The sequence below is a fragment of the Hesperophylax consimilis genome, chromosome 6 (genome assembly GCF_061612785.1).
Source record: "Hesperophylax consimilis isolate HC1 chromosome 6, BYU_Hcon_1.0, whole genome shotgun sequence".
NCBI classification, from domain to species: domain Eukaryota; kingdom Metazoa; phylum Arthropoda; class Insecta; order Trichoptera; family Limnephilidae; genus Hesperophylax; species Hesperophylax consimilis.
Genome location: NC_142841.1, coordinates 38,769,670 through 39,058,027, shown reverse-complemented (window position 1 = coordinate 39,058,027; position 288,358 = coordinate 38,769,670). Strand labels below are relative to the sequence as shown.

The 288,358-nt window shown below is 35.0% G+C and overlaps 2 protein-coding genes across 5 annotated transcripts; both read left to right on the top strand.

The window, feature by feature from the left end:
• The first annotated feature begins 14,760 nt into the window (after positions 1–14,760).
• tna (Zinc finger MIZ domain-containing protein tonalli) lies at positions 14,761–85,029 on the top strand. 3 transcript variants are annotated; one of them, XM_089632672.1, is made up of 11 exons: positions 14,761–14,963; positions 23,262–23,411; positions 76,282–76,432; positions 76,712–77,519; positions 78,208–78,340; positions 79,012–79,222; positions 79,539–79,879; positions 80,176–80,323; positions 82,901–83,251; positions 84,040–84,264; positions 84,726–85,029. In XM_089632672.1, exons 1-11 carry the CDS (start codon positions 14,941–14,943, stop codon positions 84,891–84,893), a joined length of 2,709 nt encoding a protein of 902 aa, XP_089488798.1. In that variant the 5' UTR covers positions 14,761–14,940; the 3' UTR covers positions 84,894–85,029. The 3 variants fall into 3 exon arrangements, with proteins under 3 accessions (XP_089488798.1, XP_089488797.1, XP_089488799.1); XM_089632671.1 differs by having other exon boundaries at positions 82,901–83,263; XM_089632673.1 differs by lacking the exon at positions 14,761–14,963 and adding an exon at positions 14,984–15,156 and having other exon boundaries at positions 82,901–83,263.
• A 17,850-nt stretch (positions 85,030–102,879) lies between these two features.
• On the top strand, positions 102,880–277,196 carry LOC149423329 (uncharacterized). 2 transcript variants are annotated; one of them, XM_089632669.1, is made up of 9 exons: positions 102,880–103,236; positions 145,501–146,668; positions 197,220–203,171; positions 259,036–259,217; positions 260,488–260,682; positions 262,656–262,910; positions 264,046–264,227; positions 265,425–265,633; positions 274,662–277,196. In XM_089632669.1, exons 2-9 carry the CDS (start codon positions 145,696–145,698, stop codon positions 274,793–274,795), a joined length of 8,082 nt encoding a protein of 2,693 aa, XP_089488795.1. In that variant the 5' UTR covers positions 102,880–103,236; positions 145,501–145,695; the 3' UTR covers positions 274,796–277,196. The 2 variants fall into 2 exon arrangements, with proteins under 2 accessions (XP_089488795.1, XP_089488796.1); XM_089632670.1 differs by lacking the exons at positions 102,880–103,236; positions 145,501–146,668 and adding an exon at positions 195,593–195,696.
• Positions 277,197–288,358: the final 11,162 nt, after the last annotated feature.

Genomic DNA, 288,358 nt, shown 5'->3' with positions numbered 1-288,358 from the left:
ATGATAAAAGCTTAATATTAAATAATTTTTTTTTTCGAAAATGTATTAGTTTTAATTTTGTTCAAGAAAACATAAAAAGTGATCCGAATAGCCTCGGTCTACGGGTAGACCGAGGCTATTCGGATCAGGTGAGTTATTCGGATCAAGCTAAGCAATATGGATATATCTCGGCTATTGTAACCAAATGACAATGAAAGAATTTAGACATAGCTTCCCCATCTACCGGATGCCATAATAGTAAAATTACCGATATTACAGATTGCGTGGGTTGACTGCTAAAAATCGATATGTGTGAAGATCGCACAAGTTACGTCTCAAATAAATGCCTGATGTAATATTGTTCTCTGCGTTCTTAGTGTTTTTTCTGAAAAGGTAAGCTATTTAGTCATGTTCATATGCTATATATTTATCAATCAAATGCACAGTACACAGAATTAAAGCGCAATAAATTGCATTTTGTATGATTTTGTACTTTACTTTGAGTAAATATCATATTAATAAATGTGAGGTTAAACGGACCGACGGTGGGGGGGCTATTTGGATCATATTTGAATGCCTTTAAAATTCGATGCGTTAATTGTTTTATATTTTTATTTGAAACAGATGGTGCGCAATTATGTGAAAAAGACAACTAATCAATCATGGTCGAAAATTGCAATGGATGAAGCCGTTAGGAAAGTAAAATTCGATGAAATGGGATTACGCAGTGCTGCTGTGAGCTACGAAATCCCATACACGATATTACAAAGACATACGACTTCAATCACCGGGATCATCTCTAATCCAGGAGCAAGACCTACAATAGATATTGAATCTGAAAAACAGTTTGCGGAAAGATTGGTTTATTTATCTAAACGTGGATTCGGCATTACTCCAAAAATGGTCAGGAAATACGCTTTTGATTATTGTAATCGTTTTGGTAATAAAGCTCAACGAAGATTTAATTCAGAAGTTGGAATGGCAGGTCAAGATTGGTTTCATCGTTACGCGTCATCCATACCTCTCCATAAGAAAACCAGAAGGACTATCTCGAGCAAAGATTAACGGAATGGATCCAGACAAAATTTAAAATTTTTATGACACACTGAAAAAGGTAATAAGAGACTGTCAATTACAAGGAAGGCCAGAATGCATTTATAATATGGACAAAACCGGCATGTCCCTAAATAATCGTCCCGTATCAATGACAAGTGTCGAGCGAGGTCAAAATGTAACTGTTTTGGCTTGTATGAATGCAGTTGGATCATTCATACCTCCATTTGTCCTGTATAAGAGTAAAAGTAAGAAGGATGAATTTATGATTGGAATGCCACCAAAAACCGCCCAAAATTACAGTTCAAAGGAAAAGGTACCCCGGGACTTAAAGTTAAAAAATCTTTCATAACAGCTTCTTCGTCGGCTTCAAGAAAGTGGTTTTGAATTTATTGCAATGAAGCTTTTGTACATCCTGCAAAGGAAAATTGGATTCAATGTTCTTCTTGCAAAGAATGGTGCCACAAAAAATGTTACGACAAGAAAGTGTTTAGTAAAGTTTTTTATTTGTGCGGTGTGTAAGCCAATAAGAGTGTAATAAGTGTCATAATACTTTCATATAAGTTATGGGTTCTAAAACCTATTTTTGGTTTTTGTTTTTTTTTCATACTTAACTATTTTTTCGGGTTTGATCCGAGTAGCCCCACCACTGATCCGAATCACCACATATATATGGGGTGATTCGGATCGGTGGAGAGGTCTACAGTAATAGTCATATGTTTTTTTTAAGTTACTTAATGTTTTGATCATTAAAGTTAAAACATATAAAAATGATAAAAGCTTAATATTAAATAATTTTTTTTTTCGAAAATGTATTAGTTTTAATTTTGTTCAAGAAAACATAAAAAGTGATCCGAATAGCCTCGGTCTACCCTATTGCTGAATTATTAAAATTCAGTTAAAAACGTGATGGCATGCCATTCTCTGAAAGAATGAAAGTCCCTGTAAGAACTAGTACTGATTACATTCATATACTCCTTTATATTCATAACAAAAACAAGAAATAAAAACTAACATATATATTAGAAACACTAGATTTCAGGGTCAAAACATATCCAACAAGCAACTAGAACATACAACATTTGGGCAAAAAAGCTTCCTATACTATGGTACTAAACTCTTCAACAAAATCCCACTCTCATTTAAAACTCATAAAAATATTTTAACATTTAAATCTCAAATAAAATTGAAAATATATTTATTGAAAACAATATATTTTGCACTCTGCCAATCAATAATAGAATATGGAATTATTGCTTGGGGAGGAGTAACAAACTCAGCTATCAATTACATAGAAACCGCACAGAAAACGATCTTAAAGGTAATATGTACTAAAAAAACATAGACTGACTGATACAGACCAAATATTCAACAGCTGTGACGTACTAGATATACGCCAATTATACGTTAAAACACTACTAAACTACATTTTTGACAAAAGAAAATAAATTTCAACATACACAAAATAACACTAACAGACCAGTTAGACAAGCGTACAAAGAAAACATAAAAACTCCGACAATAAATTCAAGCTTTGGACAAAGACACTACCAATACCATGCTATAAAAGCTTTCAACAGTCTAAAAATTGAAATTAAAATTGAGGAAAATAAAAATAAATTCACACACAAAATTACAAAATGGATTAAATAACAAAAAAGACAATATTACCAAAATGTCATAGCATAAAATAAAAATAAAACCTACACGTACACACAAAACCAATATAAACACACATCACCCAATACAAACACACAAGATTATATATATTAAATGTATTATTTTATCTTATATTGTAGATTGTATTTAGATTATATTTTCATATTATAAAAATGAAGGCCTCAGCACGGGCAAGCCACCCAGTGAGGCCAACATTACTGTAAAACTTTGAAATGTAAAAAAATATTGTACCAAATAAAAAAAAAAAAATAATAAAATAAAAAGCTGGATCCAAATCATAGGGGATCAGAAATAAATATACAGACAAAAAATACAGACTGAAACTGAAACCACTCAACTGAACAAAAAAAACAACCATGAAATTTATAATTATTTCAGAAAAAAATAATATTTAATATATTTATAAATACTTTATTTTATCCATACTACTAAATTTTAATCATCATAATATGTAAATTAAATCCTCCACACGGAAGATCACAGTGAGGATATCATTTTATCTAGTTATTACATAAAAGAAGAAAATTATTATTTCTTATTGGAACATGTGTTCATGCAGCTGCGCTTATCTTGATAAATATAATGAAAAATTGAAAAAATATTGAAATTTTTATAAACACGTATTCCGACATCCTCATAATACATTAATATTTTACTGATAGTTTGTGAGGAAATCTGTCGATTTGGTCGATAAAGACCTGCAGTGCCGTTGTTAATAGTAATACGAATAATTTTACCAGATTTTCAATAAATTTGCAATATTTCATATCAGTAAGTTTTCTCCGTGCAGTTAGCAGTCCACAGCGGAATTCTTGTACCAACCTCACATATGGTAGTACAGAAAGCATTTGACAGGGACTGAATGAGGTTATGAAATCCATGAGGCGTACGAGTAATAAAACAATGTGTGACCGGATTGGCAATAATGACGATATCTGAATAAAACGCGATATTAATAATACTCTTGGACCCGAGCAGCAGATCGATGAAGAAATTAGTAGGATTTGAGCAAGGAGAATAATTCAATAATCCGAAAGTTAATTGAAAAGGGCAGACAATCGTGTCAATTTCAATAATCAGAGTCATAAATTAGAATACTTCATTACGCATATGAATGTGCATGAAACAATAAACTTCTTCCAAGATTAACATTTTTTATTCCTGTTTTGAGGCGGATGTGGGTATCGCCTCCCCGGAAACCGTTCATTGGATAACCTCTGCCATAGGTCATCATAAGTGGTTCGTTACTTTTGGTGGGTATCCAGATTCATGTGGTGAGATTCGTCCAGTTCTTGTTGGCGGATGCGAGCAGCAGCGTGGCGGGTCGAAACGAAAGGGGTTTGTTGAGGGATATCCTTTGATCTCTCAAGCCCGACTCTCTCGACCCCCTTACACCGCAATGAGAAGGATGGATTCATACATTCATATTATACTGACCAGATTCCTACCCACCTCTCGTACTTTTTTCTTTCTCAGAATTTCCTTTCCTTTCTTTACTTAAAAAGATCCTTTATACAGCGACAACACAGGCTCTGAGGGATTTTTTTTCCTCAGGGCCTCCTGTAAGGGGTTAAGGAAAAAAAAAACAACAAAAAATACAATGCTGGTCTTCCTGGGAAAATGCAAATATTTCCTCTAAGTGGTCTTCAACTACCAATCCAAAAAACAGGGTGGTGCTTATTATTTGGTGTTTGGTGAGCCGAAACGCAAGCCAATGCAAACGCTGGGATTATGGGAATGGAACGAAGCTACAGCAAATGGCGCGAAATGCCGCTTGCGGTTGCTTCGTTCCTTTCCCAAATTCGAGGCTCGGTTCGCTTTTCGGCTCGCAAATGTATACGCAGCTTAACATGTTTCCCCTAAAACCAGTCCATTATTGGTATTAGAATTGTTATAACGATTCTTTATTCAAATTTAAGAATTTTCATCTCAGATGGATATCATTTTACGCCCAACATTTGTACACAGTTGACACTTGTCACATGAGAACGGGTCGCTTCTACGATTCGTTCTTAAGTTCAACAGCTCGGCTGTGGAACGAACTGCCGGCCTCTGTGTTTCCCACAACATGGGACTCTTCAGATCCATGTTCACTCCTTCCTCTCCACAAAAAGACCCTCCACACAGCATCCCCAAAGATGACAGAGGCCCTGAGGGAAATTATTTTCTTCAGGGCCTCCTGTGTGGAGTTAATATAAAAATAATAATAATTCTAATGATTCGTTCTATTATTGAGTTAATAATTTTTAAACCAATATTCATAATTTCGATCAATCGAAATAACCCATTCAAATCATTAGTCAACTGTACACATAATTAATAATTCTTCACCATAACTGATAAATAATTAAGTTATGATATCGTTAGTAACAAATGAATAACGAAACAAATCAACTGATTTCATTTGAGGTATCGTTAATAAAACCACTATTCTATATCCAGGGTATTTGGGATTATTTTAAGGTCGAATGACTAAGTCAAAAACTAATAAATTAATTTGACAGTTTCAGAGGGTCAGGAGTCTCCCACCACTTGAAAAGGACTTATCAATCTGAAAGGGCCATTCAACTTGATCAAATATAAACTTCACTTATTAAGTCCACCTACCTTACTTGGCAAGTAACACTTATTATTAGCATACGATTAACTACTCTGAGCTTTTAAAGATGGAATGTGAAGCATTCTTTGAATTAATGAATTATGAACTTTTGAGTAAAGACAGAAATAAAGAAAAAAAAATTAAGAAATATTTTTATTTATTTATTAATTTTATTTTGTCCATTTATACGCAATTTATTATTACTTATATACATACAATATTATATTTTCTTTAATCATCCGGTTTGAATCTATCGACTGGAGCAGGCTTAATAGTTCCGGCAGCGCATTATAATATTCCATTCCTTTGTATAGCAAACTATTTTGTGTATTGGCTTTGTTCTTTTTTGGTATCCTAACTTCATTACACATTCTTGTGTTATGTCTGTGAATGTCCTTGGTAATAGGTTGTTTATTATTTAATGCAAATAAATATCATCGCGTTCAAGGTCAGCATCGTGTCAGCAGCCAAATAAAACAAAAGTACACACCCATCCTTGTTGTTGTTCATTTATGTTGATATGGATTGTCTTCAAAACACAAGAATTTTTTTCGCTACTGGTATTTCAATGGAAGGTGTACCGACGAACTATTGTCATTGGTTCCTTCTATATCAGTTAACATCCGAGAGGCACGCTAATTGCAGGCCAAACATTTGCGCAAGGCTGTGCAAAAATGTTTGCTTTTTCCGTTCTTGTATTTAATAACTTGACTATGCATTGTCTGCTGGTTTTTTGTTTCTTCCTATAACCTGCAATGCAATTCACTCCTTTCTTTCCCAATAAAGGAACACCTCACAGCATCCCCAAAGATGTTAATCTAACCCTCACAGCGTGAGATGCTCCCTCATGTTGGACAGGGTCCAGATTTCTCTATACGAGGTGCGATTGCCATCCAACAAACTTTCTTCTGAGAGAGCTCGGATTCCACTCCCTGGTACCTACTCAGAAAAGAGGGGTATACCGCCACTCACTTTTTAGACTGCCACTAGGCTGTATAAAGAATTAAGCTATTTTGAAACTCGTAGGTCGTAGGTAGATCTTTCCTATCTGTAGGACTAACCAGTTGATAATGATTCTCCCGGTGGGGAGGAGTATATTCCTTCTGAATAAAATTTCTTAGGATTCAGAAATATTTTGCGCGTGTGAGGTGAGATTCACCCGATTCCCATCACTACCTGCAATTTTTAAACACACGTACTCGTATTAGAATTAATTTTCGTAAATGAATTAATGCAAATCTTGGAAGCGGAAACTAACCCACATCCCAACATTCAAAGAATCTCGCCTCATCGACCCGATTTCCATAAGTGCCAGCAATTTTCTAATACCTATATTTGAATTTCGATTTTGATTTCGAAAACAAATTAATGCAAATCTTGGAAGCGAAAATAAACCCACTTCCCGACATATTCGATGACAATGCATTCCATCAACTTTTCACACACGCATTTCTCTGAAATTGGCTACTAGCCGGCCCAAGAGATCGCACGAAAATTGTAAAAAGATGAATCATAGTTACTTTTTTTTTATTATTGGTTAATTTTTTTTGTGGCATCTCTTTGAATTTCACTTTTGTTTTCAATGATGAATAATTATTATTACACTTAATATTAATTAACAATTCGGGAGGCGGGCTTGGATATCGCCTCACCGGGAACCAATTATTGGATAACCATTACCTCTGCCATAGGTGTCCCCAAGTGGTTCGCCACGTTTTGTGATTAGTAGGTGTTCATCGGGTGAGGTGTGTTCAAGATCCGTCTGCCCACCAGCTGCGTGGCGTGCCAAATTGAGAGAGGCGGGTTTGGGGAGACCCTTTGACCTGTCCTAACTGATCTCTCTTGACCCATCGCCTTGCATGATTCTTGACTGATCCCTAGATTCCAGCCTAAACCTCATACCTTTTATCTTCCCAGAACTTCCTCTCCTTTCTTTCCTTAAAAAATACCCTCCACACATCATCCCAAAAGATAACATAAGCCTATATAAGGAAATAAGGAAAACTATTTTCCTTAGAGCCTCCTATGTAGGGTTAATGTAAAGAAAGGTAAAAAAATATAACATAATCATCAATATTTAGACATGAGTCAATGTGTAATGAATACCTGTGCCGTGTATTACTGGTGTGGGGTGCAATGAGTGGAGGTCGTCCGATTGCAACCGGTTCTGATCGTGGCCAGTTTTATAAGGTCAATGTCACGAGACCAATTTAACTAAATGCAAGTATTTTGAAGAAGCCAACCAATGAATCAAAACTGGAAATGAATTTATTTAGATTGATGTGTTCATTTTTACGATTGATTTGAATTTATATTATCACCAATTAAATTACAGCGGAATGAATTTACCTACTAGTTTTGATGAATCGACAAAATCATTAAAGCGATGCACTACGTCGTGTAATATTTTAAATTGAGCCGCTATCAATAACAACCCTTACGTAGATGGCGATAAGGTTTAAATTTCCGCTTAACACCATCCGCTTGTTTTGATTTATGCAAGAAAAAAACATGGTCAAAAAGTGCCTTTTATTTTATTTTGTGGATGTTCAGGCATAAATATATTTTTTTTCCGATCATTTTATAAATAACTTAATTTGCCACATTATACAATAAAATCATAACCGAAAATGGGTTCGTAAGTAGAAGATTTTGAACTTTAAAGCAGTTTTCATAGGCCTATACATTATTTTTTTTGGGCTTATAAAAGACTTATATAAAAAATACTCGATTATTTCAAAGGACAAGATGTATTCTACTCGCAGTATTTAATTAAAGCATCTGAAACATTTCTAGGCGACCAAATTTTCAAACCAAAAACACATGATTTTGCATTACTACGTATGGCATCGCCTTAAGTGATGTTTTTTTGTCTATACAGGGTATCAAGGGACGTAGTTGACTTACTTTAACTAGTGATTCCTGACATTATTTGGATTAAAAAATATTAACGTAAAAACAGTAAAAAAGTGGGTGTGTCAAGCCTACGCAAGACAGAAGTGAAACTTCTAGTTTCAGCTGATGCTTGGCGTGGCGCAGTTCGCTGGTGTCTGAGAGAGAGGAAAGAAGAGAAGAGAGAGAACGTTCGTGAGCGGCTCCCCCACCTCAACAAGGTTTCACTTCAAAAATGCCACAGCCGAGAATCGAACCTCGCTTAACTGATTGAAAGCCAACCACGCTGAGCACCAACTGTAAGCAAAGCCGCATAAATTGATTATATTATGTAGGTTCTGAAAATATGAGAGCTTGTTATGTTTTATAATGTTACCTACATCACACCCAAAATATAATATATTTTTAAAAATAATGTACAATGTACAGAAATAGAATCCCACACAAGATCGCGTAGTGCGCTCTAGCGAACGGATATTTTATCAGAGGGAGATAGTTTTAATTTTTTTTTCTGTAAATTATTACATATTATCAAAATAAATAAATTAATTAAATAAATGTAATACAATTATCATAATATACGGATTAGATAATAATTTTAATCCAACACAATAACGCAAAGCGCGCTCTAGCGGAGTAATGTTTTATCACAGTGAGATAAGTGTTTTTATTATTTTGCAATATTATTTTCTTTTAAAAAATGTTCTGACCTACTAAAAAATAAGATATTGAATGAAAAAGGCGTTAAAAACAAAAAAATAATGTGCGATGGCCGAGAATCGAACTCGGATCAACTGCTTGGAAGGCAACTATGCTGACCATTACACCACCAACGCCAGTTGTCGGGATGAGCTAAGAAGCATTTATATGTTACTTCAAAACTTTGACTAGATCAAATGAACTTTAATCGGTGGTGGGGGTACCCGCATTTTCGTTTCGGTCATGAGTCGGTTTTACTCCGGTCCTCGAAATTGCATGACGCGCGTAAAGAAGTTTCACTTCAAAAAACAGTAGGTATTGGATAGTTAGGGTCTTGTGAGGGTTGTAGTTAGGGACAGTTAGTGATGGCATTTCAAAGATTTTTTTTTGCTTGGTTTGAAGAAGAAAAAAACATTGTATACTTAGACACCCTGTATAATTTTAGTGTATTGGTGAATTTAATAGATTTTTAGATTAATCATCCATTTACAGTACAAGATATTCAAATGGTAATCAACTAAGTATCTACTCCCTTAGAAATTTCATTCAATAGCACCATTCCTTTGGTTATGTTGGGTTAGAAAATCCGTTCTGCCGTGTAGTATCTTGAACAAGTCGTGTTGCCGACTATGACCGAACTTTATGTAACAACGTATAAGCTATATAATTCTAATAGGAATTGACAGTCAATACAAGACAGTCATGTTATGCGAGAAAAAGTCATCAAATCCGGCCAGTTAGAACTAAATAGACAGGTACTCCCCCCACCTTCCTTTTTCCCATCTCCTTCCGCTTCCCACTACCTTAAACCTCACGACATACTCTAATTGGTGATGCCATAGTCTCACTGGCTCTAGACGGTTGGGAGGTACTCTTGTGCGGTTTCTCAAAAAATCGTTTTTTTACAAAATCTGAGTAATTTTCTATGTCGAGATAGGGACAGGAGGTTGTGTATTGAAACTGGCGATCATGTGTCGAGATATGCGTCAGTGTGTTAAAATCAACAAACTCACATTTCCCAAATTGACAAGATTAGTCCCACTGGCTTCAGGTAAGGACTCTTTTGCTGAATCACATAACAAATAAAAATGTCAAGAACCACTTAATATGTATACTTTATCTGGTCAAGGTGATCAAACGAGGCATACGCGAAGATTGAGCACCTAAACGTATTAACAAGAGTGAGTGGGATCCTTGTCGGTTGGATCATTTCCCCCACGTGACGTCCTTGTACGGAGGCACACTGAAGACATCGGTCAGCTCAGCCATCATCAGTTTAGTCGTTGTCAATTCATTCATCGTCAGTTTTATCGTAGTAAGGAATGGTTGATAACTGAAGTGGATTTTCACTGCGGTTCCAGTTACCGGAGACTGATGTGGAAACAGTTCATCAATAAGAAAAAAAAACCACTTAGAGTTGTTGAAAATAGTTTCTGAAAACAGAAAATTTTCAAAATCTGGGTGGGAAGGGTGGCTAGTAGTTTGGAGTTTGAGATTTTGGTTCCTCGGATACATATATAGGTATTTCTATTTTTCATGATTACTTCAAAAGGAAGCTGTTCAAAAATAACCGGTGCCTTGCAGATATGATATCGACAGCTCCATTGACAGAAAAAGAACCGGTTCCAAGCAACTGTGACTGGACTGATTAACTATCTAACCATCACGCCGTTTATCCACAGGAGTAGGCAGAGAGGACAGACCGCCAAACAACTCGGCCTTGTCACACACTTCTAGCCCCATTCACATCCGTACATCGTCTCATAGATACCCTTAAATAATTATGACTTTTGACATGGCCCCGACATTAGCATCTGATTCATTTAATAGTGCAATGTTCCCGACTTCTTCCACTCACATGTGCGTCATCTATTCTCCTTTCACTCTTTTCTTCGCGTACTTTTTTTAATGTCACTCTGATCTCCCCATTTTTCACACGATTATACATGGTTTTACTACACATACGCCTCAAGAATCTCATTTGTACAGCATTCAGTCTACTTTTTGAAAATGTAAAAATTTATATGTACATACTGAAAAGGTTTTTAAAAAATTTCAGCTCAGTCGGCCGGCTGTGGAAACAGTCGTATGTGACCACTCACCAGGCTCCATTTTTGCTTCTGAATGCTGAATGGGAATTTTATTATTCTATGAGCTACCAAAGAAAATGAAAGTTATTGACAATAATAATTTATGTATGAATTTTATTTTAGTAATTTGTACGTTTATGTTTCAAATTACTAATTAATTGTTACATGCATATTTGGTATATTTTCTCCTGCTTGATGTATCCTACCCAACATCTTGAACCTTCCAATTGGTGCAGACAAGTTTTCCGGCAGCGCATTATAGTACTTCATCCCTGTATACTATTCTGAGTATTCGCCTTGTCCTTTTTGGTAGCCCGATTTCATTGCACTTCCTTGTTTTATGTTTGTGTATGTCCTTGTTGTATACAATTTAATATGAGAAATATTTGGGAAACAGTTTGTTTACTAATTAATACAATATATGCACAATAGCGATGCAAAACTGGGCAAACAGAAAAGAGATGAAAAATGTTACGTTAATGGGGATGGAAAGATCCAAGATAGGCTATGCAAGATAGATTAAATATCGGAGACAACATCTCCGTACATTACGATGCTGAGGCACCGTATCTGTTGAGAGCACTAACTAAAATATCTTCCAAGCGCCAGCTCAATCTATTACATCATGAAAAGCATTTATTTTTTGTGTGAAACCGCACAAGAGTTCCAACTACTCCCAACCGTCAGACGCCAGTGAGACTATGGAATCCCTAATTAAAGTATGTTCTGAGGCTGAAGGTAATGGGGAGAAGGAGATGGGGAAGAGGAAGGTGGGGAAGTACCTGGCTATTCAGATATGGTCACCAAACACGGCCATAGCCATTTCAATTCTGAATTTCAATCCGCTCTGGAACGTGCCGCAAACATACTACATATTATTTTAAATGAGTAATATGTGAAATAGTACAAATTAATCAAATAAAGATTCGAACCCGTGACCTCCAGCTTGCTAGTAGAGAGCCTTTCTCCTCGACCTAAGATAAAGCCAGATCCATAACGACGTAAGTGAAGCACCCGTGCACAAAGATATGCGACGCGGGGCTCTGGTGTATTGAACAGACCGGCGGTTGAATTTGCCCTATCAAATCTTTAAAATTTATTTTTTTTATTAATTTTAATATTACATTTAGTTACAATAGTGTCGTATTGCCCATCTCACTAGGTGTGGAACGCCTGTGTTGAGATGGCAATTTTTTTTTTTTTTTTGTATTAGGCAATTCACCCTAAAGAGAGTGCTATGTGCCGTTAAAGTTAAGGGAGATGGTTATAATTTTATGGGAAATCTATACGGGAATAGGAAATCTCAAATATTGACGTCATTCAAGTCTATGAACTTGTATAGAACTGAGAAAATGCGAGAATTGTTGAGAGAAAGTAAATAAGGAATACTAAGGGGAGATTGGTGGGTGATTTTTATAAGTAAACGATAAATGCCTTTGAAAGATGAATGATTTTTACAATTAAAGAAACAATTTTTACACTGGCAGAGTGGACTATCTAGGACCCGGATTTTAAACAAATGGGATGCAATGCAGCAATGACCAATTCTCATTCTCGAGATACAGGATATAAATCTTTTGGATTTTTTCTTGCCGTGGAACCAAGGTTTACTTGGAATATGATTTTGTATTCCAGCATAAAAAGCACCAGTTCGGGTTTTCGTATGAGTCCAATTTTCTTCCCAGGAGCGAATCATGTTGGATTTAAGAATTGGGATGACGTCAGAGATAGGAATTCTAAAATCTAAAGGATTAGAGCCAGAAATCGTCCCAAGTTTAGCTAGAGAATCGGCTTTCTCGTTACCCTCAATTCCTAAATGGCCAGGGACCCAAACCAATATTGTCTCGAAATTCAATTCATTTAAAGATTTAAGGGTGTTTCTGATATTATAAGTAATATAGTCTTCTGGTTTATGGATATTTAAGGAAATTTTCAACACTGCGCTTAGTGAGTCAGTGCACAGTAAGGCTCGTCGAATATTGAAAAGCTGGATTTGACTCAAAGCTTGTTCAATTGCGAAGCATTCTGCAGTAAATATAGAAATTTCTTTAGGCAATTTATAAGACAAATCTAAATCGAATTCGGTAATGTGTACCACAGCTCCACAATCTTTGTTATCAGACTTAGAACCATCTGTGTAAATGAGTGAAAATTCTGGAATCTTAGAAGATGTAATGTTTTTAAATTTTTCCTCGACATTTTGATAGATGGCAATTTACATAGTGGTTATTAACTAGGTTTTAGCTAATACAATATTTTGAAAATGCCAAATAAAAAAAAATCGGTATTTTTTTTGCTTTTTTTTTAAATTATACAATTCAAGAGTGAATGTAGAAGCTGGAAGCGAAGCAATAATAATTTTAAGTACTTAATTAATTAATAAAGTTACAGTTTGACCAAAAGGCGTATTATACATATATACACAGTAGGCACAATTTTTAGTATGTTATGAAATAGTTCAATGTTTATTTTTATTGGAGGTAATCAATGATTTTATTTTTAAATAAAGTGAGACTTTTCCCTAGCAGGCCTAGAAAATAGATATTTCCGTGGGGTTTATTTTAATTATTTCTGACGAACGTATTACTAATAACTCAAATGTTTCTAGAGGGATCCCTTGAGAAGTTACTAATTCATCGTCTATAAAATAAAATCTGGTGCTAACATTATAGTGGTAAAACTTTTATACCATTTTCGAACCGTTTTATATAAAATATTTTAATGCTAAGGTTCTGTTTTTATTAATTTTAAGTATAAATAACTTACATCCCCAGGGATCCCACTAGAAACATTTCAGATTTTAGTAATAAGTTCATTAGAAATAATTAAAATGTGAGCGTTGAGCAAACCTCCGTTATTTGTATTACGTCGCTTTTTTTAAATTTCATTAATATTTATTAACTCTTCATAATAATAAAATTATAGGCGAAATACTGTCTGGAGGCAATATTTACCAACCAACCCCTTATTAACCGCTTAACTTTCATATTAGGAAAATAATTATTTGGTGTTACATAACAATATAATTGTATCGCTCGAATCGGAGTGGATCGCCCTTTGTATTTCAAGATTATTATGAATACTTAGTTATTTCATGATTTTAAACAATATGTATCTCAATTCTCAATCAAAGGGTAATTTAAGAAAATGACCTACCGCCCAATGAATTCCATTCGTGACCTAGCGCGCGCCGTTTGTCATTATGAAACTTGGACTGATTTGTATAATGGTACTAGGGGTACTACCAAACACCCAATCGACATTGCCGCCCTCGGCCCTTTTCGAAAACATACTGATTCAGTGCTCTAAACTCTAATTTATTGTAGATACAACGTGTCCTAATTTGATGTGAATGTTTATTGCTTTCATTACAGTACATGCATATTTAAAAAAAGTGCGGTAAAATTATTGTTATTCCCCATTCGCTTACAGCTTCGCAGGAAAGGGCCGAACGCCCTTCGCGTCTCGGCGGAGATAGCCGAAGTTCAGAAGCCATGTAGGGGCAGGCGCCTGTCATCGCGGCCACGGCAATTTCACCGTGTCGCGCACACACACCATCACCGCACCGCCGGAGATGCCCGAGCTTTACCGAACGCTCCGGCGGCGGATGGGGAGCGGGGAAGCGGCAGGCATAGCGGAGAACCGGCAACGTCGCCCGCTATAACCGATATAGTGTGGCCGCCGGGGGGAAAGGGGCCCTCCCCCCTGCCCTCCCCCCCGCAGCCCCGCCGCGCCCGCCCTCCGGCCAGTCTCACCTTTGCCCGCGCCCAGTGCGCACGTAACGCGGGAGCGCGCGCGAGTCCTAACACACTTTCGTGACAATTTTACTTGTGTTAAAAACTTATCAATTAAAAAAATATCCATGAGTCGGTGATACGAATGAACTAATATTGGACCGGTTAATGTCCGAGACGGGTGCGACCGCCACTTCTATATGTGCGTGTTCAAATGCTGGGATATACATCCTACAGGTATATTATGAATGGGCGAATAATACTTATCCGAGTTGAGCCCGTCATCTTTAGGTGACGGCCGCGGGTTCGGTGCAGGCGAGTGCATCTCTCATCAGGGAGGTGTCTTCCCTCGCTTAGGGAAACTGTTCGGGACGGAGAACCATCGGGCGGGAGCGGTAGTCGGGGGCGGGATCCCAAGATACCCTCACAAGTAAATACCCTCACCGCTAGTGCTGTAGTCTCTGTTTACTTCTGCCATCCTGGTATCCTGATGGCCTCGGTAGCTCAGTAGCCCACGGTCTTACAGCCTGACACCCCCACGTGGAGGGCCAGGACTGTCTGCAGAGTGAAAACCTTGCCATACGGATGAGTGCATCACTAAAAAAATAGCGAAAAGAATGAAGTGTGAAAAGTTTAACTCCGAGTGAAAATTCAGTTACAAGAATGACTGAAACTAGCAAAAGAATGAGTGCATTTCAAAAAGTAACCTTTAAGTTATTATCCGAGTGAATAGTTAGCAATAAGTCATTATCCCCAAGTGAAAAGTTAGCAATTGGACTGTTTTGGTCGCGCGCCTGAATGTTGTGACAGTGCTGGGATATCCCAAACAGCGATAGCAGTACAGAGTAGTCAATCATCTCTAGGAAACCGATTTCTGACAACATACAGACTGAGAATCTCGTCAAGCTGAGTCGGTCGCTAATGGTACACTTTAGAATGACAAGAATGTGGCTTGTGTGGAAGAAATGCTATTTGGTCGAACATCTGTCATGGATGATATTATGCAGGATTAACTGGAGCATCGGTTTCGAGTCAAAAGCTATATTGTCCATGAAAAGCTTTCATTTTTATCAATTTTTTTAAACCTATCATCACTCAGATTAGTCAAATCAAGCCCAGAGTAATAATTAGTTCTGAATTTGAAATCTGTCTTCTGGAATTTGAGTATTCTCTAAAAAATAGTAGTAAGTTTAGTACTATTCCGTAGTGAGTTTCGTGGAATTGAAAGGATGACAAACTTTTCTTAGTGGCATGGCTTTCTGCATTAGTATCGTAAACGTTTCGGAACACGACATCTTGAGTGCTTAGAACTTTCTTAGATTATGTTCTTGTGGAATTTTATTCAAATCAGTGAGTGATAAATATAATTTTAATATAAACTAAAGATTTTATTTTACAATATCGTGATAGTACGTCGTGTAATAATCATATTTATAAATAATATTTTCAATTAATAACACAGTTTTTGGTTACAAAAAAGTGCAAAAACCCAATTTATCAGTAAATTCCTCATGCATTGGAGAATGTAATCTACTCCAATACAAAAAGCAAGTTCATATCGTTATCAATTACCTATTATTAATGCCGATAAAAAATGCGTTACAAAAACCTGTTTGAATAATATAAATTAATATATTATATATTTTTTATCTCAATCGGCTACGTCATTATTTACTGTGTCTTCATTATTGTAGTAGAATTTAAAATCCGTCTTTAACACCTTGGACTTTGCTTAGAATTTAAATCAAGCTAATTTATTAATATAGATTCAGAATTGACATCACTAAAACAACAAAAAAAACTTCCAACTATACAAACAAAATTTTAATATATTTTAATCGATTTTAAAACTCTTAAAAGAAACAGTGAATTTTGCACTAGATATATTACATTAATTTATCACAAACTTTGAACATATAACTCATTTAAAATGTAAACAATATCATTTTAATAATATATATGCAATTATAATTCTTTTGGTGCATATTCACACGTGCGTGACAAAAGCAAAACGCTTTAGCCGTGTATTTAAAATTAACTTTACGACTTGCTGTAACCGTACAAAAACAATTGCCATAATCACTATAATATTATCGATAAATCGCCAGTAAACAATTCAAAACATTGAATAATGTATTGTTTAGTTTTCCAAACGGACGTGCTAATGAAAACCGGCGACATCTATACAATCACTTGGAAGCGCCAAACTCAACTAAATAACCCCCCTAATAATTCGGCGATATAATTTCATTGTGCGTACTTTTGTGACATTTTTTAATAGGAATAAAAGTATGTGAATAAAATTATCAAACTATAAAAAATAACTTTTCATATAAGATACAAGCCATAAAATACCTACCTATAATATGTAAATTTTACAAGGCGATTATCTTTATTTCACTTTAAAATAAATTCGAACACAATGAATAAATTTATTTATTTTATCTGTGGAACGGATCCATAGATTATTGCTTATCCGAAAACGTGTCAAAACATCGCCTGGATTAGAATATCTGCAATTTAAGTATTTTACGAGAATTTTACGATTTTTCAATTGATGCTTCAAAACTCGTAAATTTAATCATTTCTACAAATCTGGAAATTTCAAAGACGCTGTTATAAACGTTATACTGATAATAATAATAATAGTAAAAAGTGCTTCTTAAACAGTTATTTTGGCAATTCAATAATTATAATTAAAAAAACTTGTATGTACACTTTGAAAATAGGGATGGGGATTGAACAATAATCGATATATTCAGAAAATGGGACGTTTTCGTAATAACAAAAACATCACCTTTTCATGATTTTATTTTCATCGTTTATACATATAACGTTGAAATGAGCATTTATTTGAATAAGATTCCACAATAGTAATATTTGGTAGTTTTAATTTAAAAAAATACACTTTGCATGCAAGTTAAAGTAGTGATCATTGTTATAGTGCTTCAAAGTTGTTGGATAACTTACTTAATTTTATTTAACTATGTTTTTTGTAAATGCCAGTGATATAACTCAACGGCAAACTGTGACTAAAGTGAAGTGTTTTAGTGCAAAAAGCAGAAACTGTGACCAAGTTGATTAGTAGCACGAGTTAAGACTTATTACGCTGCTGTTGAACATTTCGTCTTTTTGAATTTTGCTTATGAAAATACAATGCTTTATTCCACTGTTTATTCACGGAGATTCGATTGTTTGTCGAATCTTCGATGGAAAGAAATTCAATTACACAAACAATGGATGAAATGTTGTGTTTTATTGTATTTTTTGTGATTTTTGCGATTTTTCTTATTGATGCTTTGTTAATATGGTAACTGTTCATCTTAGGTACATGATAGGAAAGAAAATGATCTATTATGCTATTATCCTCCCCATAAAACTTAACGTGACAGATTCTTGATCACAGATATTCAAAACTTTGAAATTTTATCTAGTGATGTTAAATTTATAAAAATTTAGGTCGTGCAGTTTCCTATAATCAATATAAATATATTCCAAATCTTTCTTTCTTTGTGTTCGTTTCACGAAAATTAATCAAAGACATTGCGTATTGAGTACTATATTTTCCCAATCACGTTTTGATCATTTTTATTTGTATATTCTCTAAAAATGTTCTCTCTCAATTTATATTCTAATCTATTGAAATATCAGAGAAACATGGCAAAAAAAAAGTCTGTAAATTTTGCCAGCATTTAAGTAAATGGGTGGCCAAAATAAAACCGTTTAGTGCATTTCGCAGTAATAAATATATCAAACGCATCGGTGTCAACGCGTGGAATGCGTTTATTAATAACCCGTCACCAGAGTGCGCTAAACACTGGCCGGACTATAATCAGATCTCCGCCTCCATCAGGTGCGCTGCGCTGCTAGCAAATCCGGGGCCACTTAGCAGAACGGTCGTCTTCAAAGGATGCCCGCCGAGCTTCTTGGCCCAAACCCCTACTCACTTCCCGCTAGGTGGTGCCGGTTTCACGGTTTGCACCGTCAGACTCGAACTTAATACGCGCGTGCTTATTATACGTTATTATTTGCAAATGATCCTTGGCAACAGCCAATGTGTGTATGTATTGCTATGTATGTGTGCGCGATCCATGTCGTAAAGCGGCGATTAATAACGCCGACCCGACAACGTCCAATATTCCGTGAAGCAACCAGTCACTCAGTAACCGGTTACATTTTCTTTTGTGGATTCGAGTCTAGACAGGAAGTCAATGCTTTTATTCTTTTTACTCTAGCCTCTAGTTTTGTTGGTCGCTTTAGAAAGCACCGCAGGCGATTAATATGCAATATGCAGTGCTATGATTGGTGACAAGGTCTGAGTGCTTCCTCGTGGAGTGCGCACGCACCGTTGAACTCCAATACTCACAACACTAATCAGATAAATTATTAATACATTTAAACCGTTTCATTAAAAGGTAGAACCTATTAATATCCTACTTGCTCAAGAGTTACTGAATGACCAACCCCTTCATACAATTGTTCTCATTCGCCTCATTGAACAGCAATAAACTCATGGGAACATTACAGCTTTATTAACATCCATACATCGTATGTCGATAAGCTAGTTTTTTTTAAACTTTTACTTGTAAATAAATATGGAACGCAATGTTAAATTATGCGTACCTAGAATGCAAATAATCCGACACAAAGGGCCTTGAAAAAAATCACAACTCGAAACAGGTCTGGCATCTTCACAAAAAATGCACTGTCACTCGTATTGTACAATGACGAGCAAGTTATCAGCGAAATCTGAATACACTTGTAACAGTATCGATATATGTCGGAAACTCACACCGCAAACAGTCGACTTCCCATCACTACTCGTCATCATGATAACTAAAAAAATCTCACGTAAATTAAATAAAACAATAGATGTGATTAATTTGGTTAACGGCTATTTTATATCTCAATCAAAATATGTCGAAACCGGTTTCGATGTTGTATTAAAATTTTGTGTAGTGTACGCAAAGTAACTATTTTCCAAATCTACATGCATAGCTCAGTGAATCTGTTAATTTTATCAAAACACTACGTTCTTTATTTAGTTATATCAAAGCAAAACATGGTTATGGATAGCTTTCGTACAAATTATGTAACAGACTATTCTATAATTCAACTCTTGATTAGTTTCTATAAATTTCGATATATACTTACATATATTATTATACACTAATGCGGAAATGTTTTCTTTTACTCAATGCGCACGCGCCACTATTGTCACTAGCGGAGACGCAGACCAGAAATTAGCCAGGAAACAATCCTTACAAACGTGATGAATTCAAAAACATAAGGGTGGGTGATTTCCTTATAATTTTATTTGGTGTTTTATACGTTTGATTCTCCGATTAATACATAGAGAGATCAGAATAAACAACGTGATAAGAACGTGACAACAAAAGAATGCCGTGAAATCATTCTACAGATTACGGACCGTATCGTGCTTGGGTACAAACTGGTTTTAACCCATCACATCTACACTAGTTTCACCGACACTCGCCACACAATCTTAAATATTACAAAATGGCGACCTCGAACTGAATGTTTGTTTTCTTTTTCACTCTTCAATAAGTAAAGATTATATACGTGATCGCTGGCTCAATTACTCGACGAATTCGTGTCAAACAATGTCATTGAACCTGATTCATAATTGTCTTTATTTTAAATTGAACCTAACCTGGGTATTCTTATTTTGATGACACTTGTTCCATCGACTCCTATAAATGTATTTTTATTCCGAATTTCTAGATTATTTCCATATTTTATTATTTTCAAAATTTTCCTGGCACAAACTACGCAAATCGATGAAAAATGGCACATTTTTTTACTTTTACTAATATAAATTCTTTTTAGACGAACTAAGATAATCTACGAATATAATCAATTTAAAGATATGAGGAAAAACTGCAATTATCTGGGAATTTTTACGCCTGTTTATGTAATCTTGTGACTTGTGATGTAATGTACATAATCATCAATCTTTCCAGTGAATTAAATTCTATATAGAAATACACTTTTGCAAAACCATTTTTGTAGTCCTTAAACTATGTTTTTAGTTGTTACTTTGTTATTGAACGGCCAAAATTTACTAATTTATTAAGTGTTTACGGAATCTATGATTCCATCGAAGATTTAAGCTGTAAATTGATAACTCAGTAAAACACATTTTTCTATTGATTTTCATGTTCTACATTCGAGTACAATTTGAGAGCGGGAGTAAGTTCAGTGAGTTTTCGGTTGTCGGCGGTGAACGGGTTAACCGGTGTTTATACAGCCTCCAGATCAGTTGAAGCCTTCTAGATAACTGTTTCCCAACCGTGCCTCTCTACCCATACCGGCCACACTCCACCGCTTCTACCTTCCACCTTCTCCCACCTCCGTGCTCCGCTGTCATTTGTCATTCCTGACGAAATCACAGTCTCACTTTCATTTAACCACGTATCCTATCCACCAGAGACACTATTTGAAAGTTCATGGCTAAATTCTGTCAATTCGTTGCTTTAGTGACGTAAGATCGCCCGTCAATGAATCGCTACAAAGAACGAGCCGTCCCATCACTAGTGGACGTTCCAATATTCAAACACCACAGGGAAAGACGTTCTAAAAATCAAAACCAATCAAGACCCTACATTCCCTTTGTATTTATTTGCAATTATTAAATGCCTTGTCATGAAAGCTGTCACTAAATAAAGCCACATATATATATTATATTTTCACAATTTCTCAACAAAAGAGTCTGACCCGTTTCTGTTTGAATACTGATATTATTTTCATTGATTTCATCTCGATGGTTTTAGAAAGTTTACATATTATCGAGAACAGTAAATACAATATTGTTTGCATCACATGTAGATATACTTTGGTCGATAAATGACACAAGTCTTAAATAGCCTATCAGACAATCTCGAATTCAGATAAAACTTAAGTATGTAGATTGAAATTCTCATTCTTTGATACGGACAATGCAATAATTTTTATCAGCATTGTAAATAAAGCACTTTTAGAGGTCATTTGATTTATCTTTTTGAATTCTACCATTGAACGTATCACTCGTTTCGTTGTCAAAGAGTCCCAATCGAGTATTCCACTTATTCTGGTAACGTTCACCGTACCTGGCCTTCATTTCTTTACGAGTTTCTCTTTTCACCTCCATTGCCCGATCTTCATATTTCTAATATAGCGCATCGGAAGTATCTGTGTGAATTAAGCAATCGTCTTAGGAAAGTTTAGAATTCCATATCGTGGTTTTCTAATCTTTCACGCGTGTTTGTTTGTGTTTCATTCCATCCGAGAAACCTCCTACACCTTATCCAATTGCTCAGGTTTTGTTTTGTGTTGCATAATTCAGAAATTAGCCTAATTCGTGGCTTATAGTTTTTGAAATAACACCTATTCGTAAATATTTTTCTTTGCGTTGACTTGATCATCAAAAGCGCACATCCTACCTACCGAAGTGTTCTGTAGTGCTAAGTACATTGCATATTGCATCACGGTTGTTTGCCTTCGTACTTAGTGTTAATTATTTGCATCAGAATTCTCAAATATGTAGATCTCGTAGTTGGTTAGTGACTAGCGGTACTGCCCACGATTTCAAACATTCTTATTAATACTGGCAGTGAGAGTCTCTCGCTTTGGTCTTTGGTCGAATGCCGCCGTTATGCGAGGTTTGCAATTATAATTATTATTGACAGCTAACTTCTCATGGCTCACTCAGATAGCTGAACGTCGTGAGTGGTCAAATGCGAAGCAGATAAACAGCCAGGGAAACAGATCAGACCGTTACTTAATTTGACGAGTGAACGGTGGTAGCTTGCTTATTGGATGTGCCTACTTGTGCTCTTTCTCTAAGAGAATTTTACGTGAAAACTGGACACATTCGAATAATATATCCAAATAGCAATCAAGGGAACAGAAGTAACAACCGTTTCATGGACTGACTTGTGAACAGTGGTAATGGCTCGCTTGCTGGATACAGATTTTTTTGGTGTAAAGTGGACACATTCGAATGTTAGATACAATTAGCAATCAGAGGAACAGAAGCAATAACGGTTTAATAAACTGACTTGCGTACAGTGATAACGGCTCGCTTGTTGGATAGATAAGTTTAGGTGAAAAGTGGATATATTCGAATGTAAGATACAATTAGCAATCAGGGGAACAGAAGTAACAACCTTTTTATTAACTGACTTGTGAACACTGATAACGACTCGCTTGTTGGATAGAGAATTTTAGGTGAAAAGTGGACATATTTGAGCTAGATACACCAGAGAAACAGAAGTTTAAGCAGTTTGTTAAATTGGCTGAACATTTGAAAATGTTTCGGAGTGCGATAATTGAGTTCGTCAGATTGGTTTTCAGTTTGGTCAGTTGTATCCATAGTTATCTATTCTTGTGTTGTCTTGGAAGTCTTCTGACCTTAGATATGTTGTGGTAGTTGTCGTGCTTAACTCTCTCATCCGCCTAGTGAGTGATGTGGATGTATCCTAACAGGTGGTGTACAGGGTATTGATATGGTGACAGTGTGTGTTGTGTTTGCAGGGATTGGTCGGGTGGCGGCGCTAGCGGCGGAGGTCAACAGGGGGCTGGTGTGGTGACCACAGTGTGGGGGCTCACGGCGCCCTCCCAGGCCGCCCCCACCCCCTCTCACCATCACCACCTGCCCGGCGGCTACAGGCTCGCACAGCCCGGGTAAGTCAAACAAAAAAACAATCTTATTATTACCCTTTTCTCTTAATCGATCGTAATATCTTCGATTACATGTGATCCTGGTAGTCAGATTTCGTAAACTGACACCCATTGAAGATTTATTGATAAATTTTACCTGAACCAAGTTAGGTTAGGTGATTTGAAGCTTTTCAAAGATTGTTAAATTTCACGTGGTCCTTCAAGTGAAGCTTCTTAAATTGAGACGTCTTGAAGATTTACTGGTCATTTAGTGTGGTTCTTGAAATCACAATGTACAAATTGGCACTTCTTGAAGATTCATTTGTAAATTTCACCTGGTCCTTTTGCGTAAATTGACAGTTCTGAAGATTCAGTTGTAAATTTTATTTGATCCTTGAAATCAGATTGCGTACTCCGACATTTCTTCCCTGGTAATTCTCGTGAAAACCTTGCTATCAGGTTGCTCAAATTGCCACTTGAAATTCCACTGATAACTAACCAGAACTTTCAGACAGATGTTTTAATGCTACTTGGAGATTTCCTCAATGTTTTCAAGTCAATTGTAATGATTACGTACCCACAACAGTCATATAAGTAATAATTGTTTTTCATCTGTTCTCAACAAATTTGCTCTCTTGAAAATAATACTATCGTTATGTGTCGTGATCTTTGCCTTAGGTTTATAACCGCATTCCATAGACAAATCAATACCTATGTAATTCAATTACGCAACGTCCACTTAGAACATTATTTTACAAGATTAATTATTACATCAAATTCCATTACACGGACTTATTTTTTAACACTGACTTGTCTGTGTGTAAAATGCCGAGGTTCTCGATTTCCCTAGATGAGAAAAGAAAACTGAGTGGATTTTCTGCATCTTCCACGTTACCCGGCAGGTTCCTATGATTGGTGAATTTTCTATTGTACGCTTGACTTGTTTCCGCAATTGTTCGCATTTACTTTCTTCTTGTTGGCAACAAATCACCTCGCCGCAAACAACCAGTTCAGTTGCGTGAAATCTTACCCATACAACGCTGTTACTAAGGAAAACACACTTAAATAAATGTATTATTTAACTGTTTGTGCAATATTTAACTTTTTACTCGACTCAATACTGCATTATTTAAATATATTCAGAGGTACATCTACCTTCAAACGATGTGTTAAAAAAGTATCTTCTTTCGTCGTAATTAGCTGATAAGGAGATAATATTTTTCATTTCTGGGAATATGATCAACATGTAATTTTTCCATTGGTTGCAAGGGAGAATTTTCCTTTCATGCTGCAAACAAAGAAGCACTATATCGTTAATCTAAACTTTAAGAGGAAGCTACAAGCCAAAAATGTGTATTCTTGGTATACCTTATATTGTAGGTAATAGGCATCCAAATCGCTTGACAAACGGAGTCTAGAAACGTTCGATTTCAAGCACAAAACTGGTTTTTATTTATTTTGTAAATAATTTTATAATAAAGCAAAAAAGTTAATTAAGTGAAACTGTCAAAGATAATCTTAGCTATAATACTGTATTTTTTTTAAGTTGTTTCCTTTACGCGTTCATACATTTCTATTGAAAAAATTTATTTTTTAGTAGTTTACATTCATATTTTTTATTGAGTAATTTATATTTCTATTTGTATTCTACTCAAGCGAAACGATAGGAAAACCTTCAATTTATCTAAAGCATGTTTTTTGGTATTCATAATGTGCACCAATTCGTTATAAAGATTAATCAAAATAGTGATTTAGCTTCGCCTTAAGGGGCATTTCACATCTAAGAAAACTCTCGATTAGCGCTACTCATCGAAGAACAGGGCCGGCCCTGAGCCAAATGGCGCATGGCGCTAGTAAGAACCTTAGGGTGCTACATTAGGTGTTAGATATTATCAGCGCCTTGTGTCCTTGGTGCCTTAGCAAGTCGGCGCCCGGAGCGGTATGTTCCAATTAGGCCTTGTCAGGAATGGGTGTCCCTGTCGAGGAACGTATATATTGTGTTTCCCACTCGTCCATTTTAATCCCACGATTAAAGTTACTTGCCCAGTAGTTACAGTTTACTTAGAGTTGGTGAAATACCCCCTAACTCTATCGTATCGGTAACATTAGGAGGGATTAACAGGTTTGAAAGGAAACATTTGCTTACGCCGTGATATTAAACAATCATTCGTGACAAGTGTAAAACAAAATAACACCTTGACAACCTTATCTGTATCTGTCTTACCGAATCGTCATATTGTGTATTTACATGGATGTGTAGAAATAGACGTACGACGCAAGGTTTGATAACTGATAAGAACAATATCATTATTTTATGTCGTTTGCACACCTACCTTCAATTTTTTCTATGTGGCTGAGGTATTTCGTTACAGCACTTTAATCTAATCACGAACATTTATTATACATATTTCATTATAAATTGCACTGGTTAATTCGTAATTTTAATGTGGTGACATTTTTTTTTTAATTATGACAATCTCAAAATTTTCATTTTTAAAATGTATAAAATAGCTTCTTTGAAACCCGAAACTCTTCGTTCTATGGTCGTCGCCACAACTTGTTCAAGATACCACACGGCAGAGCAGATGTTCTAGCTCAGCATATCATGACAGCAGGAATGGTGCTATTAAATTATATTTCTAAATTAGTGGGCATATATAATTACCCATGCCTTCTTCCCAGATGTTTTGCTAGGTAAAATAAGAAATTTCTTCGTACGAAAGTAAAATAATACAAATCTAAGGCAGTACTATATCTATGTATTTTTAAGTATATTTATCTCAGGACCTAGTCTTTTTAGGGAAAGAAAGGAGAGAATGTTCTGGGAAGGAAAAGGTATGCGAGGTGGGTAGGAATCAAGGGTTCAATGTGTCCAGAAGTGACGGACGTATGAATCCACCCCCTCCCACTGCGGTGCAAGGCGACGGGTTGAGAGAGTCCGGCTGGAGAGGTCAAAAGGTCTCCCTCAACAGTCTCTCCCGATGTGACCCGCCACTCAGTAGGCAAACGCATCCGCCGCCAAGACCTAAACAAACGTCACCCCATGAACCTGGGCACCTCCTATCAGCCATCAGTAGTAGCGAACCACTTTGGGTGATAGTGAAAAAAGCTTTACTGTAAGAAATAATGGAAAATTTTCTTCTTTTAGAAATCTCTTATTGAATAGCCTCTTGACTAGATGTTAATCTTTTATGTTATGATTATGCTTTTTTCGTAACGATATTGAAATAGGGCTTTTAATTGCTTATGTCAAAATCCAAAATCGTTAAAAATTGTTATTTCAACTATATTTTTTTTTAATGCAAAACATCTTAAAATTAGACAACAAAATTACGACAATGCTCGACTGTCAACTTCTAGATTTTTCCTAGTTCAAAATCCAATGTAAATATCAATTCCCAAATAGTAAGTAGCCCTTCAAGATAACCTAATACTATGTGTATTTTATAACAATAGTAAAATAGGCCTTTCGGTTCAAGAAGTTAGTTGTGATTTATCCAATAATAATGAGAACTCAAGATAAGAAATGCCCAAGAATCATATCAGTTTGTTCCTTACGAATTTAGGTATGTTAGTAAGAACTGTATTGTACACCCTATCTAAAAATGTTGCAAGATAAGCAGCTTATCGCTTGGCACTTGTATTGCCAACAGATCGGCAACTACACTGAAAACGTTTAGTTAATAGATTCAATATTGACCCAATTATGTAATACATACTCCCAATTTCTTCGTTAATTTGAGGTTATCGGCAGGTTTTTTGCACACCGTTCCAAGCTGGGCTTGTGGAAACACTGCGATTTAGGATTTTTTTGCTGCGTTTATTGGATTGTATTCAACCGATCAAGTGCTGATACTTGAGATTATACGCGCTATCACAAGATTAAATGCTATCTAAGTAGATTAATCTAGTATTCTAGCGTCATATGTTTGAGCACATTCTCTGTTGGATAAAAACGTTAATAATACATAAGATTCATAGATTTACTTGTGCAGCCCACGGAAGTGTTTCATAAACTTCCTTTTTAGTCAATATAATTTCTTTTATTTTAGTCTGTAACATGTTTGGATTCTAATAGAAATCTTGCTTTTAAAATAAAGCATTGTTTTACTGTATTACCACTATCTGGAAAAACTGGGAATTTTTATAGAATCTTTTAACTTTTTGTGGGGGATTTTAAAATGTTGTGTTTCGGAGAATAATAAGTGTATCATATCTTTTTTTTGTAACAAATAGATATAATGATATCGTCACTGGGATCTCCCGTGCTGAGGATTTCATTTACATATGATTAAAATTTAGTAGTATGGATAATATAAAGTAATTATAAATATATTACAAGGTGTTTTGTTGTTCAATTGAGTGGTTTCCGTTTCAGTCTGTATTTTATCAGCATATTATTTATTTCTGCTCTCCCAGTGTTTTGTATCCAGCTTTTTATATGAGATTTAAATGTTGAAATATTGTTGTGAGTTTTGAATGAGAGTGGGATTTTTTGTTACAAGTTCGTCCATTTGGTATCTTGAGTAAAAGTTAGTAAATTAAAACAACAGTGTACGGTAATTTGCATTTTAAATTCGGTTGTTTTACCAAAGTAGAGTTTCCAACGGGAATTCATATATCTTTAATTTTTTTATTTCGTTATATTTTTCCTATTGAAATGTGCGAACATAATTCCGGAATATAAGGAGGAAAATGGAAAACAAATCCTCTATCTGGCAATTGCAATCACGTGATCAATTTGTCGAAGTTAACAAAATTTATTTTACTAGCGTATTAGTCAGTATTGTATTCAAATAAAAATATTATCTGTTCACCTGTCATCCGTACCAAAATCACATGATGCTGAACAACACAGCATGCTAATTACAGACATATATATATACTAATACAGTACCTACCTACTCCATGCAAAATATACAACAAATAATAATAATTACCTGCCTGTCGAACGTAATTTGAAACCGACAGTTGTTGAAAGTTAGATTCCCGCGCTTAGCTCACAATCCCGCCGCCACCGACATCTAGCGGCTAAAACTGTAGGCAAACCAGTGACATGATTTGCCTTGAATGTTTTGCACTCGATTCTACAATACATGCATACACACATAATAATTAATGATTATGTTTTACCTCGATATTATTTGTTTTGCGGTGTGTTGTGGATGATAAGTTTCCTGCTCGCCGACGAAACGCTGTCAATATTGACGTTCGTCGCCCGTGGAAAATTAAATAATATTAATAATCGGCTATTTTTAGGCGCAAAATGCAAAGTCGCTCACTTTCAATTAAAACAAGGAAAACTTTATTATCAGTCGCGTTTTTAATGATAGATATATAAAGGAAAAAAGGTCGCGGACAAAGATAAACTTTGGGAATCAACGCAAAACATAATATAATATGACACAAACGAAACAGACTTGAAACCAGTGACTCATCAGAACAAATATGATAGATTGAAGATACAAGAAATTAGAAAGGAAATGGAAGAAAGAAGGAAGCATTTCCAGCAAATATGTCCGTTGATTCACTTCTATAATGGTATTTCCTCTCTTGTATCAGTTGTGTTTAGGATGGCTGTCAGCAGAGCAATGTTTCAGAGTGGTAAACTTATCCTACATTCCAACATTAGCTCTAGTTTTCTTATTAAACTTCAACCTCGTTTCCATCCTCATAGCAGATATTTCTCAACATACAATAGTATCGTTTCTGAGAACTGTCTCGAATACTATAATATTTAAATCAGAAATTCCGAATGACCAGTGGCCGTGACTCCAAAGCGTTACACAAATTTACCTATCTAAGCTCCGCGCTCATTATCAAATTTCATCCGTACGTAATAAGACAATATATTAGTCTAGAATTACCTTTGCTGCAGATCGGTTACATTTGTGGAACGGTTCCTTTTTGGGATGAACATCTACTGACGATGTAGCTGGGTTCCGGCTTCTTGGATTGTCTGTCATTTTGTTTATCGGCCATCTTTCATGTCGGCGTATAACAACTTATGTACCACCCTGCTCACGTGTTAATGCTGATAACAGATCTTGTAGTTTTTAACCACATTTTATACCTATATTTAACTTAATAAGTGGATTGCGTGGTAAAAAGTTTTAACAATTCAATATTGAAAAGAATGTACAAGGGAAAAATTACCATTGATAATTTATTAAGAATCTCTTTAAATTATTTGCAATACCGGTTAAAAACGGGATTGCAGGACTTACATATCCTCAAGATATGTATTATTATGGCAAATGCACGTGTATCGTGATACTATATTCGTAATTTACTAAAAGTTTTAATTTGTTTCATTGAACAGTTGAAACAACAAAAAACAGGCAAAATTCATTGTTAATAATTGTGTTTGATTGAATGGTTCCATGATAACTCAACACAGTGACAATTCAACACACTTTTAAAAAGTGATATAAAGTCATTAGAAACGATGAAAAAAATTTTTTTTTAACCTAACCTAACCTACATAACCCAGTTAATAAAGTATTTGTTTCATCACTTTCCATGACTTTATATAACTTTTTAAAGATGTGATGATTTATCCGGTTACCGATTGAATATAATTAGGAAAACAATCTATGGTATATTTCATGGTTTTAAGTTGAAAACTAAAATAACACAACATTTATTTATTAACTAGAAACTTGCCAGAAAACGTGAGCCATGGAAGAAACCGAGTATTTTTGCAGTGAAGATATACAATTTATTAACGATCATTGGCGAAGTCTAATAGAAAACCTAACAATTACACCTATTACTATCATTGGTTGCGTTAGCATTGTACTGTTTTGATTTCCATATAGTATAAAACACTCTCGCCACCTGCAGTCCGTTTAATGTTTAAATCAAAGTGTACAGTTAGGTTAGCTATCTAATCGTTTCACGGCAGATCACTGGAGAATCCGAATCTGACTGCTGGAAATAATGGACATAATGCAAGAATATCACTCTTCCATTGTTCTGGCCTCCCGGTATCAAGAAGTTTCTAGTATTGCTCGCTCGGTACATTTCCGTTCCGTGCGGCACTTCACCTTCTTCTATCAATATTACCGCTAAAGACCCCACCTCGTACCTTCTAGCAACTGAATCATAACGAATAAACAACCGTTCTTCGAGAGGAAACATCTATTTAAATTCACCGTTTAAAGCGCTTACTATATTTCAGTTCGCCGATGCAGCGAATTCCATTATTCACGTTACGTATGTTATTCAAATTTAAAGTCAAACAAAATGATGTGGGGCTTTGGAACAGCTAGCTATTCCGCCTGTCTTGCGAAACGGCTAGCAGTTCAGTGTAGGGAGGATATTTAATTATAGATGAACCAGCCGGTTATATATAGTGGAATTGCCAGCTAATGCCTGCTCCTGCCCTTCCATTATAACTTCGTTCCCCACTTCAGTCTGTCTCAGAACAATCCCCAAATTGCGTATGCTATATTTCCACTGACTAGCAGTTTCCAGGTTTTCTTGTTTTCCCCAGTATATGGCCACATTTAACTCACAACTTTAACACACACATAAAAAAGAGAGACGCCTTAATCATATTTTTGAGAAGAAGTAACGTTCTTTCTCGCTCTGAATCACCCGCAGTCCTCAAAATAAATCGCTTAAAATCAGATGCAAATCACTTACAATCGCCGGTTGGTGGCCACTTATCTGCCCAACGAACCGCGAAAATCGGCCGAGATCAGCGAGCAGATACCGGTGACCAGATAGCAGATAGCTAAACGCGCTGAAACAAAACTACGGTCGCATTTGGTCTAATTGCGGTGTTTGTACGGTGCGGTGATACCATCTAGTGTGGGCGGGACACCCCTGTCGCTGTCACGGTTCCTTGTCGCGGTGACACGCTTGTCATCTGTCGGATTAAATGCGACGCGAATCTGAAGTAATTTTCTTCATTATTTGAATTTGGAATATTTAACCTTTCTAAGATATTTTATATGATATTTCTAAGATATTTCAAGGCAACTTCGAAAATAAATCTAATTAGTGGATTAGAAGTAATACAAAAAATATCTTATATTACTCTCACGATCTTTGCATTTATGTAGGACAATTTTGGGCACATGGCGTTGCTAAAATATGACAGGTTGAACTCTGGCATTATCCATTTTATCATCGCTTCATTTATGATGATGGTTGGGGAAGAAAACGGGGTTTCTACATAAATAAGATGGGACACTAACCTGAACAGCAGGTTTACGAATGGGAGAGAGTTAAAAAGGATCAATTCGGAAAATTTTCGACACCAAAAAGGCAGAAGAAGAAAAATCTTAGCTCTTTTAACGTAACCTAACCTAACACAACCAACACAAACCTCATAGTGTGTTATTTTCAGCTGTAGATTTGGACGTTGACAATCCGTTATTAGCACCACGCCTGATGCCATGTTTACATTACTGTAACAAAGTTAGAAACCTATTTTTATATTTTAGTTTAATTTTCTAAAAAATGTTGAAATTATGATTAACGTTATCACTAATAACCCTTTAGCGTTGTTTATTCCAACATTTTGTTACAATGTAAACATAAACAATATGTGGTTAATTTTAACGGACTTAGTATGTATTTACTTCGATATAAACATTAGATAATGGTTTAATTTATGATAATGTTGATATGATTAAACAACTTGTTAATAACTGACGTATGTGACACAAAATAAAGTTTTATCTTATCATCGCCTGTCGAATTAAATACACTATCTTGTTTTAATCACATCAACCGGCCCGCAGCAATCTAATGCCATCTACAAGCTTGGGAAATATTTAAACTAAAATGTTGATAACCGTTGTCTTCTACTAGTTTTTTGGTTGTTTTGTTTTTCGCCCAGATAATGAAAACAAGGGTCCTATTGACCAAAAACAATAAATTGATCAAATTAGGTAATTAATATTTATAGTTCAAGGCTTTGAAGGAATGTTGGTCTCTGTTGTGTTGTTATTTGGTTGTAGTTTCGATACCGACCGATACGGTACTTACGCCACATGACAGAGACAGCATGTCGGCTATACCCGAATGGTTACGAGTACAGCCGAGTTTCAGTTGCTTCCCTCGTCAGAATAACTCATTGTTTCTGAACGAACGTATGTCCTGCAAGATATTCATAATAAAGTAGGTACTTGACGAACTAAAGCATTTACTGAATACTCCCGATGTTAAGTTTATTCCATAATAAGAAGATAATTAAACAGTACACCAATACGTTACAGCCTCTCGCCAGGTTTTGAACCCAAGCGAACTCTGGTCCAAAAGTTAACACATCTCACATTTAATACGAGCAGATTCGAGTCCGCGAACCCCGGAAATAAAGCCGGTCCTTCCAATGCTTCATCAAACTGTGTTCTCCAAATGGATGGTCGTAGTACTTCGCTCAAATAAACAAAGTGCTTTCATTAATTCCAAATGCCTTAATTGAATAACTGTGGAATTGATTATGATCGTCGCTTCCAATTCGTTCAATTAGCCCGGCACACGACGCGTTTTATCGAATGAGCAGCTCCGAGTGTGCGTTGCCGCTCAGAGAGTGTGTGTTGTCGTGTTAGGGTGGCATGGCCCGTATCGACCGCGTTTACCCTTACGAATCACACTGTGTACCCTTATTACGCTGGGGGAATTAACATGTCCGCACTAGCACCGCATATGGCAGCCTCAAAATTTAACAAACAGGGTTGCTAACATCACGTCAACATAGATGGTTCCTGGAAAAAATAATCAAAATCAATCATTGTGAATGACTTTAAATACTAATATTTTATAGTGCAATTTTTTTGTGAGATACCGTCTCAAAAATGTGCAAAATCTATAAAATAACTTACGCTATTAATGTATGTATACCCAAATATATTACGGTTTGTGAAAGTTATTAAGTTATAAAGTTTAGAAGATTAATATTTGATTACGTTAAAGCGGCTATTCTCAGCTATGACGTATTATATATGATTTAGGTGACTGAATTTTTCCAAACACATCCGAATGTTTTTTTTTTTCATTTCGAAATGTTTTCCATTATGCATAATATTTTATTCCTTCTTAAAATTCTCAATTTTCCAGTGATATGTTTTCCATTCCTTTTTAATTAAGGTTACCAACTTTGATAATGCGACACAGAACATTTGTTCCTTTCTTAGTATAATTCCAACCCTGTTACCGACACGCATGCCCGAGCCCGGCAGTGGGACAACTGGCTCAGGGCTCAACCCCCGCCCCTCCCCTATTGTAAACACCCCTATCCAACGTTGTGTGTGCTCTGCGTAGCCGTGCTTAGCTCCCATCAAATGGTGATGGTGACGCAACGTATAATATCACTTCAATGAGGCCGATGAAAGTTTTTTCGATGTCTCAAGTTTTTTTTTTTTTTGCAATAGCTGTTTTGTATTCAGGGGTGTTTTAAACTTCAAATTGTGATGCAAAACAATTCTGAATTAAAATTCAGTGTCAAGGAAAAAAATAGTTAGGTAGGTATACATTTAAAAAATTATATTATTATTTAAAAATCATGGTTGTTTCGCCTTCAAACATATCGCTATGGTGATAGATGATAGCCATTACGACTTCGCATGATTTGATTGAAAATGCAAACTGTGAAATTATTGAATAATTTAATTATGGACCCAAACTTGTTCCTTGCGGTATTCCGAGTTTTACTATTGCAAACACAAATATTGGAAAGAAGATTTTATCCGGTGCTGTATGTCCTTTTTATCACATTATTTTGTCTATCCTTTAATTTTAAATATCAATCAATTATTTAATATGTTGACCTTTCAAAATACCGTTTGCATCTTCCTTCTTGCACGAGACTCTTTTCGTGTTTAAAATCAATAAAAATGAACTATCTAATCAAAAACAACAAACTTACATATTTTCGAATAAGCATCATGAACTCTGCTTCTATTAATGAGTAGCGTGATTGTTGTCAATGAATTAATTGAGGGGACGAACCAAATCGATTTTCCAAACATAGCAGGCTTTTTCGTTCATGGCTACCCTCGAAACAATTGATAATACAAAAACAATTGATGAAATATTCAACTTGTAGGCATATCGATTCCACCCGCATCGGTACCTTAATTAGGTCTAGACATAATAGATTTTAATTACCTATCCATTAATTATTTAATCATTAAAGACAATATTATCGACTCTCAAACGAAAATTTGAAACAGAAAAATCAGAAAAAGATTCGGTCAGAAATTGAACCTAGGACCTCAGCCCTTTACTGTACTACTGAGCTAATCCGACCCTGTCTTCTTCCGTCATATTTAACTGTATACTGTATCATACTTCAACTAAGAACTTTATTAGTAAATATTATATTCCGGTGCGAAAAATTCTCTCATTATCACTGAGAGGCTGCCATTATAATTGAAATCTATCTTGTAATAGCTTAAGCTGTGTGTACGCATAGTGACTATATCTGAATTTCCAGTCTTAATTCCTGACCTTCCACTTTTCTTCATCCATAACTTCCAACAGTCGTACAAACTTCAAATACATGAGCACGTTATAATTTCACTGTGTGTATTTGAACTAAAAATCACATATAATTAAACATTTACTGTAAAAAAGAAAACATTACATATCATTAAAGAAACGTTTTGTAAGTTTTACAACCTAAAAGATATCGATGGCCATTTTGTAACAATCGATATTATTTTGTATCGATTCACATCGCAAGCGCTGCTTTCGGCATGGCAGTCTTCCCCTAGTGACAAAATATAGGGCTTTCTTACCCGGGAAGGGGTGAAACATCCCCCACCATGTGCGTGAGCCCTTACAATTATTTTATTAATATACCAGCTTTGTTGTTGCCCTGTGTTCGATTCCTTTTACCGCCCTTTTCAATACCAAATAATGAAATAAAGCGGACAATAAATGCGTGTTTGAATCGGTTATTCACGTAAAAAACTCGCCGCGTTAATTATTAAGAGGCTTTTAAAAATCAATTGTTTCGTCTAATTTTTTTATAAATAATGCCGTAGGTACTTGAGTGTGATATACAAAACAAAAACTTTTAAAAAATCTCGTTTTAGAAATATTACAAGCTGTTTTTCTATCACAAATCACTAAATTCTATTATTTTTTGAAATAGGAATAAAACTGTAAAGCAAAAAATATTCTCTAACGGTTGGTGAACAGTCATGAAATTTGCAGTTTTTCTGTCTATTTTTTTCTATTACGATAAGCTTTGATTTATGTATCCATTTGTCTACAGAAAAAGTAAAATAATTAACCTTATTGTTCAAATTCAAATCACATACGATACCGGGTAGTAAATCTAATATCTTATTGAATATAAAATTAAATATTCTTAATGCTCATTATACTAAAAAATATATATTACTGTGTATAATGTAAAATGTATCATCAATAAACGTGATGCTGAGTAAAATATGCATATTATTTACGTTATGTAGGTACATTGATTGCACAAGTAGATTTTTACGTAATCACATCCATTTATTTCTAACAGTATTTAACACATCTCTGAACATTGGTACGCGGAACTATGAGTACACCTGTTGTGAACAATAATTGCTTTAAACATGAAATAGATAACATCCATTGACAGTAAAATTATACGTCATTTTATGACTGACCACTGACCTTTATACTGCTGTCATTACTTGATTCGTCAAAGAAACATCTACACGTGTTGTAGATATGGCAATTCTAATCACACTAATAAATAGAGGAGGGAAGGTCACACACATTCCATAATTATTTAAATTCATATCGTTTTTTTTCTGTTAAACCGACTCTTAAAATAACCCGACTCAAGTATTCTCTCGTTTCGCTTGACCCTGTTACGTTTTCTTGGGTGACCTCAACTTCTTCATCCATCTATATGTTCTAATCATCCACATTGCCTTTGATTGATCTTGTTCATTTAACTTACATCGGCCTTGCATTTTTACGAGTTCTTGAATTTGCATTACGGTCGTAAATGGTTTTACACACATGCCAAATATCTTATTTTGACTAATTTTGTCATTCATTTGCCAATTCCACCAATTCCAATGATACCTGTCTCAGTCTTCTAGGGTATCCCTGATTCCTTCTTCCATCTACTCGCACGTCATACACGCGTGTTAGATTATTCGCGTGTTCACAATTAAATATAATTTAAGGTTATTTAATTACCAATAACCTTTACAAATAATGGTATTATCACAATTTTCATTTTAATTTCAGTTCATCACGGAACTAATTTATTAATTAATTACAGGTAAAATGTAAAGTGAATTAATTAAGCCCCATTTCAAAGCTAACAAGTATTATTTCATCTTATTACACTATTGAAACTCACATGTTCCATAATAATTAGCATTGAGATCCGTATTTTGATAAATGTCGAAGCATTGTCAAATTTGGGAATATTCATTTACTTTATAAATAAATCACTAACCCGATCATGTCTCTTTAATTATAACTTCCTATTACGATATTTGAATGTATTTGATAATCTCGGTAGAGTAACGGCCCAACATATGGCTTTAAATCAGGGAGTTGTTTGTCAAACAAAGTGAGTGAGTGAGTGTTTTGACGACGATTGTTGAATACGATGGACTTTACACACTTGGCTGTACAATTGTTCTAAGAAACATTGATATATAAATAAATATTAAAGAAGAAATATTTTTCATAATTGTTTTTACTCCAAAAAATGTTAAGCTCGGTGTTCAACACGGAACACTTTTGAGACCCAAACTAATTTGTATCTTTTCATAAAGTGTTTCTATAATGTTTCCTTGGGAATTTCTGTTGCTTGGGTATAGTCTTAATTGAATAATGAAATAAAACAGTCCTTAATCATAAACAACATAACAACATTGCTTTTTTGTATGTTTATTACTTATTTATATTCATCTCATTTCTACTCCACGCAGTCGTTAATTTGCATAAAAAGTTTGACGTAGTAGATTAACCGGTAGCCCGATTCCAAAAGGCAGGTGTTGTTTTAGGGAAGCTATTTGTACCGGGACAAAGGCCGAGCACGAGTCCCGAGCCTCGAGTTCAGCCCCCCTGCTACCCTTCGAGCGTTCTTACTCTGCGCAGTAAAACGCAGGGGTCATAAACTGGGGTTCATTCATTACAGTATTGAACGCGTTTTGTTATGGCTGATTTTATCTGTGTTAAAGACCGACATCATAATAATTTGAATTGCACTCATAAATGTGTGTTTTTATGAATGAATCGTTTTATGCGGTTATGTTAAGAGCTAATTATGAAGATTTATAGAGTGTACTGGGATTGTGTACGTTCTACTTTTTCAATTAACTTACACGATCAGATCAATATACACACCGTGGTCCACGCTAATACCGCGAAACTTTGGGGTGACGATTATTCATAAAATATTTAGCAATAAATGTAGACATTCTTTTCTAAGTTTTTTTCCGTGGTCTAGTGCTAGTAAAAAAATATATGTATTTTTTTTATTTTTGTGAGGTTACACAAACACATTTTATCATTATTATTCCTTCCCGCTCAGTCAGCTGTTCTATTTAAGATTTGATATTTAAGGGTACCATATCATTGATTTTGCCGATTAGTCTGATGATAGCTAATCTCTGATAGGAAAAGAGGTTAGCTGCCTAAAAGAAAATATAATCCGAAGACCGAAAGCTACTTGAATGAATACATGTTAAATTAAATTTATGACATTTTTATAATGTTTCACCACGCAGTTATTACAAAATATTTTACATACTCCTTAGCTAAGAAATAAATAAACAAACGCGTATTTATAAAAAATCTAAATTGGGTTAAGTTTTTCACGCCAATGTTTACAAAACGCCTGACTTGCTACAAAGCCAAAAGCTCGAAGCTCCAAAGCGTGAAGCGATACACCAATAGACTGCCGGTTCGAGGGGTGAATTATTAGACCATATTAGACACAGGTAAACCAAGAAATAATAATACTTCAAGAACCGTGAAGAATTAAAGTAGCGAGTCAAGTTGAGAGATACTCGAGTCGGGTGACACCATTTGACAAGATACCCCAACATTAGTTCGGGTATAAAATATTTTACACCCAGTTGGTTCGAAAGACCAATCACAAAGCTTCGTGTATAGTGTATACCAAGCTTCAATACGGTTACATTATTTGTGTGAACGATCCCTTAACTACCCCCAAATTTGTGTTACCAGTAATGTGAAACTGTTTTGTAACAGGGGTGATTGGAATTATCAAGTTGATTGTGCCTGCCTACTGTTATTCGTTGTCCTGTTACTTTGTGGGACTTGGTTTCCCCCTTTTTTGTTACGATAAAGAATGGGACGCTAAATCAAATTAAACACGTTATTAGAGATGGTTTGTCTACTATTAAAGACATCGTTGGCATTAAAGTCATAATAATGTGAAGAATTTTGGATTGTTGGGGGTTTTCTGTGAGTGGTATATTGGTTTTACGACGGGTTCCTCCAGTTTTCAATGAAAATTGCCCTAAAGCAAATAAGTGCTTAAAGATGGAAAATATCAAATAGTCGTGGTTTCTGGTTTGGATACTATCCAAACGACGATAGTTTAATTAATTTTTTTAATGTTTTTGAATCTTGAAGTGCCAACGCAAAATTTTAGCCGTTTGCAAAATTGTGTTTTGTACTATCTTACCATATAATGTGTTTATATATTAATAAACGTAGTATATCGTCTAGCGTCTACCATAAGTAGTTTCTCCAGGTTCTCAGAGAAACGATTTTTTTATTGTGTCGCCGAATCCAATGGCTCAAGCGATTCTCACGTGGAGTGGAAGACTATCACTATCTGTTGATGAGATGAGAGACTGCAATTTAGAATTAAAACTTTGCCGGAGATGGGTTAAGCTTCATTTAGTGACAGGATCTGATGTCCCTGATTATGTTCAATCTTTTTCTTCTCTTCACCCATTTCCTTCATCCTCATAGTTTCCCCCAAAATTTAAACGCCATAGTTCAATTATCTCGATACAGTGGAAATTGTTATGTGCTTAGCTAAGTTTTTGTTCAGTTTTAGCACAAAAAGACACCATCATTCACCACAGCTGCTTAGTGAGACATCTATTTATATATATAGCAAACAAGCTGAATGATCATTGTGTAGACCACACTCACTAAAATTTAGCGTTAGCATCAATCCTAGCCTCCACAATGGGACAACTACTGATCACGGATAGAGTGCCAGCCCTGCTTTATTAGGGTGGCTCGATGCAGGGGCTGTCAATGACTGTATTGTAGGGTGGGCCGGTTTAGCTCGCACGGGGGGTTGTTCGAGCATTGTCACCGAACCTATTCTATTGAAAATACCTACTGATATTTCATTGTCGTTCTAAAATTCATGAATATGTCAGTATGTGTTGTGATTTCGTAACTAAATTTAATAATCATTTTGTAAAATCTGCAATCTCTTTTATGGGATTCTCATCCTGTCTTATACCCAAATTAAGAATTTATCGAAATTTTAAACATCTTTCTAAATAAATTACAGCATCCCTTAAATTTATTTTATAAAAATACCTTATTCTTTGACTGTCTCTTTCTGTAATAATATATCCTGTTACCCTTTAGTTTGTTTTTACTTTACTTAGCTTCCGCCAAATATTATCATTTCTTTAAGTAATTTCGTGTAACATACCGCTACCAAATATTATTATTGTGATTGAATCACATTATTCTATCTTTCACTCTAATCTAATCAGGATCTCACCGAAAAAACAAATTATTATTGTCCCCTAAACTCAATTAATTCGACTCGCCCCAACCGCACACAGATAAAAATGAGTATCGCTGATTTATTAAAATCCTGTTAAATTCGTGATGGCAGCACATTTCCTAATAAAATATTGGTACATTCATAATACACCATACGTTTCATGCAGCTGCGCTTATCCTGATAAATATAATGACGAAATGCGAAAATATTAGAATTTTTATCAACACTTGTTCCGTCGTCCTCTTAACGCATTCGTGTTTTACTGATAGTTTGTTAGGAAATCTTTCGATTCATTCGTTAAAGGCCTGTAGTCCCATTTTTATGTTAGTAAGTTTTCTCCGTGCAACGTGTTTTTACGTTCACTCTCACTCTGCATCTGATCACTTGATCATGCCAGCTTTATATCCTGCTACTATAACGCAAATTAAGTACGTTTGTGCAGCCTCCAAAATTCTTGAATAAATCTCCAGTCATTATAATAGAACTATTATTTTTTTTTGGTGGAATAGATGTTCAGAAATTCCCTATGAATCATCCCGATGATCCTCATTAGCTCACTTCCAAGGATTTTCCTCGTCTGCGTAATACAAACAACGAGTAATCTCAACGAGCGGTTAGACACGGAGGATACACCAGTAAATATAAACCATCCAAGATTATCATAAAGCAGCAAACTTTATTTTTCATATTCATGACTTGCACGTGGCCCAAATTTTCCATTACAAAAATCCACCGGGTTAGTCGTCCACTTCTATTGTGTTGCATCCTTGACCATTTGTACATTCAATACCCTGGTACACACAGCGTCCACAACAATGTGCATATTTTGCACGTACGATGTAGGTACAACAGAGCAACGTCTTTCTATGATGGACAGTAAATAATTCTTCTTTTTCTTTGACAGCAACCGCAAAGTGAGGCCATTATTTTCTCTCGCATTCCTGTGTCAGTCTCCTTCTAGCACGCAGCTAAATATTGGCATTAATCTATTAGCTGTGCAGTATCATTGTGCGTTATTTTTTTTATTTATTTAATTGAGTTTGTTAAATAAATGACAATAATTTAGCCCATATTATATATTAACAGCCTGAATTCAATCCAATCATAATTTCATAGTGTCGAGAAAAGACCGATTCAACACCGATGTAAGTGTAATTAATACGATTAATAAAGGTTCTTTATGGAAGAAGAGTGTATTGATGAATTAGCAACAGGAGGAGAAGTAGTCGAGGACGTCCGAGGAAGACATGGCACGATCAAATGCGTGAGTCAGGCTATGTCAAGAGTAAGAATAATAGAAGAGTATGTATGATTGCGAATGAGGCAAGGAGTGTGTGCTAAGACCGAGTTGTTTAGCGGTCCGTCCTTCTGCCCACCCCTGCGGGGAAACGGCGTGATGGTTAGTTAGTTACCAACATGAGATTGTTGATGTTGAGAGATATTCAAATAATGAAATTCCATCTTCTCTGCTCTCTAAATAATTGTAATAATAATTTTTTTGTGAAAAATCATCATAAGGTCGCTGTACAATTGATTACGAGTTCCTAGGCTCTATTTAATGTTATTATTTACAATGTGTGCAGAATGACGAAATGTTTGTATAGCTAGCTAATCTAGCTACCAGGATCTAGTCCTGGTAGATTATGTTGGGTATTTTAAAATCTGTAGTTTTTGTTATCTGAACGCTCGACATGTTTCTACAATGTCTTTCAGTAGGTAAACGTAGAAAAATGAGAATTGCTAATTTATTAAAATCTCTTCAAATTATTGGTAATCCGGTTTAAAACTGGATTGCAGGCCCTTAACGAATGAATTAATAGGATTCTGATAAACTTTTAGGAAAATACGAATAAATCATCAAGGCAAATACAGGTTCATTAACATGTGTTCCGGTATATTAAGATTTTGGTAAAAGTTTTTCAGTAAACGGTCTAAGAGATTCCTAATAAATTAGCAATACTCATTTTTCTCCGTGTTTAAATGTCCTTGTAGATTAAAAATCCTTGTTTTTCTGTCGTAATAGATTAAGTTGGGTATTTTAAAATCGATAGTTTTGTCTGTTTTTGTTATCTGAGCGTTCAACATGTTTCTACAATATGCCTTTCCGTATCCCTGAAATTCGGTTTGTTCCCGTGAGATCCTTTGTCATTCACTGGGCGAGGGTTGGGTTCGTCAAATAACGAAATAACGTGTCAAAGCAAATCAGGTAAGAGAAATAATGGCCCTTTTTTCCTGTTCTCCTTTGCGACCGACAAACAGTATTTCAACGCAGAGCTTTCAGCGGATGCTCAACACTGCGGCAAAACCTTTTTATTGTTTCCATAGTTCGGCGAAATGCAGCCAAAGTTAATACCCTCGCACTTGAATTTCGAGAAGTGAGTGCGCTAAATGACAGAGTAACAAAATAACTTACTTCTGCAGACGCTGTATTTTAGGAACACGAATCATCTTATACATTTCTATACATAGAATTGACTCCAGCTTTCTAGTCATTTCTTTCTTCCTATTTTTTTCCTTCTTTATTTGAGAGGTGGGTATGGGTACCGCCGCCTCGGGAACCATTTATTCTATAACAAACACCTTTGCCATAGGTCGTTCCAAGTGGTTCATTTGAAAGGGTGGGTTCATGGGGTAATTTTTTTCTTGTTTTTGGCGGGATGGAATCATACAACCTCTTGGACCCACTGACCCTCAGATTCCTACCCACCCCTCGTACCTCTTTCCTTCCCTGAACTTCCTCTCCTTCCTTTTTTTGAAAGACCCTCCACACAGCATCCTTAAAGATGAGATAAGCTCTTACGGACATTATTTTGGAAAAACTAATTTAAATAGCGTAATTTCCTTCCAACGTTTTCCAAAAGTCTTCCACGTGGATGCAATGATGTTTCGAAAATAAGTGACAAATTACTGGGTTTATATTTAAGTATATTAAATCTGTATATTAATGAATTGTGAAGCGGCTTTTAGATATTTTCCGACAAATAAAAATGGAAATGCATTCATAAATTTGTCAACGTTTATAATAGTTTCTTGTAAAGTATATCAGAGTCTAACTAAATGTATAACTACTTAATTATATTCGAGCTTATTTCATTGTAGGTAATAAGTTTTTAAAAATGGTATTTCAAAGTCGCTCCACTCCAAAAGATGATTTTGATCACGATGTTTTTTTTTTAACTCCCCGAAATATATATATACCAATTTGGATAGTGACAACAAATGAGATTATGAAAGAGTTATTTAGTTACAAGGTTGAAAATTAACCAAATCAGTCCGTTTCACTGTAAATCAATAACATGATTATATACTAAATGCTTTCTCTAAACTTAAAAGTATAATGAAGCAATCCTTAGGAATTCCCAATCAAGTTGGCATATTCTCACTCTGGTACTTATTCGTCTGTTGTTTCAACTTGCATTCTTTGTCGTGCCTCTTTCTGCGTGACTGACCTCGACTCCTACTTCTCACATTCTTGTCTATTATGTCCCCCTGTTACACTAACCTCTGATCTCGATTACTCTCTTTTGGTCAAACCAATACTCGAAAAAATTCAATGTATTATTACAATAAATTTAGTTATTCGCCAGCGGCCGGAGGTCCCAGTGTGAAGTTTCTAACTCGGGCTCGATAGGAAAGCTGGTTTGGTAGGCTTTATATTCGGGTTCACACGGTCTTATTTGATTGTACCCTAAGTCTAATATTAATAAAAATATCTTTCCCATATTGAGTATTCTGTCTCGAGAAACTTTTTATTATTTAAATGGGCTCAGGTCCACAGAGGCGCGAGGGCGTCTTGCTCGGCTGCATACATACATAATTCAGGTGCATTCCTTCTGCCACTCCATATTCTGTTAAGTATCTAGGCACCTCCTCCAAAAGATTTCTCCCATCCCACCTCGCAATAAAATACCTTATAAAATACCTACGCTTTTCTTCGATTGCTATTCATTTTACTCGCTTCTTTCTGGATGGTATTGTAAGGTTCCCAGTCGAAGACAAACAACGTGTAAAAAGGTGTGATTTGTTTTATTGCATCCAGTTTTATCCAGGATTATTAATGATAATACCTTTTCACTGTCTATCTCCATATCACCTGTCTTCCTCCGTTTCGCTTGAAGTCCTATTGAGTCTGCTTCAGACAAAGGGTGCTGATTTAATCCAATTTATTCTCAGGAAATGTAAAGCAGCATTTCGATGTTATGAACTCCAGACAATGAATGTAACACGATCTGCTTCTTTAAACCGACGTTTAATAAGTTAAAATGAATATACTTAAAACATTAAAAAGACGCACGTGAAACACTCTACAAACAAGCTACCAAAGATCGTGTTGAAGTGTTACATTACGTTTATTATCTGCTCCTCGTAAAACAATGTCATTTAAACGTGCCCTCTCTCAATAAAATTAAAAAACCATAAAAACAATCATAAAAATGATTGAACTCTCTTCGTAAACGCCTAATGAAAACTGATTGTTCATTGCTTCGCCATTTGGTACACTTATCTTGTGTTACAAGTTAATATATAGTCGCGGATTTCTCGGTAGAGAGTGACGATAAGTTTGTTGACTAACTTAATCAGCGCGATCATTCTCACGCCCCGGGGTGGCTGACCGATTCTACTGACATCGACATTCTGCAAAGAAATAACGCCGACCTTAGCGCGACCTTCCTACGCGTCTGTGCTCCTGATAACTTCAGACAATTTCAGACGTTAACTCTCTCATTTTCTTCATGATTATTCCTACTATACATTACTATAAATAATTCTTTATATTTTATTCAATATCTACAGCATAATATCAATCTTTAAATTATTTAAAAACGGATTAAGAATCGCCCCATATTGTATTCAACAGGGGCTTGAAACCTGTCCTGTCCCAACACATATTAAGAGAAAATGTATGTATGTACTTTATACAAACATAACACATTCTGGTCCATCGGGCTACATGAATGACATCCACTTCGAGGGTTTAAAACTCGTTTATAATAGCAACACATTGTAAAAAGGAACCAATACCTCTCTAATCATTACCTACCGAAGATGCATCCCTAATTTCATTTCTACATAATAAGTCGCACCTCCATTGACGGTATTATAATCCTTATTGATCTTGTGTGCACGGCTCAGTTTCCGATGTCAGATGTGGAGGAGTCAGGACATTGTAAAATTACTTCTACTTGCACGACAAAATAATAAGTCACACATTCATTGACGGTATTATAATCCTTATTGATCGTGTGTGCACGGCTCAGTTTCGGATCTCGGATGTGGAGGAGTCGGGACCTTGTAAATTTGAGATGGTGTTAGTGATCCCATTTTCCCAGAAGGGGGACAAAGAACTGAACTGAGCACAAATATTTTGATCCTCTCCCAGCAGCCGTGTGTGGAGACCTTTTGTCAGGTCCAAACAAAAATCTCCAAAGGAATATTTATGACCATAAGTCGGGTCGGTGTGTCCGACCGCCAAGCTCAAAATCTGGTCAAAATATATTTGTTTTATCGTTTAAAATGATTTTGCCGGACAAAATCTTTATATTATCTGCACTGTCTTCATTTCGTTGTTTCTTTTGAATCTCTCTCTTCATCGCTGTAGGAATGCACATGATCAAATTCTTGACAGATGATGCATCACGGCGTCTAATGCGACACGTGTGTATATTATTATCATGAAATGATGTGCTGCTGAAGTCTTGCATGAAAGAGACGGGATGAAAGCGAAACAACTCTAAGCATATGAATATTATGCATGTTTGTCCGTTCTCTCTTCATTATCACCTGTCATCTTCGATAATACCTACACTGTGCTAATTACTACAGTGTAATAACTATTATTCCGTCTTCCCGATATCCAATTTTATTATGTGTGTTGATACTTATCTCATACATAAAGATTGCATCTAATAAAAATGTACGGCGAGTAAAATGAAGATAATGTTTGTAGTTATTTTTGGAATGATACAGTTAATATGACCGAAGGAAATATGGTTCCAATAGCTCAGTTGGTAGAGCAGCTCCCCGGCTAGGCGAAGATCCTGGGTTCAAGTCCCAAAAACGAGTAATGCTGATTTATTAAAAAATGGCTTCAAATTATTGGTAATCCTATTAAAAACGGAAATGCAAGCCAGTTTCTGTTAAAGTGTTAGAAAATTCGTAATAATATCGGAACACGTGTTCATACACTTACGTTTGTTTAAATAATATATCTTGACGAAATGCAAAAATGTTAGGATTTTTATCACGTGTTCTGACATCGTGACAAAACATTAGTATTTTACTTAAGGATAACTATCAATTCATTCATTAATGGCTTACAATCCCGTTTTTTAACAGGAATATGAATAATTTGAAGAGACTCTTAATAAATTAGCAATATTTTTTATCAGGAAGTTTTCTCCGTGCGGATGCGACCGTATCTTTTTCTGTTTCAAATTTTCTTTCAAAATATTATCTATATTATATTAAATAATTAAAATAAATCACTGGATATGGATTCTCCAATCCAGGGCGCTCGCAATGGCCGTCGAAAGTACATAAATTGGTCGACAGTCTTATTCTTGAGTCTCGTCGAAGGTACACACTTACATACGCCAAACGTCAAAAGTCATTCCACTCGAACGAGTGGGTCGAACCACTCGTTGTTCGAATGCAATGACTTCGTCGAGAATCGATGCCCAGGACTCCCTAGTGAATAGGACTGAGAAATACCATTACTCTGCTTAAATTAACCGTAATATTTTGTATCTACAATGTTTTATATAGTACCTAAAATAAAAATAAAGTAAACACACAATCATTCGTCATTCGTCTGTTCTTCCCTTGCAAACAGATGAATGAATCTCACAGCTGAATCTTTATAGAATTCGCTATTTTTTGTTAGAACACACTAGCGATCGACTAATTAGCATGTAACGCACGTTTAGCTAAAACTTTGACCGTACAAAACACACGCAAATAATATTTTTATCATGATTTTTCCGTGTTTATTGCCCATTGTTTTAATTCGCCTACGTAGGTAGGTGACATTGTGAGTATATTCGAGCGGTGCACTTTTCTCCACATTATCGCGATTATTTCGTCGCGCTGCTTAACTTGTTTTCTTTACGAAGTTTTAACCTTACAATATTCATATTATATTATCGCTAAAATAGAGCAGGGTCTCCAGTCAACAAGCGCTCGTTGATAAGAATTACTTTAAAAATTGATTCCAAGCGTCCGATCAACGTTCATTTCCATGACCTTTAATAAATTTATTGGTTTTCATTTAAATGCATACTTTTATTTAACCCAATGAGGTTGTCTTCTATAGTGAAATTTTCGTGTTTTTTTTAAATGGAACACATTATTACACTATGGAGTGCTGAGGACAACACTTTTTGAATTGTCATATTTGCGACTGTCCGAAAAGCGAGAGATTTTAATTATGAATTGTACTGAATCATGTCTCGTGTGACGTTTGCATACGTTTTACCCAAGTTAACTTTAAAACTCATAACTTCTTCGTTTTTGGAAAACTAATTCATGAATTAGTTTAAAAACTAATTCTACTGTCTTTTTTGGAGATATCGAAAAACTACTGTCGTTATTGGAGATATCGAAAAACTAATTTTATTGTCGTTTCTTTTAAATGTCACATTTTTACAAAAAAATACTCATTGTCACACTTATCGAAACTAAAAATTATAAATCTGTTTGTTTAAAATCTCAAAATCTTTCAGACATTTAGTGCATTTTTTATGATCTGAAAAGTGTATATTATTATTTTTGAACTCCATATGCATCTGAAATGGTTTTGAGGCGTTGTTTATCAATTCAATCGGTTACCTCACGCATCCTAAAGCCTGTTATTAAACTTTCACTATTTGATTATTTGCGAGACATTTTAATCGTAATTCATTATACTAATCCTAAATCTGTATCGCGATCCACTAAAGGTTAGTAGGTTGCCGAACAAATATGGCCGCTTTCAAGCGACGGATTAATCTAGCAGCTATTAATCAGATATACGAAACTATAGATGAAAGGTGACCGTCGATAAGAAGGTATCAAAATACGAAATGTCAGTCAGGTCAACAAATCATCAGACAACACTAAACTTTTCGTTAAGGCTTGAGAGAGAGGGTGGCAAATACGGTTTAAAAACGGAGCTGACCTTGAACGCGATGATATTTATACATAACATAGTAAATAACTTGTTACCAAAATAATTATGTACAACAAGGACATTCACAGACATAACACGGATGTGTTATCGCGATGTCGATCCTCGTGTTCATAAAAATTCTAATATTTTCGCATTTCTTCATTGTATATTATCAGGACAAATGCAGGTTCCGGGAATGTGCTAAAAGTTTAAAATGAAACGGCCTACAATCCCGTTTTAAACTGGATTTTAATAATTCAGCTATATTCATTTTTGTCCGTGTAGGGATAAAGTATTGTAATGCGCTGCCGGAAACTATAAAGTCTTCACGAATTGATATAATTAAGATGTATTGTAGGAGAAAGGAGAAACGTTTAAGGAAGAGAAAATATAGGATATAATTTGTAAACTTTCATGTACAAATTACAAAAATAAAATTAGTAAAAATATAAAATATGAAAGGCCGAAGACCTACCTACAGAACTTCTGGTCAATGCGAAAGAAATTATCAGACTGCACTTATCACTTAAGATATGCAATGATCATGCGGTTATTCGTTACCAACGTGTGATTATCAGATAAGATGTTTTGTCTAATCTGATAAGTTTTTGCTGACTTGCGCAATGCCACACAAAATAGCGTGACTTTACATTGATGAACAACAAAATGCTGTCAAATGGAGCTAGATTAGCAGTCCGTAATGGAATATATACTCGAGTCATTTCCAGATATTAATGCATGATACAATCTATGAAAGTGAATGATATTCCACCCTCTCCGACTGTTTCTACAGGGAAATTGCATTGTATATAGCTACATGCTAATTCTAATAAACAGACTGCGCTTTTGATTTTTGCAGTTTTTTTTTACATTAGCTCCACACAGGTGGCCTTAAAAAAATCCCTCAGGTCCTATATCATCTTTGGACCTTTTAGGTGTTTTTGGGGAAAAGAAGGAGAGGAGATTCTGGGAAGGAAAAAAGATTTGAGGGGTGGGTAGGAATCTGGGGGTCAATGTGTCCAGGAGCGACGGATGTATTAATCCATCCCTCCCATTGCAGTGTAAGGCGATGGGTCGAGAGAGTCCGGATGGAGAAGTCAAAAGGTCTCCCTCAACCAGTCTCTCCCAATCCTACCCGCCACGCAGTAGGTGGGCAAACGAAACCTAGACAAACCACACCCCATGAACCCGGACACCTCTGCTAAGTCAGCAAACGTAGCGAACCACTTAAGTGACCTACGGCACGAGTGTTAGTTATCCAATAAATGGTTCCCGGACCGGCGGTACACATACCCGCCTCACAAATTGAAAATCTCTGCTCCCCTCTATAAATTGTTCCCTGAAACGTGCAGAATTTAGATCATATAGGTACCTAAAATTATAATAATTTACGTGTTTGGACGTTCCCGCTGAGTTTCCCAACTCTCGATACGAGCGATTGGTGCTTCGCAACAATTAATAATACATATTCGAAAGTCCTTAAATTTGGACGGCTGCCCAACAAAACGGTCTTCAGCATCGAAATAGCCTCATTCAAGATCAATCCTCTCCCAAAATCGTTACAATTCAACCGATAAACATTGTGCCCAATATTATTTAAAATATTTACTACAAATAACTTCAAATCGTTGCATCTTTAATCCGAAACCTTGGTTAAATTGTTGAAATAATGATTATTATTATTTTATATCTATCAGATCTCCATAAACACAACACTACCAAATATAAACGAAATGGATTAATAAAAATATATCGTTTTTCATGTTCACTTCTTACACGGAGGAAAATGAGTATTGCGAATTTATTAAGGACCTCTTCGAATGATTCGTAATCCGGTTAAAAACGGGATTGCAGGCTCTTAACGAACGATTTGATAGGTTTCCTGATAAACTTTTAGTAAAGAACAAAAGTATTATCACGATGTCCGAAAACTCGTTCATCAAAATTCTAATTTTCGAATTTCGTCATTATCAGTCAAATAGACAAATAATTAGAAGAGATTTTTAATTAATTAGCTATACTCATTTTTCTCCATGTACAAGATTATTGTTCAACACATTCATATTTTTTTATGATATAGGCACACTTGCGTATTAATTTATCTCATTTTTATTTGAGATTTTTTTCCTATTTATTTATCATTAATTGCGACTTATTTATGTAATTTTGTTTTGACATATAAATTAATTTTATTATTATTTGACTATTTTTTGCCTTTAATTCAATTTATGTATTCGTGATCACAAGCATTTATCTAGCGTTCCCAGAGTTCAAATTCCAGCAGCTGCTTATATTTTTTTGGCAGTAGTGTTCTTGAGAGTCGAATTACGACACCATACTCGACCTTAGAGTTAATCTAATCGACCGCAGATCGGGGAGATTGACGACTAACTTCTGTTAGCGCTGACACTAACAGATCCTAAAATTGGAAGACGGGTCTAAAATTACATCTAGTTCCCCTTCCGTAGAACATCATGGATATCCGCTCGGTTGGCTCAGATGCATTATTTGTGTTCAATCATTTGGGGCGCTGAATCTTTTTATTTATACACGGAGAAAACTTACTGATACAAAATACTGTTAATTTATTAAAAATCTGATCAAATTAATCGTTTTGAATTGACAGAGTTCCTAACAAAGCATCAGTCAAAAGCGAATGTTTTATGAGGACGGCGGTGTTCATACAAATACTTATATTGTCGCATTCCGTCATGATCTTTATTAGGAAAACTACACGTGTTCTCTATTCGATATATTCTGAATTACTTAATTTTTTTTTTAACAGGATCATTTTTCTCCGTGTTTCTTTATATTCGAGTAAACAATACATCTTCACAAGTCAGAATGATTTAAAACTTTGTATCTATTCGATCGACCACATTTTTCTTTATATATTATTTGGTATGTGAAGTTTTGTGTTGTGTACATATTATGTAACCTCAAAACAAAATTAACGGATAATGTGACTTATGTGAAATTTCTTAACCATACCGTAAACATTGCGAAAAATTTTGTACCTGTTGTATGTCGAAATAAGATAATTCCTATGTAATGATTGGCAAAAATACATATTCGAAGGGAAGATTTATGGAAGCTTGTGCGTTGTTCAGGGCTGCGGTATGTAGGATAAATATTTCTCTGATGCAAGCCAACTTCCGATAAGGGTGGGAACCAGAAATTACAGTTAACCTCACTAATGGATGTTTTACAATATCATTTTTTTCTCCTGTTTCCAAATGGGACGTTTTTTCATATTTTTTCGGTATGATAAAATTGTGTTCTGTTTTGATTTCTAGCGATTTTCATACAGTTTAAGATGGCGGACATTATAAATTTAAACTACATTAAAATTAAAAAAACATACACTGAAATATTGAATGTTTATTAAGTTTAATATTTAATATATTGGTACCATGTTTATTTCCGATTTTGAACGTGTATTCGAAATTGTGAATTTTGCGTGTATTTTTAATGATTTCATGTAATCTATAGAACCGTAACAAAATATTACGTTGGTGCTCGATATTGTACATTGTGTCAATCACGGTAATTTGACTATTATTACGCCATCCTCAGATCAGTCAATGATGCACTGTGATTGGTTGGTTGGTTGGCGATCGCTGACGCGTAGCATGTGCCACGGCTTAGCACCATCGAGAAACGCGCCCATGACTAAACTGCGCTGCACACATCCCACATGTGCTGGGTCTGGATTGCCGGGTCCCCTCGGCTCAGGGCAGACAGCCATTGAACCTGGGACAGTGGGACCCCGTTCCCAGGCGACACTCAGTCGCGGCTTGCGATAAAACTTACCGCCGATAGCTCCGTTGTAACCCACTCCCTCTTTCTTATAAACAAAATATCTAACAGAAAGAGAAGTTACGATGGAATTCTCAGATGAAGAACAGATTTGCTGATAGCTCTGTTGTAAGTTGTAACATATGCCCTCTTTCTCATTATGGAGATGCACCACGTCGTTTAACATTTGGAATCGGGTCGCTAACAATAACACTCCTTATATAGATAACTTATACGATAAAGTTTAAATTCCCGCTTAACACCAGCCACTTGTTTTGATTTACGCATGAAAAAAGCAACCCCCAGAAGTGTGTTTTTTTTTTATTTTGCGATGTTCAAGCACAAATATTGAAATATTTTTCTATGATTTTCTAAAGAACTTAATTCGTTACATTATACAATAAAACCATAACCGAAAAAGGGTTCGTTTTGAAATAGATTTTGTATTTTAAAGCAGTTTTTACAGATCCGATTTTTTTTTTGAGCTTATCGTAAAAAAAATCTCGATTAATTCAAATGCCAAGATATGCTCTGCTCGCAGTATTTAATAAAGCTTTTAAAATATGTCTAAGCGATCAAATTTGCAAGCCAAAAACACACGATTTTACATTGCTGATGAGATGGGTAACTATGTATGAACGATTCTCGGCTATGAATCCGAAGGTCGTGGGTTGAAAGCCCGGCGTGCGCAAGTCAATATTATTTGACTTATTTGTAATATTTCGAAATTTATTCATTTAAAATAAAGAGATTGTGGGACTTTTGTGCTAGCATAAAAAAAGGAAAGATAAAGAAGAAAACGTTGCGAAGTAACCCATTGTAAAAGTACAAGCTATAAAAGCAACAAACTTCGAGCTTTCGAAGTTAGCTTAAATGACACTTTGTCGAAATTTACAAATGAATCCATGAATGTGTTATATAATACTTAATTACAATTACACTCATTCGGCGTTGTGATTCAAATTAACGTAGAGTTTAATTGGTTTTTCAATCATTAGCCCGTCAGTCGACTTGTGAGTCGTAACAACTACCCCATCCAGGCGGCAGTTAAACTTTAACCACCGATTTGTAACTAATAAACACATGGTAACTTGCTTGTAAACATTTTAATGACGGAGTGTTATTTATTTACACCCCGTTTAAATACAAAACGTATGGATTACAGCTTTGTTCGAGGCACACAAAGAATAATATCGTACTTTTTTAAATGTAAATACCTCACAATAGTTTCGACTGCACTAGTCGTGTGTGATGTATGAGCAATATCTCGCTAATGGTGAGCTTTGGCGTTGAGCAATTTGCACTGATTTTCTAATCAAGAATTTAAAGGTGAATGCAACTTTTTTCGTCGGCTTGAGATATTATTTTGAGAGGGGGGGTTTGAAATAAAATTAAAACATAAAACAGTATTGTGTGTTAAAAGCATAGACATATGAATATTAGTAGACCTGCCCTAAGTGATTAAAAGCGTATTATCCCCACTCCCCATACCGGTTCCATTGAGCCGGCTGGGCTCGCGTATGGCCTCAAATGAAATTTGAAAACGTGACGTCATCATTCTTGTGCGAACTATGGTCGAGGCATCATCGGTTCATTTTACGAAATAACACGGCAAATTGTTGACTTGAACTATGAAAACTTGTAAAAATAGATGTGAACAAGAGAATAAACCCAATTGTCGTATTACATTCCATATATAAGCATTATTTTACTTTATTTTAAGCATATTCACATCGTATAATATGAATCAGTTGTTACTATCACATCGAGAAACGTCTGGACGCGAAACACAAAGCTGGTTGGTTGCTGGGAAGTAAATTATGAACATTTATAAAAGTGTCTTAACTAAATACTCTGAAACTAACTACGACTCTGCAAACAGAAGATATTTACTTTGCCGAATTTGGACTTCGCAAATTAGTTCATAACGTGGCGAGTAATTTGCGCTCCCATGTAAAAATGTCTATTCATTCAAAGCAGATTTTACTTTTAAGAACTAAATGGTGATATTATAATGCGAGATGCCTATTTACTGTCAGATTGATTTATTGACGAATCACAGTCAGCTTAACCCCCTTCGTTCTTCAACAGTTGATTTTACCCCTCGCCATTATCTTCTCGTCTATTAATTCCTATGTCTGTGGTTAAAAGCATAGAATAAATAAGCAACAGCGAGATACATCGTCTCATACATAATCTTCTGTTATTCATCTTGACATGGCCCGAATCAAGTATCTGGTTTACTTGATCGTGCCATGTCTTTCTCGGGAGTTCCCGACTTTTACCAGTCATATATTCTCCCTACACCCCCATTTTTAAGTCTTATATCCCTTTCTTAATCTTACTTATTACGCTTACATCAGCCTTGCATTCTTTGCAAATCTCCACATTTCTCACACGATCATCCATGGTTTACCAAAACGCTTCAGAAATCTCTTTTCTACAACATTCGGTGTATTCATTCCATCTAAAATGTTGTCTAAAAAAGTCAAGCCATAGATATTTATCTGATTTTCTCGACAGTAAATTTTTCCCCACTTGATAGACACACATTGTACAACAGGTGGAAATTATATAATATTTCACACTTGTGCGAGGTGTAATATAGTATATTTTTACACAGGGCAGATCAGTTTGTTTTGAGATAAACCCAAACGCCGATAACCGGTAAGTTCTGGAAAGTGCGATAAGAATATAGTCACCACGAATTTCACTATTCCCAAGTACATATACCGATCTAGAATATACCTGGCAGCTGATTGTGGTCGGCGGTAACCTGGACATTTTGGTTATACTGATTTTAATGTACTTAACTTAGAAAGTAAAATGGATAGATCAAAAATAGCTTCACAGTAAAGTTTCATAATTCTACAAGTCAAAACAGCACGGTTCAACCTGGGCACTGGACGCACAAATCAACCTGTAATCAAAAAAGTTTTTTGTACTATTTTACATGTATTTTTATGAATGGATTTCACTGATTATTGAACCTTCCTCGATTGGTCTGGTTCTTATCTGCTGTGAAATTATAAGTGGCTTAAAAAAATTTTTTGTTAAATTTTGTTTGACTGAGGATTGAACCATCCTCCCCAGGGACTGGAGTTAACAACGCTAACAACTGAACTAAATGCCGATTGGATAGGACCGACATTCATTTCATATATTAACTGCTGAAACGAGTCTATCATCCAAGTTTTAGCTCAAACGGACGTCGGGAGTGGGATAATTTTTACCTCCAAGATTTGTATGAATTCATTCGTGAAATTCGGATAGATGTATTTTCACATACGATTCAACGTTTCGTTCCTTTATTTTGAAATATTAAAAAAAAAATTATGTGCGATCTATTTTGTTTTTCGCAACATTTTAGCGGTGGTCATCATTTTTACATCCTTACGAACGTATCTTTAGTTACTTATGTATTCGACAAAGTCTATTTTCACCACAACTATGGCCGTTCAACGAAGCGTTGCTCTATTTTGGATGGTATACTCGTACATATTTAGAAAATTACGTTGGATCTATTTTGTTTTCGCTATATTAGAGTGCGGGCAAATAGTCATTAGCTTCGTCCCAGGGAGGGAGGGGGTAGTTGCTACCAATTGATTCATTGTTCGAGACCCATTGTCCCCGCATACCCCCTAATATAATAATACGGCATCACTCCATGCTATACTGGTACACACTAACTGTCGATTTTAATATTAACCCTTCTTTCTATCGTGGATAAAATCGATACAGAGTAAACGAATCTTTTTGTTACTTCGGTCATTTATAAGACAGAAGGAAGAGCTATCTATCTTATATGCCTATAGACAATAATAAGTTTTATCTTCAGATTTAACCCTTCAGCTAGTTTGTTCGCTTTTGGGAACAACTCAAATAGTGTTAGTCTAAATCGTTGTCTCTAACTTACCGATGTATAATATGATCTAAACGGTGTTAGAAAGATAAAAACCAAGCTTTATCTAAAAGTTAACCATAGAAGAATTAAAATATGCATCTTTATGAATCCAAAAATTCCGACCGAAATTTGAAAAAAAAAACTTATGAGACTGAATGAATTAGAGTGATTGTTTTCCTAAATTCAAAATTTGAATAGTTCCAAATTTATATGTTTATTTTTAATAATAAAATTGGAAATCGTATTTTATCACCTTTTAAAAACAGTTTTTAATTTTCGGATACGTTCGGAAATATTCCATTTATTTTCAAATTTTTTCTAAAATTATCACAAATTTTCCGACTTCTGTCGGCGTCTTTTCGAAATATAACGGTCAATATGTCAGAAGCCTGAGGGGTTAAATATGAATCTTTATAAAAATATATATATTAATACATCTCAGTGATAATTACTTTAGTGTTGTGTTTGTTTCCTCAGTATTATAGTCCCAGCGTTCAGGTATCCGCTGTTATTTCTCTCTCTCCGATACACGCGTTGTTTACGAGAAAAGGGGAGATGTTAAAACGGAGCTATCAGCGATACGCTTTGTTGTACAACAGAAAGCTCACTCACACGCTTATGAGCTTAAAAAACCAACAATATGTATGTATATATTATAACACACATAAACATATTTCTACTACAAACACAAGTGTTGACAAAATAAGGGGGGTTCGGATAGTTAACGGGTTCACTCGGAGCGATGTGGTCCGCTGATTTAATTAAGGATAATTAAAAGAAATTGAATTAATTACACGCTAGAGGATTACGGATGCACCAAACTGCAGGATGCGTTCTTTAATTGGTAAAAACAAAAAATATTGTGAGGTAGGTTAGGATGGCCCAGACCGAATACCTGGAAACCCGGAAAATTTTGATGCCATTTAAGGAATTTACGTACAAATTGTTAATCAGTTCTTGTTTTGATATAATTTCATCATAATTTTATACTAATATCTATTAATATTCATGTTTAAAAGACACTAACACTTTAAATGGTACAAAGAACCACACCAAACCAGACCAAAATCTCGATGAAATTAATTCAGCCCCCAGTATCGTTTTTTCAAATCAGCAATGAAGAACTTGTTATCAATGAAATTTCCGCGTTTTTCCAGGTTTTATATCCACCCTGTAATACATGCATACTTTTAACGTAATATGTTATTTATTCTTATTTTAATTTGTATTCTAATTTGAAAAACCGATGCAAGGAAAATATCACAAAAACTTATCTGAATGTTTCATTTCCTTTGAAAACCTTTAATTATTTAATGATTTCCAGGTTTTTAGTCCACCCTGTCCTACTAGCATATTTATTTAAAATGTATCGTAATTGTTAACTCTTAGCGAGTTGTTATGCTTGCAAAAACAATCGCGTAACCAGCTTAAGTTCGGTCTTGTTTGTTTTGTCCGAGAGTCAGTTTGCAAGACACCATTGCATAACAAACGTCGAGCAAAAAACAGCCAGACAATAAGTAATACACCACCGAACGTCAATAACAATATTACGCCATAATTTGCCACTTTCCTTCGCAAACCCGACATATTATTTGGTTTTTTCTCACACCGCATAATGGCGGACTTGCCCCCTATCACAAAAGCGCGGGATACAATGAAACAGATTCCATCCTGATCAATTCAACAATCGGCAGAGCAATATGGCACTTACGTACATTTGGTTTAAGTTATATTTTACCTTGCGATTCTAAGAAAAAAATCAATACAAATATTTTAAATGGAGGAAGCCAAAATGGCCTTTATGTTTATATTTATTAAGAGCTGTTTTGGCGTGGGATCGTGAGAAAAAATCAATAGTGTTTGGATCGTCCGCGTCCCTTGCTTGTGTTTTTTTATTCGGTGTTTTTAACGCAGTTGTAACTCATGTGAACTCCGCGGTGGCAGTGTTCCCGTAGAAATGTTGGGGTGTATATGAAAAGGGAGAAGGAGAAGGGGGAAGTGAGATGGAGAGGGTGGAGGGTCGTCTAGCTTTTCTCAATTCTTGGGACAAGATCATATAAAACTTGATGTTAATTAATTTTTGTTATGATTTATTTAGGTACCTACTTACTCTATGTGACCCATAGAATAAAGAAGAATACAATGTGGGCGTATTTTTGCTCCAAAAGAATGGTCAACCGGGCTTAAATTTACAATTAAATCTGTGTATCATCATAAAATGGGATGGCAATATACGATCTCAGTCAAGTTTAGGAGAGACAGAGTGCGTGCTACATGGGCTAGAACCAAACAGTATTAAGTGACATTGGTTTCCATTCAAATCTACATGGAGGGATTTTCTAGTGTGTATTATGTATTCAGAGACGTGACAATACATTGTAAAAAAAAAATAGGCTTGTATGTACTGATTCACCATTTTCATTTTTACAGTCTTTTTGATTTTTCAAATCATACAACATCGTAATTTTGTAATGAAAGATTAAAAAACAGTTATATTTGTAATCCTAAACGTTTACCATTATCCCGCTCATAATCAGAAGTAGGAAGTTCTGTTCGCGCAAATGTTACCTTTTGCCGGAAGTGGCGGCGCGTTTCCTCGTCTTCTTCTAACTTCCGGTTTCAGACAACGGTTAAAGAGAGGTTTGCGAAAGAGCCAGTTGCCATGGTAACGAGCTATTGTTGCTTTCGGAGGCAATTCGATGCTATTGTCAAACCAAGTGGATCCAAATCCACTCTTAAAAATAATCTAAGATAATTAATTACACTATTATCACAACTTTCGAATAATTTTTTGTCCGTGGTATATAATTATGTGTACAGTGAATATTCGCTATTAATGGTGCTCTGGGGACGTGAAATTTGTGCGTAGTTTTAAATACATATATATGAAATTAGATTTTGGTTTCGTTAATGATTGAACGCAAAGTGGAAATTAACCCACTTCCCGACATCCGATCAATAATATCTTTTAGTGGCAATCATGCATACACAAATCTCTGAAATTGGATATCATTACAGGAGTTAACATACGACATAAACTTCGGTCCTTCTCAATCGGCATTTGGCTCAGTTATTAGCGCGGTTGACTCCAGTCCCAGGGAAGAAGGTTCAATCCCCAATCAAACTAAATAAAAGCAAATTGTACGTCTTTTAACTAACTAACTAACTAACCATCACGCCGTTTCTCCGCAGGGGTAAGCAGAGAGGAGGACCGACAAACAACTCGGTCTTGGCACACACTCCTTGCCTCATTCACATTCATACATCGTCTCATACATACTCTTCTATTGTTCTGACTCTTGACATGGCCCGACTCGAGTAAATGATTCACTTGGTCGTGCCATGTCTTCCTCGGGCGTCCCCGACTTCTGCTACCATTCAAATTTGCATCGTATATTCTTCTTACACTCCTTTCTACATGCCCAAACCATATAAGCGTCCCTTTCTTGATCTTACAAGATAAATACATAAAAATGTATTTTGGTAAAAAAAACTTTGCTTTTTACGAGTTGATTTGGCGGCGACATTGGTTTCCATTAAATCTATATGGAAGGCATTTTCAATGTTCTTTATTCTACCTTTAGTGGACAGTAAGATAATTACATTTAGAGATAGATATCTTTAAATCCTGCCGCAGAGAGATGTCATAACCTCCGTATTAAATGCTTCACTATGTGAAAGAGGGAGAAGTCACACCAAAGCTATTAACAGTAGGTACCTAATAATATTTTTTATAGCGCCGTTTTTATGAAAAATCACCTCAAGGACGCTGCAACGCCTACGCTTATATTATGATCTCACAACAAAACGAAACACAATCTAGCGCATTTAAAACAGTCAATCGGCTTTAGTTTTTTTGCTGACACGGCGTTGTTTCTACCCCAGAACAGATACACACTTCTTTATTTTTTACCTCCCTTCCGGGGCCTGCTCCCGCTGTCTGATGCTTTCATAACCTAGCCGAGGGATGATATTATAACCAACATACTCTACTATGACATCCCTTATTAACAGGGGTCGAAAACCAACCAATTTTTTTCGAATGCTAATTTTTAATAGTTTTTTTCCATCCCTTAATTTATTGAATATGCGCCTCGGAAGTTCATAATTTAACATATTTTTAAAAATCAATCAATTTTATGTACAACCTAGATATTTTTATTATGTTGATATTTTGAAGTGTCATGGCTCGTCTTTAAATTTTATATTTTATTTATAAAATCACTAGCTATACTGCCCGGTTTCGCCTAAGGTTCAATTCTCTATTATTTATCTTACCGAACAATTGGCCCGAGAAATCACAACCAAAAAATCTGTGCGAATAAACCCGTCTTCCCACGGGTCGGTAAGCAATCGACATAAAATCAAATGCTGTAAGACCCTGCGCAGAAATGTTGCACACTGAACTGCGCTGCAGACCTTACTATATCAGAGCGAACTTAATTTTCTGCGCAGGGTCTCGCAGCTTCGGTTTATGTCGATTACTTACCGACCCGTGAGACGACGGGCTAAATGACGCCAGAGCTCACTAATCAAGAGTTTACAATCAGACAAATATTTTTCTCTGCAACTTTTTTCATGGATCAACCATTTATTGATTCCAAAAGTTCACGATCCCTGCAATAACAGTTAGTCATTCGTTATTCCTTCAGAGACATCAGGTAAAATGCGGCCTTGTTTTTGTGGCCGTCTGGGATACAAAAATATACGGACCTCCGCCGAGCTTAGGGCCTCAAAACACCCAATAAAGCAGCTTCCCGGCCACTTGGGCCTTTCGGAGGCTAGACATTGACAAGTCACCATAATCATCATCGACTTGAAATTAAGCTAACAGTCAATATTAGGGGACAAAATGTCGAATCGTTATGAAAATCATAACTCCATTACTCTTTACAAACACAGAAAAAAATTTGACGTACTGTTTCAGTATAAGTTTGTAAACTGCCTTATTAAAAACTGTGATTGGGGTAGGTATATACAAAAAGTTCGCAATGTCCGTAATAATAATCTATGCATGAATAAATAAATAAACTGTTAATTTTACATTGAATTTTCTAAATTACTACTAATTAATTAATCTCATTTCGATTTTATTGAGAACTCTATTGCGTGATGGCATTTTTATATAACTTTAGAATTACGTATCCACAACGAATTGAAATCGTAGAGACAAACGACCTACAAGCCAAATAATCGATAGATAAAAATATACAGGACCTACTTTTTAGGTAGGAACCCAGCCATCATTTTAGGTTTACCATAAATACGTTGGGATTTTCCGAATTTGGCAACCTCGCCCGGAATTTTATCTTTCGATTTTGGCGTAAACACGAAACTGGAGAGGGACCAAGTAATCAGTTAATGATATTGCCTTAATAATATTACCTGTATTAAATTTAAGTAATTTTCCTGACTCCTTACATCAATACAATGATATGCTCAATTTTTCTTTACTTCTGGTAAAAATGATCAAAGGCTTTTTAAGATATTTTATTTATATGATCTTATCATGCCTCCCTGTGATGCCACCAACTTGTTCTATCATTCACTTCCACGTCATCTGCTACTCATTTATATGTCAATCCAATATATGTGTTCAAACTAGTTATACGTTATATTCCATTCCATCATGAAGAGAAAATTAGTAACATTTTTATGCTATCTAACGATAATTCATAGTAAATGTACGTTAATAGGATACAATGATTCACGCCTTTTTCTAGCCTAATTAATAATGACAATACAAACTGTTCATGTTTATTTTTATAAATTTCAACACTACACATTGCTTACTTAAGTACTTATTTTGCACTATTGTTTATTTATGCGATTATTGAATTTCTTTGTACAACAGAACTCTCTATGATTATGTTATTGCTTATACCGTGCATACACAATCTTTATGTTATATACTATAGACTTATAAACATTTTACCTGTAACAGTGTATACACGTAAAAGCCTTCAAGGCGTTTATAAATAAATAAATTAACAACATCAAACTAAGAGCATTATACTGAAGAAAAATTGATTCATACACGAAAATCAAGGAAATGTTGAAGAAGTTAAATATCTTGTCAGTTAAACAGATTATTTACATCAATCTACTTTTAATCTACAAAATAAATACTGGCCAAACATTATCTGAATTTCTAAGAAAAAATGAAAACCAAGAAGACACACACGAGACCAACAAAAGAAACCCAGAGTCAAAAGTCAAAATCAGAAGTTGATGTACGGAGCAATGAAGGAAGATATATTTAACGATTTACTAAATGAAATTAAATTATAAGAAAGTATGAACAACTTTGAACGTATATAACTATGTATCTATTTAAAAAACATTGTATAGCAGAAGATATTTAGAACCTTGTTGAGTTGTCCATAATCGTACCAAAAGGATGAATACACGTGTAAGTATGTATAAAGGACGTATTTTTTCCATCCGTATCACTCTGGAAAGGGCATAAAAAACGAGCACCCCAACCCATGAGATATTTACAGAATTAGCCTCGATATTATTATTATTTGGGGTAAAGATTTTTTGTCGAATGGCATCCATTTTTTTAACCTCCCGCTTCCTGGCATTTTGAAATTAGAACGCCGAGCTGAGGCCGATTCATCGCGTGCGTTCGTCAATAATCGGAATTAATAAAATGCCGGATAGGTACCTAGTACCTACCCAGCGGAGTATTTATGTTTATTGTTCTGAAGGTAAATTACCTACCTATACAGGGTGTATCGGCACTAACCCGACAAACTTTAACCAGCTATTCCTTAGCACATTTGGAGTAAAAAATGTTATGTGCACTTTGCTGTCCGGTAACGTTTTTTTTTAATAAAAAATTAATTAAACATATTTTCACCACATGTCACCACTGTTTTATCCTTTGTCAAAATTTGAAAGCAACATCGCAACTCTCGCGTGTTGCTGCGAACGAAGCCCGTATTACATAATCCAGTACCAGAAAAGAAATATTTTATTTAACAATAATGATTATTCACATTTTTCGTATGCGAATCACTGATTGTCTTCTTGTATTGTACACATCAGTTTTATTTTTGTATCTAAATTGTTTCACCTCTGGAATGCTTTGGTTTCACCTCTTACGCGTTTCACGTATTAAATAGTCTAATTTTGAAACTAAGAAACTAATTAGTAGATTTCCTGAATTTATAATCGAAGTCCAATAATTCTGAGCACTTTTAAAAACAATTTTCCTCACTTAGGTACTTATCAATAATAATAATTGGATTATTTGAACAGCGCCGTTGTTTTTTAAATCACCGTAAGTGCTCTGTCAAAATGTTACTTGCTAGGCTATCCTACAACGTATATTTTTTAATAAATTTAGTTATTTACAACTTCGCGGAATGTGATTTATGAATATTATTGCTTATGTTAAAAGCCTTCCAGAATTACCGGAATATAACGAGCAGCTTGACACACTTAAGTTTATTTCCACTAATTTGAAGGTACAAAGAATGTATAGTTTTAAAAACAATCCCGATGAATCAAAAAACGGTTCATATAAAACTGCTGCGCAACACACTGAGACAAAGGAAAGCACTCACACAAACGTCATGACTGCATTGGATTGACCACCTGCAAATGAATGCTGCCAGATTGCTAATTTATTTAAACAATAATTATTAAATTTTATTTAAAATATCGCAATTTTTTTAAAAAATCGACAATAAATTACAACTATAATTTAAAAAAAATATTCTTAACCCCACGCTTTTTCGTAATTGATTAATTAATTCAGAATTTAAACGTTGCTTGAAATGACTAGCCGTATTTGGTGACCAGATCTGAATATCCAGGTTCAGAATTTAAACGTTGCTTGAAATGACTAGCCGTATTTGGTGACCAGATCTGAATATCCAGGTTTAGAATTTAAACGTTGCTTGAAATGACTAGCCGTATTTGGTGACCAGATCTGAATATCCAGGTTCAGAATTTAAACGTTGCTTGAAATGACTAGCCGTATTTGGTGACCAGATCTGAATATCCAGGTTTAGAATTTAAACGTTGCTTGAAATGACTAGCCGTATTTGGTGACCAGATCTGAATATCCAGGTTCAGAATTTAAACGTTGCTTGAAATGACTAGCCGTATTTGGTGACCAGATCTGAATATCCAGGTTTAGAATTTAAACGTTACTTGAAATGACTAGCCGTATTTGGTGACCAGATCTGAATATCCAGGTTCAGAATTTAAACGTTGCTTGAAATGACTAGCCGTATTTGGTGACCAGATCTGAATATCCAGGTTTAGAATTTAAACGTTGCTTGAAATGACTAGCCGTATTTGGTGACCAGATCTGAATATCCAGGTACTTCCTCACCTTCCACTCCTTCCCTTAGCCATAAAACTTACCCCAATTCAACATAAAAATTGTTTAAATTATCGGATGTAATGAAATGCATAATAATTAGACCCCAAAATACTTAATTATTCAGGGAAATAAACCCCTGAGTCATCAGTTGGAAATACCAACGACATTAAGTGAAATTAACAATGCAATAATCCTATTATTGCATTGTTTAAAATTTCACTTAATTATTAGCATTAGCAAATAATATTGGGATTAGCAAATAATAATTTACGACAATTTACTCGGAAATCAATAAAGCCAGAATAATAAAAAAAGAAAGTTATCACTTACGTCGTCTGTAAGTGGCTTTACCAAAGTTTGATAATGCCGTCAGAAGGTGAAACAGCTGTCACGCGTAATAATAATTACAACTAGCAGAACTTGTTTATAAACACACTGTTTTTATAAATTTTTTAATAAGACTGTTAAAATAAAAAAAATCTCTAAATTGAAATGGAGTTCTACAAACTAAACTTAAAATCAAATAAATTTATTGCGAAGGTTCAAAGTACTGTACTGTAATATTATATTAAATAATTTTTACGTGTTTAATTATTGTTTAAAGTCAGATTAAAGCGATTAAAAAACCCACCTGGCAATTCTTATTCGAGTTTCGTTGTTTTTACGTATTGGCGCGCTTACAAGCATCAGTCGTCTCATTTTTAACCATTAATATTTAGTGTGTAGGAAAGAGAGAAGACGCTTTTCGACACACTTGTCGAAAAACTTGTTGAATGCCGACGGGCATACTCTTCTACAGATTTTATTAAATATTGATATGTAGGTAATATTGATGTGTAAATGAATGACATTGTGAGAATTTTACCAATAAATAATAAATGAAAATGCGGACATGTAGTTTATGTTAATTTTTTTATTGGAGCATTTGTTCGAAGTGACTACCATTATTTTCGATGCAAGCGTGTAGTCTTGTTATATTTTGATTATTTAAGTTTGCAGGATTTGCTTTAATTTCTGCAGCGGCTTCCATCACTCGTTCGAGCAGTTGCTCTCTTGAGGCTATTGGCTTAGCATACACTTTTTCCTTGAGAGCCCCCCACAGGTAGTAATCCAGGGGGGTCAGGTCGGGTGATCTTGGTGGCCAAGCAATGGCCGGACTTCCACGGCCTATCCAACGACCAGGAAACTCGACATCCAAGTAGTTCCGCACGGCAATCGAATAGTGTGGTGGGGCTCCATCGTGCTGGAACCACATTCTCCGTAGTAATTCGAGGTTCACATCTTCCAGAATCTCGCCCAGTTGCACTTGTAAGAACTCCAAATACATCGGTCCATTTAGTCTGGGAGGCAACTCGATTGGACCGAGTATTTGATTTCCCAGGATTCCTGCCCACATGTTGATGGAAAATCTGTCCTGGCTCGACGACTCCCGAACAAGCTTGGGGTTTTGTTCAGCCCAATGGTGCAAGTTGTGCACATTTAGCACTCCTGTTTTAGTGAACTGTGCTTCGTCGGTAAACAATATGTTTTTCATGAAGTCTGCATCTCTTATGACATTATGCAGCATTCTTCTGCAGTACACGACTCTGGAAAAGTGGTCATTCTCCATGAGGCCTTGGCAGCGCCTATAGTGAAAAGGTTTGAGCCCGTGCTTCTTCAGAACTCTCCATACCGCCATGTGTTCCCTGTGTCCTATCATCAGAGCGACCCGACGCACGGACAGCGTGGGGTCTTCGGTAATTAAGTTCAGGATTCTCTCCTCAACTGCCACAGGAACGATGTTGTGTCCTCCGCCGGCGCCTTCAATCCGTCCGATGCCACAGTCACGCAATTGTTGATACATCTGAAACAAAACAACAAATAACAACTGCTTTTATTATTCAGCTCAGTAATAATGTCAAATAAACAATCGCGGGCTTTTTCACTCATTTTATTTTTAAAGAACACTTATTTTAGGCACATATCAGAAAACTTACGTTTTCTCTTCATTTATTTCATTTTTTTATAGTAAAATGTATAACAAAGTGTTTTAAATTATAATTTTCTTAACTAGGTACGGTTGATATCTTGGATTCACAGGGGTGAAATTGAATTCAAGTAATTTAAATAATCCCATGGTGAGAAAGGGAGTGAATTCAATTGCAGTGAATGATGCATTTATTAGAGATTAAAATTAATTAACTTTTTAAAACGCCGTTTAGTGACCACTGAACACAAATCACCTAAAGTACAATTTACATTTTTAAAGTTGGTGGCCCCTTGTTATGTTTTTAATGTTCCCAGTTTAAATTTCAAAAGCGCTTTTTGGCATTATCAATGAATGTAAATAGTTTCAATAAACAATTGATAGGGTACAAACCTGGACAAAGGTAGCATGGTGTGGGACGCGTCTTCCAGGAAACCTCATGCGATACTCCCTTACGGCTGCTCGTGAATTTCCATTGCAAAATCCATAAACAAAAACAATATCTGCTTGCTCGGCAGGTGGATAATTGAGGGGCATATTTCAACAGTAAAAACTTAGATAACAAAACAAAAACGAAACTAGAAACTTGATGACATGCGAACTCCCAAAACAGCACTGACCACTGATACGAGACGGGGTGGCGGGAACCACACGGGACTTGAGACAGAATATGTGTGAAAGAGATGACAGTAGCGCGGCGTTGCCAATTATTTTACCCCTATACTGTGGGCAGTAGCGGAGTGTGGAAATTTTATTTATTTTTTGTTTTTAAAAGAAAAAAAATGTTACCGGACAGCAAAGTGTACATAACATTTTTTACTCCAAATGTGCTAAGGAATAGCTGGTTAAAGTTTTTCGGGTTAGTGCCGATACACCCTGTATATACACTCATTTTGATGTTGTGCAAAATGTTGCCGGTGAGGAAATTATTGTGGTTTCCTTCACACCTACATTAAGGTACCTACCTACGAATCGCATTTATTTAATCTTCTATTTGGGAGGCGGGTATGGGTGCCGCCGCCCCGAGAATATTAATATTGGATAACCGACATCTCTGCCATAAGTCGCCAAAATAGTCCGCTACGTTTGGTGACTTAGCAGGGGTGCCTGGGTTCACGGGGGTGTGGTTTGTCCTAGGTCTTGACGGCTGATGCATCTACCCCCGATACCTTTTTCTTTCCCAGAACTTCCTATCCTTCTTTTCCTTAAGAAGGCCCTCCACGCAGCATCCCCAAAGATAACATTCCTCAGGACCTCCACTGTGGCGTTAATGTTAAAAAAGATTAATAATTAAAGTACAACCCTTCCTTTTTTAAAACATATTGAAGAATTAATATTTTTCGTTTATATCGTCTGATGCTTATTGTATAGCTACGGATCTAGTCACTTAAGGGTAAGTACCCAAATTAACCTGACCTCACCCAACCTTCATCGAATTTCCTTACTCATTTCCTTCCGCCTCAAATATGGGGTCAATCGTCAATGGGGGTATTTTCTGAAACTATGAATACCGTTCAACATGTGTGGAAGAAAATAATAGTACTAAAATTATCTAATTTTAATATTTTCATTCAAAAATGATCTAGAACCGCACACTCCGAAACGCTTCCAACTGGCTACAACGTCATTATAAGACGGATATTCACGAATAAAATTTTCGTTTTGGCGGCAAATAGTTAATGGCACATTTTAAATTCGTCAACATAGAAATAAAATAAAAATTCACTGTCCCTTGAAATGAAAATCTTAAATCGGGTCAAGTAAAATAGGTTAATTAAATTTATTTATTATCTTTCTTTACAATCGAGAAATTGATTTTTTCACCAGAGTGAGGTAGGTACCTACCAATTCTAATAAGAAACAATGCTTACGTAAATATTCCGGTGCTATTAACATCGACATGTATACTGCTCAGTGCTCGGTGTTCAGTTTTCAGTGTTGGTTGACCTTTAAGTCTGCGATATAATATGATCGTGTAGTGATGTGGTTGATAATATCGACACACTTTTCAGCACTGGCCGCCCGCAATGCGGTCACCGCGCTCGCCGTTCGGACAACTTGCTCGCGCTCGGATTTAACTAGGCGACTAACTAAACTTATTCGCACTTATGTAAACGCGGTGTAAATACAAAGCGGCGCGTAAGGTCGGAATAGTGATAACACCAACTTATTACCACGGCGTTGTTATACAAACGTACGTATCTTATAAGTAAGTTGGATCATGTTATTATGGTACTGCCGTTGGAGAACTTCTTTTTAACGTATCTTTCTAATGGTTTAATAACAAAACTAACCTAACTTAACCTATTATTTTAACATGTTTTCTGTTTTACGCGGTTAGAGAAGGGGTTACGACAGACCTTTCAGCGGTATGCTTAGGTACATAGCTATTTGATTTGGTGTAATCGTTTCCTAGAAAGGTTATTGGATAGGAAAATCGATTAAATGCAATTATGTTTGTGTTTTATAGGTAGACTTACTTAGCTACTTATCAGTAGCGTGCAGTCCATAAAGGATGTAAGGCTGTGCCTATTTACCATAAAAAAAACGAACTTTAGACATAACTTATCTTACGAAAAAACGACAAATTCATAATCAAACGTATGAAACGTATCCTGGAAATAGCTCAATTTTTGTGCCCCTTACGAATAAACCCGTATCTTAAAAATAGAAAAAGTACAAATGAGGTTTATACGTTATATGAGGGAATATACGTATCTATGATCCATTCTTGTTCTTAACAGGAATGCTCGATTTAAACACTTTCGAAGCACACCGAAAAATATTATTATGCAAATAATTTTTAAAACTATACTTAATCCAATTATATTGAAAGAGGTTAACTTAGATCCCATGCACTTTTTTATACTCCGAAAGCGAAGCCTTCTGCCTATCAATAGAGCGACTCAACGGCTTAATGATTCTGAATTAACCCATAACACTTATGCAACTACATACTGCATAATCTTTTTATGGAGAACATGAATAAATAAATAAATAATAAAATGAAAAATACTCCCAACCTACCTTTGGTCATAGAGCAATGCAAGCCACTGGTTCCTACCTATTTCCAATATCACCTTGCTGAAAAACCAAATTTTAAAATAGAATCATTGCATGCAATGGCTTTCGCTGTGTTTTATCAATTTTCCCAAACCAAATGCTTACCATTGGTGGGTTACATAAGGAAGTTGGGAATAATTTTTTATTTATTATTTCTACTATTGTATAGTATAATGGGTTTCTCTCTTAACCGATCGTTAAAATTAAATTGGCAATCCAATTATTACGTGCCTTATCTCGTTTGGAACATGGTTCTTGCTTGTCCGATATTATTATTTTTGGCTCGATTTCAAAGAAAATTAATAGTTTGACGAGGTGGCCACCGACCTGGAAACCTGGAAAACTCCAGTTCCCTCCTTTTAAATGCCAGTAGGTAGAAGTGTAGCTGTGCACAGCAGGCCATGAATTTTTAATCAAAATAAATCATTTTTAAATCTTATTTTTATAAATTAAAAACATATCACCTTGAAAGGATATTTAAATGACTTACCAAATTTATTCAATGTAGGTATAATAGATGTCTCTGTGTGTTCCATATTTTAAATTAATAAAAAAAACGGAACATATGTATGATACAGAGGCTCAAAGAAGAGCGAGTAAACTCGCTATTTTTCTATGGCTGGCCTGCTGGGCACGGACAAGAATGCGAGTAAACTCGCTCTTGGCACAGAAGCGGTTAAGTGATTTACATTTTCACAGAGCTTTTACCCGGAAAAGCTGTAAATTTTAAATGAGACCACCCTATTTGACCAGATTTGTCTAACTGTCAACAAATAGTTAAGTTTTGTCACCAACAGTTTGTAGGTGGTCGACTTTCCTACCGTAAGATTTGCTGCTACAACCTTCGGCACTCTGGGCGTCTGACAGCTACGCCATACTGATCTACGTCTCTACGGCACTACGGTTCTACGACTGCTGGCTGAGGTGCAAATGCGTTGTTTTGTAGTAGGTACCTACAAGGTCTAATACTAGTACCTACTATTTAGTAGTATATATTTTTTTAAATCGTGTGACAGGCAGGTACTATAACAGTATACCTACAAGGTCTAATACTAGTACCTACTATTTAGTAGTATATATTTTTTTAAATCGTGTGACAGGCAGGTACTATAACAGTATAAAACTGTACTATAACAGTACCTTCCTATCGCAAGATACAAAAAATCGGTGTATAAATTTGTGATTAAAAGCATCACGTCTATTTTTTTCTGTTTTTGTGAGGTTTTTTTTGGAATGTTTCTAGCTTTCAACACTCAAGGGTATTCTTGTTAACCACACGAGTAACATTGCAAAATTTTATTATACATCACCAGTCTGTTACGAAAATCTGTGCAGTGTACACGTTGAGTGCTCCCTCAGTACGTTTAATTCGAGTTTACTATGTAACCTTGTGAAGAGATAACCAGCAGTGTCCCTAAAGGCCATTCGATCAAAAAATACCAGGGATAAGTCAGAATCCATTTCCAAATCTAACTGTTAACCACAGTTCCCCAATAGTAAAACCACAAACTGATTCTCATACAGCATTCGCAAATCCAGAAATTAAAAAAAAATATTGATTTTTATCTAAAAATAATTTTTAAAAAGAGTCAAAATCAATTTTTGTGACTATCCAACCTAATGACTTCATTAAACCCTTTTATTATATATTTAATGATCCAACGAATATCCTGACAATATTTTAAAATATCGTATTTGGTAGTAGAACTTTCGTTCATTAAAAGTAGAAAATGTTTCTTTCGCAACGATGAAGCCAGTCAAAGAATTGAACCCACGACGCCTGCGTTTGATTGCCAAGAATTCGTCAACCTCCCCAGTAATGTTTATTATGCGGTGTCCACGCAATAAAGTTTGTTAGATAGATTACTACGCAAGGGTGGTAGCTTTGGCATATATATGTAAATATATAAACTTTCCAGAAGAAATTCTCTAAATGATAGTGAAAACCCTATCAAAATCCGTTGCGTAATTTAGAAGAACTAAGCGTACAAACAGACAGACGCAGATAACGATTTTATTTTATACCATTTAGAGATGTTTTCTCCATGTACCAACCACCCTGCAATTTGTACTTCACATTTGGGTACCTACTTTGATGTTGTAAACGTATAGATACATTCTGTAGGTATGTGTGTGAACTAAACAGCCATACATTAATTTGTGTAATAAGGTATACATGTTTTGTTTATTTAGTGTAGTATCTCCTCTCGAGTGAGGACGTGACCGTGTGCCAAATATCACCGTTTTGTTTCTGTAAAGAAATACCGTATTATGGCGTTTTTAAAGCAATCCTCCCAAGGCTTATGACATGCTGATAAATATAATAGTGCTAATAATAATTCGAAAAACTGCATAATATATCTATATACCTACAACTTTACTCATTATTCTTTGTAGAGTCGTGTGTACATATAAGCATCGATGCATTCTAGATTGCGAGTAAGTACCTACCTTGAATATAAATTGAAATTCCAATCGAATATTTTCGATTCATCATTCGCACCACGAAAATTACGACAGAAAAAAATGGTTTTCATTTGGTAGGTTGGTAGAATTTATAGGTTAACCTAAACAAAACAAACTTAGGATTGTCTGTATTGATGCATTTGTATTCACTTCCCACAGTGATGTCCTTGCCAAACGTCATCAGTTTTCTAAAAAACCTATTTAGGCACCTATTTAAAAAAAATTCACAACAACACAACACTAATCAGCTTCGAAGACGAATTTTCTTTTTTCCCCGCTCTAAAACAAAAGAACTCGTTTTTTTTCGCTTTCTTTACTTCCAATTTTTCAAATAGTTTCTGTGGTGGTTAGGAAATGTAGGTAGGTACTTTGGATAAATATTATTAAGGTAGGAACCAAACATAATCTCATTTCGACATCCAACAGTAGATACCTAAGACGAAATTTTGTTTTTGATTTTTTTAATATTCATAATTTATAATTATTTTACGTGGGCAACACCAACTTAAGTTTATCAGTATTAATGAGAGTGTCTACGAAAAATATTTGTGGAATCCATTTAAGGCATGTTTGTATCGATGACCATTCAAATTAAAATAAAATTCGAGGCGAGCGTGAGAACGGAGCCATAAACACAAAAGTCAATCATTACGCAACTAACATACGAAATTTATTATTTGTCTCTGGTATGTACACAGACCATAGATAATAATATCCAACATTGCCATTGTAGTTACATTTTTACAATTATTTATTTGACCATACGATTTACTTTCTGGAGCCAGTGAGGCTATGGCATCCCCGGTCGGGGTATGTTGTGAGGTTGAAGGTAGTGGTGACTGAGGAGGGAAGGAGATGAGGAACAGGTAGATGGGGAAGTACCTGGCTATTGAAATCTGGTCACCAAACACAGTTAAAACCAATCCAAGCAACTTATCGATTTTAATGACTATTGAGATGTGTCTGCCTACCTATAAGGGCAAAAATATCTTCAAGTTATTGGTAATCTGGTTAAAATGAGATTGCAGGCCGTTTCCTGATAAACTTTTAGTGAATTCGTAATATATCGAAACACGTGTTCATGCACCTGCATTTGATTTGATAATACAATGATAAAATGCGAAAATATTACGATTTTTATTAATGTGTGTTCCGACATCGTGCATTCGTGTTTTACTAAAAGTGTATCAGGAAATCTGTAAATTCATTCGTTAATGGCCTGCAGTCCCGTTTTTAAACGGATTACGAATAATTTTAAGAGATTCTTAATAAATTTGCAATGCTTATTTTTCTCTATGTACCACTCTGTAACAGACATTTGAAATTCAATTAAAAATTAAACATCAATTTCAGCAGAAATAAGGGAAAAGTGAGCTTACTTCTGACTCTGAAACAAGCACATAGCACACTTTTATCTGTTTATATCTTCAGTGTCACCAACGTACTAATGTAATGTGGAACAATTTCTTTTTTATCGCAGCCCGAACATGACGTGAAAAGACCGATCGATATATTAAGTTGAGTCTGTTCCACTGTTTCTCCGTGCGTAGAAAGTGCAGCTCGATTCTGATGTGACGCGGTCACCTAACCTAACTGATGATTTTGCTATTTATATTGTTGGTGTTATATAATAAAATAAAATTTACTGGCGCACGCCGGGATTTGAACCCGCTACCTCCGGCTCGCTAGTCAAGAGCCTTATCCCTCGACCACGGAGGCCGTCAGATAGACACATTGAATTAGAAATACTGGACAGTAAAATAACCATTCGAGAGATTTTGCCACTTCTTGTAATAGATCCACAACGACATCTAGTACAAGACAAAATTGGACTAAAATACATTTCATTTATTCTACAGAATTTTGAATCTTTTTATGTCCTGTTTTTGTGTCTTGTCTTTTACCTGGTGTTCTTCCATTCATCGCTAGGTCAGGCCTACAACCTACACAGGCACATACATATCATTCTAGTTGTAATTTAACAACATGGTTTTGCCACCTTTTCATCAGACGCACAGTTTTTATGAACGATGTTCTGTGCGCACTTTTTTCCCTCCAACCAAACCTTCGCCTTTGGCAATCACTATTTTTCATTGTTGGCAAAGTCTTTGAATTTACTCAGGTAAAGATTAGGGTACCAATAATAATGCATGCGAAATCCAAAGCTTACTACCTACTTACGTTACAGCATTCCATAATGTATGTCAAATGATTCTAAAAATAATATCGTTAACTTCATGATGGACTTTCTGTGTACATAAATTTCCAAATGTACGTAGATTGCAAATACTAGGTGTATTGTGTCCTCGTGCCATCATTCGTACATTACTTCATTAGCCTTGAAATCGGCTTTCGGAATCAACGCAACTAATGACTGGCTTGTTATTAAATCTTTTATATCAATAGTAGAAACATTTTAATGAAATGACATTTAAAATTTAACTGCAGCGCGCACTACACATTTTTAGTGTTTTTTCGTTGTTTTGTGTAGAATCTAGTAAAACTAACAAACTTTAGATAAAATTAGAGCTAAACTTATCTCTTGATAATAATGATGGTAACCTGAAAAATATTTGCATAGCTAGCAACATCATACCAAATTAAATTGTTCCATTTGACCTGTATTTCTATATTTTCATAGCTAGCAACATCATACCAAATTAAATTGTTCATTTTACCTGTATTTCTATATTTTCATAGCTAGCAACATCATACCATATTTAATTGTTCCATTTGGCCTGTATTTCTATATTTTCATAGATAGCAACATCATACCAAATTAAATTGTTCCATTTGACCTGTATTTCTATATTTTCATGGCTAGCAACATCATACCAAATTAAATTGTTCCATTTGACCTGTATTTCTATTTATATTTTGTTTTCGCGAATGAATGCAAATCTTGGAAGCGGAAATTAACCCACCTCCTGATATCCGATCGAGCTGAAACTCGGCGGATGGACTCGTTTTCGATGATAATGCATTCTATCTATGCATTTTGGTGGCAATCACGAACACACACGCGGACATATACGCATTTCTCTGAAATCGAATGACATTGCAGCAGTTAATATACGAAATAAATGTCGATCCTACCCGATCAGCATTTGTCGAGGTCTGTAGAGTACCCGTAATAAAAACAAAGTTTTTTTTTTCAATTTTCGGGCCATCTCTTGGGCCAGCTAGTAGCCAATTTCAGGGAAATGCTTGTTTGAGCATGAGAGTGCCACCAAAAATTAATAGAAAGCATTGTCATCGAGACAACGAGTCGATCTGCCGAGTTTAAGCTCGATCGAATGTAGTTAAGTGAATTTCCACTTCCAAAATACTGCATTCATTTTTTCACGAACACAAATTCGAAATTCAAATAGTTGTACTCAATAAAGCGAGATTCGTAAGAGATTCAATACGAAATTCATTGGTGGAGCACGTTATTCTGTGCGATACATTCAAAGTTCTACGATTCTAAGTCTGGTCTCAATTTCAAAGTGCATTTTAATCGGATCATTATCTCCGCAAAGTCCAGTTTTATCGGGTAACTAGCGTATTTATTATTAGTCGCATTAATTGCGACCATCTCTATTAGAATTCACTAACATACCTCGTCTGTTGGTGTCGCATTTGCGGCTATTTATAATAATACGTGTAATGCTGAATGTCCCGCCGCTGGAGAGCCGCAAAATATCTCGTGACGATTCGTGTTTGATTAGGTGTTTCATTCTACAATTAACATTCTCGAATTAACTCGATATCAATAAACACGTCATTTTTGTTGTTTTGTTATCGATTTGGCTTGTTTAAGTAAGATTTCATAATATTTTGTGACATGTCTTCCGTGGGTTCTTCTGAAATCTTTCTTTATTCTTTCCATATAGCCTTGCTCTTTTATAGTTAGTTCAATAAATAACCACTCACAGCTCTTTTTTCTGATGTCTGTTTTTGATCTATCGCTAGGTAGGGTCACGCAAATCTGTCTTGACATTCTTCTGGGTACTTCCCGACTAAAAGTTTTGTTCTTGCACGTGTCTTCAGGAACTTCCGACTTCTGTGCACTTGCGCTTCACATATTCGCCATGTGATATATCCTCATCTTTATCAATTCAGTGCACTATTGATCTTCTGTCTCTATTCGTTCAGTTGGATCGGCTCCTGTGATTCCATCTCGTTTTCCTGTTTTAATTTGCTTTGTGATATATACTTGTCGTTACCAAATCATTTCTTTGTTTTGTTTTTATTCGTGCGATCTTCCATCGATCGTTTTGACTACCAGATGAGTCGCCTCCTGTTGATAGTTCTTTCTCAAATTTAGACCATCAGTTGATTCGTCTCCTGTGATAATTTCTGGTTCTTGCTGTAATTAGTACACGTTTCACCAAATCAATTCTTTGTTTTTTTTTCATCTGCCATCTCGATCATTTTGACCAACCTCCTGTGATAGTCCATGGTTCCTGCTGTAATTGGTATACATTTTCTTATGTGTTGTTTTGTTTCAGGTATGGCGGTATGCCCGCGTTGGGCGGCATGAGCTCGGGCGGGGAGACGCAGTACGGCGCCGGCCCCGCTCCCACCTCCGCGCCCTCGGCCATGGTGGCCGCCGCTTCCCCCGCAGGCCTCACCATGCAGGATACGCAGTCGTTTAACCAGGTAAGCAAAACAACCTCCTCATTTGTGAAACCTGAAAAGAGACTGCCAAAATGTCCATTCTGCTGCACTTAGAACTAATTTAACTTCACCGTGCAGGGTACTTCGTTTGACCAGATAGACAATCTTCTCATTTCTGCAATCCTGACATTCAAACCGAGAAACCATCTGTGATCCATTCTGCTGCACAGACCCTAACTAAATCTAAATATCCTCATTAGGTAGATCCAAGACGTCTCTTTTTGTAGAAGTTCCAGTTTTAATGAAGTGTTTTTTTTTCAGATGCAAAACAACATGGGGATGGGAAATCCCCAGTACAGTAATATGAACGGCTACGGCCAGCAGCGTAGCCACAATCCCAACATGTCGTCCATGGGTGGCATGGGAGGCATGGGAACCATGGGATCCATGTCCCAGATGGGCAGCAGTCCGCCCATGAACGGGATCAACCCCATGGCGCAGATGGCCAACATGGGCATGGGCGGCATGCACTCCAACATGATGCCCGGCCAGATGGGGCAGATGGCCAACATGGGAAAGATGGGCTCGTACCCCAGAAGATTAGCCCCTTACCCTTCCCCTGCGATGCACATGAATCAGAAGAGACAGACGGGATACATGAACCCCGGTCCCGGCACGATGCAGCCGGGATTCAATCCCAATGCAGCCCAATACCCCGCTGGTTACGGTAACGGTCGGCCCAGTTTCCAGAATCAATATCCTCCTCAGCAACCGTTGGGTGCTAGCGGAAACTTTGGTCCCGCGGGGATGAGAGCGGGAATGAGACAAGGAACTCCCCCTTACTCAAACCAAGGCCAGTACTTCAGCAACGGGATGGGACCTGGCTTTGCGGGGCACCACCAGACCAACGGGGGTGCCTACGGAGCGCAAGGAACTGCGCAAGGTTACGGCAACTCGGCCCAGTATGGGGAAGTAGGGACGGTGCGGAGCGTGAGCTATCAGCATAGCCCTGTCCCGGGCAACCCCACTCCCCCCCTCACCCCCGCTGGCAGTATGCCCCCCTACATCAGCCCCAACGCTGATGTCAAACCCAATTTCAATGAACTCAAACCACCGCTACCTATGCAGAGTAAGTAACAAAAATACTCTAATTATTACAAGAATTATAGTATTACCTTTTAACGATGGATCTTTTTGTATCAGCTTTTTCCATTATTATTTCAAAATCTAACACAATCAAAACTTACAGTTACACTTTTTCTGGTTAGAACATTTTTCTCACAATGCAAATGTAATTATTTATGGCAAAATTTCATTTTAAAAAGGTCACAATTAATTCAAATCATACTTGCATTTGTATTTGTCAAAAACAATGGACAATTGAACATATTATAGTATAGAAGCAAGATAGAATGCCAAGTGTAAAATGCATAGACATGGGACATAATTGATGAAACATAGCTCTGTCTTGTTTCTCACTTATTTACTAAGTTTCCCATGGATTTGATTGTCTCCAGTCTGACAATGATGCTAAGAAAGCCATTGCCAAGATCATAACGGTTTCTTATTATTCATTGTCTGTACTTTATTTTATTGTTTTACACACTTATCGGATGAATGTAGCGGACTGAGACATATTTCCATTTCGTACCTACTATTTAACAAGCCTTAGATACCTGGGTAAAAGATCTTTCAGTTTTACCAGCTTTCATATAAGTACTACCTACATCAAAAATAATCAGTGTTTATGTGAGTCTTTGGACACATCGTTGAAGTTATATTATGATCACTATTTACTAATGATTGTTTTGTTGCAGATGATGAGCTCCGCCTGACTTTTCCCGTCAGAGATGGAATCATACTCCCTCCCTTCCGCCTAGAACATAACCTCGCTGTCAGCAACCATGTGTTCCAACTGAAGCCAACGGTTCACCAAACTTTGATGTGGAGGTCAGTCTTTTTTGTCTTTTTCCACTACAGCATGCACCTTGTCATCTGCATTTGCCGGAGAGACCCGTCTCGTCCTTATTGCAGTTTCATAATAACTTATTGCAACTAGGTGGATGCTCCTCAAGTATCTTCATCATTTTCTCTATCATTACAAGATTCTGGTGACATTTTCTGACTTGGTCAATATTAAAACGATTTACGATTACGATTTGGATGTCAAACAATTTGTATTAGCATTTTTCAGTTATATAACAACCAACAAAAACAGTTTTTCAGTAGTCCAACTAGTATAAATAGTTTTCAATCAATATAACTACATAAACTTAGATGTTTGATCCATATTTTCACAGCCTAACCTCAAGAAATGTTGTAGAAAAGTTGTACTTTGTATTTTTCATCAACTGGTTTTGTTCTAATAACAGTAAATAAGTCAACAGTGCTTCCAGAGATAATAGCTAAAACTCATTAACAGTCTTTTTCGTCATATGGCGGAGAAGAGTTGATGGAAGTCAAAATGGTATGCTGAAGGAATTCAGCAAATTAAGGGCACCGGGAATCTCTCCTTTCGGCACAGATGTGCCCCCAAGAAACATTAGAAACAAGAATGAGACATTCTTGTACAAAGTGTTCCATAGTTTTATTATACCATAACATCCGTCTTCTTCTTCTAGATCGGACCTGGAGCTCCAGCTGAAGTGCTTCCACCACGAGGACCGGCAGATGAACACCAACTGGCCGGCGAGCGTGCAAGTTTCGGTGAATGCGACGCCGCTCATCATCGACCGCGGCGAGAACAAGACCTCGCACAAACCCCTGTACCTGAAGGACGTGTGCCAGCCTGGCAGAAACACCATCCAGATTACCGTGTCCGCTTGTTGTTGTGTGAGTAACATCTTCATTATAATATAACATTATTCAAGTGGTTTCACGACAAAACAAAACATTGTTTTTGATTGTCATTTTACAAGATTCTAAATATTACACTGATAATCATCATTGATTGCTATGGTAGTGTCTTGAAGACTGTCTGTCCATGTCATAATAGAAAACCATTTGGGAGTTAATCCAGTGATCACATTAGCATGTAACTTCTCTAGCTGGTATCCTGTAGAAGTTTTACAACAACGATTTTGAAGTTCAGTTCACCTAATCATGCACTTAAAGTTACAATAACTCAGTTTCTAATCTTTCTTTCCAGTCCCACCTGTTTGTCCTGCAATTGGTCCACCGGCCGAGCGTACGGAGTGTCCTGCAGGGCCTGTTACGCAAGCGTCTCCTCACGGCGGACCACTGCATCGCCAAGATCAAGCGCAACTTCAGCCAAACCAACACAAACAACGGCTCCAACGGGATGCAGGAGCGAGATCGGGACTCGGTAGAGCAGACGGCCCTGAAGGTGTCCCTCAAGTGTCCCATCACCTTCAAGAGGATAACTCTGCCGGCTAGGGGGCACGACTGTAAACATATACAGTGCTTTGATTTGGAGTCATACCTGCAGCTGAACTGTGAGAGGGGTTCTTGGAGATGTCCTGTTTGCAAGTGAGTAATCAGATAACTTTGCTGAATAAAATATAAGCGTGTTACTGAAAAGTTTTTATAAATTCTTAAAGAACTTCTTAACCTTCTCTCTGATCTGAAATCTGTGCTCCTGGTATTCAGACCAATGTGCATTTGAACATTGTGAATCCCTTGCTTTGTAGAGAATAACTGTGTTATTGAAATGTTTCATAACCGTTTACCTGCTGCTTGCTGCTGATTGCCTTTTACTTCAACCTAAAAATTTGTAATGGTTTGTAAAAAGACTATTCTAATTGATGTTTTCGTGCTTATTCCAGTAAACCTGCGCAATTAGAAGGCTTAGAAGTAGACCAGTACATGTGGGGCATTCTCAATACCCTTAACACTTCTGACGTGGAGGAGGTGACGATAGACAGCGGCGCCAACTGGAAGGCAGCTAAGAACCCAGCCACCTCTGGCATCAAGGTAAGACATTTGTAGTTACATATTAGTCCAGTCAGTGGGGGATAAAAAAGGGCTCCACCTTGCAAAAGGTTAGGTAGTAGCGATTTTCACATATGTTGTTAAGATTGGGACTCTAAAGAAAAAAAAAAGTTTTCGACCTTGGGGGGGTCGAGCTCGATCCGCCATCTTGGATTGAAGGTGCCAAAATTTGGTTTTTTCATAATAATTATGAAGTGGTTAATTTTACAACCAAATTGTTGAAAGCAAACTTAAAGACAACTAAATTATCTACATTTTTGTAGAAAGTTTTTTTTTTAAGTCTAATAGGTAACGAGTTACAGCGGTTGAAAGAAGAAAATTTTGACAAAAAATTGTAAAACTCCAGTTTTCTTGATAAATTTTGTACGAACATATTACACAATATCATTTTAACGTATTTCTACGTTACAATATACTTATATAGCATCATACGTGTACTCGATGACGTTGATTTGTTATAGTGGGATCCTAGTCTACAGCTGACTTGGCAACACTGATTGAGTCCTGGTTACAGGACGTTGCCTGGATGCTCATGTCTGCAGATGTTCTTTTCGATGAAACAATGCCAGTTCAAGTTTCACAAGAAGGATTTTTAGCCAATGAAAATAACAAAGTCCGTCTGATTTCGATGCTTACAAAGCAATTTATACAGGATGATTTTACAGTTAAGCAGGCTGAAGAAGATGCTGATGAGCTGATTGTCAATACTGCGATTTCCTTGTGTTCATCATATGACGCTGTTTTCATTATTGGCGAAGACGTTGATCTCCTAGTTCTGCTGACAGCATTAGCACCACCAAAAAGTAGTATATATCTTCCCAAACCCGGGAGAGGCAAAACTTTTGAAAGACTGTGTTCCGCGAATAGTGTGAAATACAAAGAGGCGGCTGAGAATATTCTGTTTCTTCATGGCATTTAAGGCATTTAGCGGCTGCGATACAACATCGTCCTTCTTCAACCAAGGAAAAACAAAATTTTGTTCGCTTGTGCAAAACGACACAAGACTCAACGCCATGATAGGAATCTTCAAACAACATGATGCAACACCAGAAGACATAGCAGTTGCAAAAACACGCTTTCTTGTTGCTTTGTACGGGGGTGACATGGATAAGGAAACCTTGGAAGAAGTCCGCTACAAACGTTTCGCAAAGTCGACAACAAAAAGCAAATTCAATCTTACCTCTTTGCCACCAACGAAAGACGCTGCACGGTACCATGCATTTAGAACGTACCACCAAGTCCAAAAATGGTATGGAATCCAAAAAAATCCAGAAACTTGGGCTGGAAACGTGACACCAAAGGGCTTGTTCCAGTAAGAATGACAAAGAAACCAGCACCCGAGACTTTATTAAAATTTATTTCATGCAATTGTAAAAAAGGATGCGGCGTTGCATGTAGCTGCACGAAAGCTGGATTGAAGTGTTCTATTGTATGTGGGTGCTGTAATGGTCAAACATGCTGAAATTCGCTAGAGGTTCACATCGATGTAGAGGACGAAGAAGAAGAGATTTTGTCAATGGAAGCCCAGAATCTCAGTATCACAGGCAATGAGTTAGATGATGACATTGGTGACGAAGACTGTTATTAAGTAACATAATTTATAGTAACATAATTCATAGTAATGTAACATAATTTCGAAATCTACCATCGCTGGTATATCTGTGGAGTAGACCTACTGGAGATACCACAATAAAAAAATGCGCCATGTTCTATACCTCATGGTGGTGTGGAAATGAGTTTACAAAATCATTATAATTATGTAATGAATAACCCGAAAAAATTACAAAGTTGGGAATTTCATCATTTTTAGAAAAATATTCACATTTCCGCCACTGTAACTCATTATCTATTAGACTTACAAAAAAATACCTTTTTACAAAAAATGTAGGTAATTTAGTTGTCTTTAAGTTTGCTTTCAACAATTTGGTTGTAAAAACGACCACTTCACAATTATTGAGAAAAAAACAAATTTTGGCACCTTCAATCCAAGATGGCGGGTCGAGCTCGACCCTCCCAAGGTCGAAAACTTTTTTTTTTCCTTAGAGTCCCAATCTTAACAACATATATCAAAATCGCTACTACCTAACCTTTTGCAAGGTAAAACTCCCCACTGACTGGACTATATATACAACACATAAGTATAAGTCATCCTGAAGTATTTAAATCAGTTAAAATCGAATAGGTAGCTATAGAAATAGTGACAATATCATATGTAATGTTTTATAAGAGACTGGAAAACTAACTTCTTACATGGGATAAATTGGGCAATTTTTTTGGTAATTTCTGTCTCAATGGGACTAAAAAAACGGAACTTCTTAATACATACATTAATAAGAGCATCCACTGAGCTCCTAATGTGTGAAATTGCTGCCAGTTTGTTTGCCTCTCTTTCAGTACATAATTGATAACTTTTAATACATGCTTACATCAGATCAAATTTATCCAAGCTTTACGGTTCTGTTCTCACCTAATTAACAATATTAACTTTAGTGACAGCTGATTCAATTGTTCATCTGACTGTAAATGTGACAATGTTTTAATAATATTTTAATCTCTCAGCAGGAGGATGATAATGACATGTGTATCTCAAAGCGTGGCAAAGCCATTTCTCCTGGATCCATGACCCTCCCGACCATGAACAACTGGGACATGAACCAGGCGCTCTCCCCCTACCTCCCCCCCGACATGAACACCATCGCCAGTGGCTCCATGATGACCAGCTCCTACAACCAGCAGCAAGGGAGCCATGGCCGAAACGGCAATGGCAATAACAACTATGAGTTCGGAGTCAATTCCTCGGGACCTGGGAGCAATGAGTATTCTGGAGGAGGAGGTCCTCTGTCGCATTTGAGTGACAGTGTCAATTCGTTGGACCCACTCAATGCCATGGAAAAGAGCCTCAATGAACAGGTAAACTATTATGTTAGTAAACACTTTCTTTATTTATTTTATTTTTCATTTTGCATGCTTAGTTAAGTCTTAGTATTTCTTTAAATCCTCTTCCTGGAATCTCTAATATTTGACTCGTCTACTAAACTTACCAATTAATAATAACAGACTACAACAATGCCTAAAGTATATATTTTATGCGTAATATCTCATCATATTTTCGTGGATTAACGTCTCATATGAGTATGGTAAATGTGAGTTTAAAAAATAACCCTAAATGACAGCCAGTTCAGAGGGTTAAAACTCACAACACGATGCCTTGTGTCAATAAATAATAAATTGAATTATTCTATCATAATCAACATCCAAATTATGGCGAATAAGTCTATACTTATTTTCAAGGCAGTATCTTTGTTTGTAATGGTCTGACACATTTATTCCGTTTTCTTGACGACTAGCGATCCATGATTTGTCATTGTGTATTCTGATTCTGTTCAATTCAAAAATGTCGAAGTCCCAACAACAATACGCCATTAAAATTTGCAAAGATGAGAGAATCTTCCGATAGGGTGATGACTTGCGCCACCAGAATCTGCCACAAACGATAGATATATATATATAAATAGGTCTGCCACCTAGAGCTCCGTTCTGTCTATTCTTTCTGATACACGCATCATTTGTTAGTGGTTGCAATGGAGCTATCAGTAGTATGTCCTTTATATCTCAGTACACAGATGTATTTATTTCAGGCGACTTAGCTCCAATGATTGAACATCAAAACTCACAATGTTTTTTTTGTTTGTTTGCAGATGCCCCACACCCCGCACACCCCCCACACGCCCCACACCCCCGGCGGAGGCGGGGGGCACACCCCAGGCGGGGGCGGGGCGCATACCCCTGGAGGCCCGCCCTCTGTGCCCCCGCAGGGCCCTGAGCCCCCCCAGCCACCCCTCACGGACGTGGACATCCCCTCAGATCTCAACTTTGATCCTGCAGCCGTTATTGACGGGGAAGGGACCAATGAGGGATTAAATGTAAGTACAGTCAATATTTCCCTTAATGAACTGCTCTTTTCTCTAATATCTTCCTCTCTCATCTCGAAATTCTGCCGACTCCCCTCAACCTCCCAACATACCCCAATTCAGGATGCCATAATCCCACTTGCTTCAGGCAGTTGGGACGCTTGTGCAGTGTTGAAAATGGGAATGTTTTAGTTACAGCTGTGACAATCTTCTTCCAATGAATATTTAAAGTTATCGCACACATATCAGCTGAGCATCGGATCGGTACTCATTTCGTCCCGAGGCAAAGCGATGCCGTTACGATGCTGGTTAGTGTTCATTGCAGTATGGAATTTCATACAATAATTCTAAACGGCTCGAGCTGAAGAAATGCTTATCTGGGGCTGAGTGATTTGTTCTTGCACATCACAGAAATTAGTATGTTTGATAGTTAATCAGTTTCTTTACTGATTGTTGTGCTTTGTTTGTTTCAGCTGTTGCCAGACTCGGTGGTGGACCCCATGGAGTTGCTGTCCTACTTGGATCCTCCAGGAGGGGGTGGGCTGGGGGAGTTGCTAGCCACCCCTCCCTCCTCTTCCTCCTCGGCACACTCGCACCTTCGCGCTCCCTCCTCCGACGACATCCTCGCGCTGTTTGAGTGACTAAGCCCCAAGCCTGGTCTCCGCGACCAGAGGAAGACTAAGGCCATCTCGGATGCCGAGTGCGATGACATCCTGGCCCTCTTCATGTAGCCAGAGTGAGATACGGCCTTCTGCGTGTAGCGACCATCTTTTCTTACATGCACACATCTCCTTCTTCGTGAAGCAGAGATGCTAGGCCTCTTCTTGTGGTCATACCGGCCCTCTGCATGTAGCGAGGACATTCTTGCCCTCTGCGAGTAGTGAAGAGACGTCCTTGCCGTACATGGATTGCGGGACGTCCTGGCCTCAGACATGTAGCGCAACACGCTAGCCCTCTTGACGTAGTGAGAAGCTAGAGACATCCGGACTTCTTCGCGGCAGCCCAGGCGGCAGGATGAGGGCACTTTCCTCACCATCCTATATGCAGTCGCATCGGATGGGATTGCCATGGTGGTCTTTAAAAAATTGTGATTTATATATTCAAAATAAGTTTTACCGTGTAATGATTTCGTCGTCGTCGATCTAAGTGGTGTTTGAAAGTGTTGTTATTATTATTCTATATTTTGGAGGGGACATTGTTGTCGAAGTTGATCCTGACAGACTTTTGTCAGTAATTAGAATATGGTTTTAATTGCTGACGGATCAATTGAGCAGATGAACAGTGCAAACTATTAATAAACTCTACCGTATCAATGTGTGATGGATGGATTTGACTTGTGAAGTGAGTGGATACCGCGTCCGGACTATTTGACACGTGGTATCCGTGTTGGAGGAAGTGAACAGTGGCCATAGACATAATGTTAGGCGATACAAAGTTCCTCAATTGGCGAAGAGTGTTGAGTCGCCTGGAGTGTTCCTGAGACATGAGAAATATTCATTCTAAACAAATAGGATAAAGCAACGGATGATTGATTCACTCGTATGTAATTTACTTACTGACTTAAAGTATGTGTGGAGGAACATGCGGGGTGTCATGTAGCGAAGTAAGTAAGTGGGAAGTTGATAGTTCCTAACTGAATCCTGAGAACTATTGGATGTGTGGTGGTCATGTAATATACTTCTCTTGGTTTAATGAACTTGCATTTTATACACATAAGACTTAGTCTAATAGTCTGTGCATCCGCCCCTGGGCATGGGGGGAGTGGGGGGAGTTCTTAGAAACGAATATATTATATTTCTTATTTAAATGTCATCAAAGTGCAAAAGATTCGGTTTAAATTATTTTGCGACGTTGTCAAAAATATTATTAAAATTGTATTATTTGTATATAGTTATTCATAGCTAAGAATACTATTATAATTAGAGAAAACATGGCGGATACTTATTAAATGGCCAGTTTAGCTTAGTATTATTAATGAATAAATCAATTTATATAGAAATTACATATTATGGAAGAAATATATATATTAAACATAATAAAAATATAAATCCATAGATTTAGCTGTCGGAACCAAAATGTTATTGAATATTAAAAGTACTTAGCTTTACGATGCCAACTGAGGTGACCAGGGGGGATGTGCTCCATTCTGGAACAGGGTTATCTACTCACGGTACACTCTGTACAAGGTTATCTGACACGGTGACCGCTCTGACACTCTTGTGCAGGGCTATCTACTCACGGTACACTCTGTACAAGGTTATCTGACACGGTGACCGCTCTGACACTCTGGTACAGGGTTATCTACTCACGGTACACTCTGTACAAGGTTATCTGACACGGTGACCGCTCTGACACTCTGGTACAGGGCTATCTACTCACGGTACACTCTGTACAAGGTTATCTGACACGGTGACCGCTCTGACACTCTGGTACAGGGCTATCTACTCACGGTACACTCTGTACAAGGTTATCTGACACGGTGACCGCTCTGACACTCTGGTACAGGGTTATCTACTCTACAGAGTTATCTACTTACAGGTAACACTCTGGTACAGAGTTACCTAACATTGACACTCTGATGCAGGGCTGTCTACCACTGGGCTACACTCTGCTATCTACCTCAGGGTGAACAGGGCTATCTACTACAGCGTGGCCACACATTGACACTCTGGTACAGGGTTGTCTACCACGGAGTAACACTTCGTGCACACCTGAAACTCCGATACAGAGTTCAGGTTTTCTACACTGGTACAGGGTTATCTGCCGCGGGGTGACCACTCTGACATTCCGGCACACCAAGGGGCATATTCGCCCTCCTCATTTACAATTACTAAATTATCGCTTTTTTATAGAATCATTTTTGTCGTAATGTTTTTGATATAATACAAGAAGAAAGTTGCTGATTAGTCTATAGAAGTCACGAGTAATAAGTTCCCTGGGCGTGAGTAACTCTGCACTCCCTCTGGTTGTTTGGTTGAGTGGTGTTGAGCACTATCTCTGGCTAACCCAGGATATTGTAACTGTACAAGTCGCCACACATAGCTGTCGGGAGGTGTGGCCATCCTGAACCTATTTTTGGGCATTACTTATGATTAAGGACCTGAATTTTTCGCATCATTTTATTGAAAAAAGTGATATTTTAGTGATAAATTCTAAGTGATTTTATTTTACACATCATTTATCTGAAATCTAGTTTAATTCGTAATTTTCATAAATGCACACTTTTAAATTGCACATTCTTGAGTATTTTTAAATTCCAAACTAGAAAGTAATTTTCCTTTCAAAAATGTGTTATTCATGAAAATACATAATTATGTAAAACTTGCGAAAAATTCAGGACCTTGAGTTATTGTTTTGAGTGTTGGGGGAGTAGTGTTATCACCACATTGCGGCCTCCTTATTTAAATAGCAGTCTGCCCTCATCCAATACTGTCCTCTGACAGTGACATCAATGGACCAACTGATGAATTGATTATTATGTGTGTATATTTAGATCCAGCAATAATAGTTGTTTTTACAATCAATGGATGTTTTGGCAATGTGGCTAAAGGATAGTATTGGATCGGGGCACGCTGAGTCGCTTCATCATTAATCATGATCTATTCACAAGTACGGTGTTTCCATGGGCTTATTCCGAAATACACAAACCATCATGTCTCCGTAAGCTCATGTATTTGCAGCAGACTTTTGGACAGTGGTGTTTCGCGGCTATGAACATAACATTTGATAAATCTCTTCTTATCTAGAGTATGTGTAACGTGTTTAATCATTGACTATTTTAATCTCGGCAATCACTTTTGATTCTATGTTTTAACTGTTGCAGTTCTAGGTAGGAAATATTGCCACTGTATCTAAATCCATCATGGTCATTTAACCGCATCTTTGTCTCCTGTAGGAAATTAGATTTCATATCACATTTGGTTACTGCGTGCGATACGTCATTCAAGTATCGACAGTTTTATACAATTCCAGTAAATCGGTTGAATGAATTAAACATACATTTTCACAAGTTAGTTTGTTACCTAAGTTAAGTGACCATGATTGTAACAAGGGACCTTTCTTCAATTTTAGCAGTAAATTAAATACTAGTAATATCTTCACTGGACCGATTGGAGGAGTCGCCAAATAAATACACTTTTTTCTAAACAAAATGAAATTAAATGAATTGTCAAATTATAGTTAAAATGGCCGAGTGAGTTCGGGCGATTTTGGTCTGTCCCGACTCCAGATGTAAGTGAGAGATGAAGGGAGAGGCAGGGCCATCTCGGGTGACATTTCCATGCACAACTTCCTGGGCTATGTAGGACATAGCTCATATCTCTGTCTGATTACTGACACTGATCAGCGTTAGTTTGGAACAACTAGAACCTGTAACTTACCTACTTATTATGATTAAAAGTAACATTATTATTGTATTACAAAAGAAGCATTACGTTTTTATGTTAATGACAAATAAAACACAGTACATAACAAAATATAAAATATGAACTTTTATTCTTTTCCCTTCCATAGCCTTTTATTATCATTTTTTAAGACAATAAATCATTGTTTGCCAAAAATATTACAACAATGTCTAAACTAGCGCAGAAAATGTGTTATAGAAACATTATCAAAATAATATTTCTGATGTTACAAATTATTGTTGGAAACATGAAAAACATCTGCACAACTGAGAAATTTACCATTTTATGTGAAAGAAACACAAGAGTCCTAACCACTTAAAGCCAGAGGGGTTAAAGCATTTCCATATTTGGAGTATGTTGCAAGGCTATAGATAAAGCGGAGGGGGGAAAGGAGATGGTGCCGAGGAAGGTTGGGAGACGCCTGGCTGTTCAGATCTGGCCACTAAACATATTTATTGTTATTATTATTAAACTCAATTGTAAATATTCTCTTTCACCAGGGCAATTTCGAAAGTATCGTCCACTTTGGCTAACTTGGGTTAGGTTAGGTTAAAATAGTTACCTACCTATGTAAGTTAATTTAACTTAATTTCAATTTCAATTTGTAATATTTTTTATTTTTTTTGTAATATCTGCATTAACTGTACAGCGCCCCTGAGGTGATATTTCGCAAAAGCGGCGCTATAAAAATAATCCAATAAATAATAATAATAATAGTAAGTAAAAAGCTTTGTCTAGGAATAATTATTAATCTTCTTCCATATTAAATTTGAAGACCCTGGAGTTTTCCTCGACCTTTTTAAATAGCTGAAGAAGTGAACCCACATTGTAAGACGGAACTCAAAAGCTGGAAAGTCATTTTTATCAAACAAATCACAAAAATTGCTTGTATAGATTATAGTTGAATGTAAAAAATCATCATTTCTACCAACTTTACAATACAGCCGTGCTAATCGTAGAAATGTGATGTGTGTGGAATTGTGGGGCCTACAGTTTCTCAATCTTGAATTGGAATCTTAAAAAAACAAAACATCGTCGTGCAATATTCTGAAATAAAATATGAATGCTACTCGATGCCATTGGATCGTTATTTAAAAGTCAGCTTTATTTTTTTGCCTTTTGAAATTGAAAGCTGAAATCAATAGCGACACCTGCAAAACGTCATTTTTGCAAGCGAATTTTAGTGACATCTGTTTATTTATCTCATAACTATAATAAGTTTTCTGCCTACTGTTGGGTGGTTCGAAGCCCGGCTGTAAACCAAAAATTAATGATAACCAGGCAACTGAAGACGGTGTCAAATCAACACACTTTTGTAAAATAATATGCAAATAGCCAGTAATAATAATAGTTGGATAACTTGTAGAGCGCTGTTTTTTTGAAAAATCACCTCAAGGGGCGTATTAATAATACGTATACTCCAGTAAAATATTGGCAATATCAACAATCCTGATCGCCAGAGGCGCTAGTGTAGCATATGGACGTTGACATTCCTTTCAATGGCGGCAAATTGAATTTATTTAGTAGTTGGAGGCGGTTTTTTGCGCTTATATTTTGATAAAAAAATATCCAAAAGGTACGTTTCATTTATTTATTGGAAAATTTGTATAGCGCCGCTTTTGTAAGATATCACCTCAGGAGCGCTTCAGTTGATGCAGGAATTACAAAAAACATAAATATTACAAAAATAAAGTGAAGTTAAGTTAAGGTTAAACGCAACCCTCGTTATATTCTACGTGTTCACAGATGGCGTTAATTAATTAATTTTGTTTAAATACGCTTTTGCAAGGTATTGCTTTACAATATTAAGACAAATTATTTGTTTGTGCCCTCATATACGCAATATGAATATGAATCAATAGTTTTGTTCGTTTAAATTCAATTCAATTCAATTTGTTTATTCCTTTATTCCTTTAAAAACATTACAAAATTAAATTTTATTTCGTTTTTAAGTACATTTGTAAAATGGTATTACATAATAGTTAGCGGTGTATAAACTATACCAGCATCAATAGAGCTTCCTTTTTAAAGGCAGCTTCACCGATGCTAAATATGTCGATATCCGAATTAATTCTGTTCAACAGCAAGACTGCTCTCCCCACCGGCATGACCATTGGCAAGTTGGTCCTGCAGGTCGGGAGATAAAACAGTCTATGCTGTCGGTGACGGAGATAACCATCAGGAACATAGAGACTAATACTCTCCATGATAGTCGGATTTTCAAACCATCCACGAATCAGTTTGAAGAAGTGTGATACAATATGCACATCTCTTCTGACCCGTAGATGGTTCATACCGAGCATGCCCAAGAGAAAGTCAGTAGGATAGAGCCACGGGTAGTAGCCATACTCCCTCAGGTAGAGGAATCTCAGAAATTTCTTCTGCACTCTCTCCAACATAAGGGAATACTTCACCTGATGTGGGCTCCAAACCACCGACCCACTCTCAAGCCTACTCCTAACCAACGCAATGTATAGCACTTGGAGAACCCGGGTGTCTCTAAAATTCATCGCAGTGCGTAGGACGAAGCCCAGCATTTTCAGTGAAGCACTACACGTCATTTCGATATGAGTATGAAATGTCAGCCTACTATCAAACATGATGCCAAGATCTTTCATAGTGGAGACACGTTTTAAACTTAGGGCATTCATGGTATACCGGTAAAACCAAGTATGAAAGAAAGAAAGAATGAAACATTTAGAAACATTGAATTCGATCCGATTCCGTTTACTCCAGTCAACAATTCTATTAATGTCCGATTGGAGTCGAATGCAGTCTTCTAAAGTTTTAATTTCCAAGAATAGTTTTAGGTCATCAGCAAAAAGAATTGACCTAGAATGCAGAATATTTTCTGTAATATCGTTAATAAAAATCAGAAAGAGGAGCGGTCCTAAATTAGAGCCCTGTGGAACGCCTGACAGCACAAGGAATAATTTTGAAAAGAATATTCCATGAGATACAAATTGCTTTCTTCCAGTAAAATAGCTTGCAAAGAATATGAGAAACCGTAAAGAAAAACCTATAGTTGACAATTTATTTAATAATATGTCATGGTTTACGGTATCAAATGCCTTCGAGAAATCATTATATGAGCAATCTACTTGGTAGCCCTTATCTAAAGATTTGGAAATATAATCTGTGAGTACCAGTAGGTTAGTATTTGTTGATCGACCTTTTCTAAACCCATGCTGTTCCGATATTAAGAAAGGCTCTACTTGAAACAGCACATGTTTATGAATTATCGATTCGAATAACTTAGCCGGGGCGGAAAGTATTGCCACTGGCCTGAAATTTTCGACAGATGTCTTTGATCCACTTTTGAAAATGGGACAAATTTTTGAGACTTTCCAGGAATCAGGAAATATACCAGTATCTAAAGATAGGTTGAATATAAAACTTAGTGGCATTTTTAAAAATTCAACACATCCTTTTAAAAAAAATACTGGAAGAAAGTCTGGCCCAAGTGAATGTGTATGTTTCATGTTATTAATTGAAGATTTAACATCTGATTCGTCTATATGACTTATATCAATGTTTTGGGCTCCCTTCACATTCATCTTGGAAGCAGAAATGGGATTTAGTAATGGAGGCTCATTACTGTACACTGATTGGAAATGAGTTGCAAATGCATTGGCTACATCCGCTCCTCTAACTTCCCGATCACCATGCATCATGATGTCTGTTATACCACCATCCTTGCGCAGTGATTTTACGTAGTCCCAAAATGCCTTGGGATCATGCTTGATATCACTCTCTATTGAGTCGACATACGTTCGGAATGCTATATGAACATTTCTTCTAACAACTGCTCTGAGATTACTGAACATTTCATACTCATTTTGGTCACCAGTAGCTTTCCATTTTTTATGGTGAGCATGTTTTAATTCTTAAATTGTTGTTTTAATTTTTAAGACTTAATTCTTTCGAGAAAGCACACAAATACAATATTTTACCGATGATTCAATCCAATATTGTATTTGTATGCCTTTCTCGATAGAATTGAGTTTTTATATGGACAAAACTATTTATTCATATTCATATTGCGTATATGAGGGCGCAAACAAATAATTTGTCATAATACTGTAAAGCAATACCTTGCAAAAGCGTATTTAAACAAAATTAATTAATTAACGCCATCTGTGAACACGTAGAATATAACGAGCGTTGCGTTTAACCTTACATAAGTAAAATGAAGTACAGGAACAGGTGACATGAAGATAGAAGATGGACACTATGGAGCAAGAATCCTAGGTGGTGTAGAAACAGGACCAGCTGCTGCAGCGAAAGAGTCCACCAACAGTGCCAGCACGAGGTTCATCATCCGTCCAAGTATGTGTCTGCTGCTAATAAAGCGCTGACACAATATCCTCTCACAGATACCAGACCTTGGCAGCGCCATAGTGTGCAGTTTACCGATGTAGTAATTACAAACAACAAAACACTCCAATTGTTTTTCAGGATTCCAAAAAACACGTGTAATCTACGTGTTCAGAGATGGCGTTAATTTTCTTTTATTAAAATACCATTAAGGTTAAACGCAACGCTCGTTGTATTCTACGTGTTCACAGATGGCGTTAATTAATTAATTTTGTTTAAATACGCTTTTGCAAGGTATTGCTTTACAATATTAAGACAAATCATTTGTTTGCGCCCGTATATACGCAATATGAATATGAATCAATAGTTTTGTTCGTTTAAAGACTTAATTCTTTCGAGAAAGGCACACAAATACAATATTTTACCGATGATTCAATCCAATATTGTATTTGTATGCCTTTCTCGATAGAATTGAGTTTTTATATGGACAAAACTATTTATTAATTTTCATATTGCGTATATGAGGGCGCAAACAAATAATTTGTCTTAATACTGTAAAGCAATACCTTGCAAAAGCGTATTTAAACAAAATTAATTAATTAACACCATCTGTGAATACGTAGAATACAACCTTTACAATATTAAGAAGAATTTTTGTTTTGCCCGTACATACGACAAAATTAATATGAATAAATAGTTTTGTCCGTATAAAAACTCAATTCTTTCAATAAAGGCATACCAATACAATATTTTATGATTCTATCCAATATTGTATTTGTATGCCTCTCTTGAAAGAATTGATTTTTTTTAGGAACAAAGCTATTTATTATTATTCATATAGCGGAAGTACTTTCGCAAATAAATAATTGCAAAAAGTGTATTTTAATAAAATAACTAAGCTAACGCCACCTGTGAATTCGTAGATTATAATGTACGTTTCGTTTAACCCTTTTGTGACAGTTGAATTGAATTCGTAATAAATAATTAATTACAATAAATAATAATTACCCTTCAATTTTTTCGGCTTCCATCAATAAAATTTATGATTTAATTGTTATATTTAATAGCGGGTGAAATAATATCTATGTATGAGAAAAAACCGCAGTAAGGACGAATGTAGGTTACCTATTTTTTCTTTGATTTGTTAACGTAAAATAAAGCATATATTTCTCATAAAATCCAAATGTATGAAAGGAAACCAAGGTGAACAACTCATGCCGCTAGTGAAGCATGTTGTCATCAGAATGTATGGGAAGTGTCAGAAGTTGGAGGTATTATAGGGTATTTTACTTAACTCATGAAAAGTGATGACTAAACTAGGTTACGTTAGGTTAGATGTAGGCCTTTTTATCACTTTCAATGACTATATCACTTTTCACTGGTGTGTTCAATTGTCACTGCCCTGAGTTGCCATGGAACCACCAGGAAAATACTTTTTTTTAATAATTATTTCCATCCCTGAATTAAAAACCGGCGTCAAAAATAGAGATAATAAAACTGATAAAACTAAACACAGTCCATCGAGAAATAACAAAGGTGTATTATTTTTGTTGTTTGTTTTTGGGGTGTTATGCCGTGTTGCGCTAACTCCTTCTTTAGCTGACGTTTCGGACAGCGTTGCAGTGTCCATCATCAGGGCAGATCCGGTAGATCCGAAGATGTATAACACCCCAAAAACAAACAACAAAAATGCTTTTGGCCGTGAGAATCTAAAAACTTACCAAAGGTGTATTAGTTTCCCCTATCATTATCGGACAGTCGAGACGGTTGAATTTGGCGTCAGTAAGTTTTCAATCGATGCCAAGTTATATTGCGTCAATGTTTCGTGGTACTACAATCGCCGCATGTGCCAATTAAACCGAAGCTTTGGCTCGTCTGGTCATTCATTCAAAGTTTAAGATCTTTTTGAATATTTTTGGTTTGGCTAATGCGAGTTGCCAAAACCGAAACAAACAATCCTTCATTGTCTGGCTGCCTTTCTACAGACACAATAAATCATTATCATTTTATTCAACTTTCAATTTCCCATACTAAACAGAACAAGTATTGTCTGCATTTTGTGTAGATCTTATCGGTGTATGGTTACTTTTCTTAATTGCATCCGGCAATGGTAAATTGTAAACTTCTGTTGAATTTAAAAAGCTATGATTTTTTTACCAAAAGAAAGTTGATATGATAGAAATTTGGTCACTTACACTCTGTAGAATTGTGTCCCCTATCATAACACACTGGGAATAGCCAGAGAACCAAGGGCGTATATAAGGGGGGGAGGGGTTAGGAGGTTCAATATTAGTATTATTATTAGCCTCAGTATATGGAAAATACAATAAAATGTTATTTTAATAATATGTTTATTATTTAAATACAATAATATTATTTTCAGATTATATAGAGTGACATTATCTCTTTTAGCAAGGTGACTCCATTTTAGCAATACATAATAACAATACAAAGTAAATAATAAGTTAACGTGTATAGAAGTAAAAACAAAGCTTTCTAAAAAGGTAAATATTTATACATCCGCCTTGATGATGGGCACTGCTGTCCGAAACGTTGGTTAAAGAAGGAGGTAGCGCAACACGGCATAATAAGCCAAAAATAAATCACCATAAATATTTACTATTAAGACGCGATCTATAAATCACGGACGTATATATAGCTTTGATAAGGGGGGGGTCCGCAAATTAAAAAAAAATATATAAGGTCATGTTTTCGTGAAAAAAATAGTCAGTCTTAATCAATCAGCCTTTATTTTTAAATATTATATATATAAATCATTCAGTCTCTGATATTTGAACTAAAAATAAACATAACATAATTATCGCTCCTTATTTAAATAAAATCGCTTCGTTTATAACATAAAAAAAGAAATAACATAAAATAAAAGGTGGAAAACAAAATAACTTTTTTTTATACCTAATTTGTTAAGGTACACTAAACAAAAATACTCTTTCATCTTAAGAACAAATAATTTGTTTTAAAATTGAAACACCTTTTATTTAATCACATAACCAAATAATTTATTCTAAACTTTGGTCATATTGTAAGGCACTCTTTTTAATGAACTACAATTATAAAATTAAAATCAAAAAGTATCATCCTACCTACAATAACAAAATATTTTTAATGCAAATAATACTTAATGTATGAAAAAAAATAAGCGTTTTCTCTCAAGCTAAATGAAGAGCTGAACAAAATAAGCTCTTTTAATGCTCTCAGCTTTTCCTCGTCATTGCTTGGAGGATGACATACGTAGAGCGCAATATCATAACCCGTCCTGGCTGCGGCTGCGGACGTAGCCGAACACAAATCCATCCTGGCTGTAACAAAGACATATTTGACTAAAACAAAACAACAGCACATACCCATCTTCAAACAGCTTTTTGGTCATATTTAATTGTAAGAATAATAATAATAATTTGTGACTCTAATACTCTAATCCATACTATAATTAAATCGTAAGCGTTCCGTTTCTGTAAGTACATAAATATTTACAAAAAAAAAACAATTCATACGCACTATAATTATGTTACTGAGGTCAATAAAATAGTTATTAAAATTTTTGTCTGTTTGTCTGTGCGTTTGACCACGCTAATCTCAGAAACGGCTTAATCGATTTGTATGCGGTTTTGTTTAACATTTTAGTCTATGTTTCATTCCAATCGGTTCATAAACTAAAAAGTTATGTTAAGAATAAGAATTTTCAACTAAAAATTAAGTCTACGCGAACAATGTCGCGGGCACCAGTTAGTTGTTAGTTAAATATAATTGTATTTCTTTCTGTTAAAAGGCGAAATGATTTTATAACACTTAGGTACACGTCGCATATACACTGAAATTACCATTTGTCAAATATTTTATGCTCACGGCAAAACATTTGTTTACAGAAATTCTCTGGGAATAAAAATAAGAGCAGGATAAAAGTTTTTAAAATTCTAGTAACTGGGTTCCTTCCTAATAAAATAAACAAGAGACTTATTCTTCACTTCATCGTCATCAGTATCTGTGGATGGCCCCGCTCTATTTATTCCTACTTCTTCAATATGACAGGATTCCACATTGTCTTTTGATAAAAGTTCATTGGGATTTGGTCTCTCTTTCTTAGAAAAAAAACTCAAAAGAGATACCTGATTTGATCGTTTCATACTTTTTAAATGCGACACTTCTTTCTGTATTAAAACAACTGACAACTGCGCAACGCGAAGAGACAAAATAGACTAAACTAGATTCTAGCTTGGTATGGTGCGCGCGGCCGAAACGCGGGCGGCGGCGGCGCGCCGCGGCGGGGGCACTGCCCATTCCCCCGCTCCCCGCACTGTGGCGGACTTAAGAAACTATCGTATTCTACAATCGGCGCGGTGCAATGGGGGGGGTCCGGACCCCCAAGACCCCCCCCTTATATACGTCCGTGCTATAAATATATTACCAAAAACGTAACTACGAAAAATTAATTATTCGTTCCGATAATCGGGCAAATCAGGACAGTGGAAATTCAACAAAAATTGGAAATTTTAACTATCCCGCAGCCAAATAAGGGGGAGTAGGTAGTACCCAAAATTACTATCCTCCTTACATTAGCTTAAATACTTGACATATCAATTTAGTATTTTACGTATTTCTGCGCAAATACAAAAGTTACCATTAATAATTGACTGAATAATTGAGATTTCTATAGTTTATAGCCCATAAGAAAAATGCATGGGGTCGTTGAAAGGCCCACTTGGTTACAGACGTTTTGTTTGGCATCTTGGCCTGTCAAGAGTTAAAAGCTGATATAAACTCATGAAGTGATGAAAAAAACCTAGGTTAACCCGTCGAGCATTTTAAGGTCGTATGAGACCGGGCGCCCATTTTTTATAAAAGAAGTGCCTCAAATATATAACATACTGTATGCCTTTAATCCTGTAAATAGCCAAAGTGAACGATTCATATTTCGCGTCGCTAACACAATATTCGGCTTAAATTTTTTAAATTCTTATTGTTAATAGTTACAGTTTTTTTTTTACAAATTCACTTAACAAGAAGAATGTGTTTTCGCAATATCGAGTTTTCAAATTTTTTCAACTTCATTTTAGTTCGGAGTTCGGGGTGTACATGTGGTAATTAGGTGTTTTCAAGTTTGATATTGAAATTGTATTGTTTACAAGTATTAATATTAATTTTAAATAAATACACCATAATGATATTTTTATTTGGTTTCTAAAACGGTATTTGTTTTAACGGAAAAAAAATTGATGAGTGTGGCAGATTTCAAATATAGGAAAGATTGCAAACTGGTTAAATATATTGAAAAGTCTGAATGGTTTTAAATAGGTTACGTTTGGTTAGGTTTTTAGGCCAATTTTTCATCATTTTTAATAACTTTTGCCATGGCACCTTCGTTTCAACTAAATTACTGTAAAAAACCTTCGGAAAATTTACTCAATTAGGAAGGCAGTTGTGGGTAAAGGCTGGTTGAGGGAGACCATATGACCTCTCCAGCCGAACTTTCTCAACCCAACGCCTTGCGCGTGATTGGTTTATTTATGCCTTGCACACACTGACCACCAGCTTCCTACACACCCCTCATACCCTTTTCCTTTGTTTACTTAAAATGACCCTCCACAAAGATGACACGGAAAATATTTCATCTGTGTATGGCCTCCTGTGTGGATTTAATATGTGTAATATATTTTTTAATCAAGAAACTACGGGAAAACGCAGTTTGCTGTAGACCTGACAGTAACGGTTGATCCGCCAGAACACCCTTGCAGAACGCGAAGTTAACCTGACCTGACCTCAGACGCCGGGGTTCATTGGACACAAACTATTTTTTCATACAAACAGGTCGAGCTTTATGGCTTCCGCGTACTATAAAAAGTATGTATGGTTTTTTTCAAAATTTTATCATTTAAATAAATTATAACAACGAGTATAATATAAAGACTATTTTTCATCATAATTAACAAAGTCTATCCTGCCGTACTTATTAAAAGTTATTTTTCCGACTTGAATGATCATCTAGTCAACCCACATTATACAAGTTCATTATATAAGCATAATAAATACAAAACAATACAAGAACAACACGTCAACTCACCAGAGATCAAATGGGAAAATAATTCACCGACTCCAGATATTTTCATATCAGAAGGTTCGGCTCGGTAGAACTCCTAATTGGAACTATAAATCCTACTGATCCCTCAATATAACCTACGTGTATTTAAAATGACTGATTTTTGATTTTTTTTGACAGATCTAATTAATTATTTTGATTTATGATATTATTATTTAGGAGTGACCGGTCATTGACTGAGTTGCCAGGTATGATGTGTTCAATTCCTTGGCTGACTAAATCCTCAATCACTATACAAGTAACATTTTCCGCTTGCTGTCGTAGGAGATTTTCAAATATTTTAAGATTATTCGTAACTCGGGAATGTTTGTCTTTCTTTTTAAAAAAAAGGTAATTATTTACCTACAACTACCGTCTTTATAGGCATTAAAAAAAACAATCATTTCATCAACTTAATGACAATAAACAATTAAGTTGATCAAATGATTGTTTTTTTTTTAATTAAAAAATTAACAAAAAAATTAACCCAGGAGAAATAATAAACTATAAGTGAAAAATTATTGGATATTTTAATTTTAATGTAGTATTTATTTGTCCGAGTGCTGAAAGTAAGTAGGCATTTAAAAAAATAGGTAATTATTCGGAATCGCTGGACAAGGATTATGTGAAATATTTTTAAATAAAACCTTCTGATTTACTTTAATTACTTTAAAAGGAATGTGACTGCATTTGGAATATTTTTAATTTTAGCATTTAATTTTTAATTACGTAAATCGAAAATTCACTTCCGTTTTATGGGATGACAGCTGGAATGGCTGGAATGGTTTCTGTTGATAAATTTTCTTTTGTTGGTATTCCTGATACGAGTGGCTATATTTTTTATATATTCAAAAAATATATATTCACCACGGGATAGTTGCCTTTCAAAAACAAACATTGTCAATTTAAGAGACGATCAGAAATATACCTTTTGAATGAGCAACGTTAGTTTAATTACGACATCTATTCTGTAAAAAAATTTAACAAAAGCAATTCGCATTTCAAATATAGAATTGTTAATTATCACTTAATAAGCATAAAATAAATTAGGTAAATACTTTTTATTTATTAATTAAGTACAGGATATACATATTGTACATTTGTAAAAATTTTTGAACACGTTTTGACTATCCATTTATGAGGAATTCCCGTTTTAGGACGGTCAAAATCTGGTCGAATTAGCATAACATATTTTGCACAAAAAAGAGAGAAAAGAAAGAAAAAAAGAGGATAAATAAAAGAACAAAAGAAGATTTAAACAAAAAGTTAACTGATGTTTTTTTTTTATTGAATAAATAGTTAATACATATCAACAAACAAGTCCTGCTAAGCCAATTGAATTGGCTTGTCAACAGGTGCTTAAAGTTTAGTTTCATATACATTTGTTTAGCATACTTATTAAAATAATAATAAGAGGTACATATTTTAAAGGATTAATCGCTCTTAATCGGATTTAATCGCTCTTGAGGTGATTTTTCACGAAAACGGCGCTATATAAATTAGCCAAATATTATTATTATTATAAAGGTAGGTTAACTGGTGATTGCATCGCATGTCATGTTATATTTAATTTTATTTGTCCATATTTCATTTTTGTTTTTTGTCTCGTCTGAATTGTAACCACACTCAGTTCCAATTTTGAAAACACTTAAAATCAAAGCAAATCCTAGTACTAGAGTTCATTTACCGTGGTTACTTTGTAGTTACAGACATAATCACAAAATAAATTAGTATTTTTAATAATTAAGTATTACATCGAAGTGTAGGAACATCCAAAAACATTAAATTTATTTCTTTCACCTACCGAAAATCTAATCTAAAGGTAGATATGCGAAAGAACATTATGTATACACAGGGGCATATATTAAGAGGAAGGGGAGTACTGTCTATTCAGATCTGGTCACCAAATACGGGTAAAAGCTATTTTAAGCAACGTTTCAATTCCGAATCGTTGTCTTACACCAAGGCGATACTGGGAGCACCTTCTACTTTGGAACATGCTGCAAGCATACTATATTATTTTAAAATAATAAATTATTACAATACTAATTCATAAAATAAAATTTACTTGCGCACGCCGGGATTTAAACCCTCGGCTTTCGGATTGCTAGTCAAGAACCTATCCCTCGACCACGAAGGCCGTCATAGTACTTACAGATTACGTTCCTGGAAAATACAACAATACTATTTGAACCGTCTCTCTTACCGAGTGATCACGAATAAAACAAAAACAGCTATAACAATACATAGTAATAATATTAATTTTTTCTCTGGTAGCTTTTTTGTGTCAACGTTAGCGGTTATTTTTTCAGTATTTTGCCTAAAGTTTCGTTTTCCAGCGTCGATGTCTCCTCCTAGGAAAAAGGATCGCTCTCCAAGATCCTGGATACAAATTTTAATTTTTGAGATCTTGTATTTTCTTTGACAAATTTTGAAAGAGTATCTAATACTTAAAAGGAAGAGCTGAGGCCACCTCCGTAAACTCTTCCCTTGTGGGGCCTTCAGGGAACCAAGGGGAGTGGACTCTTCTGTCGCTTCGTGGGGCCTTCAGGGAACCGAGGAAGAGTGGAGACGAGAGATGAAGCCCTCTTCTCTCGTAGGACCTATAGGAAGGACCTATAATAGACTTTTCTGTCGTGAAGCCTTCATGAAACCAAGGAGAAGAGTAGAGGAGAGAAGAGATGACAAACCTGATGAACGTTAAAATAGGGACCGGGTTACTGGTAAACGAATGTGGTAGTGTAGGAGATCACAATAGGTCAATAGTCCACTAGTCTAGTGCTCACGGGAACTATTTGTAAACTGTCTCCACTTTATAAAAAAAAGACTTTAAATTATATAACAATGTATTTAAAAACGAATTCCATATTCTATGTGTTGGCACAACTCACTATAAAAACATTTCGCAACGACGGAGAGATAGTTTTCAAATATATTATCTCACGGAATAATTATGAGATCAACGAAGAGGATGAGAAAACGTTTGAAGGCAAGAAGAAGAAGACCGGTTTGAGGTGATATATATAATTATAGTTGGTAATAATAATATCATGATGCATAGCCAAGAGCCAATACTATTAGTCAATGTTGTATAAGCCGGGATAAATAATAATGTTCCTACGTTTGACAGCTTCCTGTGTGCACAAACCGTTGTGGTAGGTACCTAATCCCATGAATGTTCAGCTCGCTTTGATGGAAAAACAGCAGACATTGAGTCGAACGATTATAATATCACGGTGATTTGATAGAAATTACAGAACATGCAATCTCTCGTAGCTAGGAAATAATTAAATGCAGTTCTAAGTAGCGTACGAATGCACAAAAAAACACTAAATAATATACCGAACATACGAGTTCCAGCACAACATGTAAAACCGGCTATCCCGCGGCGAGAAACAACCAACCCGGGTCGAATCTGCACGCCAAAACTCCGACAGACATGTTTCACGATACGCGGCAAAATATCATATCATTTGTATGGTAAAATCATTTGTTTTCTAACAATGAAAGAGTCTTTCTATGCGCACGTTTTTAATCCTTTCGTTTGCACGCATTTAGCTGGCTCGCAAAGACCCAACCACCAGAGATCAGGCGGTCGCACCTAACTGGATATCGACTAATAATTAATCAAGTAACAGCAATATCAGAAAAGTATCAAGCAATTCAATATAATTACGACTGACTTATTCTGTCTTTTGTTTTCTCTTTTGGTTCGGTGGTAGTTTTTACCTGGCTCGGTGAATGCAGTCGGTAGCTCGCGAAGTTGGGCCTATCGCGGGTCGCCATACTTGATCAGTTACAGGTGTCGGCCGGTAGAGCGCGGGCGGTTCACAAGTCGCGATCAAAGTAAAAAGTGCATTAGTCGGTTGTTCTCAGTCACAGTCACAGAAAAACACAACCAAACTGAAGAAATACAAGAATAGTTAACCAAGAACAACACTAGTAAAGTTCACAGAGTTTTTTTAAATGAATTGACCGAGTATTTCTTGTGTTTTACCTGTCCGGTCGCTATATGTCAAAGACTCGGTATTTCTACTGTTGCTAACGCGAGTAGTGTGTGTCCGTCTTTTCTTGTGTCGTGTGGTTTATTTCTTGTTTACCGGAGGTTTACTGGTTCTCGGCTGACACTGGCTAAAACCAGCTACTCTGCAAAAGGCGAACGATCCTAAGGTTTATTTATTTTTTTATCATATCACTAACCCCTGCAAAAACTAACACCGGAAACTTGTTTTGATCTTCAACTTTGGCGTGTTCGAAGCCGTAACAACTAAACTTGCGAGCAAATCAGGTAGGTATAATAATAATAATTAATCCTCTTGAGCAGTGAACCGGGAACATGTCAACAAATGTAATGACTTGTTTGTAGGTACTCTGATTCATAAATGCACTGACTAATGCTGAACTATTAACACTTTCAAAATACTATCAACAAACGGTATCGACTATTTATTTTCACAAATATGGCACGTGCACAGGATATTGACATTTGATAGGTACATGCTGTGCTTGTGTATGTAATAAGAATAATAATAATGTTGTTTATGCGAGATGTTTTCTTTTGAAATTATAATTTTAAATTTATTTAAAAACGTACAATATTATCTTATATTGTATTACTGGTGAAAAATCCCAGAATGTAACTTGATTTTTCCAAAGTGAAAACATGTAAATTTTATTTGAACTTCAAATGAGGATCAATCATCAAACATTCTAATTTCAAATCATATTTATTTAGAAATTAAGCGTAATTTTCTAGATTTAAACTATAGGTATTATGTGTAAAGAATAATTCAAACAAGCGATAATGTAGGTACCTACCTATAATGTAATATAATAGGTACCTACTACCTATTATGTTACATTATAGGTACCTACTTTATCGCTTGTTTTAATTGATTTTTCAAATTTGTATTTTTTAATATCTAGTGATTTTTCACCTATCCACGTACTCGTGAATGTGAACTTTATTTTTCCAGTAGAAAACTCAAAAATACAACAGATATGTAAAGAAAATTATAGAAAACAATATTTTTATAATTCAAAGAAGTAATAAAATGCCTACTTATAATACATTATACAAAACGATTATGTATTTTTATTGCTTATTTGTAATTGAGATAAAATTTCTAAGGACGGGTTGTTTCGGAGAATTTGAACAATTCATCAAATTTCAACGTTCATTTTCGGGTTCTGTGGAAGTCATATTCAAGTTGTTATTATATCATTACAGGCTAGTTCCTTGACATAACTTAAATAATAACAGAATATGAAAATTCATTTTGAAATTTGATGAATTGATCAATTTCTCCGAAACAACCCATCGTAAGAAATTTTATTTTAATTTCAAATAAGCGATAAAAATACGAAATCGTTTTCTATAACGTATTATAGGTAGGCAATTTATTGGTTCTTTGAATAACAAAATTGTTTTCTAAAATTTTCTTTACAAATCAGTTCTATTTTTGAAAATTTAACACTTGTACTTGATTTTTGTTTGAAAAGGCGTTTATAATCTTCTTCTTCTTATTTTAATATGTAAAAAATCAGCCTGCGTATGTTTGTGCTCGCAAATCTCGAGAAGTAGTCGACTGATATGGCTGAAAATTTAAAGTTGGTTCTTATTAGTGCCAGGAGTATTTAGAGAGTGGTTTTAATGGTAGAATAAGTCGGGGACGCTCGAGGAATACTTAACGCAAAATCTCTGCACCGGAATTAGATACGGAGCCGAATTAAATTCGATGTAATGTAGTTTTTTAACAGTAACATTATGGTATACAGTAGTTGATAGTGGAAGAAGTCGCAGACGCCCAAGAAAGACATTAGCAATAGCGAAGCATTACGCGGTCCACTAGTAAAATGATGTATTATTATTGAAGCCGTTGGCAGGTCTGTTGCTACGCACGACCTAGGAATGTGTAATGAGACGAGGGAATCTAGAATTCCAGGTAGTTAGCGCAGGTTAAAAACTATAAGTGATCCCTGTCTAGGCAAATATGATATTTCTCAGTAGTGTTTACCTGCTTGACATAATGTAGTTTATTTTTCTAATCAAATGTTGTTATTTTTGTTGAATGCTCAAAATAATGACACGAGTCTAGGACCTGCGTTATCATTTTGTAAGCATTAAATTTATTAAAAAATATACAATTATTAATAATCAAGGGTTTTTTTTCATTAGCTCCACACAGGAGGCCCTGAAGAAAATAATTTTCTTCATGGCCTATGTCATCTTTGAGAATACTGTGTGAATGGTTTTTTTAAGAAAAGGAAGGAAGATCTGGGATAGAAAAAGGTACCAGTGTGTCCAGAAGTTACTGAGGTGAAAGACGATGGGTAGAGAGATTCAAGCGGGAGAGGTAAAAAGATCTCACTCAACTACAGTTGAGTGTCTGGTGGACAGAAGCATCTGCCGCCAAGATCTAAACAATCATCAACCCATGAACTTGGGCACCCCTGCCAAGTTACTAAACGTAGCGAACCACTTGGGGTGATCTATGGCAAAAGTGTTGGTTATCCAATAAATGGTTCCCGAGGCGGCAGTGTCCAAACCCGCAACAAATTGTGATTGAGATATATTTATCTTACAATTTACCACTTAAACCTACGTCCTACATAGATACTCGTGTGTACGAGTATAAATATTATACTTTCCTGTATCTAGTAACTTATAAATTTAGTTACTTATTCAACGTTATTGCAGCAAATATAAATAACTTTAATTTGTCGATTAACAGGTTTTACAACCGACAGTTAAACATGATGCAATATAATATTCAATATTTACGATATCCCTCAACAACTGTGCCGCGAATGTAATTCGAAACTGCTCAGAACAAAAATACCTAATCACATTACACCAAACATGAGAATCCCTCGGTAAATGAACATGTTTAGACATGACACATAATTCAAAAAGATTTTTTGTGTTCAGCAAACAGTAGGTGTGTCGGATGTGAACTCTGTGCTCGTAGCAAGTTCCAAATTCCTCTTCCTGTACTGCATTGTCATTACAATGACACTGAAGATATACCCAACTGAATCAATATGTTATGAGTTCACCAATCTCACCGCACAGATCATATACATAGCCATAGACGATAGACAATCAGCCAAATTTGCTGTGTGGAAAAATGTGTCTTTCGTAGTTCGTTTGAAGTATGAAAACAAGCTGACACGACCATGATATCTTATTAAAATCTCCAGCAGTCCAACACAGTGGAAATCTGAAAGGATATTGAAGACCGGAAGGATGTTGTATGTACGTACATTTTTTTTTTGCAAATACTTTTTTTTTTACTTCTAATTTCTTACCCATTAATGAAATGTATCATTGAAGGAGAAGACAATACTAACAAATATAAACGGAACATGAAACAGAACGAGGCACAGAAAATAAAAAAGGTAACGGTCTCAACTGTACTATCCCATATAAGTACAAATCGGATGTGTTTATCCGAGACATTATCAAGGTTACAAACCAATTCTTTAGATTTTTGTGATAATTTAAAAAAGATTATTGCAAAGTTATGATACACGCGTATTTATGACAATCATACATTATTTTTATTTTTTGCAATGGGTTTTTACTGATGATCTCACTTCAGTGGGAACAATCCGGTTACAATAGTTCACTTGATACACAATATGGACATATAGTTTTCAAAAATCTAATCAGACATATGATACATTCAGTTGCGTATATCTAAATAAAGATTCATAATCAAAAACAAATCAAAATTCACTGAAATGACAAATTAGTACAAAGATATGCAAAATACAACAAATAGAGACATAAATAGACACAGGTAATACATAGTGTAATTATCGCAATATATTTTTAGCAACGGCAGAACACTTTTCATGAATCCGTTTAAATTATCCAAGAAAATGTCTACTTCAGCACACTCCATCTTATTATATAGTTGATACATTTAGGTCAGAGGTCTATTTTAAAAATAATATTCACCCTATAATATCATAGTTTAATTATACTGTGGGGACTAAATTTTTAACAGTTAGTGAGTGCCTCACACAGTTTTTCTGAGTAAATAAGTTTTTACTGAAAATATTAATAACTGACTAACATCATGCAAAGAAAAATAAGATAGTTTCAATGTGGTATTACCACAGTTTGATAATGGCCTTGATCGTCGAAACAGATGTCACTATAATAAAACTGCAATATTTGCAAATTGTCACAATAATAATTACATTATTAAATTTGATTTTATTCAAATAAACAAAAAATAACTGGGTTAATTGACTAAAATAAAATATCGACGAAAAATCGCTGCACGTGGCGAAAGTCCTGGGTATCGATTCTTCAATTCAGGCCGCTCGCAATCGCTGTCGGAAAGTACGTACATTTGTCGACATTCTTATTCTTGAGTCTCGTCGAAGTTACATAATGACGCCAAACGTCAAAAGTCATTCCACTCGAACAACAAGTGGGTCGAACCACTCGTTGTTCGAGTGGAATGACTTCGTCGAGAATCGAGGCCCTGCTACATTATTGTCATTTTTATTAATGAGGGTGACTTTATTTAACATTGAGACGACTATAGACTACAAAGAATTTACTTTACAACGTATTTTGGAACACAGCAGTGATTTTCGAATTAATTGATAGTTATTTCTGTCTTCCGGGCACCCAGACTTCCACTACGTGTTTGCTACGTCCCTGGTTAAATCCCTTTGCCCTTTGAAAGGTAATGTGGGCGGGAAGTTAAACGGGAGATATACTCGGGAGGTATTCGAGAAGAAATAAAGCATGGGAAATGTAAATAAAAACACACCAGACAACAAATATCCCGCGTGGGAGTAGAAACAAGGAAAAGTACAAAGGTATTTATTATCATCTACAAAACTTGCATTACGATAATATGATGAGCCCCGTGGCAGATTGGTAAGAACATTGACTGGTTGATTGAATGGTTCATAAGTGGCGGGCTTAAAAAACCCTGGGACATTTTTTTAAAATTTTATTTTACGACTACCAGCAAGTCAACTTCTCCCAACTGCTCAACTCCTGCCACCGATTTGGATCCTGTGAGAAACTATGGCATCCACAATTAGTGTATATACGTTATGTGGCTGAAGGTAGTGGGGAGGAAAGATGAGATGGACCTGACTATTCAGAGCTGGTGACCAAGCATGGCTAAACCCATTTCAAGTAACGTTTCAATTATGAATGGTGGTCTTTCACCAGGGAGATTCTGAAAGTATGTACCACTCTGGAGTGTTTATTGAAGATTGCATTGCATTATTTTACCTGCTATTTAAAAAAATTAAATAAATAAAACAGGTTGGTACCTACTTTGTTAAATCCACAAAACGTATTTTATACGTGAACGTTAAGAAGTTTGGTTTAGAAGAAAACTGATTTTGCTTATTTAAAATTATATATCTGCTCAAGAAAGATTTTCGATATTTTGAAAATGTTGGTCATCTTCACCCGAAGTTCCACACACAAACACACTAAAGACAGTGAGGAAACAAACATACATATTTAGATGTAAAATAAAGGTTTACTCAGAATGACCTACTTTGCTTTCTGCAATAAATTATGGTTTAATACTCGTAGGCTAGGTGGAGATTATAATAAAACAAATACAACCCTGTACATAGCACAAAAAATAATATAAAAAACAATTAAATTAAATTTTTTTTTATATTTTTTTTATTTTTTTTAAAAGAAAGACAAACATTCCCAGGTTACGAATAACCCAACAATGTTTGAAAATCTCCTACTACCACCACAGAAAGCCGAAAATGTTGCTTGTGTTGTGATGGAGGACTTAGCCAGCCGAGGAATCGAACACGCGACGCTCGGGTGAGACCCAAGCGCTATGCCCACTCAACCACTGACCGGTCACATATTGGACATATAAATCAGAAATTTTGTTTAAAAAATTGCAACATTATAAATTTACAAAGATAATATTCTAAATAAAACCGCACCATTTAAAAATAATAGTAAACTCTGACAAAATGTAAAAAAAAAACAATATGCAATTCAAATATAAATATCTTGTTTTTTAATACATTACCTTAAAGTATCAAAAATAGAAATGACAATAAAGTTTTTAATTCTTGTTTTAATGATAAACTAATGTTTATAAGACAAGGTTTTTATGCATAGCACAAAGGATAACCAATTATTAAAAGCAATAATTAATCGCCTGAAATATGTTTCCGTCGGCGGCATTTATTTTTACTCCGGAAATATTTTCAATTTGTATGAATATTTCAGGCGACTAATTATTGCTTATAATAAAGATTTTAAATATTATCTGCAAAAACACACTGAAAATATTAACTGAATATTTTAATATATAAATAACAAATATAATAATACATCCCTCATACACACAAGCCTAGCTTTATCGAGGTGGTACATCTTTTGTATAGCAAAACGTTAAAAAAAATCTTTTCAGTGTGTTCCATCATGTTATTTATTCGGTAGGTAGGTTTGATAATCTTTCAATAATCATTGCCGTTCGATTATAAATAATAATCATAATCTTCAGTACAATTATCTCTGCATCACCATTTAATTCCTACTCCATCCATCTAATTACTCTTTGCAAGTAAGTACTCGATTAATTCCTCTATCAAACAACTTTCCATAGCTTCTAACTAGACTGAAGCGGCTTACCACAAATTACATATATATATTACTCTGTTAAGTGTCTTTAACACCTATGGTCGATCAACTTCCTCGTTTATTCGTTCTGAAGTCACCACAAATCGACTCAACAATCAGCTGTATTTCGCTCCAATTAAAATCTCAATCATTATTGATTTTCATTATAATATATAGATCCGACATATTAGTTACCAGCCAATCATTGAAATGCTTTTGCAATCATTTGTTATCGATTGCAGATACTTTGTAAGATAATAATTGGCCAATTTTATAATTCCATTTAGTGATTAAATTGACTTCAAGGACGCTTTAAATACGTCACTGTGAAATGTACACAGTACTATTTCAGAAATAATTTTTCATTTTTCTATTTTCAAAGAACCTCACATTTCTCCATTTCGCGAACGCGTCTGAGAAAATATGAGTATTGCTGGTATTCAAATCCTGTTAAAAATGGGATTGAAGACAGTTTCCTAATAAAATCGCAGTAAATTCATAAAAATACTGAAAGTTTATTACGAAACCTGTCAGTTCATTCGTTAAAGGCCTGCAATCCCGTTTTTAACCGAATTATAAATAATTGTGCGTGAACCCAGCGCCTTAAATGTCCTGTAGGTACATACCCAGAAATTCATACATGTAAGAATAATTTACAAATTGCGAAAATAAGTAAGTTATGACGAAAATAAAATCAGATGGCGCTCGATGAAAATATTGCGTCGTCACCCCAAGAGTTAAGATAAAAAATTCTGCCTTTTTTTATAAACCCCACGCAGCCCTTTGTTATCTTTGGGTAAGCTGTGTGGAGTGTATTTTTGATGAAAGAAATCAGTTATCTTCGGTCTAGAAGAAACCCTTGTTGTATGATGGAATCTTTCCACAGCCGAGCTTTTGAACATAAGAACAATTCGTGGAAACGCCCGCACTCATGTAACATACGAGTATATGTATTTCTTATATAGAAGAAAGATAAAATAAGAAAGCTTGCTTATCATCTATTGAGTCTGTTCTACGGGTATTTCAATGGAGCCTACTTTGAAGGTCTAACAGCATTGGTCTCCTATGCACCGGTGCACGTGCGCAAAGCACAACGGATACGAGCGGAACACCAGTTCACAGTAGTTGATATTAACTTCATGAGAATGGGTCGTTTCTTCGATTCGTTTTTGCGTAAGTGAAACGAGCTACCGGTAAATATTTTTCCTCCTTATAATCCGGGTCTCTTCAAGACCCGCATTCAAAAATCCCTTCCCACTGCCCCTATCTTAACCCGCTTCGCAATGATGCCAAACCTGTAAAATAAAAATAAATATTGTTTTGTCGCGTCGGTACCCTACAAATAAAATGCCAGCAGTATAATTATGTACATAGTTGAATCACTGTTTTCATATGTGTATTTTTTTTATACGAACACGTTCGTTTTTAAGTTGCACGAAGTATCACGTCGCGATGTTTTGCACGGATATAATATTTATTTGGGACAAACAAGTTGATGTATTTCATTCTAAGTATACGGTTTATGAACATGCTTCCGGATATCAACTTGTAAAAATGTTTGCATAATAATTATTACGATGCAATTTGGTTATCGATTAACTAGCGTCTACCTGTGACAAATCACTGCAAAATATGGTTGAATTTTTACCTTTATGTTAGAAGTAACATAAATACGGAAGAAGTAAATAAGTAAACAAATTTCAACATACAAAAACTTTTATTAAGGCGATGCACTACGTCGTGTTATATTTTAAATCGAGCCGCTATCAATAACACCCCTTACGTAGATGGCGATAAGGTTTAAATTCCCGCTTAACACCATCCGCCTGTTTTGATTTATGCAAGAAAAAAACATGGCCAAAAAGTGTATTTTATTTTATTGTGTGGTTGTTCAGGCATAAATATTTAATTTTTTTCCGATCATTTTATAAATAACTTAATTTTCCACATTATACAATAAAATCATACCGAAAATGGGTTCGTAAGTAAGAGATTTTGAACTTTAAAGCAGTTTTCATATGCCTTATACATTTTTTACTGGGCTTATAAAAAGACTTATCTAAAAAATGCTCGATTATTTCAAAGGTCAAAATGTATTCTATTCGCAGTATTTAATTAAAGCATCTGAAACATTTCTAGGCGGCCAAATTTGGAACCAAAAACACATGATTTTACATTACTACGTAGTGCTTCGCCTTAATAGATCAGTTAGACAACCGTACAAAAAAAAAACATAAATACTCCGACGGTAAATACAAGCTTTGGACAAAGACACCACAAATATCAGGTATTAAGAGAATTTAACAATATTTCACTCGATATAAAAAGTTAGGGAAACAACAAAACATTTCAGAAGCAAAATTAAAAGATCGATTGAATAACAAAAAAGGCAATATTACAAAAAAATATAACGTAAAGTGAAAAAAAAAATAAGGTGCCGTTTTTATTACCACCTTTGTTATTGTATTTTATTTCATTTCATCTCAGTTTTATTTTATTTCAATATATTATTTCATATTATATTCGACCGGTCAGTGGCTGAGTTGGCACCGCGTTTGGGTCCCATCTAGGCGTAGTGTGGTCAGTTCCTCGGCTAGCTAAGTCCTCCATTACAACACAAGCAACATTTTTCATTAACTGTGGTGGTAGTAGGAGATATTCTAATATTGTCAGGTTATTTGTAACCCGGGAATGTTTGTCTTCCAGTGAGTCCCACATTATAAAATAATGTTTAAAATACGTAAAGGTATTAAATCTATCTTCTATGTACATAAATAAATATGTAAATGTTCGTTTGATCAAAATCTTAAATCTCCGAAAGTTCTTCATCGATTGTTTTGAAATTTTGACAGAACATTGCATTTAATACATATATTATATAGATGTCACCTGTGACAGGTTAAAACATGTTTTGTTGAAAAAATAACGCCATCTGTTGGACGTAAAAACACCACGAGATATTTTTTTCTATCTGCTCAGACTGACTGAGCCATAGCAACGCGTGGTGGGGTAAAGCTAGTAACTAATTAAAAAATATCACTGTCTTTGTGATGGAACATTATAAAAAAAATATATATCAATAAACTTTCTATTTGTGTAAACTAGTAGGTAGGTATGTATGCATTTGATACTTACGTTTTTTCTCATCGCTAATTTTATTGATATTGTTATGTTTTATTGTCAACAGTCTGTGTATTGATGTTTGATTTTAATACGCAATTGGTCCTCACGCACAATACACCAGCCATAACAAATGTGAGTTAGGTATTTGGATCAGAAACAAGTGAACCGAACACACAGCATTGGAAAGTCGACTCTTCGAACCGATTAATATATTGCAAATTGTATGCACTTTGTACCGCCTCACGCATTTGATACGAATAAATCCATAAATTCAAACAATGCTATAAAATTATAAATAAATATGTTTGATTTTACGAGCTGCTCTAATTACAATAATCACATTAAGGAGACACTTTTCCTTATACTGAAATTTTCCTTGACTTGTTACTGGTGATTTATGATTTAAGATTTTCACGGCCAAAAGTATTTTTGTTATTTGTTTTTGGGGTATTATGCCGTGTTGCGCTAACTCCTTCTTTAGCCTTAGGCTACACGGCATAATACCCCAAAAACAAATAACAAAAAAAAAATGTTACTGGTGATGTTTAATGTTAAATTTCACGTTTGATACCTTCACCAGGCGCAACATCATCCAAAAAAATGATTGTATTTATTTGGACTGTAACTTAAGTTACTCGAAAGGTGAAAGTACGATGCGACTGTTGTACTCTTGCTGACTTTGGACGAAATGAACAATCACTCCTACAGAACTGTTTACTTCTGATATAATTTATTTTTAATTTTACGCCCATTTTAAATTATTATTTTTTCAACACAAATAACGTCTTAATAATCCCAACATTACAAAACAAAACACTTCACCATGCAAGGTGGGACAATGATAGATTGGAAATACGTAGTACAATAAATAAATTAAGTTTGTTTAATTAAATTTGTTGATCTGCTTGCCGATATAAATACTACTAAGACCTGTTTATGTTAAGTGATTGATATTTCAAATATGTCAACAACATCCTGATAATTATAACACAAATTCTGTATACGGCGAAGTATACATTGTGTTTCCGTGTCGGAGTTGTCACGATAAAACGGTGTTGCCTCGATTATTGCCGAGATTTTGCCTCGATTGTCCAGCTTCATGCCGATACTTGCAGAAGGAATTTTTAAAGCCAGAAAACTCTCTTTGGTATGCACTAGTTCATTCCAAGCACATTTGTAATTATTTATTTATTTTTATATTCTACGCTTATACGGGCTTTTACAAACATTTCATATACATAATAGTTTAATTGAACTGTAGTCAAGAAGTAAAATTTGCTATCAGTTAAATAGAAATTTAATGCAGAAGAATAGTATATAGTAATAGAAGACACAGATTGATCGTCACGTGTACCCCTTCAGATCTTGAAAAATACAAACTTTGAAAATTAATTTAATTCTAGCTCTGTTTAATGTTTGAAGAAAACCGTTTCACTTGGTTTTGTTTCCTCGAATGATTGAAAAGCCCATTCCTGAACCCATAAACTTCGAGCTCGAAGAGAACACATCAACTAGGTATCTGTCGTGGTTCCCCGAGTTGCTGAAATATCCACCACGTACCAACAAACCTCGCGTCCGAGTCGTTATGCATCATTACAGTATTTCTCTCGTAAATGTAGTTCCATGGATTTCCAAAAAACCTATCACGAAAACAAGAACCTCTTCTGTGGGAACTGTCTCTAGTTGTTGTTATTCCTTAAGTTACAGAAATTGAAACCTCGAGCACGAAGAGCACTCTAGTTGTTTTGGTTCTATGAGTAAAGGAATGTGCCATCATCAGCTCGAAGAGAACTATCTCCCGTGAACTATCTCCCCTTGTGATCGTGGTTGCATTAGTGCCTTGAAAGCTCTTTCAAAATTTTTCAGCATATTAGACATTGAATGACAGCCGTTGGGTGTAGTTAGCATCTTCATTTTAATATTATGCAGCGTATTTTCTGTCTGCAACGTGTTGATGTGCACCACCACGTATCATTGTCCTCTATTTAAACCTATCTTTTCAGCTTTTTATCTTAGTTGCAGTTCAATTTTGCTTTCTGAAGGTTAGTTTAGTTGGACTTTGAAGCTTATAATTTAGATCCCGGCGTTGGAATCTTTTAAACCATGAATATTTATTCTTTTGTCATAAATAAATTATAAAAAAACACTCAAAATAACAACAATTTGCCTTTACAAAATTCTCCGTCAGTAAAAATGGATTATCTACTGGATAATATCATAATTATTATATCTCTCGCCAAATTCCCACATCCGTTAGAGTTTCTTACCTTAGTGAGGTAATATTGACATTGTTAAATAGTATTAGGTACTATTATTGGTAGATTCTGTATATAACCATCCTTATCTTATTGGATATATTTCAAGGCAACAGCCATTCTTCAACAGCGAGGACCCTGCTATGTATTTTGAACGCTTGTTTGTTGTAGATTAGATAAAGTGAGTACTTCGAATAGTTTGTAGTCCCCTGCAACTACCGCACCGTTTAGACAGATGTTGGATGATGGCGTTTACTATAAATTTATTAAAATACCCAAATTAGGCAAATGCCCATCTTATAGTTGTGAAATTATACAAATAAGAATAATGGTTATATATCCTTGAGATTATGGCATCAGATTAGTATATTAGGTTAGCCATAGATGGCGTTAGCTGTCGAGAATAATAGGGTAATAAATAAGGTGGCAACCTCAAATTCGAGGTCTAAATTATTCCTATCGTCTGCCAATTAAGATGCCAGAGCTCATTTTTAATCTATCCCAATAAAAAGTCCAAAGTTTTTTTGTTAAAGCCGGAGTTTTTATTAAGAGTTTGACATAATCCCGGAGACAAACTGGCGCAGCCGGTAGGATCCTATCGGACGCTGCTTGGGGCTGAGTGATTTGGGTGCCTCGGTGTTGGTAGACAAATCCGGAGACGTCACGTCAGATGCATTGCAGCTGACTGCAAGAAATCTCTTTCTCCAGTCCTCAAGTTCAGTCTTATTCAGTCCAGTTCTCAATTCCAGTCCCGTTCGTGTGCTTATATCCTTCACTTCTCAATAATATGATTGTCTCAATGTCAGGGTTGATCCATGATAGGGATAGAGACGGAATGATGGGTTATTATCTTTTATCCGATTTCAGCAGCGATTCAAATGTATATTTCTTCAGTCAGACAATGATTTTATTCAGGAAGCTTTCCGATTCTGTTCTGCCACTTTCTATCAACCATGCTGTAAATTCTCTTTTTGATAGGGTCTGCTTTATACTGTATTATTAAATCCATTATATAATTCAGGAGTTAGAAAGACATGAAAATGTTGTCCAAACGATGTATTCTTTTTTGGTACTCTCACCCTTTTATCTGATCTTAGTCTTGTAGCTGCGATGAAGACTATACAAAGTTCGTATTTCAGTAAAAACACCACAAACAAAAATTATAATGTCTTTTAGTCGAATTTCTTCCCTTGTCCTGTTTGATTCGGGACACATGACCTCGTCAATGGGCCTCCTGGCGTCCTTGTCCTGCGACTTCCATCTGGAATCAGAATTTTCAGTGGATTTCAGTCAAGGCATTATAAATACGTGACCAAGCTACCTTCATTGCTACTTTAATTTAGAATAAGTTGTCAATAATTTTTACTAATTTCTTCTCGAATTGGCTGACTTGAAAGATATATTTGTTACTAGCGCAGACCCGTGAAAAATCACGGGATACTTTAATTGTACGATTTTCAAAGCTGAAAGTTTGTCTCAACTCCATTGCCTTTCAAAAGACGAATCTTTTGAATTCGAAATCCGTTAAAAACTTGCAAAATTACGACATCTGTCAAAAGTGTAATCAAAATAAATACAAATTTCAAATACTAGAATAATTAATTTTAATTTTTTTTTCTAGGAACCTACTTTATCGCTCATCTGAATCGTTCCCACAATCAATTCCAATCTTGAAAATCAAAGTAAATCGCAATTCTAGAGTTCATTGAAACAAGTTAGACATAGACATGAAGCACACTACCGATTTTTTTATTGCAAATAAATTGTAAAGTGTAAATTCGGCATGTTTAATGCAACCTACACGTTGAATAATTTGATTGACAGCTACGACCTACATTTTGCATAATATCTAATAATAAACCGCAGTGCTCTTTAGATGATGTATCGGGTGACCAGAATCAATTTTTCTCTCATCAAATTGTCTGGGCGATTTAAATAACCTGTTTTTTTTAATAACCTCCATCAAATTTAATGTCAAGTTCCTATTTTTGGCATTTCAAATTGTCCATTTTGATTACACCTAGTACTTTCTATAATCAATTTATTATCCTTGATTATTTTTTTCAAAACTTAGAGACATTTAAAGCTCAGTAGTAAGCATACAAAAAGAAGAAGAAAATGATTTGAAAGGCAGATATGTAAATACTAATATTAGAGAAAGATATTAAAAAAACGATCATAATTTAGCGAAAATCATGAAAATATTTACTAAACATGACTCGCTTAAAATGGTGATCGGGTATCTCATCAAAATGACAATTCAACACACCTACAAAAAGTTATGCAAAGTCATGAAAGGTGACGAAACAAAGACTAGGTTAAATAGGTTACATAGGTAACTATTAATTTTATTTGTTTTAGTGACTATATCACTTTTTAAAGGTGTGTTAAATTTTCATTTTGATGAATTATCATGGAACCGTTTTTGAACAGACTCAACAGGTGTAAACGCTGTGTTTGTTATTCTAGTATTTAAATGGCGGGTGTTCCGAAAAACTAGCGCCATTGATTACTTTTACACAAGGTGCACAGTTGCCCGCCGAAAGCAATTTTCATTTGCAGTCGTTCATATGTCGATATCGGTTGTGAAATTAATGACTGAATTTAGTATTTCCTTCCTAAAACATGGTTTTATTTCCAAGATGGGACTTACGACCATTACTTCATCTCCTAAATATGTAAATAATCCTATGCACAGAATACCGAAGGCTCACTCAATATAGTGGTATTTTAGACAACATTCCATAGAACATCCCCAAATATGGCATACGAAGGGAAACATAGTCTCATCTACGGATATATCATATAATATACCTACTAATTTATGTTTTGTGTCTGTCTATTGCTCTACTATTAGTGATTGTAGCTCTGGTTCAATGAACAAAAATTAGATTACACAAATGAAAGAATATCTTTGTTTTAAACCACTTTATTACATTTATATACGTCGACCGGTTTCGGTTGAACTCAACCTTCATCAGGACAGTACAAATGTAAACTAAAATATAATACAGAGGAAGATTATTAAGTAAACAATAAAGAAAGAGAAAGCATATAAATGTGAGGGAGAGAGCATCAGGGCAGCGGAGTAGGTAGTGGGGTCGGGGAGGGGTGGGGATTACCCGGGGAGAAAGGAAACATCTTTAAAATAGGGCTTTTAGTTAGTTCTATCAAGATAGAACTACCTAAAGCCGCGTCCAAATACGTGGCAAGCCTCTGCAAGCGTCCACAAGTCCCAGCGTCTGGTGCCGCGCGTGTGGCTTGGCTTGCGTAGGCTTGCAAGAGCTTGCGAGAGCTTGCCGCCGATCCGATCGAGGTCGGATATTTTGGCCCAAGCGGCAAGCGCTTGCGGCAAACGCTGGCGTGGCATCCACACGTTGGTACAACTTACGGACTAATAAACAAAAATTAGAATATTAAATGAATTATTTGGTACGCTTTCTATGGATTTTAATCATCCACCATCTTCTCTTTCGAATTCTTCGCTTTCTTTCGTTTTGTTTCGCTTTAAAATAGAAATAGGTTAGCGCAAAAATGACAGCTGATAACAGCTGCTTCGACGTCCGCCATCTTTGGGCGCTGCGAATAGTGCAAATGTACTGGCGCGCTTGCAAGTGTGGGGTCGCCAGCCATTCGCTTGCCAGAGCTTGCCTGAGCTTGCGACAAGCAGCTTGTCGCAAGGATCTGGACGTAGCATAAAGGTTAGTTCTATCAAGATACTACTACCTACTCCGCTGCCCTGATGCTCTCTCCCTCACATTTATATACTTTCTCTTTCTTTATTGTTTACTTAATAATCTTCCTCTGTATTATATTTTAGTTTATATTTGTACTGTCCTGGTGAAGGTTGAGTTCAACCGAAACCGGTCGACGTATATAAATGTAATAAAGTGGTTTAAAACAAAGATATTCTTTCATTTGTGTAATAATGTCAAGCCACAAAGTGTTTGCTTCCTTCGATAATTTAATAAAAAATAGATTTTTTTTCAAAATGGAAACTAATTGCTTCAAGAATTCAGACAAGCAATAAAGTAGGTACTTACCTTTGTATAGTATTATAACAGAAAATTGTTTGAATTATCATTTTCATCAAAATTGGAGCTGTTATGTCAAAAATTTAGACAAGCGATGAAATTTCTACCTGTAGCATATTATTTTTTACACGAATTCAAAAAATACATATATTTGAAATATCTATTTCTTTTGTTCAAATTTCTTATAAAGTCAGATTTCGTGATTATTCAATGGTCTGCACTCTTTACATTTCCAAGAAAGCTTTATTTACTACCTAATTAAATTTACTTACAATTTTTCACGGGTCTGCGCTACTATGCATTTGTTCACGGTGTCCGGAAACTCGTAGTATAAGAGGAAACTAGTGAATCTACATCACAGTTTGAGTTGATTTTGTAGTATATCTTTTTTTTCGTTCGAGCTTTGGATATCGAGTAAATCTTTCAAAAGTTTTCATCCATTTTGCTTGAAAAAAATATATTTCGATATGATTAGATTTAAAACGAGAAGTTTTTTTGGGTTCCCTATGTGATGCAGATTCACATTAACATTGTTGTTTAAAGGTTTTTTAAAAAGTACAAATTAAATAATCGTTAATTATTAACGAAAAATAAAAATAGAGGGAGGCAGAATTTGACATTAATTTTTCTTCTCTCTCTACACAATAGATCAACTATAAAATTTAATCTTCTATGTTCCCATTGAGGTTTATTATAAATTAAAAGTGAATGCCCGTTCCACGAAACCCTGTATAAAATTAATTTCAGAAGGCTAATGAATTGTTCGTATAATAGTGGTTACATTCTCCGGAAATGCACTTATCCCAATATGTTGAGTTGCACAGCCATCACATTACTCATAGTCAGTCAACAATTGATAGCTATTTCTACTTCTGCATCATTATTCACCATACTAATGGATTTCTCGATATGGAAATAACCAAATTAGGAAATATTCGTGCGATGTCGTTTCGTTGTTGCACAATGAATTAATAATACAAAAATGGAAATTTATTCAAATCTATCCATTGAGAGTTGCTTTTGTTTGCTGAGAATTCTATTTGAACTATTATAATTAGACGTTGGATACATCAGTATTTGAATAAGTCACAACTGTAAGGTGTGTGCAAACACAAATGGCAATTATTTTTGAAAAAAAAATATCACAAGTTCATTTCGATCCTAGTCCTTATAATACCTATAGCAAAACCATACATTTTTCAAATAAAGGTTTTTCTATTAATTTATCTTACTAGCTGTACCCCGCCACGCTTTGCTGTGGTTCAGTCTATCTATGCAGATAGAGAAACAATAGCGCGTTTTGCTTTTGCGTCCAACAAATGACGATGTTTTAATTAAAACGTGTTTTTACCTCACAAGTGACATCTACATAATATAGGTAAATAAAAACACACGCGTATTTGAATGCAAAGTTGTGTCAAAATTTCAAAGCAATCGGTGAAGAATTTACGGAGTTTTAAGATTTCGAACAAACGAACATCAACATTTTTGTTTATATAGATTAGTTTACATACATTTAAGCAATCGTAATTTATATTTCTTTCAATCTCATTTATACATCGTTTGTAATCTTACAATCTTTCTTGAACTTTGTAATCTTTTATGGATACCATAAAACATTTTATTAAGGATAACATATTGAAGCTTATATGGCTTCTTTAATTATTGACGGAGATATTCAACAACACTCAATAAAAATATGAAACAGACGAATACAGAAAATAGAAAGTTAACCGTCCCACCGTTGTACCATCTCCATTATAAACATTCATCCGTGTAAAATAGTGTACGTGGATAAGGTGACCTACGGGAAACAATAGGGTAAAAGGGTAGGCTGTCATAGAGGAGGAAAGTGTGCCAACAATGAGAGTTACGCAGTTGACGTGGTTTTGATTGCACCAAAACAACCAATTGTTTTGATTGGAGGCTACGCATCCTTCTAAATATCCGTGAGAGTGCATACTCGAAACGAACATGATCCATATTTATAACATGATATATACAGGGTTTTCCAATAGGAGGTGTTATTTTGAATAGCCTGATATTTCGGTAGATATTACTTTTGAAGCTGTCATTTTTTGACATTTGACAAGTTGAAACTACGCCATTAATAAAAATGGAACGATACACGCTTCAACAACGCATTGAAATTATTAAAATTCACTTGAGTGAATCAAATGCAAATCATTTTGAGTGATGAGGCCCATTTCCACCTCGGTGGCTTCGTCAACAAGCAAAATTGTCGCATCTGGGGCTCGGAAAACCCAAGAGTTATTGTTGAAAAGCCTCTCTATCCTCAACGTATGACTGTTTGGTGCAGTTTATGGTCCGGCGGAGTCATTGGACCTTACTTTTTAGAAAATGAGGCTGGAGCAACAGTTACGGTGAATGGATTGCGCTATCGAGAGATGATTAATGTATTTTTATGTCCGTAATTAGATGGTATTGATCTGGACAACGTTTACTTTCAACAAGACGGCGCTACGTGCCACACAAGCAACGAAACCATTGATCTTCTACGATTGAATATCAAAATAACACCTCTTATTGGAAAACCCTGTATTATATAACCCGTCAAAAACATTACGTCATCTCTGAACTCTATTGATCTTCAGCTGCGGGCAGGGTAAGAAAAGCATTCCACCAACTTTCCTGAACCGCTTCAGAAATTGCTTCTGAAAGTGAAGAAACCAAAGGTCTTGGCACACCATCCGATGACGATGACATTGACAGGCAAAGAGAAGCACTCAGTATATAGTCAAACATGCTCTGTAGAAAATTTCGAAAGTCCACTTGTAAAAAGGATGCTATTCCTTGCGTTTTTTTACAATAGTTGTAGCATGAAAGGGCTTCGCGTGCAGTAATAATTGAAGGCATGTAGGCAGTGCCTGACGCATGATGTTCGGTCTTCACAGACCCTGCAGTGCTTTTAACATGCTCATTGCTAACGGAGGGGTGAGTTCCTGGTTTGCAGCAATCATAAGAACCCGGGTGGCAGATAAAGGGAAAGGAAAACACTCCCGGAAATGTCCTTATGGAGAAATCGAGATTCCAACATCGAAACATAATTGAGAAAAATATAATATATCAGTTTTTTGGCTGCTGGCATTGAAACGTTTTTTGCGCAAAATTAGATATAAATGTTTGCTCACAGCTTTGCCGAGCTTAACGAGATAATTCGTTAGTATTCATTACAGAGCACTTGACGTAACACAGTTACTTTAATTGAAAACGTTTCATTAGTATCCGCCCACAAAATGCACGCAGCATTTAACAAACAAAGACTATTAACAGATTGTACAACGAATAATCCAGATCAAGCGTAGTTTGACAGTTACGAAATCAGCTGTTGGCGGGCCGCCATCTTGTGGGTAAATGCGGCCGACTCGCGCTAACTTCGTGTGGGTTGGATTTACAAATAGACATTATTTTATTATGTACACTGCGATTATAGAATCTTGATTGCTCTTTGAGTTTTTTACAGAGGAAGTAAACATAACAATATAAATATTTTTCTAATTCAGCAAGAATTTTTTGTAATATTTTTGAGCTGTTTTTTTTTTAATCAGTCCTTGGTTGGCGTGTTGAAACCCTCTATTAGTCTTATTATTTGATGAGCACCAAATCTATGATCAGCGCCATTTTAAATTATGAACCCCCGGTTTTTTTGATCAAATTGAGATCAGTTGTAAAGCATATCAACATGACCGTTTTAAAAATCTAACAAGTAATAATTATTTAACATTACTTTTAAATCAATTCGAAAAGTTTCTTTAGCATAACTTAACATATTTTAAATAAAAATGACATGTCCGAAATCTCCGAAACCGCCCAACCAATTTCAATGACATTTTGTTAATGTGTTTAGTTAGTTACAGCTTGAAATATAGGATGTTTGACGCAAAAAAAAAAATTCAACGAATTTCTCATCCGAAAATACATACAACCACAAAATTTAACTTCCCTACATAGAAGGCGGTCTGCGGCAGGACAACGTCTTATATTATTTATTTATTTATTTATTTATTATTTTATTTACGCCCTTATGGGCTTTTACATGAAAATATACATTTACATTGATTACAATAATTGAACATAAGAAGATAAATGGAGTTAATTGTAAGAAAGCAACACATATAATAAAATTTTGTGCAAATTAGCAAAACACTAATAAGATGGATTCAATATAAAATAAACCCAAGCATGAAATAGTAAGTAAAAGAAAGTTCAACATAAAAAGTAAGTAAGTGGGTGTGTTTAAACCCAGTATTAATTGTGTGTTTAACAAATCGATAAACCAATATAAATTAGAGTGTAACTTACTCGTGAGGTAAAGAACATTATAACAGAGATTTAAAAAAAAAAAAAAAATAACAAAATAAGAGTTGCACCTGTAAAAAGCAAAAACTAATAGAATTTAGCAATATCGACATGAATAAGAAATAATAAGATCTGAGATGGAACATAGTGTTATGTATAAAAAGTAGTTAGTAGGTATATGCATACAATTATAAGTGTATAGTAGAGCAAATAAAAAACAAGCAAATATGGATATAATTTACTTGAAAGGTTTCGAATGGGAGAAGATGTAATAAAATTATTAAAGCTATAAAAGTTAATTATTAGCCGATAGAATCGAAATAAGTTGCCTTTTAAAGCTCACAAAATTGTCAAAACCAAATATATCTATAAGTTCACAGTATTTATTCGCAAGGTTGTGAATTCTAGGAATTGGTGAAAAAATAGAATAATTAGTGTTGAGGTTCTTGTTAAATTTAAAAGTATCTTTACTGCGAGTTTGCCTAGCAGGAACATTAATGCAAATAAGTTCCAACAAATTAGGGCTGTCAATTAAAGATTTAATAATTTTGAATAAAAATAGCAAATCAATTAACACTCTTCTATCAGATAATTTAAGAAGTTTAGTTTCAGCAAGCAAGTTATTGTAATTTATAAATTCGATTGGAATTTTCATTTTAAAATTAATGTACCGAAGGAATTTATTTTGTACCTTTTCTAATGATTGAGAATGGACCTTGTAGTACGGTGACCATACGGTGGAATTGTATTCTAATTTGCTTCGTACTAACGAGCAATACAGATGTTTTAATGTTGACATACTTTTAAAATTTGCTCCCATTCTCAAAATAAAACCTAGTATTCTCATCGCATCGCTTGTTATTTCATCGATGTGTTCGTTAAACTGTAGACTCTCGTGGAATATAACACCAAGATCACGAATCTGTGATACACGAAGAAGATTAGCACCATTCATAAAATAGGAAAAATTAAGTGGATTTTTGCCTTTGTAAAAACTGATAATCTGGCATTTACCTAAATTTAGTTGCAAATCATTGACAGAACACCACGCACATAGTTTATTAAGGTTCAACTGCAAAATTGCGCGATCGTCATCGTCTTTGATTATTCTGTATATCTTCAGATCGTCGGCAAATAACAGGACTTTAACATTAGTAAAAATATTAACAATATCATTGATAAACAAACAAAATAAAATTGGGCCCAAGTGAGATCCCTGTGGTACTCCGCTCGAGGCAGCAAATGTATAAGAAGTGAACGAATCTATCTTGACTGCTAAGTACCTTCCTAATAGATAACTCTTAAACCATTCCAACATACTCCCTCTTATTCCCAACAATTTTAGTTTACGTAATAATATTTTGTGGTTTACTTTATCAAATGCCTTACTGAAGTCAGTATATATGGAATCAGTTTGATGTGATGCATTAAGGGCATTAACGATATCATTCGTGTACAATATCAAATTGGTAAGAGTAGATCTACCTTTAATGAATCCATGTTGAAGGGGAGAGATGGTTCGATTGATTCGGGATATCAACTTATCTAGTACTAGGCTTTCAAAAAGTTTGGGTAAAGTAGACATTATACATATTGGCCTATAATTTGTTACTTCGCTCTTATTACCTTTTTTGAAAATGGGCGTTAAAAGACTAAACTTCCAAAGGTCCGGGAATACACCTGATGAGAGTGACTTTGTAAATAACTTATGAATAGGATATGACAATGTATGCATACAATTTACTAAAAACCTGGGCGGAACATTATCAGGTCCTGCGGATTTTCGGGAATCAAGACTCTTCAGCTTAGATATAATATCGTCTATGGTTACATTACAGTCAGATATATCAAGAGTTTCAACCAAATCAAAGCACGAAATATTGCTGTCTTCACTTGCATTAATGTAAACGCCGCTAAAAAAATCAGCAAAAAGATTAACAGTTTCCTGAAGATTTTGGGATAATTTAGAATCGAATGACACACTACTAGGTATGTAAGTACCATTTTCTTTTTGGGATTTAACATATTTCCAAAAGAAATTTGAGTCGTCCATGATAGAGCCTTCGACATCGCTAATGTAATTTTTGTAACATTTTGCGGAGAGCTTATTGCACTCTGCCCTCAATTTTTGAAACGCAGTATAATCGATGGCCAGGCGACTTTGTTTGAATCTCTTATGAGATAATTTTTTGAGGTAAATTAAGTCTATCAGGTCTTTTGAGAACCATTTTGGGTATAGAGTTTCTCTGTAAGTCGTTAAAGGAACAAATTGTTCAATTGCAGAATTAACGATGAAGTAAAATTTTTTAAGGTGTACATTAATATCATCGTCGCTATCAAAGAATGACCAGTCAGTCTGTTTAAGGAAATTTGAAATTTTAACATAGTCAGCTTTTTTGAAATTTCGAGTTTCTACTACCTTTTTTACGATAGGAATTGGTTTAAGGTTAGACATGCATATTTCTAGTGGTGGATGGTAAACATCGACAGGTAATAGAATTTCGGTACTTCTCACAACACAGATGTCAGACACATTTGACAGTGCCAAATCCAACGTACGACCTCCTATATTATGAACATTATTACACTGTGTTAGACCTAAGAACAGTGCCATATCTCTAATAACACGAATATTAACATTAGAACAAGAATTGACAGAATTCATATTACACCAATCATAATGTGGCAGATTGTAATCACCAACTAGAAGTAGTTTAGTATTAGGATATTTAGCACAAATTGATTCAACCTCGTCGCAGTGATTGCTGTAGCTTTGGACATCAGAATTCGGAGGTAAGTATGCACATCCCACTATTATTTTACCTCTAGAAGTGTTCACATTGACAAATAGTTGCTCGATGGATGTGTTTTTTGTGGATATTTTTGAAGAACTGAGATATTTTGAGATAGCAATGGCTACACCACCTCCTCTCGTTTTGGCACTTGTTTTAGAATTCCTATCCATACGGTAGATGTTGAAATTAGGGAAGCCTAATTCGGCCGAATTGATTCCTGAGTCGAGCCATGTTTCGGTTAAAATGAAGATATCACTGCTGATAGTTGCCGCCGAAGTCAGCAACATGGGAAGTTTAGTGCGGATCCCTCTCACATTTTGGTAGTAGCATTTTATTTTTTGTTGTTTCAGTTTTTTGGCGCACATTCAATAATTTTAGGTACAGAGTTCACATATTTGATAGTTATATTGGTTTCACCGTTGTTCTTCCTCGTCTCGAGTTGTTGGCGTAAATCTAGAAGTTGAGTCCTCTGCAATGGTGTTTGGTCGTTACTGGCCTTTATACCGTTTTTCAGTTTTGCGTTCCTGGTCAAAACCTCACGAGCCGAGACAGAGTCATTGAATTCGACCTTAATCGGTCTAATTTTGTTGGACTTTTTTACACCAAGTCTGTACGACTTAACCACACTCGGTATTAATTCATTATTTATATCACTAATCGCTGAAAGTACTTTATCGCTGTCCATTTTAATAATTGTTGTTGTTGATTCTGAAATACTTTCGGGAACATTAAATAAAATAATGTTCTTTGACCGGGTTTTTCTTTCCTCAGCCTCTGCGAGCAAATCATTTATTGAAGATGAAGTATTTGTCGGGTTAGTAACAATAGACTGAGTATCCGTTACACTTTTTAATGTTGACAATTCTCCTTCCAACATTCCCATACGAACAGCCATCAATCCTGTGGTTCCTAACAGATCCGTTGTTATCGGGGTAATTTTACCCATTTGCTCCTTCGTAAATTTGTTGCCGGGGTCATTAATAATTTTTATCAGCGAACAGAGTAGATCCTTGGCCTTGGTCATATAGTTAAGAGAGTTCTCGTTTAAATCCATATTAAAATTTATTTAAAAAGAGTTAAAAATATGTTAACTTTATTCGTAATTAGTTTATACACAAACGCCTGTTTCCCGCAAACTGTTTAGCACTATTCAAAAGTGACGACACTTTCGACCAATGGCGATAGTAATGACGGACTGATAATGCGCCTGCGCGTTTGGTATGTTTACCAGTTGAAAATTGTTATTTTAATATTTTTAAAACACAGCACTGCACAGCACACACGATAATTTAAAAATCTAACTGATTGAATATTTCGAAGATGAAGTGATTTAACTACTTCGACACTTTATGTTGTGTTTACTTGCAATTTTCTAATGTTTTGGAAGTTTTAATGTGGAGCGTATTCACTATCTGTGTAATCAATGACGGTAGGTGATGATGTGTATACATGATGTGGATAAAGTGCATTCCAAAAGGTTGAGTTCAATTCTAACTGGTTTCTAATTTTAATGTATAAAAATTCCGCCTGCGTATGTTTGTGCTCGCAAAACTCGAAAAGTAGTCGACAGATATCGCTGAAAATTTCAAAGTTTGTTGTCTATAATGCCAAGAGTGTTTAGATATATTTAAATGGTAGAAGAAGTATGGGACGCTCTAGGAATACTTAACGCAATATCTCTGCACCGTAATAAGACACGGAGTCGATGTAATGTAGTTTTTAAACAGTAACATTGTGGTATACATTATCCAAAACAAGCCCATCAGAATTCAGGTCTAAACTAAAAACTTACCTTTTTAAGCTGTCATACCCTTAAATTAAATATACCATTCCTGAGAGAAAGTCCAGTTATATCCAATTTTCTAATTATGTCCTAAATCCTGTATCTAAATTTCGCTAATAAACAATCGGATAATTTTAATTAAGTGTTAATCTCAAGTGACCTACCAGGTAAGTATTGTACTGTATATTATCTCCATAAATAGTTAGTAATAACATAGATCACTGTAGAAATGTATTATAAATTTGTACAGCGCCCTTGAGATGATTTTGCACAAAAACGGCGCTATATAAGCCATTCAATTATTATTATTATTTTATACAGTAGAAAATGGTGAAAGAAGTCGGAGGCGCCCCATAAAGGCATTAGCAATAGCGAAGCATTTCGGGGATCCACAGTGTTATAAATATATGTACTAGTATTAATAGAAATGCGTGATTATTTAGTAAAAATACTTAATACTTATAGGATCCTAATTATCTTCCACATTATTTGCACACATTATAGTTCATGACCAAACATCAACCTCCGACATCAGATTATACCTAACTCTAATTATTCATTATTTAAATTAGCTTCGAGAAACCTCTACTATCCTCATTTGCCAAATGATTGCTTCTAAGATACCTACCTACAATATTATGTAAAAAATCCAAATGGGAAATCTTCAGCGCAATAGGCCACATGCATCACGCTTAAAACTAACGATTCGGGTTAACGCTAAAATTCTTAGATTTTGGGAATCATTTAAAAAGTAAGTAATTTAAAAAAAAGGCAATTTTTTGAAAATTTCATTCCGCGAAATCCATTCTTCGGTAAAAATGGTCCGATGGAATTTTGTAATAATAAATAAAGAAAATCGTAAGCCGGACATTTTAAAAAGTGACGACAAGAGCTGAAAAACGTTTTTTTTTGTATTTTATTATATTATTTATGGGATTTTTTATACATTGTTTACATTGCATTTTGCTGTAAGAAGTTTTCTAGTTAATTTAAACATAAAAGCGAATTGTGGGCGAAATTTGTGTGTTTTAAAAGCGTTATTATTGTTTTGATATTGATACTTAAAGATTTATCATCGATGCCTTCGACGTGTTTGAAAACAGTTCTACGTTTTTAATGTTTTGATTTTGAGACTTATCATCAATAGCCTTCGACGAGGTAAAAATTAGCTCCGACACGATTCAAATAGTGCAATAATCAATCATCAGACGGACCCAACTGTGCTTGGAAGTTGACGGTGAACATTTTAAATCATTTTTGTGACGTGTTTTGTGTGTTTTGAATTGGAGCTCATCGCTACGTATGTGAGTACCTACCTATGCTAATAATAATCTTATCCTTTGCGTCGACGTCGTCACATCGAATAACGAAAAAATTTTAACCCTGAAATAGCCGAAAAATATTGGATTTTTATTTTATTTTATTTTTTTTTTGTGAAAATGCTCATATCAAAAAACTTTATGTTTATTTGGGTTCCCATGTGTGTAGATTCTCCAGTTTCCCGCTTGTGCTACGAGTTTCCGGACACCGTGTATATTAACTATATGTTCCTATTTTTTAGTAACATTTTGGAAATCGTAGTTGAAAGATCTATTACACACGATTTTCAGTCCTTGTAAAATGCGTGCTGGCCAATTGAATGAAGATACTGTCGGTAGTTACTGTAGGTAGGTACTGCAGGTGGGTACTGTAAATAGGTACAGTAGGTAGGTACTGTATGAAGTTACAGTAGGTAGCAACTGTAGTTAGGTACTGTAAGTAGGTACTGTAGGTAGGTATTGCCTGTGTCTCGTAGTTTCCACCTTTAATAGAATAATAACAACACGTTATTTGTATCTAGTTTCACTTGCGGTACTGTAGATAGGTACTGTATGAAGGCACTGTAGGTAGGTACTGTGTCTGGGGAGTTTCCACCTTTAATAGAATAATAACAACACATTATATGTACCTAATTTCACTTGCGGCACAAGGCGAACATTAAGGATGGGTTGTTTCACAGAATTTGAACAATTCATCAAATTTAAACGTTCATTTTCGGGTTCTGTGAAAGTCCTATTCAAGTGCTGTTATAATATCATTATAGGCTAGTTGCTTGACAGAACTTCTAAAAATCTCACAAAGAACTTTAAAATGTGAAGAATTGTTCAAAACAACCCGTCTCCGAAACAACCCGTCCATGTATTTTTTTTTTTAAGTTTTTAAGAAATATACACAATTCGGTTTCTTAACTTAAAAGTACACATTAAAAATAAAAATCTAAATATTAATCTTTACTCCCCTGTAACTACGTGGAACTATTACAATTTTATCTTAAATATATTTATTTACTAATGTCAAGCTATTGGGGAGGAGATGGTATATGTGTACGGTGGCCGGATAAATCATCAAAATGATAATTCATCACATCTTTAAAAAGTTATAATAAGTCATGGAAAGTGATGAAACTAAAACTTTATTAACTGGGTTAGTTAGGTTAAGTTAAAAAATAAAATTCATCGTTTTTAACGACTTTATATCACTTTTCAAAAGTGTGTTGAATAGTCACCGTGTTGAGTTAGCATGGAACCATGTGTACACCCTCCTGTCCTATTTTTCTTTTAACACTTTCAGTCTTTGCTGAATGTGTGTATAGTTCATTATGTTCTCTTGTGTAGTGATCATGTACCTACTTGTGATGTTTTTACAAATGTTGTGTTCGTGTCTATAAATCCATTTTGGATTTTGTAGATTAATAAACATAATCTTATATTCGTACAGTTTCTGATTTTCAGTAATTTTGTTTCTGGGTTATAAGTAAATAGTTTTTTATAACTATAATTTGTAGGTTGTTTAAATGTGTAATGTGCGCATTTTTTGGCGTTCTTGTGTTCCACCTTCATTGTTGCTGCCAAACAAATAGTAGTATATTATTATGTATGATGGTATTGTGAGATATTTATGTATTTCAGTAGATCAAGTCGTTGAAATGATTGGGGAATCCGTTGTTATGTAGGTATATACAGTGGCGGTTCTTCCCTTAGGTCAATTGGTGTTTGACCCCCCAAATTTATAAGACAACAATAATAATCAATTAAATTCATCAAAACAACTGGTATTATTCTTAATTTATTTAAAATGTAACGCGAAACAGCAGCGGCGGCGAGTGACTAGCAGTGACATCTGTTGTCTCTAATAGAAGCTTTCATTCACAAGTCCACACGATTCGCTGGGTCAATTTAAAGAATGTCCACTTTTGCATCTTCTGTCCCTATGCGCGCCATAGAATAAACGAGATGGCAACATATTTTTCGTCGAAGTAAAAATTAGGTACCGAATAAAGCTTAGGGACGCTTAGGTCATGACCGTGAGGGAGACAACACGATGAATATTATATGTTTTATAGAGATGGTGACATAAACAAATGTCGGTTTTTCATTTTACACGCTTGTAGTGTGTGTAACAATGGTTGTTTTTCAATTGGATAGTTCGGGAAAGATTTGGAATAATCATTTATGTTGTTATCGATTTAGAATGAAGCTGAATAACGAAACAAAACAAAAAACGTAAAAGATCTTTCTCAAATAGAATCGAACTCTTATTTTATTTACTTTAATGTACAACTACATTAAAACTTAAAATCTTAAAGATAATTTGCCGCAAGTACATGGATTGTGTATTTATTTCAAATTTACCATATTAACATAATATGTATTTAGAGTCCGCGACCTATTGATATAGATAATAATATATGGGCATTTTTCACAATATCAAATAAAGATTAGTCACACATTTTTTCAAATGACCTACCACGCCTGTATCCCTAGAGCCGCCTCTGGGTATATATGTATACTGTGAAATGGCAGAAGGAAGTAACCCACATTTTAGAAAAATTGCAAAAAGTATGGGTTGTAATTCTAGAAAAACTTGGTTAACCTTCGGTATGAAAAATTGTCGAATTTTTTTGTTGACAACGTAGCGCAGTCCTATTTTAATTCAACCTTTTTGCATTTCGTCTGTCTGTAAATTTGTTTGAATGTCCGGCTTCTGTTTCAAGATGGTGGCCATCTTAATAGTTCTGAAAAAATTATTTTTTTCAATCGCAAAACTCATATTTTTATTTGCACTTTTTGATAGTGAAGTTTCTTTGAACACATGGTATAATTTGGTAAATATGTAAAATATATGATTGATTCCAGTGCGGAGATAATGCTTTAAGTGTTTATTGAGCGTCTCCGACTTCTTGTATCATTCCAACCACTCTCTAAACACTCCTTGCACTAATAAGAACATACTTTGAAATTTTCAGCGAAATCGTATGAATGGTAGAGAAACACATACAGAACAAACAAAGAAACATTCATTTTTATTTATAGGTTATATGGATAAACTTGGACACCTTGGTAATTCAGAAGAAATGCGGTATGTTCCCCTTTGCTTTGCGGTAAAGAATACGTGATACGTATGAGGATACAGATTATTCTGATATCTAGCTACTGCTGTTTTTGCATTACTGCAAATTGCACCTTGAAAACAACTTCTAGCGGATAAACACCTTCTGTTTTGCTGGGTGTTTTTATGAAGGTTATTTTTAAATCATTTAAAACTTTTTATATCATTCTCGATGGTCTTGGAGGCTTATTTCCTTTTGTTAGAATTGTATTCAGATACATAATAAATAAATAAAGCGATTATTGCAAAAATATTGGGTTATTCCTTTTTGTCCGTTCTCTGTATACTTTGGGTGAGAAAAAACACACGGGTTATAACACATTTTTTATTCAAAGCTTTGAACCCGGATACCTGTGATTGTAAAGGATTGGTTACTATGAAAAAATATTTCGTGTAGCACACATGATTTTGATATCGAGTTTAATAATTTTTTCTCAATTAACTTTGCAGTTACAAATTATTAATGTTGGTTATTTTAAACGCATTTGCAAGGTTGACATTTTTTTATGAATAATTTTATTTTTATTTATATTAATTTCAAATTTTTGTTTGCTACTAATTTTGGGTTTGATTCCGACTTTAAGTGGTAATTAATGCAAGTTATATAATGTCACAGTCTTCCGCAGTAGGATTTCTTAGAGTTTCTAGAGTTCTTCCAAGGTGGCCTCACAGGAAGAAGTCGCTAAGTGCAGCCGGAAGGCCCGCTGGGTGGCGACGAAAGAACGGCCATTTTCAAGAAATGTGCGGACGGCGAAGCCCCGGTATTGTCCGGACCAAACCATGGTAACGACTAAAAATGGCACGACCCTCCCCACCACACGGGATGTACCGGCCCTTCAAAACTTCACTGTCTATTTTGCTGCACCCTGTATTTGAATTTCGCTTTTGTATATGTGAATGAATGAAAATCTTGGAAGTGGAAATTAAATAACTTCCTGACATAAGATCGAGCTGAAACTCGGCATATAGACTCGTTGTCGATGACAATGCATTCTATCAACCAGGTAATAATCACCCACATACATGCGGACATATACACATTTCTCTTAAATTCGATGAAATTTCACCAGTTAATATACGCAATAAATGTCGGTCTTTTCCAATCCGGCTTGCTAGGTAGAGTTGTCAACTTCAGTCCATGTAAGATTCAATCCTCAGTCAAACCAATTAATAAGTTTTAAAATATATAGATGTATTATAGTAAAAACACTTTTTTACAGGTAGATTTTTAAAAATTGATTATCCATATGTTTTTACGTTGTCTTCATAATGTTTTCAAGTTGATTATCATTCAGTTCTCTCAAACGGTGACCGGATAACGCATCAAAATGGCTAATAAACACACCTTAAAAAAGTGATATAAAGTCATGAATTAAAGATATTGATATAAAGTCATAAACCAAAACTAGGTTTATAGGTTAGTTTTTTATCGCTTTAAGGGTGTGTTGAATTGTCATTGTTTTGAGTTATCATGGAACCCCCTCAGCCATGTTTTGACTTTAGTTTTAAATATATATTTGAATGGTTGTCTTTTTCTTTTCATTACTGCCTTTTAAAATTTTGTATTTTGATATGACTATTCTTAAACAAATATTAGACATTGGCTTGTGACCACTAGACCGATAATTTCTAGAAGTGACTGAAAGGAGTTGGAAGTAAACGGCTGTCACAAAATTATGCAAGTTCTTTCGACAACTGGGCCCTAGACACCTAGGGCCCAGGTGTCTAAATTGATTATCTACTCAAGGTAGCATTTCGATATTTGAAAATGTTTTATTACTTTCAGAAGAAGTAAGGAATAAATAAGCTTACGTTGGGTACACGGACACGCCCACAACACACTTCTATCGGTTAATCTCTTCAGTTTTTGTAACTAATGTGGATGAAACAGGACGGATATGAAAAAGATACGGGGCGGTCCGTTTGATGGATTCCCCCATCTTAACAAGCGGATTGCAATCTTTAGAGCAGAGGCGTCAGGTAGGTATGCTGTCCTTGTTCAACCGGTATTACAATAGAATATGCTCCGAGGAACTAACAAAATCAACAAATGGTACAAGATTACCCAAGAGATAATCCAGGGAAAGATTAATAAAATACGTGGAAGCGAAAGATGCCCCACTTAATTACTTCGATCCTTGTGTAAGTTGTGACCTGGCTCTGGTGTGCATGGTGAAGATTGCATCGACGGTAGCCAACCACGTAAGTGACAAATCGTTTATTTCTGAAATGTCTTCGTGGCATTTAATCGTTGTTATCGACTAGTCTGCCTACGACATCCTGACAACACAGGTGAACTAGATACGCTAGCAACCATATAACACCTCGCGGAAATGAATGTCAACGGGTTTAACTATTTTGAAATGCGCATCGGGCAATAATCTCTAATGCGTCAGCCTATTTTTCTTTACTTGGTAACTAACTTCTTCACCTGAAGGTCTCGCCTTTATAAGGTTTCTTCGTAAACTAAACCGACCATTCTTAAGCTATTCCGTCATAGAGGTCAGTCTTGGTCTATCTTGGGACAAGCTTCTTCAACACCTACTGCGGAAAAGTAGAAGGAAATAAAATTTAAGATCCAGTACTTATCACTAGTAGAATAAACTTCTCACTAGTAGAATAAACTACGAACTAGTAGTTCAATGAACCATACACCTTGCGTCCAAAAAGATATGTTTCTAAATTTCACTTATTTAATAAATCCAAAATTAAAACTAAAATTTCCATAATTTTATATAAGGAATCATACAAATTGTACAAAGAAATAACACTATTTCAGTTTTTTCAGGTACCTATAATAATATTGAAAAAATTCCAAATTAAAATGACGATTTCACATTAGAAAAAAGAATCTTTTCTGAACCATAAAAACGACTACCACCTTGAAACGGAACGTACAAAAATATTTAGTCAGACGAACTGCAAAACGGTGAAGTTAAAATAGGACTTTGCCACGTCCAGTCAACGACGCTATGATATTTTGCGCAGAATATATAGCGGATGTATACAGAGTCTCAAGATAGTATTTGATGCAAAAGAGGTTATAAGAAACAGTTGAATCGCCCCAAAAAGACATGTATCGATCAAGTGATTCCAATACTCGACGTCGCGTCGGTTGTATAAAGGATTTGTGAATGTATAAGTGTGAGTCAAAGCAGAATTCTGTGGTGGATAATACTCTGTGCCTACCCCTTCGAGAAAATTGCGTGATAGGTAGTTAACTATCGCATGGAATCTATATCGATGGCTTTAGGCCAATAAATTGTGTCTCCAAAAATCATTATTTTGGTATAAACGAGGTTGAAGATTTGAATCTCTTAGAAATTTTAATTTTAATGGGTTGAAAAAATGTTTGAATGTCTTTGGAGTGGTGGCTGACACATTTGGCTTCTCCTTAGCAGAGTTCACAATCACTTTCACACAAGAGTGGAGATTTCTTGGGTTTATAAATTTAAATGAAGGATTGCAGTGTGACTCCTGAATCAAGGGTTTAAAACTCTGCTAACAATATTAAGTATTTTCAATCAAGATAAATTAAATACCAAATCACTGGACGCCACTGGTAAACATCGTGCGTGAAAAACTGCTGGGATTCTACCGCGATGTTGAGCACAACTCGCAACTTGCCGGGTCATAATTATTTAAATAGCCGCTGCGTACAAGTTAATGACTCCGATAACAACACGATATTCACATTTGCACATCGCCATTGTAACGGTTCATATTTTCATACAGTTCACAGGGAGGTACGCCATCACTCATTCCGACTCCGCTGTAACTATATTGTACGTGAACAATTTTTAAAAGATTTTGCATACGCTTGTTCCGTGAAATTTTGCTCTTCTTCTGGGCGTTTTACACGGTCATTATTATTTATTATTCTTTTATTAAATATAATTTTAACATGTACATTACAATTTATTTGTTTTTTCCCGACTACCTTACTAGGTGTTGTACATAGTTTCATAATATTATACTTTCGATTGCTTACAGATAGTTGCCATTGACGGTAAAAAATCTTTAAAAATGGCAACACCTTGAACATAGCCGTATATCACATGAAAGCATCTATCATTTGCCCATGCTGTTCCCGAAAACAAATCATAAAAAATACGCGAAATTCACAAATTTCTAAAATTAGATATTACACGTTCAACATCAGGATTAAACACGCTAATTTAGGTTGGCGGTGCATGGGTGCGTGATTTGTAATTTTATTCCTGCGTGATGCGTAAAATGATTAAAGATCAATGAACTTTTAATTCAAAAAATTGGAACTGATTTACTATTATATCATATCAGACAAGGGATAAAGTAGTACGAACATAATTTTAATAATAATTCTTAATTTGAACAGTGTATTTCTTTTGTTATAACTAGACTTGGCCAGCCGAGGAATTGAACACACCTAAACGCGATGTGAACTCGGCCACCGGCCGGTTATTTGATTAATTAGTGTTATTTCACAATTTTCTCATTTAAAATAATAAAGGTTTAGTGTATTTGCTGCACGTCCCAGAGTGGAAGATATTCGCAGTATAGCCCTGGTTTAAGACCACCATTCAGAATAGAAACGCTGTTTGAAATGGCTCTAGCCCTGTTTCGTGACCATATCTGAAGAGCCAGGTACTCCCCCACCTTCTTACCCATCTCCTCACCCTTCACATTGCCTTCAGCCTCACAACATACCCTGATTGTGGATGCCATAGTCTCACTGGTTCCAGACGGTTGGCAGCAGTATGGTTCTATATAATCCAAAACTTTAATTTTTCTCTTCTGTAGACATAGTTATTTTAATGCCATCGGAACGGTTATCAATGCGAAGTCCTGCTTCTTTATCAGTTTTTTTTTCAGCTGCTTATCGTCGTGTTATTTAATGTTTATTGGACCACCAACCAGTACACGCAGAGGATTCGGTTACACCTCTTTGTTATCAGGTTCACTGCAATCGCAAATAATGGCACTATGATTCATGATTTTATCACTTGAATTATTAGTGTTGATACAAACTGCAGTCTACACTGAAATACTAATAAAGTTACACTTGTAAATTATAGCAGCCTGTGTGATATACTTACTGGTATAAATACAAAGTTTCCTTGCTTGGCATTGTAATCGTCTATTTTTATTTTTTTTATCATGATAAACTAATGTTTATAAGACAAGGTTTTTTTATGCATAGCACAAAGGATAACAAATTATTATAAGCAATAATTAGTCTCCTGAAATATTCCGAGAAAAAAATAAATGCCGCCGACAGGAAGTCAAAATTTTTTATTTATTTTTAAATAAATAAAAATTAAATTTTATCATTAAAAAAAATTATAATATTTGACAAGTCAAAATATTTCATCAACAAATGTAGATATGATATGTCTCGACGCCATCTAGTGGGAAATTTAGCACTAACAAAGCCTTTCATTCAAAAATAAAGTTGGTGTTTACAGGTGAAAAAAATATTGGTGTCTCACGATGCATTGAATTTTTTACAAAGCGCATAAATGCATTGGTGCTGTTTACTAATAAGATATTCCGTTGGTTAGAAGACGATTTAGTCAGTTTTGGTAGTAGGTCGTAAACTGGCAAGTGCAACGCCAAAAATGGTGCACAGCGGGTCTTTTCCTGTTATGGTCATACTGTCATATTACGATGGAAAGAGTGACACGGTGTTGTGTTACGTGTTCCCACGTTTCATCATTAGAGCCGTGTGTGTATGTGTGATGGCAGACAGTAGATATCAACCTCTTCGCTTTTATGATTTCCTTGTTCTGATCTGTTGGTTATACTTGCCTTGCTATGAAAGTTTTTGTGATTGGTTGCCCTTTTAATTGCTTTAAACCTGCTTTTTCAAAGATTAAATCTATTTCAAAGATTATATGGCTACACAGTAAAATAGTGAACATTTTCGAAATGTTAATACGATCCGATTGCACCATCCCGGAATTGATTTGTTTGGACCAGGGGCATTGATTTGTTAGGACTTGAAACACTAGTTTTGAGGATTAAAAGAAGTTTGGAGTTTAATCGACCGGTATACAAAGCAAACCTGAAAAGCAAATATTGGACTTCGGGTTGGGCAGGAATAAATGAAATGATTGAGAATTATTTGTTCATCTTTGTGTCTTCCTTCTTCTTGCATCTTCTTACATTCCCTTGCCTCTTTTTGGCTCTTCCTGGTTCATATTGTCTCTTCTTCGCTCTTCTTGTAAAATAGTGAAAAATCTAAATGAATCTAGTTAATAAATTTGTTTTTGCGAGATATCTTTGAAATATAATCATAACTTTTATAACCGTGAAAATCTTGTGAGCTTTTGTGTTTTCACCCACAACCAAAACAAATGAACACTTATTAAAAAATGAATCAGTTTTAGGTGGGTACTGTTTTAAATTTGAAGCTTGTTTTCTAAAGCGATCAATTTGTTAAAAAATACAAATAAATATTGCTAGCGCCCAATGCACCTTACATTGTATCCGATAATCGTTTAAATTTAATTGAAATAAAGTCATAAAGTTTAGTAGAGTCTTGGTAACGTACATTTGAACATGTATGTCAAGTTTTGCTGCAAGTATTCATTTGGTTTCTCCATCGTTTCAAAGGAAATATTGCAACTACAATGATTTTCAATACCTTAGCGTGTGTTTTTTGTATCCAAATTTTTTGTCCCACTTTGTATTTTGTTCTCATATCTCGTTATATTCATAAGTGTTTTTATGAGAAGTCTCGAGAATAACGAATATGTTGCATGTTGTGTTCCCCATTTCTACAGCCTGCAACGGTAATATTATTTTTCATGTCCCACCGTTTTAACGGTAAATGTTTCTAATTCAACTAAACAATATATAATGTTCACACTAAATGTGGCATTTTTCTCATGTCTCAGGGTAAAATGTGTAATATTTTACCAGAGTTACACCAAATATAGATAACCATCTTTTAATATGCGTCGAACATGATCCGATTGTAATTTATGGTAATTTGTGAGATTTGATCTTGGCTTTGAAACAATCGTCTTATTCATTCCAATGAGTAGAATTTTTTTTTTTTCGATAGATATTTCAACTGTCCCGTATCACGGGTGAAGGTTGTAACGGGAAAACAGATATGATTTCTAAAAAATACTCTAAATATGAAAAGGCCAATTGCTATCCTCAGACTGAAGGCCCCCTCAAGTTGTTTTTTCCACTCGTGTAGATTCGTTGCTTTATGCTGCCATCGATTCGTTTAAGTGTTTTGACCTTGAGCCCTGGTGGTTCCACTTGTATGTATTATTGACAAAATAAGTTGTGTCTCCTAGATATTTGCTCCACCATTGCTTTTGCCTTTTTTTAAACCAAATTAGTTACGACCTCGCGACGGTGCCTTTCGTAGACTTCCAGATGCATTCGTTCCTTTCCCAATTTTTTCCGGTCAAGTTCAGTATCGTCGTCATTATCATGACGCTTAATCCTAATGTGAGATTTTGTCTTCTTAACAACTGTTCTCTGGCTCCAGTAGATTCTTCTCCAGTACCTAGTTACTCTGTTATTCTCCATATTTCTCCACACAGTCAATCCCTGTTCTCAGTCTGCCTGTAGGTCGCTTCCACTTGGTTATTCATGATTATCGGTGGCCTGTCACCTAGAATTATTTCCACTTTTGATACAAATTCTTTGCCCGTCGCCCGAATTCATCTGGTTGGTTTTCAGTTAGTCGTCGTTTGCGATCCATGACTGTTTTTGTTTTACTCCATGTCTGGACGTTTAGTGTGACTCCCAGTTCCCTGGAGTTCCCTGGAGAATGATTACAATCATTGCACTATTTGAACAGGCGAAATCTGATGAAGATTATCTATTATCGACAAGAAGTTACCTATTCTAGCTTCTTAAAAGTCATTAACCATTGTAAGAATGGAATAACAAAGTAATGGACACTGGACATAATGTAACCTGTATGTTTTGATATCTGTGAAATTGGTTTACCTACTGTATTCCCTCACTTTTCTCTCACAAGAAAGACAATACGCAATACAATTATTATTATTTATTGTTTACAGTAGGCATGCTTCTGATGAGAATTCAAAACGATATTATGTGCAATTATACAGAGGTGTCGTCAACCTTTGTGCGAATTACACGAACATCAATTCATTTTTGTTGTTTGTTTTTGGGGTGTTCGAAAACTCGACAACCAAAATTTACACATCTTCGGATCTACCGGATCTGCCCTGATGATGGACACTGCAACGCTGTCCGAAACGTCGGCTAAAGAAGGAGTTAGCGCAACACGGCATAACACCCCAAAAACAAACAACAAAAATGCTTTTGGCCGTGAGAATCTAAAAACTTACCTGAACATCAATTCAATTCATAACAGTTAAAGGACAGCCTACGGATGGTTTCAATCTCAAATTACGTACATGCCATGGAGTCTATCGACATAATAAAGGTTTATCATCGCTCTATCTCAATATAGTACACTCCAAAAGTGTCAAATATCGAATATATGTGTGTTAGGTACATTTTCATTATTGAAATTTATTATATTCATACACTTAGTTAGAAACATTACTTAATATCAATATCAAAAAAGTATAGTACACTTTGTGTCAATCGTAAATAGAGTATGGGATAACTTGAAATTCCTTGATAAATCACAGAGCGGCTCAACATAACCCAAAAAGGAGTGCTAAATAAAGACAATTTTAAAGTTCCGGTTAGAATTCCTTTAAAAACTTTCAAGTTTTCAATGTACAAAAACTTTATTCAAAAAATGTTTTATCTAAACTTAATTAAAAAAAAAAAACATCCGAATACTACACTGTCAAACATAAATACTCAACCAGGGCAATAAGCCAAAATATACTGGTTACCCCCAGTCTTGATATCATCTTTCCAATATAGATAAATTTCGTCGCATTTATGAAAGCTTTATCACATTACGAGTAAATAGCAGAATGATGGGTTATGGGATTGGGAATATTTTACATACCTTGGTTAGTAGCCTCCATACAAGAACAATCTAAAAAAACTGGATATTTTATTACTCAAACTTCCACCTTATTTCATCGTTACGTGTCTCTCTCGTTCTTGAGTTCGACAGCTCGGAACGATTGGTTTCTTCAATACTCAGGTTTTCACTCTTTCCTCTCCTCAAAAAGATCCTCCACACAGCATCCCCTAAGACGATGTAGACCCTAAGGGAAATTGTTTTCCTCAATGCCTCCTGTGTACAGTTAATGCAAAATAACTCTGAACATTATGTCTGTGTTTGCATTTTTCCAATTTTATTATAGAGTGCATCATGTTTATTGACCTTGTTCATCGACAATCGTTATTATTTCTGAGAAATAGTTATTTGCTAATGAGCACCATGCATAAGTCATGCAAACTGTAGGAATACATTATTATTTTTTGCGTCTATATACACATGTTTTGTCGCGTAAATACAAAATTTGGTGAGTATTACGACCAGTGAACAACTATGCATAGATTGGAAGCTTATATATGTGTATATATGTATCGCCTCAGAGTGAATTTCATCAAATTTTCGTATAATTTTCAACCGAAAGACATTTGGTTAGGAAAAATAATAATATGTGTATATTTCCTCCAGGACTCCAGGACAGGACAAAGGTTTATTCTTGTGTATGTAGTTACTCTCCTTACTCCGTCATATCTAAGTTTTCTCATATCGTGTGATGTAATGTTGTCAGGAATAAACAATATATTTATAAAAATATATTCGAAGTGTGGTTTACTTCAAAATGAATAGAAATAAGTAATACCTAGGCATAAAAAATGCTTGGCGAGCGGAGTCTAAAAACGGTTTGTAAAGTTAAAAAAAAATATATATTTTGGGAATAATTTTATAGGAAAGATAAAAGTCAATCAAGGGAAACTATCACAAATAATCTTATCAATATATGTTTTAAAGTTGTTTCTTATATGCGTTCATAATTTTAGAATTAAAAAATACATTATTTAGGAATTTACCAAAGATTAGTTTACGCTAATATTTTTCAATTTGAAAGTAATTAACAAATTTATTTTAATTCCACTCAAGCGAAACGATAGGAAAAGCTTTAATTTATCCTAACAATATATTTTGGTATTCATAATGAAAACCGATTCGTAGTACAGATTAATCGAAAATAGTATGGTACATTATTTGGCAAATTATTTTCATACCATTGAATTGGTTGCTTACGCATGGCCAACCTTTCCCAGGTTATTGGATAAAAACGTCAGATCGCAGAAGGAATGCCTCCAAACGGTTCTGATTTAATTACTGCCGCCGTTCATGGCGAGGGAGAATTTCCGCATCCACTGCCATTGCTAATGCCATTGTCTAGGTTCTATTTTACCGTAAGCTCGACGTAAGAAGTTGCTAAACCTGCTCCTATAATAGTCCTCTCCAGTACATAATATTACCCTTTCCCATGTGAAATAATTTTTTTTTTGTAGATTTTTAAAACTTTTTATTTTTATTATTTTCCTTCTTTTCAAAAATTTGTTCTTATGACCATTTAAATGGCGTGGTATTTTTTAATGATTATCGCAATAGAGTTAACTGCCATTGGTACTTTAAAATTATGTCCAATTTGGGATATTTTGTGGGGGAGAATGGCTTAGGGAAGGGAAGGAACGGTTGTTATTTTCTTCACATTTCCTCCTGTTTTGCTTTCAGTTTGAATTGAATCAAATAAGTTAGAAAAACAGAATAACAGCAGTTTCAATTGAATAATTTTATTTTCTCTCGTTGTTATTATTGATCCATGTTTTTAAATGTATACCAAAAATATTTCAAAAAACACTTTTTGTACCTTTAAGTAGTTGCGCTTTATCAAAAAGTGCTTTTATTATATTGTTATGTATTTTTCTTTTTAATTTGGTCTTAAATTTTGTCGTTTTATGTCGTTATTTTATACAAATTCACATATAATATGTATGTATAAAGTGGGATTTTGTTGAAGAGTTTGGAATATTAATGTAAGAAGAATTTTTATTTTTTATTCGTAATTGCTTGTTAAATATTTTCACGAAAAAGCCACCAAAATACCTTTTATTAAATGTAATGTATTTTTTCACCATCAGTGCGTTGTTTTCCATTTATTTCTGCAGTGAAGAATTTTAAAACAAAATCACCGTTTATTTAAGTATAATTTGAATTTCACTCTAAGAAAAAACTAGTAGTTTTAATACATCATCAACGAGTTTTTTCAACAGTGCAAAATGAACAGTTAACATCTTTTCACTAACGAGCTTTGTTTGACCAGTAATGCTTACAACTTACGGAATTAACCGTTTAAGACATATACGACAGCTGCCTGAATATCATCATATCACCAAGAAAAAATCAATATCTTATGTAATTTTTACCGTTAATATAATAAGACGATGTTTTTTGTGGTTAGGTGGCTTTTGTTAACCATTCTTAATCCTCTGCAAAGATAAAAGTTTCAATCAGTAAATTAAAATCAAATTTAACTAGTTGCCATTTCCGCCAGTAAGCCTTATAGCCCCATCAAGAACAGGACGGATCGTCACCCTTATATTTTTACTCGATTGCATCATAATTCTTAATTAAAAAGATACTGAATTCTGTGGAAATGAGATTCCTATGACGCATGTGTGGTAAAGCCATGTATGATCGTATGAAAAATGCGGAGATTTGCAATGAATGCAAGGCTGATGTAAGCGTAATGACAAAGATTAAGAAAGAGACCCTTAGATCTTTTCGGCATGTAGAATGAACGAAAAAAGAAGCATAACGAGAATATATAATATGAATGCTAGAAAGAGTCGGGCAGCGCCCGAGGAAAACATGGCACGATCAAGTGAACCAAATACTTAAGTCGGTCCATGTAAAGAGTCAGATTAAAAGAAGTGTGTATTTATGAATGTGAATGAGGCAAGGAGTGTATGCCAAGACCGAGTCATTTGGCGGTCTGTCTTCTCTGCCTACCCCTGCAGAGAAACGGCGTGATTGTTTGTTTGTTAGTTATTTCGGTTGTCATTTTGTAATCTTATGGGTTATTTCATAGAATTTGAACAATTCATAAAATTTCAACGTTAATTTTCGGGTTCTGTGAAAGACCTACTCAAGTTCTGTTATTATATCATTTTACTTATAATATTATAACGTTACTTGACAAAACTGAAATAATAACAAAACTTTCACAGAACTTGAAAATTAACTTTGAAATTCGAAGAATCGTTCTCTGAAACAACCCGTCGTTAGTCATAAAGCACACAATCAGTAAGTAGGTTTGAAGCCATTAAGTTGCGAGTTGTAGAGTAGTGATTTTGTACTAGTTTTAATTAATTTGAATTAAAACTATTAATTTCCTAGTTCAATCGTTGTTTCCATTTTCAAATTTGTAAAAAAATAAAAGTACATTTTTTTAGTGTTCATTTAAAAAAAATGGTTAGACAAAAATAGTGTTAAAGATTGCGTGAAGGCGGGAGTTAAACACAGTTGTTATTAAAAAGCACTTAATTCGTCGGTAGATGGTTGGTTCAGATTTCGTCATGTTCGTAAAGAGCATATAATTTTCTTTCAAAGAAAGCAACAAAACTGACGATTGATGATAAATTATTGGTTTTCAAATATGTTTCATGCAAATCATTGATATCTCTAAGGGCACTGATAAATAGTGTGATGTAATATTATTTATATCGTTTCCTGGAATGAACGCGGTTTCTTTCTGTGCAGTGGCATAATTTGCCTGGACGTTGCACTCCACAGGTGTTTGTTCCTACAGCCTACAGTCTACAGTCATCGGGGAATCGGTTACAGCATAGCTTACAGCTCATTCAGTGGCCCACAGTTGCACAGCAAACAGCGAGCCCGTGTAGTGTTTAACAGTACGAGTATCTCGCCATGTAGTGGGAGCTATACAAATAATTGCGATAAGCTTGTGATTGAATACCAGGTGCCTACCTATATTAATATCGTGGTGTTTTGAATTGTTTCTCTGTAATCTCTTTACTTGTGATAGTGTGGGCGCCACATCCGAGTCTGTTAAATATGTTAACTTTTTTATTAATGTTGATTTTCTTCTTGTTTCAGATCAAAGGAACAAAAGCACAAACGACTCCTCGACTGTACATCGAAATTCATTGTCTTCTACAGTCAGTCCAGGAGAAACGATTCTACCAAGATGCATGTCAAAACATGCCTCTTATCTAGCACGCATCTTAACGAGGATTGATGTTGATTTGGCAAACCAAATGTTTGTTTCTCTAAGCTACCAGCGACGACGTCATGCAGAACTCCAAAGAGCAGACGTCCACTAAATCCAAGAAGGCCAATAAGCGACGGAACTCAAGAAAAAAATCTCTCTCACCTTCCAACTCGATAGTAACGAATCAAAGCATTTTAAATGGCAAACCGAACGAGGCTACAGGAAACAAACCGGAATGCAAGAGATCACTCTCGGAAGGATCCGCCAAGCCCAAGCATAACAGAAAAAGTAACTTAAAGAGAACATTTTCACACCCATCTACAGACACCATTCCCATTAAAGATGAAGCGACGAAAGATCTGGAGTGTAAAGATAACGCGTCTCAAGATGTCCCAGATAATCTACAATCATTTGATACCACATTGGATTTTGAAAGAAGTGATCAGATAACAGCTTCCGAAAATGCTGTTAGTCTTAAGTGCGAACCGGAAGTCGAAAACGCGAGTGATAATAGTAGCCTGACACGAAGTCAGGTAAGTAAAAGAAAACAAAATAAAAATAGCAAAGCGATAACGCCAAAACTAACCAGTCCTAGCCTAAATGACAGTGATATTAAAAATAGTTTAGTGGATGAAGTCAATGTTAGAACAACCATATCACCGGATGTCGAACGTGAAAAAGACAAAGCCATAACAGAAAATAAAAATGAAGAAGTTGAAACAGAGAGAATTACCCATGAATTTTTAGTTAAACCATTCCCTTCTAGTATCTCTATGCACAAGGATGCTATCGAGATGCTTAATGAAGAAATACAAGCAAGATTCAAAGAAGGGATAAAGTCTTTCACCGATCAGTTGACGGCAGCCGCTACATTGAAGCCAGGATATATAAATGCGGAGTTGACCAGGATATTCCAAGAGCAGTCCAGGGAACCCATGATCAAGTTCGCTCGACAGCACATCTCACAAGAGCTGGGAAATGAGCTGGAGAATCTTCCTGGAACGGCCGTGAGGAGAGTACCAGTGAAAAGACGACGAAGAATATCTGAAATGGGTAAGCAGAAAACAATTTATTACTCTTACCACATGCTTAAACTAGTCAATATTACATCCAATTCAAAAAGTCAACTTTTTTCTATTGGTTTTGTTCTGTGCTATATGCTTGGTGGAAAACGACTATCCAGCTTGTACGGTCCCCTGTCACTCTTACATGGTCTCGATACGGAGGCCCCTGCAGTACTTTTCTGTCACATAAAGTTTCTCCACATTACTGAACTTGTAACTTATCCAGTGTTTCTTTTTTCCTCTCCATGCAGAACAACGCAAATAATTGAGAACAGGTCAAAATTTACATAATTGACCTCGCGATTTCCTCATGAAATCGAAAGGGATAGTCACGCAGATACTTCGCTGGAAAAATTATCACCGTATCTTACCATTTTCGTGTTCTTTTATCACCATGTCAGAAATGCATTACTTTTTACAATGGAAGTGAAATGTTGTTCCTCCTACGCAGGGCCCGATCGGGTTTGTCTGTAGGCCGGGCGGTTCTGTACAGAAGTACGAGGGTGTCGGTTTATGGTTTTTGTACCAGTATATTCGCTTTCTCTATTGGGGTTAAGGTCGATTTTTTTATATTCTACGTAAACAAGGCTTTAAAAAACAAAATAAAGAACTGGCTAGAAAACCTCTTAAGAGTCTTTGTTGAAATTTAATAAAGAGCGTGTTTTTTAGCAGGTTTATTATATTGTCAACTTCTAATCTTTCCGCCATTCTACGAAAGATTCGTCTGTTAATATTTGCGATAAGTTTGCCTTTCTGGCCTTGTATTGCTGAAGTCCTATCCTGCTCTTAGTATCGAGCCTTTCTTGCTTAAAGAAGAATACTGAACCTTGACTCAATTTTCGTACCAGCGTTTTCTTTCATTGTTTATAATTTAAGCTGTTAACTTTTCTGAAGTATTCACTTTTGTACGTTATTATGTATCAATCATTTTAAATTATGAATTGATAAAAGTTCATTTTTCATTTAACAGCATTTTAATTTTTTTATTCTCATTTTCTTCCGTTTTACATCGTACTCCTTTAGAAAAATTCAACCACATTTCATCAGGCAATCATTTAAAAAACTTTATTCGTCGTAATATCATGCAAATAACAGATACAAGATTCAATTTTTTTTCTTTTATAATAATACATCGTGGTCAAAAATATTTAATAAATAGTAGGAAATAATAGATATGAAAAAGGAAAGAAAAATAAATAAAAACCAATGTACTCGTATGTGCAAAGTATATCTAATATTATCGTTATAGTTTATGGTATTTTTGAATTATGCACGTGATAGTTATAGAGCCAATAAGTTTTCATTATTGGAACAATCTTGTAAACTCGATTTTTTTTTTTTTAATTTCCACAAAAATAAATTCAATCTGATTGTTCAAAAATGTTAATAAACAATACCCTATTAAATCTATAAGATCTATTAAATCAAACCCAGGGGTTTCTTCCTTCTCTGAAAAAGTTTACCCTAATCCATTCCTCTATCTTCTTCTCGGTAATTTGTTTCCTTTTATTTCCGCTGATCTTTTATCGTTCTGCAACAAGATCTGTACTTAGATTTACATTTAACGATTTTCCGTTTGATAAATTTGCCTATTTGTGGTATATTTAGAAGGGGATAACCTTCAAAATAATCTTCTTATAATAGTATGATATATCGATTGCAGAGTCTCCTTTCATAATCCTATTTGCGAATGTCTTAGCGTGAGAATTCTCACGTTTTGAACGGACTAGACCACCTTCCTATCTTTGAATATTATCCTTATTTTTTTTTGTTATTGGGGTGTTATGCCGTGTTGCGCTAACTCCTTCTTTAGCCAACGTTTCGGACAGCATTGCAGTGTCCATCATCAGGGCAGATGTGTTATTTTATGAAAACGTTGGCTAAAGAAGGAGTTAGCGCAACACGGCATAACACCCCAAAAACAAATAACAAAAATACTTTTGGCCGTGAAAATCTTAAATCATATATCATCCTTATTTGTCTTATTTTTATTAAAATCCATTAAATTTTCTGTCTGTTCCAACGGGAAGGAAGGTATTTCAAAACGAATTGCATTAGAAAACTTAGAATTTGTTTCGTCACAACTTCATCAAAATATATTTTTCCATTACTCAAATGTCTCTATATGTACCTACAACGTTTACAATTTTTTGCATATTATACAAAACGATATGAGTAACATAATGTCAACAAATTTTAAAAAAAGTTTCAGTTATGTTGAACTTTGTTTTCACATACAACTGTTAAATGTAGTGATGCATGTATTCCAACTTTGACGTTGTTGATTACTCAATCAAATGGTGTCATCCAATTTCATACAGAACGACTTTTTAATAAAAAAAATCTTAAGTTACAAAATCCAATAATATTGACTTGTATATATTACGATTAAATACGCATCAATTATTTGAAATATTCTTTTAAAATTGCTTTGCTGGTAAGTTTGTACGGGTTTCCAAATTATTTCGAATTTATGGTTTACAGAAAACAATTGGAAACTGGTTTGATTGAGAAATTATTTATTTATTTAAGTTAATACTGATGTACGTTCTAGTTTACATTATATGTACTAACATCAAACATTAATCTAGTAGTCTTAGTAGAATTTATATTAAAAAGCAGATCAACATATTACCAATGTAATATTTATCCATCTTGCATTGTAGAGTATTTTGTTTTTTGTTTTTGTGATGTTATGATTATTTAGATGTTCTTTGTGTAAAAAAAAATAAACAAGTAAACGCCCAGCTGGGCGTAAAATCAAAATAAATAAATAAACATCACATAATATAAAGCAAATAAAGTTACGGTCTTGAAAATCACAAATTAATTACAAATATTGAATTACACAGAATAGTTATGGTAGGATCACTCGTTCATTCGTTATCTGTTTTGTGATTGAGAATACAAAAACAAAACAAAACATATGAGTGCCTTGGTAATAAAAAATAGTTCATAGCTACTATCATAATTCTTCACATATGGCAAATAAAGATAATACAATAATAAAATACTAAGTCTACCCACTATAAACAGATATTCACTAGAAATATGATCTGTGCCGTTTCGAAATAAAATTGCTGTCGTTAATTAACAGGCCAATGAAATTAAAGAGACTTAAATACTATTTAAAAATGCTTGATCATTTTCAATAAAAGTAAGTCAAATTGAGCTTCCTTCTGGCATATCAACATATTTCTATCCGGTTGTCTCTTTATTGTCACGCATCATTCAGCATTATATGATATTGTTTATTTTTTCATTGCATTTATCAATTTTTACGTTAGAATTTTAACCTCACTATAACATGCCCAAGGTACCTTACCATTGTAACATTGCAGGTAACAAAGCAGAAATAAATTCAGTAATGAACCGACTGCACAGTGCAGGGAATAAATATCACATGAACACCAACGGTACTGAATGTCCAGCCGATAAATACATTGTTATTAAATCTGTTTGTCTATCTTGATAGCTTTGTAATGTTTATAAATTTTCAATGTATCCAAATTTATAGGAATGTGCATCCTATAGTTTACTCTGTTTGTTGCTTTAAGTTAATATTTATATATTTGGTACATATTTTATTGTTATATCTCTTTTACTCTCTGATTATATCAAATGTATTTTTAATTGTATCATATGTAAAAGCCCTAATTGGGTGTGTACAAATAAATAAATAAATAAAAATAACACAAATATTGATAAAATCGAGGTTTCTCAACCGGTTGATCGCGTAGCTAAATTCGGTCGATTCAAATAATTAACTATTGTGAACATTGAAAATATATATTTTTATGTTTTAAATACCACGGATGAAAAAATTGTAAAATTCATAGGACAAATTGGTTTGGTTATATTCTTGTTAAAGCGGTTTAGGCCAAATTTTGAAGATCTGAATTAAGCATTAACAAAATTTTCTTATAACAAGTTTCTTGTTAGAAGTTCTATTTTAGTGGATTCTTCTTGAAAATTTATATTGAATTCAACCCGTATTAAACAAAGTTAGACTGAGTATTGAACCTTCCTACCTAGGAACTGGAGTCAACAATTCTACCAACTTCGCCAAATACAGATCGTGTAGGACCGACGTTTATTTAGTATATTAACAGCCGTAATGTCATACGATTTCAAAGAAATGCGTACATGTTCGCGTGATTAACACCAATAGTTGATAGAATGCATCGTCATCGATAACGAGTCTATCTGTCGAATTTCAGCTCGATCGGATATCGGAATGTGGGTTTTGGAATTCGCTTCCAAGATTTGCATTCATTCATTACCTAAAACAAAACTGAAATTCAAATAGACGTCTGCAAAATGTAGCTCCCAACCTCAAAAAGGTTGGGAACCCTTGTAAGTTAAAATGAAATATATTTTGCACAACTGCTCCCAACCGTCTGAAGCCAGTGAGACTATGGCATCCCCAATTGGGGTATGTTGTGAGGCTGAAGGGTAGTTGGGAGGAGAAGGAGATAGGAAAGAGGAAAGTGGGAAGTACCTGGCTCTTCAGATCTGGTCGCCAAGCTGGCTAAAGCCATTTCCAGCATCTTTTCAATTCTGAATGGTGGTCTTACACCAGGGCGATACTGAGAGTATCTTCGAATCTGAAACATGCCGCAAGTAAAGTATATATTATTTTTAATGAATTAATTGTGAAATAACACAACTTTATATAAATAAATATAATGTACTTTTGCACGCCGGGTTTTGAACCCGCGACCTTCGAATTGCTAGACGAGAGCCTTCCCCCGACCACGGAGGCCGTCATATTAAATTAAGCCATTTTAAGTTCGTATCAATAATTTATTTATACCCATCAAGATCTTGGGTGCTTGATGAATTGTGTGCTTCTGAATTCTACATTTGTAAGATTGAAATACAATAATTATCTAGATTAATTTACGCTTAGCCCAACCAATCGGTGACTAAGTTTAATGATAGGCAATTATCAATTTATTATTTTTATTTGGTTTTTCGCCCAGTCGGACTTTTACATGGGTTTTTAGAACAGAATATACCCAGTGAGCTATCGAATATTATGCACTAAGTTTTAAAAGCATGAAATAACTTTAAATTGATGTACTGGATATGAAACATAATTCGTAAAATAAAATTTATAGAAACTAGAACAATAACTACAAATAAGAAAAAAATCACTAAAACGACTACTAACTCTAATATAATTAGTACGATTCAACAAAGTGCTGGTAAAAATAGATGACGCTTAATTCTTAAAGTCAGTAAATATGTCAATAGTACCCCCAAACTTATTGTCCAGATCATGCATCCTATTGGTTAGTGTGTCTGATAGTTGGTTGTGTATGTATTGCAGAAGAATATTACATTTTGTATTGTGTTCCTAGTCGACACATGGGATTTAATAGGGGCAACGATAGCAGGGCTGTCAATTATGTTGTTAATGACAACATGCATTGGATGCAAGTTAGAATAGTTATTATTATCTTATCGTTAAAAGCAGAAAGGTAGTTTACCCAAACGGAGAAAAATGAGTATTGCTACTTTATTAAAAAATCTCGTCAAATTATTGGTAATCCGGTTAAAAACAGAATTGCAGGCTATTTCCTGATAAACATTTAGTAAATACCCAATTTAAAGGAACACATGTTCCTGCATCTGCATTTGCCTTGATAATATACAATGACGAAATGCGAACATATTACGATTTTCATGAACACGTTTTTATGACACCCTTATAAAATATTCGTATTTAGCAAAAAGTTTATTAGGAAACCCATCAATTCATTCGATAAGGGCCTGCAATCCCGTTTTTAACCGGATTACGAATAATATGAAGCGATTCAAAATAAAATATAAATATTAAATAAAAGTAAATTTTCTCCGGGCATGGGAGTGTAAAAAAAGTGAACATCCGTTATCGGGCCAGTAACAATATCACTCCTTACGTAGATGACAATAAGGTTTAAATTCCCGTAACACCACCAGCCGTATGGTTTGATTTAAGCAAGAAAAAACATCGCAAAAGCGTTTTTTATTTTATTTTTTTACGATCATTTTCTTGAGATCTTAATTTGCCACACTACACAATAGAATAGAACCATAACCGAAAAAGGGTTCGTAGGTAGGATATTTTGAACTTTAAAGCAGTTTTCATATGCCCCATACTTTATTTTTTTCTAGACTTATAAAAACCATAATTACTACAAAAAATTGTCGATTATTTCAAAGGCCAATATGTCTTCTACTGGCAGTAATTAATTAATGTATTTAAAATATTTCTAAGCGATCATATTTTCAAACCAAAAACACACGATTTTGTGTTACTTCGTAGTGCATCGTCATAAGGACAATATAGACTACTTACTTATTATACATTATATTTGTTTATTGATAATGTACTGGCCTTCAAACTGATACCATTTTATTACTGTACAGAGATCCAAAAAAAGTTGTTTTCAAACCGTAAAAATCAATAATTTGGCCACATGTTACGCAACATGATACATTAAAATGTTGTAATTTAATATAATGTATAGTACTAGTGCACCCGCAATGCTTTCCTATTGCTAATGTCTTTCTCGGGCGTCTCCGACTTCTTTCACCATTCACTACTGTATACCACAATGTTACTGTTGAAAAACTACTTTAATTCGACTCCGCGTCTCATTCTGGTGCAGAGATATTGCGTTAAGTATTCCTAGGGCGTCCCCGACTTATTCTACCATTTAAAACATTTCTAAACACTCCTGGCACTAATATCAACAAACTTTGAAATTTTCAGCGATATCGATCGACTAATTTTCTACTTTTGCTAGCGCAAACATACGCAGACTGAATTTTTATATTGGAAGATTGTATCTGCTTGAAGTGATTACTGAATATATAAGATGACGGAATTGTATTAAGGCGTGTCAGCGTTCCCGAAGTAAGGTCAACTCTGTCTTACTTCGGGTGAGATTAATCAGTTAAAAAAAAATTGAAAAACAACTATATTCTTTCCTAACAGATCAAAGATATTAGAAGAACGAGATATGCTATGTTGGCCGTCGGACCGTAGGCGGAGTACTACCTAATTAGGGTACTTTGAACGGTATCGGGACGTGTACGCACAGAAATCTGTTCTATGTATTAGTGCGGATACCTTAGCGCAAGCGAAGGTGTGCAGTAGTATTGGTGAACAAAACCGGCGACACTCGGCAAAACAATTCCACACAGTAAGAACTGCTCATAGCACATCTCGTTCTTATAATATCTTTGTAACAGATAATCAATATTGTTATCCTATTTGGGGCATGGGATAGGCGAAAGGATTCATGTACATATATTGACGACTTTAGTTTTCTTTCAAATCAGTAATGATTAAGACAGACAAAAAAAGTTTTACTAAACATGAGACATCTAAATGTTATAAATAATTTAATAAACTTTGAACTAAAACACGAAATAGTTATACTGGCAGACATACATAAAATGGTAACCGGATAACTAATCAAAAAGACAATTCAACACACCTATAAAAAGTTTATAAAGTTATGAAAAGTGATGAAACAAAAACTAGGTTAAATAGGTTACATATTTAAATATTTAACCATAATTTAAATATTTCAATAGGTTACATATTTAAATATTGTATCCTAGTTCTTGTTTCATGAGGAGTTATGATGGAACCACAAAAAATATATTTAAGCATATATGAAGTCTAAAGTCATAGTGTTTGAAAGAGAGATACAAAAACAGTGTGCAATATAGTCGTAAATGATGTCACTCATAATGGAGTGCTGGTGCCAACCCTGATGTATAGCAGTGAGACATGGAACTGGCAGAGGAAGGATGGTAGTAAACTGATGCTGTAGAAATGAGATTCCTGAGGCGTATGTTCAGTAAAACCGTCTATGATCTGATGGCACGATCAAGTGAACCAAATACTTGAGTCCGGCCATGTCAAGAGTAATAGAAGAGTACGTATGAATGAATGTGAAGGAGGCAAGAAGTGTGTGCCAAGACCGAGTTGTTTGGCGGTCCGTCCTCTCTGCCTACCCCTTCGGGGAAACGGTGTGATAGTTAGTTAGTTAGTTTATGAATGTTTACACATAAAATTACTGTGAGAATTTGTTTTTAACGTTCTCCATAAATTTCCGCATAATTCTTGCTGCTTCTACACAGAAGCAGTAGTCATGCAATAACGTAACAGTGCCATAATATTTTAAATGAATAATGTATGGGATGCAGTTAAAGATCAATCGTTAAAAGTTTATGGCTAAACCATTTCGCACGTGGGTGACTCCGACGTTATGCCCATGGCTGTCTGGTCTACTAGCTGTTCTTGAAAATTAAATTAGCTTTCTACCATGTTCCTCGTGTTCGTTGTATTATTAAAGTGAATGACCTTAGGTATTAAATGACTAGACACTAGACTATTTATTATTCGTGTAAATGCATTTTTTGAATAACTTAATGAGTAAAACCTCAAATGGTAATATTTAATTATTGAAGACAATATTAGCAAATCCTAAACGAAAATTTGAAACGGAACAATCTGAAAAAGATAGGTCACATTTAGGACTCGAACCTTGCCTTGCCGGGGCACCGCTCTACTCTACTCTACAGAGCAGTACCCCGGCAAGGCAAGGGGATTTTCTGATTTTTCTGTTTTAGATTTTCGTTTAGGAATCGTTAATATTGTCTTCAATAATTACATATTTTTTATTTTCCATTCTACGCAGGTTCGGTCTAACCATCCATATATTATGACATAAACTATGAATCAGGTTTTGTCTCCTTTGAGGGAATTAATTCGTAATACGTGTATTTTAGAGAAAATACTAATATGGACATTTTCACAAAAAAATGTACATTGCTTTATTGTTATTTATTCCCTTTTTAATTGCTTTTACATACGAATAGTGAACATTACACAATATATATATTATACATAGTTATAATGCCTCATTAATAAATGGTTTCCGGGGCGACGGTACCTAAACCCGCCTCTTAAACTTGGTATCTCGAGGGGTGTGATTTTAATATGCACAGCTGATTAAAGTGTTAATGATAAAATAGAGCCCCTTCCGAAACTATTGCAAACTGCGCCAAAATCCAATAAATCATTCCTAGGGCGGCGGTAGCCAAACCCTCCTCCCAAATTATAACGATTGATTTTTCTTAGTTATTACAGAATATTTGAATTATTGATTTTTATTATTATTTTATATTTGTATGAAAGAGAAGGGTTCGTTATGGCAGAGGTGTGTGACTTTTTACCTTCTCCACCAACGGGATCCATTTCGATGCAACGAAGTGAGGTGACTTCCCCAAAACTGTGCCACAAAAACAAATGAGAAAATGTGCACATTGTCCAAACGAACGAGCAGTAGATAATAGGTTTTTATTTGTTGAATTAATATGGCTGCTTATTTGTTTTATGTAGATATTGATATTGTAAAACATGACATCTGATATTTTGAATTCCATTGAACGTTTGGTCTATTGTCTCAATCGGAAAGGCAGCCTTCTCATTGAGATGAGATAAATCACAATTCAGGTAACATCGGAAGTTTGCATCAAGCAGATGTCTAGTCAAGGATGAAGCTTGGTCTGTAGGCGGATAGTAGTAATTAATTCCTGAATACAATTTAATTGTTCAACTGATTGCTTAATTCGCATTTTGTATAGAACGCAACCGAACCTTATTTGGTACGCTGTAATGCGTCTGAATTGAAATGTAAGTTTTTGTTATCCGCCAGTTCTTTGTTATATCTTTACTTTTTCATATTCCTATCGGAGTTACGGCAACATATCTGATATCAGTCCCCGACGTTGCCCGGGCTTTACACGGAGTTTTTCGAAATCAGATATTGACAATGACCTTCCTCTTATTTTGAAGGTCAAGTGTTAAAAATTTCAAAAATGTCCGAATAAAACTGTAGATTTGTATAAAAATTAAATCACACTGTCCTCAACCAACCCTAATATTTAATTTCTTCATATGAAGTGGTTACTTTGTGATGTGACATTATAATTTAAAATTAAACAATAACTTTGTAAACATCACTTATAGGTAAATACTTAATGCCGACCGGGTTTCGCTACAACCGTAGCTTCAGCAGGGCAGTATAATACTGCCCCGATGAAGCTACGGTTGTAGCGAAACCCGGTCGGCATTAAGTGTTAACCTATAAGTGATGTTTACAAAGTTATTGTTTAATTTTAAATCCTAATATTTAAATCTGATTGTTTGTGGCGAGCGGGCGGCGTGGATTTGATGAAACTTTGCACGCTTGACCTACAAAACAAAAGGAAGATCACGGTCTACACGAAATTACAAAAAACCACCCCCACCACATTCCATTTTTCCACCCCTTAAAGTAGTATTTTGATACTTGGAAATTTTGCCCACTTGACCTTCAAAAGAAAATGAAAATCACTGTCTAAGTCTGATTTTGAAAAAACTCTGTGTAAAGCCCTAGCAGCGCCGGGGAGTTCAGCTAGTTCTTTATATAAATATACATATTTTGAAGATCACTTTTCACTACACGTTATGGTTCAAGAAGGAAACTAGGCAGTTATTGAATTAAGCCATCTTGATTTTATGCTAGCCGCGCCACATTTATTTATTTTTCAACTAGCTGACATGTACCCGGTGTTGCTGGGGGTTATCCTTAAGAGATAAACATATACCATGTTTTACTTTTCTGTAGGTCTTGATAAAATTTACAATTCCGCAGTACATTATTTTGATGTATCTTTAGTCTGCGTTAGCAATGCCCGAAAATATATTTTTACGACTTGATTATAAAACATCAACTTTTCTCTACTTTCTATATATATAATATTCATATATCATATATGTATACCTTTCGTAAGAAATTCTCTAAATACTAGTGAAACCCCTATCAAAATTCCTTGTGTAGTTTAGAAGAACTATGCGCACAAAAAAACAGTCGCGGATAGCGACTTGATTTTATACTATTTAGAGATGCTTCTCAACTTAGTTGTTTTGTAACTGTCTTTATGGTTGTTAAATTCATTTAAAACTTTAAAAATTGAATTTTGTTATTATTTTATTTTACTATTCAATTTTGAACAGAGTTTTGTAGTATTACAGATTTGAGTATAAAGCGTTATAATCTCCCCACCGTGCACAAGAGAGTTAATAAATAAAGTGTTCGGCACGCTCGATTGTACTGGTCGTACTGGTGGTTATGATGACGTCCGCGAGTGTGATTTTTTTTAGGGGTATTTACGTATTCAAGGAACAGTTAGTCCCAGAATTTCAACCCTGAAATAAATCCCGACTTCTAGTAACACGTAGTGGAATCTAGACATTCTGTTTAAATAAAATACTTTGTTTAATAACGACTTAATTTTTTATTAATTTTCACATCTACCGGTTTCCCTTCAATCAAGCTTCATCAGGATGTTGATTAAAAACTAAAAACTAAGACAGAGAGTGGGCTTATATATAGGAGGACAGAGGGAGACAGAATATAATATAAAACGTAAGAGTATATAATAGACAGAGACAATACAAAATATAACAGTTTAATTTTTTTAATTTTTTTTGTTTGGTACAATATTTTTTTACATTTCAAAGTTTTCCAGTAATGTTGGCCTCACTGGGTGGCTTGCCCGTGCTGAGGCCTTCATTTTATAATATGAAAATATAATCTAAATACAATCTACAATATAAGATAAAATAATACATTTAATATATAATCTTGTGTGTTTGTGAGTGATGTGTTTTTATATTGGTTTTGTGTGTTACGTGTAGGTTTTATTTTTATTTTATGCTATGAAATTTTGATAATATTGTCTTTTTTGTTCTTTAATCAATTTTTAATTTTGTGTGTGAATTTATTTTTACTTTCCTCAATTTTAATTTAAATTTTTAGACTGTTGAAAGCTTTTATAGCATGGTATTGGTAGTGTCTTTGTCCAAAGCTTGAATTTACTGTCGGAGTTTTTATGTTTTCTTTGTACGCCTGTCTAACTGGTATGTTAGTGTTATTTTGTGTATACACTTAATGTTGTTGAAATTTATAGTTTACCTGGTTAAAAATCTCTAATTTGGAAGCCCTTGTTAGAGATTTCCGTTATGTGGTTAACAAATGAAAGATTTGATTTAGAAAGTGATTCCGAACTTTTATATTTGTGTTGATTTATTGCATCTCACTATATATAAATAATTTTTTTCTCATAAAAACCAACCTCGTATCGATGTTAACAATTTACATTGAAGCAAACAGAGAGTAATAGCAAACATAAAGTAATACTATATACAAACACAAAATATTTCAAAAATAAAGAAAAAGTATGTATTAGATGAGTTACCTGATGGGTAATTTGATTATATTATTCTATAACTAATCATTAATCATAATTCCCAAGTAGAAACAAAGTAGATAAGAGATACAAGGTGACATTCAGTTTTTAGCAAATGGGACTTTTATAAAATCTTATAATTTATGAAGGACAAGCATGAAAAAATATTACTAGAATCGTCTTAAAATTTAACTAAGGAATTCGTTGACTTAGGTGATTTGGAAGAATATTAAATAAAAATGGTGCCTGATATAAATTGTTTCTTTGACCAACAGAAGTTTAAGTATTTACCGCCACAAAGTTCAATTTAATACCAATTCTAGTTAATGTCTCCAGAGCTTTGTTATCAGTGTTTTTATTAAAGATCACATATTTTTTATTAGAAAACATCTATTTGATATTTTGGGAATTTAAGTAAAGTTTGTTTTCATTGCACCAAACTAACAATTTGTTGATATTACCTTGAAGAATATTACAATGGTTAATATTTAAAACATATATAAACAAGATTGGACCAAGGTGTGAACCCTGTGGGACTCCACTTGTTGCGTTATTTTTTATGACAGGGGGGATTTTATTTTAACAATTTTTTGTCTTCCAGTAATTAAATCAGCCAATTTAAGCTAATCTCACTGTAAACTGTGAAAAATATTGAAGCATAGTAATGTGTCTCTAGTGAGTGGTAACTAGTCATTGTATTTCAATATCCTTTTATTTTTAAATAATGGTGAATTGGTATATAACACTTATCCGTAATTTAATGTCAGCTGTGTTGCTTAAAGTTTGTTTTATAAGAACCTATTATAAAATGATTTATGTAACTAATTAAAGATTTAATTTAATGTCTGATAACGGGCGTAGATTGCCTACTTAATAATAAATATCCCAATTATTTTTCGCTATTAACACTAATGAGACGCCATAAGTAAATGGGATTTCTTGTAATGAATGTTGGTACTTAATAATTTATGGTAAATAGACATTATGATATTTTTGCTGAGGAACCGTATTGTAAGATTGATTTGCGTAATGTTAACATCTCAGTGTATACCACGCTAATATCTGTTTTCATCTATACAGGTATCATTGCTAAGTAACCGTTCCATTTGCATGTTTCAATTTAAACTAAAAATGTGCCAAACTAAACGTTTTACCTTGTTAAAGTCACGTTCTCACCAGCATTTCATTAGACTTCGTGATCCCGGCTGAGCTAGCGTTTTGACTTTTACTTTTTTGTTTGATTATGGCTGGGAAATACGTAAAAATATCATAATAAATCTCGCTTATTACTTCTTGCTGAGTGTAAGAGGCTTGGGCATTTACCATTTTCTCTGATTATGGGCGATTGTGAAACATAGTGATTAGTGGAAAAATTAAATTTATTTTGTAAGTAATTTGCAACATTAACAGGGCCGGGAAATAATTAAAAGAAGAAGCTAGCGATAGAAAATAGTAGATATGTATAAAGAATGAGTTGATGATGAATGTAAGCAAGTCTAATGTTATGGTGTTTGAAAGGGAGAGTTCGAAAAAATGTCCTTTAAGATTAAGAACCATTATTTCCCTACCAATGAAATATAACAAGAGTCAAATGAGGTAAAAATTGTGAGGCGCCGTTCTATTTAGGTATATATGAATTTATTTATATATAGAACACTTCTATATAAATAAAAATGCTAGTGTTCGTTTGTTCACAATTTAACCTCCGAAAATGTTTCACCGATTGCTTTGAAATTTTGACACAACGATGTATTCGAATATGCCTGTGTTTTTTATTAAAAAAAATTATATTGCATGATATTTTTTCATAATTAAATTTATTTGTAACTTTGATGTAATATTAATTTTCTTATAATTAAATTATACATAATATGTAAATGAAATCCTCAGCACGGGAGATCCCAGTGAGGATATCATTATATCTATTTGTTACACAAAAAAAGATAATAAAAGACTTATTATTATTATTATTTATATATCTATATTATAAATTTATCACCTATGACAGGTTGAAAAATAAGCATTAAAAAAAACAACAAAAAAACAGCGCCATCTGTTGGACGTAAAAGCAACACGCGCTATTCTTTCTTTATCTACACGGATATACTGAGCCACAGCAACGCGTGGTGGGGTACAGCTATTATAATAAATTATAAAAAAAGCTTTCCTTCGAGACAACAAAGTTCAATTCAGTTCAGTTCAGACAGGGTCCCTGAAAACGGGACGGTCCCATTCAAAAGAGACGTTAGGCATCTCAGGACTTCAGGACTGTGAATAACTGATGTGATTGGGGTATGTGAGATGAGGAAGCGTTTGCAAGTACAGAATTATGTGACATTTCATCAACTCTGCCTACCCTAACATTATTTTTTTCGGGATGGTGTTATATAAAGAATTTGTAACAAGGTATGTGGATCCTTCTACTTATTTATATTTATGGTTTCGATGTGTGGCACCACCAATATTTACTAAATTAACTATTGTGCATAGGTTAGATTGCCATCTATGGAATTTTTTGACACACTTCAGTTGCCAAACCTGCGCTCGGAAGACATAACTGAGCAGTTCATAATCAGGTCACTGGCTTTACTTCAGGGGGTATAACTTCGATCAAAAATTGGAACCGAAATATTGTGACGTCATATTATGATTGCGTAACTATATACATGAATGAAAAACTCTGAAAGTCTACGGAATAAACTTTCAGAGTTTTTCATTGGTGTATAGTATAATAAGTAGGTTCCGAATGAAAATTTTACTGTCTATATATTGGCATATCTATGGTTTTTTAGGACCAAATTGTTTCATACAAACAGCCCGAAGATCTAGTGAGTGGTTTATTTATGCATTCCTTGTTCAACAGCCCAAAGCAGTGGGTATTCCTTTTGGTTGGTAATCAATGAGTCCGTCATTATTTGAAAACTGGAGACTTCAATAATGAGAGATTGGAAATCGTAAGACCAGCTCATCCTGCGTCCAGACTGGCATTTCACATTATTATTTATTAATTTTTTTTATATTGTTAGAAACTACAGATTTTTGTAGCAAACTTACGATAATATTGAATAGTGATTTTCCTTTGACCCAATTTTAAGATTGAATTTTTGATGTTCGGTCCTTTATAATATGGCGAACAGTCTATTAGGTAGGTACTTTTGTATATATAAAATATTATCTTTATACATATATATCCGTCTATTACGTATCAACGTATATTGAAAAACTCTTCAAATTATTAGACATCATGTTGAAAACGGAAGTACAGGATGATTCTGGATAAAGGTTGGTTAATTCGTAATCATTGGTTCATCCACTTGCGTTTATCTTAATAATATAATATATAATAATATCTTCAGTGATATTTTGACTTTATATTTATTTTTCTACAATTGTTTTAAATAGTCGTTTCCTGCACTATTTTCGTGTATAATTTCGTAAATATATATATTTTTTATATATATGTGTGTAAAAGCCTTAATAGATGTGAAATAAATAAATAAGACGAAATTTAAAAATGTTAGGACTTTTATGAACACGTGTTCGTGTCAAAATCGTGACAAAACATTGGTATTTTACTTAAGGCGATGCACTATATCGTGTAATATTTTAAATTGAGCCGCTATCAATAACAACCCTTACGTAGATGGCGATAAGGTTTAAATTCACCATCCGCCTATTGTGATTTATGCAAGAAAAAAACATGGCCAAAAAGTGCCTTTTATTTTATGTTGTGGATGTTCAGGGACAAATATTATTTTTTTCCGATCATTTTATAAATAAATTAATTTGCCACATTATACAATAAAATTATAACCGAAAATGGGTTCGTAAGTAGGAGATTTTGAACTTTAAAGTAGTTTTCATATGCCTTATACATTATTTTTTTCTGGGCTCATAAAAAGACTTATCTAAAAAATACTCGATTATATCAAAGGCCAAGATGTATTCTACTCGCAGTATTTAATTAAAGCATCTGAAACATTTCTAGGCGACCAAATTTTCAAACCAAAAACACATTTTTTTGCATTACTACGTATGGCATCGCCTTAAATATGATGCTTATCAATTCATTCGTTAATGGCTAACAATTAGCAATTTAATAAGTGATTTTTAATAAATTAGCAATACTTTTTATCAGGTAGTTTTCTCCGTGTAGCAATTTTAAATTCGGGCCTGTTCTAATCATGATTATCACTTCATGTTATATCACTTGTTGCTACTTGTAAGTGGATAATTGCGCAACATGAGATTGAATGTAACATTCGTTTCCATCCAAACTTAATAAGTCTGATTATTTTCGAAGGTTTCTCTACACGACATTTAACAATCATGATAATATTATTATAATTTGTAACTGCGTGTAAGCACGAACTAATTTGTGAAATTTGACCACATTCAGTGTAATCTATATCTAATCATTGAAAATAATATTTACAACCGAAAATATGATAATAAATAATAATAAACTGGGACTCGAATCCAGGGGTAGAATCCAGTACAATGAAATCGATAACTTTACAGCGTAATTACGGATGATTTTATACCGATTTCTCGAGCACGGTTGCGCTCTTGATACCCAGACCCACGTCGATAACGCAATTAATCAGAAATTGATATATGCTGGTAACATTGGCGCATCTCCCTATGAATTGACATTCCTTAACAATTTAAGTTGATCAACTTTTATTGAACGCCACGATTTCTAACAAAAAACTTGATCAACTTTGTTGAAAGAAGATTCGCACTTGTCTATATGCTTTCGAGCGTCGAGTTGATAAACTAAAATCGAACCCGCTATAAACGTCAGACGCCTACGAAAAAGTTAAAAATTGACAATGCCGAATTGAAAATTAAAAAATCTTATATGGATATATACTACTTCATTTATTTGTGTCACAAATTGTAAAATATGGGCAGTTAAAGAAATCGATTTTTACGATTTTAGAGGCAAGTTTGTCAAGTATTTGTGATTTAATGGTAATTATTAAAAAAGTCTTACCTGTTTTACTATTTAAACATAAATAAATAGAAAATAAAAAAATGTTAATTACAAAATAAACTATTTTGATGGGTTTAAATTTTACTTTCAAACGACCGATTTTCGTTTCTACACAAATTTGTCGTACATAAATTTTAATTTCCGCCACAAAAAACGCCTTTTTTACAATTTTTTATTTGAATTTCACTGTATTTACATAGTAGATTGGGAAATATTATTTTTTTAATGATTATAAAAAAGTTGCCTCTAAAATAGTAAAAAAAATGAATTCTTTACTTGACTATATTATCTAATTTAAAACACAAACAAATAAAAAATCACATATCCGTACTAAATATTTGCTAAACGTTTTGATTAAAAAATAATTATTCAGTTTGGTTAAGAATTTTGGCTTCAAATCCAAATTTAAGTTTTGTATGAAGAAGAAGCGCAGCCCTTTAAGTATCTACTTAGAAATCTTATGATTTCAAAGAAATTTTGGTTTAGATTTTTTAAATAAGAGAAATTTAACACTCCATTAATATTATAAATAAAAGTAATATGTTATTGGTATTAATATGTTAATTTATCGATGAAGTTTTTTTTCGGTTTGAAATCAATTCAAAGAGTTGTTCCAAATCTGATTCATTTTCCGAGAAAGGTTACCGGGGAACACGTTCTTTTCTAGTCCAATTTTCCAAGAAAAATGATGATTGATGTTTGAAATACATCTACTTATTCAAATATATCGATGGTTAAATTTATTAAGCATACTGAATAAATAACGCAGATGTATTTTTAAAATTAAAATTCTAACGGCACCTGTATATATTTTAGATATAAATATGCATCACTTATATTATACCTACTCGTATAAGTACTTGTCTTTATTTTCCGTGTTATATTGTAATGTTGTGAAGTACATTTAAAAAAGTACAAAATAAAATAATAAAGGTCACATTAATTATTAATCATATTCATTGAAAAATGTTCCAAAATGCTTTTTATGACAACCTAAAAAATACCATATCAAACTTCGTTGTGATCAAAATTCGTACACAAACAAACATACGCGTCGGTAAAAACTAATCCATCTATTCCACCAAGATCTATGGTAAAAGAGAAATAAAGATTATTTAGTTCTGTCGTTTTCTCATAGAGGATTAAAAACATTCTATTAGTAATCTAAAACAATGAAAACTAAAACTACGTTAGTAATTAAATGATGATATATACCTAAGAATATTTGCACTTAATTGCACATTTTATTTCTTTTGATTTTGTATTATTTAATCTAAAACAACGCCATGATAAAGTTTTAATTTTCCGCATATTATAAACAACTTGGACGTCGGTAAAGCAGATTTCCGTTTAGTTCACAAAATTACCGGTAGGGATACTTTTAAAGCATTCTTCAAGCGGAAAACTTTGTTAGCAAAATCTAGCTTGCAGTTTTACCGCTAGATGTCAGGCATGAAATGTTTAATATTTTCAATAATAGTATATTGACGTCGGTGTTGTATTATTTTGTTCTTCTCGCCGCCGTGTGTTATGTTTTCTCTCTGGCACATCCGGGTTCCATGAACGGCGGGCAGAGACTTGTGTCTTGTGTCCAGACTTGCCGAGTTTAGTATTATTATTGTAAGAGAATTCCGGACGAGATGAGCCACCGGCCGCGGTGACATTAGGTTCCAGTGAATCCGCGCGGCATACCTTAGCTGCAATGGCTGGAGTGGTTTACCGTTAGAGGTTCTTCTATTATTATTGTCGAATAGTAGTGGCTGTATTCTGTACGACTTGGTTTATAGGCTTATTTGGGTGCTCACCTACACAGAAATATTTAGTAAAAGACGCAAGAGAAAATGTGTTCGCTTTGAATGAAAACCTGGATAGGTACTTATCTTTCCATTATTTGCATAGCTATTTGGTCACCCTTAGCCCGATTCAAACATTTTTGTCTGGTTTAAATAATGGTTCGGGGTTTAATTCCCGACGTGAGCAAATAAAAATATTTATTTTGTGTGGAATTTTTCAAAATTAAAAATTATTTATTCTAGAATGTAAACCAGGGGTAGTGCAATGAAAAATAAAATAAGCCTTGGCTTAACCTTTCTCATTCCCTTTCCCCGCTTCGTTCAGCATATAGAACTTCGCAAAAAGGAGGCAAGTCCCCAAAATGCATGCAATAAATTTAAGTAAAAAATAAGAAGCAAATTTTTTACAATTTTGGTATAACTGGTGTGTAGAAATAAATTCAAATGCGTCCTCCTTAATAATTTGCAGGTTAATACCCACTCTTGATAAAAATAGCCACATCTGTGATAGATGACCCTTCATTACTTAAACGAATTTAATGAAGACCACCAGACAAATCAGACAAAACCACACGTTAAACTTCCCCCAATGCAACACTCATTCCCCCAATGCAAAACAATTTATTCACCGCTATTCATACATTTTTAACATTCACACAGAGATTTATTCAACTTGGCACCTCATAACTTCAAACCTAAAATTAATAAATGACATTCACACAGCAAATATTATTCTACACAGACTCAATCCATCTCCTATTGTAATTTTTTTGACGTCATCAGTGGAAACCTATTATTGGTTCAATTATTATAAAATTTTACAATATTCTATTTATATAAAGGAGAGCGTCTGTGTGTTTGTAGCGGGCGGGCGGCGTGGTTTAATTTTTATACAAATCTACAGTGTTATTCCGAGATTGATGAAATTTTGCATTCTTAACCTTCAAAACAAGATGAAAGTCACTGTCTAAGTCTGATTTCCAAAACCCAACGTAAAGCCCGGGCAACAACGATGACTTCAGCTAGTAAAAATCACCTCAAGGGCGCTGTATAAATATACTTTTGACTTAAAAAATATTGACTTACATCTAAGACTTATATTTAGTGACTTGCGACTAAGGCCTATAACTACTATCTTAATGACATATATTATGTTTACATATTTTGTTTGTTTCTTTTTGAATCTTTATTTAGTTATGCAGATACTTCCAACTAACATACTTATAAAAAAAAGAATAATTTGTATTGCGCCGTTTTTTTTTGAAAAATAAACAATAAACCGATAGATGTGTGGTGTGTGCACGAAGTCAACTCAATTTTTCTTCATCAAATCGGTCACACGTTTTCAAAAATCGAAAATCTTTTCATTTCTCGTGGCGACAACTGTTTTCTTTCAAATCGTTGTAGATTACACTACTAGAGATTATAAAATACTATTTTCTTAGTTAACTATAAATGAGGTATCTTACGGCATGGTTGGTGATGTAGATAAATTTATGCCTTGATAAAAATTAGGTTTTAAAATAATTATTAGTCACCGAAATAACTACGATTAAATTTAATTTTATCACACGTTACTGATATCAAATCAGCACTTCATAAAACGGAATATTGGAAATAATTACTCAAAAGTGTTTGAAAACGTTTTAATTTTTTTGATAAGATAAGTTATAAGTATATTGTTGTTATTCGAAAAATTTTCGTTTCGCAAATGCGTAAATATATTTTTAATCGATGGATTTAAAAATGTGGTTTATGTAGGTAAATAATTATTATAAACGATTTGCGCAGCACCAGAAAAGCATATTTATTAGGTTGAAATGCTAATTCCATAATTTTTTTTCGAGTCAGCATATTTTTACACTTATAAGATTTTTCTGGTCAGTGATTAGAATGCACATTTGGGGAAACCCAAAAGTGAAAAATTATTTTTACATGTTCATGTTTTAATGTAATCTTCGTTTGATGAAAGTACACGGAGAAAATGAGCATTACTAATTTATTAAGAATCTCTTCCTATTTGTAATCAGTTTAAAAAAGGAATTGCAGGCCTTTAACGAATTAACAGGTTTCCTGATAAACTTTTAGCAAATCCGACGCCGTGATAATACATTCGCAACTTACCGAATGTTTATCAGGAAACTTGCTGTTTCCTTCGTTATAGGCCTGCAATCCCGTCAGTAAACGGATATCCAACAATTTTAATAGATTCTTAATAAATTAGCAATACTCTTTTTTCCGTGTTCTTGGATTATAACGTTTGGTTTTTAGGCTAAATCTGTTTGTAGCTATATGGTGCATGAACCTCGGATAAGTTCCATGCGTCCACATATAGATAGTCCGTATATATATCTCGGATTACAACCCTTTACGCCGTATTTATACAAGAAGAAAATAATGCTTTAAGACCGATTGTAGACATGACAAAATCAACTATTTTCGACACACACGAACTCTGTTGTTCATTTCCAAAACAATATTTTTTCTAACTAGAATTTATTTTAAAAACGTTTGCCTGAAAACAGTAAGATGGCGGTGATGTAAATCTTCGTTATAAAAGTTATGAATTTCAGTTACCAGATGGCACTATTTTTTTTGTATTATTTATTTAATTAGTTTATACTACGTTAGAATTTAAACGAATATATACAAGGTAACATTTAATTTAATTGTATGTATTTTAATATTTTTACAGAAAGCCTGACATTTCATTTTATATTTTTATTATTTCTTCATATATCTTTAGTCCTGATTTTCCATATTATGACATGTATGATGATGTATGTGCCAATTTCTTAATTATGTATATCTCTATTAAAAACATTTTGGCATTTGGTTTTACATAGTATTTTTATAGTGAATAGCTCACAAGAGTCCCAACTGCTCCGGTCTGGAGCCAGTGAGACTATGGCATCCCCAATTGGGGTATGTTGTTTGGCTGAAGGTAAGTGGGTAAGGGAAGGAGATGGGGAAGAGGAAGGTGGGGAAGTACCTGGCCATTTAGATCTAGTCACTAAACACGGCTAAAGCCATTTGGAGAAACGTTTCAATTCTGAATGGTGTTCTTACACCAAGGCGATACTGGGAGTATCTTCCACTCTGGAACGTGCCGCATATATAGTATTTATTATTTTAATTAATCAATTGTGAAATAACACAAATCAATCAAATAAAATTTATTTGCGTACACAGGGTTCGAACCCGCGACCTTCGGAATGGGAGTCCAAAGCCTTACCACCGGACTACGCCGGCCGGCATTGTAAAAAATATTCCTACATCTGGTCAAAAAACAGAGAACCTGTGTTCGTTCTCCCTCGGTCAACAAAACCGTTATAAATAACATTATTGTTTTCTAAGGCCCACAGAAATAAAAAAAAAAACATTGCGGCTCCGACCGAATGTTTCAGTTTGTAGTATGTAGACCTCAGAACAGGTATAAAACTTATTGAGGACTATGGAAATGGAACAAAAATAAATACAAATAAACTTTTTCAAAGTAATATATTTTAAAAAAAGAATCGGAATGTGGCCTGAAACGGCTTTAGCCGTATTAGGTGACCGAATCTGTATAGCCAGGTATTTTCCCATATTCCTCTTCCTAGCATCCCATATTTGTATTGACATAAAAAAAGATAGTGCTATGTATTTGTCTTTGAGAAAGGAATGAAGGAACCGCAAACAACGCATAACGCTGCTTGCGGTTGCTTCGTTCCTTTCGTTTCAATGTGTTTATAAATTACACTACTACAGCTACACTACTCGCGAAGTTGATCGAAGTTGACCGAATACGATAGTGCGGGCACGAACTTAGATGTATATTTGTAGGAAATATAATTGGCATCTGATTATAATATTTACAATATTGTTTTCATTTTAAAAAAATTTTTTGAATACCACACCAGAGTCCCAACTGCTCCCGTCTGGAGCCAGTGAGACTATGGCATCCCCAATTGGGGTTGTTGTGAGACTGAAGGTATTGTGGACCTCGAAGGAGATGACGTAGAGGAAGGTGGGAAAGTACCTGGCTATTCAGATCTGGTTACCAAACACTAATTGTAAAATAGTACAAATTAATTTTAGTAAAATTTATTTGAGCCCGCGACCTTCGGATTGCTAGTCGAGAGCCTTACCCCTCGATAACGGAGGTCAAGATTTAGGTACGTTTTAAATTATGTTTTGCATTTGAAAGTAGACGTTTATTACAATTTGGGAGGAGGGTATGTGTACCGCCGCCCCGGGAACCATTTATTGGATAATAATTCTCAAGGGCTCTGATGTACAGACATTATGGCTCCTGTTGATTGACGAACATATACTAAAACATCGTTGGTTGGAATCGTAGCTTGAAATGACTTTAGCCATGTTTAGTAATAAACAAATTAGAATAAATTTTTAGTAATCATAATTTAAAATTTGAAAAATTTAATTCTCACCAATCTAATCGCCGCAATTTTAATAGGCACATATTATGGATATTACGCTTTGTTTCAACTTAATCATTACAAGAAACTTACGTCGGGAGAGATGGTAAAAGATACATTAAAATAAAATTTTATTCCATCAAAGTTTAAAATTTCTCTTATAAAATTACCCAGACAAACCTCACCCCATGAACCCGGGCACCCCTGCTAAGTCACGAAACGTAGTAAATGATGTATTAAATTTACAATTTTTGTTTAATCAAGTTCAAAAGATTTTTTTAGCATGGATTTGACGTTTGCGAAAGTTCCATTTCAATATAAATACTCGTGAGGCAGTCTATCCTCTGTAAGTATAAAGTCATTTTCATAGAATATGGATGTACTAACAGGATCTAAGTACGACAACGCGTGCGAAATTGGCGGTTAAGTTACAACGCATGCAAGCCGTCAAGTTTGTCAGAAATATATAGATCAACAAAATAAATCGTGTAAAATGTATATGCGACCGAAAAATGGGCGTGGCTTACAGCTAAATCTCGATTACACAAGTTGATCTATAGGGATTTACATATGTATGCCAGCTTGGGTAATGGATCAACATATCCGAGGTGGATCAACAAATGCAAACGGATCAACATATACCTGGCGTACCGTCGCGCGAGATTAACATAGTACGAGAGGGGATAAATATGTATATATATTATGGTTAAGGTTTTCAAGGGTGTATGATGATGTATATATATATATTTATATTTTATTTTTATTTTTTTAGAACATTTAAACATTAAATTATATGTTAAAATATATAATGTTACATTACATATTATAATATATAATACTTTATCTTGTCTTCAAATCTTGAACCACTATTATTTATTTTTATTTTATAATATTTTCATAAAATGAGAATTTGTACCCGACGTTTGAGTCGCCTCGCTACCACACGCTTGGTCGTTTGACCAGGTGACTTCCCCGTGATCGTCTTGTGCAAGTCAGTGATGTGAGCTGATCCCAAGGTCTGACACAAGCCTGCACCGTAACATCGACCCTCGTAACTTGTACCTTTAGAAACATCTATTCTTTTGCCACCTACAAACTTACTGACAAGTGACATAAAATTCTCAGCTAAGTTCGTAGTGACATTTTTCGTAAGTCTATCCGCTTTACGGACAACAGCATCCAGTTGGCATTATTTTTTTGACAAAACATATTTATGTTGTAACTTGAAAACCAATACCCATATACCCAGATGAGGTTTGTTTGAGTTGCCTTTATGAGCGTTGACTCACACGTGCACCATAATTACGTGGCACTAGTAATTACGCTTGCTCGCTTCAAAATACTCTAACCACAACATATGGCAGTCAGGTTATTTGTGTTTGGTCTTTTCATTCATGTTTTTTGAGAATAATTTACAAAAACAATAATAAATCGATATAGGACCGCTGACCTTCTGACTCTTGAAACGAACATGCACATAAGTATTATATTTGCGGCATTTTTCAGAGCATTAGATACTGTCAGTATCGCCCTGATGAAAGACCAAAAATCATTATTTAAATTTAGACCGTAGAACGGGTATTATTTATTGAATAAGTGAATCTACCTGGCTATTCAGATTTGGTCACCAAACACGGCTAAAGCCATTTCAAGCAACGTTTCAATTCTGAATGGTGGTCTTACACCAGGCGATACTGAGAGTATCTTTCACTATGGAACGTACCGCGCATATACCATACGTATATTAATTCATTAATTGTGAATAACACAAATTAACCAAATAAAATTTACTTGCCCACTTCGGGATTCGATCCCGCAAACTTCGAGTCGAGAGGTTTACAGTATAATGTACAGAATAGCATAACTCATGCTAACACAAACTCGATACTCAAGTCGGGCCATGTCAAGAGTCAGAATAATAGAAGAGTATGTATGAGACGATGTATGAATGTGAATGAGGCAAGGAGTGTGTGCCAAGACCGAGTTGTTTGGCGGTCCGTCCTCTCTGCCTACCCCTGCGGGGAAACGGCGTGATGGTTAGTTAGTTAGTAGTAACACAAACTCACACACCTAATAGGTTAGATTTTTTTTCTCTTTTTCTTTTTGTACTTATTTAGTACTTTGATATAAAAAAAACAAATTCCTGTAATATCGAAAAATCTGTTTTTGAAAAAATAATAAAATACACAGATTTAGGAAATGAGTTCAAAAGAATTTGACATTCTCAGACTATAAAAATATTACCATTTGTAATTTCGGCTACTGGCATTATACCTAGCTCTCTTATAAAAAATTTAGGCGTATTAGATCTATCAAAAAATTTATATATAAAAATGCAAAAGTCAGTCATTTTAAATACATGTAGGATTACAAAATATTATCATATTATTAATATTTAATTTTTTTGAATATGGTATAGTATCATATAATTTAATAATAATAATATTTTAATTATAATATATATTTTAATAATTATCATATTTTTATATATTTTATATTTTCTATATAAGCACCGTCCGAGTATACATTTAGGCACAATCAAGTTTTAAAAATAATCACCAAAATTTGGTAACTAAACATAACTTGATTGACTGCCGTAATGTAGTACCATATTATGAATACGAACCAAATTCATTTTTAGAAAACGAATTTTATAAAATATATTATGATAAAACTATACTAACAGACCGAGCGATTAGTCATAATAGACCCGATATAGTTTTACATGACAAAATTAAAAAAATAACTTATATCATTGATGTCGCTATACCAAATTCCTGTAATATTCAAAAATCTGTTAGCGAAAAAATAAGAAAATACACAGATTTAGGAAATGAAATAAAAAGAATTTGGCATTCTCAGACTATAAAAATATTACCATTCGTTATTTCGGCTACTGGCATTATACCTAGCTCTCTAATTAAAAATTTAGGCGTATTAGATCTTTCAAAAAAATTATATAAAAAGATGCAAAAGTCGGTCATTTTGAATACATGTAGGATAACAAAAGACTTTTTAAATATTTATGTCGAGGGATCAGTAGGATTTACAGGCCCTGTTAGAAGTTCTACCGAGCCGAACCCTCTGATATGAAAATATCTGGAGTCGGTGAATTATTTTCCCATTTGATCTCTGGTGAGTTGACGTGTTGTTCTTGTATTGTTTTGTAGTTATTTTGCTTATATAATGCACTTACATAATGTTGATTGACTAGATGATCATTTGTGGAAAAGTGAGTGGAAGGGTTAAGTTTTTCCTTTCGGGAAGATTTAACCCGGACAACTAAATTGGAAGTTTAAATAAATAAAAACTTAATAATACAATCGGTTTGAAAAATAAACAATAACCAAGACTCCGACCATGATAGCGCCATCTGTTGGGATATTTAAAAGAAGCTTTTAGTTCGATGTTCTACCGTATTAAAATTTTCAAATAGGCGGCACCAGACGGCCTATTTTAAAAGTAATTTAATCTAAATCTAAGTTTTCTTTCTTAAATTATAGTATAAAAAATATTAAATTAACTTTAAAAAATGGAAAAATATAATACCAATAATTTATCGTTTAGTTTTGTTAAATAAACGTATCCAAAGTTTTATAATCTGCATTTTAAAAACAAGAACAATTAGTGTTTATGAAAAAATTAAACTACGAACCTATTTTATTTATTTTTTAGTTTTTTTTTTCGTATGTTTAAAGAAAACCCCTTCAGGTATTTTTTGAAGATATTCAGCCTTTAATAGTATTTTTTAAAACGCACGTATTACGGTCTGAAAAAGGTCATATTTTCGATTTGATTTTGATAATTACTAAGCCTATGTTAATTTAAAAAATGTATAAAAAAAATTTTACTTGTTGAAAACACTATCATTATCGATTTGCTTAATAATATTATCATTATTTTAAATTAATAAAAAACTACACTCGGCCTTAATGGCGATGTGTAAACAATATTCAAAGACTTATTAAATAACCACAAACGTAATTAATTTATCATTCAAATTAACTACACGCACATATAATTCAATATACACAATTTTAGAGAAGTAGTATTATTATTACAATAGCCGAAGTAAAAATAAATAAATATCATTCTAAATATTATAGATTACGTTAGCGTATACTAAGTGTACAATACATCACTATCCCATTTCAGGGAGTTAATTTGCTTTTTAAATTGTTCATATTTCAAAGTTTCGGTAACGTTATTATTATTTTTTTGGAATAACTTAATGAGTAATACCTCAAATTGTAGTATTTAATTATTGAAGACAATATTAGCGATTCCTAAACGAAATTTTGAAATAGAAAAATGAAGACAATGTTGGTAGTTCTTATTCGAAGTATTATGTTAAATATGACGTAAGGAGATATGGACCCAATAGCTCAGTTGGTAGAGCGGTGCCCCGGCAAGGCAAGGGTCGTGGATTCGAGTCCTAGATGTGACTCTCTGTTTCAACTTTTCGTTTAGTAATCGATAATATTGTCTTCAATAATTCAATACCTTAATTTTGTTTTTGACAATAATATATTGTACTATTTCGGTTCCATGATAACCAACACAGTGAAAATTCAACACACTTTTAAAAAGTGATATAAAGTCATTAGAAACGATGAATTTTTTTTTTAACCTAACCTAACCTACTTAACCCAGTTAATAAAGTTTTTGTTTCATCACTTTCCATGACTTTATATAACTTTTTAAAGATATGATGATTTATCCGGTCACCACCGGCCGTATCAAATAAGTATCAAATTCGATCCTATCGACTGACAACTGCTAGTCGAGAGTCCTACCCAGCGGGCTTTGTGAACAAAATTACTGTTTACGTTTGGGCTTATATACAATAATACTATTCGCTTTGCACAAGTCAGGTGTTAATTCGGTTCGCGGTAGTTTTTCAAATAACCGTATCAATTGCCTTATCAATTTGAGATAAGTTATCGACGAATTTATGGATACGGGTAATTTTTAGATAAAATCCGGACCTACTCTTTGCTTAAGGCATCGTAGTATCTACTTCAAGTAAGTACCTACCAGCATAACACGTATCGTTGTATTTGATAACATATGAGGCAGCACCAATTGTATATTAATCAGTATTGTTATTATACTTCTAGCTGACGTGCACCCGGCGTTGCACGGTTTTGAGTAAAGTTTTGAGGTTGTGAATTCCAGCCTTCCTTGAAAACTGGGTGCATTTTTAGGGTAAAAATAATATTATTGTAATGTACTTGAAAATATTTTCTTGTCAAGATATTTGTTTTACGTGATCGTGCCATGTTTCCCTTGAGCATCCTCGTCTTCTTCGCCCATTCACTTCCACGTCATACATTCTCCTTACACCCTCTTTCTTCGTTCATAACATACGCCTCATTACCCCATACATAAATATTGGATTCATTTGATTTTGCCTTGTCTTCCTCGGGAGTCCCCGACTTATACCACCCACATTCGCGTCATATATTCACTATGTGGGTCCGATGTCATCATACATACATGTATCCCGGCATGAAAAGCAATATTCTCGTAAACTGGTTAATCTGATTATTACGTACCTATCTTTGCAGATTCAATTCTTTACGATTATTAGAAATTATACGATTGTGATCGTATCGCGTTTCTTGCACGTAATTTATGGCGATAGTGAGTTTAGTTTATTTATTTCGTATAAATAAAAGATAGCCAAATCTCTTTTGGGAAGCTGTGTGGAGGGTCTTTAGGAAAGAAAGGACAGGAAATTCTGAGAAGGTAAAAGGTATAATGGTTGGGTAGGAATCTAGGGATAAATATGTCCAGGAGTGACGTAGATCCTTCCCACCACAGCGCAAGGCAATGGGTCGTGAGACCAGTTGAAGAGATAAAAGGTTCCACGCAGCTGATGGGCAGGCACATTCTGAACACACTTCACCCGATGAATCCGGGCACCCCTGCTAAATCAACAAACGTAGCGAACCACTCGAGGTGACCTATGACAGAGGTGTTGGTTATCCATTTGATAAAGACTGACAGTAAAATGATCTAATACAGGTACCAACATAAATAAATTCAACATAAAGAATATTGTATTTCAACTCCACCAACTTATGCATGGTTAATTTTTTTTAATTATATGTAAATGTTTTTGTCCATAACGGTTTTACGCAGCAATAGGCATTATCAGACTGTTACCCCCACTTTAAACTTAAGCTATCGTGCTGGTTAGGTCGTCCAAAAAGAAGGATTAAAGATGGCATCCTTCGAATTCTAAGATTTCAGAATAAGATAAATGAAACCTATTTTAATTAAATAAAACAACAATACGTATGTTTTTTTATTCTAACAAAGGAATTAAGGGTACGAGGATTGCTAGATTCGTCAATTATATTGCAGTGCCATTCAAACTACGAGAGAAAAAAATTAAATCGACACATTTGCGAAATTTTGTATTAAAAACTTTGTTCAAGCATTTGTACCACTATTTCAACTGACTACTTATTTTATTTGTAAGAAACAGACGGATTAACTATATAATAAATAATAATGCGGCTGGCTAAGTCCTGCATCACTACTGAAGCAAAATTTTCCGCTTACCGTGGTGGTAGTCATTGGTAGATTTTCAAATATTGTCAGGTTATTCGTAACCCGGGAATGCTTGTATTTCTTTTTAGAAATAATATGAAGATATTTCTCATGAAATATCAATACAAATTGAAAATATCTACCGATTAAAAATAAATGCCGCTGACGGGAATTGAACCCGCACCTTCTGATTTTTGATTCTTATTTCTTATAATAATTTGTTATCCTTTGTGCTATGCATAAAAAACATTTTCTTATAAACATTAGTTTATTATTAAAAAAATATTTATCATAAATATTATGATATGCAGAATTAAGAGGTTAAATAAAGTTAAGCCGAAAATCTTTTAAATGCTAAAGTTACTTAGATATATTAGTTTTATTATGCCTTAAAATGAACATGAAGGTAAAGGGAAGAACAGGATTACAGGATAAGGATAGGAGATTTTCCTATATTATGTTCTATACTCTTATACTCAATTTTTTATCGTAAGTTTACATATGTATGAGAGGTAACTTTCCACCATCGATACGGTTGTTAAACATCAGTTTTATCTATATAACGACTAATTAGATTTTTTTAAATATAGTTATGTATCAGTTGTGTAAAATTTACAACACGTTTATTAGTAAGACTGTATTAGTGTTAAAACATCTTCAGAATAGGATCAGAATGACGAACCCAGTCATCAACCTCTTGTATACAACCTACTCAAAGATCAGCCAGTAAAAACAGGGTAACTTCGCAAGCAAACCCTGACAACTCAACTCCTTATTTCATTCAATCCAAAAAATGATTAGCTCCTTTTTAATCGGGACGAATGTGCTAAGTTATTGTTTAGGTACTGCTCAAACCTTCTATGACCCTGGTTGGTTCAGGGACCGTTGTTATTATTATTTGTGCCTTACTTCGCTTGACCGGAAATTCTCACAGAATAAAAAAACTTTAATCATTATTCGTATTTTCAATGGTATTTTCATCGGTTAAGACGTGCAGGTATTCCGAGATATTATTTTTTTATTTATTTCCTACGTTCTGAAAATTTTCTCCATTCTCTTGTCAGTTTATATATCTTATCAATGAATCTAGTATTCCTTAGCGGGACCTAAACATAAACTAATCTATTTAGGCGAATTACTACCAAGATATGCAAAACCATGTGTTTTTAGTTTGAAAATTTGATTACTTCGAAATATGTTAGAAGCCTTAATTAAATACTTAATACGAGTAAAACACATCTTGGTCTTTGAAACAATCTAGTATTTTCTTGATAATTGCTTTAAAGTTCAAAATCTCCTACTCATAAACCCATCTTGGTTTGGGTTTACGCGTTGTAAATTAAATTAAGTTCTTTAGAAATGATCGTAAAACATTTAAAATTTATGTCTCAACTTCGCAAAAAACAAAACACCTTTTTAGGCAATGATTTTTTTTGGCATAAATTTAAACAGGTGTCTGATGTTAAGCGGAAATTTAAACCTTATCGCTATCTACATAAGGAGTGTTATTGTTTGCGGCCCGATTATAAATGTTACACGACCCACTAAATGAAAATAAACACCATTTGTAATACACCACTCTAATTAATAAATTAATTAATAAATGACGGCTAATCAGTTTTCGCTTATCTCAAGCTTTATAAGGGCTCATTTTAACTAGTCATAATTACATACAGACACACACATAAGATAATAATACAATGATAGAAAGAGACCTCCGCTGAAACTGTTTTCTCATCACTTTACCAACCGTTCTTATAATAATTTGTCTCCCTCTTTTCTCTTTGTATCTCTTTGTCACCAATAAGGTGTCTTCTTTTATATATCTTTAGTATCTATTTTTGTAACAATATTATATATTTTTATATGTTATGTATTATAAAAGAATAAATTATGAAATATTTTTTCGAAAGAAAAAAATGTATATTTGTCTCATTGTAGTATTTTCTTATATATATGTGTGTGTGTGTGTGTGTGTGTCTGTATGTAACTATGATTAGTTAATAAACCCCGATGAAGCTCGAAATGAGCGAATCCTGGTTGGATGCCATTTAGTAATTCAATAAAAGTGGTGAATTACAAAATTTGTTTTATTTTAATTTTTTTAAATATGTACATAATGTCACACCACAGTATATTTGCTTTCTTCGACAAGCATGTCTAGTATATAATACCTACATTTGAAAATAATAAAACTTTAATATCTTGGACATTTTGTGAACTATTACTATAGAATAAAGAATAACGCTATAAGTGCAATGTGGGCGTGTTTCATGATCCAAATATTTGCCTAATCGAGGCTTAAAATTCAATTACAAAACTGTGTTTACGAAATGCAAACGGGATGAAGATCTTGGATGTCAGGCAAGTGTAAGTGAGACGGAGCTATTGGGCTAAATGGAAGATATGTTTCCATTCAAATTTGTATGGAAGGCACTTCTTGTGTTATTCACAAATTTGTTTCTAGTAGTTCTGTGAACAGTAAATGTCGCGTCCATTCGCGTCACGTTTAATTAATATGCTATATTATTATCAACATTATAGCAACCATTAAATTGTAGGTTTTGATGCATAGTAATAACATGTTCAGTATTTATGTGCGCTACAAATTGCTGTTACATATTTTAATTTCGTGTTTCCAAAATAGACAACACCTAACCCGAAATAGAAACACTACCCAACGTGCGGTTCTTGAGTGTATTTAGGTGGGTATATCTCAGGGGAATAAAATCTTTGTTGCAATAATTTTGCGTTACTGCGATAAAACACACTACTTCAAATGGATTAAATTAAGTTTAATTTTATTCCTTGGTATAGATACCTACCCCTTTTCGCATTTGCTTTTTTTAATTTGCATTATGATAAATTCTACACCGTCGTATGTCAAAATAGAAGAAGAAATAATACTAATAAACCTTAACGAAACCTGAAGTAAAATTTTAATTAACATTACCAATATTCACATAAAATGAATTTAAAAAAACGCAGAAAATAATAAAAATAAGAGTGCCACAAAGAGTTAGTTAAACTCGTAATCCACCGTTTGCTGAACGGGTACGTAAAGCAATGTCGCCACCTATCCGCTTTTCTATTGTGAACTTATTATTTTTTATTATTATTATCAAATTAGATTGATTAGAATAGAGGTACGGTCGCACTTTCGCAACGATAACATCGTAAGTAAACATCTGGTGTTAACACTACGTTAGTTATAATATACGCTTCCAATTATAAGGTGTATTAAAAACAAAATTATTTAAAAAATCTTACCAGTCATAAATCTTAACTTTTCAATATTTTATAATAAGCCATATTCTAAAACTTCCGGTAATTCGGTAATGTTTGGTTTCGGTTGTCTCCTTATGTACCCTTTTAAAATGTCTTCTCAGAAAATTCTCATTTCTGAGCACAAACTGCCTCCTGTTATATTATGTTTTAGTTTTAATATTCTTGTTTTGCCCTGTCGTGCTGTTATTGTTATTCTAAGTTTTGTCATCACTTTGTATAAACAGTGTATTTAGTGTTATAATATTAGATCTGTATTGGGTAAGGCACACTGTAGGAATAACTTTAAGAACCACTTATACTGTATTACCATTTTAAAGTTTGTTATAGTTAAGCGCACTTGAAGTGAAATAACACTAAAATGCGCTATATAAATGCCATGTTATTATTATTATTATTACTATCCATAAACGGCGTCAGTTAAATTATTTTATTAAAATACACTTTTTGAAAGTTATGCCTTAAAATAGTAAGACGAATTATTTGTTTCCGCCCGTACATACGTAATATGAATATGAATAAATAGTTTTGTTCGTATAAAATTCAATTAATTCACCGGTAAGCAGTGACATGTGAACAAAACGTCAAAAATCCGCCAGGGATGTTATTATTAAGAATAATGTTAATTAAATTTTTAAATGTGTTTTGTCTCATTCTAAACTGTAAACAGCATTTCATTTTCCATAGTTTCGTCCTCCTGTCACAAAGCCAATATTTAAGGCTGCAATAAATCTGAGGGCAGTGAGTGTTTCTTGTTTCGATCGCAGTCCTTAAAAGACCCGGCGTAGGAGCAGCCCACTCGCACTGAGGACAATAAATACATACCTACTGCTAAACTACCGGGCACTGCTATTTGCATTTGGTACTGTGCAGTAATGATGCTGACTGGAATTGCTTTCGGCGATACTTGTCTCTGCTAGGTACTGATAGGATACTGATAGGTTCTGTAGTAACTAGTACTTACCCAGTTGCAGCGGTATAGAAACTGTATTATATTATTTTAACGATCGTGCGACTGACGTCTAGTATGAAAGAAAGAGCATGAGAGAGCTAGATATAAAGCACTTTAAAAGAGTGTAACCGATTGCCCAAAGCATCTTCTTCATCACCATGCTCTCGGGCGATACTTGTCTCTGCAGGATACTGAGTATATATTTTTTCGCATTTTATTTATTTATTTAAAGATGGATACAAAAGAAAGTACATAGGAAGCTTTGCCTGTCCAACTAAAACTTGTAAAGAATAACATGGTAACATATATTGCATTCGGATTTACAGTAAAAGAGATAAGTAAGGTATTTAGTAGTAATGAAGAGTAGAAATATAGTTTTTTGTTTTTTTGTTTGTAGTTGTGACAATGTAGAAAAAGTAACCTGGTAGCATGTATTATATTCGGAATTTAACGAATTAACCTGGGAACATTATAATGTATAAGGATTTACAGTGTATGAGATAAGTTAGTTAAGTGAGTAGTATTGAATAATGTAAACCAGGTACCTGATAAATAGAGACACCCATTCATATCATTAACGATATTTTCGCGAATTAAAGCGATAAATGGTGTTTTTAGCGATAATAAAAAAGATTTTAAAAAGATCACTATAATCTTGTATTGACAGATCGTAGAACGAACATGACATACTCTACTTTAGAAACATGTGCCATGTTGAGTTTCAATCAATAATAAAATAAACATGTTTCAAGTGATTTTGCTAATTTAATTGTTTTTCCCCTCTTGCCGACTCCCATTCCTTGACGTTATCTTATTTAGCTATAAACGCTAAGAAAACGCAAAATTAAAGCTATAAAAGCAATTTTTCTAATAATAAATGCTACATTTCTTAAAAATAAAGCTATGAATGGGTGTCTCTACTGATAACTTATTATGAATATGGGAAGAAAATTTCAGTGTAGGATTGAAGAGTTTTTAAATAAAATTTGAACGGGCGGATTTTTATGACGGTTTTAGAAGGAGACACACTGAATGTTCCAGACAAAGATATTAGAAGAACGAGATATGCTATGTTGTCCGTCGGACCGTAGCCGGAGTACTACCTAATTAGGGTACTTTGAACGGTATCGGGACGTGTACGGACAGAAATCTGTTCTATGTATTAGTGCGGATACCTTAGCGCAAGCGAAGGTGTGCAGTAGTATTGGTGAACAAAACCGGCGACACTTGGCAAAACAATTCCACACAGTACGAACTGCTCATAGCACATCTCGTTCTTCTAATATCTTTGGTTCCAGACCATTTGAAGTGAGCCACGTGCAAAGGACATTCATGGCTTCATTACGATATTTGATAGCGGGTGGGATGTTTTTGGGTGATAATAGAACTATGTCATCTGATAACTTTTACTTGAGGGGGAATAGTGACATGCATGTCGTACGTACATATATATATATTAAACAGTAAGAAAATATAAATAGTTAATAAAATGCGGAAATGCGAATAGTCTTTATCCTGATTTTAAGTTCGATAGTACGCAGTGCTTACCTACCGAGTTCTAGCGGTTCGCAAACTGTATTGTATTATTGAAACAATCGTTCGACTGACGTATTTATACTAGCATAGTATATTATACTAGCATAAGAGAGTGTGACCGATTGTTCAATGTCTCTTTATTTTTACCTGTTACTCGAGAAAATAGATTATGTTAATTTTTATCGCAATCTTTTGATTATTGTTGGGACATCATAATCCTCAGCACAAAATATAGAAGATCATTATAATTATACTTCAATATTATGGAGTACTGATACCAACCCTGATGATGGCAGTGAGGCGGGAAGCTGGCAAAGGAATTACTAAAGTAGAGTGAATGTTATAGAAATGTGTGATAAAACCATTTATGTGTTTAATACGAAAAAAAGGACATTCGGCCAAAACGGTAGGGGAAGGAGACGTGGAAGAGAAAGGTGGGGAAGTAACTGACTATTCAGATCTGGTCATGGAAAACGCATTGTGCAGTTGCTTCGTTCGTTTCCCATAATTCATGATTCGGCTCGCGCAAATTTCGTTATGTTTATACGCAGCCCTAGATTCTTATCAAATTGTAGAATAGGGGCCTCAGCATGGGTAAAAAAAACAAGTAAGGTTAGAAAATAAATTATTTTACCAGTAATTTATTTTTTATTAAATGGTAGTGCTGGTATATACCCTGATGTACAGCATGGAACTGGCAGAAGAATGACGAAAGTAGACTGAATGCTGTAGAAATGAGATCCCCGAGGCGTATGTGTGATAAAACCACGTATGATCGTGTGACCAATGTAGAAATTTTCAAAGAATACGAGGATGATGTAAGCGTAATGAGTAAGATTAAGAAAGGGACGCTTAGATGGTTTGGGCATGTAGAGCGAATAAAGGAGTGTAAGAAGAATAGATAGAAGAAGTCGGGGATGCCCGAGGAAGATGTGGCACGATCAATTGAACCAGATACTTGAATCGGGCCATTTAAAGAGTCGAAATAATGGAAGACTATGTGTGAGACGATGTATAAATGTGATTAAAGCAAGCAGTGTGCCTATCCTTGTAAGTCAGTAAGTTAAGTTCCTTAAAATTAAAGCTAATAACAAATTATTGAGTTTCTGTCTTATTCCAGCGTTGATGTCTTTTTCCAGAGATTAATAATTTCGTTCCGCTCCCAGAGCGTGAATTTCTTTCGAACATAAGTTATTTATTAGTGTATGGGATATGCAAATATTTTATACATTGAAGCCTGCCGATAATGTGGGAGTTATTATATTATAGATATTCTAATGCACCTACCTACCCGTTTGACCTATTATTCATTAATTATTATTTTATTCCATTTGCTCGATTTGCCTTGTCTCGGCTACTAAAAAAACAAACACTTGTATAGTCAAAAGTATACTACACAGTTCTATTTTGATGTATAGCCTTCATTTCTAATATATCCATGTATTTAAGATTTCAGCCATGCTGTTTATAAGGCATCTGGCATTGACTTTAACAACTTACCCTTTTTTGCTAGGTTAAATGATTGCCAATAGCGTAATGATTTCTTTGCTTTTGCCGTAGGTAGACCATAGTAGCTAGGTATTATTTATAAAGTCACCGATGACTCAGTGGAAAGGTTCTTCTGCAACTCGGGCTGGCTAGGTAGGTACCGTTTCCAATTGCCTAACAACCAACAATATACAGATTACAGAGCCTCCTGCCTTGCTCCGACTTGTGGATTATTGTACAATGGATTGTTCCAAATGAGGGAATTGCCAGAAAAATGGCAACGGCGCGGATTTCATAGAATGTTCTGTAACCAGGTTTTAAGAGAGAAGTTTGCTGTGGCCGTGTCTGTGTGCTCTGAGTAAGCTCAATTCTCCCTTACTTCGGGTGAAATTGTTATTACATTTTCAATTATTTATATTCTTTCATTTTTATGTTACTAACAATCATGCATGCAGGGACATTGGTCTAGAGTCGTTTTAAAATAAATTTAGCTTCTTTTACAAAAAAATTAGAGTCCTGACGTGTGCGGCTAAGGAGGTTAAACAATCAGTTTCCCCACACAGCCGTCGGGAAAGGGTGGGTCCTCTCCAACGGACAGATAATCAATTTTATTATCCTGTCATACACAATCGAAAAAAGCTTATTCAATTATAAGTATATATGTAAAAATATTTTTCTGTATTTAGTGATTGTTAACAATTGTTAATTATCATTTATTGTATCTTTGATAATCGTTAGTATTCGTTAATAATCTGAAATAATCATAATACTTTTAAAAATTATGCTCTTCTGGTACTCAGGCTGGCTGGGTAGATACTTACTATCATCAGTTAGTTCTTTAAAATGGTCGTTACTAATCTTAAATTATCTTAAATAATCGTTAATTATCTAAAATAATCGCAATCCTTTTTATAATGAGGCTCTTCTTTTTATGCTACTCGGGATGTCTAGGTTGGTACTTACTACCTCCCACTGCCAAATAATCCTGAATATTCTTAAATAATCGGTAGTTATCTTAAATAATCGTTAATAATCTAAAATAATCGTTAATAATCCGGAATAATCGTAATACTTTTTATAATAAAGCTCTTCTTCTTCTGCTACTCAGGCTGGCTAGGTAGGTACTTACTACCTCCAGTGGCCTGTCGTCAAATAATTGTTAATAATCTTAAATAGTCGGTAATAATCTAAAATAATCGTAGTCATTTTTATTTTCTGCTATTCTGCTATTCGGGCTGGATAGGTATAAAGTAATTACGTCTGGTTGCCTAACACCAAGTAATCGTAAATAATCCAAAAAAACGTTAATAATCTCATATAATCGTTAATAATCTGAAATAATCAGGCACTTCTGCTACTCTGGCTGGCCAGGTAGGTACCTACTACCTCCTGTTGCCTAACAACCAACAATATACAGAGCCTCCTACGTTGCTCCGAGTTGGATTATTATACAATGGATTGTTCCGAATGAGGGAATAACCATAAAATGGCAACAGCGCTGTAAGAGTTTAAATGGTGTTCGTAAGTAAGAACTAAAAAGTTATTTTTAACGAATAATACACTCGTTTTCGATGTTATGAAACGGTTTGGTCATAATATTAATGCTTATCGGAGGAACCAAGATATTTCAATTTTGCGGGAAAGCTTCCTTGAGGGAGATTGATTCACTAAACCATGTTATATAAAGTTGACTTAATGATCGGTCGGTGGCTGAGTTGACAAATGCGTCGGGTTAGCTTAGGCTTAGCTGGCCAAGTCATTATCATCGTTAGGTATCTACGACTACCTTATCCGTGTGTTAATACCTTTGACTTGGTTGTGCCTGTCGTTCAGATACATTTTTAATACTAGATGCTTAACTCCTCAGGCCTCTGGTATATTGAACATTATATTTCTCAAGGACGCTGTCAGAAGGTCGGAGAATTTGAGTACATTTCCGCTTTGCAATTAAATACAAATAAATGGAATATTTTTTAAAGTATCTGAAAAATAATATAAAATTTTTGTAAGGTGATATAGTAGGCTTTCAAAATTTATTTGCAGAAATATATATATATTTTTTTAATGCAAACATAAAAAAGTGTAAATACGACAATCTAAATGTTGTTACTAACTAAAATTAACTAATTAACTAAAATTACAGATAACAAAAAATACACATTTTATTATACATTAGCTACAATATTAAAAAGATTAAATTTGCTGAAAGAACACAACAAATGCGGACAACTAGAATTAGCTCTACATTGAACTTTGTAGCTGTACATACTAAAACTTCTTTTGGTCAAAGAAATTATTTATATCAGGCACCACTTATGTTTAATATTCTTCCAAATCATATTAAGTCTACCAATTCCTTAGTTAAATTTAAAAATTTAATTAAGATTTTTGTATTGACAGACAATTGTCTTAATATTTTTTCATCCTTGTCCTTTCTTAAATAATAAGATTTTATATAAGTCCCATTTACTAAAAACTGAATGTCACCCTATCTGTCTTTATTGTCTACTTTGCTTCTTCTTCTGAATAATGATTAATGATTAGTTATGGTTCAAATATTGTTACAATATACTGTCAAATTACCCATCTGGTAACACATCTAATACTTATTTTTTTCTTTAATTTTGAAATATTTTGTGTTTGTATGTAGAATTAATTTATGTTTGTGATAACTCTTATGTTTGCTTCACTGTAATGTAAATTGTTAACCTCGATACAGGTTCAGTCCTAGTGAGGTTGATTTTTATGAGAAAAAAAGTGTTTTATGTATAGTGAGATGCAATAAATAAAAAAAAAATAAAAAAAATACTTTACTCTTACCTCACTTTTTTCATGATTCAAGTAAAAATAATTTATAAATAATTCACGGTTTCATAAATTTTTCTCAAATTGCCGACGGAATCTTTGGTTTTAAAGAGGTATTCTATAGTTAACTTCTACATTTGAATATAAGTATTTTCTCTTCCTAACACAATTAAGATTATATTTCTCACTATGACAGTAAGGGAGACGATTTCTATGAGACCATATGAGCGTTTCCGAAAAGTGAACAATTTGATTCTGTTTGTTTGCAAAACCGAACAAATAGGCCTGAGGGGTTAATAATTATTTCAAACAAAAAGCTGACAAGATATTTTTATACAAATATAAAAAATTTTATATTTGTAGAAGACATCACCAACTCTCAATGAAAATCCCTATCTTAAGTTGCTCATAGAAATTGAAAATACTTGCGCATTTAACTGTAAAGCGGAAATAAAATACAATTTTAATACAAGGCACACAAACTACGGAAACAGCAAAAGCCCGAGTGGTTAAGTTCTTTGTCAGTTACAATGTCATAGCCATGTGATGTGTTAATTTGTTAAAGATTTAAATTTAGTTATCTAAACATTAAAAAAAACTCCTGTGTCTCTGTATCATGCAGTATATCATTTTAAGTACACATGTATGTAAAAGCCTAGCAGTGCGTTTATAATAAATAAATTAAAATATGAAAGATATAAAGATAGTTTAAGGGTCCTAGATATTGTCTTCTGCAATAATTAAATATTAAAATGACGTTTATAAGCTTCAATAAGTTAATCCTAATAAATTGAAAATTCACTCTAAACTACGTAAAAGTCAAAAGATGTCCCATGTAATTTTTTTTTATAGTTTATCGAATACACCATCAATGTTGCATACATAATCGAGTAGAACTTTGCAATCACGTCAAAAAAGATGCCAGCAAAAAATATGGGAAATAATTATTGAAGATAAGATAATAGAAAAATTATCAATTTCTACATAAAATTCTAAATGATTATGAATGATTATTATTAATGCATAAGCATTGATAAGCTATTGGATTCCACTACGTAATACTAGAAATCAGGATTTGTTTAAGTGCAAGAATTTTGGGATAAACTACCACATGTATTCCGCATTGCCCAGAATACTAATGGAGGGAAATAATTAGGCACGAGTTAGTGTACATCTACAATTTACCACTAAAAAAGTTATGTATGATATTTTTAATATGTAAAAATTCAACCTGCTTATGTTTGTGCTCGCAAAACTCGAAAAGTAATTGACCGATATCGCTGAAAAATTGAAACTTTGTTCTTATTAGTGCCAGGAGTATTAAGAGAGTGGTTTGGTTTAGAGAATGGTAGAAAAAGCCGGGGACGCGCGAAGAATATTTAAGGCGATGCCATACGTAGTAATGCAAAATCATGTGTTTTTGGTTTGAAAATTTGGTCGCCTAGAAATGTTTCAGATGCTTTATTAAATACTGCGAGTGGAATACATCTTGGCCTTTGAAATAATCGAGTATTTTTTAGATAAGTCTTTGTAGAAGCCCAGAAAAAAATAATGTATAAGGCCTATGAAAACTGCTTAAAAGTTCAAAATCTCCTACTTACGAACCCATTTTCGGTTATGATTTTATTGTATAATGTGGAAAATTAAGTCATCTATAAAATGATCGAAAAAAAATTAAATATTTATGCCTGAACATCCACAAAATGAAATAAAAGGCACTTTTTGGCCATGTTTTTTTCTTGCATAAATCGTAACAGGCGGATGGTGTTAAGCGGGAATTTAAACCTTATCGCCATCTACGTAAGGGTTGTTATTGATGGCGGCTCAATTTTAAATATTACACGACCTAGTGCATCGCCTTAATGCAATATCTCCGCACCGGATTGAGATAAGGAGTTGAATTAAAGTCGATGTAATATATTTTTTTATCAGTAGCATTGTCATAAGTAGTATTGAATGGTGGAAGAAGTCGGGGATGCCCGAGAAAGACATAAGCAATAGCGAAAAATTGCGGGGTCCACTAGTACTGTACATTTTTAACACTGCGCTGCAAAAAAAGAATCTTGTATTGGTTGACGCTGTGAAAGGGGGTTGCTTGCATGAATTGCAAAACCTCCTTTATTATCTTCGGTTACACATGCAAATTTTCACTATACAACCCCTGTGGTCTGTAATCAGGATGTCTCGTATTGGATGACAACACGAACAGGGGTCTTCTAGAGTTACAATTTGTGCAACCCCAATATAAGTATGCATTACCGGTTATGGAGTGACGTCCAAGTACAAACAATGAATCGTATGAAAAAAATATTGTCCCTTTGTCTCACAAAGCTAAGGATTTTTACAAACATTACTTTGGATACAGAGAAAATCTGCATAGATACCATCAGCAATGAGGCTGTTTCGCTTTATTGAGCTTTATCTGTGTTGTGTTTGATGATGTCATCTGGGATAAAAGGGTTTCATCTTCGATGGCGCTACAGCCCATATCGAGCTTTGGCCTCCTGCAACAGTCGCCTCCAACTCCTCCTGTCCTCAGCGGCTGACTTCCAGTTTGTCACCTGGAGAAGCTGTGCTGCATCCCCTCTTACCTCATCTTCCCACCTCAGTCTGGGTCTTCCCACTTTTCTCTTTCCACCTGGGTGACCAGTCAGAATTCTTTTTGGGACGCGTGTATCCGGCATTCTCTGTACATGACCAGCCCATCTCAGCCTGAGGAGTCTCATGTGTGCAGAGATGCTAGGGGCCTTATATATATCGTACAATTCTCTATTGTGCCGGATACGCCACTGTTCGTCCTCTTTCACCGGTCCACATATTCTTCTCAGCACCTTTCTTTCAAAAGTATCCAGCATTTCAGCCATCTTTACTGTCAGTGTCAGCGCCTCACATCCATATGCCAATACAGTTCTTACAATGGTCTTATATATGGTTATTTTGGTTTTTCTGTGGACACTACGTGACTTAAACACTGGCACCAAAGAGAAGTATGTTTTGTTGGCTGCTGTGATTCTTCTTCTGATTTCTGCTGGATCCTCATTGTTCTCTGTCAGGCTGGAGCCCAGGTAGGTGAATTGATCGACCACTTCGTATGAGTAGTTGTCTTTAAATAGTGCACTACTTCTTCTTCTGTGCGAAGGGTTCCTGCTCTGTACCATCATTTTTGTTTTGTCAACATTAACTCGCAGTCCTACTTCCCGCGCCGCTATTTCTAAAGGGTCGAAGACCTCCTTAATGGCTGAAATTGATCTTCCGACAATGTTGATGTCATCCGCATATCCGACAACTTGACTGCTCTTGAAACAAATATTGGAGCCAGTGTCTATTAGTGTTTTTCGTATTACATGTTCGAGCACAATGTTGAAGAGAGTGGGAGCCAGACTGTCCCCCTGTTTAAGTCCCTGTGATACTGTAAATTCTTCCGACAATTCTCCGTCTATTTTGACCTGACCTCTTGAGTCTGACATTGTGGCTTTTATGAGCCTAACCAATTTAGGTGGAATCTGGAATTGTAGTAGTATGTCATATAGACACTCCCGATCTATGCTATCATATGCTTGCTTGAAATCAATGAATAGTTGGTGTATGTCTATGTCAAATTCCCAGCACTTTGCCAAGATCTGTCTGACGGTGAACAGTTGGTCTGTTGTGGATCTACCGGTGCGGAAGCCTGCCTGATACTCTCCCAGTAGGTTTTCTGCATATTTATCAATTCTTTGTTTCAGTATCATGGTGTAGATTTTATATGCTGTGCATAGGAGTGATATGCCTCTATGATTTTCTCTATGAAAAGGGTTTCATGTTTGCTTTTAATAAGAAAGTGAGCAGCACTAGCAAGCACCCGAGGCGATGGCGAATCATTCGCCAGCCAATCTTATTGTAATTATTTTTTTACTACCCCTTGAACCTTCATGTTATTTTTATATTTATGCGATTTTTTTGTGAATACAGCATACGTCTCAGCTGTTCCCAGCCGTCTTGAGCCAGTGAGACTATGGCATCCTTAATCAGGGTATGTTATGAGGCTAAGGAAATGTGTGAAGAAGATGGGGAAGCTGGTACTTGGCTAAAAGCCATTTAAAGAAACATTTCAATTCGGAATGGTGGTTTTTCAGCATGGCTATATTGAGAGTATCTACCAATCTGTAACATGCCGCAAATATCTATAAACTATTTGTAATGAATCAATTGTGAAGCAACAAAATAATTTAATAAAATTTCAAAAGTCAGAAGTCTTACCCCTCGACCACGGGGGCCGCCAACAATTTTTATAATCAACATTCAGTTATACTTTTAGGATCGCTACACTTTTGTTAAATCTTCTAGTAATGAATTTCACTTTAAAAAAATCAACATCTTTGATTTGATCGAACTTTTGAAATATATATATATATATCGCCATGAATTGAAAATGCATATCTACTACCCTTTCATAAATACTGTTAAATAATTGAATAATTACATCTGTCACCAAATGATACGTCCTCATAAAACTCTACCTATCTCCTTTTCCATTATGGTCAGACGCATGACAATATAAACAGATTTAGAAAGGTAGCACATCTATTTCTCTTTTCATAAAAGTTTACTATTGTTAAAATAAGAGAAAACCGCCAAACAGTTTACTCAGTCGAGGTTTGCCAATTATCAAATAATTTTTTTGATATAAATCGAAAAAATATGTAGTAACGATAACGTTTATTATATGTATGTCCAACTAAATGCGTTTTTTAGTTTCGTATAAAATGATAAATAATTTTACAAAAAAACCAAAGCGGTAAGAGATTTTAAAAACGTTTCCCATGCTCGCAAAATTGTTCCTTTTTTTAAACTTTAACCCCACACAGAAAGTCCTGAGGAAAATAATTTTCCCTTATGGCTTATGTCATCTCTGGGGATGGTGTGTTGTGGGTATTTTTAAGGAAAGGATGGGTTGAAGGTTATGGGAAGGAAAAGGTATGAGGGGTGTATCCAGGAGTGATGGACGAATGATATATCTCTCCCGCTACGACGCAAGGCGATGGGTCAAGAGAGATCAAAGAGAGAGGTCAGAGGGTCTTCCCAAACCAGCTTCTACCGATCCAGTACGCCGTGCCACTGGTGTGCAGGCGCACCGTGAACACACCTCACCCAATGACCCAGGAAACCCCTGCTAAATCACCAAACGTTGCGAACCACTTGGGGTGACCTATGGCAGAGGTGTTGGTCATCCAATAAATGGTTCCCAGAGCTGTGGTACCCAAACCCGCCTCCTAAACTAAATAACGCGTTGATCTTTGATTGAATCCTAGATTTCGCAAAAACTACTTTTACGTGAAATTGGTCGTTATTGTGAAGGATTATTGGATTGTTTTTTCCGCTCTGTATGTTTTGTACTCCTGTGTTTAGCGTTTAGAGTTTTAGAGTGAACTTTCTATTGGAAACCCGGCCGTGCAATCTTTGTCGCTGTACTTTCTCACAGGGCGTATTACTTCGTAAATGATCGCCTTCGATAGCGAGGACACGAAGTGACTTGGTCACGACACCTTTGTTACAACTCGACTCCCGCTCTACTGTCGCACAGTTTCCATCCTAAGCCTCTCGTGTAATTCAGCCTTCAGTTCGGCGCCAACAGCATCGAAAAATGCTTCGAATGGAATAATACAAGGCGATGGAGATAGAGGGCCGAATCACAACATCATAGTAGAGTTTGAGATCATCGTTGCATAACGTCTTTCTAACAATGAAAAGCACCGCTCGTCTCGATTTGTAATTTTGACTATTTGGTAAGATGCATTCACGATGCCACCCACTTTGTTAACGGGATTCGTTGAATCGTTCTTACTAAAACCAAATAAACGCTGTGAAAACTAAATAATTTTTAAATTCCTTTGAAGGTAGCTATCCTGTGGTTATCCATCATAAATAAATTTAACATTATTTCTTTGTTTGAACCACTAATTTTTTTATATACCCTGACCGGTTTCTAAACAACCGTTCCTTCCTCTGGGAAAAATGGTTCCATGATAACTCAACACAGTGACAATTCAACACACTTTTAAAAAGTGATATAAAGTCATTAAAAACGATGAAAAAAAAAATTAACCCAACCTAACGTAACCTCCTTAACCAAGTTAATCAAGTTTTTGTTTCATCTCTTTCCATGACTTTATATAACTTTTTAAAGATGTAATGAATTATCATTGTGATGATTTATCCGGTCACCGGGCAAAATATACTAACTAGAACATAATATATTTCAAATAGTTAAAGTGGGGGTGGAGGCGTGTCAAACTTACCTTTTTAAGCTGTCATACCCTTAAATCAAATATACCATTCCTGAGAGAAAATCCGGTTACATCCAATTTTCTAATTATGTCCTAAATCCTGTATCTAAATTTCGCTAATAAACAATTAGATAATTTTAATTAAGTGTTAATCTCAAGTGACCTACCAGGTAAGTATTATACTGTATATTATCTCCATAAATAGTTAGTAATAACATATATCACTGTAGAAATGTATTATAAATTTGTACAGCGCCCTTAAGGTGATTTTGCACAAAAACGGTGCAAGTCATCCAATTATTATTATTATTATTATTTAGGGATTAGTGAAGAATGGGGGAAGGAGAAATAATGCAACATTGTTTCATTTGTTTAAATTGTTATTATTAATAATTGAAACAATATTCGATAATAAAATCCAAATAATTAAATTTAAAAAAAAAGAATGACAGGTTATGGAATAAAAAAGGATTTCGAGTTGTAATGGAGAATTTAATTTCAGGTGGCACCTACAATATTTTTTCTTTTATGTTGCATGTTTTTTTAAATTTAATTATTTGAATTTATCTATCCATAAAAATAAAAATCTATATGTTCGTTTGTTCAAAATCTTAAATCTCCGAAAGTTCTTCATCAATTGCTTAGAAATTTTGACCCAACGTTGCATTCGAATGCGCGTGTGTTTTAATATACCTATATACCTGAGACAGGTAAAAACATGCTATTTTTAAACGCAGCGCCATCTGTTGGACGCAAAGGCAACACGCGATATTGTTTTTCTATCTGCACAGACCGACTGAGCCACAGCAACACGAGGCGGGCTACAGCTAGCATTATTGATATAGTTACCATTTATAAAGCGTTAAGTTTTCAAAAGTAAAAATAATGTAAATATTATTATTCACTAAAACGACTCCCTACAAATTATCCAAGTATTATTAATGTACACGACTTAAACATCCTACCCGTTTAATGCAGAAAATTAAATTTGTTCATGTGTTCCACTAAAAAACTCTTGGACGGTAAGCTCTGGAATCATAAAATACCTATGTGTGTACTGTTATTTAAGGTGTCTAGGTATATCAACTCGCTGTGTTGCTTTCATTCGCGTGTTATGGAGTCTTAATATATGCATGTAGGTACATACCATATTTTAAGTCAACAATGGCTTTGTGAATATTTTGAATCTGTATAAGATGTATCTTCATAATATCTGATTTCTTCACTGATTAAATAATCGTTAAACGAATAATGTCATAATAATTTTGTTATAATATTTGTGCAATTTGCTTACAACAGTTAAAACAATCGTAAAAAAATATGTTCACATTTCTCTTGACAAATTGAACTACATTCCTACTAAAAATATTTTTCATTGTTACGTCAACTTCTACCTAGACATAACAATCAGTAATGCAATGCATCGTAACTCCCGGTTATATACTTAAATAAACATTCTTAATTATTATTTATACGAAATAATCTTACATAATCGTAAATAATTGTAAATAATCGTAAAGAATTGTAAATAATCGTAGATAATTGTAAATAATCGTTAATAATTGTAAATAATCGTTAATAATTGTAAATAATCGTAAATAATCGTTAATAATCGCAAATAATCATAAATAATTGTAAGTAATCTTTAATAATTAGTAAAAAAAATATAAATAATCGTAATAGTTAATAATCATGCTTGTTGAGTTGGCCAATACCCCGTTAAATATTGCCCAATTCTCATATAATCGTCTCATAAATAGGTAGTCTTCAGTATTTCCAACTCTTGACTTGGTATCGATTCTTGATTCACTAGTATTATTCGCCAAGCAAAGCTAAAGCCATTTAAAACAGATTTTTGGTTTTATAGCATCTAAAACTTTGGAATCAAATAAATCATATTTTCTCAGGGCCCCATTATCACATAGCCTAAAAAATAAAACAACGTCACCCAGTCCTAATATATTATAAAAAATCTTTTTAAAAAACTCCCATTACTTAAGAACTATATATTCCATGTAATTGCATATTATACCATCCCGCTACGCCAGACATCAAAAAGCATTAAAAAAAACGCAGTTTATTTTATTTAGTGCAAAAATACTCGTCCGAAGTAACAACGCCCGCGCGAGGCGGCCAGTCCATGAACCATATTGTCCCCCAAGCGCTAGCCACAATAAAAGCCTTTTTGATTTTATTCTATACGTCCCTCCCTTTCCTCCAAAGGGGGGACACCACCAACCACCCCCAACAAACTCACCAACTGAAACCCGTCCGCACAAACAACACAAAAAAACATAAAAAAAAATATTGCACAATCAACCACCAAACAAAAAGAGTTAAAACGACTAACCTAACAATAAATATAACTTTTTTGTTTGTTTGGGGTTTTTTGCGTGGTGCCACACGTCTGACGGTATATTTGTATGCGTTGGTACCGTCTGCAGTCCTTCCTGAGCGGAATGGTTTTCTTCGGTTCAGCAGTTGAGTTCGGGCCGCCTTTAGTTGAGGCCAAACTCCGGAACCGTTCGGGTTCGGTTGCACTCGGAAGTGTTCGGCTATTTCCGGCGTTTTGTTCTAAAAGAGGGATTCTCTACTAGGTATTATACATGTACGTTCAAAAGCTTAATTTATTTATTTATTTAGACATTCACAATATATTGTTAGAAATTTCAATAAATACGTAACTTATTTAATACTTTTTTCGTAAGCTTTCACGTGAAAGCTATTGTTGTGCATTGTTCACTTGTGGCGTTATGTAAAATTAATTTATTTCGCGTTTTATTAATGCAACACTATGGTTTTATTATTCATGTACCACGATATTTTTGTAATATGTACAATAATAGTTATTGCAAACATCAAAATATTTTAAGTGCCTGTTGTGAAAGCTTTGTAAATATTATATGGTTTGGTAAGTTTTTAGATTTTCACGGCCAAAAGCATTTTTGTTGTTTGTTTTTGGGGTATTATGCCGTGTTGCGCTAACTTCTTCTTTAGCCGACACATCTTCGGATCTACCGGATCTGCCCTGATGATGGACACTGCAACGCTGTCCGAAACGTCGGCTAAAGAAGGAGTTAGCGCAACACGGCATAACACCCCAAAAACAAACAACAAAAATTATATGGTTTTATTCCTTTGTAATATTGTGTAATTTTTGTTATTTTTTCAATTCATTTCATCAAATTATTGCTTTTTTAAATTACATTTGAAATAGATTCAGAGTTACTTTTCAAATGCAGCTTTCAGAGTGAAATTCAAGAAGCCATTTTCACTTCGCACCAGCGTAAATTCTTCCTATTATTTTTTTTATTTCAAGAAGCAAATACACTGTGACTTGACATTTTAAATAAATTAAATGAAAATACTTGGTTTTAAGTCACTTTATGATATATTTTCACTGTCAACCGGTTTCGGTAAGTCCGTACCATCTTTCTTATCCTTCTCATCCTTATTTTTATAACAGCCCTGATGAAAATATATCAATAAAGTGACTCAAAACGAAGTATTTTCGTTTCATTTATTTATTGTAAATCCTTGACGTAAATGTTTTTTTCTGATATAGATATACCTAACCCAAGATTAGTCATGTTTATTTATTACCAATGAAATATGTATTGCTTACCTTAATAATTACAAATTTTATGTTTCAATGTAGATCACGGAACAATATAATTTGTCAACATTTAAACATAAAAAAACTTAACGTATGTGTTAAATGGTTAAGTGTGGTTGTTGTGACTTGTGCAATTTATTGTGTTAGTTTTGTATGTAGGATTTAATCCAGCAATTCTAAGGTACTGCCTCCCCCGAGGGCTGACATCATCCACGAAGGTTAAATGGGTGTTGTGAGGCTGGGTATTGATTGCAAGACACAAGGCACAAGACAGGCACAAGGCATGACACACGTGTGGGCCGGCTCTAGAGTAGGTGCAATCTTTAATGTCATTACTTGCGGTACCTTGGCCAGTTTCCTTATACAATCATTCACAGATTATAGCCATCGCCCATACACTCTACACGCTAGCGCTATCCCCGTAGATATATGATAATCCAAGGCTATGCTATTAATTCCACATGCAAGATGCAACCATGATATGTTATTAAGGTTAACTGTTGTTTGTCTTTCAGGAAGCGGTTTGATCCGCGAAGAAGTCCCCGAGCTGGATCCCGGGCGCATGCATCCCGAGGACTACAGGCTAGTCTTCATCAGCTCCGACTCTTCTTCCAAGGAGGAGGAGAACGAGGATAGTTCTTCCTCGGCTTCCTCCATCACTCATAACTTCAGTCTGGAAGACTGCGACTGGGATTACTTCGAGTCTGGAAACAACTCGGCCAAACCGATCCTCAAGGACTGGAGTTGGAGCACTCCTTTCGGCAGCCCTAAAGTCTTCAGGAAGTTATCAACTTGCGATTCACCGTTCGGAAGTCCTTCAGTCGGCAGAAAGTTCAGGGAGAGTGACACGGATGATGAACCGACCACCAGCAGCTTTTCTCACTCGTCGTCCGACAGTCTGCTGACCAAGAAGAAGAATATCAGGTGCTACCGGGAGTACAGCAGAAATGAGGATCCTTGCGCGACCGCGACCCTGGACAGCATGAGAAGCGGAGTGCGGTGTGGCGAGGCAGGAGGCTGCAGGAGTTGCGGGGCCTTGCCCAGGTACGTGCCCGTCCCGGTGCCCGTACCTGTCCCCGTGCCCGTGCCGCTGTGGGACTCGCTCCTGGCCTATCCCGACGCCATGAAGATGCGGCTCAAGGGAATAGGCTGGCCCTTCACAGCGGACTTCGCCACTTCTTCCCCGGATTCTTCTCTTTTCCTAAAAAGAGACGAAATGTCTTCTTCCCCTCTGACGAAACAGGATCCGTCGAACAAAGAAATAACCAGTGATATAAAGAACTTTCCAAGTGATCTCGCAGCAAAGTCGCAAAATAGTGAAGGGCATTCCGCGGGTTCCGCAATCAGAGAGTTGAACTCTAACGCGATTAATTCTAATTTACAGTTTGTCGGTCATAAATTATTTCACAGTGAATTCATCCCGTTTTTCCTCGACAGTGCCGTCATGTCGAGATGCGAAACGAAAAAGGATTCAAATACCGCCGTGCATAATGCGAATGCGGACATTGACATCAAATCTAATAGTGCCTCGCATAAGTTTACTCTCAGTAACCATATAAATATACAAAGTGATAACCCGCCTTTCGAAACCCCGTCCATTACCGACGATGAAAAGACTTCGTTGAAGTCGCTAAAAAAAGACAATGATTGTGATGAGGTATTGTTGAGTGACGCGCGACTGCGGGTCGACAGCCCGGGCGGGCCTCGGGTCGGCGCCGCACTGCGCGATAGCGGCGGGCTCGGGCTCGGGCTCGGGCCCGAGGGGGGGAAAACTGATAAGGAGGAAGAGCCGCGCGCGGCCGACTCGTGTCAAGACACTGACACTTCAGTTGGTGCAGAACCTCCCGCGGCGCTCGAGGGTGTCTTTTCAGCGAACGTCAATACAGTGATGGTGCCCGATCCCGCTAAGGACGTGGACCCCGTAGAGTTTAGTGACTTAATTATTACCGATCTCGTAGAACCTATTCTCGGAATAGAGTTGGAAACCGGAGGGGTCGATTATCCTTTCGTGGAGGAAGCCGATAGTGACGGGCGCCAAACCCCCGAGTTGCGGGGCTACCTCGCTTCGGAAAATGCCTTCGCTTCCTCCTCCGAATCTGGTTCCGACAGTGAAGATGAAGATCGAAGACTGACCAGGAGGGCTTACAACGTTACCGGATGTAGCCAAAATGGAGATTCCCCCCGCAGCTCCGTCATAGAAGATGACGGAGATTCATCTTGTTCCGATTCGGAAAAATCTGCAGAAAATGCCGAAAGAACATTGCGCAGTTTTTCCAAAGTATTCAGAGTGAGTGCAAATACCAACAACTCTACATCTAACAGCGACACGCACAGTGGAGAATCCGACACCTCGGATAACGATACGGACACTGAAAAAGACTGTGGAATAGTGCTGAATTACGTCAGGGAAATTCACACAGATGTTTCAGAATCCAGCGGGCTCACGGTTGAGGAAGCCACTAAGAATCTTCACAACGATTTGCTCAATCAAGAAAGTGTGTCTGCCGAGGAGCCGCTGGAGGGGATTCCTTCGGGGGGCGCATTAGCCGAAGCAGAGCACACTCGACCGGACGAGCCGACAGAAGATTGCATCAATTACTCTTTGTTTCCCGAGAAGTGTGAGCCCCGCTCTCCGTCTCCCACATCCGCACCTGTCGCCGCAGAGGACGCGGACTCGTGCCTTCTGTCACCGGCCGACCACTTCGGCTCCACCGAGAACATTAAGTCATCGTCCAAAGACTTCAAGCGCTTTTGTGATATTAATATGTTTAACGCGGGTGAAAATGAATATGCCCGGGATATTTATTCCTGCGACATTGTTCTGGGCAATGGCAAGTCGGAAGATACCGTTTCGGCCCTGTTATCTCAAGCGGGAGATAAAGTGGAAAACGCAGATATTATCGGTGATATCGATTTATCGTGGAGCAACGGTGACTTAAACGAAATAACTAAGATAAGTGATGAAAAAAATATATTATGTGATAAAGATATAGAAAATAAAATTATTTCGAGTGAGATTATGTGCAATAATGTGGAATATGATAACAAAAGCGATTTATTAAAGTTTTCTAAATATTCAACCAACTCCGAGCCAGAAACGTATAATTTCACGGACTTGTCTTCCATTCTAAACGGTAAATCTAACGTCGATCATTGTTACGATTTTGACATTCCGCCATTTAAGAGTGACATTAAGAAACAAACAAAATCCGTACAAAAAACGAGAATCGACGTCCGCTCAGATCCGACGGAGTGGAATGAGGGAAACAACACCGGCCGCCTTGTGAATAACAGCTTATCAGTGAGAGCGGACGGCAGTAATGTGGATTTGGTAAAGGGTATCGAGCGCACGCTTAGCGAGCTACTAATTAAAGAGGCTACCTCCAGTTGTACCTCCGCCTCTACGTTTACTGAGGTAGAGGCGGAGAGCAAGCAGCGACCGCGAGAGAAATCGCGCAGCGGAGGGGGACCAGTCGACAGCGAGCGGCCGGGCCGCGCGGACCGCAGTGCGCGCTATACCAGTCGGGTCACCATTACGCAGGACAGTTTACCGCGAGTGTCAGTCGTCACCAGTGACACCACCACGCTCATGGCGGGCGTCACCGTGCAGCACACCAACTGGCAGGACGGCGCGGACGAGCCCACCGATCTAGACATGTACGACCGCGAAATGGCTCTCTCCAACGGCAGTGCGCTCGAAGGGGCGGCTCGGGCGGGCGAGCGAGCCGGCTCTGAAAGCGACGTGACGGTAGTGACCAACGAGGACACGCTCTCCGCCGTGGTGTGCTTGGAGGAGGGACTGGCGGACGACGACTCCTGGGTGGAGGACGTCAGCCACGATGAAGACGATATGCCCACTACGACTCCCACGGACACAGACTCCGGGGATGAAGTCACTCTTTCCTCTTCTGCTGATCGCGAAGAGGAACTGAGGGGCTACCGTAGGGCGGCCATCGACTTCACGCTGCACACCATAGTGGAGGAGAGCTGCGAAGAGAGCGAAGCCGAGCAGAGCTTGAGGAAGATGAGGCCGATATCGGCTACCGAACTAGAAAAATATTTCTTCTTCGGTCTCGGTGACGGACAACGAGTGAATGACGAAAACGGAGATGTATTTTCTGAAACGAGTAGTGTGTGTAGTGAAGGTGTAGATTCTTTACCGGGTACCGAGGATTTGGATCAGAATGAAGGTAGGGACCCCGCCGAGCTCGCCTCGTCAAGGCTAGAAAAATACTTTCTTACAGGCTTTATGGGTTTCACCCGGGAGAGGAGAGATTCGGATGGATCGGGTAGTGTGGGTAGTGATAGTGAAGGGAGGCCCAGTCCCGAGCAGAGAAGAAAAAGGCTGGTGAGGGCGCGGGGCACGGGGAGGTCCCACTCCTCCTCCCTGGACAACTTGCTGGCCGCCTCCGAGCCCCCCCCGCCTGCCTCGACCCCCGAGAACCACCCCGAAATACCCCTAGATTCAGGGGAGTCGAGTACCGAAACCGACACGTTCGAAGACATTAATAATTTTGAAAAGAACGACGGCCAAAGCGATACTGTCAAACGAAAAAAGCACGGCAAAAAATGTAGAAATTCCCCTGCAGATGAAAAGCGATTTTCCCTAGAAGTAAGGGACGATGATGACACGAGATCAGTGTCGGATGGGGACGAAGACGGGAGGAAAACCCCGCAGCCCGATTTCTTGCCCCTGGCTTCCGACCTTGCCAACAGTAAGAAGCAGACAAGTAGAGATAGTGGTTTCGTCGGCAGCTGCGATGATCTATTAAAGAACGGAAATGAAAGCGGCAGTATTAGCGAGTGGGGCTCTACGCGGGCCACCGAATTAAAATTAGATTTAGAAGAAATTGCCGAAGAAAACAAAGTTGATCTCGAAGAAAAAAGTGATATTGCTACGATGTCCGCTTTAACGACAAATTCTCTCATGCGCAAAGATAGCTTTAATAATTGGTCGTCGGACGAGGAAACTAATTTAATGATGAATAAAATGAGACAATTTTTCAAAAGTATGGTCGCCGCATCGGCGAACGCTCAAAACAATATACACGTTCCTAATTCTAATTCTAATACTAATTCTAATACTAATTCGAATTCTAATTCAAATTCTAATTCGAATACTAACTCGAAACCGACCACCCCCACCCTCAGTCGCCCCGTGGCCAGCCCCCGGGTGCGTAGAGGCACCAAGCCTCCCCAGTTAGTTTACTTCGAGAGCGAGCTCACGAGACTCATGAAAACCGTCCCAGGGATACGGGACGAGGAGGTCCGGGAGATAGTAGAATACTTGTCTAGTGAAGACACCTGGAGTGATTCCTATGACTCTTCAGATTACACCAGCTCGGACCTCGAAGGCGCCGGGGGATCTAAGTCAGCCCTGCAGCAGCAAATTTCTGACAGCTGTAAACGTATCATAAATAACTTCGAAAACATCGACGATCCGCCCAACGACGAGGAGAAAGTGAACGATGATGATAATGCCGTTTTTAATAGAGACACAGCTTTCGTCTATCAGAAGCTCGTAGCTTCCTTGAATAAAATGGCGACAGCCGAACAAGATAAGATTGTCAGTAATGAAACCTCGCCTCACAGCTCGCCGCCCCTGATAGCTAAGGTAATGCACCACATTGGAAGTAGGCTGGTAGCTCTCATGCACGAAGTCTCCAGCGGGGAGAGCCACGCCGGGGGCTCCCCGAGGGTACGCTACCACAGGCGGCTACAGCACAAGGTCTCCTCGGCTTCCACGACGGAAGATGACGACAGCACCACCGACCTTCCGCTGGTAGACAGATTAGTCGCCGCTGAAGACACGCTGGGCTACGGGTTCCTCCCGAGGAGCAAGTCCCACGACCTGTTGCTGGGCGAGGCAGCGCGGAACGCTCTCCATCAATCAGGCGGAGTGTCAGACATAGCGGAAGAGCGCGAGGCTAGTGATTACGAGCGCTTCTCGTGGAGAGGCAGCTTCGAGTCCGCCCTGATGGCAGCGGACTCCAGAAATAAGCTATCGCTTCTAGGATCTGAAGGATCTAGCGCTTTAGCTGCCAAGCGCAGATCTGCGGGTGATTTACTTTTCCAACACAAGAGTCCTTCGCGAGAACAGCTGGATAGAGTGCGGAGCTGCGGGTCAATTGGAGGGGCAGCAAGCGAAGAGCGTCTCTGGGCGGGTGGAGCCCGTGGCCGTCGTCGGTCTAGCGTCCCCGACTCAGGGGACTCCGCTGATGGTGAGGAGGAGGAAGAGCGGCGGCCGCGTGGGCCCACGGGGTCCCTGCCCCGCCTGCCCACGGTGGGCGGCGGCGGGGGCGGCTATGTGAAGAGTGCGCGCTACCGCCCGCCCGGGTTCAGCCGGGCGCAGAGGGCGGTGTCAGCGCCGGGCTTGCAGGCCCCCGCCCCCGCCCCCGCCCCAGCGCCCTCTGCTCGCCGGGACCGTCGCAGGGCTCCACCACCGCCCTCTCAGACATCTAACAGTGGTGAGTACTACTTCTTCATTCTATCAAATCCTCAATCTGCAGCGATTATATCGACTGTGCTTTAATACAACCCATTTAGCCACTTTATTGCAATTCTATTTATAGGAGATAATTGAGGGTCGTGTAATTTCATCTAAGATTTTCTCCAAATAACGTTATAAAAATTGTACACATTTATTTATTGTTTAGGAACATTTACAGACTATTAACATGAAAAAAAATTATTAGATAAGCTCTGCAAAAAAAATGTATATGTCAAAAGTCCACTTAAAAATGTTCACATCATGCACAGTTTAAGTGTCACTATACACTATGTATTAACAAAAAAAATATAAACAGCAAAACGTGAGCAAAGGCAAAAAAAAGAGATATCAAAAACAAAACATTCAGATAAATATATGATCCAAAAAAACAAAAGCAACAAAAAAAAAACAGAAAATAAAAAAAAAAACAAACAAACATTCACAATCTATTGCTAATTTGCTTTTTAAAATAAGCGAGACTATTTGCATATATATCTATGTAGTTACACTCAATAGAATTGTACAGAGGACACATTCTAGATTCACATAAATTTAGTTTGTAGTATAAAAAATGCCTTAATCAGAAAAAAACTACTTTACCATTTCGTCTTACTTTGAATACTTTTCTATAATAAGAAACCACTGAAAAGAAACGTTTCCAAAAAATGTTGCTTAAAGTGTTTTACCAAAACACAGTTATTATTACGTGTTTATAAGAAGTAGTGTTTAATAGTTATGCTATCACATATGGCACATAAACTCATCATAAACGTGTGATATTATTGTTATGCAAATAACTCGACTGTTCCATAATAATTCACGTACTAAACACGCATTGTTATCACCAACGAATATCGATTACTGGCCTCTTTATCTGTATTCACAGTTACTCGAAATCAAAACCACTTGAAACCAAAATCAAAACTACTGAAGCATAAAGTACAAAGCATATGGGTGCATCCTATTTCTTATAGCTTACCCAATTAACAAGAAGTAGAGTAAATAACGTATATATTATATTACTTTGTGTAAATACACCTACCAAAGAGATATTTAATTAATGTAAAGTTCATATTCGTTTGACTCCTCAGGCCACTGGCATATTCTGTCAGAGGGTCAGAGTATTTAAAACTGAAAACTGTTTTTGAAAGATGATGAAATGCAAATACAAAAAATGTTTTTAAAAGGCTCAACCTACGGTTTTTCTAATTAAAATCGTAGTTAACGAAAAAACATGCACACATTTTATTAGACGATTGTATTATAAACGTTATTGCGACTTTACTTTTTGTCGTTTTTTGTAAAAAAATAACAAAGTTTGTTAATTTTTTTTCAAATTGTTGTAGAAAACATTGGCTTCATAGAGGCATTCATTTTAATTCTTCTGTCGTTAACTTTTAGAATTTGAATATAAAGCGGGGTGTTTTCTCTCTCTTTAGATCCTATTTCTCACCATGATAGTAAGGAAGTCACAACGATTTCTTTGATACCTATGTGAGCTGTTCCCAAAATCGAACAAATTAACCTGAGGTGTAGTCTTGTTTTAAAAGAATGTTTTAAGAGTGTTGTGGTTTTAATTTCCACCTTCAAACATGTTGCACTGACAGTAAAACACAAATAACAAAAAATTGTTTTTGCAATTGATGTATGCTCTTACCACCGAGCCACTAAGCTTGCTATACCCAATTCACTTGGCATTTGAATTGATAAAGTTATTGACTGTATGTGACTATCTGAAGGCTTAACGGGTTCCGTTTACCTTTGCTCGGTTTAATCGAGTCGGTAACCAAATTAGGTATTTAAACAGGTGTGTGGGCGTAATGGCACGTATTATAAGTCTATGAAATATAAATATTTCTTCAGGTGTCCATCGAATTTTACGACAGATTTCAATCGTGTCATTCAGTCTGATATATCGTTCGGTACGTATTTTTTTATTTGGTTTTACGCCCAGCCTAGAATATATCTAGCAAGCCGTCGAAAATTATACAAAAAAGCTGATAAATTAATAAAATAATATTAGTAACAATTAGGTATCAAACACTGAACACATAAACCGTCTACCAGAAGTTAGCTTAATAATTCTCTACTCAATTCAAGTTCATTGGTCTCTCTGGAATAACAAAATAGTACTCACCCACACCTCTACCTATATATATTTTTAATTTATTTATTAAACTTAAAGTAGATAGATATTCCAACTTCATGGGGTCTAATAATGATGAGAGTTTATTCAAGAATGTATGCAGGGGTAGTGCGATCCAATACATTCCATATTTTGAAGTAACAAATAGAAATCAGACAGAATACAATATAATAGGCAAAAAACATGCGGAATAGAAGTGAAAAAAGTTGAACACAAAAATTGTGCAAGCAGTCGTTTATTTGAACATCTCCCGTCTCCAGAGTACCTTCAAGGGGGACTCCATCCAGGAAATCAAATCTAACATAAACATACATTTTAATTTTACACTATGCACATTTCTAATACCAATTGCATACATATTTTTCTTTAACTCTTGACAGGCCAAGATGCCAAACATAACGTCTGTAACCAAGTGGGTCTTCCGATGACCCTATGCGTTTTTCTGTCTTATGGGCTTTTAAACTATAGAAATCCCAATTATTCAGTCAATTATTATTGGTAACCTATGTATTTGCGCAGAAATACGTAAAATACTTAAATAATAATGTCAAGTATTTAATCTAATATAAGGAGGATAGTAATTTTGGGTAGTATCCCTTCGGAAGAACGGCGCGATAGTTGCTCAGTCAAAATTTTCAAAAATTAATCATATAATCTACTACTAGGCGAAGCCAAGTACACGGAGAGAGATAAATATTGCTAATTTATTAAGACATCTCTTTAAATTATTGGTAATCCGGTTGAAAACGAGATTGGAGGCCTTTAACGAAGGAATTCATTAATATACACTAGATTTAAAATGTATCATTTTATAGCTAAATAAATCATTTTATAGCAAAAAGTAATACAAACTTATAAGCTTAATAATTTGTTTTATTTATTTTATTTGTATACAAAAAAATTTACAACATTACAGATATTTTATCTAACTAATTTTAAAAGTACCATTTTCACAGTGAGAATGTAGCGCCAAAAACCAAATGTATTTACTAAAAATACATAAAAACCATATACATTCATAAATATAGCAAAATACTAACACCGTATGACAACTTCGATAAGTTAATCTGTAACCTAAAAACCCAGTTTGCATAATTTTCTAGTGCAAAGCCTTATAACGCATTTTCCGCTGTGCGTAAAAATGCAACCAAAATGCATATCGCCGTCAATCGGGGCTTCGTGTGTGTCTGTGTGTCTGATAACGGCACGTTCCGAATACTAACTTTATCGTAATGTGGCGAAGCAAGCCGCAACAGTTTCGTTTGTATAAACCGTTAGAAAAAAAGAAAACATTGAGACGTTTGATGGTTCTACCTTTGTTAATTGAGTAATTTCGTTGGTTTAATGGAAAGTCGTTATATTAATGAAGTTTTTATTTTTTATTTGACCAATATATACCTACTTTGTCAATTTATTATGTACGTACTAGCGTAGATAGGTGAAAAATCACGGGAAATTATAATTGTACGCATTGTGAGTCCTCTGCCTATCAAAAACAAAAATTGTAATTTTTCTGTGTAATAAAATTGTATTATACTTTTGATAAATAATTAGAGAGACGATCATAATTACTTTTCAAATGAACACCGTTCGTAAATTAAATTGTGAAATAACACAGATCAATCAAATAAAATTTACTTCACGCCGCACGCCGGGGTTTGAACCCACGACCTCCAGTTTGCTAGTCGAGAGCCGAACACGGAGGTAAGGGCAGGTATGGTGGTTAAAAGATTTTTTTTCAGTGTACATGAACAATATAATTACCTAGTTAAATAAAGCCAACGGATCACCAATAACAAAAAGTTTAATAAAACAAACGTACCACCAATCACAAAAAGTTTAATAAAAGCAACGGATCACCAATAACAAAAACAAAATAATGATTTCCCCCATACGGAGAAAACTCACTGATTAAATATATTTCTAATATATTAAGAATCTCTTCAAGTATTCCGGTTAAAACGGAACTGCAGGCCCTTAACGAATGAATTGGAAGGTTTTCTGTTAAATATTTAGTAAAAGAGAAATGTATTATCGTAATATCGTTCACGTAAATAATATCAAGGCACGGTGCAGGTGCTTGAACACGTGTTCCGATATATAAGGATTGTGCTAAAAGTTTTACACGAAACGGCCTGCAGCCCCGTTTTTTTTACCGTATTACGAATAATTTGAAGAAATTTTTAATAAATCAGCAATTTTAATTTTTCTTCGTGCAGATCGTAAATCGTAATAAGAATATTCGTTGCGTTAAACGTTTTGTTTTCTGATACAAGTTGAATACATCAATAAATAAATATCTTTCAAATAAAATAAACAAAACATGAGAGAAGACAGGCTTTTCAATAAACATTGTAGGTATCGAACAAAATCTGACCGGAGCAAATCTGCATAATATTATGAACAACTCTGTTAATTTGTCACGCATTTGTCTTTAAATCACGAACAACGTATTTCTTACCTCGCAGTGTTATCGCGTTGCCTTCTTTAAAACTGGAAACTCATCGCTTCGATAGGTAAAATGCCTCTAGGCAATAATCTGACATTTCAATTCCCCTCCTACTTCCATCATCACACGGCAAAAAATAATTATTTATTTTTAATTGATAAACTAATGTTTATAATACAAGGTTTTATGCATAGCATAAAGGATAACAAATAATTATAAGCAATAATTAGTCTCCTGAAATATCAATACAAATTGAAAATATCTCCCTAGTAAAAATAAATGCCGCCAACGAGAATTGAACACGTACCTTCTGATGTCCGGTCAGGTGCTATGAAACCAATGAGCTATGTTGGCTTATTTCCAACCCGCCAAATAATTCAAAATGTACTAGTACCTCAATCAACAATTACTGCTTTATATTTTTTTCACCTGTAAAAAACCAACTTTATTTTTGTAGGAAAGGCTTTGTTAGTGATAAATTTCTCACTAGATGGCGTCGAAACATATTATATCTTCATTTGTTGGTGAAATATTTTTGACTTGTCAAATATTATTATTTTTTTATTGATAAACTAATGTTTATAAGACAAGGTTTTATGCATAGCATAAAAAGGATAACCAATAATTAGTCGCCTGAAATATCAATACAAATTGAAAATATCTCCTGAGTAAAAATAAATGCCTCTACCTTCCGTGCAATTAAATAAATCCGCCACATCTGCGTATCTATTATGAACTTCATATAATCTAGGTATAAACGAGTGTTTGAAAAGTTCCATCCTGATATTGTTACATTTAAACAGTATTTTGGAACGAGAATCTTTCGTAGGTATATAAAAATCAATGAGATTAATTAAATCAGGGTTGTATATAACACAAATTATAATTTTAATCATAAATATTGCTAATTTATTAAGAATTTCTTCAAATTAAGTTTACAGTTTAAGTTTACCTTAATAATGGTAATCCGGTTAAAAATGGGATTGCAAGCCGTTTCTTGATAAACTCTTTGTAAATTCCTAATATATCGGAACACCTAATTATGACGAAATGTGATATTGTTATGGTTATTATGAATATGTGTTCCGACATCGTGATAATATATTCTTGTTTTACTAAAAGTTTATCAGGATACCTATTAATTCATTCGTTAAGGGCCTGCAATTCCCGGATTATCAATAATTTGAAGAGATTTTTAATAAATAGACAATATTCATTTTTCTCCGTGTATAAGCGGAAATTGTAGCTTGTGCAATGATGGAGGATTTAGACAGCAGAGGATAGAATCCGTGAAGCCTTGGGGGAAACCCAACGCTTTTCTGATTACTCGTTTACTATCCGGTCTATTACAAATTATTATTTTGACAGCAATTTCGCCTTTATTGGCTTTGTTTTAACTGTTTGTCCGATGCCTTAGCTTCAGATTGATCGAATGGTTTCACAAGGTGACAGTTGTCACACGAACAAAAGATCAACCAAACGGAACCAACTGTCAAACAGCCTATAATATAAAACAATCTCTTGTTTTGCTTCAGCCTTTCAAACAATGATTGTCCACCGATATTGCATTGCAATTAGTGCTAATCACTTTACACAATAGCGGTTACGAACAATACTAACCTATTATTGGATGGCGGGCAATATTTCAATTGACACATTTTTGCGTTTGCCATTATTGGACAAGCATCAATTTAGAGTTTAGCGACTCGTAGCAACCATTTATTAGGAGCAACAATAATCTTATAAGTATGACAGCATAAAGTTATCTTTGCATTCAAATTTTTAAAAGTAAAAAAATATTCATTTCTGTTTAATGTGAAACTGCACACCTAACCTAACCTAACCCTACTGCTCCCAACCGTCTGGAGCCAGTGAGACTAAGGCGTCCCGAATCGGGGTATTTTATGAAGCAGAAAATAGCAGGCTATTCAGATCTGGTCACCAAATACGGCCAAAGCCATTTCAATGTTGAATGGTGTTCTTACACCAGGGCGATACTTAAAGTATATTCTACTCTAGAACAAATATACTATATATTATTTGAAATACTTAAATTTACTTGCGCGTGCCAGGATTTGTGCGTGCGACCTTCTAACTAACAGTTGTAAAATAGCAGATTTGTCGTGTTTATACAAAGTATTAAACAATACAGTTGAATCAGAAATAATTTCTAAAATATGTTTGTAAGAACCAAACCACAGAGATAATCGAAGATATCTGAAGTCGACAATTTATATAAGACCTTTGATTCGTGAGAGCAAAATTTATTATCTGCGAAGGACATTACTAGCCAAACATCATATTCCATTGGAGCCTCTGAAGGACAGATCTGACCGGGGCGTCTATACATTATAAAAGTATTTTAATCCTTTTTTCCATAATGCGTAGATTGGTGATTTGTTCGTCGTTGGAAAGATAAATAAATATTCTTTTCAGTTTGTATCAAATATTTATACCGAATTACATGGATAAAATAAATACAAAATGTCAAAGTGCATGATTACGAATCTGTAGGATTTTTTCATTGACAGTTCAAATATTATTTTCATTTTTTTAGTGTAAAAACGGCAAACAAAGTGAAGTGACAGTTTTCTTACAAATTTCCCACGCAAAAGGAATGTGTTCTATAAATATTGAATTCTTATAAAATTATGGAGGTTCCGAGTCAAAAGTTTTTTTGTTAACATTTTCATGTTTGATATTAAAAAAAATATTTTTTATAACTATTAATGTTTATTTCAAATACAAATATTGCAAAGATAATTTCATCCAGTTTCTAAAATTGTATTTCTTTTAACGACAACTTCAAAATTAAGCAATATGTAGCACATTTTAGATACCTCGGAAGCATTCCAAAATTCCGTGAAATTTTACCAAGTCGTTGGGCCTTGTTGGTAAAATTATTTTAAAACCTGAATGTTTAAAGAGTACGATATTTCAAAATGCTTTTTGTTAAATTTTTTGTTTTTGTCCAAAGATGTTCATCACACCTTTGTGTTCGACCAATTACTTCAAAATATTGTTTTAGCACTCAACCTTGGTGAACACCTCTGCCAATAATCAATACATCAATTATATGGGTTGGTGTGGATGGTGCTAATTCAACATCCTCGTTATCACGATATTATTTGTGAAACAATCTCACGACTCTTAATACTACTCGTTCTTACGATACGACGAGGACGTTGGGAAGATACCAAGGCCAGAAATGCTCCATGATACATGATTACGTAATTATTAGATAGATAACTCGATAACTTCTACTTCTTGGAGAGAATACATCTCAATAAAGCTTTTATAAGAGGAGATAAAAAAATTACGCACATGAAAAATGAGTATTTCTGATTTATCAACAGTCTCTTCTAATTTATTTATTTATTTGTACACGCCCAATTAGGGCTTTTACATATATGATACAATTAAAAATACATGTGATAAAAAACATAATTATATTTGATATAATTATTGGTAATCCGGTTTAAAACGGAACTGCAGGCCGCTTCCTGATAAAATTTTAGTAAATTCGTAATAATATCGGAACATGTGTTCATGCATCTGAGTTCGTCTTGATAATATATAGACATCGGATTATATGCATTTGCATATTTGCATATGCAAATGCATATATGTCTCTAATTACGACGTTAATGCATATTTCGTTTAATAGCGGGAGGTATCATCTACGTATAGGGAGCTAGGTGACTCGGACGCTAGGGGCACGAGCGCGGAGGCCATACATGGTGAAAGCTGGCCAAGCCTTGCAAACGTTTTATCCAAATTTACTACACATTACCTGCTTAGCTCACGGGTATCATCGCCTTGCAGAAGAGATACGGCAAGAGTATGGGAATGTTAATAAATTGATTTCCTCTCCGTCGCGTGTGCAGTCTTATAAAGAGTAACTGCCAAATCTAGCATTGCCGCCAGAACCCATAATTACACGATGGGGTACTTGGCTAAAGGCAGAATTATTCTATACTGAAAATTTTGAGGCCGTAAAACAAGTAGGTAGTTGGGCAATTTGACAGCTCTGAGGCCATTGCAATTCATTCAAGCAAGCTAGCATTTGAAGACGCATCCATTAAACAGAATATTGCCCTCATCTCAACACATTTCCACAAGTTACCTGATACCATAAAAAATATTGGAAACAAAAAACCTTCCTCTAATTAAAGCAATAGAAATACTGGAAACAATGATCGAACTCGCCAACGCCCTTCCTAATTCAATATCAGAAAAGATTCGTAAAAAGTTAGACTCTATTTTGCTTAAATCCCGAGTCTTGAAGATATGAAGAACATTAATGCCTACATCAACGGCACAGGTCATACCCTGCCTAAACAGATATCTCCAGAAATGGCGCCAAATTTTAAATTTTGTCCAATGACGTCAGTTGACGTAGAGAGGTCGTTTTCGGCGTACAAATTAATACTGGGTGACAAACGTCACAAATTTGAGCTCGAAAATTTGGAAAAATACTTAGTTGTATATTGTCACAAAAACTATGCATAATTTTAAGAATATTTCGCTGTTTTTGTACGGTCTTTAATTAAAATATATAAAAATATAAATGGTTTTTTGATTTTGCATTGTGCATATTTTGGGCAAATCAAGAGTTTTTAGTGCATATTTCGGCCTTTTTAGTGCATATTTGCATGCATATTTTGGCACTTTGTTAGTGCATATAATCCGATGTCTAATAATATATAATGACGAAATGCGAAAATATTGGGATTTTTATGAACACATATTCAGACATTGTGACAATTCGTTTGTGTTTTATTTAGCCTTTTTGTCCCTTTTTGTGTGCAGTTAAACAGACCCGCTACGTTTGCGTTCCTATTTACAATCTTCATGTAATCTTGGTACAAGCGAGTGTTTTTAAACTCTCATAATACATTTAAAATCATTAACGGACATTTGAAAATTAAAATGGTTAATCATTAATTAATCACGTTCTAACAATAGTCGATTATGTATCAACATATGATTTTGAAAGATAGGAGATATTTTGATTCGGAGGAAAATATTTTATAAATACTTTCAGTTTCACAAAAGCTAAAATTATAATATCCCATGATTTTTCATCTGTCTGCGCTGGTGAATATAATAATATACAGATAAGAATTTATTTATTCTACGTGAATATTGTATGTTATTACTGCTTGTTGACGCAACTATATGCGTCTCCCAATGACATGTTCCTGCATTTCCTCATACAGCCTGTTACCCAATTACCTGTTCCTCTCTGACAGTTTGGAATACTTACATGAGTGACAAATGTAACTATTTATTGATACCTCCTCAGTCTGCTAAGAAAATCAGGACAGTTTACTTGTGCTCTTAGAAATTATATCGAATCTATTAGGGATACCTTGGCCGGGACACTCATTCAAAACAGCCTCCTAACTTGTTTGGTTCTCCACGGTCAGAATATAGATTCGCAAGTATTTCTCTCTCTATATGGAATGTGTGGGACTGCACTAACCTCCCCACATACCGGAATAAACACCTTATTATTATTATTATTTAGAGGTAAGTCAGACTCCTTTCTCAATTCTAATAACTATTATCTCTCGACAGGCCAAGATGCCAAACAAAACGTCAGTAAACCAAGTGGGTCTTCCGACGACCCCATGCATTTTCTGTCTTATGGGCTTTTAAACTTTAGAAATCCCAATTATTCAGTCAATTATTAATGGTAACTTATATATTTGCGCAGAAGTACGTAAAATACTAAAATGAAATGTCAAGTATTTAAGCTAATATAAGGAGGATAGTAATTTTGGGTACTAACTACTCCCCCAATTGGCTGCGGGAGAGTTAACCAGCTATCCCAAGTAGTTGTGTCAATTTAAAAGGTTAACAATATTGATTACAGGCCGCACAAACTGATTCGCATACAATTTGTGACCACAACTGCTAATTATAACGTAGTTCGTTATTCCGAATCTAACTATTGCGTGAATCTAACATTAGCACCATCACGACGTGTAATAAATTAGTATCTTCCACGATACACAGTAAACCCACACCCCCTCGCTGATTGTGCGTTCTGCTCAACGGATAAACTAGTTTTGAATATTATTATTTATATGTTCCGAGTGACCTCAGGTGTGTTACGTCACCGACGGTATTGTATGTAATTTCGCCGGCCAGGTACCTACAACAATTTTAATAATGTAAAATCACGCACAGTTGCGAGGAATCCGCGAAACTCGTTAATTTTGGAGCGGGCATTTGAATTCATCTGTTTTGGCTAATACTTATAGGTCAATATTATAATTTGGTAAAGTACATTGTGCTCGTTTAAACAACCAAATAGCGTGTATTCAATTAATAATTTAAATTGTCGATAGCCAAGAGATAATCTTATTTCTTTAATCCTTCAGGCTTCTGCCATATTGACCGCTATATTTCTTAAAGATGCTCTCAGAAAGTCAGAGAACTTTTGCGTATTTCCGCTTCTTAATAAAATCCAATTAAATGGAATATTTCTGGACGTATCCTAAAACTAAAAACTGTATCTGAAAAGTGATGAGATTCACTTTCAAATTTTATTATTGAAAATAATTATATAATTTTTGAAGTATTCAAAGTTTATGGCTCATCTTACGTTTTTTCGTCCTAACGCTGAACTAAAATTACTGATATCGAAAAAAATACGTATTTTACTAGACAGATGTATTATAAATATTATGGCCACCTTACTTTTAATCGTTTCATATGAAAACAATTAATAATAAAATCACAAAGTTTAATAAATTTTTCTCAAATTGTGGTCGGTTTCATAGAGGTGTACATTTTTAATTATTCTGTGGTTAACTTCTAGTATTTGAATATAAAGCTTGGTGTTTACTCTTTTTAACACCATTTAGTTCATATTTCTAACTACGAGGGTGAGGGAGACAACGGTTTCTATGAGACCATATGAGATGTTCTGAAAAGCGAACAAATTGACTCTACGTGTAATTGCTGTTTGTTCACAAAACCGAATAAATTAGCCTCAAGATTTAAACAAATAATCAATTTCATTGACCTGCCTAAGTCATTAGTCGAAGTAAACCGGTTAGTGGCTAAATTGACAAATGCGTCTAGTTCAAATTCTTACCGGTCGTCGTCATCCTAGTTAAGTCCACCATCATTTCACTAATACCATCTTCCGTTATTCGTTATTAAAAAAATAAATTAATAATTGGCGATCATTTTTCTTCAGAATCGGTATAGATTTCTGTCCATCTAGCATCGTGGCTGTAAAATCTAGCAGAGATCTGGATTGATTGATTTTTTATTATTATTAATTTATGCAGACTAAAAGAGCGTGTGTGACTATTATTCATACGTGACTGATGTCACGTATAAGTTTAAATAAATTTTAATTACGTTGGTAAGGAAGGTTGCATGTTCTATGTTAGCCTTCAAATATGTCAGTGTGGTTATATAATAGTATTATGAAATTTATATAGTATATATTCAACCCCCTGTAAACATGCTAGTTACAATAATAAGCAACCTTACGAAGACAATAATTAATTAATCGACAAAAGTGTTTTAAAAAAATAGTTCCCTGTTTAGAGGAAATTTGTTGTTGTTGTTTTTTATTTATTTCCAACAGTAAAATTTTAGAATGCTTATTTCATCAAATTTCAAAAACAGTTTTTAGTTTTCTGTTGCGTTCAGAAATATTCCTTTTATTTGGATTTTATTACAAAGCGAAAATACACACAAATTATTCATTCTTCTAACAGCGTCTTTAAAAAAATAAAATAGTCAATATGCCAGACGGGTTTAAGAAGGCATTTCGGCATTTGAAAATGTGAGTGGAATTTCACCTAAAGTAATAAGGAATTAATTTGCTTACTTTGGGCACACTGACACGCCCCCAACGACTTCTATCTGTTTATTTCTTCAGTGTGCACGGAGAAAACTTACTGATAGCAAAATCTTGCTAATTTATTAAAAATCTCGTCAAATTATTTATAATCCGATTAAAAACGGGATTGCATGGTGCATTAACACGTGTTAGATTTTATTACGAATTTACTAAAAGTTTATCACGAAACCGTCTGCGATTTCGTTTTTAACCGGATATTTGAAGAGATTTGAAGAGATTCTTAATAAATTAGCAATAACATTTTTCTCCGTGTGGTTGTCGTCTGGGTATTTTTTATGTGTGGTTTGTATGAATTATAGGTAAGTACTTGTCTCCATTATCCGCGTAGATAATAGTAAATTTAACTTTCGTTTGCCACGTTTTTCGTGGGAGAATAATCATGGCAGATCAAAGCGGATAGCTGCCTTGGATGGCATAATTATTGTAAAGAAAAATAATAAGTGTGACGTGTGAACATTTCTATCGGGTCGCGGCGTTTTGTTTTCACAGCATGAGATTGATCTCTGTTACGCAGGCACTGTCTGCAGTAAACTGTTGTTCTCAATCAACATCTCTCACCATGCTAAAACAGCTGATTAATGTTCATGTATCTTAAATATAAAATATCTTTTGATGAAATGGCATTCAGATTACCTGAACTATTGCTATTTCAAAATGAGAATATTATTTATTTTTGGAATAACTTAATGAGTAAAACCTCAATATCGAAGACAATATTAATGATTCCTAAACAAAAAATTGAAACGGAAAAATCAGAAAAAGATACTGTCATATCTAGGATGATGCGACCGTATCTTTTTCTGTTTTAATGTTTCGTTTACGAATCGCTATTATTGTCTTAATAATTAGAACATATTATTGGTTTTGATTTTAGAGAATGATGTTTTCGTTATGTGTGAACATTTTTTTTTATTAATCCCCTTTTATGTAGGGAAACATAGCAAAAAATACAGTATTATACATAGAGACATCTATTCTTAGCATTACCGATATTTTCGCGAATTAAATCGATAAATGGTGTTTTTAACGATAGTAAAAAAGATTTTTAGTAACTATAATCTTGTATTGACAGATCGTAGAACGAACACGACACACTCTACTGTAGAAACATGTGCCATGTTGAGTTTCAATCAATAATACAATAAATATGTTTCAAGCGATTTTGATAATTTAATTGTTTTTCCCTTCTTGCCGACTCCCATTCCTTGAAGTTATCATATTTAATTATACACGCTATGAAAACGCAAAATAAAGCTATAACAGCTATTTTTTCAATAATTAATGATACATTTCTTAAAAATAAAAGCTATGAATGGGTGTCTATACATAACTGAACTGCCTCAGAAACAATCTTTTGTACTTGTTTTGTGACCAATTTAAAATAGCCAATGACTTCGCGTAATTATTTCCCTCCATTGGTATTCTGTGCGATGAGGAATACATATCGTAGATAGTCCCAGAATTTCTGCGCTGAAATAAATTCCGACTTCTAGTATTACGAAGTAGAATTCGAAAACTTATCAATGCAAACAATTCTGCACTATCAAATACCTAATTAAGAATTTTATTTGGAAATACTAAAACAGTGAAAATTCTTCTGTGCGACAATTTAAGAATACCTACGTATTAAAAGTGTGTTTGTAGTTCAACACAATTAGTAAGAATTTAATTTGTATGTTTTCAATAGTTTCACCTGAATATTGTAATGTGGGTTCGAGATCACCCTGAACTTTTGCTAATAAAAGACTCTGCCGATTAAGATAAAGCAGAGAGGCCGTGTCATCCTATCAACTGAAAAAAATGAATACCTAAATACTTAATCATTAAAAAGATACCTAAATGACAATTGATAAGAAATGGTGCAGTGCAAATAACAATATTCTTAATACTTTAATTAAAACCATCATGAAAATTACACTGAAATTCTCTCTAAAAACTAGCACTGATGAAATTTCCAATAATCTTGACATCATATCAACTAAACAACTCTGTTATAAAACAAACTCCTTTATATTCATAATTACAAAACACAAGAAATAAGAACAAATACGCAAATTTTAACAAAAATGTTAGATTTCAAGGTCAAAAACGTATCCAACAAGCAACTTATGAACACAACGTTTGAACAGAAAAGCTTCTTACATTATGATATCAAACTCTACAGCAAAATCGAAGTCTCATTCAAAAATCTCGATAATATATTTAAAACTCAACTAAAAATCTGTATACAACATAAAGGGAGATCTTAAATAGAAAACACATTAATTCCAAATACAGACTGAAACAGAAATCATACAGCTGCAAAAAATACTACATAATGTAACTATAAATATTATAATATATGTTTTTTTTTTCATAGATTTTCATATTAAATATACTATTAAAATAATTCAATTTTAATTTGTCTAAATGGGTTCCATGATATATCAACACAATGACAATGGAACACACGTTTGAAAAGTTATAATATAAAGTCATTAAAAGTGATGAAAAAAACTAACCTATAAACCCAACCTTCTTTACCTATTACACTTTTCACGACTTCAATTTTTAACCCCTATTGTGTGGCTGGCTACATTTGCAGTCCAATGACATGACTACCTTTATTTGCACTGTAGTGTGACTGCAGTGCATTGAGCCAGTTATTTTTTAATGCATTTCGTTACTGTCCATGAAAATTCCTAAGTAAAAAAATCGATTATGTAGAATTGTGTCTATTATTTCAAATCTAATTTTCGAAATAAAATTTGGCTTTGAGGTACTTACAAAATTTAACCCATCTCAATAGGGGTCTAAGGTGTGTTAAATTGTCATTTGATGAGTTATCCGGTCACCGTAAAATAAAATCCTCAGCACGCGAAATCCTACACGATATCATAACATTGTCAACTTGTTACGAAAAAGGATAAACATTTATTATTATTACATTTTTATTGGAATAAATTTTCTTTCAATAACTTTTGAACGTTATATCCAACAATTTAAATATCAGAGAAGAATAATAATCTAATTAAAACATGAAACAGAAATATAGTAAAAACGTAACGATCTCAACTGGAAATCGAACCCAGGATCTGTGTTTTACCGGGACAACATCTTTAACCGCTCGACCATTGGGATCTACTTATTTTACGTCATTTTTCAAATTATTTACCATACGTCATATTTCAAATTCAGAATTAACAATATTACGGATCCTGGGTTCGATTCCCAGTTGAGATCGTTATTTATTTTCTGTGTCTCGTTCTGTTTAATGTTTCGATTTATTATTAGTATTATCTTTTTCTCAATGATTTCTTATTATTATAATTCAATTTACCCCACGAAGTAACTTACCTACTCGTAGTTACCGTGATTCTCTAAGATGATTTCAAAACAGTGTAATAACTGTAGTACAATGGTTTGAAATCAAATTGTATGTTATTTTACGTATTGTTTGTGTTTAGTAAATTGCGCAAACCTTCTTTTCTAGTTGTCTTGTTTTTATTTACGTGTTATTCAAAGACCTTTCCTTTTTATCGCGTGTCTTCATTAACATTTCTGTTTGATTAATCGTTTAACACGCTGGTAATTACGCTCTGAATTAAAATTCCTAAAATAATAAAAACATACGTGAACATACCCGTTTGGTATTAATAAAAGTACCTAGTTTAAATAAATCATTTTGTACGATGGCTTGTTATGTAGGCATTCTAAATCGCAAGCAAATAGTGGTCACAAAATGTTGATGCCTACTATGTACCAACTTCTTAATAGAAGTAGTGGTAACAAAATGTTGATGTGTACTATGTACCAACTTCTAAATAGATATAGTGGTAACAAAAAGTTGATGTGTACTATGTACCAACTTCTTAATAGATATAGTGGTAACAAAAAATTGATGTGTACTATGTACCAACTTCTTAATAGATATAGTGGTAACAAAAAGTTGATGTGTACTATGTACCAATTTCTTAATAGATATAGTGGTAACAAAAAGTTGATGTGTACTATGCACCAATTTCTTAATAGATATAGTGGTAACAAAAAATTGATGTGTACTATGTACCAACTTCTCAATAGATATAGTGGTAACAAAAAGTTGATGTGTACTATGTACCAACTTCTTAATAGAAATAGTGGTAACAAAAAGTTGATGTGTACTATGTACCAACTTCTTAATAGATACAGTGGTAACAACAAGTTGATGTGTACTATGTACCAACTTCTTAATAGAAATAGTGGTAAGAAAATGTTGATGTGAACTATGTACCAACTTCTTAATAGAAATAGTGGTAAGAAAATGTTGATGTGAACTATGTACCAACTTCTTAATAGAAATAGTGGTAACAAAATGTTGATGTGTACTATTAATTACACATCGAACTTCCTAATAGAAATAGAGGTCACAAAATGTGAATAATTATTAAGAAGTTGGTATAACCAACTTTATATAATATAATATCCTCCTGGGGTAAAATACTCCTAATTTACCTCCTGAGGTAAAAATAATCTCGTCGAATTTAATGTTTCAAAGACCCAATCCTGTCTGATTACGTCTAAAAGGGATCCAAATGATAATCTAGTCTCCTTCAACGGAAGCAATCTTCCGAACAGGCCTTCCATTGATATGCTTGGTGTAACTATAAGTGACCAGCTCAGGTACGGGGGCTCCATCGAAGCCAGAGTAAAGTTGGCCTCTCAGAAGCTGGGCGTACTGTACAGGGCCCGCAGATACTTTAATAGTACACAACTGCTGACCCTGCACAAATCGCAAGTGCGCCCTACTGTCGAATTTGGCAGCCATCTCTGGTCCGGAGCCCCTAAATACCTGAAAAAAACCCTTGACTCTGCAAAAACGGGCGGTCCGTTTGATAGATTCCCCAATCTTAACAAACGGACTGCAATCTTTAGATCACACGCGTCAGGTAGGTATGCTGTCCTTGTTCTATCGGTATTACAATGGAAGATGCTCTGAGGAACTAGCGTCATTGATCCCTTCGGCACCGGTGCGTAGTCGGGATACACGCCAAACGCGCGCCAACGGTTGACATTTGTCACATGAGAACGGGTCGCTTCTACGATTCGTTCTTAAGTTCAACAGCTCGGCTGTGGAACGAACTGCCGGCCTCTGTGTTTCCTCCCTCCTACAACATGGGACTCTTCAAGACCCATGTTCACTCCTTCCTCTCCACAAAAAGACCCTCCACACGGCATCCCCAAAGATGACATAGGCCCTGAGGGAAATTATTTTCTTCAGTGCCTCCTGTGTGGAGTTAATACAAAAAAAATATATATAATTCTTAATAATAATTACCTAAACGAAGAAAAATGACTATTGCTATTTCATTTAAAATCTTTGAATAAGAAATTAATATTAATACATCTAAACGAAACGTGAAGCAGAACAAGACACAGAAAATAAAAAGATAACGGTCTCAACTGGAAATCGATCCCAGGATATGTTTTTCCGGAACAACGTCTCAAACCTAATTATTATACCTACGTATTTTTTGTCGATCTCATATTTACGTTTTTTCTCTGTCTTGTTCTGTATCGTGATTGGTTTAAATTTATTAGTATTATCTTCTTCTTCAATGTTATATAACGTTGATGAGTATAAACTGATGAGTATAATCATTATAAGAAAAGTAATTCCAATACAAATTTAATATTTAGAATCTCTTAAAATCATTAAAAATTTCGGTTAAAAACGGGATTGCAGTCCTTTCGAAAGAATTAACAAACTTTTAGTAAATCTATATAAATAAAAATGAAAATGTTCGTTTGTTCATTATCTTAAATCTCCTAAAGTTCTTCATTGATTAATTTGAAATTTTGATACAACGTTGTATTCGAATACGCGTGAGTTTTAAATGTAGTTATCACCTGTAGGTAAAAATATTTTTTTTTTAAGCGCCATCTGTTGGACGTAAAAGCAACACGCGCTATTTTTTTTCTATCTGCACAGACAGATTGAGCCACAGCAATGCATGGCGGGGAACAGCTAGTTACGAGTATATATTGAAGTAGTCGGAACACGTGTTCATAAAAAACCGAATATTTTTGCTACAAAACAAAAAAAAATGTACCGTCGTGATATTATATTATCAAGAATAGATTGATGTTTTATTAAAAAGGTCTGTTAATCACAGGCTACTAAAAGAGTTTATCGACTCAAGAAAGTATTTCTGTTAATTGAATTTTTTAACCAATTTCGGTAAAAGTAAGGCACAGTTTTGCACATGGAGTGGTTAATTTTCATTGATAGATGATAATGTGAGTAGGTATCTAGTACGTAGTAGAAAATTAAAAGGTGTGACAGGGTGTGTTGTTTTTGGATACGGGACGAATACATTATGAAAGTAGGTTGTAAATCGTCGTATTTTACTTTAAAGAAGCCAAACAAAATACAAACTGTCATCGATATTATAAGCTAGAGAACTAAGCCATTTAATATTGTTTTAAGTTTCGTTCGGTCGAAATTCTACACGGTCTGTACACACCTGTCAAAAATACAGCACCATATTGTTTGTTTATGTAATTAGCATACAATGGCGTCTCCTCGTGAAGCCATAAGTAGGGGGCCAATGTTATAGAGGTACACAGTGCGTAGGAAGGAAACGGTACCTTATATGTGATCAAATATCGAATACCACCGGTTATAATTGGACCTATACTAAAACCTGCATAATATTGTCATATATTATGGTATGATTTTATAAGTATCATCTCTATCAGGTGACTAAATCGAAGTAAGGTCAATTCCACAATACATTTGAAATTAATATAAAAAACTATGGGTTACATAACCCATATACAGGGTGTATCGGCACTAACCCGACAAACTTTAACCAGCTATTCCTTAGCACATTTGGAGTAAAAAATGTTATGTGCACTTTGCTGTCCGGTAACGTTTTTTTTTAATAAAAAATTAATTAAACATATTTTCACCACATGTCACCACTGTTTTATCCTTTGTCAAAATTTGAAAGCAACATCGCAACTCTCGCGTGTTGCTGCGAACGAAGCCCGTATTACATAATCCAGTACCAGAAAAGAAATATTTTATTTAACAATAATGATTATTCACATTTTTCGTATGCGAATCACTGATTGTCTTCTTGTATTGTACACATCAGTTTTATTTTTGTATCTAAATTGTTTCACCTCTGGAATGCTTTGGTTTCACCTCTTACGCGTTTCACGTATTAAATAGTCTAATTTTGAAACTAAGAAACTAATTAGTAGATTTCCTGAATTTATAATCGAAGTCCAATAATTCTGAGCACTTTTAAAAACAATTTTCCTCACTTAGGTACTTATCAATAATAATAATTGGATTATTTGAACAGCGCCGTTGTTTTTTAAATCACCGTAAGTGCTCTGTCAAAATGTTACTTGCTAGGCTATCCTACAACGTATATTTTTTAATAAATTTAGTTATTTACAACTTCGCGGAATGTGATTTATGAATATTATTGCTTATGTTAAAAGCCTTCCAGAATTACCGGAATATAACGAGCAGCTTGACACACTTAAGTTTATTTCCACTAATTTGAAGGTACAAAGAATGTATAGTTTTAAAAACAATCCCGATGAATAAAAAAACGGTTCATATAAAACTGCTGCGCAACACACTGAGACAAAGGAAAGCACTCACACAAACGGCATGACTGCATTGGATTGACCACCTGCAAATGAATGCTGCCAGATTGCTAATTTATTTAAACAATAATTATTAAATTTTATTTAAAATATCGCAATTTTTTTAAAAAATCGACAATAAATTACAACTATAATTTAAAAAAAATATTCTTAACCCCACGCTTTTTCGTAATTGATTAATTAATTCAGAATTTAAACGTTGCTTGAAATGACTAGCCGTATTTGGTGACCAGATCTGAATATCCAGGTTCAGAATTTAAACGTTGCTTGAAATGACTAGCCGTATTTGGTGACCAGATCTGAATATCCAGGTTTAGAATTTAAACGTTGCTTGAAATGACTAGCCGTATTTGGTGACCAGATCTGAATATCCAGGTTCAGAATTTAAACGTTGCTTGAAATGACTAGCCGTATTTGGTGACCAGATCTGAATATCCAGGTTTAGAATTTAAACGTTGCTTGAAATGACTAGCCGTATTTGGTGACCAGATCTGAATATCCAGGTTCAGAATTTAAACGTTGCTTGAAATGACTAGCCGTATTTGGTGACCAGATCTGAATATCCAGGTTTAGAATTTAAACGTTACTTGAAATGACTAGCCGTATTTGGTGACCAGATCTGAATATCCAGGTTCAGAATTTAAACGTTGCTTGAAATGACTAGCCGTATTTGGTGACCAGATCTGAATATCCAGGTTTAGAATTTAAACGTTGCTTGAAATGACTAGCCGTATTTGGTGACCAGATCTGAATATCCAGGTACTTCCTCACCTTCCACTCCTTCCCTTAGCCATAAAACTTACCCCAATTCAACATAAAAATTGTTTAAATTATCGGATGTAATGAAATGCATAATAATTAGACCCCAAAATACTTAATTATTCAGGGAAATAAACCCCTGAGTCATCAGTTGGAAATACCAACGACATTAAGTGAAATTAACAATGCAATAATCCTATTATTGCATTGTTTAAAATTTCACTTAATTATTAGCATTAGCAAATAATATTGGGATTAGCAAATAATAATTTACGACAATTTACTCGGAAATCAATAAAGCCAGAATAATAAAAAAAGAAAGTTATCACTTACGTCGTCTGTAAGTGGCTTTACCAAAGTTTGATAATGCCGTCAGAAGGTGAAACAGCTGTCACGCGTAATAATAATTACAACTAGCAGAACTTGTTTATAAACACACTGTTTTTATAAATTTTTTAATAAGACTGTTAAAATAAAAAAAATCTCTAAATTGAAATGGAGTTCTACAAACTAAACTTAAAATCAAATAAATTTATTGCGAAGGTTCAAAGTACTGTACTGTAATATTATATTAAATAATTTTTACGTGTTTAATTATTGTTTAAAGTCAGATTAAAGCGATTAAAAAACCCACCTGGCAATTCTTATTCGAGTTTCGTTGTTTTTACGTATTGGCGCGCTTACAAGCATCAGTCGTCTCATTTTTAACCATTAATATTTAGTGTGTAGGAAAGAGAGAAGACGCTTTTCGACACACTTGTCGAAAAACTTGTTGAATGCCGACGGGCATACTCTTCTACAGATTTTATTAAATATTGATATGTAGGTAATATTGATGTGTAAATGAATGACATTGTGAGAATTTTACCAATAAATAATAAATGAAAATGCGGACATGTAGTTTATGTTAATTTTTTTATTGGAGCATTTGTTCGAAGTGACTACCATTATTTTCGATGCAAGCGTGTAGTCTTGTTATATTTTGATTATTTAAGTTTGCAGGATTTGCTTTAATTTCTGCAGCGGCTTCCATCACTCGTTCGAGCAGTTGCTCTCTTGAGGCTATTGGCTTAGCATACACTTTTTCCTTGAGAGCCCCCCACAGGTAGTAATCCAGGGGGGTCAGGTCGGGTGATCTTGGTGGCCAAGCAATGGCCGGACTTCCACGGCCTATCCAACGACCAGGAAACTCGACATCCAAGTAGTTCCGCACGGCAATCGAATAGTGTGGTGGGGCTCCATCGTGCTGGAACCACATTCTCCGTAGTAATTCGAGGTTCACATCTTCCAGAATCTCGCCCAGTTGCACTTGTAAGAACTCCAAATACATCGGTCCATTTAGTCTGGGAGGCAACTCGATTGGACCGAGTATTTGATTTCCCAGGATTCCTGCCCACATGTTGATGGAAAATCTGTCCTGGCTCGACGACTCCCGAACAAGCTTGGGGTTTTGTTCAGCCCAATGGTGCAAGTTGTGCACATTTAGCACTCCTGTTTTAGTGAACTGTGCTTCGTCGGTAAACAATATGTTTTTCATGAAGTCTGCATCTCTTATGACATTATGCAGCATTCTTCTGCAGTACACGACTCTGGAAAAGTGGTCATTCTCCATGAGGCCTTGGCAGCGCCTATAGTGAAAAGGTTTGAGCCCGTGCTTCTTCAGAACTCTCCATACCGCCATGTGTTCCCTGTGTCCTATCATCAGAGCGACCCGACGCACGGACAGCGTGGGGTCTTCGGTAATTAAGTTCAGGATTCTCTCCTCAACTGCCACAGGAACGATGTTGTGTCCTCCGCCGGCGCCTTCAATCCGTCCGATGCCACAGTCACGCAATTGTTGATACATCTGAAACAAAACAACAAATAACAACTGCTTTTATTATTCAGCTCAGTAATAATGTCAAATAAACAATCGCGGGCTTTTTCACTCATTTTATTTTTAAAGAACACTTATTTTAGGCACATATCAGAAAACTTACGTTTTCTCTTCATTTATTTCATTTTTTTATAGTAAAATGTATAACAAAGTGTTTTAAATTATAATTTTCTTAACTAGGTACGGTTGATATCTTGGATTCACAGGGGTGAAATTGAATTCAAGTAATTTAAATAATCCCATGGTGAGAAAGGGAGTGAATTCAATTGCAGTGAATGATGCATTTATTAGAGATTAAAATTAATTAACTTTTTAAAACGCCGTTTAGTGACCACTGAACACAAATCACCTAAAGTACAATTTACATTTTTAAAGTTGGTGGCCCCTTGTTATGTTTTTAATGTTCCCAGTTTAAATTTCAAAAGCGCTTTTTGGCATTATCAATGAATGTAAATAGTTTCAATAAACAATTGATAGGGTACAAACCTGGACAAAGGTAGCATGGTGTGGGACGCGTCTTCCAGGAAACCTCATGCGATACTCCCTTACGGCTGCTCGTGAATTTCCATTGCAAAATCCATAAACAAAAACAATATCTGCTTGCTCGGCAGGTGGATAATTGAGGGGCATATTTCAACAGTAAAAACTTAGATAACAAAACAAAAACGAAACTAGAAACTTGATGACATGCGAACTCCCAAAACAGCACTGACCACTGATACGAGACGGGGTGGCGGGAACCACACGGGACTTGAGACAGAATATGTGTGAAAGAGATGACAGTAGCGCGGCGTTGCCAATTATTTTACCCCTATACTGTGGGCAGTAGCGGAGTGTGGAAATTTTATTTATTTTTTGTTTTTAAAAGAAAAAAAATGTTACCGGACAGCAAAGTGTACATAACATTTTTTACTCCAAATGTGCTAAGGAATAGCTGGTTAAAGTTTGTCGGGTTAGTGCCGATACACCCTGTATATTTAACAAAATATTATATTTAAGTTTCCCTTAAATATAATATATATAAGAAAAGAGGAGTATATTATACAAACAAAAAAATTTATAGTTTTTTTTTTTAATTATTTAATGTCATTTATTTGTTCTCATAGGTTGATAACGTAGCGCAATTCAGAGGGGAGATTGTTGTATTTTTTATGGTTTCGTAAATATGACTGGTTTTGCACTCGTGTTGTTTTAAAATTAGATGTAAGTAATGAATTTATTTGCATTTCTCATTAGTTTGTAGTGTTCCTGATACTCTTTGATATTTTTTCTTATATAAACATATTTACCTTAACATAACATATTCTATCTAACCGACAGTCAGATCTGGTCACAATACATAGCTTAAACCACTTCAAGCAACTTTTTCATTCTAAATGGTAGATTTTCACTCTCTCCAGCACGATACTGAGAATATATACCCCTTGGTGACCGGATAAATCATCACAATGATAATTCATCACACCTTTAAAAATTTATATAAAGTCATGGAAAGTGATGAAACAATAACTTTATTAACTAGGTTAAGTAAGTTAGGTTAGGTTAACAATTTTTTTTTCATCGTTTCTAATGACTTTATATCACTTTTTAAAAGTGCGTTGAATTGTCACTGTGTTGAGTTATCATGGAACCATACCCCTTAAGGATTGTGTTAAAAACATGTTTAGTTTTTGTATACCTACTGATTCGTGTAAACAATATTGTTGATTATATGTATTTATAAATAGCGTTATAAACCATGAAAAATCACGATATAGTCTGAATTGTTGATAAATGTGTTCCAATTTTGAAAACGCCAATTAAAATAATTTTCTGATAAATTATGCAGGTACCTAATTTATGAATGAATTCTTCACAACGCTGATTGCAATTCTGAAAATGACACTTAAATTCAAAGCTAATTTGAGTTAATTGAATGAGATTTAGTTAACCGATTAGTATTTTTGATGATAAATAAACCTAATTTAAAAAAATCATGTGTCCTGTAGATCTAGAATCTAGAGCCTAGAGTTCCACGAGCCAAGGAGCGTATTGCCCCGCCAAAGAACTCGTCTTGAGAATGTAATATGTTTTTGCATTCGTGTTTATGTACGTTTCAATATTAAATTATTTCCATTCAAATGATTTACATAATATTATGGTAACGGCTCTCCAGATTCTTGAAAAATATTTATTTATTATTAAATTTTAATAATATTATATTTTTTAAATTGCGTAGGTATTACAATTCTACCGTAATAAATATTTATAAACCCCCACTGCTGTGCCACACACACACAAAGGAAAACACAATCTTATACCATTTAAAACTTTACATAAGTAAAAGAATTTTCTTTCTACTCAGTGTTTAAATTTCCTTTGCATACATTTTTCTTCACAATATCATTCTACGTAATCGCTGTATAATGTATCGTCAAGATTTGTAACACATCATAAAGAGACTGTAAATTAATATATTTTATCAAAAGGGTTTACTTATGAGTTATGAATATAATTTCAATACGCTTTTAGAAGTGAACTTTTGAGTAAGTGCTTATGTTCTTTGTTATAAATTTCTTCCAGTCCAGACTATAGAACTGCTGTCGCGTTTCGGTCCGACGAGCGAACCAACCGCCTTTCTACATAACGTTTTGTATACAAACCTGTGAACACAGTGTCAAGTAACCGGACACTTTTGCATAAACAACTTTCCACTGTCTCGAATTGAAAATGTATGCGACAGTTCGTATAGCTTCCTTTTGACGTGTGTGCCATATTTGCTTATCATTTTTGCAAACGATAGACAGAGTCATCGGCCTTGACGGCTTTAACCAGGTATTCAAAACGACGAGATAAAAAAACACAATTAAATGTAAAAAACTATATTTTTCTATGGGAAAATGACTAAAAATATTTGACATTTTTCCAGGAAATGAGTCCACTAGCTAATGGGTTTTATCCTTGTTTTTATTGTTTTTTTTGCATTACTAACGATTTTTAAATTTCAAGAGAACATTGACCCTTTTTTAATGATAAACCGCACAATAGTTCCAACTGCTCCCAACCGTTTGGAGCCAGTGAGACTATGGCATCCCCAATCGGGGTATGTTGTAAGGCTGAAGGTAGTGGAGAGGGGAATGATACGTGGAAGAGGGAGGTAGAGAAATACCCATCCAGTTTTGGTAACCAAACATGGCCAAAGCCATTTCAAACAACGTTTCAATTTTTTTTTTTTTTTTTTTTTTTTAAAGAAAGACAAACATTCCCAGGTTACGAATAACCCAACAATGTTTGAAAATCTCCTACTACCACCACAGAAAGCCGAAAATGTTGCTTGTGTTGTGATGGAGGACTTAGCCAGCCGAGGAATCGAACACGCGACGCTCGGGTGAGACCCAAGCGTTATGCCCACTCAACCACTGACTGACCGGTCAAATAAATTTGAATTGTGATTTTACACCAGGGCGATACTGAGAGAATCTTTCACTCTGGAACGTGCCGCAAGTATACTATATATTTTTTTAAATAAAAAAAAATTGTGAAATTACTGAAATTATTTAAAAAGTATATATATATTACGCACGCCGGGAATTGAACTCACAACCTCAAGCTTGCTAATCGAGAGCCTTACCCCTCGACCACGGAGGCCGTCAAAGCTAGTCGTAGTCGTATTGTTATTTTGTACCATAATTTTTATTTTGATTAGGGCAAACTGTATTTTGATTATTATCAATGATATATTTTTTCAAGTAACTGGAATTAGATTTTCATAAGACGTTATCATGACCAATAGGTTGAGCTACCTCTAATAAATCAACAGTTCACTCCAATAATAATGAATCACTTTTCAACAAGATTCCGTTGCATTCGACACGAAATTAGACTATGAATTATTAAATTACTCGTAAATCAAAGAGTAAGGAATGGTTGTTTCACAGAATTCGATTAACAAGATCTATGAAGGCTCTATTCAAGTTCTGCTATTATTTCAGTGTGAAGCCCCTGTCCAATAACGATATAATAATAGAACTTGAATAGAACCTTAACAGAACTTGAAAATCAACTTTGAAATTTGATTGTTAAAATTCCGTGATACAACCCGTCCTACGTGTGTTTGTCGATGATTAAAATCATTAAACATCTCTAAAACTTATAATGTTGACTGAAATTGGCAGCCATTTGTTTTACTGTTAAAAATTACCTTGCCTTCCTACCAGCATATTATAAATTATGCATAAGTAAACATCAGCATTGCCTGCTTGTATAAATTGAATATGATTGTTGACTTGGCAAAAAATGTGTATGAAAGTTCCTACTCAAGCACTCCCTAAAATTTAATAATCATTTTTTAACTTTTGAAAAAGAGAACAGGGCCCCTTCCCTAGCCCTTGTGGCAATCCGTGAAACTTAAAAATGAAAATTAAAATATCGCATTTTTACTCATCTGTATTTCACTGCGTTTATGCAATTGATTTTTTTACCAATATTAATTAACATTTGTAACATCATATATCAAGCATAACTTTTTTTTTTGTAAGTTGACCTTTTAAAACTGTTATAATAATCTATAAATAATATTTTCACTGTTTAATAGTAACGTAATATAGTTGCCGTCTCTTTTATTCTCAAAGCTTCGTTGAATCAGCCTATCTCTGTCTATTATGTTATACAGCCTTCACTGTTAGAATATAATAACCGGCTTTTTCAACGCATTTTTTGCTACAATTATATCAGGAAGTGTCTTAGATTATGCCCAATAAATACGTTTCTACTTGAAGATAAATCAATCTCTATAGCACATTATAATTCGCTCGTGTTGGGTTTTCCAATGGATGACATCATACTCAACTGCAGTAAGAGAATGCATTTTGTTATGAATACAAGATCTTACTCACTTGACGATGGCGTTACCAATCCTTCTGCATCCCAGTGTTGATATATGGAATTGTTACTTTTAATTCACCATCAGAATGACGGTTGAAACAAAGAAAATTGATGAACTTGTATCCTGAGTTCCGAGTGTGATCTGGCGGCGTTTTGGCCCATATGTCTGAACACATTTGAGTAATTCTATATTTTAAGAATATGTTGCGACAATACAAATGAACTGAATGACACGTGAATGACCACTTTAAGACTCAAGCCTCTGCAAAATATGCGCAAATTGAATAAGTACCATAGTTTTGGATATCAATATAATCCTACTGTGCCCGGGCGAGTCCAAGTTTTCTGTCAAAATCAGAACAGCGTCAAACGGCCGTTACATACTGTTTAAAATTCACAATTAAAACTATACTAAGAAAACTTACGAGTTGTCTTTTTATAATCCATCTCTGTTTTAGTAGACATATCTCAGGATTAATTAAAATATGTTGTACAAATAGTCGATGAAAATATTAATTATCTCTAATTATTGTTTTTAAAAGTAAAAGAACCAAATTAGATACGAATACGTTTAACCTGTATTTCATTTTATTTTATTAAATTCTCTCAGTTAATAACGGCTTACTCGCGATTTCCCACAGCTACGACTTTGTAAAATAACGTTTAACTTCAGTTTTTTGATCAGCCTGAAAACTGACCTGTAATAATAATTATTATTTGTACATAACGTGAAGAACAAAGCAATCTTTTCCCTTTTTTTCTTTTCGAAACAAATTTTAATCGACAGACATAAGATAGAACTTCCCTCATTTAACAACTTTTTCAATAAAATATTAACCTTTCTCAGTGATCATTTTATTCGCCGTGTTCTGTACTCACGCCACAAATATTAAATAGCAGGTAGGTTGTCAAAACACAACACTTCAAGCAACCTCTTTGGTCAATATCTCACATTATGGACGTTTTAGGTTTTTTTGCGAAGTTCCCTACGGTTTTTACCGGTTCTCTGATACCGTTCACACTGGTTGGAAATTCACAGTACGCACACGTTCACTCAGTGACATCATTCAACTCAGAAAGCAACGTATGTATTTATTTATATTACTGATGTAACCATCTTACTTTGAGGACTACGACTACGATTACAACGACTCAATATAATATTTTATAGCCGTTTGATTACGATTTCTGAATGCAGTTTTATGTAGAATTTTAGTGTCGATTTAATAATTATAAGTAATAGGTTTAAAACCCTCATGTGATTGAAGCAGGTCTACTGTACCCGAAGTAAGGTCAATTTTATCTTACTTCGAGTGAAATTATTTTGTTTTTTGATTATCAATATCATTAGCATGTCTGTAGCTAGAGTCGAAGATGGTTATGTAAATTGTTCAAATCAGTTTTTTTCAAATCGTTGCTTACCATTCAGCGCTTCTAATATTGTTGATTTTTATTTTTTCTGTATAGTAATCTCTCAACTGACCGATACTGATAGTACCACTCTGTGATAACTCTTTATTTGCATCGTATGTTGATGCAATTTGAAATGAACATCGTGTAATGAATTACGCAAATAAACTCACAGCATTACACGAACGCATTATATACGCTTTGTATTTTAATGTAAATTTCTTCCAAAAACAAACCTTCGTGTTATGTGTTAATTAATAATTTTCATGCCATGCTTTCTACACTTTCACGATATGTAAAATGTTTATATTTGTTTGTTTTATAACCGTACATCACACACCCCAAAACTTTGATCGTATGTAACACAAAGCCCCACTTTTCTAGAGCCAGTGAGTCTATGACACCCTCTTAGGCAAGTACCCGATACTTATGCTGTGTACTTAAACAACATGTTGATCACATCAATCATTATTTGTAGTATGTATATTGCTTATTATTATTATATTGTTACAAATTTGCACGTAAATCATTCATGAGCAAAGTTTTATTTTTATTAAAAACCCTGAAGAAGTGAGCGTTGCTCATGAAACATGTTGGTAATAAACAATAAAAGTGGTAAAAACGAAGTATTTTATTAATTTCAATTAAAATGGTGCCACAAAATAAGTTTGCTGAGTTAGAAGAAGTATTTTTTATATATGTATTTTTTAGAGGTGGGACTTGAAAGTCTTGAAAAAGTTGAGAGGTTGAATAATCTGATGGTTTCCTAGTAATAATTTTTATTATTAGTCTTTGGGTAATTTCCAGTGGCAACATTGAGGTTTTGTAAGCTCCTCCCCACGCAACGATACCGTATTGTATTATTGAATGGGCTAGTGCGTAGTATATATTTTTAAGAATTTTTAAGTTAAGTATATTTCTTGAATTAATAAATATGTATATGAGTTTTCTTAATCGATATTTCTTACTTTTTGTATTATTTGTTTCTGCCTTAAATATTTTATTATAAGTTTTTTTTTTTTTTATGTGACACCTCACAAGAGTGTCCCTGCCTGTGCAGTGCACAGACAGGGGAACTATGTCACCACTCGGTTGGGCGGCGTTGTGAGGCGGAGTAAGGTAGGGGCTGTAGGAAGGGATTTGTTAATGCGGGCCTTGAAGAGGCTCGGATTATAGGAGGGAAGAAAAACAGATGCCGGTAGCTCGTTCCACATACGAGCCGACTTACACAAAAACGAGTCGTACTTTTCTTTATTTTATTATACTGCTTTTATTTTATAATATTACATTTAAATTCGTTTAAGTAGAGTACATTTTTATTAACATATATAATTTGTTACATAAAATTATAAAATGTTGGCCTTAGCACGAGTAAAGCACCCAGTAAGGCTCACATTATCAAAATCATATTTTATAAAATAAATATTTCCAATGTATCAATAAAAAATAAAAATGTTACACGGTAGAAGTATAATGCGTTAAGTTTTTTCTCTTAGAATTCTCTAAACAAAAGTTCTGATAAATATGTATAAGGTTTAAGTAGAATTGTTTAGTAACATTAATGTGCGTGCTATGTATAGCGGTTGTGTGTATTTTTATAAGTCCCATCCTATCCTATAATGCTATATTGTATTATTAATGATTTACCTGCACAAATGGTGGTTTTTGAGGCTGACTCCGAAGAAGAAAGTGCAACTATATGGAGAAAACTTACTGTTATAAAATATTGATAATTTTTTAAAAATTTCGCAAATTATTAATATTCTTGTTGAAAACGTGACTTCAGGCCTTTCACCAATGACTTCACGGATTTCCTAACAAACTATCAGTAAAACTATAAGTATTATGAGGGTGTCTAATTGTATGAAAATTCTAATATCGTCATTGCATATATCAGGATAAGCGCAGCTGCACGAACATGTGTTCCTATATATTTCGATTGTGCTAATATTTTACTAGGAAATGGCATGCCATCAAGTTTTTAAAATTATTTTAATAAATCATTGATACTTATTTTTCTCCGCGTGCGCCTGCGATAATCACATGAAAATGCTCTTTGAACTAGAAAAGCGCCTTTGTTCCTGATCTTTCTAAGCTAAATAACTAACTAATCATCATGTCGTTCCCCCAAAGGGGTAGGCAGAGAGGACTGACCGCCAAACAACTCGGTCTTGGCACACACTTCTTGCCTCATTCAGATTCATGCATCGTCTCATACATACTCTTCTATTATTTTAACTCGTGACACGGCCCGACTCAAGTATCTGATTTACTTGATCGCACCATGCTTCCTCGGGCGTCTCCGACTTCTGCTACCATTCACACATGCTTCATATATTCTCCTTACCCTCCTTTCTTCGCTCATTTGCCCTACATACCCAAACCATCTAAGCGTCCCTTACTTACATCTGCTTTGCATTCTTTGCGGATCTCCACATTTCTCACATGTTCATTCAAGGTTTTACCATACGTACGCCTCAGGGATCTCATTTCTACAGAATTCAGTCTTTGATCTTTCTAACATACATATGCCTTCTTTACCTGTTCTACCTGCCTCTGAAGCATGTAAAGCACGGTTCAGGTGTACCCACCGGACCATGCCATCTGTACTTCTCCATCTTCTCGGTATCTCCTGAAGCGTTTATTAGCAATACTATTTTCTCTTGTCAGCCGATTATACCATTGAGAAATCGTGTTCGAACAGAATTTTCACCATCGCTGCTGAGCGCGGTTCGTGGATCTATGAATATTCATCATGGCGAACGGTTATTATTTTAATTTAGTAAATCATAATTACTTATATGTATTTAAATACGTTTTTGATTAGTTCGTACTTTCTCGCTGTCTAAACTCTAATCGATAGCTCTCTCAAATACAATGAATTGCTCTGAATTCATTATTTTGTAACAATAACAAACATGCTAATGTTGATATTCAAGCTGAGTTACAAAAGGAAAGACATGCAATTGGTGGGAGCCGCTATCGCAGCCTAATACAGAAACGCCTGGAGACGCCTTATCGAAGCGATGAGTCCCTGATCCGAATACAACAAGGGGAAGAAGATAAGATGAGATCGATGTTTATGTGCGGGTCTTAGTGGTAGATAGCTGCTCATCTTGAATCACATGCTCAAAATAATGAGACATCTGTGAAGATAATATTTTGTTTTAACATTTAGATATTCTGTTCGTAGATGACCAATCTCACTTTTCAGGTGTTTTCGGGAATCTTTCGTTGGGTTTTGTTCTTGTCCTTGCGATGATATCGTTTGCTTACGATTCTTGGAATGCCTCTTCCGTTGAACTTGGATCTTTCAAAACATCCGTAATTAGTAAGGCCACATTGGCGAATTGCGATCGTGCTAGCAAGTGTCAACTAATCACCGATAATGTTGACATCAACGTTTATCGTGTCATTGTTTAAAATTTACTAGACCTTCTGGACAGTGTACATTGCTTGGTTAGATTCAAACATGTGGAAGAGAAAAGTCCTCTAGTGATGGACCTGCTGAATTTCAAAAAGTTACTCTAAATGGCTTTAGCCGTATTTACTAACCTGAATATGCTAGGTTAGGCACTTCATAGCTTTCTGCTTCCCGCCCCTTCCCCTCCCTAGTCACCTTAGAACCAAAACATGCAGAAAAATGACTAATATTGAATATTGGTATTTTATTAAAAATCTGTTCAAATTATACGTAATCCGAATGAATCGATAGGTTTCCTAATAAACTTTTAAAAAATCCTAATATTTTCGCATTTCGTCATTATATATTTTCAAGGCAAAAGCAGGTGGATGAACACGTGTTTCGATATGTTGGGAACTTACAAAAAGTTCATAAAAAAACGGCCTGCAATCCCATTTTTAACTGGATTATTAATAATTTAAAGATTTTTTAATAAATTAGCAATTTGCATATGGGAATGCCATAGGCCCACCGTATCCGAGTATTGTGCGGTTTGTTTATAAAAAATGACTGACTGCAATGATGATGATGATGATAACATCATTACACAGTCAAACAATTATAATCTATTTTTATCTTTAACAGAGAAATTCCACAGCAATAATTATTCCATCAACAAATTGCTTTTCCTAATTACAATGCGAGGTTTATTACCTGCAACTTACAAGATTACTATCAATACTTGTATAAATTAAATTTCTTGGGTATGCAATTCAGTAAGGCGAGACACTTCTCTATCTGCCGGGAATAAATTGGCTAATGACGATGATAATGACCGTGATAAAAACACAAAAATTGAAACTTAAATAATTAACAAGAAATTGAAAGCGTTTTTAAATAACGTAAAGGCTGATTCACGTGACTTGTATCTTGCCTCAGAACGTTAGTACGTTGGCAAGTCGGTACGTTCTGACACACTAATTTGAATAAAGTACAAGAAAAGTGCATGATAATACTAATTTTATTATTTTATGGCGTCTAAATAAATTATGTATAAAAAACACTTATATATTTGCATGATGTGTATTGCGCCGTTTTTTTGTGAAAAATCTTTTCAATGGCGTTGTAATTTTGTTATAAGTTCTATTCGTCTTCTTCTGGTGTCATCTCTTATCAGCAAGGTAATCTTCTCGCTGTAGTCTGTCACAAATCTCTGAAACCACTATATCGGGGTGGTAGATACTCTCAGTATCGCCGCGGTGTAAGACTACCATTCAGTATTGAAACGTTTCTTGAAATAGATTTATCAGTGTTTGGTGACCAGCCAGATACTTCTCTATCTTCATCTTCTCTTCCCACTACCTTCAGCCTCACAACATAACCCAATAGGGGATGCCATAGTCTCACTGGCTCTAGACATTTTGTAGCAGTTGGGACTCTTGTGCGGTATTTACATTTTTTTTTAATATCAAAACTTCCATCATTCTCCCGTGAAATATAAATAGGTATAGTTTTTTCATACAATATTTAATTTAGGATTTGAAGCCAAAATATCCAAGAAGCTCAATGATCTTTTTAAATCAGAAGGCTCAGGGGGTTATTTATTTTGGTTTTAAATAATTATTTATTTATAGGTCATTAAATAAATCGATTTTCCATGATTTTGGAGGCAACATTCAAAATTATTTTCGACTAGATGGTAATTGTAATAATTTGGTTCTATATGGCGTGTAAATATGGTGATACGTAAAATAAAACATCTTGAAAAGTTTGTTTTTGGTTCGATGTTATGTTTTTTTTTGTTATTGTTATATGACAAATTTGTATTGCAACATAATTTGTTCGCTTTCATTTTAATATTTAGCACATCACTATGCTTTTTTTTACTATATTTTTAATTAATTTTGTATTTACATATCAGGACTCGTATAAACAGGGCACAATTTCCGCGAGCCGAACCGCAAATTATAGGAAAGGAACACAGCAACCGCAAGCGGCGATTCGCTGATAATATTTTGATGATTTTTATAGCGCCGTTTTGTGCAAAATCACAAAAACGATTTTTTTTTAAATAATTTCTTAAATTTCTAAAATAAATGTCGAAAATAGCCTCAAATCATGGAATATTTTGTAATTTAAAGTAAAAGTCAATGTAAGTTGCAGCAATACTAGATATGATTTGTTAAATCTAGACTGCATGCCAAGCCTCTTCTCGTACAGCCTCTTGAGTTGCTTTCCTAACTTTATCTGACTTTTACTTTCCATTAATTTTTGTAACTTGTTTTTTTCCATAACTTTGTCTTTCCCTTATTTTGTCTAACTTTTACTTTCCATATCTTCTGTCTTTCCCTAACTTTGTCTGAGGGCGCCTAACCGAACCCATACCCCCTGGAATTGCCGCCAGTATTTTATGCGGGAGACAATTTTTTTTTGTATTCTGAGTTGGTACCTACCCATGTGCATTTTCTGCGACCCTGTCATAAAATTTAACGTAAATATTATTAATAAAGAGACAAATTTCTGTGTTCTTATGGCGCTAAAACATAAATTTTTATTTTCATAGAAGTTCCTAATTAGATATCATAATCATTAACATCCAGAATATCTTCGCCATACTGCAAAAACCGAGTCATAAATAATATGATATCATTAATATCATATTTTAAGACACTAGTTATATATACTATAATATTTCTTAGTTATGTGTCTCTAGCTATTTGTAAATATCAAAATAAGTAACTAGTTATTATTATAGGTCTTTGTAGTTAGTTCTTATCTATGTTTTAGTTTTAAGTCATTAGTTGTGACAAATCTTCGCTATTGGTTATAAGTTAGATAAATTATAAAGTTCTAAAGCGCCCTTGAGGTGAATTTTCAACGAAAATGAGAGAAAGGAGAGTGATTTAAAGCAAATGTACATGTTTGATGCGTGTGCAGTGACAGTTTAAATGGACTTAAAATCACTGGGAATAGGAAGCCTTACCCTATGATGATTTTTGAGTCCGGTTGGTTTCTTGAAAATTCCATCGCACTGATAACTTACAGTTTATAGGTGTATATCTCATACAATCATAATTAGTGTTATATTTCCTCAAGAAGACTCTGTTTTATTTTACCCTACGACAATATACTATACCTGAATAATTATAGCAAATAGTTAAGATGCTCTTACGAAACTGACGACGTTACGAATAAAAAAAACTAAATAACTGTGTGATAATAACGATTAAATTTCACTGGCGTAGATTTTGTTTATTCCTAGGTAAGGAGGGGTTGTTTCGGAGAATTAAAAAAAACTCATCAAATTTCAACGTTAATTTTCGGCTTTATATTATTATCGGCATTATAGGCTATTTGCTTGACAGAACTGAAATAATAACGGAACTTGAAAAAAACTTCCACAGAACGTGAAAATTAACATTGAAATTTGAAGAATTATTCAAATACTCCGAAAAAATTCGTCCTAAGACTTTTAGGAAGGAGAGGAACAAAGGATAAACAATTTGAATAGGACATTGGGATGTGGAATAATCACAAAACTATTTCAATATTAAAAAGTACATTTTTAGATAATCTAATGATCCGGGTAATGCGGTTAATCTTGCACATTTAAAAAGTACTATCTCCGTTCGATTCGAAGGTAGCTGGCAGCGTTTAATTAACATAGCTCCGCTATCGTAGGTACCGGTTCCAGTACATGGGCAATCGCTATAATAGCCGGTGATGTTCTACTTGCCATGTCGGTCAAAACAAATAATGGTTTGCTCACCACTCGAGACCGCCGGTGTATCTACCTCCAGCTGTACTGTGCAGGTACCTGCTTATTTAAATGTTGAAACTTTTCTATTGTTTCTTTAATTGCTATTACTGGAGAGATACTACAGTTGACAGATCAGGTTGAGATATATGTAAATACATTTTACAGCTAGAAAGTTACCTTTTGAAGTTTAAAATTTGACAGAGCAAATAGTTTCCTTTTGGTGTAGGTAAGTAACCTATGAACGATTTGAACAATAATTAAATAACATATATTTTTATAATGATATTAAAACATTATTTATACACGGTGTCTAGAAACAAGTGCTAGTGGTGTGGTACAAGCGGGAAATATGTACTTACACCAGGTATAGAAAAAAAAAAAAAAAAATTATTTTAGCATTTCGTTTTATTTTTTCTGCCACTACAGAGTAAAAAAAAACACTTTTGCTCATGCTTCAACGCATTGATAACTAACAGCTGCCCGATTTTTTTTCATCCTTAACCCAAAAAAAAATAATTTGACTCGATTTACTTGAAAACGAAATGACAAATCAAAAAAGGTTCACCTCAAAATCGACACCAAATGTGATTATATACCTACTTATACTTCTGTAATAAGCAGCGTTAAGGTTATTTTCTTGCATTGTTGAAAAGAATTACGATAATAAAAGTAATTTTATTGCATTTTACATGTTGATATTTTTTATTTTCTATATACCTAGCTGTAGATTTAAAATACATCAATTTGATTTGCCGCCAAAACGATACGCATATTCGCTAATGTTCATGCCAAGGGCGTTTGTGACGTCACGCCGGCCAACTTTGGAAGGTTCCCCATGGCAGCTGTCTTAACTGCCTGTATTGTTTCCTACGTCATATCCAAATTAGAATCTATTAGGAATTTGCGATGTTAGGTAGTTTTTAAAATGTAACATTTTTAGTACGATAACCAGATCACAAAAATAAAAATCTTTCACACGTTTTTAAAGGTTCCCATTACGATTTGATACGTCACGATCGTACTACGGCAGCCATGAGCACTCTTCTCCCAGTGCGACCGGTAAAGCAGGAAGCACTGTTTTGTTAGGACTTGAAACACGCGCTCTGAGGATTGGAAGGAGGTTGGAGTGTAATAGACCGGTATACGTGGCAACCCAATAAACTTCTTGCTTCGAGTTTCTGAAATGTTCTTGCCGTTTTCTTTCATATTCTTGCCTATTCTTAACTATTTCAGTCTCTTCTTTCCTATTCTTGGATGTTTCTTAACTATTTCAGTCTCTTATTGCTTCTTCTTGATCGTTCTTGGTTCACCTTTTTTCTGGTTTCTTTGTGGCTTGTGGATCTTGTGTCTCATCCTGGCTTTTCTTGCCTATTCGTGGGTTCTAGTTTTTTCTAGTCTCTCATTGTGAAAAAGACTCCATTCATTATATTCAAAGGTTTAATTTATCGGAGAAAGTAAAACACGTAACTCCGAGTTTAACACCTTGAAATAATGTTCATTCGCCACGAGCCAACATCGCCGCCGGGCCGCGAGCCAACATTGCCGCCGGGCCGCGAGCTGTGCCGGCGAAGACGAACCGTTCGACCTCCGAAGGCGATCAACATTGTTATGATTGTCCCGAGTGAAAGTGGTGCCACCGGTATGGTCCGCGAACCGCTTTCCTCCGCCGTGGCGATACTGAATGCATAATGGTCATATCGGCAAAGGCGGGCTTCTCACGAAAGCCGCCGGCCAAACCGGTTTGAGCTGATTTTATCTGCCAACTGTACTGAGTGCCGTGGCTGTAATAATTCACCATTATTTCTACTGGATAACAACTCATTCTGATAGAAAACGTGTTTTTTTTATTACTAGCGTATATAATATAATTGTAGAATTTGTTAATCTCTTTGCTTTTCAAAAACAAATACATATTGTCAATTATATTGCTTTTTTGTTGAAAAATTAGAGAGATCTAATAAATTAAACATCATCAATAGTAATCGATAGATAAAATGGCAACTGTAAATTATGAAATATGCAGTATTTTTAATATAGTTCCCTCTGAGTGCAAAGTCACATCTCCTTCATGCTTAAACTTTCTAATAAATGTGTAATTATCCCAATTGATTTGTTAGGTAAATCATTTAAAAACTTTAAAAAAACATATACATATTTAAAATATATAATACCTACTTCATCGCTTGTCTGAGCTATCAGGTCCAATTTTGAAAATAACACTTCAAAACAAATTTGAGTTCATTACGCAGAAATATTTCACATCACGCACAACGTCACATACTATCGAAATTAGTATGTTTGATTAACTAATTATATTATTTCATTGATTTCCTTAATGCCTTGTTTATGTAAATACATATAATAATATTCCTTGTTTACTTTTTATTGCAAAGGTTTAAATAGGTAACGCAGTGAGAGTTAATTCCAATAATTAAAACTTCACGTTTACAATTTATTAATTTCATTTTTTTGTAAATATTCCGATGTCTGAACAATGACAATGGATTTTCAAGAACAAGTGCTACAGAAAAGTCCGCGATGCATATGTCTATCGCCTAAGGCAGGGCTTCCCAAACTTTTTTCAACTGTGACGCCCTTGGGATTTTTTACGACGCCCCCCCCCCCCGGTGACTAAAAATCTAAGCCTCCCGCCGCTCATTTGTACCAAGCGTAGTATTTTGAAGCCCCCCCCCCTGAACGGGTCACGTAGTATGGGTACGTTACCTAATAACAATTTGTCAGAAAAACTCTAAACAAACAAATAGTATCTAAATTTTTTATTAGAAAATAAAGAACACAACATAAAAACAAAAATGGAAGCAAACAAAAAAGATAAAAAAGCATTTTTTTTCTTTGGTATTAATGAGAAGGATGTGCTTGCTTTTCTGAGCATAGTTTCTCAAAACGAGGTTGAAGTTTCGAAATCGCCACTCTCGTCTCTGCTTCTAAATTTATTTTTGATCTGTACTTATTCTTAATGACTGCAACTGCAGAGAAACCTGTCTCACACAAGTATGATGTCGCAAACGGTAACAAAACCCTTAACGCTGCAGTGCTGATGGAACGATATTCTCGCTTTAAAGATTGCCTCACGACGCCCCTGGGATGATCCCGCGACGCCCTAGGGCGTCGCGACTCACAGTTAGGGAAGCCCTGGCCTAAGGATAACCCCCAGCAACACCGGGCACACGTCAGCTAGTTCTTAATAAATTAGCAACACTGGTTTCTAACCTTGTAGGATCATTTTGACTTACGTATTTTGTTTCTCTCAGGGCCCCGTGTGAAGTAAATGTAAAAAAACAGACAATTTTCCCACTAGTTCCAAGCTTTCCATTCTAATTGAGTAAACCACGGTTAAAACCATGTAAACGCCCCTCTTTATCACCATTTAACTAATATGTATTTCTGTCCCATGACATTTTTTACGTTAGACGTGTTCTTGACACTATTCAATTAGCTACCCTGCATTATAATCGGCCCAGTAACGTATCTAAAACGATTTGGCGATTGTTATGCAAATTGTAATTTGTTTCAATGATATTTCGCTTACTAAGTTGCAAGTACTCTTAGTATGTGTTTGCGATAAAACATTCGCGTATCCGTGTTTCAAGTATAAACCACTTCGTACAATGGAGATATATAATGATAGTCGACAAACTGAGAACAAATTGTTGTGAATGAATCTGTGCTCTGTGTGGAGATTTCCCATTGTTATGCAACAATGGGAAAAACGCCAAAGCGAAATTATTTGATAATTTTAATAATATAAATATGTGAATCGTAATAAGACGAGATATTATTGTTATTTGTGTCTGGTAGTCAAGTTCTTATGTATTTTAACTATTATTATTTGTGTCTGGTAGTCAATTTCTTATGTATTTTAACTATTATTATTTGTGTCTGGTAATCAAGTTCTTATGTATTTTAACTATTATTATTTGTGTCTGGTAGTCAATTTCTTATGTATTTTAACTATTATTATTTGTGTCTGGTAATCAAGTTCTTATGTATTTTAACTATTATTATTTGTGTCTGGTAGTCAATTTCTTATGTATTTTAACTATTATTATTTGTGTCTGGTAATCAAGTTCTTATGTATTTTAACTATTATTATTTGTGTCTGGTAGTCAATTTCTTATGTATTTTAACTATTATTATTTGTGTCTGGTAATCAATTTCTTATGTATTTTAACTATTATTATTTGTGTCTGGTAATCAATTTCTTATGTATTTTAACTATTATTATTTGTGTCTGGTAGTCAATTTCTTATGTATTTTAACTATTATTATTTGTGTCTGGTAATCAAGTTCTTATGTATTTTAACTATTATTATTTGTGTCTGGTAGTCAATTTCTTATGTATTTTAACTATTATTATTTGTGTCTGGTAATCAAGTTCTTATGTATTTTAACGGCCCTCCAGTCTTGCGACTAAAATCGTTTATCATAATTATTATGATTTTTACACTTCAATAGAATATCTAAGCCATATTTTTAAGTGTATTAAGCACAAAAGACCCAACAGATCCCTGCTAGCCGGAGCCAGTGATACTGTGGCATCCCCAATTGGGGTATGTTGTGGGACTGAAAGGTAGGTATGGGTAGGGTAAAGAGATTGGGAAAATGAAGTTGGGAAAGTACCTGGCTATTCAGATCTAGCCACACTAGTCACGGTTAAACCCATTTCAAGCAACGTTTCCATCATGAATTGTAGTTTTTCACAAGGGCAACGCATCTTGTATCTTGTATTTACCACTCTGAAACGTGCTGCATACATGCTGTATATGTTATTTACTTTATTCAAAATTTTCTTTAGCACGCAGGGAATACAACCCGCGAACTCCACATTTGTAATCAAGGGCTTTACCCAACCCTCGACCACGGAGGCCGTCAGATAATTAATTTAAATAATAATAAATTCTTTATTCCAGAATGTGGGGAGGTAAGTGCAATTACACACATTACATAGAAAGTATAAGTACATAGTTATAACATACAGGGATTTGTGAAAACATATTTACAAAAAAGAATAAAAAAATAAAAAAATCAAAAAATCAAAAATAAAAATAATACAACGAAATAAAGGAAAAAAAGAAATATTTCAACTTTTTAACAAATTATTAATTTCATTTGCACCTTCTGGCAATCGTTGTATTTACATCCTGTACGTACTTACCAGTACCTACCTATCTATTTTTATTTATTTTATTTGTTTAAAAGCATTATTTACTAATTATCTATTCTTCTTCCTGTTACAACATAATACTACTGGTACAAATTATAATATAACGATATTGTATATAAAATCTTGTTAAAATGGTGTTAAATAAATACGTATATTTTCAGGCTTTTATTTATAAAGGGAGGTATATTTAACAAATGAAAAATAAAATTAAAAATAGGTATCACTAGAATAATCTAATTGTTATTGTGTATAACTCCTACGTATTAAAAAAAAAACAATAGTTAAATATGTTTCAATCAAAGATAATACAAGCTATGTTGGTTTGAATATTATTTGAACCTAGGTTTGTTCTCTGATTTGCCGGTAATTTACCCCAGAGGTGAGCAGAGTGATATTGCACGTAGTTATCAATCTATATTATTGATGAATTGACGAATATCTACAGCATTGGGATTTGCGGTCAATCTTTTAATACGTCACGCCAGCACTTTTGTGATGACGCGACGTTTCACTTTTACGAGTATTTTTAGACCTGGTTTACATTAGATACCTACGAATCATTAGTGACTAGGTATATCAGTTGTACGCAACCTTTTTGTTTTATCTCCCGGAATCTTGGATAGCTCTTCAAACGAAACTCCGATAATACAAAAAACACGGTTGTTCTTTTATCGGCATACATTATAATGAAGCTGGATACGCAACCAGTAGGACAATTCTATGACGGTAGGAATCTTTCTACGAGTTTGACCTTGAGGAGCGATGGAAATAAATTACCACAGTTCTCTGTAATATCGCTAGCTTTGAATTAATGCTACTGGTGCCATCTGTGTTTAGCACAGCTAAATAATATCTAATAACAGTGGTACAACATAATTGATGCTTGATAACAATAATGGTAATTTTTTTTTTGATTTTTTAAAAATTAATTTCTAATTTAATTTGAAAGATCATTAGTTCTCAGAGGGCTTGTTAAACATAAAATGACAATTCGTACACTGTGCAAAATATAAATCATTTTATTCAATTACATAATAATTAAACACTGATAAAATACACTCAAAACTTACATTAAAAACAGTTTTTTTGTTGTTTTCAAAATAAAAAAATGGCTACTGCCAACACTAGTAGCTAAAAATCTAATAAAAAATAGCACGCAAAGGCATTTATACCTGCAAATCAATAACGAAAACCGTCAATTTTTATTCGCTCTAGATAGGGAGAAAAATTTATTAATCCATAAATTTTAAAATATACACACGGTCCGATAGGGTTAATACTTAAGACCCATTTTACAAATGTTTGCCGGACGCAAAGTGTTATTGGGGATGCTGCTATAATTATTACCTATATATATTGTGTTATCTACAAAGCATGGAAATATATTTATTCATACTAAAAAAAATAATGGCAAAATCTTTTAGGATAGCAATACCAAATAAATATACTAAACATAGATCTCAATAAAGAAAGCGCCGCGTGTTAGAAAGGTTTCCACATTTAAGGTTCCGTAGTAAGCGTTCAAACAGAAGAAGAAGATTATTTGAAAGGTAGATATGTAAATACGAACGTTAAAGGGAGCGCGGTTATATATAAAAAAAGATAATAACTAAGCGAAAATTGTGAAAATGTTTAATAAAACAGGACTCGTTTGAAATAGACCAAAAATCTCTGGACAAATGCTATAGTTCCATTTAAAGATACACTGTGATTTTTTTTATTCCTGTAACATGTTAAATAACAGAATTTTTTTAATTTAAAGACGTTATCACATAATTACCGTTTCGGCTCTAAAAATCATAAGTAAGATGTATAACACATGTCCAAGAGAAATATTTTAAAAATGCCTTGTTCACGTATCATCAATCGTTTTTTCTTCAAAATTTAATGAAACATTTTTGGACCGTTCACTATTCTGGAATAGATCTAAGTATTCTTTTTTTCAAAGGAATTACAGCAAAATATGTTTTTTCGAGTCGGTTATGCATCACTGAACTATCTGGCTCATCTATCATTTGATCGGACCGGATACGAACAAACGTAGGTACTGTATTCTACAATAGTGTGCAAAAAAATCTCCTTCATGGCGGGAATAAAAATAACCAACCCGTTTGACGTGGTATTCGGTGCTTTGGCATTTCACGCGACCGCTTTTGGGGCAAAAACGCGCTGTTACTTTTTAAACATATATTAATTCTACCGAGTTGAGTGGAAACGGATGTCGCCAATGTACATACGATCTTTCGACTAAGTTCAACAAATTAATTATTTCTTCAAGAAATTCTACATAAACATTTCAAAATGCACAAAAGTTGCAAAATCCTGTTAAAAACAAATCCTAATAAATGTAATGACGAAATGTGAAAATATTAGAAATTTTATGAACACGTGTTCTGACACCCCCATAACACATTCGTGTTTTACTGATAGTTTGTTAAGAAACCTGTCAATTCATTCGTTAAAGGCCTGCAGTCCCGTTTTAAACCGGAATACGAACAGATTTTTTATAAATTACCAATATTTTATATCAGTAACTCCGGGCACACACACGCCATTACCTGATAAACTTTTCATTCCTAATATATCGGAACACGTGTTCATCCACCTGCATTTGCCTTGAAAATATATAATGACAAAATACGAAAATTTTAGGATTTTTTTGAAAACATGTTCCGACGTCGTGATAATATATTCGTATTTTACTAAAAGTTTATCAGGAAACCTATTAATTCTTTTGTTAAGGGCCTGCAATCCCGTTTTTAACCGGATTTTCAATAATTTGAAGAGATTCCTAATAAATTAGCCATACTAATTTTTCTCCGTGCAGTAACTCTACAGCCACTCTCCGTCTTTAGAATATTATGAGCTTGTAGTTTTTATCTTCAAATTTTGAATCTTAAAATGACAAATTTACATATTTTCAGACTGCTAGAAAATTTTACCACTCGAGAGAAACTCTGGAATTTAAAAGTTATAATTATTGATAAGTTCTAATTTTTTTAGCTCCCAACGTCATAAATGACTATGAATTTTTGCTATAAATATTATAATTGATAACTGCAAAAGAGATTTCTAAAAAAACGTTGAAATCTCGTGCGAAGCCGGGTAGTTAAACTGCATTGTTCTTTTATGAATTCTGGACCATTAAAAAAGGTTTAAAACTACATCGAAACGTAAATGGCATTCTTATTTAAAATTGGTATAATATATTTAAAGTCATATAAAGTGACAGAATAAGCAGGGTTTATAGGTTGGTTTTTTCATCGCTTTTAATAACTTTATCACTTTTTAAAGGTGTGTTGAATTGTCACTGTGTTGAGTTATCATGGAACCTTTAAATTTATATCTGCCCTTACACACCAAAGCTACCCATTTTTTTTATATTTGCATAAAGAAAAGACGTCATAAAAATGGGGCTTGTTTGAATTAATAAAACATGATAAAACCCTTTCTATTATGGATTCGTAACGCCTGCCGCATGCCAAACACAATAAACCATTAAAATATGACGTATGTACATCAGAACGATAAACGATTTACAGCTCCCTGTATTGCCGACCTCCCTGCTTTTTCAGACTACCGATAGATGTCACTTTTGTCTCAATTTATTATCAATTACTATTAGTAATCCAAATGGTTATTTTTTTAGTTTCTATGACAGAGTTCGTAGGTTTATGATGCAAGTATAAAGAATAATTTGATGTTATTATTTTTGTATTGGTATAACTAATACGCCAATGTAACTGGTGACATGTACGTGGTCAATTTAAATAAGAAAATATAATTACACTCACTTTATCGGTTCACTTCGTTGAGGTCTGCTATTATACGGGGTCCGTGAGTAAAGTGCACAAACTTCGGGAGATGATTCTACATGATAGTGACAATAAAGTATTTTCCCTATGGCTTCCTGTGTGGAATTAATGTAAGAAAAAGACACGCCTCAATTTAATTTATTTTGACTCACTGACATAGGCATTTATAGCAAAAGTATATCCCGATAACTACATATTTCAATTTACCAAAATTTTTCACAAACACTTGTTGCTTTGATTCCCTTAAATAATATTCAAAGCTCCATAACACAAGATGGAAATGACGTTGTACGCTAAAAAATAGTTGAGTTGTCCAAGGTATGTGGTATGCCTGACAGAAATTACAATGTAAATGTTAATAACTCCACACGGAGAAAACATACTGATATAAAATACTGTTTATTTATTAAACTAGGCCTTTGACGAATGAATTGTGAGAGTTCCTAATAAAGTATATGAGGACAGCGAAATACATGTTCATACAAAAAGTGATATTGATATTGACATAATGATACTGTCGCATTCCGTCATGATATTTATTAGGAAAAGAACACGTGTTCATGATATATTCTGAATGACTCATATTTTATCAGGAAATCGGCATTTTATCACTTTTTTGACAGGATAATTTTTCTCCGTGCAAAGCTCATCTTTGTGGAGATTTTGCCGTTTCAGACAAATAGATTTCCTGGATTATAGTTAAGATGTGTATTTTCAATGTCATGTAATAGATTTGCAATCAGCCTATAAACTGAGTGAATTATTTTAATCTGAACTTGAGTCCGCCTACACGTACTGAACTACATCCACTGACATTCAATTTTTTTGTTTAAATTGTAGGCGTTTGGTTGTTGGAGCTATACTTATTTCTATTCGCCTGCTAGTTCGTTATATTATTTATTTATGTTGCTAATCTGAAACAAGGACGTAAAAATGTCAAGGTCAATGTTGGTAGGAAAATAAATTAGATGTATTTTATTTTGGTCTGAAACATTTTGTAAAAAAGACAAAAAAAATTATAAACAATTCCCCTTTCTGTCATTTTACCTACCGTGGGTCAAGGTACATCCAAAAAGAGGTATAGAATTTAAATGACATAACATTCCTTGATCTGCCTCTAATCTTCGCGGTTGTAGATTTAGCAATTTTGTAAAATATTTTGTAACAACCCACTTGATTACTTAATTTGATCATACTTAGACATGTATTCTCTGAGTATTATTAATTATATCTGCACTAGATCTCCCACAGTAGCCAGATAAAAACTCTACCTGTATAATATTACGCAAGTAAGAAGAACTCAACAATGACAACTGCGTAATAACACCATGGTCTTCTGCATCAGATGAGCTAAGCAAGTTATGTAACTTGCCGAGAGTTCACAGTTGTGATAAATGCTTACCACTCTATCAATGCTTCTCATCCTTGATACGAGTACATATAATACAGTATAATACAGTAATATAGTATTTACCCCTCGGGTCTCGACTTGAAAGTATTATGCCATCAAATATTACCGCTTGACATTCAATTTCAAATACATTCGCTGTTTTTGAACGTTTTTCAAAATGAAATACAGTTTCTGAAAACAGATGAAAGACTCTTTCAGATTTTTGCATCACAAATCGACATACGCAAACATAGATAAAGTTTTTTAAAGTCGATTACCGATGGTTTTTATCCTGCAAACCACTTTACACGAAACAAAAAATAATAATTTTACAAATGTATTATAAAAGTTACAGTTACACTTCATAAAAAAATTCGTTTTATATTTAAAAATATTCATTAAAAAATGTAGCCTTGACAAATGTTTAAAATATGGTAAATGTTGCTTCGTAGAATTATTAAAAAAATTCTGAAGCGTTTTAAGTAATCTTTGAAAATACAAAAATATAGTGTGGGTTTCCGTCTTCATTGTTTAAATCAGAGGTCCCCAAACTTTTTGTCCCTTAGATCACGTGTCGATTTTTTCTGTTTTGGGTAGACCCCTGTTATGGTATGGCTAGGGAATTTCGAGACAATATTTTCAAATCCATGGGAGGGGTTTTTCGAGATGAATAATTCCAACGTTATTTTCGATCTCCCAAGACATCACATCACTGGAATAGTGTTTGTCTCGTATTCGTATTTATAAATAGAATCGTACAAGTTTGGTCAAACGTTGCTATTGAGCGTACGGGCGCTACTGATCAAATGTGCCACACTCGTGGACCCCCTTTTACATCTCATGCACCCCCTATTTTTTGACATAGACCCCCTGTAGTTCGAAATTGACCCCTGGGGGTCGATATAGACCACTTTAAGAACGACTAGTTTAAATCATACATCTCGCAATAAAATGAGATAACATGACTTTAAAATGAGTCCTTGTCAGACTGAGAGAATTATCTCGAAAAGAATACACACTAATGTTTTTCGTTAGCTACATTCAGGAATTGCTGCCATCTATAATTTTAAGAGAGATTTGTTGAAATTTTCATATTATATCACGCGTTTTGTGTATTGTTTTCCTCTTTAAAATAGATCTGATTGTATTAGATTTGTATCAAGCAATCTTTCGAACAGGCCTTCCATTGATATGCTTGGTGTAACTATAAGTGACCAGCTCAGGTACGGGGCTCCATCGAAGCCAGAGTAAAGTTGGCCTCTCAGAAGCTGGGCGTACTGTACAGGGCCCGCAGATACTTTAATAATACACAACTGCTGACCCTGTACAAATCGCAAGTGCGCCCTACTGTCGAATTTGGCAGCCATCTCTGGTCCGGAGCCCCTAAATACCTGAAAAAAACCCTTGACTCTGTGCAGAAACGGGCGGTCCGATTGATAGATTCCCCAATCTTAACAAACGGACTGCAATCTTTAGAGCACAGGCGTCAGGTAGGTATGCTGTCCTTGTTCTATCGGTATTACAATGGAAGATGCTCTGAGGAACTATCGTCATTGATCCCTTCGGCACCGGTGCGTAGTCGGGATACACGCCAAACGCGCGCCCAACATTTGTACACGGTTGACATTTTTCACATGAGAACGGGTCGCTTCTACAATTCGTTCTTAGGTTCAACAGCTCGGCTGTGGAACGAACTGCCGGGGAGGTTAGGTTAAGTAAGGTTCGCTTAGGTTGGGTTAGGTCGGGTCGGGTCGGGTCAGGACAGGTCAGGTTAAGTTAAGTTAAGTTAAGTTAAGTTGGGTTGGGTTGGGTTGGGTTTGGTTTGGTTGGGTTGGGTTAGGTTAGGTTAGGTTAGGTTAGGTTAGGTTAGGTTAGGTTAGGTTAGGTTAGGTTAGGTTAGGTTAGGTTAGGTTAGGTTAGGTTAGGTTAGGTTAGGTTAGGTTAGGTTAGGTTAGGTTAGGTTAGGTTAGGTTAGGTTAGGTTAGGTTAGGTTAGGTTAGGTTAGGTTAGGTTAGGTTAGGTTAGGTTAGGTTAGGTTAGGTTAGGTTAGGTTAGGTTAGGTTAGGTAAGGTTAGGTTAGGATAGGTTAGGTTAGGTTAGGTTAGGTTAGTATAGGTTAGGTTAGGTTAGGTTAGGGAGTTGAACTCGTATGAAGTAAGAATGGTTTCTTAGTCACAAAATCGTATGATGTATAGCTATGCAAGAAATTAATAGTTTTCTCTAGTGGGTAGGTACTTCGTACTCATTGGTAAAATTGAGGTTAACATTTTCGCGCATAATTGCGTCCTTGACTTACTTTCCTTGCTCACTGTTCACATTGTCATCCGCCATCTCGACTGTTCAGTTGTAATACCCAACTGGTTATCTACAAGTTAAGCGTAATTAGTAATTACTAAGCTATCGTCTATTATGTTACTATTTTTTCTTAAATTTAAAATTTAGTAAATTGCTTGTTTGATATCGACTGTGTTTTGGTAAAACCCTTCTAGCCACATTTTTTAGTGATGTTGCTTTTCAGTGGTTTCATACATATAGAATAGTCTTAAGTACATTTTTATGTTATTTCTCTCGTTAAATCTCTCATATTTATAAAAAGAATTGCAATATTTTACATTACGATTTTGAAAAACAAATAACCAATTTCATATTTGATTGATTTTACGAATCCGTAAATGTTGGTTTTTATCGCCTCCTGTAATGTTTTCATTTTGTGGCTTGAAGGGTTTTAACAAACCACAATCACAAATGTATAGAATATAGGTACATGCAATTCAATAATTCAGTTATGCAAACAAACACCTTCCACAATATTATCTCGCCCAGTTCAATTATCGACTGAGCGCAGCGAAGTCTTGTTTTGACTAGAACGCTTTGCATTTCGTCTATCCGTAAATTTGTTTGTGTGTTCCGCATCCAGTCAATCCTGTCAATCCGTGTTGGATAGTACCGTTTTATTCCGCCAGAGTTCGCACGAACGTTACGAGCTGTCAAACCGGAATAGTCAACATTACACGAGGTCTTTGAAGAAGAATTTGATCGAGAATTAACTAACTTATATTAGTCCTTTCAGAATATAGCAATAATTTCTAAACACCGTATATACATCCCCTCCCTCCTCCTCACTAAACATGAGTTCTCAATTATGGTGGTATGAATGAACATCAAGAAATATATATTATACAGGTATATACGCCATTTCAAGCAAGTTTCAGTTCTCAATGTTGGTCTTTAAACAAGGCGATACTGAGAGTATCTACAACGGATTACTTATAACTAAAGCATGATTTGCTAAATTAAAAACCTTTCCGAGGCTTCGGGGTGCGCCGGCAAGGGTGGGTTCGTTTCGTACGGTATTTTAGTCGCGTGTCAGCATAATGAAATATTAAACTCGGTTATTATTATATTATGTCATGCATATATATCTCGTAAGCATGTAGGCATATACCGTAAGGGCAGATGATCAACTATAAAGTTCCCTCTACAAACATGTTCGGAGAGATTATGGTATTAAATGTACTAAGTATTATGTATTATTTATTATAAATGTATTATTGTACTCTACAAGGCCCGTAGATAATTTAATAGTATCTACGTACTCTCGTCTGGAGCCCCATAAACCTGACTGTGCAGAAACAGGCGGTGCGTTTGTTTTTAGATTCTCCTATCGTAACAAACGGATTACAATGTTTATACTTTAAGCACAGGCGTCGTGTGGGAATGCTGTCCTTGTTCTACTGGTATTTTAATTGAAGATGCTCCGTTCGGCACCGGCGCACAGTCGGGAAACACGCCAAACGCGCCCAAATTTGCACACAGTAGATTTTCGTTACATTAGAATGTGTCGTTTTCACGACTTGCTCTTGAGTTCATGAGCTCGGCGCACAGTGGCTTAAATTTGAGCGCTGGCGCGACATTGACCCCAGATCGGCATGTTCCCGAAATGAATTTTCTTTACCAATGTGTTCTCAATTAATCACTGACATTAAAAAAACCATTGAAAATAACATCCGAAGCTTACTTACTCGGTAATTACGCACAGAACTAAGAAGTTCGGGCGCGCAACTATGCTGCTGAATCTAGGCGAGTTTGAAGGCGTGCGAAATCAGGTTGTTTGTGTACTTATTTTACAAAAAAAGTATTTTTAAAAATCACTTTAGATATTCTTTAAGATACGTACTTTATTTAAATAAATGAAAAAAATTTTTTTTTTCATAAATTATAACTGTTGCCTTGGTTCAAAATTTACCTTTTTTTACAATTATTTTTACAATTTTTTGCCTTTAATGGAGTAGGAATAAAAATCTTCACGCTAATTTTAATATGATATTATTGCTGTGTCTTTTTTGTACATGGAAAAAAAATATCACCACCAACCCTTATCCAGCCACTCCAGTAATTGCATTTTTAAGAAATGATTGTACTTAATTTTCGTCATTTTTTTTTTCAGAATCCAATATTTGACTCCGATATGTCAAATAAAGATCAACTGTATGTAATATTTAGTTCTGCGTACCGTTAGAAAAAAATTTAAGTTATTCACAATCATTCACTGTCAATTTAAATTAACATCTGAAACTCAATTATTATGTAATTAGTCGCAAAACAGGGGTACACTGATATTCGGGCGCGCAACTATGCTGTTGTATCTAGGCGAGTTTGAAGGCGTGCGAAATCAGGTTGTTTTTTAACTTTTTGTACAAAAAAGTATTTTTAAAAATCATTTAAGATATTCTTTAAGGTACGTGGTTCATTTAAATAACTGAAATATATATTTTTTCATAAATTATAACTGTTGCCTTGGTCCAAAGTTTACATTTTTTTCCAATTTTTTGCCTTTAATGGAGTAGGAATAAAAATCTTCATGAGTCTTCACACTAATTTTAATATGATATTATTGCTGTGTCTTTTTTGTACATGGAAAAAAAAATATCACCACAAACTTTATCCAGCCACTCCAGTAATTGCATTTTTAGGAAATGATTGTACTTAATTTTCGTCATTTTTTTCAGAATCCAATATTTGACTCCGATATGTCAAAGAAAGATCAACTGTATGTAATATTTAGTTCTGCGTACCGTTAGAATAAAATTTAAGTTATTCACAATTATTCACTGTCAATTTAAATTAACATCTGAAACTCAATTATTATGTAATTAGTCGCAGAACAGGGGTACACTGATATTCGGGCTGATATTATTATTATAATGTACAAAATTGTTCACTGTATTTTTAATATCTGTTTTCTTAAAGAATTATAATCTATAAAATACAAACTTAGCGCCCAAGTTACACGCTAATTTTTATAAAAGCATTAAAATCATTATCAACATTTCGACTAATAAGATTCAACAAAAAATAAGTGGTATTTCTTTTTAATACTTGAAAAAAACATCAATGATGCCAAATGGTCGAACGCCGAGAGAGATGTCGCGCCAAATCATCAAAATTGGCCACTGTGCGGCGGTGTAATGATTTACTAGCCTCTGTATTTTATCCCTCCTACAAGTCTCTTCAAGACTCAGCTCCACTCCTTCCTTTCATCAAAATACCGTCCCAAAGATGACATAAGAACAAAAAAAAATACTTTCCTCACGGCAGTTTGGTCTTAACTTTGCAACAGTCGGCTCACATCCATGCCACATCGCCTTATGTTTCTATTATATATGGTTGGTATGCAGACCGGCGCGTGCGTACTCTCGTACGTGTGGTGTTCCAGCTAAATGATAATGTCACCACTTTGTCCACTGATTGATCTTCCACTTGACCTGCTGTTCTCTCCTGAGCTCCCGATAATTAACTGTTTCAATTACTCGGTCCGTCGACTGGGCGCTCCTATTATATTTCACTTGTTCGCACCATGTCTTTCTCGGCGTCCTCCTACCATTCAATTTTATGTCGTAAACCTTCCTTTCATCATTCATCACATACTCCCCATTGCTCTCTAGGTTCGCTTATCTGGGTTTCGAATAGCAATAATAAATTGTCCCCAACATAATTGAGGTCGCGAGAACCAGAGTGGCCTATTTACAAAACAAGGACTTTCGACAGTAAGAAGGCTAGTGTTATACTATACTTTTATGATTTACCAGTGGACCCCACAATGCTTCGCTATTGATAATGTCTTTCTCGGGCGTCTAGTGTACCACAGCTTTACTGTTCAAAAACTATATTACCGTATCTCATTCCGATGAAGAGATATTACATTAAGTATACCTCGGACGTCCCCTACTTCTTCTACCATTCAAACCATTTATTTAAACTACTACTACACTAATAAGAACAAACTTTTAAATTTTGTGATATCGATAGACTACTAGATAGCTAAATATTTATCAATAAAGATTGTTTATTTTATTTTTATTAGAGCAAGAAATATTTTTACGTTTCTCGCATCAAAGGATCCTTTTAGGTCAAAAAGTCCATTTCGGCATGATTTTGGATAGACCACTCTAGTTCTTGTGGCCTCAATTTGCCTTGCATTTCTTCGCCTAATGGTACGTATACATTTGCAAACTTGAACGTGAACCGAGCCACGAATTACGGGAAAGGAATGAAGCAAATTTAAGCTGCGTTTTGCGCCTTTTACCGTTGTTTCGTTCCTTTCCCATAAGTTGAGGTTCAGTTCGGCATTTCAGTTCGCGTATCTATACGTAGCTTTATATTAGCTAAATATGAGAGCGCGTTGATGGAATTTAACCATGAGACCTAAACATCAAAACAAAATATTTAAAGATCTTAGAAATGATGATGAATTGATTATGAAAATCAAGTCCACTTTTCCAGGAAAATTGGATAAAAAATATCCTGTGCAAAAAAGAGGTACTGTAGCGGCCCGTTTAACTGGCCCAATCATCCTTCAATACAATTTGAGTCGTTAAATTCATTCTGACATTACCTTTACATGTTTCTTGTATACGCGTTGTCCTTCTTGCTTCCTCAGGGAAAGTTATAAATCCAAATGGATCTCTTACTCGATTTTGTTATTTAGACGTAGCTAATTTACTATTATTAATAAACAACCGCAATGAATTTGTGAAGTAATCAAAGTATTTATCAGTAAAGTTACTGATTTCGACGTTAATCTACTACGGAAACGCTTCGGAATGCTTTGTACATTACACCTAGGATCCAGCTAGTATTTTGAACGAATTGAACGGCGTGACTTTTATTCTCAAAAGTAAATAAATAAATTGTGAAAACGTACAGTGATTATTTAATGTCAACATAATTGAATTTGAACAACATATTGTGTTATTTTTCGATTGTAATGAGAGTGATATAAATAGTTAAATATCTCAAAGTTTATACCGAGAAATTGCTACATACGAGTGAAGAATCAGGGCAAACTTAAATAAGCACACTTCGTTCGAAGCAAATGCTATACACAATTTAATGACTAGCTGTTCGTCCGACTTCAACACGATGCCTAAGCTGAGTTATCATCGAAAGTCCAGCGATGCATCCAAGTACTCCTGTTTCTTCAATGATCCATCTTCCACTAACACCGCTTCGATCGAGGACTTGGAGGGACTGGCATCTGCCAGAATCTTTACGACGGTAAACCTCAACAATGAGAGCATCAGCAATAACAGAAAGCCTCCGGAGACAAGTCGAACAAGTAAAATCTTGAATTTTTGTTGTCCGTGTTGTGGAGGGTCGTGTAAAAATGAAATAAGTGAAGAAAGTGTGGTTGATGCGGAACTCGCTCTGGTGAGGAAGGATCTGAATCCAGGAGGTCCGGAAGGGGATAAATCTTCGAGTCGCTGCAGCACTTTACGACTGGGAGAGAAAACGTTGAACACGGCTAAGTTTGTTAGCGATGTGCTTAACTGCAGGGACGTATTCTTGCACAAATTGGAGCACGATGGAACTTTGGGTAGGAGGAACAAGAACTTGCCGCACATCATGGTTAACTATGTGTCCGAAGGTGGGTCTGTCGGTTGTGCTCCATCAGAGCGATTAGTCCAGGTCATAATTCTGCTTGTTTTCTTACCAATTCGTTTATGCCCCAATCTTCTCAATTTTTGGTTGCAACAAACCTTGCCCATCTCTCGTTTTTAATTTTTTCTGGCAATTAGCTCCGACTAATTATCACACTTTTTCTCTAAGGGGGCTGGAATCATCACACATCTCTGTCTTGAAAACTTGTTTTATTCACATTCATACATCGTCTCACATGGCCCGTCACAAGATTTATTTTTTTGCATGGGCTCCACATAACAAGTGCTAAAAAAACCCACAGGGCCTATGTCATCTTTGGCGATACTGTGTGGAGGGTCTTTTTGAGGAAAGGAAGTTCTGGGAAGGAAAATGGTATGAGGAGTGGGTAGGAACACTGTGTTCTAGTTGTTTTCTAATTTTAATGGTTCTGGTCAGTGTGTCCAGAAGTGACGGACTTATGACTCCATTCCTCCTATTGCGGTGCCAGGCAATGGGTCGAGAGATTCCGGCTGGATAGTTGGTGGGCAGACCTAGTCAAACCTCACCCCATGAACCCGGGCACAACTGCTAAGTCAGCAAAAACAGTGAACCACTTGGGGTGACCTATGGCAGAGGTGTTGGTTATCCAGTAAATGGTTCCCGAGGCGACGGTAATCATGCCCGCCTTCAACAGCAAATGGCACAATGCCTTTGCTTTGTTTCTTTCCCGTAATTCGTGGCTCGTCTCGCGCGGTTTTTCTCGTGTCTGTACGCAGCATTACGTCGGACAACTCAGGACAGTAACAAACCAACAGACGTTTGAAAAACGATGAAAACAACTCGGTTAAACAGTTAAAATAGGTAATAGGTTACGTTAATTAATTAATTAATTTACTGGACAATTTGTATAGCGCCGCTTTGGTGATATATCACCTCAGGAGCGCTTGTTAGGTATTGTATTTTGTAGAAAGGCACGTGATATATTGGTTCAATTTTTTTTTAATCGCCAATAAGTTCAATTTGTGGTGTAGTTTTTTTGTGGGGATATTGGGGTTATAATTGAAGAGTTTTTTTGTATTATTTGTAAACAGTTCAAGTATGTAATGTGAGTGTTTTTCCCCAAATTTCTGTTCGGTTATTTATGTGGGACTGGATTCAGATAAATAATAAGAATTGCATTACGTCGCAACGCATCGCCTTATTTTTGCCATTGTTCTGTTTCGTCAAGTAACCATCAGCAGTACTTGTGACTTATTTTTGCCATTGTTCTGTTTCGTCAAGTAACCATCAGCAGTGCTTGTGACTAATGACTCGGTTGTTTCAGATGAGCTCTCGCTGGACGCGTCCCCGGGACCCGGGGGCCCACTGCGCGGCTCGCCCCCGCTGGCGCCCGTCCCCGCACACGCTCCACACACGCCCCTACAACCGCAGCTGCACCCCGCGCACCAGGAACCTGAGGACGACATTGACAGGCTGGTAGCCATGCACAGTCGGAGCGGATTACAGGTAATCATGTCAATCCATGCCTAATCTTCTTTTGCTTCGTCTTCTGGTGTTCTCGTCCATATCACCTCTAAGCTAAAATTTATCAATTTATTCCTATTTAATTTATAATGTGGAGCTACAAACTCAGTTATCGGTCATATGGAAATCGCAAAGAAAACCATAATAAATGTAATTTGACACAGAACAAATATTCAACACGTTTGAAATTCCAGGTTTACGCCAAATATTCATAAAAACACTACTAAAGTGAATTTTGAATCACGAGCTTTGGACAAAGACACCATAAATACCAGGCAATAAAATCATTCCACAATCTTTCACTCCATACAAAAAAATTAGGGGAAAAAACACTTCACATATATAATTATATGATGTAAAAAAGAACAAAAAAGGCGATACCTATTATACCTACAAAAAATATAATATATGTATCCTAAAAGAATAAAACATATGTTCGTAATATACAATACACACTTCATTATGTACAACCGTACCTCATAATATTTGCCTAATGTTTTCATTACCGCCTTAATTATTATTATTTTATTTCATGTCTTCCTCAGGCGTCCCCGACTTCTGCTACCATTCATATTTGCGTTATATATTCTCCTTACACTCCTTCCTTCGCTTTTGGAGCCCCAAAATGCCTGAAAAACCCTTGTCTCTGTGCTGAAACGGGCGGTCCGTTTGATGGATTCCCCTGTCTTAAACGGATTGCAATCTTTAGAGTATAGGCATCAAGTAGTTATGCTGTATTCCGTGTTCTACCGGTATTACAATGGAAGATGCTCCGAGGAACTAGGAACCTAAGAACTCCCAATATATGTACACGGTTGACATTTGTCACATGAGAACGGTTCACTTCTACGACTTGCTTGAGTTCAACAGCTCGGCTGTGGAACTATTTGCTGGCCTCTGTTTTTCTTCCCTCCTACAACGTGTTCACTTCTTCCTTTCCTCAAAAATACCCTCCACACAGCATCCGCAAATACGACATAGGCGCTGAGGGAAAACATTTTCCTCAGGGCCTCCTGTGTGGAGTTAATGTAAAAAAAGAAAAATTAATAGGTAAAAAAAATATTACATTTTTAGTACCTATAATATTATATTTGTATATTTATCACATTTGTATATTTATTACATTTTTATATTTATTAGATTGGTATATTTATTAAATTTGTATATTTATTACATTTGTATATTTAGTACATTTCCAAATATCAAAAGGTTCCATCTTCCGTCCTATTTAAGGATTATTTGAACTTTTCAGACTCGCTCAGAATCCATGGCCAGTGTGTACTCGGGAGCGGGCGATGGGAACTATGGCTCGGTGACCGTCAAGGGCCAAGTGGAGTTCGGCCTGCTCTACAACTACAAGATGGGGGCCCTCGAAATCAACGTCAAGGGCTGCAGGGACCTCGCCCCTGTTGACACCAAAAGAAACAGATCCGACCCATACGTCAAGGTAACCTTCATATTTAAAATGCTAAGCCCTTCAGGCCTCTGGCATATTAAGCTTTATCTATTTCTTAAAGATGCTGTCAGAAAGTTGGATAATTTGGGTGTTTTAAATTTTTTTTTTTTTTAAATTATTATTTATACCCGCTAAACTGCTCAAGCAGTTTGTCAGCAAAATCCAAATAAATATTTATGGATGTTTCTGAAAATTAAATAGTGTTTTGGAAAGGTGATGAAAAACGCTTTAAAAATTTATTATTAGAAATAAACATTAAACAAAAAAAAAAAAATTATTGAAAACTTAAAAAAGTTTTATAAATGGCTCACCTTTCGTTTTTCGTCTATACACTGAACTAAAAGTACTGCGAAAAAAGAAATTAATTCTTAAAAAGTTAAAAAAATTTCATAAATATTTTTCAAAACCGGTCGGGACTTTCCGTTTTAAAGAGGTGTACATTTTAATTCTTCTGTTTTTAACTTCTTGATTTCTATATAAAGCGTGGTGATTTGAACCATAGACAGTTAAAAACGGTGTTGATTGGCGCTTTGATAACAATGTTGCATTTGAATATCGGTGTAACAACTAATTCTAAATCTGCTTAAAAATCAGCCTGTATAAAAATCAGGCACTGTTCATTAGAGCGGAATCCAAAATGCACCTATTGATACACCGGGGAATACCTTAGTATCTACCATTGTCCACATGACTTCCACTCTTATTATCTACCATTGTCCACATGACTTCCACTCTTAGTATCTACCATTATCCACATGACTTCCACTCTTAGTATCTGCCATTGTCCGCATGACTTCCACTCTTAGTATCTACCATTGTCCACGTGACTTCCACTCTTAGTATCTACCACTGTCCACGTGACTTCCACTCTTAGTATCTACCATTGTCCACATGACTTCCACTCTTAGTATCTGCCATTGTCCGCATGACTTCCACTCTTAGTATCTACCATTGTCCACATGACTTCCACTCTTAGTATCTACCATTGTCCACATGACTTCCACTCTTAGTATCTACCATTGTCCACATGACTTCCACTCTTAGTATCTACCATTGTCCACATGACTTCCACTCTTAGTATCTACCATTGTACACATGACTTCCACTCTTAGTATCTACCACTGTCCACGTGACTTCCACTCTTAGTATCTACCACTGTCCACATGACTTCCACTCTTAGTATCTACCATTGTCCACATGACTTCCACTCTTAGTATCTACCATTGTCCACATGACTTCCACTCTTAGTATCTACCATTGTCCACATGACTTCCACACTTAGTACATATCTACCATTGTACACATGACTTCCACATTTTTACCACTACAGAAACCATAGACACTAGAGACAAGGGATATGGGTGATATGGGCAATGAATCGTTATTTGTATAAAGTACGCACACAAAAGTGTCGACAACATCATTCACACAAGTTACTGCAAACCACATATACGCATAGCCTTTGTTTCTGCCTACTCACCAAAAGCATAACTTTCATTGGCTCGGCCGCTTTGACTACCAGTTCAGTCTGGTCACAGTTCGGCACTACCTTCCAGTGGAATATACTCTCAATATTGCCCTGAAATGGCCTTAAGCGGCCCGGAGGTGATGAACTAGCTAGACATGTTTGAACAAGACAAGTATCAAGCAATATTTGCACACTAATGAAAATATCTGAGTCTCTTTGGTCACAAAAGATTTCGTAAACTTTATTTTTCCCTTTTGATGGCCTTATTATTTATTTGCTAGTTGGGATTGTGTTGGTGAATAGCCAGGTCTTTCCATCTCAATTGGAGATATCATAGTCCCGCTGGCTGCAGATGGTTGGTAACAATTAACTCTCATGGTATTCACATCGCTCCATTACCTACATACCTCCCTTTGAATATAATATGTATTATCTGTGACCTTGTGGGTAGCATTGTTGGCCATTGTAATATAAATACTGTGTGAATTGATTCTAGGTTTACCTGCTGCCCGACAAGTCCAAGGGTGGCAAGCGCAAGACCAAGGTGCGAAAGCACACGCTGAAGCCCTCATTCGATGAATGCCTCCGCTTCACACAGCCTCTAAGCGCACTGCCCGGTCGTGCGCTCTGGCTGTCCGTGTGGCATGCCGACATGTTCGGCCGGAACCACTTCCTGGGGGAGGTGGTGCTGCCCCTGCAGGACAAGGTGTTCGACGACCCCACCCCCAAGTGGTACAACCTGCAGGAGAGGGTATGTCTCAAAAATGATACCTTTTCTATTAAGGATTTCTTTTCTCAATATGCACAAATTATGTACAGTCTGTCAAGAAGGTGTAGAAAACGTAACCCCGACCCCATTAGACTACAGATTGCACCACCCCACCCCCAAGGGGTATAGTCTGCAGGAAGGGGTATTATGTCTCTCAAACGGTGAACATGAAAAAACAGAACATTGAAGAAAAGTGAAGATAACAAACAAAACTAATCCAACCAAACCTATGAATATCCATATTAATTTGGTGCAATCGGCGCCACAGAGCCGAATTTTACCAGTAATTTTGATGTTTTTCATTGAGTCGTCTTCAGACCACCAAGCATTGAAGAAAAGTTAAGAAAAAATCTAACCTAACCTATTATTTTATCATGTTCTGCTCTGGCACTGTTCTTTTTTATCCGTTTACCATCTCAAAAACACAACTTGCTTTAATTACACTTTTGTGTTTTATTCTCTTTTGTTAATATCTTAATAATAACATTGAATTTATATAGTGCAGTCTTGTGATAGTTCAACTACAAATTTCTCCAACAGTTCTCCTTACATATAATGTTGCATTAGCCTGTTCACCTCATTCTTGATGTAGGTACATACAGTATCACTTGTACGCAATTTTTGACAATCACTCATATTTTAAAACTCCCATAACATTCTTAGTTCTTGACAAAATTATGAATTGCTTTTCTTAAAAAGTTCATTAGTTCAATTCTCCTTGATTGCATTGAAATACATAATTAAACAATAAGTCGCAGGATACGGCTATAATATTATAAACAGTGAGACATAACAAAAAATCATGCCTCAAGTCAGCGGCGCTCACACTCACTACCATATTGTTACACCATGATCGTCTTCAAACTGTTTTATATAAACAAATAAGAATATGCCAGATGTCAGTAAGATGAAGGTTTCCACTATTTTTTGGTTCACTTATCTGCTAAATTCTTCACGTATTTACGTAGTATACAGCCGATAAAGTCAAATGCATTATATATAGGCGCATAGTGCTGGAGGCACTTTTTAATATGTGTGTATATTCATAGAGGCGTATATTCATAGCGGCGTATATGTTAATTTTCCCATGACTGATGCCACTGATGTTCCATTACAGACAGAGCAATTTGAAGAGCAGCAAGGGAGCAAGGGCGATATGATAGTCGGCCTCAAATTCGAGGTTCCCGAGGGGATTACCTTGAGTACGAGAACCAAAGGAACCCTACACGTGCTGGTGAAAGAAGCTAAGAATCTAAGTGCCACCAAACCCAATGGACTTTGTGATGTCTTCTGTAAAAGGTCAGTTTACGACTTGATTCCACTAATACTTTTCTTCTCCTTCTAAAGTCCTGTCCTACCCATTGCTAGGTACAGGCCAATGTCTTTCCAATATTACCTATTTTAAGTGAGGGCCAGTCACTTTAGCTCTCTGCATCTTATTAAACATGTTTTATCTAAACTAATATTACTTATCTCTTTCGTCTGGCATATTTCCTGATTCTTATATCAGATCTATTTTCGAATCACGAAACAAGTCAAACATTGGAAACTTCAGACCAATATCGATTATATTCTCTCATATTCCCAAAATTTTAGAGTCTATCGTTACAAAGTAAATCACTCCTGTTTTCAAAAATTTTCAACTCTCAGGTAGATATTCTTTACATTGACTTTTCTAAAGCCTTTGATAAAGTTAACCACTCAATCCTTATGGCCAAACTGCATGCCATCGGTATAAGAGATCCATTATTATCGTTCTTTAATTCTTACTTGAGAGAAAAGAAACAAAGAGTGACAATAAATAACTTTGAATCTACATATTAATATTGATGTAACGTATAGCGTGCCCCAAGGAGCTTATCTAATTCTGCCTCTTTTTAACTTATTTATTAATGATGTTGTTGGTGTTCTTTCTCACATGTGTTTCTGATTTTTCCGTCGAAGACTACGCGGTCCTCAAAATAATTAAATCCTACCAAGGTTGTTTTCTTTTTCAATTAGATATTAACTCATTTAATGATTGGCGTAACACATTTTTGGCTTGTAGCTTCCTCTCAGTAAATAAGTAAATGTTGCTGCAATTCTGCGGCAAAATCAGTCATAGGGTGGTTAATATCAGCCATTTAATGTTTTTTAAAATGCATCAAAGCGCAGGCCCAGCTGCAAAAGTTTTTTTAACTGTAAAAAAAAATCAAAATGCTCAGATTGAAAAAAAAAAAGTTTTTTAGGTTCTCTATGAATGTGATGTAGATTCGCCAGTCATGCTTGTACTACGAGTTCCCAGACACCATGTGTTGTATATAATATTTTTTATCTTATTAAGTGTTAAATCAAAATGGAAGGAACGAAGTCAAACATAACCTCACATTTGAAATTACTATAATTTGTTCTAAAATCACTTGTGTATTGCTCTGCGTTAATTTTTTTAGTAAAATGATTATGGTAAATATGTACATCTCCTTGGCGGGTTGTAATTGAGTCTTAACTGCTTTCCAGTTATTTGCTACCCGAGAGGGGGCGGGGTGTGAAGCAGAAGACTGGGGTTGCTCGGAGGACCCTGAGCCCGCGATGGGAGCACTGCTTCACCTACCGAGGCCTGACGCTGCAGGACCTGGGCCAGAGGGCGCTAGAGCTATCCGTCTGGGACCGAGACCTCATCAGCTCCAACGACTTCATGGGCGGAGTGCGCTTCTCTCTAGGGACTGGTAATCAACAACTTCTACTTGTTTTATTAACCTCTCAGACAAAGGCATTTGTATGCTATGTGTTCCTTTGAAATCTGTCAAAAGGTGATAATTTTTGTGTTATTTACGACTTTTGCTAAAAGCATCATAACTCACGTCTTGGGAAACGTAGCCTCATTCTAAAAAATGTTTTGGAAAGATTATGAAATTCACTATCGTATTGTTTTGTTATACGTAAATATTTGCGTTTCTAAATATACATTTTCTGAAAACTTCAAAAATATGTAAAAATCGCTGACCATTATTTCAAAGCTGTGAAAAATGTACTTTTTTCTGAGTTTCATAAAGAAATAACACTTTATATATTGAAGAAATATAATTAAAAACTATTGGTCACCTCAAAATATTAACCGTCCAAACTAAAATATTTTTAATAAATTATTTAAAAACGCAATAAATTACGAACGAACAAGCTGACAGATTCAATCGACTCAGATAAAGCACCTCTAGATTCCATAGATATTTTTGAATGCAGACGCGTAGCGTTATTCATTATCGATACTCTGTTTTTTAAATCATGGCAATCCGTATACTAGTGATGGAAATAAATCGATTTTTGTAAAATCTCGCGCGCTTACGTGAAAAGACGTACTAATGTCTTGACCGCTATTATCATATTTACGTCTTTTGACGTTCTAATGTTCCGAGTGGTTAAAATAGATAGTAGATTCTCCACTTCTGCTTTGTCTGTTTCAAATTTGCACTGCAATGTCCACGAACGCGATGATAAAATATAAGACAGGCATAACAGAAAGACGTGCAATGAAATCAGACTACCAAAAAAAGGACAAAGCCAATACGAAAAACAGTTAACAAAGGGATAACATATAATAATGCCCTGCCGAGAACTATAAAATCCACACCAATAAGGAATTTGAGTAAAAATATTTACCTTTTGAAAAATATCTTCATGAAGATCAAAACACACCAGTTCCATATACATATATAATTCTATATTTTTACTCTCAGAATTAAATAAATCGTTAAAATTTGATTTAAAACCTATACTCTACAAACACTGCCAGGATTTGTCGAACCGTCCAATGTACTTCGTGTTAAGTTTGTGCAATATAATAACTAAACATCTCTATGTATCTCTTTCTGTTAAGCAGGGTACTCACCAAGAGTGTAGCATGTAATGTAACTGATACTGTATCAATCTGCAAGTGGGTACGGCTCATCCACGGTAACCGCGTATCCAGCTACGAGCTCCCGGATCCGCCTTTAGTGCTCGCAGTGTGCTCGCAGTGAAACCGCCGTCGGCGGCTCGCTGCGGGCACACTGCGCTTCACCCGCGAGCGGCTCGCAGTAGGCTCGCGCCTACGTGATCACTTGATACAGTATCAGATACGTTACATGTTACACGGTTAGGTGAGTACCCTGCTTTAGATGGCGTTCTTTGCGAATAAGAGGGAAAGGTTGCCATACAGTTTTGTGTTGTGTAGTTTTGTATTTTAATGATATGTGGTTGTGTTTTTAGTATTATCCATGGTTGCTACTGTGATCTTCATAAGCGTCCATTAATACACACAATTATTGTAGAATATGTTAATATAATGTCATTTTATATACATGTCAGAGAACAGTCTCACCTAACATTTTTTGCATAAAAACTACCTGGAACATCGATAAATTGCTTTGTATTGCGCTTGTATTTTTTAAACACCGGTACAAATAATAATTATCATTATCTCATGACATTTTAGAAGGTTTTGTTAAATTTAAAACGGTAATATTGAAGCTCACAACACAACTCAAATGGAAAGTGCGACCGCGACTAAAATCACTTACTCCCAAAATTAACGTTTTTGTAAAAATGAATAAGCAGGAACTCATTTCAAATTTACATAATAGCAGTGGTTTAACCCCGCTGGCGAGCACACCTCGAACTGCAGCAAGTGTTAGCCTATGAGCTACTTAGGTATATGGATAATATTGTGTGAACCCCAATGTCCTGCGATTTTTGGCATAAATAACAAATTTTAAGATAAAAAATTAATTTCAAATATTAAAAAATAGAAAAAACCCTCAATTTGTTTAGACGGTTGACATTGATAAAAAAATTACTGGAATTCCTTAATGAAGAATAAAGAAAATCTCCATACAAAATGCCTACCAAGTACTAATCACGGTAGACTTACAGAGCACAGACGACATCACGCACCCATCTACCTCTTCCCACTTGAGTTATGGTCGTTTTGGTGGATTTAAAAAAATTTTAACTTGGAGAATTAATTTAACTATGAAAACCAACATTAAAAAAAATAAAATACTGGTATTTAAGTTTGAGTATGGACATTGATAGTACTAAAAAAATTGACTCAAATCAATAATAATAATATATTAAAAAAATCTATACAATTTTGGAAGAACTACATCAAACAAAAGAAAATGCAAGTCCAGAAAACGGAAACACGAAATTGATAAAATCGAAAGATGGCAAAATGTTGAAGAATGCAGAAGAAATAAAAGAGAGATGGATGAAGTATTCTGAGGAAGTCTTCGAAAGCCACCTGAGTGACAGTGATTCCAGCGGCGAATCAGATATGAATAATAATGGAGTGAATGTTACCGAAATAAGCATGGATGAGATAAAAAGATCAATTAAATGTATGAAGAATGGTAAGGCCGTCAGTTTCAACAATATTGCTGCTGAATATTTTAAAGGAGATAGCCATATAATTCTCACATGGTTGTGTAATCTTTTTAACCAATGGAGAAGGGCTGTGATCATGCCGTTATACAAAGGTATAGGGTCACGTATGGAACGTGGGAATCATAGGGCTATTAGCCTGCTAAGTTCAGTTGGCAAGCTGTACGGTAGAATTTTGATTGAAAGGAAACAAAGGATTAAATATGGGATGTGCAAGGTACTTTTAAGAGTGAAAGGGGGTGCATGGACCAGATATTCTCATTGCTTATGCTCACTGAGAAGTTTCTGGCCTATGAATATGACCGAGTCGACAGGAAAAAGCTATGGAAGGTGTTGTCCAAGTATGGAGTGAATACGAATCTGACTCAGGCATCTCTGTATGAGGGAAGCGTTGCATGTGTTAGGGTGAATGGTGGCTTTACGGAGTGGTTTGATATCACAAAACGTGTTAAAAAAGGCTGCATAATGTTACTGTAGTTATTCAATCTATACATGGATAATTGTATGCAAGAATTAAAAGAGGTTTGGAGAGATTTGGCGCGAATTTGAGTAATATGAAGTATGTTGCCTGCTGTAATGTTATGGAAGATCTACAGTCTCTCGTGTCTAGGATGAAGGAATTATGTATGAAGAATGAGTTAATGATAAATGTAAGTAAGTCTAAAGTAATGATGTTTGAAAGAGAGAGTACGAAAACAGTGTGCAATATAGTTGTGAATGGGGAATATTTAGAGCAGGTGGATGAGTTTGTGTATTTAGGAAGTATGTTTACGAGAGATGGGAAGGCTGACAGAGATATTGAAAGAAGGGTAAATGCAGGTAACTCCATTAATGGAGAACTGAACGCAGTTGGCGCTTACAAAAAATTGTCCAAAGAAGCGAAGTTAGCAGTCCACAATGGAGTGCTGGTACCTACCTTGATGTATGAAAGTGAGGCATGGAACTGGCAGAGAAAGGATGAAAGTAGACTGTTGAAATGAGATCCTCGAGGTGTATGTTTGGTAAAATCATATATGTTTGTGTGAGAAATGTGGAGATCCGCAAAGAATGCAAGGCTGATGTAAGAGTAATGAGTAAGATTAAGAAAGGGACACTTAGATGGTTTGGGCATGTATTTTATTTTATTTTTTATTTTATTTATTTGGGAAAATCAACAGATTATTTACATATATAAGAATAAACTAAATAATAAAGATAAAATCCAATAACAGATTTTCACTTAAAATTATAATAATAATAAAAAATATTAAAACAAGAAACTAAGGGTTCTGTACCCGTGGCCTGAGAAATTTACAAAAAATACAAAATTGTAAATAATAAATAAAAAATAATAACAGATCTAGGAACACAAATAATATACTAATAACCAGCTAAATTTCAAAAATTTAAATTTAACTGATATACTAATAACCAACTAAAATTCAAAGCAAAATGTATTGTAAAATTTCAACACAGCAGCAATCAATAACACTACACAATAGCAATAATAACAATATAATAAATGTATACCTACAACTAAATTGAACACATGAGTATAAATTGGAAGGTAAGTAACTGGAAAGGATTCAAAGCACTAACATGATAACTTCAAGTAGAATATTTAAAATTATTTAATGTTAGTTATTACATATCTTTTAAAGGTTCCTAAATTACTTGAGAATATGTCCATATCATTAAAATTCTTATTAAATATACTACAGGCTCTGAATATAAACGCATTTTGTCTTATATTAGTAGAACATTTATGGAGATGAAAAAGTGATTTTTCTCTAGTTCTAACGCTCGGGACTCTAAAATTAATTTCAGACAGAAGGGGAGAACAATCAATAAAGCCATTGATAATTTTATGGAGATATATTATATCTGCGGAGTCTCTTCTAGTTTTTAATGGCTTAAGTCCATAAAGGTCCATCGAGCTGTTTACGTCAAGGTTTGAATTTAGTTTGAAATTTAAATGATGGACAAATTTTCTTTGGATGGCTTCAATGCGATTTATGTAAATATTATATTGAGGATTCCATATGGGAGAAGCGAATTCAAGATGACTGCGAACATAAGAAAAATACAATATTTTAAGTGTTATGATATTATTAAATTCTTTTCCAATACGGAATAAGAATCCTAGCATTCTAAGGGCTTTCTTAACAATCATATCAATATGAGCCTCAAATGTAAGTTTACTGTCAAGTATAACACCTAGATCACGAATTTTATTTTATTTTTATTTATAGAATACATGATAATACAATAATACATTTTCTTACATGTGATACATTAAATCACCACACTAGGCGACTGCCTGTCTCGTGGCGACCAATGGTATATAGTTAGTATGTGAGGTCTAGTGTTAACATATGAATTAAATATTTATACATGTTTAAAGTATGAAAGATTATATTAGAATGAATTATAATGGAAATAGAAAATATAAAAATGTTAAAGTAGAAAGCAGAAGACAAAAAAAAAGGAAAATAAAAAGAATAAAGAAGATATAAAAATAAAAGAAAAACAAAAAAATAAAAAATTTAGAAGTCTAAGACATGCTATTATGCAGGAAAGGATCAAATACATAACTCTCTTTTCTGGTTGTGTAAGTGTACATGCATGTATGAGCGCGTAAATACGCGTGTACACGCATACATCCACACACACACTTATTCATATTTATAGATGCATACATATTCATACAAAGATATACAAATATATATGTATACATACATACAAACACATATATATATATGTATGCATACATACATACACACATATACACATGCCTACTTGTACATAGTTGTTTATTCACTATATCACTCATTTTTTATGACAAAAATTGTTTTCTTATTTTTTTTTATGGTGATAATATTGAGCAATACAATATGAAATAAGACATTTTTTAAGGTTATTATGATAGAAGCAGAGGAATCTAGTTCGGAGTGTAAGAATTTATATTGAGTACACATATAATTATTATTGCTATGACTCATATAAAAAGTTGCCAGGAAAGTAGTGATAATTAGATTATATACTTGATTCTCAAAAGATATTAAAAGACTTGAGATTGGAATAAGGATGGTAGTAATTGTGTGTGTTTCAGAATGGTTTAGCTGTTAGATAAGATATTTAATACATATTTTAGTTGTTTTTATGATAGAGCTAGGAGAGCAATAATTAGAATAGTTAGTATATTGATGGAAATATTTAAAGTAAATATACTTCAATTTCTTTTTGTTAAAAGTTACAAAAAAAAAAAAAATTGTTGGTGATAAGTAGAGCACTAGTGATGTTATATATACTAATTACAACATAAGTAAGCTGGATGAAAATATGTTTTATATTGGTTAGATATAGTTTTTCTGTAAGAATGGGATTACATAATATAAACTCACTAATTGTGTTAAAAATGGATGAGCTTGATAGATTAAAGAAAAATACATTATATCTCATGTAGGGTATCCTGGTGGTGGTGTGATTCATAAAACAAAAACAAAAAACAATCGATTTAAATAATAATAATACTAAGAAGAAGGAGAGTACACTATTTTGAGAATGTGTTAGTTTGTCGAAATTCGTGGTATGGCTCATGGAAGAATCAGAGAAAAAAGTTATGTTTACAGAATTAACAATATTAAAATATATATAAACAATATACTGAATAATAGTAAGGTAAATATTTTTGTTTTAGTTGGACCTAGTTTGGTGAGGAAAATAATTTATCATCGAGGATGCAACTAAATTAACAAGCGAAACATACCACAATGCGAATGAAAAGATGCATATGATTTTGCAATAAGATTGTTTATGAGTTTTAAATGCTATTGAAATGTCTTTATGTATTTTCGCAATAGATGAGATATATATATATATATATATATATATGTTCGAAAGCAATGTAATATAATATTAGAAGACATACTAATAGCCATTAGGGAAAGTAAGAATACACATTGAGTATAATAGAATATCGGGTAGAAGCATTTTATAATACAATCATGAATGTCTGGTATAATGGAGTGATATAGCAGCATAGTAGCTTGTATCGTCAGTCACAGTAATTGACGTTTAACACGGTCCAGATCAGCAATATTATTTATAGAAATTATCTTGGAAGTATCCGTTTGTCTCAAAAGAATGCGCCCTCCGGTGGACCAAGAGTGTTTGTAATTATTGTCTCTGGCAAAATTTTTTGTTTGAGATAGCAAAAATTTTCCTTTTTGAGTTAATTGATCGGATACATAGATGTGTTTGGCGGCTTGTGATAATCCTAGATCCCTTGTATTTATTTTATTTGTCATAGTGGTTGTGGATTTTTTGTAAGTTTTGAATTTGGATAGGAAGTCATCCCGCGATGTTGTGGTGTTGAACGTCGCTACGATAGGTCTTGGATTTTTGTCGGAGAACTTCGGTCCCAGCCTGTAGATTTTTGTAAATACAGAATGCACGCCGGTATTTTCGTAGTTGATAATTTTAGAAATTTTTTTGAGTACTTCTGCATTATTTTCAATGTCGGACTCCGGAACACCTCTTATCTCGATATTACAGATTTGGCTTAAATACTCCAATTTATCGATTTTTTCATCTTGTTTAGAGATAGTACTTAGTAGCATATTATTATGATTTTTTTGTGTAATTAATTCCTCATTGGCTATTTCTTGAGTTTTTTCGATAACATTTATACGTTTTCTTAGGTCATCTTGCTGATCTGACATAAATTGGATAGATTTTATTATTTCGTTATTTTGTGAGATGAGAGCTTCATATTTGCGTACATATGAATCAAATTTGTCTTCCACGAATTTCATAATGGATGTTTTGAAATCAGTCAGCTCTTTAATAAACAGTTGAGAAGTTAAAGGACCATTAGCGCCATCTATATTTGTGGTTGTTAAGTTGTCCGTGTCGTTTGGTTGGTTTGCAGATTTCGGCAGTTGAGTAGACTGTTTTGCTTGTTTGATGATAGATGGCGGTTCTTGCTCGTTGTTCAATAGTATGTCGTTATTAGTCTGTTTTGGTTTGGTATTTTTAGCATTTTTACTATTACATTTCTTGCATTTCCATTGTAAACTTCTTGCACTACGGCGTGAGGTTTCAGTAATATCCGCACAGCCAAGATGGTAGTTCATTTCACAGACACTACAGCATATAAAATCTGACGGAGTGTCAATGTTTTTTTCGCATACAATGCACTTTGTATTCATGATTATGTTATTTTATGCGATCTTTACGTACAACGAGTTATTTTTAAGTGGATAAGATAGTAATCGGTATTCACTATTGCGTCACGTGAAGCGGAATAAGAGAAAAATAATGTTGATTTTTTTTCCAGTAGGTAGAGTTTGACACTTCGTGGCAGTTTTGGAAAGTAGGTAAAAAAAACACTAAAACAAGCCACTCCACTTAATAAAAATTATCTGGTTAAACGCGCGGTCTACGATTTAGAAGAAAAGAGCACTTTAAACTTAGTTTACTATTGTTTTGTTAGGTAATTTTTAATAATTTTATGTAGACATAGAAATACGTCAACACTAGACTTGTTGGTAATGTTGTATAACTTACCAACAAGTACTTGTACTTGTGTAACTTTTTTGAGTAGTTGGCCAGCTATATGATAATTATGGTCAAACTTAATTTTATTTCTAGTGAAGGTAATTACATAACATTTAGAAGTGTTCATGTTGAGACGATTGCGGATACAATAATCATTAAGCCTATACAGATCTTCTTGTAGTTTAAAGCAGTCAATTATAGAATTAATAGGCAGGAATATTTTCATATCATCAGCGAAAAGTAGAACATTTGCATAATTAAAGCATTTTATAATGTCGTTGATGAAAATTGTAAACAGTAACGGTCCCAGGTGGGATCCTTGGGGCACACCTGAGGGTATATTTACAATCTCAAGTAGATCAATCTCTCTGTAGAGCGAATGAGCGAAGAAAGGAGTGTAAGGAGAATATATGATGCGAATGCGATTGGTAGCAGAAGTCGGGGACACCCGAGGAAGAAATGGCACGATCAAGTGAATCAGATACTTGAGTCGGGCCATGTCAAGAGTCAGAATAATAGAAGAGTATGTATGAGACGATGTATGAATGTGAATGAGGCAAGAAGTGTGTGCCAAGACCGAGTTGTTTGGCGGTCTGCCCTCTCTGCCTACATGGCGGCGTGATGGTTAGTTAGTTAGTTATTTAGTTATGTAAGTTATAATAAATTAGTCACTTGTAAACTTAAATGCATAAACAATGAAAATAAAATAAATAGTGATAGATAGCCGTTAGATTTAGTCATACAAAACAAAAAATGTAAATGCTGGTTGTTAAAAATTGGTTGTTCTCTTTACAGGAACCTACTTGGGAGGCCAAGTGGCCTGGATGGACAGCTTGGGCAAGGAGGTCTCCTTATGGCAGACCATGATGCAGCGTCCCAACTTCTGGGTGGAGGGATCCGTCCCTCTGCGTTCTTCCCTTCACAACTGATACGGTCCACCCTAACTGCGATTGCGGTATGAGAACACGGACAACATGGATTAAAGGAATCCAAGTTAGAACATCGGCTTGAAGAGGGTGTCCTCTTTGGGTTGAACATTCTGCAGCAGTGTTGAGCCTATGGCCATTGAGGATATCCTACAAACTATTTTAGTGCCAATAGTGTAATAATCATTATATCCCTGCATTGGTAGAATTAAATCCATAGAATTCCAGTGCATGCACGTAGACCAACAATGATAACAATTGTATACCAATGTGTGGAATGCATAAAATTACCACCTTCTCAGTGGGGCTAGTTGGGTTTTAACTCTAGTTGCAGTGATGTTAGCTTTGACTTCGCAAGCGCCAAAAGTACCCGTTAGATAAGAAAAAATTGTATCCACTGAGCGCTGACATATCCATATGGTATTCTGAAAACGATACTTTCTCTTTGTGGGATTTTTACCCTCGGCACACTACAGAGGGTATTAAGTCGCGAGAGTTCGGCATTTTAAAGGTTAAGCTCTGTTTCACTCAGTTCCTTATTATTTATCAAATTCCTGAGCCTTAACAGTGGCACAAGTCATAAATTATGTTTTAAAATTAAGCTAAACATTAAAATTACAAGTGAAGAGTACAAACTGTTTCACGATAGATATTTTATCGATAACAGGAATAACAGCTTTGAGTGGCCTTAAATTCTCGCCGGACACTAAATTTTTCGCCATGCGCCAGCTGATTCTATTTTTGTAATAACTTGTTATTTTTCGCTAAGTGATGTTTTTGTAAATTACCTTACAAGAAAAAATGTGTTTACAAATGTGAAAATAGTATATAATTTACCATAAGCTGTCCCCAGAATTACTAGAGAAATAGTTTTTTGAAAATATCGTTAAAGATTTGTTAACACGCAAGAGGTTAAAGCTTAATCTTCATTCTTATATCATTATATTTCATTGGGTCATTGAATAAAGCTGAAACTATGTATTTAAATTTTTTATTTGTGAGACACTGAAAATACAATCATCATATTGCTTTTGGCAGTGTGAATCTTAAATCATTATCTGTGCCACTGTTATTCGAAGGGCGTGACGATATAGAGATGCAATATATACAGCTATCATCGGGTAGCATCAGGAGTTGAAAGGCGTCGGTTGAATCCACCCGTATATTGTGTAATTTCATCGGCTTACAGCCAGAAGTCATTAACTAACAAAATGCTGATTCTACCTTTAATGGATTATATCCATGTGCATAATAACAAAGTGGTTTTCTTTAAATGCACTTTCATTCATCTACATATTACACTTTTATGTGAGTTAAATTTTTTGATTTTTTTAAATTAATAGGAAAAATAATATAAACTGCACTTAGTGACTTCTTGCAAACATGTAACAACGAAAGGTAATATTGTTTGTCTCCCAAGAAGTCACCAAAATGTCTTATTTATTTAAGCGTAATTTTTATGTGTATTTTACGTGCACATTATCCCACTTTCAAAAGTCATTAAAATATTTTGGTGATTTGCATTAACAATTATTATTTGTATTATACTATGTACTTGCTCAATTAGCTCTGAACAATGTATTATTCAATATAATTACCTATTTACTGGATAAAGCGTAGCAAAATAGGTTGGTTGTGACTTATTACTCAGTTTTGACAAAAACGTCACTTAACTTCTTAATCGCCGATGCTACGCCGCAAGCCAATTGATTCTATTTTCGTAAAAACTTTTTGTATTTTGCAAAATGATTTTTTTGTAAATTATACCATCCTACCAGAAAATGTGTTCATAAGTGGTTTCCCTAGAATAGCTCTGATAAATGATATTTTGGATTGTGGCGGCACTCCTGCAATTAATGACTTCTGTTAGTAAACCGATGATTTGAGAATATCCAGGTTAAATATTATCATTAAAGAAAGCTTGTCTAACTTGTTCCGAGCTGTGATGGTTATAAAAAAGAATGTTTTTTTGAAATAATGAAGAATTGAGTATTTATTGAATTGAGAAGAGGTGATCTGTGTGGGTGGAAGGTAAAGAAGCTTGCAGGTTGAGGTGATATATTCAACATATTAACCTATTTAACCGTCGAAATGGAAGTTTGTGAACAGACTGATTAGAGGCCGACTTATGTTTGTCAGTGTAAATATTGTACAGATGAAAATAAAAGCCTGCATGGATTTATAAGCAATATTAGGTTAAATTCATTTACTGTACAAAGTTAATATTTTTTAAATTGTTGTCCTTTCATATATTTTAGTTGAATTATTGTAAAAAAACTATATTAACACTTATTTGGATATCACCTAACTATCTATTACTAGGTACGTATTTCATAGTTATTATAACTACATATATTCACTTCTGTTCTTTTACTTAAATAAAGATAGATTTTTATAACGCTAACTTATGTTATGTTTTCTTTGATTACACATATTCTTTAAAATTAAATGACTGTTTTATTTCACATACCTCACAGAGTTATAATACAGTCATACTAAAAATAGCAAATTTGAAAACAATTTTAACCAGGAAAACCTTCCTTGATCTAACACCGTATCATATATAATTCACATTTGCGACCTTTCCTGGAATATGGTTTCTAAACATGAGTCCATAAACAGACACGAGCTTTGAAAGACCGGCAATATGAAGATAGTCTCAAGGAACTAAAATTACCAATGTTAAACAAAGGAAGAGAAATGGGTGAGTTGATTAAACTCATAAGTTGATTTGGATATTATAGTTGCCCTGGCGTCCAAGAAAATATAAATCTACGTGGACACTTAAAAAAAATTAATAAAAACTTTTTGCATCCAATCCTAGGACATAATTCCTTACAAATAGAGTAGTGGAAGCACGGAATAAACTTCCACAACATGTCATCAATGCTACTAATATAAACCAATTTAAAGCTCCAATGGATTCTTATTTGGAGAGAAGAAAGGATTAACTTATTTTATATTTAAAACAACTCAATTACTGTAAATCTTATTGTGAAATCAGATATTAGTGCATCAGCAGAATGCAAAGGAAGAATTGTTCTGGGCTGCAGTCTGAAAGGTGAAGATTGCCCTGATGATATCCAACCTTCGATAAGAGAGTGGATCGATGAAGAAGAAATTTTTTTTTGACCTCCAACTCCTATATATTTTCATGTTTTTCTTCACTATTTATATGTTGTTAAACTTAGGGAAATTAATATATTTTTTTAAAAGATTGGCCTGTCTGGGGCCTAGGAGTCGAAAGGTCATATGTATTAAAGTTTATAAGTTGGCGAAAACAGTTTTCTTTCAAATCGGCATGGATTCTTCCAGGAATTTTTATTCATTCAAAATCCCATATTACTGGTATGGAACTCGCAAGAAAATCATAATATAACATTTGGTACAATGAAAATCAAAAATACTATTTTCGGTTGTGTGTCTGTCCGTAGCTCTGGTACAAAGAACTCTTGAACCCAGATAAATTTACGCATCTATTTAAAAATTGGAACTTATTGTTTAGATAAGCGACCAAATAGGTACCTACCTACAAACAGAAAATTATTTTAGTTTTATTAATTATTACATATATTTCATTTTATTCTGTATTTAATGTGTATTTCTTTAGCTCAAATTTTTGACAGATAACATGATTTTTACTAGACTTAGTTAATCTAGCATCAACTAGTAGAGATGTGAATGTTTCTGTCCAAAATTGGTCTATGGCACTCGCTTCAGAGTTGTCTCTTCTCTGTGAGGAGTGATAACATTATTTTCTAACGGAAATTCTGTACCGCAGTCACGGTGACCGGATAACTCAAGAAAAGTGATGAAACAAAAACTAGGTTATGTTGGTTGCTTAGGTTATGTTTTATTTTATCTAATTCAACACACTTTTTAAAGTGTGTTGAATTGCCGTTGATCATGGAACCCTCAACACAGTGTCATTATCAACTGTTCTTAATACTTTCTTCTTCTTTATGTGCCGTATCAGGTCCCCCCGACGTTGGCGATCACTCTAGAAAATTTCCATAGTAATATGCTGGGAAAAGATACTGGAGTGGTTTCCCATTGCCTTCTCCAGGGATTTTTATGTAGGGGTTACTTTCCCTTAGCTGAGCTGATCCGGTTTTATGGCGCCGGAAACTCGCCATTCGCCCTCTTCTTATCAGCTACGACCATGATGTTAGGGTCAGTGGTCATATTGCCCGGGACTCGAGGGATCATAAAGACCACTCTAGGACGCTAAGGAGTAGGACTTACTGGAAATGTTGCTGATGTTATTGCAAGATGGCGTATCACGGTATTTTATAGGCCCACATCCCCCAGCAGGAAAATGTTTCACTGTGGCCTTTCCAGTCATTGAGCCACAAATACTTTCAGCTTTCCGAAATTCTACAATTATAATATCCCCTGATTTTTCACGGGTGTGCGCTAGTATTTTGATAAATTACATAATATCTCACACAGACATATTATGTTTAAATTAAGAAAAAATATCATAATTTTTTTTAAAGTAATGTTATATTTGATATTATTAAAAATGCATACTACATTATTGACATTGAAGTACATTTTTACGAATTATTTAAATATGAGGTAGTTAAAGCCGTTAAGCAAATAATCATTTTGTTCAGTTCTGGTAATGTGTTGCTTGCAGATGTTTTATTTGAGCTTTTATTGTAGATGACGAATTCAATCCAGTGAGAGTATCGTTCCACATTAGTAAATATTTCGACTGTTGTTTTTTTTTCTGTATCGTTCACAATCCCGGAAGATATTCCCACCAGCTTGTCTTCACAGACCAGTGGTGCTCCAGGTGTCAGAGGCTACAAAGCAGAAAATGTGTGTTTGAAACAGTAAAAACTAAAGTCTTATTCAACAGCGCCAAAATCAGCATTTGTATAGGGTCAGCAGTTGTGTATCTGTGAGCAGGCGAACATCCATTTAAATGTTAGTTCCGTAACATTCCGCCAAGTAGCAACGTTGCATTTAAAAGGAACACGGTACTGCAGTTGTCACTGTACTGGCGGAATGTTGGTTGTGCGTAAGACTTTATATGCCGAAAAAATGGTTTTTACAAATGTAAGTATTTTTTAAAATATATTTCAAATATATACATATACTGTATAACTGACCGACTATAATACATATTTATATAATAATAACAAAAAACTTATTTCTTAATCTTCCTCTTTTTGAAACAAATGGAGATAATGATATTCTCACTGGGATCTCCTGTGCTGAGGATTTCATTTACATATTACTAAAATTTTATAGTGTGAAAAGAGAGGGAAGGTGAATTTATCTATCTAATTTATTTAAATGGGCAAATTTCAAAACTATATGGAAGATTAGAGTCGAATTCAGACTTGGAAGAGATGAGATGTTTTTTGTGTATTTTTTAGTGCAGTTGAGAGGTTTGATTAGCTTATTTTAGTGGTAGTTTGCAGATCATGTTCCACGAGTCCATAAAATATTTTAAAAATTGGATGTGTGTAATTTTAAGGAAATTTGTGTAATTTCTTTCTTCTGTGAGGTTGAACTGTAATTTTAACATAATACATGTAATTTTCCCCTATGTAACTTCACAAACACAACTGTATCTATACATAGTCGACCCCGGCGGGCAGTGTTGGATTTAAAAATAAAAATATTCCAATGTAAAACCTTTAGGTGGATTAGAATTGTATAATGGTGGTCTACATCTTTATTCGATTACAAATAAATCGTTTTCAAAGTTTTGTTGCTGGCGGTAAGGCAACTAGGTAAGTTTGGTTCATCTCTTATGATTATTACTATTGTAACATCGGATAAAAACTCAGATAGTATACCTTGCAGACTGAAAATAACCTTTCTTCTCTAGAAAGGCAAAATCGGTCCTCAAACCATTCTTCGTATCCCAAAGATGACGACTTGTTGCATATTTCCTCCGAGTCCATTATTATACCGTTCAAAACTTTTGTGCACGATGGCTTCTCAAACTTGTATTTTAACTAATGAAAGGAAATAAATGTAAAAAATAAAATTTAAACAAGTAAACACATAATTTATAATTACAACTAAGCACATAATATCTACAGTGAAATCTCACCCCTTAACCTTCAGCATGCCCGAGATGCATAGCAAAACTTTGTGTACCATAAGGGGTAACACTGTGACCGCACGCATTTTGTCGGAATTTCCTCACTTTATGTAGTTAAAATTTTCCCTTTTACAGTAAAAACGAATTTTCTCCCCTTAATGGCTGGTGAACTGACTTGCCGCTTGTAAAAAGCTACCAGTACTTGTTGTGCCAACGTGTTTGACCAATGCTGGGCCAATGCACTGGTTCAATTCTACATTGACCATTTGTTCAAGATAGATGGGGAAACTATCGCAGTTGCGCCATTTTATTTGAACAACACATTTAATCATTATCTTAATTATCTTGGTTAGAGAAGATGATGGATGCTGACTATGATAACTATGATGAATGGGGCCAACGTGTGAACGCTGTTGGCGCCAAAAGCCGGCACTAATCGATTGGTACTGTGTTTACTGGCAGCTTTACGGGCAGCGTCGGACGACGGGCGATGTTTCCTTACTCGCTCTCGCAGCTTTGGTAATAGAACGAGCTAGTGACATGGCGCGCATTAAATTCGAGGCAGTCACTGTGCGCGTGTAGTTACAGAAATATCTATGGTTTGGTTCCACCGTACAATAAATATTGTGCCAAGGAATCTAGTACCTAGGTATTTTAGTTTATTTTTTTATGGTAGATAATGTGTTTATAGGTTTAGTAGGATACAAAAAAATCAATTTATAAGGTCTCTTATCTATACATGGAGAATAGTAGTTTTGAATGATTGTCCCAATCTTAACAAAAATATCCTCTTTTCCGTCAAAGCTTATCTAGAATTGAATCTACGCCTTTAAACATTGCCCCTTACTCCCTCCTTTGAAATATGGCCAAGAACAGCTTGAAGGGTGAAAGTCAGATACGTTCAGAAATAACTCCTCTGAAATTTTTAGTTCATATAATGTGGGTGTGGTAACTTACCGCATTTTTACAATCACTGAGATGAGCGTATATTGTAGATTTGCACTTCATGGAACTTATGTTCACGGCTTCTGTGTTCAGCTGTATTGTATTCACCTTTCTCGTCATTATGTAGGGTGTGACTAGCTGCAAATTCATATAAAAGCGCGTATATAGTGGAGAGTTATTAGTTGTTTGTTGAATATTTTATTTTATACAAAACAGTAACTTATTGAACACCATTTTTAATTTTTATACCAAAGTAGCTTCTTCAGCGCAAAAGAAGCCAAGTTTGTAACTGAACCTGGTCGGCATTAGGCATCTTCTATCTATCAATACAAATAAAAATGTATTTTTTTTATTTTTTGAAATAACTTGAAATGAGTAAAACTTCAAATTGTAATATTTAATTATTGAGGACAATATTAGTGATTCCTAAACAAAAATTTGAAACGAAAGAATCAGAAAACGATATGGTCACATCTAGGACTCAAACCAAGGATCCTTGCCTTGCTCTTGTGGATGCCTAACTCTTCCAGACTGGATATATTAGTGCACCATGGAATCCTGAGAATTTTTCTCCAGCGCCACATTTCTAGGCTGTCTATCTGTATACATATTGTTTTCTATCAATTATCTATACATATATGTAAAAAAAAAATTTCTTTGTTTGTGTCCCACTGAGTAAAAAACACCGATTTCGTTCGTTCTTATTATAGGAGTGTTTAGAGATTGGTACAAATGGTAGAAAAAGTCGGGGACGACCGAGGAAGACTTATCAATTATGGCATTATCTCTGCACTGGAATGAGATATTGGGTCGAATTAAAGTCAGTATAATGTAATTTTTTAACAATGTGGATTTTTACATGAAGCTTTATTTTAAAAAGCTATAAGTTATAATTATAAATTAAAAAGTCGGGGACGTCTGATAATGGAGGTCCAATTTATCAAATACTTACGTGTGGTAAAATGTGGCATATGTGATGAACAATGAAAGGGGTATAAGGGGTGGAAGTGAATGGGAGAAGAAGTTGAGGATGCACGTAAACTTTTGAAGTGAAACTTCTTTACGCGCGTTATGCAATTTCGAGGACCGGAGTAAAACCAACTCATGACCGTCATGAAAAACCGTGATCATTTCGCTATAGGAGCCTAGCCAATATTATATACCTACTTTAGGTCACTCTCCAAACTAAGCTTCGCGGTCTAGAGGCAGAGCGCCCGATTGTCGTCGTGAAGAACCGAGGTTCGATCCCCGCTTTAACTAATTTTTTTTTTCTTTTTGTGATTTTTTTAATAATAATTTTTTTTAAAGTGATAAAATGCTCTCGTGGTGCGACTTTTAGATATTTTGACTATATGATATTTTGGTCGAATACGTAATAACCGCGGTCTAGAGGCAGAGCGTTCGAAACGTTCGTTATGCAGGACCCGGGTTCGAATCCCATATTTTTATAACTTTTAATTTTTTTTTATCAACAATTTGTAATAATGTAGTAAAAAATTAGATAAATTTGTTAATTTAAATTTAATTTACTTTACGGTACCTATATGATATTTTGGTCGAAATATAGCTTACAAATCGAGCCGGTAGAGTCGCTCGGTATTTTGATTAATTATTTTTATTTATCAACGATTTGTAATAATGTACTAAAAATTACATAAATTTGTTAATTTACCTTTACTTTAATTTACGATACCTATATGATATTTTGGTCTAAATATAGCTTACAAATCGAGCCGGTAGAGTCGCTCGGTATTTTGATTAATTATTTTTTTTTATCAACGATTTGTAATAATGTAGTAAAAAATTATAAATAAATTTGTTAATTTACCTTTACTTTAATTTACGGTACCTATATGATATTTTGCTCGAAATATAGCTTACAAATCGAGCCGGTAGAGTCGCTCGGTATTTTGATTAATTATTTTTATTTTGAATCATTAAAATTACTAATCTTCTTCTTTCGTATGGTGGGGGGTCAGAGGGGGACATCTAGATCTGCGAGCCATTTTAGGGCCTCAGGCGTCGCCATGTGAACCTCATCAATCCCGCCGGGGAATGAATGGAGCGGGCATTCGTTGACCACATGTTCGGTAGTCTGCACCGCACCACATTCACACATCGCCGACTCTTTAAGGCCCCATCTGTGCATCATGTGGGCACAGCGGCTATGGGAGCACCTTAACCTATTGATGGCGGACCAGGTTTTGCGAGGCAGTGAGAACCCAGGCTGTCTCTCGGTGGGGTCCTGTATGAGATGGGCATTTCCCACGTTGGCCGTTTGCCACTCAAGTTTCCACCTATCTTCTGGGGTGAGAGGTAGTCGGAGGAGCCTCTCTCCTTCCGCCCAGAAGGGCTTTCGGGACTTCAAGCGGCATGCCGGGTGGGAGACGACATCTTCGTGTAGAGGTATTGCGCTTTTTTGCAGCGCCTTCTTGTATTCCCTCAGTGTTGCAATTTCTCGCCTGATGTTTGGCGGGGTTATGTTTGCAAGTACGGGGAGCCAAGGGAGAGGAGTAGATTTTAAAGTCCCACTGATGGTTTGCATTGTGGCATTAAGCTGAACGTCTACCATGGAAAATTACTAATCAAGGCCGATAACGCCGCGCCGCGCGAAATATCTCTCCTCGCGGTCTAGAGGCAGAGCGTTCGACACTCGTTATGCAGGACCCGGGTTCGAATCCCATATTTTTATAACTTTTAATTTTTTTTATCATATGCTACCTATAAATATGTCAATAGACAGAAAAAAAGAGAGAATGAAATGAAAAGAGAGAGAGAGAAGAATAATAAAAGTTTCACTTCCGTCGTGCGTAGGCTTGCCACACACTGTATTTTTTTTAATACTTTTACCCGGTATAGTAGAATTCACAACCTCAAAACCTTATTCCAAACCATTCACAACTCCAAGCAACGCCGGTTATACCTACTTCAGCTAGTTACGTAATATTATATCATTAAAAAAATATATCGACTTTCGAATGTTTCCACATGCAACGTGAAATAGAGTAAATCAGCACATTGACGAGTCTCATCTCGGTGCTCTTCGTTATGCCTCTCATGTCATGTCTCTCCATGTCTTTTGCAGTTTGCTCATGGCGTATTTCGTCATGCAAATCTTTCTTTTAACTTCAGTTTAACATTGTGTCCTTTGTCATTTATAGATAAGCTTAGGTATATAAAATCGTTCACCGTCCGCATTGAGCAATTTTGTTTTTACAAGGGTGTTATTTACCCTTTTGATCGGCATTAATTTACTTTCGGATTTGTTGATCAGTAGGGCTAGATCAAGAGTTTTATTCTCTATTTTAGCAAGGAGGTGATTCCCTTTCTCTTCAGATGAGGCGATGAGGGCATATCGAAGATTAGAGTTTTTTTGGCGACCAATATTTATACTACCTTTCCAACCACCGAATCTTCGCATTATGTTTGTATTCACCATGAACAATATAATAAATAACACTGGTGAAAGGATGCATCCTAGGTGCACCCCAATCCTTACTTTAAATGTATCCGATGTCTGGGTATCAATTTTAACACATGCTCCTTAAATTTACTGGGTATATAACAAAAAATAGCTAGAATGGCAGTTTTTTAGTAGCTCTTAATTTAGTAGATAGCGTATCAGTCAAGTATGTCTAAAATTATAGTCAAAATATAGAGAAACCTGGCATTCAAGTTTTAAATATGGAGAACATCAGACTAAGTTTTTACCTTTAACACACACACGTCTTTAAGAGAGTACTTTTGAATGTTGTATTGTGGGTTAATAAACACCTTCTTGATATCTCGTTCATTACCACTCATGTGCAGGTTCATAATACCAACTTTAACATATAAATGTTTGTGGTTGTAGGGAGGGCCAAACAAGTGTTTTGTTTCTCTGAAAAACATGGATTAGGACAGACAATATTATTACAAGGTAGGCTGCAACGGGTATTGATTTAAAACCAAATGGATTGGTGCGGTTAGCGTTGAATACACTATACTTAAGCATGACAATCTGACTAATACTAATTGTCAATTCTTTCCGCTGATGTAGTCACTGCATAAAATGATTTTATACGGGGTTGAGATTAGGGAAAGAATTTGGCTATTGATTATATTAAATGATATCACTAGCTTTATATTAATGATTTAACTCTTATAAGAGCTTCAGTCTCCTATGATTATGTTTTATTTTCATTTCAGATGGTCCATTGCCTTTGATCTCAGTTCTTCAGTCTTTTCCGAGGAGCCAGCAAGTTTTATTGATAGTCTACTTGGCATTTTGATAATGCCGGACTAATTTCTTCCCTCCTGCTTGGAATACATGGCCATGGTCAATCTATCGTACACGCAGTCGTGCTCCGGAACGATGACAAGTTATCGAGCTACCGTGCTAGATACCCTGTCGAGCATGTAAGCCCAACAGAATTCTGGTTGGTGATTATTTTAGTTTATATTATTCCACGGAGTTTTCACAGAGCAATCAATATTTAAATTGAACGTTGAACAGCGATGCCCGTCGGGCTACCACGTCGCGATAGATCAGGAAGTACTTGAAGACTTATGTAGGCGTTTTAAAAATAATTGTGCCGATTCAAAATTAATGTTTAAATCCTGGCTTTGCGATTGGTGAGAATAGAACAAACCCACCGTGGACCAAAGGCATGACGAAACACAAGTGAAACAAAGTTTTAAATTTTTCATTTAAATGGAAGTCCAACAAGAACTAATACTGGATTTAAGTTTGCGTTCACCGCAATCTCGGTCGGCACTGAAAAGAATCGATATTTTGTGACCTCATTATTAATGTTGCATATTTATTTTTAGGGGGTTTGGAATGATCAGATTTACATACCCACTATCAAATTTATCTACATGGCAAAACGATGCCGATGTCAGCACATGTGAATTGGTGACCAGCGTTCCCTGGCAACGGAACTTCCCCGTCGAACCCATTTCGCGAACATCAAGAGGCGCGATACTGTATATTGCAACCTGGAATGACAAAGATTAACTACTCACCAACATACATCAATATAATAATAATGTATGAAAACAGTGTCGTCCTCCGTGGTCGAGGGGTCACGGGTTCAAATCACGGCGGGCGCAAGTAATTTATACTGGATTAATTTGCGTTAATTCACAATTCATAAATAGAAAACAAGTAAAATAGAACTGAATAACTTTAGTCCACCTCAGCACAGGTCACCCTATTGAGTAGTGAAGAGGACTAAGAAATATAATTTACTATACATATATTCACATCTTATTTTGTATGTACAATTTTTAAATAGTCGCTATGATGAAAAAAAACCTTGGACATTGAATGAAACTGTGTATGATTTGTGAGTGAGTTTGAAATTTTAAGGTTTTTTAAAGACTAGATACATATACTTAGCGAAGATTTACCTTCAGAAAGCGGGTGAATTGATTTGGATACAAACTTTCTTAGAGAAGAGACCTTGAATTTTTTGGAGAATTATAAGACATCAAAATGACAATTCAACACACCTTTAAAAAGTGATATAAAATCATGAAAAGAGATGAAATAAAACCTAGGTAAAATAGGTTAGTTTAGTTTAGGTTAGGTTAGGTTTATATGTTCATAGCTTTTAATGACTTTGTATAACTTTTTAAAGGTGTGTTGAATTGCCATTGTATTGCGTTATTATGGAACCGAATTTTTCTTACCAAGTATTTGGTGTGAGCAGGATTCATCGTGATTTCCCATTTGATACCTAAAATAAGAGAAAACGAATATAGCAGTAATGAAAAAGCAAAATAAACCTGAAATAGCAAACTATCGGTATATACGCAGCATAAGAAACTAATCGTGATATTAGTTTTGTGTCTTTGTATGTAATATCAAATTGTAAAAAGAAATATTATTTAAATTTTTTGTTATGGATTAACTTTTGAAGGTAGTACCCATAATTGTAATATGTATATCTGTACAAGACGAGTGGCGAGGTTTGTACAAATACTGAATTCACGATAGGTGCCGGACACAACTGTGATGCAGTCAATTTCAGGGTGCGAGGCGGGAAGCGAGGTAAATCTAAGTCAATTTCAGAGAAGAATTGAATTCTTAATCTGAATTGACACATGAATTTATTACTGGAAAAAGAACTGATCTTAAAATGGGAAGGGACTGAATTTACTACTGAATAAAACACTGTTGAATATTTCACTTGAAGACTTTAGTATTGGTTTTTCTGCTGAAGTTTTTTCTTTAGAGGTAGTTGTTGAACTGATTTGACATCGAATATTGCTCTATATTTATAGGAAAAACTCTGGTGGGGCATTTTTTGATTTGTAATCCCCTTCCATCGAGTGTGTGATTAGTTAGGTATTTTTCCTATCTGCCATGTACTGCAGAAAGGCTTACAAAAATTGGGTTCAATACGACTAAATAAAAATTTAATTTTTAACAATAAATCTACATGTTTATAAAATCTACTTAATAAACAAGTAGATGTATTAATCTACTTGTTTCTATTTAATTAGAGCTGTGTTTAGTCTTTTTTTCATTTATATGGCAACCATGGTTTCGAAATGGTGATGCACAA

Bases quoted from the DNA above. Each gene is read 5' to 3' on its own strand.
- tna (XM_089632671.1), top strand. From the start codon at position 14,941: ATGCTGGGATATACATCCTACAG. The intron at 14,964-23,261 runs GTATATTATGAA...TTGTGTTTGCAG, and splicing joins CTGGGATATACATCCTACAG to GGATTGGTCGGGTGGCGGCG. The intron at 84,265-84,725 runs GTAAGTACAGTC...TGTTTGTTTCAG, and splicing joins GGACCAATGAGGGATTAAAT to CTGTTGCCAGACTCGGTGGT.
- LOC149423329 (XM_089632669.1), top strand. From the start codon at position 145,696: ATGCAGAACTCCAAAGAGCAGACGTCCACTAAATCCAAGAAGGCCAAT. The intron at 259,218-260,487 runs GTAATCATGTCA...TGAACTTTTCAG, and splicing joins ACAGTCGGAGCGGATTACAG to ACTCGCTCAGAATCCATGGC. The intron at 260,683-262,655 runs GTAACCTTCATA...AATTGATTCTAG, and splicing joins GATCCGACCCATACGTCAAG to GTTTACCTGCTGCCCGACAA.